Source organism: Schistocerca americana, chromosome 1 (assembly GCF_021461395.2).
Source record: "Schistocerca americana isolate TAMUIC-IGC-003095 chromosome 1, iqSchAmer2.1, whole genome shotgun sequence".
NCBI classification, from domain to species: Eukaryota; Metazoa; Arthropoda; class Insecta; order Orthoptera; family Acrididae; genus Schistocerca; species Schistocerca americana.
Window position 1 is genome coordinate 309,657,808 of NC_060119.1, and position 288,358 is coordinate 309,946,165.

Genomic DNA, 288,358 nt, shown 5'->3' on the forward strand with positions numbered 1-288,358 from the left:
TATCACTGTCAGATGCACTTACGTGGATGTCTAAATCAGAGTTAGATGCAATTATTGCCATTCACTCTCTCTTCTACTGAATCAGTGGGCTCCTTGGGTTGTTTCACAATTGTAGATGAGACAGACATGTCCGGCTGATCATTGTCTGAGCTGCTTCCACTCGGTTCTTGCACTAATCTGCGATGTCTTTACTCTTATTTAAACATGCCAATTACGACAGATGCGGTACAACACAGGAGACAAGTATTATGCAGCTACTTGTTCCTACTTAACAACTGAGTACCGGGGGCCACCTAAGTGAGACAAAGGCCAACTTCCTTGTTAGACACTAAAAATGAAAGTATATCACACGGTAGTGCATTTGCTGTTAATCTACAGTTGTGGGTCTTTGCTGAATTATTACCATTTTTTAATGGAGCTTCTCTGTCAGTTGCTGTTGCAGTTATAACAGTAACTTCTTCCCTCTGAGTGTCACTTTTCACTGTCTCAACCTTGACTGCTCGATGATGTCTGACTTGCTCCTGCCAGCGTTACTCTTTTACATGCCTTGTGAAGGCCCTTCTCAATGTGTACAGTGCCTTGTCCCTGGTTTCCATCCAGTACCATCTTGTTTTTCACAGCTTTCAGAATACTCCATCTCTTCATGTCCTTGGTTCTTTTCTTTCTGCTACATTGACTTCCTGGTCAAAATGTTCCTAAGATGAGTGTATAAGCTTATAAATATCTAACTCCCATGGCCTTGCAATGTTTACCACAGAACTGCTGCTATTCTCAGTCATAACAATTTCTCTAAATGTTCTGCACGCCTGTGTGTTGCGAGAAGAACACACAGATGTGTTTGCCCTCCCCTGCTGGAGGGGACTGAATATTTTCCCTTGCTTGTATGACTGATAATTAAAATATTCTATGGTCATGGCAGTCGGTCAAAATGTGAGGTATAATATTTACGGAAAGCACAAAGCTGTTATCGCAATCTATTACATCCTCCATCATTACCCAGTGAACATGTTAGACAAAAGCTTCTCTTCAAGTCAATTCGTGTGTACTATTATGGAAAAGTGAACACAAATAGGTAGTATCAAGCATGATTGCTGTTCTAAACACACTAGTTACAAGAGTATCATACACTATGACAAGTACATCATCTTTTTGATGTGTGCAGCCCTTGATCAAGTACACAGCTCATCATAATCACAAAACCATGTCTCACTTACCCAGTACCCTAAATGTATCAATAAATGAAACAAAAACACTCTCAGACTTTCTCTACGTGGCTGCTGCCCACCTTTGCCAGCTCTGGAACCAGCTATCCTGCATTGCACACATAATTTAATAATCTACTGCAGTTAATAAAATGCCAAAGCACTACCCTTTTGTCATTTTTATAGATATCTTCGGGGGGAGGGGGTTAGGCAGTGGTCAGGGGAGAGGAGGAGGGGGAGATAAACAAATTCTGCAATTTCAAGAATAACAATTCTTTATTTTACAAAAAAAGGATGACATCTTATCAAAGATAGCACCATGACATGTGGACACAGGAACGGAGAATAAACTTAAGTTCAAAATCGTAACAAAACACTGCAACAGGTGACAATGAAATACTTCATGGAGTAATATAATCAGTTTTCATTTTAACTTGTCTCAATATTAGAATTCTTTCCCATTTGCTCACTTTTTTCTCTCTTTTTCATATCTCCTTCAGTGTGGCATTTTGAGTGACTGTCTGGTCAAACAAACTACAAGATTTCAAAGACTATAGAAAATGAAGCAATGAAGAAAGGAATAATGGTCAGTTTAATGATACTGTTTGAATTATGTATGAAAATATCTGCCTATAACCTGAGAAGTACTTGACAAGCAACACAGTGCATTAACTTAATTTTAATAGACTAGATTCTTCCATTGCCATATAACATCTTTCTTTTGTCCAAACTATTTCAAACAGTGATGAGACTCAGAACGGAAAAAAATGTGGCATCAACTGCAATCTATGACTACCAATATTCTCAGCTATGTATAGGATTAGAAGGGCTGTCACATATTTCATCACTTGACTGATCACTGTCTATACGGCTAATTCCTTGCTGCAAGGAATGGATGTCCTTTCCCTGGGCATCCCTTTCCCCTATCTTAAGAGGAGAATTTTTATTAGTTAAAATTATTTTTGTGTACTTGACACCTTGATTCTGATTTCCAGTTATATGACTGGTTTTATTTGTTGTCTGAAGTACTCTCTGAGCTTTTGGTACATACCTGCGACTACCCCGACCTCTACCTCTGTTACTCCTAATTATGTAAACATTAGGCATGTTCCCAACGGAACTACATGTTTTAGACTCAAGTGCACCCTCCCTCTCGCTGTCTTCCAATGGGAAAGAAATAGTGTCACCAACAGTAACTTTCTGTTGCAATGATACATCAGAAGTAGTGCAAGAATTCATTGAAACTGCTGCTGTGTCAGCAATGGCTGATTCTGATTTTGGATCCAAAAACAGATTATCTCCATCCTTGGCAAAAATTATAGGTAATTCCAGGATTTTATCAGGTGTCAGAGTATCATCATCATCTCGAGCTTTTGAGGTAACTGTTGGTGGCACTGAAGATTCTTCTCGCTGATGGGTGTTTCTCAATTGCGTAGGTGCCACAGTGTACCCAGGCAACTTTGTTCCAGTGTGGCTTAACTGTTGTTCATTACTCAACTTTAAAGAAGGCACAGATATTTTAGGTACAACAGCATATGATCTTTGTCGGGGCAGCACAGTAAAAGACTGATTACCAGATACAGGAACTAGCACTTGTTGTCCTCCGACTCTTACACCAGTGTTTGCATTGCTTGTGCTAGCTAGCATGACAACATTGCCTGATGATGTTGTGCCTAGTACATTCTTGGCTGTAGTTGATGTTATACCGCTTGCCCCAGAAGTCAGCACAGTCAGTTTTGACAGGTCCACTACACGACCACTGGATGTGCGAACACGTGTTCCACTACCTTGTGCTAGAAAAAGAAAGAAAAGAAAAATATGATTTACACCAGTAAAAATATCTGTGTTACTGGCCTCAATGGCAGTTCTTTACAGAAATACATTTTGGTACAGTTGATACTGAAAGTAGATACGTAAAGTGCATTTGACATTAAGTGTGTAACGTGATAAAAACTATACAATAATTTACCATCTTTCCAATGTGTAAACATTATTAATACAATGTCAATACATAAAAATGTGGAAGTGAAATGCAAAAACATTCCGCTTCTAACCTGCTATTTTAACTTTTCTTTCAAACATTTCCCACAGCGTTGTCAAGTCTTCATGTCATTAATTATTGCTTTAAATAATTAAGACATGAACAAGTGATCATTCTGACTAATCAAAAATATTTACTCCAACTTTGAATTTAGGAAACAAGCAATTAAAATAATCTAATTCCATTCACAGGCCCTGACGACTCTATGGGTACCGACTGACTGTAGTGTCATCCTGTGCCAATGGCGTCACTAGATGCAGCATGGAGGGGTGTGGGATCAGCACACAGTTCTCCCTAGCATTGTCAGTTTTTGTGACCAGGAGTTGCTGCTGCTCGGTCAAGTAGCTCCTCAACTGGCATCATGAGGTCAAGTACTCTCACCAGGGGAAAGCCCCAGCACCACCAGAAGTCAAAACCAGGTCCTCCACATGGAAGTCAGCCACATTGATCTTTCAGTTCTGGAGGCTGACAATCCTACAGTAGCACCTTTATAAATCATTGGACTCTTGTGAAGTTCAAGGTTATGGTTCTAAACACAAAATCACAAAACACCAGAGCTAACATGATGTTAAAGGAAGAATAAAGGTGATGTAATAAACTGAAACATACTTAGGCATGTTTTGGTAGTCATTACTGGTGTATCAAAGCAAGGGGGAAGGCCAGGAGGTGAGTGGGTGTTGGGATGCTGTGAGATTGCAGTTGAAGTGTGTGGCAGTTACAACACCACATGTATAATGTGGAATATTCTGGCTGAATAGAGTGCAAATAAATAACAGAAAATATTCAAATATATGCAAAACATACAATACAGCAAAGACAAGGTTGTCAAGTGTGACCAATTAGTGACTGCAACTGAAAGAAGAAGGTAGAGCCAAGACGTAGTCTGAGAGGGGAGAGGGGGAAGTAAGATAAAATTCTAAAATGAAAGTGAGTGGGGGTGAGAAAAAAAAAAAGTTATGAAAGTGAGGTTGTCTTCACATTTATGAAAGAGTTGGAAAAGGTAAGAAAGAGAAAATGATATAGATTTTAAAGGGGACGAAGGTACAACAAAAAGGTGCAGAAGGGTAGGAAAAATGATAATACAATAAATAAGAAACAGTTGTACCTCAGAAGATAACTGGAAGCAATCAGTTACCTCTAGGGAAAATAATTCTGACCTATAATTACTTTGGGAGAGAAATCAAATTTACTCGAGGCCTGAAATAAATATTAAATTACAGTTGTTTCTGCTAAGAAATAAAAATGGCTATTGGGTACTGTATGGCGACAACAGAAATCTCTTCCCAAACTAGTTGAAAGGAAGAGGCTTTCAAGAGAAAGACAGAAGTATTTTTATGCAACACTCATTTCTGAGCTGACTGATACAAGACAATTTTTACACGTGGCTGTTTACACAGTGATATTGTTTGTAGCAATGTATTGTCACATATTCTGTAACTCTTTCTCATCTTTGACAGTACAATGTAATTGGATAGATAAAAAATCTACTCACCAAGTGGCAGCAGCAGAACACACATGCAAAAAAGGTTTTACTTACCCAAGCTTTCGGAGCCAGTGGCTCCTTCTCCTGGCAGAAGAAATGAGGGGGAAGCAAGAGGGGTGAAGGGAAGAGAATTGGAGAGGTTTAGGAAAAGAGGTAAAGTTTGGAAAAGTCACCCAGTTCTGAACTCTACCCCTTTTCCTAAACCTCTCCAGTTACCTTCTCTTCATCCCTCTTCCTTCCCCTTCGACTGTTCTGCTGGAAGAAGGAGCCACTGGATCCTACAGCTTGCATAAGTAGAACCTTTTTTTATAGATGTGTTCTCCTAATGGCACTTTCTGGTTCAACTTTTTATCTATCCAATTACATTATATTGTCATAAATTATTTTCATTGTCATATTTCTCATCTTTGCCACTGTACTTATGCCTCATCATACATTAATTATATTATTTTTCTTCTATTACCATTTATCTTATTTCTTCTCTCATTCTTTTCATTCTTTGCTATATTGCCTCTACCTCTACATGCATATTTGTTTAAAAACAGGCTCTTCCAGTTGTTCACCTCAACTCAAGCAACATTGGTTGCCAATACACAGACATAAATTGAAAAAATCGAGTTCTTACTATATTTTAAACTAGTGCAACTCTTCTGAGGTGGCTCATATAATACTAGGTCATACAGGAATTAAAAAATAAACTTTCCTCCTCAAGACAGTGTATCTGCTCTACAAATATTTTGAGTTTTCACAACACTGATTTTTAAAAAAAAATTAAAAAAGAAAATAGAAAAGCTGTATATGAATACAGCGTATTGAAGTGGCAATCAACAAATCATAAGATTCAGTCTGTGCTTTCATTTTTAGCCTCTGAATAAGCACACAACTTCCTAATTTTTTCCACAGAATATTTTCTCCATGTCAGCCTCAATAACATTGCTACGCTAAATCTTATTGTGCACTATTTGAATTCTGTCAGACCTCTACAGATAATGCTATAAACAAGTTTTCCAGTTACTTTGTTGCAGGGTATTCAGAGACTAACTATGACAAATAAAACTACTCAAAGTGGCCTTGAACAGAATCAAATTACAGTTCACAACATTTAGACACAAATTTTAGGACAGTATTAGAATCTGGGATATCTATCTCTATATACATATCAGCTACATTATATCTCTATTAAAAAAATTAAATTGGTAAACAAACTGTGTGGCATGTGTGATAAGGGATACATAGTGTGTAATGTACCAATGAATCACATCGCATTTGAAAAAAAGTATGGATGCTCACACACTCTGCAGCCAAGGGGTGAATTATGTATGCATATGCACATGAATGTGTGTGTCAGGTGTGTAAATAACAAGAAGTATACATGTGTGATTAATGTAGTGCAGCTAAACTCTCAAGTCACTGACTATCACCAGGTGATGCTAATAGCTACAGATCTTATTGATCTAATTCTGTAAGATATTTAAGAGCAACCTGACATGTGAAAATATGTAAACTACTCTGTGTGTTAAAGTAATAAATTGGGTAATGTGTTTATATGTTTTACGTATCGTTACTGACATGAAAACATGTGCAGGAACATGTATTGTGAGAGAGAGAGAAAACTTTAGAAACAATTTTGTTTTTATATAATAATAAGGAAATCACTTATTAAACTGGCAGCTCGACAAATATTAAGTAATAAATGAAAAGCACCAGTTTGCTTTTGTTCTACATATTGTAGAAAAAAAGCAAACTGGTGCTTTTCATTTATTATTATAATGTTGTTCTACCAAGAACCGACGGAAGATTCTGTTAATATGAAAATATTAAATACCTTGGAAGGTGTGGTTTTTCAATGGGAAGAGCCTTTCCTAGAGTCCAAGATGTGTTAAAATGTCTAAGGAAGTCAGACAATCTATATAGGTGCAAAGATATGATAATATGTCTTTAAGATGTGAGATGACAGTGAAGACCCAGTTTGGCATTAAAGACTTGACATCTGAGCTATATTAATGTGGTTTGGCTGAAGAATAAGTAGCAAAATGAAAACACTCTGACCACACTTCAAGATTATTATTACAAGTGCTTAGATAAGTAATCATGAAAACTTAATGGAAACAGATGTGAATTTAGTACGTGTGAACCTTCATTGTAAGTCCTAGAAATGCCTCTTGTGCAACAGTGACATAAACTACAAGCTTATTTAATCAGTCATTACAGATCCACTCTCTCAAGAATTTTCTATGAAGAACTACAGTAAATCTTATTTGTGTATAAGGAGTTGAGTTATATTCTTGTCACTAATATAGAACCCTTTTAGTGCATCAAGGGAACTATAACCATGTTGAATCTTTGATGGTGATACAGAAGTAGTTTAGCATAAATTTACAAACCAGTATAGGGAGATGACATAATACAAAAGAAAGGAAGATAAATAATAACTGGAAGAAAAGGTGCTGGAAAGAACAGGTGCTGCTGTTGTTTTTGAAATACAATCTTTCCAACCTCACTGAAATAACAACCAAATGTGTATGAACTTAACTCTCTAAAATGATGCACAAATGTACCATTATCAATTTTTCATGTCTCTCAGTTTACTTTCAACAGAGTGTCTGTCTGTTTGTCAGTTTATTATTCATGATAGATCTGATTTATGCACTAAGTACACTCATTTTACAAACTGCTACACAAGCTGCTGTAATTTACTGATTGTGTCCTGCGGTCAAACATGTGGGCAAGATGAAACAGTGGTATATCATGGAAATAACTGCTTTATGAGCCTTCGTTATCAACAATGAGGTCAACACAACCTCCAATCACTGCTTAAAGCCTTAGACTCTTCACAGAACCTCTTCCCTAAATCCCTTTCCTTTCACCCCTATGATATACTGCACACCCACCTTCTACATGCTCCCCAAAATCCATAAACCCAACAATTCTGGAGGCCCGTTGTGGCTGGTTGATGTGTCCGCAATGAAAAAATTTCGGCCCTCACTGACCAACACCTCCAACCAATTGCCTGTAATATAGCCTCCCATGTCAAAGAAACCAACCACTTCCTTCACCAACTCTCAACCATCCCCACCCCTTTACCTCATGGATCCCTACTTGCAACTGTTGACATCAGATCCCTATACACCAACATCCCTCATGCCCATGGCCTTACTGCTCCTGAACACTACCTTTCTCAATGCGCTTCAGACTCCAAACCTACTACCTCATTTCTCATACACCTTACTAACTTTATCCTAACCCACAACTATTTCTTCTTTGAAGGAAGGTACACAAAAAAATCTGTGACACAGCCACTGGCATCCACATGGCACCCTCCTATGCCAACCTGTTTATGTGCCATCTAGAGGAGACTTTCCTTGCATCTCAATATGGCAAACACCTAGCGTGGACTCAGAGCCAAGACACCTGATCTTGACTCCTGCAAAATATTAATACCTTCTCTCTCATCCAATTCACCTAGTTCTCCTCAACCCAGTGTGCTGACTTCCTAGACTTTGACCTCCTCCTCTTTGATGGCTCCATCGGCACACCTCTATCTACAGTAAACCCACCAAGCACAAACAGTACCTGCATTTCAGAGTGCGTCCTTTGTCACCCAATACTCTCCTGGACTGGAACACCTGAACCACATCCTTTGTCAAGGCATTGATTAACCTATCATCATGCTCTGAAACGAGGGACATCCTGCCCGAGATCCTTCCGCCCCTCCAAAAGTGGTGTTCCATCACCCGTACAACTTCCATAACATCTTAGTCCATCCCTATGGCACTCCCAGTCCCAACCTCTCGCCACAAGGATCATATCACTCTGAAAGACCCATGTGCAAGATCTGCCCAATCCAACTAGCCAGCACTTTCTATTTCAGTCCCGTCGCAGGTTTATCCTATTCCATCAGGGGCCGGGCCACCTGTAAAAGCAGCCATGTCATTTACCAGCTCTGCTACAATTATTGCACAGCTTTTCATGTTGGTATTATTACCAACCAGCCAAACTGTGGCCAAGAGCAAAGTAGACCACCTTGTGGCACAAAATGCAACTGAAAATAACATGCTTGATTTCAGTGGCCGCTTCACTACCTGAACCACCTGGATCCCCTCCCCTCCACCGTCACCAGCTTTTCTGAACTGTGCAGATGGGAATTATCCTTACAACATATTTTATGTTCCCATAATTATCCCAGCTTCAACCTATGGTAACATACTATCCCCATTCCCTTCACTCAACAGTTTCCACCACCTCTACCCTATCACCTGCTCTCCATTATCATCTCCCACCCTCTTTATCTGCCACCCTTTGCCAATGCACCCACCCATCTATCCCTGCTCCTCTCCTTTTCTGCTCAGTTTTCCCTACCTCCCTGTCCCACAATCACCTGACGCTGCACCTGTTGGCATCTGGTCTAGTCCTGCTCATTCCACCAGACAGTGCTCCTCTCTTCCCTCCTTCGTACACCATTATCCCTTCCCCACTCCCTCTAGATTTTTGTATCTATCCCACGTGATAGTTGCATTCTCCCGAGCTGCCAGAGTTGGCAGTCGTGTGCTTGAGATGTGCTTTCTTGTGTGTATGAAAGGAATTTGTTTCTCTTTCTCCAATAAAGGCTGTGTCCGAAAGCTTATGTGTAAGTGTCTTTTAATTGCGGCTGTCAGCAACTTAGTTTGTCATATGTATGGTAAGTTGCAATCTATCTTTTCCTACACTGTTGAAATTCCAACCTGGAGTTTCCATTGTTTGATTTAAATGTTATTATTAAGTTATATGCTTTTACTGATTTTTGTGCTGTGTTTGCACTCAATCAGACTTCTCCTAATAATAGGTGGTGTTGGTTATGTGGCAAGCTAATAAAAATGTTTATTACGTTTAAACCCATTAACCACCAACAGCACTTGCGTTTGAACAGCTGTCACCCTTTCACACAAAAACACTGCTCCCACACAGCGTGCCCACTCGTGGGCAGTGTATCAGCAGTGATGAGAATTTCCTTGCCCAATATGTTGAAGGTTTCTTGAGGGTCTTCATAGACAGGCACTACCTCCACAAACAGATTTGTCATGCCATATCCTCACACCCTTGAGCGTAGTGTGCAGATAGATTTCCCATGCCATATCTTCACATGCCTGTAATCTTCCCACTCTCCAAGAATCATCTACAAAGGAGCATCCTCCTCGTCAACCAATACATCCTGGATGGGAGCAAATGAAGCACATAATCTGCCCGGGCTCAGATTATCTATCACCATGCCTGGACTTCTTACCCAAGTGGTATTCTGTTGACTACCCAACCCACACAACATGCTGGTCCATCCCTATGCCCCTCCCACTACTTCACCACAGGGGTCATATCCCCATGGTGGAAACAGGAGCAAAACCTGCTGATTCACCCACCCAGTACTTCCTAATTCACTCCTGTCACAGGCTCGTCCTATCCCATCACAGGCTCTGTCACCTGTGAAAGCAGCCGTGTCGTATACCAACTCTGCTGCAATTACTGCTTACAATTTTATGTCAGTGTGACAACCAATCAGCTGTCTACCAGAATGAATGGCTACCGCCAAACTGTGGCTAAGAATGAAGTTGACCACCCAGTGGCACAATATGCTTCCATGCCCAACATGGTCAACTTCAAAGGCTGCTTCACAATGTGTGCCATGTTTTTTCCTTACTCCAGCACGAGCTTTCATGAATTATGCAAATGAGAGTTACCCTTTCAACATGGCCTCAGTCTCCACTAACCCCTGTCCCCACACCCTCTACCCAACAGTTTCTCTTCCATCATCCTGTCAGCCTCTCCCAATTCACACCTCCAAATCATCTTCATAGTACACTGTGCCTTACAAACTCAGATATCTGTAAATCACATGCCTAGCCCATGCACCTAGCACCCTCCCCTCCCACATCCCTACCTAGCACACTTGCTGCCCCCTCCAAATTGCTATGTACCCATCCCTAAACCCTCTTCCTGCTTATCTCACCTTTCTTCCACTACCCACTGTCATTGTTCTTGTATATTGGTATTCATGAAATGAACTTCCCCAGTCTTTACCCTTGAAAATAATACCTAAAAATTGTAATTACTTAAATGTTGTTTCAAAATTTTTGGGATAGTTCTAATTATACCAAAAACATTGAGCCTAATGCATTGGTACATGGCTGGGGCCAGTATTACTTCACCACACTCCTAAGTTAAAGATTTAAATAATTTGATTTATTAACAGCCACTAGTATGAACAGCATGATGTCTAGCCTTAACATAACCTCCTAACCATTTATAGAACTGTGCTAATACCCTTGACCCAGACAGTACTCAGAATCTATTCTTAAGTCAACCTATGCTCTCAACAGGCGCTGTTGGTGGTTAGTGGGTTTAATATGGCAGGGCTGAAGCCATTGGAGAGGAGGTCAATGTCCAGGAAGATGGTAGGTTGCATTGAGGAGGGCAGGTGAAGCAGATGGGGGAGAAGTTCTGTCTGGTAGAAAATTTCTATTTGTCACATTCTCCAAACTCTCTTCCAACACTATATGAAATCCAGAATCCAAAACACTGGTATTAACCTTTCTACCTAAAAGCTCAATCCTACAGATGTTCCACTCCTATTCAAAGGCCTCATCTTCATCACTACAACCAGTTTCAACGAGGTTGGACTCATTAAATCCTGAAATCTTTAGGCCATATCCTCAACCACTCAATCATAGTCTGCATAAAGATTTCCCATGCCATATCCTCACATATCCTTTATCTTCGCACTTTCCAAGAATCATCTACAAAGGACTACACTCCTCGTCACCCAATGTACCCTGGACTGGAGCAGCTGAATCACACCATTTGCCAGGACTCAGAATATCTGCCATCATGCCTAGAAATGAGGGACTGGCATTCTGTTCGACTACTAAACCTACACAACATGCTGGTGTTTTGGCATAGAGTCCACATGATGAAGATATCATCAATGCGCCTGATACAGACAAGGGGTTTGGGATTTTATGAGGTCAGGAAGTTTTCCTTTAGATGGTCCATGGAAACAGTTGTATTTGAAGATATATTTGTTAATGAGCAAGGAATGAGGGCACTGTAAAAGAGAGTATCCAATAGTGTTAAGGACATGGATATGAGGGATGTTGGTGTATATGTTAGTGGCATTAACATTGACAACTAGGGATCCAGGTGGTAAAGGGGCAGGGATGACACAGAGTTGGTGAAGGAAGTGAATAATATCTTTGATTTGAGAGGCTTTGCTTTGGGTAATTGGTTGGAGGAGTTGGTCGATAAGGGTGGATATAGTTTCAATGGGACCCAATAAGCAGCTACAATGAGTTGTCCAGGATTGTTGGGTTTGTGGATTTTGGTGGCCTGTAGAATATGGGTGTGTCGGGAATTGTTGGAGGTGAGGAGGGAGATGGACTCAATGGAGAGATTGTTCAGGATTTCAGCAGGGAATGAAGATTATGTTGGACTTCAAAGATGGGAGATACTGTTACTGTGCAATCTCAACTACATACACCACATATCCAAAATCGAAGCCCTTCCAGCCCTCGGACACCACGAACAGCACACCAGACATCATCCCTATAAATTATCCGATGTGGTGACATCCTACTCCCACCTTGATCCTTTAACACCTATCCTGCCTACAGTTAACTCCCTCACCAATACTGCACAGCACCCAGACCCTGCCTGGCAGAAGTTTTCTATTTGTCACATCCTCCAAAACTCTCTCCCAACACTCCATGAAATTCAGAATCCAAAACACTGTTATTAACCTTTCTACCTAAAAGCTCAATTCTGGAGATGTTCCACTCCTATCCAAAGGCCTCATCTTCAGTCCCACATTCAAGTCAACCTAGACAGACTCATCAAATCCTGAAATCTTTAAGCCCAGAGCATAACCTCTCCACTGAGTCCATCTCCCTCCTCACTCAACAATTACCCACACACCCACATTCTACATGCCTCCCAAAATGTACAAACCCAACAATCCTGGAAAACCCATTGCTGCTGGTTACTGTGTTCCCACTGAAAGAATATCCATCCTTATCAACCAACTCTTCAAACCAATTACCCAAAGCCAAGCCTCTCCTCCTCCCGATACCTAGAATGGAAACACTTCTGTGCTACCAATCCTTTCAACCAAAGCCAGCCTAATCCCACCACTGAAGCTGGCCTCTTCCAGTTCATACCACCATCCAAAAGTAACACTCTGCCCCTCCCCTCCTCTCCCACCTAACCACCCCCTACCCACCTTCCTGGAATTCCTGACCTCTAACTTGGCCTCATCAGCCTTCTCCAGGTCCCTGCCAAAGAACAAAAACCTCTTTTCAGAAGAAAGGATAGCCATTCACAACCTCAAAACCAATCCTGACTTAATAATCATCCCTGCAGACAAAGGTCCCACCACCATCACGATGTCACAGTTATTGACAGGCGGCTTCTGCCAACTGATTGTTCCACCTAAATTTCCACCATTAGTGATCCCACCCCAGAAGTCCAACAGTACCTCAAACTACCCGTGAATCCGTAGATCCCTCCCAGAATCTCTCCTCTGAGTTTATCTCCCTCCTACTCCAGTCTCGTCACAAGCTTATCCTATCCCACCAGAGGCAGGGCCACTTGTAAAGGCAGCCATGTCATGTACCAACTCTGCTGCAATTGCTACACAGTTTTTTATGTTTGTGTGGCAGCCAACCAGCTGTCCACCACAATGAATAGTTGCTGTGACAAAGCTGACCACCCATGGCACAAAACGCTGCTGAGCATAACATGTTCGAGTTCAATGGCTGCTTCACAACCCATGCCACCTTGATCCCTCCCTCCAGCACCAGCTTCTCTGAACCATGCAGATGAGAGTTATCCTTTCAATATGTCCTTCCCTCCCATAATCCTCCTGGCCTCAATCACCCCTAACCCACTCACCCCACACCTTCTATCAAATAATTACCCTTTCCTTTGTCCTGTCACCCCTTCTCAATCAACACCTTCATGTTGTCATCACCACCCTTATGCATCACACTCACCAACTTCAGTACCTGTCTATCACATGCCCAGCCAGTGCATCTGCCGACATAACCTTCCCTTCTGCATTCCTATCCAGCACATCTGCTGGGCATTCTGAGCCACTAGGTACCTATCCCCAAACACTCTTCCTGTTTCTCCCTCTACCCACCCCCCACCCCCATCTGAAACAACTGCCACCCCACACTTGTTCACCTGTTGAACTGCTATACAGATGATATGTGTCTAGCTTGCACAGGTGCATATGTGTGTGTGTGTGTGTGTGTGTGTGTGTTTTGGGGGGGGGGGGGGGTAGCTATTCTGTGAGTGGTCTTCGTTATTTGTAAGATATTTACATTTAGTCAGAGCTTTCCGTACTCAGGGAGCATACACGGACAAAGGAAAAAATTCCTGGATTTTTTCCAGATTTCCCATTTAAATACACTTTTTATAGTGTTGCTACAAGAACAACAAAGCTTTCACATATAATATTGGTCTCAAAGATTAATAAGCTGCAAGAGAAGCTAAGCTTTCACATATAATGTTGATCTTCTTTGCATGTGTTACACTTTAAGATACATCACACAAATGTGACAGTCAAATTTTTAATAACAACATAAATGTCTGATCTTCTGATCTCAAAATTCTTCTAACTGGCTCGTCATCAAAGAGTTGATTTTTGAATGGGAGTCAAATGCTCTGTGATATAACAAATTCATCATACATTCTCGCACATAGTTCATCTTGCGTAAAAGGAAATTTACTTTGAAAGTAATGCTTTTCAAACCACCATTCCCAATATTTTCCCGCAACCTGTTACAAACAGGTTTGTTCCACTTGCCAGAGAGAGCCAGATAGGTGTCACTGCGTTTGTGCAGCTAAGATGACGTAGGAAGCCCGTATGTTCGTATGTGTAAAACATTGAAAGATCTTACATTATGTCATAAAAGAAACATGACATCAGAGCATACTCCAAGAGCATCGGAATTCCATGAATCAAACTAAAATGCATGATCTGGCTTAAAGTGCACATTCCTATGTCCAGATCCCCAATGAAGTAGGCTTTTCAGTGTGCTTTTCATGATGTGAACTTCCTTGGAGTACCGGTATTGGTATTATCTCATGTTTGGTTCTGTATTACGGCGTAATGCCATATGTACTAGAAGATGAAAATGTGCACTTGAAATGCTGCAAACAGTTGAAACTAGCCAATAGTGTCAAATTAAACACTTCATTTCAAATAAATTGACTGCCTCAGTGGAAAAGATTAATAAAAGCCAAATTTCTGTAGCAAACCAACATAAAAACCTCATTGTTCTGCAAGGTGATTAATATTAACAATACATTTTAGCCTTCCGTAATTATGTGAATGTATTTTGATTCACTTGATAGCTACCGACCACAAAAATCTGTTCTGTTTTTATTTGACACAAGACCAGTAAACGAAAAGGGTACAGCAAAATTACTAAACGTAAACACAGGTCAGGTGGAGGCTACCCACCTCCCCACTATAACACAGATTGCTTTGTGCATCACCCTCGGATTTACGATATTTCCAACTGGGGCAATACTAGATAGTGCCCCCACACCCTCCCATGAGTGTTTGAGCTAGGACTTTTCAAAAATATGTTCATTTTGTAGTACACACCTTTCTGAAGAGACTGATACATAAAACATATATGTTCGCGGACATGTAAGACTTATTTTTTAGGTGTGCCAAAGTGCAGCACCTTGTGTCCTCACACAGTATTATTCTATTGCATGTCACTGTATTTCATTCTGTGGAATTTAAACATGTATATTTTGTAATGGATGCCATCAAATTATATTCAGGACAGGTTTGACAGCCTACCCCTCTTTAAAAAAAAACTCACAATTAATACTGGATTGGATTATTTGTAAGCAGGAGAACAATAACTCTTCAGAAAATGTGCACTCTTTATTGCCTATTAGCTAATAACTTGCTGTTTTGCGTGACATAAAATTAAATATAGGATACATAAAACCAGTAAAGACAAGAAACACACAAGACAGTATACATTTGTTCAATCCTTAGGTCCTAGCATTTTTTTCTCTCTAATCTTGATATAGCTTTACACGGCATGCTTTCCTTTCTGGGAAAGAATCTATTACTTCATCAAAGTTCGTCAAATGTTTTGCTAGATGAAAAATCCAGTTAAAGAGCTGTTAACAGAAATAGTACTCAAGATTTGTGTGGTTTCTCGATCTGATTATGTCTATTTTGTCACTGTCTCCTACATAAAATGAAATAGGCCTTCCTAATATTGCAGCCATTGTAACACACATCAAAATAACAAGACTTTTTTGGCACAAATGGTCATTTTTATAATACGACAGAATATAATTCACAACGTACCAATATCAAATGCCCCCGCCCCCCTCCCGACCCCTACATCCAGGCCTGGTGCTTGTCACTGTCTCCTACATAAAATGAAATAGGCCTTCCTAATATTGCAGCCATTGTAACACACATCAAAATAACAAGACTTTTTTGGCACAAATGGTCATTTTTATAATACGACAGAATATAATTCACAACGTACCAATATCAAATGCCCCCGCCCCCCTCCCGACCCCTACATCCAGGCCTGGTGCGCATGGGTGAAACTGGCAGCTAGGGTGCGCTAGTTAAATTTTTCCAGGTAACATCTGGCTGTTTGCTGCTGCTTGTACAGCTAACAGTCACACTTCTGTATCCAGAAGCAGGAGAAGGTACTACTCATATGCAACTCAACAGTGCATGCGCAAGAGCCCATTCGCAACTGCTCAAACGAAACTAAGGTAAACAGTTGTGATGTCACACTCATTGGAGGCAACTTGTTACTATAAAGCATTGCATTGTCTTCCTAAAGCTTTGACACATTTTGCTGTTGGCAGACGCTTGTATGAGCACTGTGTTTTGTTGTTGTATATGGCGCATTTCCTTTGCAACTAAAGTTTTATTTTTGTTTTTTCTCTCATTCATGTTTTATTGCTGCATTATTATTCTGCAGTAGCAAGATACACTAATTTCCTTCGTTAGAGGATTGGTTCTTACCAGTCAAAATTACAAAAATTTAACTGAAAGCTAAAACAATGAAAAATTCCCAGAATTCTAAAAAATTCCCAGGTTTTTCCCAGTTTCTTCCCCGATGAAAAAATTCCCAGGTTTATCCCAGATCTCCCCAGTCGTATACATCCTGTCATTGTGTCTAATTCAAAGAAGGTCATACGTATATACAGAATCACTTCAGAATTACACAGTAAAATCTCTTATAATTGCAATTTCACACAAATGGTTAGTATTGTGATTTCATCATTTTCTGCTTAAAATCTTATCAAATGTATTACACCACAAGTCTTCATCTACACTGCACTGTCTGAGAGAGAAAATGGCTAAGAGTAGGAGGGGACAGATTCGCCACTGCTTTTCATATTGTTGGATGAGCTGTAAACAACTGCAGCATTAATGAAACTACGCACTATCATACTGACATACCTGAACACAGCAGGGAAACAATCATGCTCTTGCTGCATAAGAGCGCCATTTAGGGACTCCTGTATGAATTACTATTTCTACTGAGAGGTTGAGAGAAAGAGGAAGGAAAGAAGAGACTAGGGTGTAATGTTCCACCGACATCAAAGTCTTTAAAGATACAGCTCAAGCTCTGACTTTTGCATGGATGGGAAAGGAACTCAGTAGTGCCCTTTCAAAGGAGCCACCCCAGTATTTGCCTTGAGTGGTTTAGGAAAATCAAGAAAAGCTTAAATCTGGATGGCTGGACTGAGGTTTGAACCACTGTCCCTACCGACAGTGAATCCAGTGTGCTAATGATTATGCAACCTCACTTGGTGGGGTCAAGCGATGCAGGAACCATAAGCACAATGGCTGTATGAAAAGGAAAAATGAGAGGGAGGGTCTTTCATATTAGGGGTGAAGCAGTGTAAACGATGTTGAGTCAAGAAAATATTTCAAAATAAAGTTAGCAGATGCACCATTGTGAGCTATGGGTGTACAACGACAATCAGTTAGCAATGAGCATGGAGAAGTTTGCCTGCTAAGGAGACCGAGCTGGGCGAATATGACAGAATTAATTTGTCACACTAAGCTCTCATTGTGGTGGTATACTGTGCTTGTTGTATTGTATTCAAGTCTAGGTGATTTAACAGCCAAACTTTAGCCAATATTCTTTACCATAAACTTCCACAACATAACCTGGCTTGGTTATGACTAAAGTTTGCATAGGTTCAAATGTTTGGGTTAAGTACATAATTTTTAAGTAATTTCACCTGTATTTGCACTCTTTAGAAAAACAGACAAGTTAGCATAAATGCACTAACTTCCACATGCTCATCATTGCTAAATGATTTTACTATTTAGTTATTACAGTACGCTGTATATATAAAAATGAAAGATAATGTCAAGAAAGTGTGCCAGTAAAATTATGGAAGACAGTCTTTTAAAGCATGCATAGGTCCCAAAAAGACAAGCATTTCATTGTAAAGATGTTAGTTATGTTTCTACATGATTGTATCTGATGAAATGACTTCTATAACTGCGTAGTACTGAAATTGAGATGCACAATCTACTTGTGGGGAGAGGGGAATACAAAAGCGAGTTTTTCAATCCCCTCAAAACATTTTCTATCCGTTTAAAATATTTAGCATTTATTCCAACGAATATACAAACATGTTTTCTTCAGTGGATTGACTTTATTTATTTTTATTTTTTTAATGAGAAACAGCAATTGTCTACATTAGATTAATCAGATTTGAGGAAAGATATTTCAGTTACGCAACATGTACAAAATACAACAGTACCTTTAGCTTGTTGTCCAGCAGTGGTTGTAACAAGACTAACTGCAGAAGAGGCCTGCCCCAAAAGCAAGCTAGAGGCAGAAGAGACAACAAGGCGTGCAGCACCACCTTGCAGTAGAGATGACAATGATGTTAGCTGATTGTCAGGTAGAGTTTTTCCAGTTGCTGCTCCCACTGTGCGTGCATGCTTTCCTTGTAGGCTAACACTGGTCTTTCCAGATCCCCTTCCACCTACACGAGTCTCCGCAACTCCTATTCCTCCTGATGACACAACACCTCCTTGAATTGTGAGTGATGTGCCACCAGTACCACGGCCATGTGCCACAGGCTGCCGTTCTGTTTCAGTCAGCTGCTGCGAATCACTGCCAGCCACATGCCCTAGCCTTAGAGGACCTAGTGGTGCCAAACTGCCTAGTGATCCTAAATTCACTGTAATTCCATTTGTCGCACTTCCCTGTGGGAGGAAAACAACATGAAAATAGGTTTCCAAACAATTTTTATGTAGTACATAGTATTAAGTAAACAAAAAACTAAATTCCATGAGGCACAAACATCTCCCATTTGTGCAAGTTATTAATTTATTTGATGCCTGGACAGATATGTCCAATGTTAGATTACAAGTGGTACCAAATGTTTATTTCTGTGGTGTACAAGAGGTAAGACTTTTTGAATTTATAAGAATAAATACAACAGTAATGAAGTAGAGAAGATCAATGTGGGCAGCACACTATCAAACTTCTGGTAAGTACAACAAACAAAACCACCCCACATCAGAAGCAGCAGTTACACTGCAACTGTCTACTAATTGGTGTTACATTTAATTTTCATGTGATGACTAGCTAATTTCAACACTTACCAAACATAAAACAAAGTACACTTGCCTACTAATGAAGTTCACAGCATATGGTGAAAAACTCAATTCAACAGAAAAGAGTTAGTTCTGCAGAGCTGAGTCCACCCTGTCTGACAAGGTGCATCAAATGAAATCCTCTTTCTATATAGTCTCAATTCTACTAGAATACATCCTGATATTAGTGCTGTAAGATTTTTTTATGACTAACTCTTCCTATTTAGAAAAATTTCTTTACAAAAATCTCTTAAATTTTCAAAAATAAATAAAATGTCTTTCTCAAACAATGGAAAATACAGGATGGAATGTAACAACATTACGAGAAGGAAAGTTGTTACCCACCATATAGCGGAGATACTGAGTCACAGATAGGCACAAGAACAAAAAAGTGAGAGAGTCTTTTTGCACTTTGAAGTGCATGGCAGAAGTATGTGTCCTACTGTACCAGTTATTAGGGTCTTTTCCTGTTCTATTAACATGTGGAGTGACAGAAGAACGATTGTTTAAATGCCTCAAAGCGTGCAGTAATTAATTTAATCTTGTCCACATGATCATTATGTGAGTGATACCTAGGGGATTGTAGTAAATCCCTAGAGTCGTCATTTAAAGTCCATTCTTGAAACTTTGTAAGTAGGCTTTCTCACATTAGTTTATGTCTACCTTCAACAGTGCGAACACTGCGAACAGTGAAAGTAAAGAACTGTGAAACTCAACTGTTCAACTGCCGGCTACATCATTTGCAGTAGTCAGTGTTGAACTTCCACCCCCCCCCCCCTTTCCCCCCATTTTTCAGCCAGTGTAACAATGCAGTAGGCCGACACTGAGGACTATCAACAAAGAAATAAAGCAGGTGAATGCCATGAAGGGGGCTAAGTCAACCGCAAATTCAGTATAGTATCTGATACGGATTCTATTGGAGCTTCGTTCTATTTTAACAATTCCAACTGTCTCTCAACACCACTGACACTTATTTCATTCATCTTTGTAGTAGTACGGGGTTTAAATTCGGACAATTCTTCTGCAGTTCACTCTGTAAAGGAATATTTGAAAATGGAGTTACCCATTTCAGCTGTTGCTTTGCTACCCTCAAATTCAGTTCCTGTCTCATTCGCTATTGGCTAAACACTAACGTTTGTACTATTAAAAGCTTTTACATAAGACCAGAATTTCAATGGGTTTTATGAAAGATCCTTTGACAATATCCTGCTACAGTTGTCATTGAAGGCTTTACACACTGCTCTCTTGACAGTGAAATGCTTTGAGCACCTCTCTATCTATAGTCCTATGCTTTGTTTTACACTTATTATGCAGTAGTCTATGCATATCTATCATGCAGTAGTCTCCATACATGTGAGACCAATAAGGTATATTGTGCCTGTATTGGAACGTATACTAGTTTACCTATGTTTTATTTTTTACCTCATTTGCCTCAGTAGTTTATGTTAAAGTATGCCCACAGCAATCAAGCCTGTGAAACTAGCAAGAAAAGATGAAAAACATTAATTTTCTTCAGTTTGTAAACACTCTTATTGGATGTTTCATCAATCTTGTACTGATTGTCTTTTCCTGTCTATGACAGAGAGAGGACATGAATTTCTGTTTAGTTCACTAATAATGTGAAATATATTAACCCTTATGTTATGAAGTCAATGAGTCTTACTAGTTCCTTATTTCACCTGCTCTATCTATCTGCATCATTGTTAAATGTAATACTTCATGCAAGCAAGAAATTTAAGCAGAGCAAGCTGGATGTCATAACATTGTCTTCAAAGAAGAAGAGGAGGAGGTAAATAACTTCAGGCTCAAACAACTATCACCTAATAATACAATATTATACGTTGGAAAATCATAAGCCTGACTGACTGGAGTGTCGTAGCTGCACTAGACTAGCTAAGACACATGCTCCCGAGCAAACTTCCATCATAATTATTATTCTTAACATCATTACTTGATCAGTAGATGCTTTAACTGATATAACACAGCTCCATTCTCATTACTTTCTTCAAGTAAAGTATATCTTCCTGACACTCCTCTGCTTTCATTTTGCCCAACCTGTGCATTAAAGTCTCCCAAAGCTGGCAATAGGTTTTACTTTACTACATGTACTTTCAAAAAAAGAGAGAGAGAGAGCTTGAACCATAGATGGAGTGAAACAGGGTGATGGTCTCTCTGGAGCAGTATTTAACTTAGCACTGCACAGTCTGATACAAAAAACAGACAAGAGAGGGACAATAATCATGAAATCCAGTTAAATCTGTACATATGCAGATGACATTGCAGTTATGGCAAGAAATGTAAACACCCATAATGAAATGTTTGAAATAATGAAAGCAGGAGGAGTACAAATTGGACTTAATTACAAATGAGAAAAGACAAAATACATGGTAATGTCCAATTCTAACAAGGCATGACCTGAAGACCTCTAATAAGTGTTTTAAAGCTTGTAGCTTCTTCCATTACCTATAGCTCTGGCCAGGCATACCAGCAGTGGCTTCAAGTGTGGTGATGCCGCACTTACGCCTAGTCTTGCATAGTGCTCTCTCTCTAACATTTGAAAATGGCAATTCTTAGCATCAGCAGATGCCCAGTTTGAGTGCCAGCTGAGTGTCAGTAACAAGATGGTGTGCTGATTTTGCACAGTTTTCGTTTTTCCCTTCCTTACTGATTAATTAGTTTTGGCAATTTTACTTGAAGTAAAAAACATATTTTATGTTACTTGTGTAATTTATTTACTGAGTGAAAGTATTTGTGTAAGTTGAAAATGGAAGGGCAGGAAGAATGAGAGATTTCCCCTTTGCCATGTGGGTCGGATTAGCAAACAACTCCATTAAGACACACTTTGACAGATTGAAGAATGTGACTGAAAAAGGCAACTGAGTTCCTGCAGCAAAGCAAATCCACAATGTTTATCAATACTTAAAACATCTTGTAGATAATGCTGGTGAAGTGTTGGCATCTACACGCACCCTCTGGAAAGATTAGCATAAGGTATATGTAATCAGCAGCAATGATATCAAAAAATGGTAGTGATGATATCAAGAAATGCAATACCATGTAACAAAAAAACAACCATTGTAAGAAGAAGCCTTGCTGATATACAGGCTATTTGTGCTGGAACTTATGGCATTGGTTTAAGAACCATCTAGTGCGTGTGTTGTGAAGGGAAAATCCTCATGTTCACTTCTCCTAGGAAAAATATAAAGCAACACAGGTCTTTAACCAAATTAAACAACTTTGATAAAGGCACTGTAAGGTGGACAGTCTAAGAATTTTACGTCAATGGTGAATACCCAACATCAGAAAAATCAAGAAAAAAGGTAACGGGAAGCTACTAGAGGTGCATATTAAGCAATATAGGATTTAAATGCAAGCTTCAGAATGATTACACAAGTTTTACTTCAACACAATGACATAGTAGCCTCCAGAATCAAATTTTTGCAGACGATGAACTTGCTGTAGTCTTCAGGTGATATGCAACCTATACTCTATGGGGATAGAACTTCACTCAAAACCATCTGGTAGTATTCAAGCCCAAGTGGAGGCCTTAAGGTAACTGTTGGTAAAGGGGCCAGATTGATCATTGTGCATGTGGGGTCAGCAATGACTGAATTTCTTAAATAAAAATAAAAAAATAAATAAATAAATACATTAGTTTACAAACAAATCAGAAGATTATCATTAAGAATTGGACACAGCTAAGTTAACAACTGGTTTGAGAAGAATGTTTTGAATTTATTGGAGGAAGGTTCGATTATCATCATGGACAATACCAAGTATCTTTCTGTAATCATGAACCGAGCACCGACAATGAAAACACAGAAGGCTGACATAGCATATTGGCTAACTACACAAAACACTGCCTTCTCACCTACAGAAACAAGAGCTGAGATGTTGGATAGGGTTCATTTAAATGAAGAACAATCTATTTACGAGCTACCTGTCATAGCACATGAGAGTGGACACCAAAGTACAATGCTTACCACCTTATCACTGCCAGTTCAAGCTGATTGAGCTCATCTGAGCCCAAGTCAAGAGAAAAGTAGCCATGAAAACTAACTGGTTAAAAATTGCAGATGTTGAGCACTTACTTCACGGGGCCCTGGAAAACATCACAACAGAACAATGACAGAAATGTGTTCGGCACGTTGTCGATGGCAAGGAGGTTTTGATAAAGAAGTCATCTGAGACACTGTAATAGAACCCATAGTCATCAAACGTAATGAGGACTCAACGTGAGCCAACTGAAGACAACTGAGATGGGTCATTTGAAACATTTTACACTTCTCGCCCAATATACTGTGCTATTATAACATCAACATTTCGTACATAACAGTGTAAGAGAATACTGTATTGTAACCAAATCATATTGTCAGTATTTTGAATTCATTCACGTCCAAAACCCATATACACCACACTGGATTCCATAGGGAACTGGTGTGCTCAGCGAGTATATAGGATTTTGAATACAAGGTAGGCACTTAGAGCAATAAGTAACATAGCAATCTGGTTTTATCGCAGATCTAGATTTCAGCTATTTTACAGATAACAGCAGTGCATTTGGAGTATGTCATAATGATCAATTAAGCTTTTCATTAGTGTGCTAATTTTCTTGATATTCTAGTAGATACACTATATGATCAAAAGTATCCGGACACCTGGCTGAAAATGACTCGCCAAGTTCATGGCGCCCTCCATCGGTAATGCTGGAATTCAATATGGTGTTGGCCCACCCTTAGCCTTGATGACAGCTTTCACTTGTGCAGGTGGTGGAAGGTTTCTTGGGGAATGGCAGCCCCATCTTCATGAAGTACTGCACTGAGGAGAGGTATCGATGTTTTTCATTGAGGCCTGACACAAAGTCAGTGTTCCAAAACATTTCAAAGGTGTTCTATAGGATTCAGGTCAGGACTCTGTGCAGGCCAGTCCATTACGGGGATGTTATTGTTGCGTAACCACTCCGCCACATGCCGTGCATTATGAACGTGTACTCGATTGTGTTGAAAAATGCAATCGCCATCTCCGAATTGTTCTTCAACAATGGGAAGCAAGAAGGTGCTTAAAACATCAATGTAGGCCTGTGCTGTGATAGTGACATGCAAAACAACAAGGGGTGCAAGCCCCCTCCACGAAAAACACGACTACACCATAACAGCACCGCCTCCGAATTTTACTGTTGACACTACACACACTGGCAGATGACATTCACCACACCGACACCTGCCATTAGATCGCCACATTGTGTATCGTGATTCGTCACTCCCCACAACATTTTTCCACTGTTCAATTGTCCAATTTACACGCTCCTTGCACCAAGCGAGGTGTCGTTTGGCATTTACCGGCGTGTTGTGTGGCTTGTGAGCAGCCGCTCAAGCATGAAATCCGAGTTTTCTCACCTCCCACCTAACTGTCACAGTACTTGCAGTGAATCTTGATGCAGTTTGGAATTCCTGTGTGATAGTCAGGATAGATGTCTGCCTATTGCATATTACAACGCTCTTCAGCTGTCGGTGGTCTCTGTCAGTCAACAGACGAGGTCAGCCTGTACACGTTTGAGCTGTACGTGTCCCTTCACATCTCCACTTCACTATCACATCGAAAACAGTGGACCTATGGATGTTTAGGAGTGTGGAAATATCATGAATAGATGTAAGACACAAGTAACACCCGTCACCTCACCATGTTCGAAGTCCGCAAGTTCTGAGGAGCACCCAATTCTGCTCTCTCACAATGTCTAATGACTACTGAGGTTGCTGATATGGAGTACCTGGCAGCAGGTGGCAGCACAATGCACCTAATATGAAAAACGTATGTTTTTGGGGGTGGCTGAATACTTTTGATCACATAGTGTATATTTTGATCCCAATATGCATTTTTGTGACCAATTTACACACATTTTCAATTCATATAGACATATAACACCTAATGTTGTATATAATAATTTTTCCCACATCAGATGGCAAATAAGGAATTCAATGACATGGTTTTTAAAAATTTTTCAAATTAAAGCAATGTATAGTTATATTGCTTACATTAAGACATGACTGACACAACCTGAATCAATATTTCACAGCAAAAACACAATTACAACGAGTTATAGAGGTGGACGTGACTATGAAGTGCATGTGACTGACAGTCCGGCAAAAGCGCTCTAATAATCACCCACCAGTACACCTGACTAGAGCTACTGATTTACTCTTAACTAGTGAAAATAATATGAGATTATGTATTAGAGAATGGATATGAGCAGGAAACAGGCCCTGTTCTGCAAACTTACTGGTATTTAAGAATTCCCTATTTTAAAAAAACAACCAAGTTTAGAGTATAGTACTTCCTGGTACAATCAGTTGCTACATATAGGTTATATATCTGGACAATGCCCGAAGCAGATATGAAGAACGTAAGGGCATTCGAAAGAAAAACTCTGTGAAAAATTTGTGGGCCTGTGAGAGAGGCAGATGGCTAGAGAGTAAGCTACAACCATGAAATACAAGAGCTTATAAAAATAAAAAACACTGGTTAGGACATACAGCGAGTCTGACAGGATGCCCAAACAAATTATGAAAGGGTGACTGTATTCCACCAGAAGCAAGGACTGATCCAGAGCTAGATGGCTGGACAATGAGACGGCTGACCTTACCCAGATGGAGATCAGAGGATGGAAGAAAAATGCAAAGAACAGAGTTGTATGAAGGAAGATTGATGATTAGGCCGAGGCCTATCAAGGTCTGTAGTGATGAATGAGAATGAGAAGAAGAAGAAGAAGAAGAAGAAGTTCACCCTGCATGTATTAAAATATTTAAAATACTGAAGAAGTTTTACACATTATATAATTTAATTACTCACCTGCTCAGATCCCACCTTCTGATTTGTCCATTTTGTCTCTTGAGATCCCTGCAACTTCTGTAATCCCATTACCCGTGATTTCTGACGACCTCCTAACAACAACACAAAAATATATATTTACAGCATCAGGTGCAATTAAATTTAAACCAAAGAGATGTGAAATAACTTTTTTTATTATTCATCTGGGAAACATTCAAATTTATTCAGTGTGATGAAAGTATGCTGTCTATAATGAGTGTTTTAAAATTTTTCCCAATTATACTACAGCAATCGCTGCAAAAAGCATGTCTGTTGAATTTGCTGCACTATCAGAATACATACAAATCATTACTAAGAGGGAACATAAAGTCATACCCAACAATTCTGTATGGCATGTTACCATAGGTATGTTTCACTCCACAGCACTGACAGACTGTGTTCTCTTTCCTCAGTGCTGCCACAATGAACATGATGCCAATGCCAAACTGAGATACACTGCTAAAAATGATGCAGCATGGTACTTAGTTAATGATACATTCTTGCCTTTTAGAATATAAATCCAAATAAATCCATCTGCGCTGTGATGTTGATAACAATTTACATGTGAAACTAGTTGTGATGTGCCAATTGGCCAAACAGTGGTGCTGAATGATTCAGGATGTTACAGAGTCAAATACTTACGTCTACATAACAGAATAAGATGTGGCGAGAGTTGTGAACTGTTTAACACACAAAACGGTGATCCACCACTGACATGTACAAATTTGATTCACTAAAACATTCACATCACATGAAAGCGCCCAACATGTTCAGCAACAGCGGAATTATAGCACTGGGCCTCATGCACATTCCCAACGCAGCAATTATCAAACACCACTGCTATACGACACATTCCATACACGTTATTAACAGCACCATACCATGTCATATTTTTACGGGGGAGAGGGGGGGGGGCAACTTATGAACTCCGGCAGCCATTCTGAACAATATTTACCCAGTGTGAGAAGCACAAAAACCCAACATCCAATTGGAAAACTCTTCCTTTTTTCCCTGTGTACTTTCAAAATGTTATTCAATGTATACGAAATTTGTGGTTGATATTAACGATGTCACAGGAAACACTTTTTATATGTTGTCTGCAGCTTAATGGTCAAATGACTACAGCCCAATAAACAAAAATAAAATGTATGGGGTATTCTGTAAGCAAGTACTTAAAACAATTTCAATACTTACGGTGCTGCACACCAATAAGTGGATGAGCAATCCTAGAAAGAAGGATTTTTTTTTCAAAAATTAATTGATTGATTATTAATTACTATTAATACTCAATCAATTAATTTCTGCAAAAATTAATTATTATTAATACTCAATCAATTAATTTATCCTTTTTTCTAAAATTGCTCATCCACTTATCGGTCTGCAGCACTAATGCTTATAGGAGTTGCAAACACCATAGTCCAGAATTTACTTCAAATTTTACTACAATGATAATATCATGTAGTCTGATTCTATTGTAATTACCTCTGCAACATTGAGTTTATAACTAATTACAGCCACACCTTTCTTGCGATACCTTTCTCCACTAGCATATGTAGACTCTCCTTGCACTGGTACCATGCATAAACACCAATGGATTTGCAATGGTGATTGCTAATGCTCCCAAACTAAATAGTGAAAGAAAGGTGTTATTCTAACTAATCACACTGTTCCAATATTTAAATGTCCGCCCCCGGTAGCTGAGTGGTCAGCGTGACAGACTGTCAATCCTAAGGGCCCGGGTTCGATTCCCGGCTGGGTCGGAGATTTTCTCCGCTCAGGGACTGGGTGTTGTGTCGTCCCAATCATCATCATTTCATCCCCATTGACGCGCAGGTGGCCGAAGTGGCGTCAAATCGAATGACCTGCACCAGGCGAACGGTCTACCCGACGGGAGGCCCTAGCCACACGGCATTTCAATATTTAAATGTGCAGCACTCATAACACTTGTGGTACTGACATTGTGATACATCAATGACCACACTAATCACACAAAAGATGATATTAAAAAAGGGGGAGAAAAAGGGTTCTTGCCAGTGACTACAGGAATGAATATCTATCTTCAACAGACATTAATGACTGCAGGAATAAAAGTACAATGCTTTACTACTTCCCATTTTTCACTTGATCACTGATGTAAATGTAGATATATATTCAAATTAATGATATGAATATAATAGAGGGAAACATTCCACGTGGGAAAAATATATCTAAAAACAAAGATGATGTGACTTACCAAACGAAAGCGCTGGCAGGTTGATAGACACACAAACATACACACAAAATTCAAGCTTTCGCAACCAATGTTTGCTTCATCAGGAAAGAGGGAAGGAGAGGGAAAGACGAAAGGATGTGGGTTTTAAGGGAGAGGGTAAGGAGTCATTCCAATCCCGGGAGCGGAAAGACTTACCTTAGGGGGAAAAAAGGACAGGTATACACTCGCACACACACACACATATCCATCCGCACATACACAGACATGGATGGATATGTGTGTGTGTGCGAGTGTATACCTGTCCTTTTTTCCCCCCTAAGGTAAGTCTTTCCGCTTCCGGGATTGGAATGACTCCTTACCCTCTCCCTTAAAACCCACATCCTTTCGTCTTTCCCTCTCCTTCCCTCTTTCCTGATGAAGCAACCGTTGGTTGCGAAAGCTTGAATTTTGTGTGTATGTTTGTGTGTCTATCGACCTGCCAGCACTTTCATTTGGTAAGTCACATCATCTTTGTTTTTAGATATATATTCATTATCTTTTGATTCACTTTTCTAATTTCTACTTTATTTAAAGGATACACAAAGGTTTTGTTACTTAAAAGTAAGTACCCAAATCTAGTTGTTACATAAGGAATTAAAAAACAAGCACCACAATAAGCAATTCTTAACTAACCTCTCACACTGCCTGTATTGCTCACAGAGACATATGTAGGCAGTGTTGAAAGTGATGACTTAGGTGGTGATTCTAGCCCAGGTGCAGGCTGATTGGGGGTGCTGGTTGCTGCATGTTGTGAGATATCTGAAAAACAAAGGACATATCTAGAAGATAAACACAATATACTACCCAAACAGATGCTAACTGTAAAGTAAAACCAATATGTTTCTCACCTGCACTTCAACACCACATGTTAAAAAGGTCCTGTAAGCCTGAAAGTGCAGGAATTTTCAAAGTACCCTTTTCCCAGTTTAAAAAACATCCATGTTCCTTTGTGGTGGATACTAATAATTACTTCAAAGTGGTTGAAAGGCCAAATCAAAAGGAGTTGTGTCAGTTGGAACAGGTGGTGGGAGGAAAGAGGCATGGAGTGGGAGGGAGGGTAGGTGAAGGGCAGCTGATGGCTGGGAGGGAGATGCAGCAGGTGCACTGGATAGGAATGGAACACGGTCACTGGTACCAGTAACCCTGAGATTGTGCAACACATAATGATGATAGCTTGGAGGAGTGGATTGGGAGGGGGAGAAAAAACAGAGGAGAGAGAGGAGGGAGAGAGTGTGGGGATTAGGGCAGAAACACTGTATGAATGAAGTTAGGATCCTAGGCAGAGGACTAATGGGGTTTGAGGCCAGAAGGATTACAGGAATGAAGGATGTGTAGTAAGGATAACTCTCGTCAATGTAGTTCCGAAAAGAAGGTGCTGGGGGCATGGATCCAGATGGCAAGTGTTGTGAAAAAGCTATTCAAATTGAGCAAGTTGTGCTCAGCAGTGTGCTCTGTCCCTGGGCACTCAACTCTGCTCTTGGGCAGTTTGGTGTTGGTCATTCATTCAAGCAGACAATTGGATGGTAGTCATGCCCACATAATATACTGTGCAGAAACTGTTGGTATATGACATAGCTCCTTTCACAGATGGCCCTTAATCTGCCGCGAGACAATAAGCCTATGGCAGGAGTTGATGAGGATGTGCTGAGTGAGTGAAGTGAACAGGTGCTACACCTCAGGCAGAGGGGTGGGAGTCAGAGTGGCATCTGGATATTGTGTCAGTTGGGTGGGCAACAAAATACATCTTTACGAGGGGTGGAAAGGACTGTAGGTAGAATGTCCCCAATTTCTGAGCACGATGACACATGACTGACATCATGGCGAGGGTATGGTTCAGTTGCTCCGATCTGGGATGTTACATGATCCCTATACGCTAACTTCCCCCATGCCCCAGGTCTCATTGCTATTGAACTCTAGCTCTCCCATGTCATCCCAATTCCAAGTCCCCTACCTAATTCCTTATACATGTACCTAATAACATTTTCACATATAGCTACTTCTTGTTTGAGGTAAAGATACGTACTCAAATCCACAATATGACCATTGGCACACAATTGACACCTCTTGTACCAGTCTCTCTGTGAATTGCAGAAAGGAAATTTTACTGAACTCGAAAATGCCAAATCTGTTGTCTGGTTCAGGTTGTTGTTGTTGTTGTTGTTGTTGTGGTCTTCTGTCCTGAGACTGGTTTGATGCAGCTCTCCATGCTACTCTATCCTGTGCAAGCTTCTTCATCTCCCAGTACCTACTGCAGCCTACATCCTTCTGAATCTGCTTAATGTATTCATCTCTTGGTCTCCCTCTACGATTTTTACCCTCCACGCTGCCCTACTGTACTAAACTGGTGATCCCTTGATGCCTCAGAACATGTCCTACCAACCGATCCCTTCTTCTAGTCAAGTTGTGCCACAAACTCCTCTTCTCCCCAATTCTATTCAATACCTCCTCATTAGTTATGTGATCTACCCATCTAATCTTCAGCATTCTTCTGTAGCACCACATTTCGAAAGCTTCTATTCTCTTCTTGTCTAAACTATTTATCGTCCATGTTTCACTTCCATACATGGCTACACTTCATACAAATACTTTCAGAAACGACTTCCTGACACTTAAATCTATACTCGATGTTAACAAATTTCTCTTCTTCAGAAACGCTTTCTTTGTCATTGGCAGTCTACATTTTATATCCTCCCTACTTCGACCATCATCAGTTATTTTTCTCCCCAAATAGCAAAACTCCTTTACTAATTTAAGTGTCTCATTTCCTAATCTAATTCTCTCTGCATCACCTGAGTTAACTCAACTACATTCCATTATCCTCATTTTGCATTTGTTAATGTTCATCTTATACCCTCCTTTCAAGACACTGTCCATTCTGTTCAACTGCTATTCCAAGTCCTTTGCTGTCTCTGACAGAATTACAATGTCATCGGCAAACCTTAAAGTTTTTATTTTTTCTCCATGGATTTTAATATCTACTCCGAATTTTTCCTTTGTTTCCTTCACTGCTTGCTCAATATACAGATTGAATAACATCAGGGAGAGGCTACACCCCTGTCTCACTCCCTTCCCAACCACTGCTTCCCTTTCATGTCCCTCGACTCTTATAACTGCCATCTGGTTTCTGTACAAATTGTAAATAGCCTTTCGCTCAACCTACACAATATCTTGGTCTGTCTCTATGCTGCTCCCACTGCCAACCTTTTACCACATGGGTCATATCACAGTAGAAGACTCAGGTGCAAGACTTGCCAATTCACCCTCACATGCCAGCTCCACTGCAATTTCTACACAGTATTTTATAGGTATTACCACCAACAGACTATCCACTTGAATGAACTAACACTGCCAAACTGGTCAAGAGCAGAGTTGACTCCTCAGTGGTGGAACACATTGCTGAGTACAGGATGCTCAGTTTCAGTGGCTGCCTGTATCCTTCCCAGGAGTACCATCTTTTCTAAGTACAAAGATTGGAGTCATTCCTGCAGTACACCCTTTATTCCATTATCCTGGCCTCAATCTCCATTATCTTCCTGCAGCCACACCCTCCTTCATAACATTCCTCTTTCCTGTCTATTATAATTATTCGGGTTGTTATGCCGTGGTCGGTTGATGAATTCTGTGTCGATTCCCAACGTTTCGTCTCCGACTGCGGGAGACAGTAGCGAGCCAGTGGGTGTGTTGGACCTACCATTGAGCTACGGACCCCCTTGAAGATGTCTCCCGCAGTCGGAGACGAAATGTTGGGAATCAACACAGAATTCATCAACCGATCACAGCATAACAGCCCGGATAATTATAATGGACATGATATTTCCGGCCGTGAAAGTCTACATTTTAGTATTTCTCTTTCCTGACCCCCCCCCCCCCCCCCCCGATACACACCCCTACGCACTAACTTTACGGTTCCAGTACCCCTGCTTCGCTTTCCTATAACACGTACCTGCTGCCTCTCCCTCCCACATTACTACTATCTCACACACCCACTGCCACCCTCTGAGCCATCCTTCTCCAACCCTTCCACTTGCTCCCTGCCTCTTTTCTTTTGTCTTCCACACCACCCAACACAACTGCACTAGCTCAAAATTGAATTTGTCCAAAATTTCTACTGTTCGATGAGTTGGTACCTTCACTTCTAAATTATTTATATTCTACCAGAACTCTCTTTAACAGCCGTTATGTATCATATGACACAGATGTGCTAGAAAACAGCTGCCACACAATCATGCCATCTTAGCAATTGACATCCACACATTCTGAAATCGCACCAGCATTCATATGAAGATGACTTAGATCAGTGAGAAGAGTTTTATGAATGGATAAAAACAGTACACAGAAATAAGGATAGATCATAATAAAATGAATATAATACACAGGAACAGTTTAAAGAGAAGCAAATAAATAAAAAATGCATTCTTACGACAAAATTGGAAACTTTCTTCCAAAATTCTAGCTTCAGTCAGATTTTACATGCAAAATCTACATTCTTGTGTTTTTATACACACCACTTCTTCATTTTAAACTTGTGCGAATCAATTCAAAGTTTATAAGAAGGTACACAAATACATGTAATTAATGGTCATCCTGTTGTTTTGTGAAAGTTTTATCCATTACCCTGATACAGTGGTCTTAAGTTGTACATACAATCTGGTTTTATGCAATTCACACATGCTGAGACAGTTTAAAATGATACAGATGATGGTAAAAAATATATTCTTGTGGAAATAATAGGAAATATTTGGAAAAATCTTTCACCACTTGAGTTTTATGTGCGAAAAATCACACATTCACACCTGATACTGTGTTTCATAGAAATTCGTTGCATTTTGAGCATTCCATTTGGATATAATTGAAAAACTAATTATTACAGTTGATTATTATTTTGTTGTTTATAAATTAAGGATTTCATTCACCAGGGCTTAAAACTATTGAAAACTCTTTGGACGTGTTAAACAACAAATGTACCAAACCAGAATTATCCCCAGCCCTGTACAAAATGATATACTGTTTGATCAAGGATTTAAAGCGTTACCAATAACCACGTGGAAAATTAAACTAACATGAAAACTGCCATAAAAGTAACTGTCAGAAAAAAGGTCGCCTTCTTTTAACCGCTAAAAATGCTTTCCTTCGCTTTCTTCAAAAACTACTACACTATCTTGGATAAAGTTTATTTTTGGACAAAATAAGCTTAAGTTCATCAATTTTCATAAAGAATTGAAAATTTGATAGAATTTTGTCATGCACACACTGTTTAACAATTGTTCTGTTTATTTCAGCCAATCATATTCTTGCTCAATTAGGGCTGTATGTTGCAACATTTCATGCCAAAATTATTCAAGCTGAGTTTTTCTAGCAGTGGTTTCACAATTTTCAGTTTTTTTACTTTGAATAAACAATGAAAAGAATTTTAAGTTAAGTGACAATAACAAAGTGTACACTTTTCAATAGTTTATTAATTGTTGTGTGAATCACTGAGCTTGCAATATAATAAGCTTTTAAGTAGGTTTAACTATGTAATATGGTCGTACTGTAAGTCTGTCAATGTAACAAGGTGGCGCAGTTGTTAGCATGCTGGACTCACATTCGGGAAGAGGACAGTTCAAACCCGCATCTGGCCGTCCTGATTTAGGTTTCTGTGATTTTCCTAAATCACTTCAAGTAAATGCTGGAATGCTTCCTTCAAAAGGATACGACCGCCTTCCTTCCCCATTCTTCACTAATCCGATGCAACCAATGACCTCACTATTTAAAACCCTCCCCCAAATCAACCCAACAATTTACATACCGGGTGATCAAAAAGTCAGTATAAATCTGAAAACTGAATAAATAACGGAATAATGTAGATAGAGAGGTACAAATTGACACACATACTTGGAATGACATGGGGTTTTATTAGAACCAAAAAAATACAAACGTTCAAAAAATGTCCGACAGATGGCGCTTCATCTGATCAGAATAGTAATAATTAGCATAACAAAGTAAGACAAAGCAAAGATGATGTTCTTTACAGAAAATGCTCAATATGTCCACCATCATTCCTCAACAATAGCTGTAGTCGAGGAATAATGTTGTGAACAGCACTGTAAAGCATGTCCGGAGTTATGGTGAGGCATTGGTGTCGGATGTTGTCATTCAGCATGCCTAGAGATGTCGGTCAATCATGATACACTTGCGACTTCAGGTAACCCCAAAGCCAGTAATTGCACGGACTGAGGGTCTGGGGACCTGGGAGGCCAAGCATGACGAAAGTGGCAGCTGAGCACACAATCATCACCAAACGACGCGTACAAGAGGTCTTTCACGCGTCTAGCAATGTGTGTCAATTTTTACCTCTCTGTCTACATTATTCAGTGGTTTATTAAGTTATCAAATTTATACTGACTTTTTGATCACCCGGTACATTATTATCAAAAATTTCACACAGTATTTAATATTTCATTTGATACTGTATTTATCTTTGCTGTTATTTTGTGCACTGTATTAAGTAATTATGGTACTTTTCATACATTTGCTTATAAAGTCTCATATGTACATGAATAAAATGTGAGTAGGTAATAAACAAAAAAAAAATGAAGAAAGGCAACAAAAATTAAAAATATTTTACAAAATTAATAAATACAACAAAAAATTAAACAATACAACTCCCATGGGTATGTGACCTTGACGATGTGATGAGACTTGCTTGCTCTGAGGACACAGTAGGCTATAGAGGACAAGTTCAGCTGTACCAGGCAAGCAAGTAACCATAGATGAACCACATTAATGATGCCCAACTTAAGCAACATTATTTTGAAAGACAATATAAAATCTACATCAGATCAGTTGGCACTCGAGTTGACAAAAATCTATGTCTGTTGTCAAACTTTGGTGGTCTAGCATCAAAATTATGGTAGAGTAAAAGTTAGGAAACAGAATGAAAACTGCTCCTATCATAACATAAAAAAGGCGAACATGTCCTGGGCAGACTTAGCGATGCAAAGGAATCACGATAGTTTTTTGACTTATCTGGAAGCTTCAAAAGCATTTAAATCGAAACATCTTGACATATTTGCACCTTTTTATGAGTTAACCTACTTCCCCAGCACAATGAGCTCTCTCAGTTGCAAGATGTTGAGACACCTGCATCTTGCAATTTATAGGCTAAAGATGCTGATACCATGCCCAAAACCCAGAAGATTTGCCAGCCATCATAAACAATGTATAATATTATATGGCTGAAGAGGATACGTGTACCAGCTGAAAAAGTTTTTCGGGTGAAATAAAATTTCTTGGCATGGGTTTGTTCCTGGGGGGGAACAATACAGGGTGATTCAAAAAGAATACCAAAACTTTAAAAATGTGTATTTAATGAAAGAAACATAATATAACCTTCTGTTATACATCATTACAAAGAGTATTTAAAAATGTTTTTCACTCAAAAACAAGTTCAGAGATGTTCAATATGGCCCCCTCCAGACACTCGAGCAATATCAACCCGATACTCCAACTCGTTCCACACTCTCTGTAGCATATCAGGCGTAACAGTTTGGATAGCTGCTGTTATTTCTCGTTTCAAATCATCAATGGTGGCTGGGGGAGGTGGCCGAAACACCATATCCTTAACATACCCCCATAAGAAAAAATTGCAGGGGGTAAAATCAGGGCTTCTTGGAGGCCAGTGATGAAGTGCTCTGTCACGGGCTGCCTGGCGGCCGATCCATCGCCTCGGGTAGTTGACGTTCAGGTAGTTACGGACAGATAAGTGCCAATGTGGTGGCGCTCCATCCTGCTGAAATATGAATTGTTGTGCTTCTTGTTCGAGCTGAGGGAACAGCCAATTCTCTAACATCTCCAAATACTGTAGTCCAGTTACAGTACCACCTTCGAAGAAAAAGGGACCAAAAACTTTATTGGCTGAAATGGCACAGAAAACGTTCACCTTAGGCGAGTCACGTTCATACTGAGTTGTTTCCCGTGGATTCTCAGTGCCCCATATACAGACATTGTGACGGTTGACTTTCCCGTTAGTGTGGAAAGTTGCTTCATCACTAAACACAATCTTTGAAACGAAAGATTCATCTGTTTCCATTTGAGCAAGGATAAAATCACAGAAATCGATTCTTTTAATCTTATCAGCTGCAGACAGTGCTTGAACCAATTTCAGACGATAAGGTTTCATAACTAACCTTTTTCGTAGGACTCTCCGTACAGTTGATTGTGGAATTTGCAGCTCTCTGCTAGCTCTGCGAGTCGATTTTCCTGGGCTGCGAACAAATGCTTGCTGGATGCGTGCTACATTTTCATCACTCGTTCTCGGCCGTCCAGAACTTTTCCCTTTGCACAAACACCCATTCTCTGTAAACTGTTTATACCAACGTTTAATACACCACCTATCAGGAGGTTTAACACCATACTTCGTTCGAAATGCACGCTGAACAACTGTCGTCAATTCACTTCTGCCGTACTCAATAACACAAAAAGCTTTCTGTTGAGCGGTCGCCATCTTAGCATCAACTGACGCTGACGCCTAGTCAACAGCGCCTCAAGCGAACAAATGTACAACTAAATGAAACTTTATAGCTCCCTTAATTCGCCGGCGGATAGTGCTTAGCTCTGCCTTTTGTCGTTGCAGAGTTTTAAATTCCTAAAGTTGTGGTATTCTTTTTGAATCACCCTGTATTACTTTTTTTTTCTGGGTGGGGGGGTTGATTATTTTCCCTGAAGGAACCATTTCTCCCCCAAAACCACACTCCCATTACATGTATGGTGAGAGGTGTAAGAATCAACAGACACAAACTTATGCACTTCTATTGAATGGTATGCATCTACAATAGGAAGTATCCGAGAGAAGGGGTGCATCTATAAAACGACATATCCCAGAGTGGAAATGTATGTATCCTTAACTTTAATTACATGTTGTGTCGTCTTGCACGACATGACATATGCCATATTGGATGACATTACGGCATGTGTCATGTTGTACACAAGACATCACATAATATGCTACTTGACACAATGCATTATATAATATGATGGGGTACTAATGCTAACAATTAATGAAAGTGTGAATAAGTCAAGATGTTTTGATTTAAATGTCTTTGAAGCTGCCATATAAGTCAAAAAGCTAGTTCCCTTCTTTCACATTGTTAACTCCGCTATGATAGGAGCATTTTTCCTTCCAGAATGCTTATGAATAAAGTTTTAAAATACAATTACAACATTAATGTAAAAAACTAAAGGTCTTACCAGAACGGGGACGCTTGACTGATGAAGAAGTCATCTCAGTGAACGGTAGTTTCCGTTTTCCTTCTAGCTTATTAGTTACACTATTTTCTGTAACACTACTTGCTGCTGTTACTGTATGATTGGTAATTGGTCTTAACTGTGGCCTTGGTGTTATTAACAAAGTTCCTAGAAATTCAGCTACTTCATCCTGTGAAAAAGAATTGGAATGCAACACCTTGAGAAAATTTTTAAATAATGCTATAATTCATACGTAAACACACAACATTAATCACTCCTCCAAACGATAATTGCTGCTCATTATTTGTCGACAACTAACAATGTGATAATTATTTTGATGGTTGTGCAGTTGGTGACTATGTGCCCTTATACTCCTGACATCACTTGCTAAGATCTGGGGGATCAACATTTAAAACAGACAATAACATCTGCTATTTCAGGAAGGGATAAAAATAATGCAATAACGAGTCCACAAGCTTTATCTACTCCTCTGAGTACAATACTTTTCTATGCGAAATTGCAGAACAATAATGGTTGTGTATGCAAAGCTTGGGTGAAGTTAACAATTTGAATAAAGTAACAATCATTCCTCTGACAATTAAATATTGCAATTAAACACTCAAAATACATATGGAATGTGTAGGAAGTGCACATATTCAGGAGTACAAATGGTATGGATGCCAATGTACGACCACAGGAAGTGTAATATATGAGGCATGTCTGTAAAATAAGGTCTCCATTTTCATTTTTCTTTGCAAATAGAAAAAACATTTACTGGCAATGAATATTGCATTGAAAGTCTGGCTTTCGGATATTTTCCAATGTTATCACCTTTGTGATCAACGTACATCTGCATGCATTGTGGCATTTTTTGTACACCCTTGTGATTGGAATCTCCCACTAGATTGCACAGGTAGCGCACAACCTCATTTTTCAACTTGTCGTCAGTCTGGAAATGCATTTCATTCAGGTGTGACTTCGACTCAAGAAACGTGAAATCACTAGGTGCCAAGTCTGTACTGTAGGGAGGATGGGTGCGGATGTCCCTTCTGAACTGGACTGGAGATAGGCTGTTTCATGGGTAGTATGGAGGTGTGTTATCATGATGAAAACATCAGCATTCCCCTCCTTCAATTTTGAATGGTACGATGCAATCATTTTAAAGTGTCACAGTGGTGAGCAGTGTTTATTATTGTGCTGGTAGGCATAAACTCTTACAGCAATACACCTTTTCTGTCCCAGAGCACACTGGACATCACTTAGCTGACAGAGAATGTTGGTTTGAATTTTTACAGTCTCACTGAACTTCAATGCTGCCACTGACAAGACTTTTCCTTAGTTTCAAGTCTCGTATAGCATACCCAGGATTCATCGTCAGTGACAACTGAACCCAAAAACTGCTTGCCCTGTTCTGCATAGTGCTCCAGGACTCTGTGAGCTGCTTCAACATGCTCCTGTTTACAGTCTTCAGTGAGCATTTTGGGGACCTACCTCGCACAAACCTTGCAATAATGCAAATGTCTGGTCAAAATCTTTCCAACTGAACTCTTACTGACTTCAGGAATCTGTTCACACAGCTCATCAACTGTGACACACCAATCTTCAATCATTTATTTCTCCACTTTTGCAATTGTTTCGGCCAAAACTGAAGGCCAACCAGAATGCTCTTTGACCCACTTTCATACATTTTTGACATCCATAGCTGTGGCCCATAGACTTCCCATGACTGACCATGAATGTCAATGGGGGTAGTACCCTTGGCACTCAAAAATGGATTACTATACACAACTCACATCTGACAAGAGAAGTGAGGGGGAGTCAAGACTGAGTGTCATATTGCGCTTGGGTTGGTGGTGATCTGAAGGACAAGAGCCAAGCTACATGCCAGTGTTGCCAGATCTCGCATAAAAGTGTTCCTCACAGCTCTAGCGTCTTTGAGACCTTATTTTATAAACACACCTCTTATCATGGGGTACATTGACACACATGAAGTCTCTTTCTGCAGCATTACCTGTATGGTCACAAGAAGAATCCCTTTTATACAGTAAATTTGTGCTTTGCTGATATCAAACAAAGCTTGCTGTGTTACTGAAAGATAAACTGGTGTTAGTTACATCATATCTATCACAAGTAGTAGATTAATAGTTCACCAAGCATAAAAAACTGATTCATTAGTTTCCACATATGACAATGTAAATCATTCATATAATCAATTGATGAAATAATGCACAAGTGACTAAAAGTTAAAATATTGAGGAAAATTCCCCCCCCCCCCACCCATTTCCGTTGCATGAATGTACAATCTTTCCTGCAGGGGTACCGGTATTGGCTCACACGTCCATTCTCAATCAACACACCTTGTTATTAACTGTAACTAGTCATACAATATGGTGACAAAAGGTACAAACAGCTTCTGTACAGAAAGTCAAACTTTGAACAACAAGTACTCTCATTGATAAGTCAACCTATGTGTCTACTGTTTTACCAGAACAGTTTGGTTGTCATTCTAGTGTCACATTAGACACGTGGGCTAGCTTACAAGTGAAAGAACTTGTCACCTACAATTAGACTTTCTGTACAGAAGCTATTCGTGCCTTTTGGCACTATTATGCATGACTAGTTACAGTTAATAACTGGTTTGTGGTTCGAGAATGGGCATGTCAGTCCAAAACTGGTAACCACTGCAGCAAAGATTGTATATTCATGCAACTGAGATGGACAAAATAATTTTAAAAAATTATCGGATTTCCTCAATACTATAATGACTGCAGGCCTACCGTCCCAAGGCAGCACGCCTCAAATCAACAAGGAAAATTATAGTTAAAATATGTGACGAGTACAGATAAAAAGTCATATTCTTAGATTTATTAAAAATATATAAAACACCACTCACGAATTAGGCCTTAGGTCTGTTTCGACTGGCCTACCACTGCCTACAAGATAAGGAAATGATCTATGATTGTGGGACATACATTCTCCATATTGTCAATCCCTTCGGATGTTATTGTCAGTAAATGAATTCTGATGCAACTTCAACATGTGCAAACAAAACAACTGGCAAGATGCTGCTCAATAATGAAACCTCACTGTTCTTGGCCGAGTCACATGTTCATCCAGTGTAGTGCCACTAACAGGGTAAGAGTACAATTTGTGACAAGGTGTGAAGGAACACTGCATTAACTGCCTGGGAATGGTGCATGTGGCATGTTAACATTTGAGTTAAGACAACAAGCATGTGAAATTATTGCGTAACTTGTCAGTGCAGCAGTAATCCGTGATGCAGGCAATGCAATGCCTTCATCATCGAGGTTTCAATGGTGTTGCAGTACACAGCCAGGAGTGATGCACTGACAAAAATGCAATGCAACTTGTTATAAATAACCAATGATTCTTTAGCAAAGTTATTCAAAGTCCAGCAGTACCACCCGGTCACAGTGGCTATGCCAGATGAGGAGACAACATGGAGTTGTCAGCCGCAGCCATAGGTTCGAGTTGCCACCTGGGTACCTGCTTCTTGCACCAAGTCCTCCAACCAGATTTGCTGCCACAGTGCAGTGGGCCACCTGATCCAGTCCAGCAGCCACCAGACTCATGATGGAAGGCAACAGGTAGTGCCTTGGGCTCAGCAGCCACCTTCTGACAACAAGGTTGGTGAACCTCTTGCTGCTCACCTTGGCTGCTTGCATGTGGTCATTACCGAATCCCAGCAACCGCCATTGATGTCAGTGCTGTAGCCCACGCAAGACAGCCACGGGCCTGGCACCAGGTGCAGATGTCAGCAAAGCAAGGCACCGGCATTTGTTGAGCAGCCATCTGGGTGGACTCTAGCTGCAGGCTGACCGTCTACTGGCCCACCAAACCACAAAGTAAATGTGACAATTGACGATAAAGTGTTAATTTCAACAGCTGCTCCTTTCTGGGCCTCTCACTCAGCCTCACCCCACAGCCACTCAGCCTCCTGACTATGTAACTGCCCAGGTTGGCTAGACCAGCACAGAACTGTGCAATACTACAGACATCCTGTAACCTGGACTCATTGCACTGGGATCTCCGTTTGTTGTCAGTAATACCAGTGCTGCTATCCTGTAGTGTTTGCACAATCCAAAGCCACTCCCATTTACAGACACATTAATTTTCACCTGTGTAACTTTACAAGCTCCATTCAAGTTATAACTTCTCTGACTGCAAATAGATAGAAACAGCTGGTACGTTTTGAAATACACGCATGCTCACTGTGAGTGAAAGAGAGAGATGGCAGCACTGTATCGCACACAAAACCTAGAGGCAGTGATGAGAGTGAGGACTGTTTTTGCCTTAAAAATGCAGTGTTTTTCATTATTCTAAAAATGACCCCAAAAAATTTTGGTCATACGTAAAATCTATGAATGCTACAAGTAATTCAATACCTTCTCTTGCTGACAGTACGGGTAATGAAACTGATGACGATAAACAGAAGGCCGAAATTCTTAACCTAGCTTTCAAAAACTCGTTTACGATAGAGGACATTCCCCCTTTCAATTATCGAACAAATGAAAGGATGGCTGACATAGTGTTTAGTGTATTTGGGATTGTAAAACAGTTAAGATCCTTAGACGCCAGAAAGGCATCTGGCCAAGGATGTAGAGCGTATGTTATTACCACCAACTTTCAAATTGCATAATGATCATCATTCAAAGATATGGGAAATAAGAGCTCGTACTGAGGCATTCAGACAGTCGTTTTTCCCTCGCGTGATCCGCGAGTGGAACAGAGGGGGGGAAATATGACTTTGGCATGAATTAACTTTGGCGTGAATTGTGCCCTCCGCCACATACTGCTTGGTGGCTAGCAGAGTATATATGTAGATGTAGATTACAAAAACTGTGTGTAATCATTTGTTTTCCCAATTTCACCAAATGAAGTTCATCACCAGTTCAGTGACACATGTGGTGATGGTATCATGGATGTGTCTGATGATGTTTGTGAGTGTGACAGTTTAAAGAAGATAGAATGTCATGCAACAACACGAGCTGGTATAACAACATGATTAAGCAAGAGGAGAAAGTTGATTTGAAGGATCGCAAAAGTAGTATGGAACACATTGCCTACAAGTAAACACTTCAATGGGATCTGTGCACAGAATCGTGCATGAAGACATGAAAATACATAAAATGTCTTCCAGGTGGGTTCACAAATGCTGACAGACAACCGCAAGACTGTGCACGTTGCACACAACCAGGCAATGACGACACAAGATGATAAAATGGGACTTTCTTTTCACTGACTGTGACAATGGATGAGACATGAATGCCATTTTTCAATCTTGAAATCAAGAGCCAGTCAGCTCAGTGGAAGCACACACATCCACCAACACGAAAAAAATTCGGGTACGTTTCAGTGTTGATAAAATTATGGTGGGTGTGGTCTGGAAAAGCGGTGGTGTATTCCTTACTCACTGCATACCAAAGGGCACTATGGTTAAATGTGCATGCTACCAAGATCTTTTGAATAACAAGCTCCTTCCAGCATTACTTGAAAAACAATCGCAAAAGGCTACATGTGTGTTCTTCCGTCAAGACAATGTACCATTGCATAGGATGAATGTGACACTTCAGTTTCTTTGTGATAACAACTTTAAAGTGATTTTTTATGCTTCCTACGTGCCTGGCTTGGTTCCTAGTGACTTTCAGTTGTTTCCAATGATGAAAGAAACTCTCCTTGGCCACTCAGACACTAGTTGCATCACTATTGCATCAGCAATTTTCCAGACATCAAATCAAACTCCTAAAGAAGCATTCACAGCAGCCATGGAATAATTGTGTCAAAGTTGTGAAAAATGTGTATGGCTGCAGAGAGATTATGTTGAGAACTGATGCAAGTTTCACAGTTTTTGTGTGATTAGATTGTGAGATAAACAGAAAATAGAAGCTTTCAAAATGTTCTGCTACAGAACAATGCTGCAGATGAGATGGGTTGATCACATAACTAATTAGGTAACTAGGACACATAACTAATTAGGAGATACTGAAAAGAATTTGGGGAGACAAGAAATTTGTGGCACAACTTGACCAAAAGGAGAGCTCAGGTGGTAGACATATTCTAAGACATCAAGGGATCGCAAATTTAGTACTGGAGGGAAGTTTGGGTGGTAAAAACCGTAGAGTTACACGAAGAGTAAGCAGATTCAGAAAGATATAGGTTGCATTAGTAATCTGTAGATGTAGAGGCCTGCACAAAATAGAGTAGCATGGAGAGCTACATCAAACCAGTCTTCGGACCAAAGACAACAACAAGTGATTGTGAGAAAAGAAACCAATGTCATAACTTGAATGCTCAAAGTGTGAGAGCACTGTAGAAAGTTCATTCAAAATGTACAGTAGACACACCTCACAACTGATAGTAAATTAATTCACATTCCGTACCGTGCAGTGGTTCCTAAGCTAGAAGTGAACATCTGGTACCAATGAAATGACAACAGTACCTTAAGAAAGGAATATTCCTCAATACTCACTGACCCCCGTAAAGCAACAGTACATGTTTTTCAGTAGTAATTTACACCTCATAAAAAAGGCAAGCCTCATTCTCAGACCAGGGAAAGAAAGATATGTTCAGCAGCAGATATCAGAAATAATGTGCAAGCTTCATGTCATGTCGTGTGTGTGTGTGTGTGTGTGTGTGTGTGTGTGTGTGTGTGTGTGTGTGTAAGAGAGAGAGAGAGGTGGGGAGATGGCGTGGAGGGGAGTGGGGGGGTGGGGGGGTGGGGGGGGGGGGGTAGGTGGGGGGAAGTGCAGAAACAAATATGTTCTCTCTCTCTCTCTCTCTCTCTCTCTCTCTCTCTCTCTCTCTCAAATGTTAAGATAAATTTTGTCTATGCCATCTCCAAAATTTTACAGGCATTTTAAGGAGCTCGGTTTTGTGAATATAAAAATGCCAAACAAGACAAGTGGTCCCTTTTTATACGAGAGTCATAAATGCCTACAGACGTGGCAGCAACAAAAATCTATACCTACAGTACATGTAAACTCTATTGTTGCTGCCAGAAACAAAGAACATGAAGTAGCAATGGGTACACATGACTGGCTATATGTCCCTAAGAATAGTAATGCTAACATAGTACCTCCCAAAACTAAATATATCCACTTTGAGCTCATCTGTCGCTGAAAAGATAATGTACATTGCAAAATGGATGTTGATGGACATGAATTTGCACACCACATCTTTCCAAAAGAAAATGGATCCACTCAGTTTCCTGGCGCAGTAATTCCAGAACAAAGGGCAAAAATGCTGTTTGTGTACAATTGTGATCCCTTTCAGGCCAAAATATTTTAGAACTAGAAAATCAGATTCTCTGACCACTATAAAATACAGGATCTCAGTAATGTACTTTTGGGGGGTTTAGTGAACTCAAAATTTTAGGTTGTTTTGGGCCCCCTAATGGGTTCAAAATCAAAGTTTGGTCTGAAATATGCCACAACATGTAATAAAAATATCAATTTTTGGGAAAAAAAGAAAAACTGTGTAGTGTCTGCTAATTTTTCTTAATCTGGAGCCAATTTATTTGATTTTAAATGTTTGTACACTGTTGTTGTTGTGGTCTTCAGTCCTGAGACTGGTTTGATGCAGCTCTCCATGCTACTCTATCCTGTGCAAGCTTCTTCATCTCCCAGTACCTACTGCAGACTACATCCTTCTGAATCTGCTTAGTGTATTCATCTCTTGGTCTCCCTCTACGATTTTTACCCTCCACGCTGCCCTACTGTACTAAATTGGTGAGCCCTTGATCCCTCAGAATATGTCCTACCAACCGATCCCTTCTTCTGGTCAAGATGTGCCACAAACTCCTCTTCTCCCCAAATCTATTCAATACCTCCTCATTAGTTATGTGATCTACCCATCTAATATTCAGCATTCTTCTGTAGTACCACATTTCGAAAGCTTCTATTCTCTTCTTGTCCAAACTATTTATCGTCCATGTTTCACTTCCATACATGGCTACACTCCATACAAATACTTTCAGAAATGACTTCCAGACACTTAAATCTATACCCAACTTAATTCGACTACATTCCATTATCCTTGTTTTGCTTTTGTTGATGTTCATCTTATACCCTCCTTTCAAGACACTGTCCATTCCATTCAACTGCTCTTCCAAGTCCTTTGCTGTCTCTGACAGAATTACAAAAAAATGGCTCTGAGCACTATGGGACTCAACTGCTGTGGTTATAAGTCCCCTAGAACTTAGAACTACTTAAACCTAACTAACCTAAGGACAGCACACAACACCCAGCCATCACGAGGCAGAGAAAATCCCTGACCCCGCCGGGAATCGAACCCGGGCGTGGGAAGCGAGAACGCTACCGCACGACCACGAGATGCGGGCAACAGAATTACAATGTCATCGGCGAACCTCAAAGTTTTTATTTCTTCTCCATGGATTTTAATACCTACTCTGAACTTTTCTTTCGTTTCCTTTACTGCTTTCTCAATATACAGATTGAATAGCATCAAGGAGAGGCTACAACCCTGTCTCACTCCCTTCCCAACCACTGCTTCCCTTTCATGCCCCTCAACTCTTATAACTGCCACCTGGTTTCTGTACAAATTGTAAATAGCCTTTCGCTCCCTCTATTTTACCCCTGCCACCTTCACCTTCAGAATTTGAAAGAGAGTATTCCAGTCAACATTGTCAAAAGCTTTCTCTAAGTCTACAAATGCTAGAAACGTAGGTTTGCCTTTCCTTAATCTTTCTTCTAAGATAAGTCGTAGGGTCAGTATTGCCTCACGTGTTCCAACATTTCTACAGAATCCAAACTGATCTTCCCCGAGGTCCGTTTCTACCAGTTTTTCCATTTGTCTGTAAAGAATTCGTGTTAGTATTTTGCAGCTGTGACTTATTAAACTGATAGTTCGGTAATTTTTGCATCTGTCTACACCTGCTTTCTTTGGGATTGGAATTATTATATTCTTCTTGAAGTCTGAGGGTATTTCGCCTGATCTTGCTCACCAGATGGTAGAGTTTTGTCAGGCCTGGCTCTCCCTAGGCTGTCAGTAGTTCTAATGGAATGTTGTCTACTCCCGGGGCCTTGTTTCGACTTGGGTCTTTCAGTGCTCTGTCAAACTCTTCACGCAGTATCATATCTCCCATTTCATCTTCATCTACATCCTCTTCCACTTCCATAATCTTGTCCTCAAGAACATCGCTCCTGTATAGACCCTCTATATACTCCTTCCACCTTTCTGCTTTCCCTTCTTTGCTTAGAAATGGGTTTCCATCTGAGTTCTTGATATTCATGCAAGGGGTTCTCTTTTCTCCAAAGGTCTCTTTAATTTTCCTGTAGGCAGTATCTATCTTACCCCTCATGAGATAAGCCTCTACATCCTTACATTTGTCCTCTAGCCATCCGTGCTTAGCCATTTTGCACTTCTTGTCAACCTCATTTCTGAGACGTTTGTATTCCTTTTTGCCTGCTTTACTTACTGAATTTAATTAATGAAAGGAGAAAATACAAAAATGCAGTATCTCTTCTGTTACCCCAGGATTTCTACTAGCCCTCGTCTTTTTACCTAATTGATCCTCTGCTGCCTTCACTATTTCATTCCTCAAAGCTATCCATTCTCCTTCTCCTGTATTTCTTTCCTCCATTCCTGTCAACTGTTCCGTTATGCTCTCCCTGCAACTCTGTACAACCTCTGGTTCTTTCAGTTTATCCAGGTCCCATCTCCTTAAATTCCCACCTTTTTGCAGTTTCTTCGGTTTTAATTTACAGTTCATAACCAATAGATTGTGTCAGAGTCCACATCTGCCCCTGGAAATGTCTTACAATTTAAAATCTGGTTCCTAAATCTCTGTCTTACCATTATATAATCTATCTGAAACCTTCTTGTATCTCCAGGGTTCTTCCATGTATACAACCTTCTTTCATGATTCTTGAACCAAGTGTTAGCTATGATTAAGTTATGCTATGTGAAAAATTCTACCAGGCGACTTCCTCTTGCATTTCTTAGCGCCAATCGATATTCACCTACTATGTTTCCTTCTCTTCCTTTCCCTACTGTCGAATTCCAGTCACCCATGACTATTAAATTTTCGTCTCCCTTCACTACCTGAATAATTTCTTTTATCTCATCATACATTTCATCAATTTCTTCAGCATCTGCAGAGCTAGTTGGCATATAAACTTGTACTACTGTAGTAGGTGTGGGCTTCGTGTCTATCTTGGCCACAATAATGTGTTCACTATGGTGTTTGTAGTAGCTTACCCGGACTCCTATTTTTTTATTCATTATTAGACCTTCTCCTGCATTACCCCTATTTGATTTTGTATTTATAACCCTGTATTCACCTGACCAAAAGTCTTGTTCCTCCTGTCACCAAACCTCACTAATTCCCACTATATCTAACTTTAATCTATCCATTTCACTTTTTAAATTTTCTAACCTACCTGCCCGATTAAGGGATCTGACATTCCACTCTCCGATCCGTAGAACACCAGTTTTCTTACTCCTGATAACGACGTCCTCTTGAGTAGTCCCAGATCGCAGATCCTAATGGGGGACTATTTTACCTCCGGAATATTTTGCCCAAGAGGACGCCATCATCATTTAATCATACAGTAAAGCTGCATGCCCTCGGGAAAAATTACTGATGTAGTTTCCCCTTGCTTTCAGCCGATCGCAGTACCAGCACAGCAAGGCCGTTTTGGTTAGTGTTACAAGGCCAGGTCAGTCAATCATCCAGACTGTTGCCCCTCTTCAGGAACCACACATTTGTCTGGCCTCTCAACAGATACTCCTCCGTTGCGGTTACACCTACAGTACGGCTATCTGTATTGTTGAGGCACGCAATCCTCCCCACCAACGGCAAGGTCCATGGTTCATGGGGGAGGGGGGGGCAGGGGGGGAGGATGTTTACACTATGATGTGCTATATACCAAAAGGCGTTAGCCACTTAATGTGTAATGTTAACTTAAAGAAAAAGGACTTTTTCAGGGTAATATAAACACACACAATTTGTTTCTTAAATATGTGAAATCAAACAATGGCAACAAAGTGAAACTTTAACACACATTATCTCAAAACACTGTTGCTTGTTGGTGGAGTACAACAGTACCTCCATTATGACAGCTGCCACCCATTCCACATCAAACGGTCCCTTCCCTACAGCCTAGGTCTTCGTGGCAAACAAATCTGCTCCAGTCCGGAATCCCTGAACCATTACACCAACAACCTGAAAACAGCTTTTGCATCCCACAACTACCCTCCTGACCTGGTACAGAAGCAAATTACCAGAGCCACTTCCTCATCTCCTCAAACCCAGAACCTCCCACAGAAGAACCCCAAAAGTGCCCCACTTGTGACAGGATACTTTCCGGGACCGGATCAGACTCTGAATGTGGCTCTCCAGCACAGATACGGCTTCCTCAAATCCTGCCCTGAAATGAGATCCATCCTTCATGAAATACTCCCCACTCCACCAAGAGTGTCTTTCCGCCATCCACCTAACTTCGTAACCTCTTGGTTCATCCCTATGAAATCCCCAAACCACCTTCCCTACCCTCTGGCTCCTACCTTTGTAACCGCCCCCGGTGTAAAACCTGTCCCATGCACCCTCCCACCACCACCTACTCCAGTCCTGTAACCCGGAAGGTGTACACGATCAAAGGCAGAGCCACGTGTGAAAGCACCCACGTGATTTACCAACTGACCTGCCTACACTGTGAAGCTTTCTATGTGGGAATGACCAGCAACAAACTGTCCATTCGCAGGAATGGACACAGGCAGACAGTGTTTGTTGGTAATGAGGATCACCCTGTGGCTAAACATGCCTTGATGCACAGCCAGCACATCTTGGCACAGTGTTACACCGTCCGGGTTATCTGGATACTTCCCACTAACACCAACCTGTCAGAACTCCGGAGATGGGAACTTGCCCTTCAGTATATCCTCTCTTCTCGTTACCCACCAGGCCTCAGTCTCCGCTAATCTCAAGTTGCCGCCACTCATACCTCACCTGTCATTCAACAACATCTTTGCCTCTGTACTTCCGCCTCAACTGACATCTCTGCCCAAACTCTTTGCCTTTACAAATGTCTGCTTGTGTCTGTGTGTGTGTGTGTGTGTGTGTGTGTGTGTGTGTGTGTGTGTGTGTGTGTGCGCGCGCGCGCGCGAGTGTATACCGGTCCTTTTTTCTTCCTAAGGTAAGTATTTCCGCTCCTGGGATCGGAATGACTCCTTACCCTCTCCCTTAAAACCCACATCCTTTTGTCTTTCCCTCTCCTTCCCTCTTTCCTGATGAAGCAACCGTGGGTTGCGAAAGCTTGAATTTTGTGTGTACGTTTGTGTTTGTTTGTGTATCTATCAACATGCTAGCGCTTTTGTTTGGTAAGTTACATCATCTTTGTATATGTGCACAATAATCTGGGGCCATGCCTATTGGGGATGGTTGAATGGTCTGTTTAAGATACACGCCACGTAATGCAACATAGTAGTACTCAGCTGAGTGGCACAGCATTTTACAACTAATAAATGCATATGTTTGTTTATTAGCTAAAACCCAAACGATAGAATAATGCGGACACTTTTAATGTGGCAAATTTGGTGGCGGAAGTTTTGAACTATGGTCACATCGAGTACCAGTAGAGTTCGGGCTTGAGCTGTGTATTCTATAACAATGAATACAATCAGTTTTTGACAAATAATTTAATTGGATTGATAAATAAATAGTCTACTGATCAAGCAGTGGCAGAACCTCACAGGAGGTTATAATTAGGCAAGCTTCTCAGACAGAAGGGTTGAAGGGGAAGGAAGAGGGGTAAAGGAAAAGAACTGGAGAACTCTAGGAATTGGGGAAGATTTCGGAAAAGTCAGCCAAACTGCAGCTCCGGGGAGGAAAGATCTTTCCTTCTCATCCCATGTAATGTCTTGCCTGAACCGTGGTACTGGCTTACTTTCCCGAAATCTACCCGTTTTCTTAGATCTCTTCAGTTCTTTTCCTTCACCCTTCTTCCTTCCCCTTTGACCCTTCTGCCTGAAGAAGAAACCACTGGCTCAGAAAGCTTGCCTAATTATAACCTCATTTTACATGTGTGTTCTGTTGCCGCGTGTTGAGTTGATTTTTCAGTTAACAATACTCTGTTACCCTCAACAAGCAATTGCACAGAAAGCGTCCCTGAATTTTCTGTGTTGTGCATTGCTTGTTGCTTTCTTTTCTCATTTCGAAGTAAGTGAAGCAAAGAATCCTGGTCCATCACAATTTTTGATTACCACCCTTACAACACCAGAAGAGATTGGCGATGTCTGTAACAATGTATCAGTTGCTTCAGGCCGGTGCCCTGCTAAAGGAATGTGGGACTTGTTTCCCTGGAACACTCCTCTCTAATCTGGCGGCCAAAATTCTGGGTTGTTTACACTCACAGGCATCTGCCACTATAGCCTATAGTGCCAGCACTCTGTGCTATAATGACTGGAAAACACAATCTGTGGCTTTCTTCAAGTGTGCTGAAATCCTTCCCCTAAAGTAAAAATGTAGTTACCATATATTTGGTTCTACTTCCACTCTAAATAACTTATCAGCTCAAATCTTCAGTGTTGTCAAGCATGTGTTGCACAGATATGAATGTCCACAAAAGGTTGAAATTAATAATCTGCAGATTTTGTAATTATCTAACTGAGCAAAGAAGACAAGTAATATCCAGAAACACCTTCATTCGGCGACACATTCAGTTCACTGACAAGGAAAATGCTGCTGCTTTTCTACATAACAATCATTCTTGAAAGCATAAGTACTGCCAAATGGAGAAAAAAGCCATTTCAGAACAAAAGCAAGCACAAAAATTTACCAATCAGCACTTTTTTTAACAATCAGTTTGAAAAAAAAAAAAAAACCTCAAATTTTGCCAAAAATAGATGCTACATTTTCCGGTCCCTTCTTTTAAGACTTAAAAATTTGTAACAAAATAAAAAATCTTTCCGAGTGTAGGGTTTAGTGTGTCATGCTTTCTGAGGACCAGGAAACTTTCCTTCTTTTTACCTGAAAGATAAATAAGTAGGTAAGGCAGGTCCAATGAACACTGTGTCTTTTAAGAACCATTGCATCAGTTTCAAATGCAGAGGGTGAAATGAGCATATTTAACAGTCTGGCTGATTGATTATTGTTATGGAAGATCTGAACAAGAGGGCAAACAGGTAAATTTATAAAACTGCAAGAGTGAGTATATCTCTAATTTTAAGGTTCTGATTCATGAAGCTGTCACCGATTCAATGATTTCAAACCTGCTATAGCAGATGGGTCTCTGGAATTTTGATACAGGGTAAGAAAATGCACAGGCTTTTCCAAAAGTAACCAAATACATGATAAATATATATTTATATAAATATTAATAAATATTTAATATTAATAAATATTTAATATTTAATAATTAATTTAATATTAATAAATATTTAATAAATATTTATATAAATATAAATATATATTTTTCCCACGTGGGATGTTTCCCTCTATTATATTCAAATACATGACAATGTTTACAGCACAGATAGATCATTCTGCTTCATATCAATGTTTGTTCTTATAATGTGGCACAAAATCAGTAACTGCATTAATTTAACATTACTTTTCTAATTACTCAAATATTTTTAGTAACAACCAACCATTATGCAATAGTCCACCATTGTCTGTGTTACACCTGCTCTAAATTTGGTTAACTTTGACATCCTGAGCTGGTCATCAGCAGCTCCAACCACCACCAATCCTGTTTCCACTCTCATTTTCTCTCTTATTTCTTCTATGTCTTCACATCTGAAACAAAGCATATATCAAACAAAGCCATACAACTCATACATGTCAAGTAGATTAATACAAGCACTGAGCCTTCTCCAATGGCCATTTGAAGCCGCAAACCAACTGAGTAATCTTAAAGAGATTTTAGTATCTTTAGTTTTTAACTTGCATTGAGTGGAAAATGATGTGAACTGTGTATTTCTTGGTCAACCTTCAGTTGAAAACAAAAGCATAATGTCTTAATTATAAATTCCAAACGTTTGGGGAAAAACTGTGATTTATCTTTGTACTTTAATTTCCAGCCCCATTCCCCTAATTACATTTATGACTTAGTGCTCCATTACTGGTTGCAATAGAAAAGTTATTTATTCTAGTATTTATACCACATTTGCTTTCAGAGTAGTAATAATTTAACAAATTTTCTGTTTATAAGATACAGTGCAATTCAGCCTGAGGATGGTTTTATAATGAAACATAATGTGTTAAATGTTCTTTGCACATTGTCATTAAAGCACCTACACTGACAGCAAAACCATTATCAGGTCAGTTGTTTGTGTGTGTGTGTGTGGGGGGGGGGGGGGGGGGGGCAGGGACAAGGGGAGGAGAAAGGATTAGTGATGTAGTCCAAGCTAAGATTGGGGAAGGATAGGGGTGGAAATTAGCTATGCCTTTTCAAAGGAACTGACCCTCCATTTGCCTTAAGCAATTCTGAGGATCACAAACAACATAAATTTGAATGGCTGTGTGGTGTTACTTTGCTCAACAGTAGGGGGTGAGGAGGAGAGAACAACTACTATATGATGCTGCTGCATGGTCAAAGGCAAAATAAACATAACTGATCATCACTAGGTAGTGCACAATACACAAAATGTCAAGGATCTGTGGGTCGATTGAAAACACAAATTGTCTTGCATCAAGGTAGAACCACAGCTTCTCCATTACATTTTGCAGACACGGCCCAAACAGGAGAAGATTAAAAGGGTATAATAACTGAAGCTTAAGAGTACTTTTGCAAAAGAAACAAAGACAATACTAACTTATTTGTGACACATCCTTGTTGCTATTCAGTTTTTCGGACATTTTTATGTCAATGTAGATAAAATGTGGGTCAGTTTCTTTTCTAGTGTCATACAAACTACAAGCACTGATATAATACAAAGAGCTAAGATTACATGTGAGGTGCATACACAACTCAAAAATGTTAACATTCTGCTTTTAGTCATTAACAGCTGGTACGAAGCGGCAGGTGTTGATGATATACCTTCTGAACTAATGAAGAAATCAGGAGACAAAATGAAAGCTACATTACTGCAACTCATACAGAAAATATACAAAACAGGTGAAGTTCCTGAAGATTATCAGAAATGCATCATATTCCCCATACCTAAGAAAGCATCTACTATGGACTGTGAAAACCATCGAACACTCAGTCTTCTTTCACACGCATCAAAAATTCTAATAAGAATAATTTTGAAAAGAGTTGAAAACCAATTGAATAGCACTCTAAGTGAAGACCAATTCGGTTTTAGAAGCGGTGTAGGGACGAGGGAAGCAATCTTATCTTTAAGACTAATAATTGAGAAACAAATTTCCAAAAACAAACAAGTATTTATAGCCTTCGTAGACCTCGAAAAGGCATTTGACAATGTTGTATGGCCAGAAATGTTTAGAATTCTGAAGAAGGCTGGTCTGAAATATAATGATAGAAGGATAATCTTTAAAATATACCAAAATGAAACAGCCTTAGTTAAGAAGGAAAACAAAGAAGAAACAGCAAGAATAAGGAAAGGAGTGAGACAGGGATGCCCACTATCTCCAGTAATTTTCAACGCATATATCCAAGAAGCAATAGACAAAATAAGAGAGAATATTGAAGTAGGAATAAAACTTAACGGAATGAAAATAGATATGTTGCGATATGCAGATGATATCGCCATAATTACAGAAAGGAAAGAAGATTTAGAAGCCGCACTCAATGAAATGGAAAACACCTTAAAAGAACAGTATGGAATGAAAATAAATAAGAAAAAGACTAAAGTGATGGTGAGTGGCGCCCTGAACTACAATGAACCCATACGAATAACAATAAAGGGAGAGAAACTAGGGCAGGTTACAGAATTTAACTACTTAGGTAGCAAAATAACAGCAGATGGAAGGAGCAAAAGTGACATTAAAAACAGAATACAACTTGCCAAAATAGCATTCAATGGGAAAAGAAACTTACTGACGAGTAGAAATGTTAGTTTAGACGTAAGAAAGAGAGTCATGAAAACCTATGTGTGGAGTACAGCCCTTTACGGATGTGAAACTTGGACTAGTGGAAAAGAAGAAAAGAGAAGATTAGAGGCATTCGAAATGTGGTGCTACCGGAGAATGGAAAAAATCAGCTGGCGAGACAAGGCTACAAACGAAGATGTCCTCAGAAGAGTGAAAGAAAACAGATCTCTTTGGCGAAATATACAGAAAAGAAGAATAACCTTCATAGGTCACATTTTACGGCATAACAATTTCATTAAGAGAATATTAGAAGGAATCATTGAAGGAAGAACTCGCCGAGGACGACCTAGATTAAGCTACATTCAACAAGTAATAAATGACATCGGGTGCCAGACCTATGCAGATATGAAGAAGAAAGTTGACAAAAGAACGGAATGGCGTGCTGCTGCCAACCAACCTGTGGGTTGATAACCGAAGAAGAAGAAGACGATGTATAGACTTGAAATGCCAGAAGTGAACATGGATGGAGGATTTAATGACTGAAAATTTTGGGAATGGAAACAGTAGCCAGGCACCAGTGCTTGAAAATCATGCTAATGACAATACTAATGTCTACACAGTGTTCGTCCCAATTCTATTGATTTTATAATAAGGCATTTTAGATAGCATTTTTACCTTTCAAAATACTAATTCCTGTCAATATTTGAGACTAATGAGGATAACCTGCTTAACTAACAGTGAATTAGCAATTTTTGGATTATGGCTGATGTTGAAATAAGTAAAACAAAACAGAAAGGAGAGAATACATCTGTCAGATTGAAACATTATTGTTATTTGATGTGTGACAAGGAAATTAAAGGTAAGCCAAACTCATGATAAATAGTGGAGAGGAGAGAGAGAGAGAGAGAGAGAGAGAGAGAGAGAGAGAGAGAGAGAGAGAGAGAGAGAGACTACCTAACTGAGACAGGAGATGTATCTATAATCTGTTTCTCTGTACCCACAACGTGACAATCAGGATAATTGACATCTACACATTAATATTATCCAGTAATAGCCAAATAAACAGCATTAAACAAGCAATAAAACACCAACAATCAAACTGTAATAAAAATATAATAGGAAAATGCTAAAAGATTAACTTGCATGTGGTGCTGACGGATTCATTAAAGTACATTGTCACCATGACGCATGCCCAACTGAAAATTCATGGAGGTGAAATCCAAACAGGTGCACAGATAACTTGAGGGATAGTTTAGCCTATAAATTATCCAGACTGATCAATCCAATATTGACGGAAAACGGTACCTTCGGAGATAACTATTTAGTTTGTAGCAGTATGGTTGTAATTATTCCAATTAAGGAGTCATCCCTAACTGGCAAATCACAGTTCATATTCCTAAGTATCAAGAATCTATACAAGAATCTACACAAAAAAGTGCCAGTGGATGAAGTACTTCCAACTAACATCCTCAAACATAAACCACTATCAATAAGTGAAACCATGGAATTTATCAAGCTGCTGGAAATAATTTTAAAATATAACTAATTCTCATTTAACAATAAATTTGATGCATGAGAAAATGTTTTGGGATAAAGTATTTCTGGTATTAATGAAGACATATTTATAAAATCACCTTGGAGAGAAAATTCTACAGAGGGCCAACATTCAATAAACACGATTTTCCATTACAGGTGTTACATCGGCAACACCGCAATCACTATAGCCCAATAAATATACTTGATAGTTGACACTTCACGCATTGTAGCTGGTCTCCTACAATGAGAGCACTCACCGTCACAACCAAAGCGTTCGCTGTTTCCCAACTGCCACAAAACACACACACACACACACACACACACACACACACACACACACACACACACACTTGTTTTGTATGTAGCACTAACCAATCACTACTGGATCTTTCTGCACAAGATGCAACTCAGGATCAAATATACAGTAATTATACATACAGAGAGCAGCTTATATTAAATAAGCTCCACAGAATATCGTCACAGAAGAAGCTGAGTAGCTCCGTGGTGTAGTGGTTATGATACTAACCTATTGCATGCAGGTTCAAAACTCACCTGGACTGTACAATTAAATTTCTATATTTGGTTCGAGTACATTCTAGAAGTATCCAAAAATGTCAAGGATCATTGTACTGGAATGTTCTGTAGCTACGTATGTACTGTATGTGTTCTGGCTGGAGGCAGTTCGCTCCGCACTCTTCTATGTGCAAGTGCTGAATAAACCTTCGTTACGTGAAGTCAGTGTTCGTCATTCATCTAATTACACCTTCTTCTATGTAACATTCTTCTGGTGGAGACACTGGGTACTGGAACTTGTGATAGTGTACATTATCGACGACACAGTGGCTCCTATCATGCCATGACAGAGCCGCCGTTTACGTGGTGAGAAACCAGAGTTCAAGACATATTCAACAGATTGCAACCTATTAGAGACAGAAGAAGTAGTGGACATTACAATGACAGCAACTGTGTGTCATCACATGAGACATCCTTCTGGGTTCTCTGGTGATGATGGCCAAGATCCAAACAAGCGGCTGAAGGTATATGATCGTATAGCCAAATTTAACAAATGGGATGACACCGTGTGTTTGGCTAACATATTTTTCTACTTGGAGGGTACTGCCAAGCATTGGTATGAGAACAACGAGGAGAAGTTCACAAACTGGGAAGTATTCCAGGTGGAACTGCGCAAGCATTTCGGCAACACACAATGACAGAAGTGCAAGACAGAAGATAAATTAAAGTGCAGGGCACAGCGCCCAGGAGAAACTACAGCATCCTATATTAAGAAGTCTTGGAGCTATGTAAAAAAGTGAAACCTAAAATGAAGGATGAAGATAAGGTTGCACATCTCATGAAGGGTGTTGCTGAGGACATGTATCAAGTACTACTCCTGAAGGAGGTTTCAACAGCAGACAACTTCATAAAATGGTGCCAGTATATTGAGACAATGCATCAAACAAGAATTACATGCAAGAAGTTTGAACGGCTTCAAAATCTCATATCGATGTCTGTGATGGATGAAGGAACTGATTTCACAAGTGTTCATCAGATAGTGAGAGAGGAAGTTCAGAAGGCACTTGGGTTGCACGGCAAGCAAAAAACCGAGACATTTCAAGAGGTCATATGGGAGGAAGTGGAACAGACATTGAACCCAATCTCTCATCCTTCATTTCCTTTTAAAACGGTGAAAAAGTCGAAACTCAGGCGAAGTCACATTCCTACAATGCCGCATGAAGAATATGTTTGGGCACCAAGGAAGACTGACATCTGGGGGACGCAGGATAACCAACCAGTATGTTCCCACTGCAGACAACCGGGATATGTGGTGCGCTATTGTTGAGAAAGGTGGCGGATATTTGATGACACCCGCGCCAGAAGACAGCAGAGCGATCTTAGCTGATGCCAACTCCGGGACGGCAAAGATGAACAAAAAGATGTGGGTGCAGGACGACGTAGGTCACCATCGCCACTAGCTAGCCACTGGAGAGGATGTTCCCCAACATGCCAATCAAGGTCTCCATCGCCATTTAGAAGCTTCATCCGATCACCTAGCGGCTGCAACCTGGAAAACTACAGGATGTGACCTTCCTTGGAGGGGAGGCTGCCAAAGAGAAAAATCCTCCGCCTTCTATCACTACAAAAGGTAGGAAACTATGTCGATATCCTCATGGATGGTCGACCAGCCCAAGCTCTCATGGACTCTGGAGCATCATATTCAGTCATTTCAGAGAAGTACCATTGCCAGTTGCAGAAAACCATATTCACCGACAAAGAAACATCTCTGCTGAACTAATGGGAAATATGTAAAACCTACAGGAAGATGTACCATTCGTGTGGATGTAAGTGGCCATACACAGCCCTTAGAATTCATAGTCTTACAACAGTGTAGTCATGACATAATTCTCAGATGGGACTTTTTGAAAGCTTCTCAGGCAATTATAGATTGTGGTTGCTCGAAGATCAAGCTAGACGAGATGAGATACTGTGGATGGGAAGACGCACATCCGAATGTGTGGAGACTGTGTGCTGGATGAAGTGGTCATTCCTGCAGTCAGCGCTAGAAAGGTAACTGTCACGTGTCACGCCATGCGTCAACCCATGGATCTTGAAGTGGAATGTAAGAGAAGCATACCACTGAGGAATAACTTGGTCATCCCATGCCAAGTCTGTGGGTGAAATTAGCACCACCACTATGAGACAAAATCATCTAGCTCAACTATCACCAGATCTCACTAAGGAACAACAGAAGAAGCTACTTGCCATTCTTCAAGAGTTCTCTGAATGCTTCAATCCACAGGTGAAGAGCAAATTAGACAAATCAATGGTGAAGCACCAGATTAGCACTGGAGACCATCAACCAATAAGCCGGAGAACATACCACGTGTCAGCAATGGAACATCGAATAATTCACAACGAGGTATAGAAAATGATGAAGACTGTAATCATTCAGCCTTTGCAGAGCCCATGGTTATCGCCAGTGGTCATCATCAGGAAGGAGGATGGCAGTTGGCACTTTTGTGTTGATTACAGGAAGCTTAATAAGGTAACTAAAAAGGACGTTTACCCTCTTCTACGAATTGATGATACTATGGATTGTCTGAAAGGTGCTAAGTTTTTCTCAACCATGGACATGTACTCGGGATACTGGCAAATCGAAGTAGATGAAGCTGATCGTGAGAAAACTGCATTCATCACCCCTGAGGGCCTGTATGAGTTTAAGGTAATTCTGTTTGGTTTGTGTAATGCACCAGCAACTTTTGAACGTGGATAATCTTCTAAGGCACCTGAAGTGGACGATGTGTCTTTGTTATTTAGATAACATTATAGTGTTCCAGAGACATTTGATGAACATATAAAAAGACTAAGAGCTGCTCTTAAGTATTTCCAACAAGGCGGACTGAAATTTAATCCAAGAAAGTGTCTTTTTGAAGCAAAAGAAGTCCAAAATACTTGGAAACCTTGTGTCAAATGAAGTTGTGCGGCCAGACCTAGAAAAGGTGAGATCTATAATGGAATTTCCTATTCCTAAAAGTATTAGAGACGTGAGAAGCTTCCTCGGATTACGTTCTTATTACCGTTGTTTTATAAAAGACTTTTGTGTCAAAGCCAGGCCACTCCAAGAGTTGTTAAAAGCTGATGCTAAATTTATCTGGGGTGGTGTTAAATAAGATTCTTTCGATGTGCTGCAAAAAGCTCTGACGACTGACCCTGTACTTGGTCTGTATGAAGGAAATCGGTCATGCCCTTTCAAAGGAACCATCCAGCCATTTACCTGGAGCGATTTAGGGAAATCACGGAAAACCCAAATCAGGATGGCCGGACGCGGGATTGAACTGTCATCCTCCTGAATGCGAGTCCAGTGTGCTAACCACTGCGCCACCTCACTCGGTTTGCAAGAGAAACTTTGATCTGTTTGAAAAGAGGTGGCTATCAGTGATTTCTAAACATACCTGCGCTTACATGTTCTACAGAAATTCCAGGACACACCTAAAGCCGGACATCTAGGATTTATTAAGATATACGATAGAATCCACACAAGAACTACAGAACTACACACAGATGCCAGCGGGTACGGGATCGGTGCTGTTCTGGGGCAAGTTTTGGATGGAAAAGAGAAGGTTATAGCCTATGCTTCTAGGACACTTACAAAAGCCAAGAGAAACTACTCAATTATAGAAAGAGAATGTCTTGCTGTGATCTGGGCCATATGCATATTTTGACAGTATCTCTATGGAAGGCCATTCACAGTTGTTACAGACCATCATTCAGTTTGTTGGTTGACAGGTCTTAAGGATCCAACAGAACGACTCGCCAGGTGGGCACTACGTCTTCAAGAGTATGACATTACCATAGTGTACAAAAGTGGAAGAAAACACCAAGATGCCGACTGTCTCTCAAGAAACCCTGTGCAAGAGCATCAAGACTTTGATGAAGATGCTACTGCTGACTGTCTTGCTGCACTCCAGGATCTCTCTGCTGAGCAAAGGAAGGACACCAAGATATCTCAAATTATGCTTGCCTTAAATCGGTCAGAGGATGTGAAAAGACAATTTAAGGTAGTTAATGGATTACTTTGCAAGAGATTGGATTGGATTGTTTGTGGGGAAGAGACCAAACAGTGAGCTCATCAGTCTCATCGGATTAGGGAAGGAAGTGGAAGGAAATCGGCCATGCCCTTTCAAAGGAACCATCCCAGCATTTGCCTGGAGTGATTTAGGGAAATCACAGAAAACCCAAATCAGGATGGCCGGAGACGGGATTGAACCGTCGTCCTTGCAAATGTGAGTCCAGTGTGCTAACCACTGCGCCACCTTGGTCGGTTTGCAAGAGAAACTTTGATCTGTTTGGAAAGAGGTGGCTATCAGTGATTCCTAAACATACCCGCGCTTAGATGTTCTACAGATATTCCAGGACACACCTGAGGCCGGACATCTAGGATTTATTAAGACATATGATAGAACCCACAAGAGATTTTTCTGTCCAGGTTTATTTAGGAGTGCCCTTCACTTTGTGTCGCACTGTTGAGAGTGCCAGAGAAGAAAGGCAGTTCCTCAGAAACCACCTGGCCAACTCGTACCAATCCCACCAGCCAAAATGCCTTTCCAGCATGTTGGGATTGACCTCCTTGGACGATTTCCAATGTCTACTAGTGGCAATAGATGGATTATTGTTTGCACTGATTATCTGATACGCTATGCCATTACAAAAGCCTTGAAAACAGTCAACGCATCCGAGGTAGGCAAATTCATTGTGGAAGACATTGTATTAAAACATGGTGCCCCCAAGGTCATTAGTTACAGATCGAGGGAAAGTTTTTTCAATCGAACCTTATGACAGAGATAAACCGTTGGTGCAACATTACTCATCACATGACGACTGCCTACCATCCACAAACTAACGGGCTTACTGAACACCTTAAAAGACCTTGGCCGACATGCTATCAATGTTCATCAATGTTGAGCAGAGCAACTGGGATGAGGTGCTACCTTTCACAATGTTTGCCTACAAAACTGCCAAACAAGACACCACAGATTTACACCATTTTTCCTGGTGCATGGGCATGAGGCGACTACGATGATGGACACTGTGTTTCCATTACATCCTGATGACATGGACGATGACTATATCGGCCAGGTGTTAACCAGAGCTTAGGAAGCTTGGCAGTTAGCTCTACTCCGCGCACTGCAGGTTCAAGAAAACAATAGCCGAAGGTATAGCACGAGCCACCGTCCTGTTGTCTACCAGCCTGGTGACCTCGTCTGGATTTTCACTCCTGTTCAGACGGTTGATCTCTCTGAGAAGCTCCTCAGGCGCTACTTTGGAACTTATAAGGTTGTAAGACAGTTGTCTGATGTTACGAAGTTGAAGATTTCGACCCCGACACAAGACGACGAAAGATCAGAGATACGGTCCACGTCCTTTGACAAAACTTGTTATCTCCTGCAATTTGATAATTGCGTACTTAAAATAAGCTGTCAACAGACTATCTCCTACTTTCATCATATCTTGCGGCAGCCGCTTCAAACATTCCTCCGTGTTACACATTAATGGTATTTGTGAAGTGACCTGTTGTTTTTGTAGGCTCTGAGCACTATGGGACTTAACTTCTGAGGTCATCAGTCTCCTAGAACTTAGAACTACTTAAACCTAACTAACCTAAGGACATCACGCACATCCATGTCCAAGGCAGGATTCGAACCTGCGACAGTTGCGGTCGCGCAGTTCCAGACTGTAGCACCTAGAACCGCTCGGCCACTCTGGCCGGCTGTTGTTTTTGTCACAACTGCTTTGTCCCAGGCAATTACATTGTATCAGTACCACAACTCATACAGGTTACGACATTCAGTGATCCTACAACTGATGTAGCCAGGCATATCATGCAGTTTGTACGTACTATTTGAGAGGAAGTCTTCGGAGTAAGGGAAGAACACAATGTATTATAGTACTTTTCTTGCAAGAGGTTTTCTAAATGACTCGATTTACTGTTTTATCTATTTTTCATTATTTGTTTCAATAATGCTGTTCCTGATTTTTTATAAACTGTCTGTAAGCCCAGCACTCCCTGCTATAAATCTCTCAAGCTGTCTCCCCCCCCCCAATCTCTCAAGCTGCCCCCCCCCTCCCCTCTCCCTCCCTCCCCACAGGTTGGGAGCCCCTCACTGGCCTAACCTAAGAAAACCATGTACAATCCACAAGTATACTGCTACCCAAGCAGCTGCTTCCTATGTGTAAGCTACCCCATAGCTTGCAGATCCAGAAATCTACAGATAAGACAGTTTCATTTTAAATCAGAACTGACTCTAATAAGGAATCATTCACAAGAACTAACATGGCATATGTAATGTCAAGAAGTGTGCTTTTTAAAGTGTGTAGGTGTGGAGGGCAGGTGGGGGGAGGGGGGAGGGGGTGTAGGGTGCAGAGTATTGTTTAACAGAAGTAAAATAAAAAAGGAAATACACAAACACAAAGAAAACAGACAAAGAGAAGCTTAATAAGATGTAGGTGGCAGTTTTATCATTACTCACCGTGATGTAGCAGCATTCTCTCCTATAACAAAGAAAACTGGACATCGAATATCTAAGAGAGTGTCATTTGCCTCACCACGTTTTCCTTCAACAGTATGCACTGAGAAACCCATACATACAACAGCCTGAACCTGCTCCAACAGTGCCACCTATGGAACAAAAGTAGCTTTTTTTTAAAAAAAGGAAAAGAAACATAATATTATTGGAATACATATATCAAAAGTACATTTTTATGAAATAATATATATTGCAACAGCATTTATTTTATAAAAATCTTACAATACAGTCACAGCCCTCAAACAACATCCATATAACATGGTTAAATTTTAAAATACATTTATTATGCAATGAACTGAAACAGTACTTACAATTAAAACTACAGCAGCAAAATTGGAAATCCTTCATTGGATCAATCTACAATTGTACACATACATGTGGCTGATTTTATAACCCCCTACTGATATTTCAATGCATCACATCTGCAAAAAGCTAGAAAGATCACAGTGTGATGTTTCTGTAAACTCATCAATAGCAATTACAACTTAGCAATTACAACTCCTTCAAAATAGCGGTACTCAACTAAAACTCAACATCTGCCCTTCCCTAAAAGTTGAAATTCAAACACACAGAATTACAGACATGATCAAAGCCAAGGTTTTGTGCACTAATTAGACAAAATATGCGAGAATGGAAAAACGAACAGCAGTGAAGAATTTTGTTATAGTTTTTTTTCTGACAGCTTGTAAACAATCTCTCTGTCATTGAAATACGAGGATGCCGTCTTTGATAAATCTACCACAGGTAGTCAGCTTTAACAAATTCACAAGCAACAATGATCATTCCTATTATGGAACATCATAAATTATTAGGAAGTGTGAAAGGGTGTGCAGAGCTGGAAATGATATGACATGAAAGGAGTATGAGGTCATGGAGTAAACAGCTAGAGGTTTGACAACTATCTTAACATTCTGTACCTAGCAAGCAATACTCTAGACTGTACAGGATTGACTGAATAGCATTTTACGTCAACTGTTTTGGATGTACTGAGATCAGTCATATTTGCAGTACATCTGCTGATAGTGAGGGTAGCAAGAGCTTGTATTGGCAGATCAAAGACTGACTTCAGTCTAAATATATTTCCTTTTCTATTACAGATGCTGTGAAAAGTTAAACTAACTGCAATTTATTTTACTCCTACTGAGGTATACCAATGAATATTGCAGACAGATCAAAACATTTACCAAAACTAGTCAGTGAAGTGCTTTTGAAACACAAAAAAGTGTGATAACTGCAACGGGTTATTTTCAAAATATAAAATATACAAGCCTTATCCACAAAGATTCTGAGAATCACAAATTAGATTTTTTTATCCATATGCTGTGAAAGTGCTGTTGAAGGTTTGGAGCTATTTGTGACATGTTCAAACAAATTTCAGGCTTGCAGCCGGTCGCCGTTCAATACCTCGCACAATATTTTAACTGGGCATCTGCCAGTCATCTTCAGGTGAACTGTCGCAGATTGGTGAAAACGTCTGCCATTCCTCAATATATAGCGAGCTGTAACTATTCTGTGCAGGTGTTGAAAACTTGATAGATGGACCACACTGCCCGCTGGGAGCACCCTTCCTGGTGGAATAGCGGAACTCAGTCGCCCTCTGTGTTGCTGTTTGACGCGGCCATCGGCGCACTCTGTCGTCTTTGATTTGAGCAAATCGTGGAGATGATGGGATTCCGTGCACTGTACAGCTGGTAGCTGCTGTCATGGTTCAACAGATTTTCCGCTAGGCGTATTTCTACGAATTCTTTAATAATGGAGTCTCAGAAAAATGTTGCTGTGGACAAAATCATTGTTTTCTCATACTTCATTGAATGTCCAGTGGAAATACAATGTTCAGCAATAGCGGACTTGCTTGACTGCAAAAGGCGGGTGTAACACTGATGTTCAGTGCAGCGTTCTTTCACGGTGCGTGTGGTTTGACCTATATAAGACATGCCACATTGGCATAGTATCTTGTAAATTCCAGCCTTTCGTAGTAACAGATTGTCCTTTACTGATCCCACAAGGTCCGCAATCTTCAATGGTGGGTGGAAAACCACTTTTAGCTAAAATTTTTGTAGGATTCTTGCTATTTTTAATAAAGTGTTGGCAACGAAAGGAAGAAAAGCTAAAGATTGTTCCAGCATGTTCTCCTCTTTATCCACTTCCTGCTTCTTAGTTTTAACTGTTAGTGCCCTGTTAATCTGCCAGGTAGAATACCCATTTTCGCTGAATACTGTCTTTAGATGGGTGAGTTCTTGAGGTAAGCTATCTAGATCTGAGACAGTATGAGCTCTATGAACAAGTGTTTTAAGCACACTCATGGTTTGCGACAGGTGATGGCAACTCGATGGTTGCACATACAAATCAGTATGAGTGGGCTTCCGATACACTGAATGCCCTAGAGAACCATCACTCTTCCTTCGAACCAGGACATCCAAGAAAGGCAAACAACAATCTTTCTCTATTTCCATGGTGAACCGGATGTTGTTATGAATGGAGTTGAGGTGCTGTAGGAACACCATTAATTTGTCTTCTCCATGAGGCCACACTATGAAGGTATCATCCACATACCTCCAAAAAACTGTTGGTTTCAGGACAGCTGATTCAAGCGCTCTCTCCTCAAAACCCTTCACAAAAAGGTTGGCCACCAAGGGAGACAGGCGGCTACCCATGATGACAATGTCAGTCTGTTCAAAATATTCTTGATTAAACATAAAATAAGTTGAGGAAAGAGCATGCCTAAACAAAGCAGTGAAATCAACAGGAAACATGTTACCAATCAGTGTCAAAGAATCAGCAAGAGGAACTTATGTAAAAAGTGAGACCACATCAAAACTTACCAGAAAGTCTACACTGCTAAGATGAAGAGCCCCCCAGTCTATTGGTAAAATCAGCTGAGTTTCGTATGTGACTTGCCCATGAAAGGTCTCAGCAAGGAAGTGAGATGTTTTGCTAAATCATATGTAGGAGCTCCAATGTTGCTCACTATTGGATGCAGAGGAAGATCCTCTTTATGAACCTTTGGAAGGCCGTACAGTCTTGGAGGTACACAACCATGTGGTCTTAACCTCTTGATGGTCTATTGCGGTAAGGAGGAGGAATTTAACAGTGCTGAAGTTTTTCGTTGCACACGTCCTGTAGGATCGTAATCAATCCTCCTATAGGTAGAGTCACTTAGCAGACCATACATCTTAATTTTATACACACCACGAGGTAAGAAAACAGCTGGATTACCTTTGTCAGCTTTCAATACCACTACGTCAGGGTCCTCTCTCAGATTTCGTAATGCAGCCCTTTCTACAGGGGTTAAGTTACTGCGTTGAGTAGGAGCCTTCAACAGAGCACGGCAAGTTTCCCTTCTTATTTCTTCTGCAGCATCCAAAGGAGGATGTCATACAGCTTCTTCAACACCACTCAAAAAACTTATTATTGTAGGTGTAGGTGCAAAATTGAGTCCCTTGCTCTATACAGACAGCGTAGCGTCGTCCAAATTTTTCTCCATGAGATTGGCAATGGAACGTCGTACAATTATCCCTTCTGGCAATGGCTTCTGTGGCAACAGGCGATCAAATTTTGATATCTGTCGACAATTAGCATCCTTGTGGATCCACTCGAACTTGGCCGAAGTCACTCCATCAACCCAGTCCCATGACAAAGGAGAAAGATACCTTTCAACCTTTAGATGTAACTGGTAAAATTCAGCTGAAATAGCATTTAACCTTCGTCTTGTACAGCAAATCCTCTCTTTGACAATAGCATGACTAGCTTTCTAAGTAAGCTATTGCTCAAAATTGTATTTCCACTGCACATTCAATGGAGTATGAGAAAAAAATGATTTTTGTCCACAGCAACATCTTTCTGGAACTCCATTATTAAACAATTCGTAGAAATACGCCTGGCAGAAAATCTGTTGAACCATGACAGCAGCTACCAGCTGTACAGTGCATGGAATCCCATCATCTCCACGATTTGCTCAAATCGAAGACGACAGAGTGCGCCGATGGCCGCGGCAAACAGCAACACAGAGGGCGACTGAGTTCCGCTATTCCACCAGGAAGGGCGCTCCCAGCGGGCAGTGTGGTCCATCTATCAAGTTTTCAACACCTGCGCAGAATAGTTACAGCGTGCTATATATTGCAAAACGGCAGACCTTTTCGCCAGTCTGCAACGGCTCACCTGAAGATGACTGGCAGGTGCCCAGTTGAAATATCGTGCAAGGTATTGAATGATGACCGGCTGCAAGCCCAAAATTTGTTTGAACAGGCCACAAATGATGTTGCAAGACTGCAAAACAAATAAACTTACTTAAAGAACACCCATTAGAAATAACAGACAGTATGTGAGTCAGCACTGACGATATGTCTTGGAGAGAAACACAGTTATAAAGAGGAACAAGTACCTTGTACACTATACCTAGTTTTGTATCTTTCAAGGTTCTGTTAATGCAGATTCAATTTTTTTGAGAGATTACAAAGACGGTATCGGGTGTCCTCATGGAGCATCTGTCAGTGAGCCAATGGCATTCTCTACTACAGAAACAATTTGCCCTACTTGGGTACCCTTGCAAGGTTCTACTTGGGTATAGCCTGGTGAGGCTGTACATTGATCAAGGTTCTTGCAGAAAGAAACTTGAGAACATTTTATATCGAAATTTTTGGTTGAAGCACCAAATCACTGCATGTAGTGATGTTCACATAATGAACTGTACTGAATCAAATACAGTGCGTATCTGCAGCACCATGTTCCGGGCAATGACCACGGCAGTCAATGACCCCTGCCGACACAATACTCTCAAGCTGCATGCCATTCCTACAATGTGATCTACTTTCACAAGGAAATGATCAAAACCTCAGACACTGACCATCCTTTGAGAAGCTTCTGAATGACAGAAGAATTTGGCAGTGCCACATCTTCCACACAATCAGCTATCTGACAGCAACATTTATACCTCCTGTGACCAGCCAGTCATCACCAGACAGCTGGGCCAAGTCATGAAGTCCAGCCTGTGTCGGATGCTGCCATAACGACAATGACGTATCCACGATGCAGCTGCCAGCACTGTCACTGAGCCTCAAACCCTCTAGAGCTGCCTGACCATCCAGGCTCTTGCCGGCCCTGTGGTCTGCTGCCACCAATGGTCTACTTGCTGGAATTCAGCTGCCTTCCCATGTTTTCAGGTTTTAACTAAGGCCTTGCATCCCTGCACAACATAGGTCTTACACAGCCAGCCGGAGCTGTCCATCCTCTGTTGCTGAGTTTGGGATAGTGGGTTGCCCTGCCATACACTTGGCCACCTTCATCAGGATACAGTAGAAGCAGTGGCCAGATTATGTGGAATGTCCACAGGGCCCAAAGCAGCGTCAGGAGGCACTTGGCATGCACTACTCCTGACAAGGATGGCACTATAGAGACAAGTGCACTGGGAGATGCTGTGGATGCATGTTTGTCGCGCTCATCGAGGCCCCAGAGCTCAACACCCATGGCCAGAAAACACTGAATTATTGTAAATAATTAAAAAGAAAAGGTTGTTTGTATCCATAGGCTGCCTTCTTCTGCTGCACCCACATTCATCTCTTGTGAAGAATATCTCGCCCACTTCAAGCCATTCCGACACCCCATAACTTTTGGTGCCAGAAATGACGTGAATGGAAAAGAAAATTGATTCATGAAAAGAACTACCATAATAGGAGAAGGCAGCAGGAAGAGATGAATGAAGACTGAGTGCTAAATACTCATCATGGATGACACTAACATCTTTAGGTGGCAGCTTGGACTGTTCTTTAAAACCACTTGTGGGTTTCTCTGATCTTTGGGTTTGATCTTTCCCCAATTTTACGTTCATGTCGGGACAAGATACAGCTGTAGTATGTGGTGAGGGATGAACAGTTAACACCACTACTATGCACCAAGTTGTATGCTGCAGTGTGTTCGGTATGATACCTAAAAGGGCATTGTACCAGCCAATTTCGGTAATTTTTAGGATGGGATACAATAGCCATAAGATTAAAAAAATTCAGGAATTTTACAGAATAGAGTGAATGTTTAGGAATAATTACTAGCTATGTGAGTACCATATACCTCAGCGATGAAGGATAGAAATCACATAGGATTTAAGGTCATAGCTACTGAGATTAACACAGGAACACAAGGAAATGTAATTTGAGGATAACATGACCCTCAGGGAAATAGTTAACTGGTACTATTCAGTTTGATAAGACAAGTTCAAACCATGGTACAGGGCCAAAGAATTAGAACAAGAACAAGAAGTAGCAATTGTATTGATTTGTTAGGTCACACTGTCTTCAATATAATTTGACATTGCCTGAAAACAGCAAAGCAGTAAGATACTGCAGGATGTGAGGTGAGACACTGGCCACGGCACCATCAACTGAACCGCTTCATGTCCCTCGAGATGCAATGCTGATGAAAGCTGTAAATCCACCAACAATAGCTGGCCAAGTGAAGGACGGGACATAGCAGGAAAGAGTATCAGATGTTAGGAACATATATGCAAGTACAGAGATTAAAGAGATTTGAATACAGCACAGTTGGAGCTGGTATAGTGCCTGTGGACTGGGAAAAATTAAGTAGAACTATGTGATTACTGGACAGCACAGGCACAGCTGGTGCAGCACCCATAACTGGGTCGTGGTATCAGAGGGCTCTTTAAGCTCTTGTAGTTTGAAGCTACACTGCACAAATTTCTTGGAGCAAGACAAATTAATAAAGAGTAATAAGAGTAGTAGGTCATGGAAGTTATGATAAGATTCTACTATCATCCTGTCTTGAGAGCACAACTAAAGTAAGGCTACCATGGATTTCTTTCTGCTGTGAATAAATTTTTCCTAACTCCTAAGAGATATAAAATACAGAGAACACTACACAAACTGCAGAGCTCATGAAGACCAACATCACAAATCAACATGACAGCATACATGCAATTCATTTCATGTAGGTGAGAATGTTCACCATAGCTTACTGAAGAGCCTAGCCCAAAATAGTTGTATTGTACTGGATAGTCATTAGAGACAGTTAGTAAACTATTGAAATGAACTTGCAGAAGATATTATGGGAAAGAGTAGATATATGTAAATAAGACCGTAGTATTAAGAAGCCACTCTGATAGTAATGCCCTCTTACAGCCAAAAGCTGATCACCTACAAAGAATTGACTGACGCAGAATAGTGCAAATCACAACATACACACAAAATTCAAGCGTTCGCAACCAACGGTTGCTTCATCAGGAAAGAGGGAAGGAGAGGGAAAGACGAAAGGATGTGGGTTTTAAGGGAGAGGGTAAGGAGTCATTCCAATCTTGGGAGCGGAAAGACTTACCTTAGGGGGGAAAAAGGACAGGTATACACTCGCGCACACACACACATATCCATCCGCACATACACAGACACAAGCAGACATTTGTAAAGGCAAAGAGTTTGGGCAGAGATGTCAGTCGAGGCGGAAGTACAGAGGCAAAGATGTTGTTGAATGACAGGTGAGGTATGAGCGACGGCAACTTGAAATTAGCGGAGACTGAGGCCTGGTGGGTAACGAGAAGAGAGGATATACTGAAGGGCAAGTTCCCATCTCCGGAGTTCTGACAGGTTGGTGTTACTGGGAAGTATCCAGATAACCCGGACGGTGTAACACTGTGCCAAGATGTGCTGGCCGTGCACCAAGGCATGTTTAGCCACAGGGTGATCCTCATTACCAACAAACACTGTCTGCCTGTGTCCATTCATGTGAATGGACAGTTTGTTGCTGGTCATTCCCACATAGAAAGCTTCACAGTGTAGGCAGATCAGTTGGTAAATCACGTGGGTACTCTCACACATGGCTCTGCCTTTGATCGCCTACTCCTTCCGGGTTACAGGACTGGAGTAGGTGGTGGTGGGAGGGTGCATGGGACAGGTTTTACACCGGGGGCGGTTACAAGGGTAGGAGCCAAAGGGGTGACCGAGATGTGTAACCCCAATGGCACCACATACCATCACGCCGGGTGATACGCCAGTATGGCGATGACCAATATACGCTTCCAATGTGCGTTCACCGCGATGTCGCCAAACACGGATGCGACTATCATGATGCTGTAAACAGAACCTGGATTCATCCGAAAAAATGATGTTTTACCATTCGTGCACCCAAGTTCATCGTTGAGGGCACCATCGCAGGTGCTCCTGTCTGTGATGCAGTGTCAAGGGTAACTGCAGCCATGGTCTCTGAGCTGATAGTCTATGCTGGTGCAAACGTCATCAAACTGTTCATGCAGATGGTTGTTGTCTTGCAAACGTCCCCATCTGGTGACTCAGGGATCGAGGCGTGGCTGCACGATCCGTTACAGCCGTGCAGGTAGGATGCGTGTCATCTCGATTACTAGTGATATGAGGCTATTGGGATCCAGCATGGCATTTCGCATTACCCTCCTGAACCCACCGATTCCTTATTCTGCTAACAGTCATTGGATCTCGACCAACGCGAGCAGCAATGTCACGATAAGATAAACTGCAATCGCAATAGGCTACCATTCGACCTTTATCAAAGTCGAAAATGTGATGGTACGCATTTATCCTCCTTACACAAGGCATCACAACAACGTTTCACCAGGCAATGCCGGTCAACTGCTGTTTGTGTATGAGAAATCGGTTGGAAACTTTCCTCATGTCAGCACGTTGTAGGTGTTGCCACCAGCGCCAATCTTGTGTGAATGCTCTGTAAAGCTAATCATTTGCGTATCACAGCATCTTCTTCCTGTCGGTTAAATTTCGCGTCTGTAGCATGTCATCTTCATGGTGTAGCAATTTTAATGGCCAGTAGTGTATGTGACATGAATTTCAACTTCATACAACTACCCATTCCTGAGAAAAAGGTGTCTCAACAGACAGGTGAAAATGCGGAGAATCAGAAAAGACATGACTTCCTCTTTCTTGGCTCTACAGTTCATGATGAGCCATGACTTCTTCTACAATTTCCTTCCATTTCTCTCAGTCCTTTGCCAATACTCTCCAGTTTCTTTAGCCCATCATCCTAAGATCTTTGATTACTCCATCTTTCCATGTGGCTCTTGGTCGACCACGTCCTCTCTGCCCTCCTGGTTTTCCTTGTAATATTCTTTTTGGTACTTCTGTATCATTCATGCGAGCCACATGTCCCGCCCACCTCAGTCTGGATGATTTCACTATCCTTTTGATGGGTTGGTCTTTGTATATGATAAACAACTCATGGTTGTATCTCCTCCTCCATCTTCCTCTTTCACAGATTGGGCCAATAATTCGTTTAAGTACCTTTCTTTCAAATGCATCCAGTGTTTCAATATCTTTAGTTGTTAATGTCCAGGCTTCAGAGGCATATGCAAGCACTGGTCGTATAAGTGATTTATACATAGTTAATTTCGTGGTATGAGGATAGAAGTCTTGTTACGGCAAAATAGGCTCTGTTGGCTAGTATTAATCTCTGTTTAATTTCATAGGAGGTATCATTTAGATGTGTAACTGTCAAGCACAGGTAATTGAAATGTTCAACTCTCTCAAATGTATAATTGCCCTTTGTTATTGCATTTGGCATATTTTCTCTATGTGCTTTTCCAGCTGCCATATATTTTGTTTTTTGTTCATTAATAATTAACCCCATGTTCCTACTGGCCTGTTCAAGAGCTGTAAACGTCTCTTCCATTGCTTTTTGGGCTCTTGCTATTACATCTATGTCATCTGTAATGATTTATAGAAGATCGTTCCCCTATTCAGAAGGTTTGCGTTTCTCATCACCTTCTCCAGGGCGGCATTAAAGAGAGGGCATGCCAATGCATCCCCTTGTTGCACTCCACTTTTAATACTCAATGTATTGGACATCATTCCTCCTATTCTTACACTACCTTATGTTTCGCTCATTGTCATTCTCACCAGCCTTACCAACTTTCTAGAGATTCTCAGTTCATCTAGAGCTTGATATAACTGCTCTCTATTTATGCTATCGTAAGCTGCTTTGAAATCTATAAAGAAGTGATGTGTGCCAACTCCGTATCCATTTGTTTCTTCCAGGATTTGTCTTGAGGTGAATATTTGATCTATAGTTGACTTCCCAGGAAGGAATCCGCATTGGTACGGCCCCGTCTCCCTTCGTATGATCGGGAGTATTCTGTCGAATAGTATATTAAAGAGTATTTTATACCCCAAATTAAGTTGTGTGATCCCTCTGTAACTACCACACTCCATCTTATCTCCTTTCTTATATACGGGACATATGATACCGTTTTCCATTGTTGGGGCATTTTCTCCTCTTCCCATATTCTAGTGACCATTTTCAGAAGGCTTTGTTCTAGCTCTCTGCCACCTTGTTTAAACAGTTCTGCTGGAATACCATCTGTCCCTGCCGCCTTGTCGTTTTTCAATTTCTACATGGCAGTTTTCACTTCTTCTATATTTGGTGCGGTAGTGTTGTTGTCTGGGTCCTCTTTCCCATTCGTGTCTTTTGGGTTCTCTGGTATAGTTATTCTAGGATTGAGGAGACTATCAAAATACCTGCACCATCTTTCGTATATTCCCTTCCCTTCACTTATTATATTCCCTGTCTCATCTTTTATTAAGCTTTTTTGCTACCAAAAGGCTTCCGTGCCGCATTCACCTCTCTATAGAATTTTCTTATTTCATTTTTGCTTCTCATGAGCTCCATTTCTTCGACACTTGCTTTCATCCATTCTCTCCTTTTTTTCTTTGGTGAGTCCTCTTTTCAATCCTCCATTTTTCTTTGTATTCTTCTACTATCCTCCTCATATAGTATGATCGCAGTGTCCTTCTATATGCTTTGTTCTTTTCTTCATTTACTATTTTGCATTCAGTATCAAACCATGATGGTCTTACTTGTCTTGTCCCAATTCCAACTATCTCTCTTGCCGATGTCTCCGCCGCCGTTTTTATCGCTTCCCACTGATCTTAAATGTTGTTATATTCTCCAGCATTTCCCAGAACCCGAGTTATCTTCTCCTGATACTGTTCTCTAACTTCCACTGATTCTATAAAGTTGTTATATTATATTTCTGTGCCCTGGGTCAGTCTCCTTCCTCTGCGTTAAGATATCCTTGCCCTCACCCGTGCCCATACCAGAAAATGATCTGTATCTACGTTTGGGCCTCTGAGAGTCCTCACGTCCAATAGGTCTGATTTGTGTCTCAGATCTATCAACACACGGTCAATCTGGTTTACTGTGTTTCCATCTGGCGAGTTCCATGTTCCCTTACGTATTTCGTTATGTGGGAACAGTGTTGATCCTATTACCATATTTCTAAATGCTGCGAACAGTATAAGCCTTGTTCCGTTCTCATTACTTGTTGCGTGTTTGCTGTGGGGGCCAATTATTGGTCTATAAATCTGTTCTTTCCTCACCTGAGCATTTAGGTCTCCGGCTATTATTTTAATATCATGCCCTGGGTACTCATTGTATACTCTTTCCAAAAATTCATACAATACTTCTTTCTCTTCTTCTTCGGATTCTTCTGTTGGTGCATGGGCATTAATTATGGAGTAGTTAAAGAATTTCTCCTTTATTTTGATGTTGATAATCTTGGATTAATGGGTGTAAACCCTGTTACCAAATGCTTTAATTGATGGTGTTCAACAAGTCCTGTCCCCAGCTGGTGATTTCTTTCACTGCAGCTATAGAATATATTCGCCTCTTTCTTTTCTAAAACTCCACTCCCTGTCCATCTAATTTCTTATATTGCTATTATACTTTGCTTCAGATTCATTATTTGATCCAGCATTACTTTCAGTGCTCCTGGTCGATATAGGGATCTCACATTCCAAGTACCAATATACAGATCTGATCTATGCCTTATATTTCTCTTCTTCCTAATATTCCCTCCATCATTTGCTTGTATTCCATCCTCTTTGTCCCTTTCCATGCCAGGTCTATCTTCCTTCATCCATCCGACTTTGCTTTGTAGAAGTTTTGCAACAGTTGTTTTTTTACAGAGTGGGCTGTCAACCCTGCGTCCAACACCTACCAGGGAACGGGTGATTTTTAATCACGGTTTTCTTCCCTTAACCTTTGGAGACCCAACTCCCAACTGCAAGGCAGCAGTTATTGTTTGGCTAGTTTTGGTCCACCCTGACTTTATCAAAGTCGGAAACGTGATGGTAAACATTTCTCCTCCTTACACGAGGCATCACAACATCGTTTCACCAAGCAATGCCAGTCAGCTGCTGTTTGTGTATGAGAAATCGGTTGGAAACTTTCCTCATGTCAGCACATTGTAGGTGTCGCCACCAGCACCAACCTTGTGTGAATGCTCTGAAAAGCTAATCATTTGCATATCACAGCATCTTCTTCCTGTCGGTTAAATTCCGCATCTGTAGCACGTCATCTTTTAATGGCCAGTAGTGTATGTGGCATGAATTTCAACTTCATACAACTACCCATTCCTGAGAAAAAGGTGTCTCAGGAGACAGGTGAAAATGCAGAGAATCAGAAAAGACATGACAATAACATTTTTTGTGTGAGATATAGTTAAAAACTTACAATTTTCAAATTCTTTACTTTGGTTGTACTATGAAACATTCCATTTTGCTAAATTTTATAATTCTAGGCGAACGGGAAGCACCCTAGGTTTTGATGAATGAATTTGTGAGTCTCAAAATATGTGACCACAATGGTTGCAGCCTTGGTTGCACTGACTTGGAGGCTTTGACTTGGAGGCTTACATTTATTACACCGCCAAGAGTACATAACTTAGTCTGTGACATAAATTTCAATTTGATATGTCTAGCTGTTCCTGAGAAAAAAGACAGACAGACAGGTGGACTACAAAGTGATCCTATAAGAGGCGTTCAAAAAGAAACAAGATGGAGGCATAATCACAGAAACCAATACCTGTGTGTTAAAGTAACCAATACCTGTATGTTAAAGTATTGACCCTGGCTGCTGAGACACTGTGGCACAAGTCAGTGAATGGCTGTCTCATAAAATTCTCAGGGCTGCGATGTTAACCAGTTCCACACCTGCAGCTGGACATTGTCGTCCGAGGTGAAATGTTTTCCCCTCAGAGTCTTTTTAAGGGGACCAAAAATGTCAAAATCACAGGGAGAGAGGTTCAGACTGTATAGAGAGTGGCTGAGAACCACCCACTTGAATTTCTGCAGGAGTGCCATGACTGTGTTGGCCACATGAAGCTTTGCATTGTTGTGGAGCATAATGACCCCATGGGTGAGACTGCCTGGTTGTTTTGATTTGATCACTTGGCGAAGGGGGGTCAAGGTTTGCGAGTAACACTGGGCATTCACTGTTGTCCAGTGCTGCAGGATGTGAATCAGAAGGGGGCCATCTTGGTCAGCACAGGAAAACAATTCACCTCGGACGACGATGTCCAGCTGTACGTGCAGAACTGGTTAACATCGCAGCTCCAGGAATTTTATGAGACAGCCATCCACCACCTTGTGTCACAGTGGGACAAGTGTCTCAACAGCCAGGGTCAATATTTCTAATATACAAGTACTAGTTTCTGTAATTATGCCTCCGGCTTGTTTCTTTTTGAATGCCCCTTATATAAGGGTTTTCTTTTAACCAATTGATGTATAGAACCCTAAAAACTACCAGGGGATCCACAACTGGTGCACACACTGGTGACTGACTCTGAATGTAAATTATAGCATATAAAAAGGGGAAGAGATTCATTGCTCCTTGATTATACTAGTTACAATAAATAACTGAAAACAGTAACTGGAATGAGTAACCATCCACAGCAACCTAAAGTGGAAAATAACACAAAAATAGTTGTAGGAAAAGCAGATGCCAGACTGAGATTCATGAGGAGAATCTTAGGAAAAAGTAATTCATTCATGAAAGTAAGACAAAACCACTTGTCTGATGGATTCTTAAAGAGTTTTTCACATCTGCAATCCAGGATTAATGTGAGAGAGAGTGAAGATGCAATGAAGAATGGCACTTTTGTCACTAGATCATTTAGCAGCTTTTGCCACTGGATTGTTTAGTATGTGTCGAAGTATTATGATGATGCTCAACGAACTCCAGTGGCAGACAATACAAGACAGATGCTCTGTGCCACAGTGAAGCTAACTTTTGAAATACTGAGAACATACATTCCTAGAAGAGTCGGGCAACATATTAGTTTCTCCCGCATGTTCCACAAAATGACCGTGACAAGAAAATCAGAGAAGTTAGAGCTTATTTGGAGGCTCAACAACAGTCACTCTTCACACACATTACTTGTAAATGGAATGGAAATGGAGGAAATTGCAACAGTACCATGACAGCCTTCCACCATTCATCATGAAGTAGCTTGTGTATAGATGCAGGTGTAAATGCAGATGTGTTGTACTTGATGATGAGATAGTAATAATTAGACTGAAAGCTTATCACACTTACTCAGATGTTTCTAAAACCTTATACTGTTGGTATAACACAGCAATATCTAAAACCTTTGTACCAACTAAGCTTCACTCTGCAAATTCTACTCAGATGTTAAGTGCTGCACATCAATATGCCAAGTTTGGTGAAATATTTTTTCCTGGCAACACTACTTGATATGAGAAAGATTTAAAAAGGAAGAACCTCATTACTGCGGACAGCTTTTACAGCTAATATACGTTTCAGGAGCACTTTGTGGCACCTATAAATCATGAAAAAACCTATGGATGAATCAATATAATGGAAATAATTTATCTGCACACACTGCATGTTAATGATGAAGATCTCACCTTCTGTTTACTGAGTGAGGTGGCACATTAATTAAGAAACTGGACTTGTGATTGGAAGGCAATATTTTAAATCCCTATCTGGCAACTAGATTTAGGTTTTCTGTTATTTTCTTAAGTCTTTTGGGAAAAATAATGAGATGGTTCCTTTGAAAATGACAAAGTCGATTTCCTTTAACAATCTGAGCTTGTGCTCTGCATGCCTTCTATTTATTTCTGAATGAGAGGATAGAAAGCTTACCTGACATGCAATTGCAGCTCCAGCATTCCAACCAACAAGGATGACAGGTTTTCCAGGATATTCAGCTCGCACTTGTGCTGTCTTCATGCGAGCTGCACAGAGCATTTGGTCTAAACACGTTGAGAGACTTGCTTTCGCTGTTTCATTGCCTGCAGAAAGAAACGAACACTCAAAGAAAAGAATTTAATTTTTATGTACTTTACTCTGTCAAGTATCTTCATACAAACAATAAGTTACATCAACAAAATTACCTACTCACAACATATATTCTCAGAATAAGTGACATTAAGCATCATTAATAACATTGTACTTCAATTAATTGAATTTAGTACCTGAGCATCAAGTTACATATTTAATGATGTTAATTACAAGAACCAAGCACATAAATGACTGGTGCAAAACAAACAACAGTAAATAAATAAAAATAAACTGACAATGAAGACATTATAGTTTCAAAATTTGATCAGAGAGACAAAAACAGGCAAGGAAATCTGATATGTCCTTTAAAAGTGAAATATCTTGGCATTCGGGTTAGGGAGTATCAGGAAACCTTATAAAACCCAAATCTGGGTGGCCTGACAGAGATTACATCTGTCTCAGAAATTTACATATTCCACAAGCCATCATACACTGCATGGTAAATGGAGCAAGGGAAAAATGACTATCTGTATGTCTCTGTACGAACCTTAATGTCTTGCCTTATGGGTCCTTACACAAAATGTAGTGGCAGTAGAATTGTTATACAGCCAACTGCAAACATCTGTTATCTAAATTTCATGAAAAGGATGTTGTCTTCCCTCCAGGGACTCCCATCTGAGTTCAGAAAGCACCTCCCATAATACTCGCATGTTCATCACACCTACCAGTAAAATATCTAACATCACATCTATGACTGCTTTATTGATTTCCTTTAATCTGACTGGTGCAAATCTCAAACATTTGAGCAGAACACAAGAATGGGTCACTCTAGTGTTCTATGTCTCCTTTACAGATGAGCTACATTGCTCTAAAAGTCTCCCAATAAACCAAAAATCTGCCTCCCCTACTACCAATTCTAAGTGCTCGTTGCATTTCATACTGATCTGCAATGTTACCCATTGATGATTGATTCACTGTGTCAAACAGCACACCACTAATGCTGTATTGAAACATTACTGGATTGATTTTCCTATTCATTGAATTAACTTACATTTTTGTACATTTAAAGTGAACTGCCATCCTCATACTACACAGGTATTCTACTAAAATCATTCTGTATCCTCCAACAGTCACTCAATAAGGACACTTTCCCATACATTACAGCTTCATCAGCAAACATTCACTGATTGGTGCTCACCCTATCAGTCAATTCCTCAATGTATATAGAGAACAAAATTGGTCGCATCACACTTCCCTGAGGCACTTTTGATGATACCTTTGTCTCTGATAAACATTTGCTCTCGGGACAGTGTATTGGGTTGTATTACCTGAGAGATCTTCAACCACTTCACACATATGGAAACTTATTCCATATGTGCAGACCTGCGTTAGCAGTCTGCTGTGGAGCACTGTGTGAAACACTTTCTGGAAAGCTAGGAATATGGAATGTACATTTGCCCCTCATCCACAGTTCAGAGGATATCACATGAGAAGAGGGCAAGCCGAGTTTCACACCAGCACTACTTTCTAAATTAGTGCTGATTTGTGGATTGAAAATTTTCTGTCTCAAGGAAATTTATTATATTCAAACTTATAATATACTCAAGAATTCTGCAGCAAACCAATATTAAGGATATTGGTCTGCAATTTTATGAATCCATCCTTTTACCATTCTCATACATCAGAGTCACTTGCACTTTTTTGCAGTCACTTAGGACTTTGTGCTGGATGAGAGATTCATGATAAATGTAAGCTAGGTAAGGGGCCAATGCTGTAGAGTACTCTCCATGAAACCAAATTAGGATTCTGTCCAGCCTGGGAGCCTATTTGTTTTCAGTTCTTTCAGTTGCTTCTCTACGTCAGGGATGCCTATTGCTACGATCTCTACACAGGAGACTGTGCAATGTTCAGACAGCAGCGTCTCTGTACAATCCCCCAGTGTGAACTATTTCCTAAATGCAAAATGCCAGCCCTCCCAAAAGTGAGTCCACTGCCTTTAACCATTGGACCAGCTATCTCATTCGCAAACTTCATGGTAAATCTACCACATACCACTAGAAAAGCGATGAACAATGAGAATAATACAACTTTTAAATACAAGTTCTTGTGATTGCTGTAAGACCCAAAAAACAAATTTTAAACTTTTTTAAGGAAAAAAAAAACAAGAATCAAAACTAGTCATCTTAATACTGTTATTACAATATTTAGCAAAGTCATAAGAAATAAACTCTATATAATCTCTCATGAAAATTTTTTTGGGGGACCAGGCAGGATAGGCAGGAAGGACATATTCACCACAGATGATGTTTTCATTTTGAAGTAGGTAACTGAGAAAATGAGCTAAATTTAATTTATAAACACAATTCATTGACTGACCACAAAATAAAAGCTTTTGAGACAATTGAGAAAAATTTGTTCTGGAGAGTAATAACAAAAAGAAGAATCTGCAAGCATCTGATCCAAGTTGTCAAGCAAGAGAATAAAAAATTATTCAAATTAATGGAGACATAGGACAAGAGGAGTCTCTCTCTCTCTCTCTCTCTCTCTCTCTCTCTCTCTCTCTCTCTCTCACACCAAACGCGGAACTGTTCGTGAAGAGAATAGTACAATCAAAGCACAAGAAAAGTTTAACAGATTGCAGATTGTTTAACTAAATAATGAGTTACAACAATAATGGAAATTTCTAGACGAGACAATACATAAAATAAGGGAAAGACAACCACATGCGCACACGCACTCACACCAACGTACCCTCCCACAGCCAAGACGAGACTGTCAAGTCTCGCTGTACCTGCAGGAGCGTACCTTGCAGTATATGTGTCATCGTGTGTGTACTTGTATTTGGAAATGAGCAAGACCTCGAAAGATACAGTAAACACTGTTTCCTCTGTTACTTGCTCCTATGATCCACACATCAGGCGGCCACAAATGAGTGGTTGCCTTCTCTATTTTAAATAATGTGTTATTTGCTAATGGCCAAATAATCCCACAAGAATCAGAAAAAACCTATAACGAGAATATAAGATGCATCGGTTTTAGGGTGAACATCTAAGTAGAAAAATTCAAAGTGAATGAAGGTCAAAAATAGTTGCAGATAATAAGCCATATGAAGAAATTTCAAACAGCAAAAGGTGAAGTCTAGCCTGTCCTCTAAATATTAATACAAATTGCTAAGATATAAGGAGCAAGAAAAAATATTAAATAGCAAAATTAAATAATTTATGAGTAAAGAAAACTGCTCAAGGAATGTCATAAATGCTGAGTCGTCATTAGCGGCACACACATAGAAGAAAGAAAACTTGCTAGCTTCTAGAATAAATTCTTTGTCGAGTTAGAGTACAAATACACACCCACAAAACACACATTGGTGTGTGTGTGGGGGGGGGGGGGGGGGGGGGGAGGGGGGGGTGTGCACAGTGGTGCACGTTGCATTGCATGCGTGTGCTCTTGTTGCTCAACAAAGGATTTATTCTGAAAGCTGACAAGTTTTCTTTCTATGTATGAGTACGTCTGTCAATGGCTCAATAGTTCTGCTATTTGTGGATTAATCTCCTATATTCCTAAGTTACTCACATTCTGCTACAAATTCCACTACTGTATAAATAGCAAAATTATAGTGAGAGGTCAGGGATTACAATTGGCCAAATGATTTGGGTGTCTGTGGAAACGAAAGCTAGAAGTAATAGATCACACTACTAGATGCGAAACATTTTCCCAAAAAGAATCAAAACAGCCTTTGCTGTAGTGTGCAGCCTGAAAAAGGCAAAAAGGTTTTCTAAGACAGATGGTTGGGCCAGAGGAGATTCAACTGATTCAAGTGAAATTCTTTGATACAAGAAACAAAAAAATCACTTACACTGCACTTAGTATCTGCACAGGTGTGACAACGACACTTCACTATCTGGTCAGCGCGATACTTCAGGGGCCGAAGGTGGCTTGAGAATAGCTGAGAAACAGAATCCTGTGAGATGGAAATGAATTTGCTATGTAAACTGACCTAGGGGAAGCAGGGAGTCTGAAACCATAAGCACAGGAAGAACTCGGCACGTAGCTAGTTGTGTGGCTAATGTCTAACCACCTAGCACAACACATGGCATGATACACTAGCTGAGGTCCACATTGGTCTAACTCAGAGTAAGCACTGGCCCACCCAGCCTATTGCTGCATGCACGTAAACACCTCAACAGCAGGTCCGCTTATACCAAATGTCGTGTGTGCCCTCCACGGAAGGTTTCTGCACTATCTAGCTATGCTACCCATGCCAGCTTCTCTGCCTCCATCATTATGTCCGCTCGTGGAGATACTAAATCCCTCCTCCGTGAAATGGCCACATAGGGCTGAAAGTGACCAGGCTTGGGCTGTGAAATTCAGCACAGAACTAGAGAGGTATCTGGAGAACATTACAGCAGAGGCAACACTAATGGCTCTGCTGGAATGGTGGATGGGCACAGATGCTGCAGCAGTAGGTGGTTGACTAGCCGCAGTGGAGGCAACACCACCTCCATTGGAAATGGAGGAAGGTGGAAGGGGGGGGGGGGGGGGGGAGGCTGGGGGATTGAAGCAGCGACCGGAGGAGGAGGAGGAGAACGGTGGATTAAAATTATGGGCTCCACATCGGTAGGCACAGGTGCAGGCTTCACACAGGCTGTTGCTGTATGTGACCAGAGGGCAGCAGAATGCAGGGAGGGGGCGGCAAAAGGAAAGTAAGCAGCTACAAGTGGCAGCACTCAGTCTGAACAATGCCATGACCCAATCTGCTGCTTGGCAGACCAGCAAACCACAGCAGTGATGTTCCAAAGGGTGTGAGCATAGCTGATTTACATGGCAAGTCAGTTGACCCCTTTGACATCCACCACAAACGACTGTTGACCTTTGTGGCCCACCACGACACCCAGCAACCACCACTGCTGCCAGCCAAAGGACAGAGCCAAAATGGCAGGCACTGGGGGAGGGGGGGGGGGGGAATGGCAGTCCACAGTGGTCCTTGGTCTGCGGCTCCGGGTGCAGTAAATTCAGGATAGCCCGCAGCTGGTACCCCTGCAAACATTTTGCCAGACTGCACCCTCTGATGGGTGTCATGGCATCGCCCAGTACCTACCCAGAAAACTTGACAAAGCATTGTCACAGGAAGTGGCAGACATGGACGTCTCCATTTGGAGCTAAAATTTATGCATGAAGCGTTCCTCCTCCAGGCTAGAAGCCAAGTGGAACATAACAGTACTTAAGATGCTGGAAGCCACGACAAATCAAAAGTCCTCAAACTCCTGTGGCACACAATGGTGACTGCTGTCAGATACCAGGGTCCTGGGGGATCACTCAAAGGAAACAATTACTGACAATGCATGAACTAAGGCAGTCAACAACATGGAGGACAGCTTGGCTACGTACAGGAAATTGGACAATACATCATCTACCAACAACCACTTGCTGTCTAAAAGGGCCAGTGAAATAGACGTAACCCCTGCCCCAAGGGTGCTCAAAGACCAGCAAAGGTGAGAACTATGGCAGCAGTGCATCCTGGTTCTGAGCACAAGCCACACAAGAATACACCAGATGTTTGATGTCACGGTCAATCACTAGCCAGCAGATGTGATGCTACACCAATGCCTTCATATGAGTCATACACAAGTGGGATACACACAGCAACTTGAGTCAGCAAGGATGCAATGCCAGGGGAAAAACTGCCTAGCAACATCGCTCCTCCATGGAAAGCATGAGCACCCCAGGACAACATTGAGCCAATCACATTGTAGGAAAAAATGTATGCCATGTACCAGAAGAGATGTGCTCCAGTCAACCCCCCTGAACTGCTGAAATGATGTTCTGAAAAAGCGAGTCAGTGGCCGTGGTGGTCTTGACTTTGCATGCTGTCAATGGAAAGATCGATGAGGTTTGCTGCACAGCATCATCCACCACGAACACAAGAGTCTACTGCTGACTGAACTCTGGGTCAGGCCCCTCTAGTTTCCATGACAGCATATCAGAATTGCTATGCTGGGCACTAGAGTGGTAATAAATGTCAATGGCTTATAAATAGTGACGAGGAGGAACTTCACCCCCAAAAATAATAGTGAGTGCCTCCTTTTCCACTTGTGAATAATTACGCTGTACAGCAGAAAATGTCTTTGTGTGTAAGTCATGAGCTGTTCAGTGCCATCCAGGTTCTAACGGGACAGGATGGCACCAGTGGCATACTGAGATGTGTCACAGGCCAGGGTTAAAGGTTTACTCAGTGTAAAGGAGACCAGATAGGAAGCAGAACACAAACAAAGTTTGGAGAGACTGAAAAGCCCTTGATAATCTGCAGACCACACAAACTTAATCCCCTCTTAAACCAACCTGGGGAATGAACTGAGCATAAAATGAAGTACTAATGAAAAAAAGACTGGAGCTCCTTCATATTCTTGGTTGGTAGTTGCCTTGATGTGATCGTTTGTGAGTACAAGACCATCTTTACAAAGCACTTGACTCAAAAAATGCACTCCTCCAGCTTGCAGTGGAGGCCATTCTCCAGGAGTTATTGGTAAACCAGATGAAGGTTTCACAAATGCTCCTCCCAAGTAGGACCCATGACCCAGACGTCATCAAGAGGGTGGCTACTCAAATATGGGGGTGGGGAAAAAAAAGATGGAGGAGGAAAAAATTTTGGGGGAGAGGGACAGAAGGGCACAGCATACCACAATAATGACTTTCCCTGCCTCTCAGTTGAGCTGTATACCAGCCATAAGCAATAATTTAACCACAGCCACAAGCAATAATTTAATCAAAGTTTTTAAACATCAATAATTTGTATGAAATAATACTCATGTAACTAACACACTTTGAGATATTACTTTAAAAATAAAAATATAAAATTAAAAAATGCAGAATTTCCTGATTTTACGAAATTCCTGATATTCTATGTGATTTCCCTAATTTTCCCAGTTAAAACATAATTCCCTACGAATTCCAAGTTTTCCAGAAGGATTGCCACCCTGATCAAGGTAACTGACGCAACAGGGAATGTCTTGAGTCAACTGCTCCAAATACTGCTGGGTAAATTTCCAGTGCAGATGAGATTCCAAAACACAAGTGATTAAATGATTAAACTGTTAAGACCTAAAGGGGGTTTTGAGGATCAGGAAAGTTCAAGAAACAACTTCCAAGCAACTGCAGGTAACCATCGCGCAAGTTGTTGCAGGAAAGATACTGGAACACCGGCAACTTTGCCAACAATTCTGCCCACTGTGGAATGGGATATGAATCTGCAACACATTGCTTGTTAACCACCTGTTTAAAAACACTGCAAAGGCATACAACACTGTGGGGCTCCTGAATGACCACCAAAGGGGTGGCCCACTGACTCAACGAAACAGGAGAAACAATGACCCAATCCTGGTGATGCTGTAACTCAGTCTTTACATTGTTGTACATGGTGAAGGGGATGGCGATGGAACGACAAAATTTGGGTACTGCTAACACCTTAAGAGACATATGTGCCTCGAAATTTTCTGCTTGGGCCAAGGTATTCTCAAACAACAGGCTGTAGGAACACAGAAAGGGATCCAAAGCATGAAAAGGAACAGACAGACACTAAATGCACTTTATCAACAATCTGGAAGTCAAAAACAGAAAACACCTCAGGCCCAAAGGTATTAATTGACCACTAACAAGGTAAGTTGCTGTTCCACACTTTTATAATGCGCAGAGATGGTCAATTGCCATTACAAAGAGAGGCATGGTTTACTATAACAATTCAGCAGAGCGGCCGTTGCAACTCTGGGCACTCCAAGAACCCGTACATTCATAAATTAATGAGGCTGATCATCACCCCCTTGTCTAACTGAAATTTGACTGGCCACACATCTACTACTGAAGTCAGCAATATATGCTGGGATGACACATACAGGGCATCGGAGACAGCCCCAGAGTCCAGTGGAAACACAAGGGTGTCTCATGATTGACTCATGCCCTGTCGACTGTCACGAACAGTTTCCGAGTGACCTATCCATTGGCATATGCCAGACATGACCTCCAAGTCTGGGCAGTCATGGTGAACATGCAACAAATAACAATTGGGGACCAGACTACTGGCTTGCCTAATGAGCAGAGGGAGAAAGATGCTAAGAAGCCAAAAAATGCTGGGAATTAGGACACTGAAAGTGGCATGAACACACCGAGCTCAGCACGAGTGAGGATGGGCCAGGTCACAGTGCCACTGCACCGGTATTGTCAATGGCAGCAACACATGGTGACTCAGCAGGAGGAAAACTTGTGTCGTGTATGCTGTGGGGCACCACGGGCTGTTTACCAAGCACACTCAATTGAGCCACCTACCAATCGTCAGGAAGGATGTTCCTTGCCACTGCCGTAAGCTCATACAGTTCCGCAATTTGAGCAACGCCATCTAAAGAAGGATCAGACAAAGTCAACAACCTAGCCTGAACTTCACGCTCAGGAGCTAACCTGACAATCACATCATGAATTAACAAGCCTGCATATGAGGCAGCTCATCTGGGACACTCAAAATTACACTTGTGTGTGACGTGCTGCAAACTGACGATCCAGGCCATATACAACTGCCCAGGCCACTTGTGTTGCTGGTTAATATGCAACCACACTGCCACCGTGTGGGTTTTATGTCCAAAATACCATGCACACAACCAACAAATCTCATCAAAGGGAAGCTTCTCAGGGCAGTGGAGAGCTTCAAATTTTGGACAACTTCATACAAACTTGTGCTGCTGGACAGAAACAAGAGAACCTTATTGACTGGAATGACAATATGCCTTACCTACCAGTGCAGCAAGAATTGCCACAGGTAATTCACCTTCCTCTTTGCTGAACGACTGAAGCCCACAAATGGTGTTGGGAGGGGGGCAGAAAACAGAACAGTGGGCACCTGCCCTCCCCTCCCCCTCCCCCAGTGAGGCAAGGGCGTGAAGAAAGTCGATATTCTGGGTTATCCAGCATCTGCGTATGCTGCTGCAGGAGCTGTTGCAGCTCCTCCTGTAGGTGCGACCATTTCTGCCAGCATTCCTGAAATGCCAGGGCCATGGTGGCTGAAGCGAACACAAGGATAAGGGGAAAATCAATGTGCAAGTTGATCTATGGGCAGCAAGGGTCTGAACCCACTTAGAGACTAGCACAGGAAGAACTCCATTTGCAGCTGTAATTGACAGCTAATGGCTAAGTACTCTGCACAATACATGACATAATACACTAGATGACGTCCACATTGGTCAAACTCCGAGCAAGCACTGGCCCACACCACCTACTGCCACCTGCAGGTAAATGTGTGTGGATACCTAAGGGACCAACTGCTGAGGTCATCGGTCCCTAGACTTACACACTACTTAAACTAACTTATGCTAGGAACAACACACACACACATGCCCAAGGGAGGACTGAAACCTCCAGCAGGAAGGGCTGTGCAATGCGTGACACGGCGCCTCAATCCGCGCAGCCACTCCGCGTGGCGCCACCCGCAGGTAAACAACTCTGCCCACACCACATATTATATGCACCCTCTATGGCAGGTTTCTGCACTGTCCCACTGTGCTACCAATGCCAGCTCATCTGCCTCTATTGTGACATGCACTGATAGGGTTACTAAGTACAGGTGGAGGCTTTAGGACAGGAAGTGTGTGACAGGTATAATAAACATAATAATTAGCTAAACTGGTTAGGACAACTCCAAAAAGCACTAACCTGCCTTGAGAACAACAGTAACAACTGTTCCCAGTGCCGAAAGGTATGATTCCCATTGTCTCATTCTAGGGCTGTGGGAACCACCAAGAACAGGATGTGATGGCACTACCAGCATTATAGGATTGCCAGGCAGCCTCCTCTACAAAACATACACAAGTATAACTATCAAACCATATGTAAATATTATTACAATGAAATATAAGAAAGGAAGTAAATTATATCCACAAGAACCACTGAAATTCAAGAAGTATTTGGCATTATTGCCATCTATCTATATTTTCATTCTGTTCATTAGTTGCTTATAGGAAATATGTATATCTCAATTTATGTCTCCACTTTTCTAATATTGTAAAATGTACTGTAACTCTCATAAATAATGGAAAGGCAGTGTGTTCTCAGACATTTGGGAGACATATTTTTAAAATATTTTCTGTTTGAAAAAAGTCATTGTTCTAGTACACTGGCAGGATCTACACAGATTGAATCATAGAAATCCACTACTGATAGTCAGAAGTTGATCATGCACTACTACCCGGTAAGAATGGCTGCAGAAGGATTTAAATTCTTCTTACAAACATTCAAAGAAATAGAATTTAGTTCACTGCATGTTTCTTAATTGATGGTTCTTGGCAATGGCTACAAACTGTCTGTACAATTTCAGTGGAGTCTTAAATACAAAAACAGCAGCACCTTGTGGTTATCAGCAGTTTCCTATAATGTCATTATTAATGTTGCCTACAATTTTGTTTTTGTATTTACCACAAGAAGAAAATAAAGTCATGAGTTTCTCATTATAGGGAGATCTTCTCTTACTTAGGTAAGCCATGTGTCCAGCTGAAATATCATGGAATGTATTGAACAACGACTGGCTGAAAGCTCAAAGTTTGTTCGAACATTCAATTCACTGAGAAGATTGTAAAATTCACATATTAAAATGCTGTGAGAAGGAAAGTTGCAACTCACCATATAGCGGACATGCTGAGTCACAGATAGGCACAACAGAAAGACTCTCACAATTAAAGCTTTCAGCCTTAAACGCCTTCATCAACAATAGACACACATACTCTGTCTATTGTTGACAAAAATCTTAATGGCCGAAAGCTTTAGTTGTGAGAGTCTTTTTGTTGTGCCTATCTGCGACTCAGCATCTCCGCTATGTGGTGAGTAGCAACTTTCCATCTCATAATATCATTACATTCCATCCTGGATTTTCCACTGTTTGATATATTAAAATGCATTATCAGCACCTCAAAATCGTACATAAGAGAGTAATTTCATTCAGTTACGTTTCATGTATTTCTATTTCCAATGGAAAAAAATGTTTACAAGAGCAATCATGAATTACTGATTTTGGTGAGCCTAAGCAAAACTGTGTAATTTTTTTAACAAAGATAAAAATATTAAGTGAATGCTGTAGAAATAACTCTTTGGATGTAATTAAAATGTGTGTGTATTAAATATTTGCTCACAATGATAATTTCAACTACATAACATTCACATGCCTCCTAAACTCCATCTGAACAGGCCTTGCAAGACCTCACAGTACTGACTGACCCCCATGCCATCATCAGCCTATAGGTGTCAGTGGATACGGAGGGAAATGTGGACAGCACACTGTTCTCCCAGTCGTTGTCAGTTTTCGTGACTGGAGCTGCTGCTTCTCAGTCAAGCAGCTCCTCAATTTGCCTTATGAGGGCTTAGTGCACCTTGATTGCCAACAGTGCTTGGCAGACTGGATGGTCACCCACCCAGGTGCTAGCCAAGCCTGACAGCACTTACCTTCGGTGATCTGATGGGAACTGGTGTTACCTCTGCAGCAAGGCCCTTGGCACATTCACATGCCTTGAGTAAGAAATTAATACTGAATTTTATGTCATAAGAGAAAAGGGGCATTCAAAAAGAAATGAGCCGGAGGCATAATTACAGAAACCAGTACCTGTATGTTAGAAGTATTGACACTGGCTGTTGAGATACTTGTCCCACTGCGACACAAGACAGTGAATGGCTAGCTATCTCATAAAATTCACGGGGATTCAATGTTAACCAGTTCCGCACGTACAGCTGGATGTCGTTGCCTGAGGTGAAGATTATACTGACGTTCTTCTTTGACCCAGATAGCCCCCTTCTGATTCACTTCCTGCAGCATGGGACAACAATGAATCCCAGCATTACTCGCAAACCTTGACCACCCTTTGCCAAGCGATCAAATCAAAATGACCAGGCAATCTCACCCATGAGGTCAATCTGCTCCATGACAATGCAAAACCTCATATGGCCAATACAGTTGTGGCATTCCTGCAGAAATTCAAATGGGACGTTCTCGGCCACCCTTCATACAGTCCGGACCTCTCTCGCTCTAATTACACCATTTTTCATCCCCTTAAAAAGGCTCTGAGGGGCAAACGATTCACCTCGGATGATGACGTCCAGCTGTACGTGCGGAACTGGTTAACATCGCAGCTGTAGGAATTTTATGAGACAGCCATTCACTGCCTTGTGGCACAGTGGGACAAGTGTCTCAATAGCCAGGGTCAATATTTCTAACACGCAGGTACTGGTTTCTGTAATTATGCCTCCACCTCGTTTCTTTTTGAACGCCCCTTGTAACAACAGCAAATTAGTTATTACCAGCTGGTTAGCATCATGACACCATTTTGTCCATTGTAATGTGTAGTTCTTACCCACAACGCCTTCATAAAATTCCTACTGTATGTACAGGAGGTACCCCTACTCAAGATAATGAACATAATTTAGGAATAAAAGAAACCACTCTCTGAAGAGCAGAAACATTAGCAGGACACACATGAGCGGATTTTAGCAATGGCCATGGACAGCTTTGGTGGTTTCTTGAAGACCTGCAGTCTCTTCCTGCATGTTACCGGAGGCACAACCTTTAGACTGTTATCCACTGTTCTGGTAACTGCCAATCCAGCCTCTCAGAAGGCACACTCACAACTGGTTTTCTGCAACGGACCTTTTTCAACCAAGTCCATGAATTTTCGACAAGCTGGTTTGCTCTCATTGGCAACTCTTCAACCTCTCTCACACTATTTTAAAGAAACCATTTGGTAAATAAGTGGTTTTTGTGTCAATTATAACTTTATATATCAGTTTCATGATGAAGTGCCTATCACTTTACTAATAATCATAGTTATTGGGATATTTTGCATGTAAGTATCGCACTGGCTGAAATTCAAAAATTTTGCAATGAAAAACAGGGGTCACTGTGGATTTGCATTTGGTGCATATTACACCAAATACTGCTGTGTACGAAATTTAGCTAACATACTGAATTTTCTTTAGACCTGGGAAGTGGTCTCCATCTATAACCAATCTCGAGAAAGTTCATGTTATGTAGCCGCACTCATTCTTGATGATATCACCCCGCATATCTCACAAGCAGTTTGTGATATTGAAATGAGATTTTGGCAAATGATAGCACGCAAAGAGGAGAGTTGTCTTACAACACATTCTCCACTCCTGAAATTATACTGGCCACTGCTTAAGGTAACCTACTCTCTAACACCCTCCACCCAACAGTTTCTGTCCCCTGTGTCCTATACCCTCTTCCCATTTTACATCCCCTCTCTTTCATCATGTGCTGCTCTCTGTCTATCCACTCACTAGCTTTCTCCCTTCCTCTGTTCTTTCCTTTTCCAATCTCTCAATCCCCCTCGGCCCAGACTTGCCGAGCTGCCAGAGTTGGCAATCATGGGTGTGTGTTTCTCTTTTTGTGATGAAGGCTGTGGCTGGAAGGTTACTGTAAGCTTGCATGCATGTCTTACTTGTAGCAGGCATGCCAGTCCAAAGGAACTTTCCATTGTAATCAGAATAACACAGACACTGCAATATCATATATACCTGCCGATATCGGGCAAGCGACTTTCAAGTATAACGTCTCACCTGTATGGGATTATACATAATGGATGTATGAGCATAGGTCGTAGATGCAGGGTTGACGACATATGGAAGTTTGGGTCTGGCCATGAGTTGTCCACTGATAGCCAAACTGTAAAGCAACCACTCATGAAAGCAGGAAATCCGGTTTTGAGTCCCGGTCTGGCACAAATTTTCATTGTCGTCATTTCATTCTACAGCTGATGGTTGTCCCTATTTGCAATCACGAATTCATGCATGCATGTCCAAAGGAACGTCGCATCGTAATCAGAATAACAGAGGCACTGCAATATCGTGTTGCGTACTGTGACTTAACTATGCCTGTCTGCAACTTCACATTGTCATCTTTGTGGTAAAAATGTCATCTTTGTGGTAAGTAGCAATCCATCATTTCCTACATTGTTGTCCATCTGCTATCATTTTTACCATATACATGATTACCCAAATCAATTAGAAAGTTAGTATCTCTTAAAAAACTGTGCTACAAGATAGTGTTGCAACTGTTGCTATTTGTAATGTACAAAAATGTCACAGCAGAATTAGCCGACTGAATGGCTGGATATACCGTATTTACTCGAATCTAAGCCGCACTTTTTTTTCGGTTTTTGTAATCCAAAAAACCGCCTGCGGCTTAGAATCGAGTGCAAAGTAAGCGGAAGTTCTGAAAAATGTTTGTAGGTGCCACCACAAATAACTTCTGTTGTCGAATATATGTAGCACTACACAGGCATGCTTTGCAGGCACGAAGATAAATACTGGCGCCAAAACCCCTGCGTCAGTAGGCCTAAATAAATTAAAAGAAAAGGTAGAAGAATGTAAACATTATGCCATGTATTCTTTCGTGTTTGCTGCTATCTCATTTAAATCCTGTCTGCCTAATAAACTACGAAACTAGAATGAGACAACAGCAAACGCGAAAGAATATACATATGTCATATTTATATTCATATTATTCTTATGCTGAATAGTGATACAGTCAGAAATGATGCACGGCAACTGACTCTAAATCGAAGATGACTCTAATTTCTGTGCAGAATGTAATGTACTAAGACGCGTCTGCAAAGATTTTCAAACGGAGAAAATTTTTCGCTAAACTCTCGTTCAGAACATCTTTTATCATACGCAGTCTATTATTTGGTTCTTGTTGATCATTATGAAAGGAAGCAGCAGTGTAAGTAACAACAAATAACAGTCCGTTGCCATTGTTTCGCTAATGAGACAATTCCTCTCTTTTTTTTTTATTGTAAGCGGCGGTAGCGTGCCAAAAGCAAGCCATGCCGCGAGCGGCGACAGGTCGTAAACACTCATGATCAGAATGTGACAAACAATTCATGACACAGTACAATAATGCATTTTCAGCTTAGAGTGACATAAACACCTATAACAAAGAGAACGGCACATATCAGATCAAAGCAAAATAAGCAATTATTTCAAACCAGACAAAGCACGTCAAAAAGGAAGGGTAACCGTATAAATACGGACAGAGCGCCTGACACATAGCAATGGCTACTTGGTAAAGCTTAACTGTTAAGCTTACAACTTGAACCATACTACTGTAGCTGTATCATCATCCATTTGACCTAAATTGTGTCTCACGTTACAACAGACCAAATTTGTTTCGATTTGGAGGTGCGGTCTAAAACTTTTCTCTCCCCTTGAATTTTGAGTCTCAAATTTCAGGTGTGGCTTAGATTCGGTAATTTTTTTTTTCCATGATTTTGAGTCTGATTTTTCAGGTGCGGCTTAGATTCGAGTAGATACGGTATTTCTTTGCACTCTGTTGAAAGTGGCTAATCAAGGTTTCTTGCTTTGCCAATTTGTATTTTGTGTCCACGACGTTCTGGAAGGCATACATACTCCTTCCATCCTCTGGCCAATTGTTACTAAACTACAGTAATCTGCACCTTATTTACATTCTTTTCTCTTGTTCAGTACCTCTTTCTATCATTGAGTATTGTCGTATAAATTGCCATAGCCTGGTACTCTATGAGCTCCCATCTAATATAAGACAAGAAATTGGAAATTCATACCAATAAACAAGAAAATCAGTGCCTCATAAACTACACCATCTATAAATTATCTGATTACCAAGATTCATGGTTGAAAATTCATGTCAGCTACATGGAAAGAATCAGTGTTCATTGTAAAGTGGCATGATAAGTAGTTGTCTACTGTAAACATGTTTCTGTTGTTACACACAAAGGTAATTATTTTCTTTGAAAAATCAAATGTAATCAAGTAATAATTAAGACAAGAATAGAAGATAAACAACAATAATGAGAATCCAAGATAGAACAATGCATATAATAAGGGAAAGGAAAGCACACACCTATGGCAGATCAATGCTTGAAGCACATACCGGTAAATACGTGACAGAAAACACTATTCACATTAGTTTTCAAGCACTAGCTCTTTTTCTAGCAAAAGTACACACATACAGCTACACAGACACCCAAACGTACACTCCAGGGCCAAGGCAAGACTGCTAGTGTTCAAAAGCTTGTGAGAACACTGTTTTCTGTAATGTTTCATGCTTCAATCCACTATAGGTGAGTGGTTGCCTTTCCCTTATTTTATGACAATAAACAATGGTTCTTCACTGTAACTGAGGGATCGGCACCTATTTTCAAATGAATGGCTTTCCTTTTAATTTATTAGTTTATATTTCGTTAGTGTAAGGACAAACAGTATTCAACAGTGCAGACACAGTTTATTATTAACACAGTACACAGATTCAGTTTCCATGATTTGCTTGTCCCACAACTCTATCTTGATGGAATCTATGAAACATGATGAATGAATGAAAATAATAAAAAAAAGCTTTCAAGGACTGATGGAATCGTTTGCAGAAATATGAAGGATGAGAAGTGCTGTGACATTCAGGTAATTTGCTGAATTTCAACACTTAGAATTACTGCACAATGGTGTAAACACCTGTACAAAAGTAGCAGCTTACAAGTGTGCTGTCTATGAAATTAATTGGTTTTGCTTGTACTCACACCATAGTGGCGAGCCAAACTTATTTTCTTTGAAATGTTGGCAGCTGTACCTGGAAATATTTGATGTACAATTGTAGCGGGCAGAGCACATAACCAAAATTCATGAAGTCTGTCAGGCCAAAAGTGCTCATTAAGATGCAGATATTAATATATTCCATAAAGACTCCTGCAAACGACCTATGTTTTAGCAAGATGAAAAGGAGTATCACAGATTCCTCTGAAGTTAGTTTGAAACATAGCAAAATGGAATATCCCCATCTGCTATAATTCTACTCCTTGGATAACTAATTCCTTTTCCTCTTTTCGAGTGTAATGCTGCAACTACAGCTCACTTTCTTAAAATACCAAAATTGTTATGTAGGTGACATTTTGTTGAAATTTATTATCTACAAGATTATTTGGGCTCCGCTAATTCCATCCCATGGTATAATGAGTTCATCATGAAACATTATGTTTTAAGAGTTACCTGTAATTTATGATGTTCAGAAACCATGTGCTCGTGATAATGTCATCACATTTATTTCCAATTTCTAACAGGACATAGATCATTTGAAAGCCCAGATTTCACTCTTTCCAGTAAACATATTACCTTTTCAGAAAAGTCCTTAACAAAAAAGTTGTTTGTATTTAAAGTTTCCCACATCCAGAAAATACTTTTGTTATTTTGACCTTTGAGCATATTTAATTCCAAGAAATGGTGTCATGATTATGTTGCCCTAATTTTTCTGACCATTTAGTTGTCTGGATAATTTTAAGAAATGAAGCAAACTAGGAAAATTGTAAACCTGTGAAATTTACATGAAGCTTGGTAAATTCCTGCTGAAGTATACATGGTGTAAACAAAATAGTTCATGTAACTTCCTTAATTTTACATTATATAATATACATTTAAATTAAATTACTGCTTGGTTCACTAGAATACAATTAGAACTAAATTTGGTCTTTATATTGTTGTAGATTAACATGTATTTACTTCCTGCACCAACACCCATATGCTCTTCTATATATAGAACCAGAAGACAATATTTTAATCATCTATTAATTATTATGATAACATCTCTATACAAAAGTCAGCTTCTAACAGTTAACATGTGAACATTTCTGTGCAAGATTTCTTGCCTAGCTACATTTATGTGAACAACAATGTGCAAATGTGGACATCTTATGATCCTTACAAGTCAAAACGTACATTTAAACAATGGAAACTCCAGGCTGGAATATCAACAATATAAAGAGAAGGATAGAGTGCTACTCACCATACAGATGACATGATGAGTTGCATGCAGGCATAATGAAAAGGCTTTGTTAATACTCCTGAAGATGCATACACATATAAACTGTGTCACTCAGTCTGAAATGGACATTGATGTTGCTAGCATTGACATGTCATCTATTTGGGACTCACTCTGAGACTTATAGTTTTCTTTACAGTGTGCTTGGTGAATGTCTATTGTTTGTAGACACATTAGTGCCAAAATTCAGCATATGTAAATGTATACTATAGAGGTTGCTACTGTTTTAAAGTCTAATAACTGCGGTTTGTGTAAACTATAAACAAAGTTTCTGTAAAAAGCTGATCATTGTGATGTGTTCCAGAAGTAACAAACATCAAATATGTTAAGTTGAACTCAATGGTGTTACGAATCCAACATATTCCAGGGAGTGATATATTTATATTTCAGTGCTACCAAGAAACTGTAGTGATTGTCACCAACCAGGTTAGTAAATTTACATGTTGCTCATTTACCAACAATACAAAAATATTCAGGAAAAAGAAATACTGAAAGTTCTTAGATGTTTTTCTATTCTTTAGCAAAATGTACACACAATGATGATTTGCAAAAATTTTCACTTATCACTTGCTTCTCTTCAGTCTTTCTCTCTGCTCTCACTTAACAAATGTACTGAATCCCTTAATTTAGACACATCAGCTTCCAAGTCTATGCCTTAAGCATACACAGGGTGTTACAAAAAGGTACGGCCAAACTTTCAGGAAACATTCCTCACACACAAACAAAGAAAAGATGTTATGTGGACACGTGTCTGCAAACGCTTAATTTCCATGTTAGAGCTCATTTTAGTTTCGTCCACCTACGCTCAATGGAGCACTTTATCACGATTTCATACGGGATACTCTACCTGTGTTGCTAGAACATGTGCTTTTACAAGTACAACACAACATCTGGTTCATGCACGCTGGAGCTCCTGCACATTTCAGTCGAATTGTTTGTACGCTTCTCAACAACAGATTCGGTGACCGATGGATTGGTAGAGGCGGACCAATTCCATGGCCTCCACGCTCTCCTGACCTCAACCCTCTTGACTTTCATTTATGGGGGCATTTGAAAGCTCTTGTCTACGCAACCCCGGTACCAAATGTAGAGACTCTTCGTGCTCGTACTGTGGACGGCTGTGATACAATACGCCATTCTTCAGGGCTGCATCAGCGCATTAGGGATTCCATGCGACGAAGGGTGGATGCATGTATCCTCGCTAACGGAGGACATTTTGAACATTTCCTGTAACAAAGTGTTTGAAGTCACGCTGGTACGTTCTGTTGCTGTGTGTTTCCATTCCATGATTAATGTGATTTGAAGAGAAGTAATAAAATGAGCTCTAGCATGGAAAGTAAGCGTTTCTGGACACATGTCCACATAACATATTTTCTTTCTTTGTGTGTGAGGAATGTTTCCTGAAAGTTTGGCCGTACCTTTTTGTAACACCCTGTATAGTGAGATGGCTGTAAAGTGACTTTTTCTTCCAAGTATTTAAAATTATTATACCAAGTGCCTGTAAACTCTGTCACATTACACTCACTGATATTAATTATGTATGGACATAATGTAAAGTGATACTGGGATGTATTCTAGTCACAGGCATCATACTGCTTCCCAGAAAAATAAACTGAGATCTCTTCATTGTGAGCACAACACAACAAGTGGCTCCACTTGTTGTAAATGGCTATCAAATTAGTCCATAGCTATGTCTAGAAGCCATTGCATGATTTCCACTTTAACTGCTTTGCATATCACTTTCTGACTACCCCATTTTATCATAAAATTAACCTACCTGCACTAATTTCCAAAGCTGTAAATGAGAAACTGATACCCCTTAATGAGACTGGTTTACAATGTGACTGCATGGGCCAAGCATTTAATACCATTTTCTCCTTGAGATCAGACAGAATCACCTTAAAAAATTCTAAAAATTGGTACCTGTCATTTGATGAGTTTATTTTATCTGCGTGGGAGCACTGCAAGAATGCCTCTGTCATATGCCATAAAGTGAATTGCAGAGCATGATAACAAATACATACTTCCAAGACATATTACAATAATGTGTAGAGAGGAAATAACAACAGGATAAAGAAATGCAGTTCCATGGTAACTTCAGTTTTGTCTTTCAGTGGTCTGCACAATGCAGAGTTACTAAGATAACAAATAGTGTCTATGATCAGTACATAAAAATAAATGTTTAAAGATATGAGTATGTCACATTAATCAAATTGAGTGTTTATATTGTCACTACCATTTACAGATTAATCCTACAAAATGTTTTTCGATGCTCTCATAGAGGGGACTAGTCAATTTTCTCCACGCTTAATTTTTTTTTAAATTTTTTCAGCAGTCTTCTGACTCGTTTGATGCAGATGCTACAAATTCCTCTCCTATGCCAACCTCTTCATCTCAGAGTAGCACTTACATTAAATGTCCTCAATTATTTGTTACATACATTAAAATCTCTGTCTTCTGCTACAGTTGTTCCTTTCTACAGTTCTCTCTAGTGCCATGTGAGTTATTTTGATGTCTTAATAATTGTTCTATCACCCTGTCCCTTTTTCTTGTCAAGCTTTTCCACATGTTACTTTTGAATACATTGTGGGAGTGAACAGTGATCAATGTGTCACAAATATTTACTATCAAAAATAGTCTTGATCACAATTTATTTATTATGGTGACTGGTTTCGACCACTGCTGTGGTCGTCTTCAGACCAATGAGTAAGAACCTCCTTCTGAAGATGACCACAGTAGTGGTCGAAACCAGTCGCCGTAATAAATAAATTGTGATCAAGACTGTTTTTGATAGTAAATATTTTCCACATGTTTCTCTTCTTGTCAATTTTGCAAAGAACCACCTCATTACTTATCAGTCACCTACTTTTCATTATACTTCTTTCCAATTTCCCCACAGCCCTTGATTCATTTCCATGCATTCAAAGAAATTTCTTCTCCAAATTAAGGCTGATGTCTGATACTAACAGTTTTTTTTGGCCAGGAATGATCTCTTTGCCTGTGTTAATATGCTTTTTACATCCTCCTAGCTTTGTCCATCATTCATTATTTTACTCCAAGGTAGCAGAATATCTTCACTTTGTCTACTTCATGGTCCCCATTTTGATGGGAAGCTTATGTATAATCTCATTTCTACTGCTTCTTACTATTTTCTCTTTTTTTCCGTTTACTCTCAATCTATTGTGTGTAATTATTAGACGGTTCATTCCATTCAACAGGTCTTGCAATTGTTCCTGAATTGCGCTGAGGACAGCAATGTCATCAACCAATTTATCATTGATTAAATTTCACCCTAAATTTTAATAATGTTCCTGAACCTTTCTTTTATTACTGTCACTGATACTTCAATGTATAGATTGAATAGTAGGGCAGTAGACTAACTACATCCCTGTCTTACACCCTTTCCAACCCAAGTACTTCGTGTTCCAAGTCTTATATTCTTATTTTCCTCTCTTGGTGCTTGTACATATTAATTATACATTGCTGGAAGCTGTGGTGCAGGCCATGTGGTGTAGTGGTTAGTACTGCTGGGTGACGTGCTGTGGGTCACTAGTTCAAACCCAAACATCAGCAATTATTTGTTATTTAGCATTTATCATTTTGGAAAACTTTTGAAATATTTTACATTTGTAATGTTTGTACATTCTGGAATATTCAGTATTTGTATAAATACTAGCACTGTGGAATATTCAGTGTTTATATAAATAGCTGCACACTTTGTCCAGGAGACCAGTTCTGCTCTGGTTGGAAATTGGTTTTCGTAATAAACACACTTTCAATGCTAAGTGTTGTATTCATTGACGATCCTGCTTTTGAATTTGGGCTTGACTATGATTACAATGTGACAATATTATCCACATTTCCCTATAGCCTACAGCTGCTTTCCTGAGACTTTTGACACCTTTTCTAGGTTGACAAATTTGATGAATGTGTTTTGATTTTTTTAAAGTCTTGCTTTCATTATTAAGTACAACCTCAGAATTGTCTCTCTGGTGGCTTTACTTTTCTTAAAGCCTTACTGATTGTCACCTAAATCCTTAATTTTCTTTTCCATTCTTCCACATGTAATTCTCGTAAGCAACTTCAATGCATACACAAGTATAATAGTACAGAAACTGACGAATGTTAGTACAACTGACTCACTCCTATGCAGATTAGATATGAAATACAAGTCACTTGGGAATTAAATAAACAGGAAGTGAAGGGAAAACTAAAGCAAAATAGCTGCATGAACAATGTGAAGAAATTGAAAAACAAATGACTGACAGAAGGACTGACTCAGCTTACAGGAAGGCCCAAATAGCCTTTGGTGAAATTAAAAGCAAAGTTGGTAACATTAACAGTGCAACGGGAATTCCACAGTTAAATGCAGGGGAGAGAGCATTTAGATGGAAAGAGTACACTGAAAGCCTCTATGAAGTGCAAGGCTGATAATGTGATAAAAGAAGAAACAGTACTTGATATAGAACAGATAGGAGATCCAGTATTAGGATCAGAGTTTAAAAGTGGATTGGAAGACTTAAGATCGAATAAGACAGAAGGGATGGATAAAATTCCATCAGAATTTCTAAAATCAATGGAGGAATTGGCAACAAAATGACTATTCACACTGATGCGTAGAATGTATGAGACTGGCGATATACCATCAGGCTTTCAATAAACATCATCCACAAAATTCCAACAATTGCATGAGCCAACAAGTGTGAGAATTAGCACACAATCAGAATAACAGCTCATGCATCTATGTTGGTAACAAGAATAATATAGAAAAGAATGAAAAAGAGAATTGAGGATGTGTTAGATGATGATCAGTGTGGCTTTAGGAAAGGTAAATGCACCAGAGAGGCAGTTCTGATGCTGCAGTTGATAATGGAAGCAAGACTAGGAAAAGTCAAGACATGTTCCCAGGATTTTGTCAACCTGGTAAAACAATCAAAAATGCAAAAGTGCGAAAGATGTTCAAAATTCTAAGATAAGTAGAGGTAAGCTATAGGGAGAGACGGGTAATATACAATATGTACAAGAGCCAAGAGGGAGCAATAAAAGTGGAATATCAAGAACAAAGTGCTCAGATTAAAAAAGAAAATCTATACACTGAAGAAGCAATGACAGTAATAAAAGAAAGGTTCAAGTGTGTAATTCAAATTAAATGTGAAAGGATATCAATAAGATTGATGACATTGCTACTCTCTGTGGTAGTGAGGAAGAATTACAGATCTGCTGAATGGAATGAACAGTGTAATGTGTACAGGATATGGACTGAGAGTAAATCAAAGAAAGACAAAAGTACGAGAAGTAGCAGAAATGAGAACAGCGAGAAACCTAACATGAAACTTAGTTATCAAAAAGTAGATGAAGTTAACGAATTCTGCTACCTAGGTAGCAAAATAACCCATGATAAACGAAGCAAGGACGACTTGAAAACCAGTCTAGCACTGGTAAAAAGGTAATTCCTGCCCAAGAGAAGTCTACTAATATCAAACAAAGACCTTAATTTAAGGAAGAAATTTCTGAGAATTTATGTTTGGAGCAGAGCATTGTATGATAGTGAAACATGAACTGTGATAAAACCAGAATAGAAGAAAATAGAAATATTTGAGAAGCAGTCCTGTAGAAGAATGTCGATAATTAGGTGGACTGATATAGTAAGGAACGAGGAGGTTCTGCACAGAATCAGAGAGGAAAGGAAAATATGGAAAACACTTACAAGAAGAAGGGATATTATGATTGGGCATCTGTTAAGACATCATGGAATAATTTCTATGGTACTAGAGGGAGCTGTAGAGGGTAAAAACTGTAGAGGAAGACAGAGATTGGAATATATGCAGCAAAGACAAAGAAAAACCAGAAGAACACATTGGCAATGAGTCAAATTACATCCAAATTGTTTCTATTATACTACGGCTGGTCCCAGAAGGTGACTTATTGACAGAGCCTCTCCAAATCTTTCTTGCCTTTGAGTTGCTACCAGAGCCTCACAACTTGCTTCTTGAAGACCTCATTTGCTTCAAGTCATAATTTAAAAAACTGTGGCAAAGCTTCCGACACAAAACTGAACTATAGTAGAACATAGTTCTCACTTCTGTATGTGCATTTTTCGAAATCCGTCAAACAGTGTTGCATGGTTTTACCAACAGTGGACTGAGGAGGGAGGCATGCTACAGCAGTCCATGCAGCTGTGCAAAGCCACTGTGGCAGAGTGGTGTAGTGGTTAGCTCATCTGCCTAGTGAGCAGGAGAATTAGGTTTGAATCCCAGCCTTGGTAAAAATTTTCCTTCATCACTTCAGTCTGCATATATACATCATTATGTTTGATACTTAAAAAGATATCTGGAACCATATGGTTTCATTTGTAAATTTAGTTTATGTCTTTTCCCATAATCAGATCTGGTCCCCATATTTGTTTCAATTCGATAAATTTGTCTGAGGAGCAACCCAACAATTCCCATAAACAGAAAAAAACTGGTTGTCTAGGCCACCAAAGCGATTTTCAGAGATAATGAAACACGTATACTAAATGAGTCATGAAGCGACATCTTGTATTGTAATGAAGAGTGCTCATGAGCTTTATAGGAGATTAGCCACAACTCTTCTGCCTAATTTGTGTTCAGCCCCGTGTGTGTGTTCATCACATTCGTAAAGAATAATGTATTTCACATCATAGTTTCATCAATACAATTTGTAGCTATTATGTTCACTGAGTTACACTATATCCACTAGAATTTGTTTCTTACTGTGTACTACGATTTCTATTTTTGCACCACAGTCAGTGTATCAAAAGAAAGATGTTCAACCCAATTGCCCATGAAATGTTACAGTTCACATCACATTGCTACTTTATTAAAAGATTTCCAGATGACAGTCGTCTTGAGAAAACTTGAGATAAAAATTGGAAGGACAAGATTATGGTGAATACTTTCTCACACTAGTTATTATGCCAATCAATTAAAACCACAAATTCAAATGTTAAGATTTAGGTCAATTTATACTTACAGGTTTGTTCTCATTTATACATTCAAAAACAGGATCCCAAGGGTGCTTCATGACTATATTAACTGCATCTGAAACTCCAGAACGTGACGTTCCTCCAATAAGTCCCTCAGTCAGAGTTGGTACCTTTGCTTTGAGGGCCTGCGAACAATAAATATCTGGCATTAACTTCACAAATAATAAAAGAAGGCATCCTGTGCATATGAGAGAGAGAGAAGGGGGGAGGAGATGGAGGGAGGGGGGAGGAGACAGAGAGAGGGGAGGGAGGAGACGGAGGGAGGGAGGCGGGGAAGACAAAGAGAGAGATGTCTACAGCTCTTTGTGGCCCGACCAACATTACAAAAGTTACAAAAGGAGAAACAGATCTGCACTCCTAGCTTACTACCAACAGTAAAGTAATACTGCGAAGAGTTTTGAAAAGTCTTCAGTTATTTTCTTAGATCTTCTGCTTAAGACACCAATGAAAATTGAGTGATACTTAAGACATTTCTCTTAACATGCAAGAGAAAGTTACAGAACTTTGCACCATTATAGCAGGCAATAGCACTATAGTGCTTCATTTCTTCTCAATCTGTGCACAGAATTTTTGCTGTAAATTTGTTTTATCAATACCCATGAGAAATATCAACTTCTTTTACATACCTTTATTCTACAAGAGATTAATCACACCATTAGACAAGTGCAATAACAACAGTTGCAGAAGGAGAAGAAGAAGAAGAAGAAGAAGAAGAAATAATAATATTAATGTTATTGTATAAGATGTCAATTTAAAATTACTTGTAATGAGTAAGAAACAAAAAGGTGGTGGCCATGGGCTCTAGTTAGAAATCATCCTGGGATATACCTGGAATTAATGGGGAAAATCATGATAAATCAGAATGATTTAAGGCTGACTGTACAACTGCCACTGACTACAGATCAATTTTAACCTTAGTTCAGAAGCTGAATTCAGTTCAGGAATTCATTCTGTTGTATAATACTACACTTGGCTCAATTAGACATGGTTCAATGTTGATATAAAATAGCATGAAACACGATTGGCAACATTGTGAAAATCAGTTTTCGACACAAGTTTTGTGTCTCGACCATATACATTAATTGTAAACAGTAGATACACAGTATTTATTATTGTTGGTGGCATGTTGTAAAGATGGAGGAAAATAAGAAGAAGAAGAAGATGCACTCTTCAAACTTCTTCACAGGCAAAAATTACTTAATGATTTATTGCTGAAAATCAAATTGGGTTACCATAAAGACACAATAGAAGGCAAAAAGAAAGATGAAATTACAACAGCCAAAAACGAAAACATGTGGAAAGTAGTTGCTGCTAACTTTAATTCATAAAACATAGGAACAAATTGTGACTGGTAAAGTTTGAAAATGTGCTAGGACATTATAAACAAAAAGGCCAAGAAAGGATTCACAGATAGCAAGGAACAATTTTATGGTGCACTTTACAATTATTATATTTCAGCTTTATTTAATTTCATGTGCCATTTAAACTCAGGCTGCCGCTCGTGGTTGCGCGGTAGTGTTCTAGCTTCCAGAGCAAGGGGTCCCGGGTTCGATTCCCGGCGGGGTCAGGGATTTTCACCTGCCCCGAGATGACTGGGTGTTGTTGTGTCATCATCATCATCGTCATTCATCCACATTACAGTCAGAGGAAGGCAACGGCAAACCACTTCCATTAGGACCTTGCCTCGTATGGTGGTGCGGGTCTCCCACATCGTTTCCCTATGCTCTATCAAGAAGCATGGGACTTCATTTCCAGTTTCCATTTAAACTCAAGTAAAAACAGTACAAAAACTTTTTAAAGTTGATATGCACAGAACTGGTGACAGCAATTTCATCAGGCCTACTTTTAACGGAAAAGTGGACAGAAGCTAACCAAAGCTGAAGCCACAATTTATTCCTAAGCCAGGCCCTATAGTGACAAAGCGAATCTTCATTCTGCAGTTAAATGTGATGGTTTCTATACATTTTAACATGCACAAATTATTTTTTGAGACAAATTTGCTGCATACAAAGTAGTTATTATTTATGTACTTGTTCATATTTTGTTGTAAGACAGATTTAAATAACACAAAAGGCTGTAGTTCATTTTCAACATCAGTAAATGAGGAAATTACTTTAACTTTAAAGGAAAATGTTTTTATCCTTGTTGACGACAGTGAAAATGAGATAAAATACCAAATATTTACACTGAGCTGGTAAGAATGATAGTGCGAGTTAAGTGTAACAGCAATAGACAATGTGTTTTGAATAAAAAAATAACCTCCAAATACAAGCAGATGTGGAAGAAGCAGTCCAGGATTCTGTTAGAGAACCTACAGTATCTTACTTGGGTCCCACAGTGGGGGTGTGAGTCCTCAATATGAAATACTGATTTTTTTTACAAAAATAAAATAAAATAAATAAATAAATTAGAGTATGTTCAGTAAGAACATAAAATAAAAGCACAGCGCATACTTGTGGAACAAGAAAAAGAATGGTACCACTGAAAAAAGATAGATGAATTAAAGAACTAAATCTAATAGATATGGAAAAGAAAAAGATGAATCAGGTTTCCAAATTGGCATTTGGTAAATTTATTCAAATTTTAAAACTGCTTTTGTCAAAATAGATAAATGCTACGCTCATTGCATTTTGACTCCTATTAGTTTGATTTTCTATTTGTACCAAAATTTCTTCGTAGGCTCCTCTTCTAACATAGTGTCATGTGTTTAAGGCTCCTCATCAAATGCACCAATATCTCACTTGTGCAAGACAAATGCTGTAATGATAATAACTGCTGTGTGATTTAGTTTTATTATGAGTGCTAAACTTAAACAGCTTGGCATTTTGCACAGTAATAAACAATGCCAAAGGTGAAAGCACTGGCAAGTGAAAAAGATTCTACAAACTGGCTGGGTTTTGAACCTGAGATCCTCAAGACACTTCACATTTTTGAGTTAATAACAACTTCATTATTATTTACTTCTTTCCAACTTGAAAACTGACAACTCCACTTGAATTTGAATTGATCCACACATTTTCACCAGTCAAAACATGATCCTAGTTCATAGTGATATAATCTAACAAGGGGATAGTGCCTACTCATCATTATCAGTTTTGTTCAAATTTATGATATACAGGGCGAGTCAAAAGTCCTTGGAAACCTTCGTAAATTGGAAGATTAAAGGGAAAATTGAAATGTGATAATGGGAATATACGTTTGACTTGGGGGCCGCAACTTTTGGAGTGAATGTCATCCATGGTCGCCATCTTGAAATCTGCTATTTTGGATTCAAGTCATTTTTTTTTAATGGAAAAGGGGGTGTACGACACAGCAAATAACACTTGCTTGAGCTCTGGAATTGAGTGGTGTAATTTGTTTTTGTCTATCTTGTACAATTTAGAAGTTATTAATGTTCAAAGTTACCTTGGTACCGACTCATGTCTCTCTTTGTTCCAGGTGATCTAAAATGGGTCTGACGTGTGAACAGAAGATCGAAATCATCCTTATATCAGGGGAAAGCAGCTACTGAACAATAGCAGCTGACTACAACAGACAGCACCCAGACAGAAAACTGGTATCGCACAGCACGTTGGCTCAAATGATCACCAAATTCCGAGAGACGAGCTCTGTTCACGATAGGACATGTAGTGGGCGATCAAGGACTGCCACCAATGAGGAAACTGCAACTGCGGTTGTTGCGTTGTTTGTGAAAAGTCCTAAACGAAGTACCTGTCGTGTGGCCCTAGAATGTGGAATAAGCCAAACCTCGGTTGTCTGGATATTGCACACCAATAAGTGGCATCCTTACAAGCTGTAGATGCAACATCGACTTGATGAGGATGACCCTGATCGCCGGTTGGAGTTCTGCCTGTGGGCTACTGAAAAACACAAACTGGATCCTTCATTTGCCAGGGGCATATTGTTCAGCAACGAGGCGTATTTCACTTTGAACAGGGAGGTTAATCGAGATAATTGTCAACACTGGAGTAACGCAAATCCGAACTGGGTTGCCCCAATTCGAGAACATAGTCCAGCGAAGGTGATGGTGTGGTGTGGCATATGGGACATCCGCATCATTGGGCCATTTTTCATTTACAACACCTTGACTGCACCACAGTATCTGACGTTGCTGCAGGACCTTGTGTTCCCTTCCACACTGAATGTTGACGGCATTTTCCATCTTATTTTCAGTACGATGGAGCCCCTCCACACTATGGCATTGGTGTCTGTGAATGGTTGGAGGAACAACTGCCGGGGAAGTGGGTTGGTCGCCGTGGTCCCGTGGAGTGGCCGCCCAGATCCCCTGACTCAACGGCCCTTGATTTTTATCTGTGGGGACATCTTAAGCAGATAGTGTATGCTGAGAGCATCCGTGATTTGAGACACCTAGAGGAACGCATACAACATGCCTATGACCAAATTGCAGGAGACACTTTTCTCCGTGTGCAATCAGAGTGGTTGCGGCGACTTCAGTTGTGCATTGCATGGGATGGACAACACACAGAACATGTGTTGTAGCAGTTGGTATGAAGGTAATTTCCCAACTTTGAACATTAATAACCTCTAAACTGTACAAGATAGACAAAAACAAATTACACCACTCAATTCCAGAGCTCAAGCGAGTGTTATTTGATGTGTCATACACTCCCCTTCCCATTTAAAAAAAAACTTGAATCAAAAAGGTGGATTTTAATATGGCGGCCATGAATGACATTCACTCCAAAAGTTGCGGCCCCACAACAAACAAACCTATGCTCCGATCACCACATTTCAATTTTCCCTTTAATCTTCCAACTTAAGAGTTTAGAAAAAAAATAGTGTTCTTTTGGCACAGGTTGGGCAAGGCGTGAGCTATTCATGTTAATCTACTCTGCAGGCACTGGTTGGCACAGCAGAAAGAGTACAGAATGGTAATCCTAGCGGCATAGGATCAAGTTCCAATGTGGAAACCTTTTGAATTTTCAATTTTTTTTATGTGACTGACACTGCAAATAAACCAAAATAATGCTTGATGTTTTGTACTTATTAATATTTTCATAAAAGGCATGAAAAGGAAAACTTGAGATCACAAATAAATTTCTGAGAAAGGATTGTAATTACTGTGTCCATGAGGATTCTGCAAATTACTTTTTGAGAAGGAACTGTAATCAAAGCATAAAGAACTTCAAATGCCTACAAGATAATACCAGTTCTTTTGGACCAAGGACTGAAAAAATGGTACATGAGAACACAGCAGAATATAGGAATGTTGCCATTATTTCATCAAAATCTGGAAATTTATAACAGCCTTCTTCTGTTGATTGACTTTTGGGGAGAGGCAAATAACTTACTATTAAACATGAAAATTTCTCAAGATGATGCAGGTTTGCTACCACACAGTATTAAAGTGATTTCCTCAAATGCACACCGCTGGTGCAACCCTCCGATAGCTATTTTTATCATGAGGAATGAATCTGACCAAAAAGTTTCAATACTTCTCTTATCTCATTGAGACTAAGAAAGAAATCACATCTTAGGTGACTGCACCAAAATAAACTCCACTGTACATCACCAAAATATCCTTGCCAATGTCTGGCAAAATGGTAAACCAAGTTTGTTCTTCTATAGGAACTTTAAAACAACCATGTAATTGTAGAAATGCAACATTTATAATGCATGCAAGATGGTGAGAAAATTACTGCTTCCCCTGTTTTTTATGACAAATATCACACCAGCATGTGCAAATAAGTATCTAATTTTATGTACAAATCCTTTTTTAACATGTTACAATGTCTTCCTGTAAATTTATTTGCAATCCCAAATTTTCCTTTGCCTTTCCTGTTCATGCCTTACATGAAAATATTAATACAACATACTGAGCATTGTTTTAAAAATGGAGAAGAAAAAGAAAAAAAGGGAAGAAGAAGAAATAAAAAAAAGAAAGGAGCTCAACCCCATGACCATCAGATTACCGTTCTGTACTGTTTTGCTGTCACTATGTGAACATACACTGCTCATGCCTCGCCTGACCCGTGCCAAAAGAACGCTATTTTTTCTGATTGCATGGATTTCTGGAGCTCCCACTCCAGTCATTTTCATTTTTGGCCAATGTGGACGAAATCGGTGATGACGAACAAGTGCCCACAGCTCCCTTGTGAGATTAACGTTCACACAATACAGATTTCAGAGTTCAGTTTGATCCAACTTCATTTTCTGTACTAATCTAATATGTGCTTTACACAGTCTGCCCTAAATCAGATAACAATCATGAGTCTCCACTACAGTAAAAATAATTCCTAATTTTCCTTCATTGTAGTAAGATAAAACACCAAAAATCAAAATTAACTGGATTTTAAATATTTCTGTAGAGTGCACAAGTTTTCTGAGAGTGAAGCATTTAGTTTGAGCAAGAAAGACACTTCTGCCATTGACCAACTTTGAATTTTCCACAGGCCTTTTGAAAATATATGTATACTTTTCCAATAACGGACAAAGACCATTCCCTTCAAATAGGTTGTTTCTCTTTCTTGTGACCAAGGAAAGGAAGCAACAGTGCCTTTAAATAAACACATGTTTGCAAAAACATATTCCATGTAGGAGCATCCATGCTTCAATGTCAGGACAAAATTCCTCAGTTTTTTAAGGGAGACGTACATGAGGTTATGGGCTACCTGGAATGCTTCACAGAACAAAACTGTGCAAAATAAACCAGCCTAAGTGTAAAGTCAGCTATCTTATGATTCTGCAGGTCATGAAATGTGCCTTCTATGAAGGCTTCTCTTCTATCATCAAACCAAAAAATATAATGCCTCCCTTTAAGGGGAGGTTTACTATCTTTTGGTTCGAAAAATTGATTTTTTTAAAAACTGCATTTTTGGATCCATAAAAGTGTTTAGAATCCACCCCCAAAACGGTTTTTCCGAATACGAAACGGCAATATTTGTTATTCGCGATTGAACAAAAAAATGCACCTGCCTGAAATCAGCCTTTTTCATGCACTAGTTTTTTTCTTTCGGAGGACGAGTTATCGTACCGATGCTGAGAAGGGAACACACAAAATTCAAATGATAGTTTGAACGTGTTTGTTTGGGAGTGAGCCCGCAAGCATTTGCATTCTGGTGCGAAGACTGTGGAGATTGTGACTTTCCTGGCAGTGAGCAGCTTCAACAAAGGGTATTCAGCAATTATGAAGACCGTGACAATGATGTACATCACCCTGGGACTCTATTCAATGCAGTTCGCCAAGCATTCGGACGACCACCAGATACAAGCATCCGAAAACTGCTTGTCACTGGCCACACGAGCAGCTCTGGAGCAGTGCAGGGTAGCCCAGATCGAGCAGAACACCCTCTATGAGGAAGAGGAAGGACTCGTTTGTGGACCTGAAATAGCAGATTTAATGTATGTTGCATAATATCGCATTTATATGTAGTCAAAACTTGAAACGTGTTTTTCTCGAAAAGCTTTTTTTTTGTCACGTGTTGTAGTAACTTCAATTCTACTGAACTGATTGGCATGATTCTTTGTTTCCGATGAGGCTAACTAAATTGTCTAGGAGTTATACCACTTTTATTCCGACCCATCAACTATATATGTTTTTACTTGGCCAACAAAGTCGAAAAATCGATGAAAAAAATTACCCTATTTTTTTTCAAATGGCGACCATTTTGTTTCCTATGGGCCAAATAACTTAAGCGAGGTACAACTACTAAAGATCTCATATACTTCGCTAACGTCAACTCAATTTTGATGTCAGACGAGCCAGCTGACCTGTGACATACCGCGTGTAGAGGTTCACATCGAAATTTTGTTTCGTTCAGACGACACTTCCACCTTTCCTCTTCAACATTTCCGGTCGATAAAAATTCCGGTTTGTAGAGAAAGTATCAATAAACATTTTGAACAAATTTGACATTGATATCTATAACACATCCTGAGAAAAAATTCTCAAAGAACATGCTTTTTTCGGGCCAAAGATAGTAAACCTCTCCTTAACTTACCATGCCATATATTGGAGGGAATAGAATGGTCCCTGTAGTAAAATTATATATGAGAAACTGGATCTATTTTGTTAATACAACTGAGAGTCAGCCTATGTGAAGTGAACTAGCAGCTGATTCCCTCAAATTTATTATCTGCTTTATCATTCAGTTTATGGCCCCAATTCCTAGTAATATGTAAACTTTTTTATCATGGCAGTTTTAGGTGGTTTTGGGGGGGGGGGGGATGTTTTGATCTGGAGCTGCTTAAGATACTAGTAGATGTCGGACCTGAACTACAGAATTTTATGACACTATCAAACTCAGCAAACAATTATTTTGCACTCATTAGCAAATGCTTTTTGTACTCCATTTTATAACACACTACCAAGGTGGAGAAGTGCCCCTTGGTGGTTTCAGAGGAAAATAATGAGCACCCAAAAAGAACTGAGTGAATAATGGTAAACTGTACACAAATCAAAAAGGACAAACTGAGTACCAAGAATCGTCAACAGTGTACGAACAAAACCTGAATAGCAAACCAAGAGAAATAACAAAAATACTGGATGCGAATAGTACGGTCGGGAACCAAATACATCAATACAACTGCTCAAGGAACAGGAGCACACTTCCCTAGTTGCCGAAACTGCCAGAAGGACTCACCAATGGACACGGTGTCCAAGCCACCAACAGTGTGGCCATGAAATCATACACCTCTGGATGGCCAACATGGGTATATGCACCTCAATATTGATATCTGAATCCGGCAATGCTACTGAGTCTACATTACTATGTGCTGTGTATTGCTCATTACTTTCTTTTCTATTTTGAAGTGAGTGGAGAGACTAACCTTGGTCCTTGGCAGAGGTTGAGAAAAACCGGTGACTATCGAGAGGATATGGACTACTCATAGTTTCTACAATGGTTTAAAAATTTGTTGCTCCAGTTTAGTGTTCAGACAGGGTTTGTGATGGACAATGCACCATACCATATCCTGATTTCAGAAAAAACTCCAACCATTAGTGACTGTAAAGAAACTATGGTGCAGTCGTTGCAGGCGAGAGACATTGCTGCAGACATCAGCACGACAAAGCTGTTGTTATACTCGGTCATAAAACGAAATAAGCCTGTGACACCTGAATATGTGTAGATGAAATTGCAAGCAAACAGGGTCACTTGGTAATGAGGCTATTGCATTATCATTGCCATTTTAATCAAACTGAACTGGTTTGGAGTGAATCAGGCATACATTGGAAGTAACAACAAGACTTTTGCTATAACAAGTGGAAATACTGCTACGTGAAGGTCTTGCCACTGTAGATGCTACCTCTCGGAGGAAGAAAGTAGACCATGTAACTAAACTCATAAGAGAAGCACAGACTACAGATTGGATTATAAATGAAAACTAACAATTAATGATTTCTCTTAATGATGATGATGATGATGATGATGATGATGTGATGAAGATGGTGAAGACAATGGTTTTCGTGCAGATTCCAATGATAGTGAAGGAGAACTGGATGGAACTGTGCCACTGACATAATAAATTAGTGAATGTAAATGTATTCAGAATTAATTCTTTCCCTCTTCAATTGAGTAGGCTATGCATGTTTTGCTTTATTTCTTTCTATGAGAGTGGATAGCGTGTTCTTTGGTATGCTTAGGTTTACATTATTACACGGCATTTTACATGCAACTATTACAGTAACAATTTGGAATTACCATTAACTTCGAGTGTTTTTATTTCCCGGTTTCATATACTATCAAATACTTAGTCTCCATCGTTGTTCTCTTCGTTGTTATAAAAATGTACTTTGTTGTACTTACGTATATACATTGATTGTAGCTTACATTTACAAAACGTACTTTGCGGCTGTGGGTGTGTGCGGTGGCATCTATTGCAACCTCGCCAACTACACGCGACTGTCAAGTGACATGTTTCACCGGCCCCTGTATAGGCAGGAATAGAAAAGGTGGATCAGGCGATCAAACTGCAAAGCTCCTTTGTTGCATGAGTCAGTTGGTGGCAAGCAGGCAAAGAGTGTGCATCTTGTGAACTGAAGGAGATGAGAAGAACTCCAAAATTATATAATACAGCCTCGGTTGCTCAAGTAAGACAGCTTATTATTCACAGAATACTTTGGTTAGCTCTTTACTATGAAAATCCAATACCAAGAAGAGAATTTTCAGAACGTGTTGCACTGGAAGAGCCATGGATATTTTTGTCACCTTTTTTGATTAGCACAGGATATTGACGCTGCCACCACATTCACTGAAAATATCAGTTGAGTGCTGTATCACTGCATGGACCACTTATGTGGTTTCGTTTACAATAATGATTTTCTGTCTTGTAAACTTTGTGTTGAGCCACCATATTTTATCCTTAGTCATTTACCTAGACAGGGTCCTATCACAAGTGCTGAATAGCCTGTTTTACTGAACTGAAAAGCAATTATTTTCCTCAACAAATTACTTAGTGAGCGTAAGTTTTGAAATACGCCAAGTAGTTTTCCAAAATGGACAATGAAGTATTCAGTTCAAAGGTTCTTTTTCTTGAAATAATAGTGCTTACAGTTTCATGTGTTGTGTAGTTAACAGTGTTTCCCATGTTGTGTTATGACTCAAGTGTTCAACCACGTTCTAAATCCACCAATAAATTATTTTCTGAGTCCCTATGCAAATTGTTGAGCCAAATTTAGATGTCATGTTACAATAACAGCAAACAAAAATAAGCAACTGGCTGTAATTATTCAAACTATACTAGATTCAGGTGTCACATATTCCATCTGAGCTAAATAATACAAGGTAAGGAATATTCCTTGAGAATACAGATAATAATCAGTACAAAAGATGCAATTACTTCATAAGTATTTCAATAGTAGTAATTTCCAATAATTAAACTAACAAAAGAACCTGTTTCCATATCAGTAGTGCTCCACCATTAGCAATCATTTACCTATAATTTGATTCCTATTTTAAAGTACAGACAGTAAGTGTTACTGAGAGCCAGTTGTTGCCTACATACATTAATACTCCTCCTGTGTAGTTCAAGTCAATTCACTGGTGCACTACTTGCTAAACTGTGCCACTCACTTTTATCATATCAGCAAAACAGAAGCTTAGTATCAAGTAAAGCTAACCCACATTGTTAACTTTCTTTATGAACCATCATAGTACAGGGTACAACTTTGCCTAATTAGGCTGGCAAACATCCCTTTTCACATAATTACAGTTTACTAAGTTACTAATAGAACCTTGGTTCAATTCCCATTTGCCTTGCTACTGATTTTTTTCAAAAGAAACTTTAAGGAAAACAAAATTAGTCCGATACCTTTCCACTGCACACAGTCACAGTCACAAGAATCCTTTCACAGGAATGGCATTAACGACACAGTATTAACATAATAGCGGCCAATAGTGCTAAACACTCCTCTCCCCTAAGGAAGTTTAAGTTCTCGTTTGTTTACAGTCCAGCCGACTGTCAAGATGCAGTGTTTGCAACCTAATTACACTTGTACGGTCATCAAATACAACACACCTGGAGCTACCAGGTGCAGCCTCCGATAAGAGATTCAAGTACAACCACTGTATCATTATTCTGTTTTCTTCCCAATAACTTGCAAGCTGGCAACCGATGTGTTCCCTCCACAATAACTACAAGACCCATGTAACTCACCCACCTTAAATTTTTAATACAAAACTATGCTCTTTGCATATGGTTTTGCAGAATCATTCAGAATATTTCTATTTATCTTCACACCGGAGTAACCAAGTGGGACAAGTGATGATTAAATGTCACATTTCATGCAAATAGCAAATTTTGTAGCAGATGAAAATAATTCAGTTAGCTTCAGTTACTGTGAGCAAGCAACAACGCGCCCTGCGTGATGAAATGAAGGAACAGCCGGGTCGGGCCAGTTCATAGTGGCCCCCACGGGCGGCCCAAGAGAAAGCCAGTGGACATTCCACCCTCAGCAGACGGCAGGCTTTGTACAGGATGGGGGGTGGGGTGGTGCCCTAATCCTGCACTATAAAACTGGAAGCTGCAATTTCTCCACTATGTGGAAAGCTGCCCAGACTGTTTTTTGCGGCCAAGGTACCGTATTAACACAAAAGATAGGTCTGGCACTGCTACGGCTGTTGTTGGTGAGGTGCGCTCCTTATAAGCCCCTCACACCGCTGCTCTTGGCGTGGGATTCTACAGAAACATCTCATTGGTTCCATTAGCAATGCAGAAGCCTCGGGAACATTTCAACTTAAAATGCCTCCTAAAAGCCAGCTATTAGCTGAAATTGTGTGATGTGGGGTGATGATTTCTGCGCACGCAATATTTGAAGGGAAGAGGATTGGCAGAAATTTTGTTGCAAGATGATGATTGGGCAGCCACTAGTGCAGAGTAGGAGAAACTGATGCTACCCTATATCTGACAAACGAGGATTCACTTTCTGACTGCTTTAGTGAGCAGTTGTAGTACTCTGCATTATCCGCTACGGAATATGGAGATAGAAGTTTTACCTAGGAATACATTTTTTAACACAATTGCACATCATCGCAGTTACAGTTCCGTCGGTCATCTACGTAGCAACCCATTAAGCAATGCAGGCATTAGACACCAACACCGGGTATTAGCTGCAGTTATCACAGGTAAATATATCAGCCTTGCTCCATCTTGCTAGAGTGGTAGAAGTCGCAACATTTGATTACCAGTTCACACCATTCGTGATCGCCACTTCACTCATTCCCACCCCACCCCACCCCACCCCCACCCCCACCACCACCCCGCCCCCCCAATAGACTTGTGATATGATAAACACAGAATTTTGTGAAGTCCACTTGGCAGGGAGGATGCCAGCTGTCATGCAAGTTATTTCAAAGTTTACTGTGTAGATTTTAACTGTTCTCTTCTTACCACTTTTGGAAAACTTTTAATAACAATCTAATAAATTGGTCTCTGCTGAACTGAATAAATTCAATAATTATTCTGGTCCATACAGCAGTTATCTGTTCAGAATATCCGTTCCTTGGCTCATACCAATCATTAATTTTGGAGGGTTATAAAAAAAAAGTAAAGATTTACATAATCTTATATGAGGAAACTGGTCACACAAGTTAGTTGCATAGGAGAGTGAAGACAGCAATGTCAGATAGTGCATTGTGCAATTAAATATGCTCCTCTCTTGGGCTAATTCTTTGAATTTTGAGCCTAAATTGTAATCATTTGCATAGTAAATTTTAACTTTCTTTTGATGACTCAGTGGCCAGTTCCCACACTAACTGACATTTTCTCCCTCTACACATATTAACCTATGGCATTAGCTTTCCTTTTGGTACAATAAGAAGTTAGTAAGATAAAATGCAGTGTTTACAAGACAAGAAACAAAAAATTTTAAATCAGGAGCTGTGTAACAAAATTAATGAATGAACTGTAAAGCTGCCACACAGGCAACATGCACATTCATTTCTTTCAATTTATTTTTTATTTCCTCTTAAGACCTCAAAAGTATTCTATAGGTTTGAAAAACTGGGACATTGGTATTAAGATCATTATAATTGTCTGAATTAATCATATTAAGCAATTAGTATGCTTAACAGCGCAGAAATCAGCTGTTGAAGTCTTGGCCAGAGCTGAAGTTGAACATTTTCTTGTATGTTTTGATAGGGTGCATGCTTTCACTATCTTATTTACAAATATACATATAAATTTGTATGAACAATGCCATCATATGATTAGCACCTGCTCAACTTGACAAACCGCTCAAATCTCAGCTCTGGCCATTACATGTGCTGTCAACTGCAGTTATTAACACTGCACATAAGCAAATCTGAAAATTTCAAGTATTACCTGCAATGCATCTAAGTAAGCCGCTAGGTATGCATTGCTAAGTGTGTCTACAAGTGTTGTGTGAAGCCACTGCACAAGACGCATTTCCCAGTTTACACTGGCCAGCAACTGTCGCAGTCGTCGAGCTGTTGTGTCTGCAACTATACGCCGCTTTGCAGCTTCTGACGGTGATCCCTCACACAGAAGCCGTGACAGCCGATCTTGATTTAGAGCACGAACAGCCTTGCTGAACAATCGTATCTGCTGTGCTGTCCAATTACTTCTGCAAATATAAACAAATAATGTAACTCTTCAGGCTTTCCCGGCGATCTAATGACATCTTGGGTTGTCGGGTGCTCTGCCGGATATCAGTGTCGTACTTGCATGATATTTCGGTCACGTAGCTCGAGACCTTCATCAGGTGTGACCTGAGACTGCTCCTCGAGTGGACCTGGTCCAGTATTTATGCCTATGGCCTTCCCCCTCCACCAACGGCTGCAGGCGCTTCCTCTGTGGTCCGCGCCCATTCCCTGCGACCTGCTGGAGCGTTGCTGCTCCGTTTTCCGTCCGCTGCGGTTCTAGGTGTTCCCTCTGCGGTCCGCGCCCACCAAACCCGCTCCTGGGCGTTTCATCTACGGTCTGGGGTACCAGGCGTTCCCCCTGCGGTCCGCGCCCGCTCTCCACGACCTGTTGGAGCGTTGCCGCTCCGTTTTTCGTCCGCTGCAGCTCTGGATGTTCCCTCTGCGGTCCGCGCCCACCAGTCCCAGTTCTGGGTGTTCCATCTTCGGTCTGGTGCTCCTGGCAGTCCGTCAGGGGCTCGTTTACCATCTCCATGTCTCTGGTTCTTCTGTTTGTGTAAACGAGCCCCTGACGGACTGCCAGGAGCACCAGACCGAAGATGGAACACCCAGAACTGGGACTGGTGGGCGCGGACCGCAGAGGGAAAATCCAGAGCCGCAGCGGACGAAAAACGGAGCGGCAACGCTCCAACAGGTCGTGGAGAGCGGGCGCGGACCGCAGGGGGAACGCCTGGTACCCCAGACCGTAGATGAAACGCCCAGGAGCGGGTTTGGTGGGCGCGGACCGCAGAGGGAACACCTAGAACCGCAGCGGACGGAAAACGGAGCAGCAACGCTCTAGCAGGTCGCAGGGAATGGGCGCGGACCACAGAGGAAGCGCCTGCAGCCGTTGGTGGAGGGGGAAGGCCATAGGCATAAATACTGGACCAGGTCCACTCGAGGAGCAGTCTCAGGTCGCACCTGATGAAGGTCTCGAGCTACGTGACCGAAATATCGTGCAAGTACGACGCTGATATCCGGCAGAACACCCGACAACTCAAGATGTCATAAACAAATAATACTTACAGAAACTTCTTTTTGCAGGCATTTAGAATACTGCAATGTAATAGAAAAGCATGAAACATAATAATTAGAAAACATTAATGTTGCTTATTATTTATTTCACCAACAGACAATGTTTCCTACACACTATTGTTTTCTCATCCAATTACTGTGTAGGCTTGTATTGTATTGTATTGTATTGTATGTTAACCGGGGACCTAGAAACGATGGAGAGGCTCTGTCCCCGCCGCAGCCGCAGTGGTCCACAACCCCACAACAACTACCGCAGTCCACTTCACCCCTCCGCCTCCCCACACCAAACCCAGGGTTATTGTGTGGTCTGGCCCCTGGTGGACCCCCCACAGAACGTCTCACACCAGACGAGTGTAACCCCTATGTTTTCGTGGTAGAGTAATGGTGGCATACGCATATGTGGAGAACTTGTTTGCGCAGCAATCGCCGACATAGTGTAACTGAGGCGGAATAAGGTGAACCAGCCCGCATTCACCGAGGCAGATGGAAAACCGCCTAAAAACCATCCACACACTGCCCGGTTCACCGCACCTTGACACAAATCCGCCGGGCGGATTCGTGCCGGGGACCAGGCGTTCCTTCCCGCCCGGAAAGCCGTGTGTTACACCGCATGGCCAACCGGGCAAGCTCTGTGTAGGCTTACTTCCATCTCCTTGCCATCCTCAAAGTAAGTGCTTCCCCATTTCCAGTTCTTTTTTTTTAGGAGTGGCTTACTTGCTGGCCAAAATAGGTATACATTAGAATTGGAGTGGAAATGACACAAACCGATACAGCCTGCCAATCACTAGTGGATATAATCTCCAACATCCATATTTGGAGTATAGAGAATAGATTCATCCATCAGATTCAATGTTAAACTCAGTAGCATTAGGACAGAAAAGTAAGTTATCATCTTTTATCTCTCTCTTTCCTTCATTTCATACATCCATCCAATTCGATGCATTGGTGGGGTTATTTTCAGTTATCAGTTTTTCACATTATATATGAAATACAAAAATAAGACTTGGAGAAATGCAAAAGACATTTAGTATTGGTGCAGTGACTAAAATATAGCAATAAATGTATTTTTAGAGAACAGTTGTAAGGAATGAGTATGACAACCTGCTTCTGATGGTAAACTTTGATTCCTAGCAACAAATGAGGTGGGGGATTATGTCAAGGGCATACACAACACTTGAGAATGTTGAAGGAAATGCACCAGTAAGTATGGGCTGTGGTGCAAAAGAATTAGGCAAATGACCACCTACTGTGGTTTAATAATAATGATAGGAAGTTATAGTAAAGTTGCAAGTGCACGAGTAGAGAATTGTTTGTAAGAGATAATAAAGAGGGAATGGCCAGTAGTGTAAAAGAGAATTGTAAGATACTTGCAGAAAACTTTCGCGACTGGCTGAATTGCGAACCACCTGAAGACTAGCTGGAATTGGAATCATACACAGAGGGGGGATGAAGAGTCACAACTCCAACCAGAATTAATGCTGCACAAGCCATAAGCTAATTAAAGAATAATAAGGTAACTGAAGAATATAGGATAGTAGACAAGTTGATGAAACAGGGAGACTGAAAGGCAGTCTATACATGATCAATGTTATCTGCCAGATTTGGTGGATGTAGAAGCTACCAGAAGAACGAAAGAATGCTATCATAGTGCCAATACATAAGAAGGGAGACAAGATGAATGCAAACAACTGAAGACAAACATCGCTGCTACATGTTGGCTATAAGATGCTGCCGAAATTACACCTGAAGAGAGAGAATAACAGACTGTAAGTACAACTGGAGACTCTCAAAATAGGATTTAGGAAGGGGAGAGGATTCAATTGATAGAACATAGGGTCTTACAGAACAAGAAAGATAGCAGTAACTTTAGTAGATTCCACAAAGGCCTATGACTTCATCGAAAGGCACCCTCTTGGAAGGATTGTGAAGAACAGGGGACTAAACAGCACTACTAAAGAACCAATAAAGGAAATTCTGATAAACACAAAGACAAGAGTAAGATTCAGAGGAACACTATCGGAAGATTTTTAGATCAATACCTGTGTCAGATAGGGAGACGGATTGTCACAAATTTTATTCGACATAGTGGTGTACAAAGTGATCAGACAGTGGAGAGCAATAAATGAGAAAATGGGAACATAAGGACTGATAGGGAAAGGGGGGGGGGGGGAGGCAGAAGGATAATAGGGTCCAAGCAGACTGCAAAGACTCTGTGAAAAATAAAGTGATTAGGAGACAGAAGAAGAAGAAGTAGAAGAAGAAGACATGGTGGAACTGATGATCAGCTATGAGACACAAACACTGATTACCACTGAGGATTGGAAAACACCAGAATACATCATACAAAATGTGGATACATTTAAATATCTGGGGCATATATGGGGGACATTTCAAAAGTCCTGGACACTGCATATCCACTACTGCTAAGGTGTGTGATCAAGTTGAAACTCAAGTTAGCTGTGAGCAAGACTTCAGGCTTTAAGGTTGTATATTTGTTTGCTGGCTCACGTGGCTGTGTCATGAGTAATTCAGTTTCAAAATATAAGCTGAAACTGAGTCAGGTCAGATTACACGTAGTGACCAGCATTTCTACATCAAAATTGAATCCCTATGTGGAAAGAAGTCAATGGAAATTTACAATGCTTTTAGAGAGATGTGAGTGAATAGGGTAGTGGATCACAGTCCAGTATCACGGTGGTCTCCTCGTTTCTGTGAAGGTCAAATAAGCACTGAGGACAACCCAAGATGTGTACGCTCATCAACTGTTATTATTAATGACACAGAGAAGATCGAAAAAAAAAAAAATTAAAAAAGTGAGGAAACTGTACATGAAATGGGAATGTTTGTCATTTCAGTTTAAAGAATCATAATTGAAAAGTTAAAGATTACAAAATTTGCTTCCAGATGGGTTCTGCATTATATGTGTGAAGAGCAGAAAGCAGCTCACAAAAGAGTCACAGAACTGCTTCAATGTTATCAAACAGAAGAACAGTTTCTGAAAAGGATTGTTGCACTTGATGAAACTGGGCTATAAGATTTTCAGCCAGAACTGAAGTCTCTGTTGTTACAATGGAAAAGTTCCAATTCTTGACACCGAGTCAGAGCTACAAACAGAGGACGTTTGTAACAGGTGTGTACCACAACTTGTTTCTGTAAAACATTTTGCACCTGAAAATTCATCAAAGAAGGCCTGACATGCTTGCACATGGTGTCCTCATTTTGCACAGTAATGCAATACCACATATTGCCCAACCATTGAGAGAGATGATCAAAAACTCTGGATTGGAAATACTTCCCCACCAACCATAAGGTCCTAATATGAGCCCACAAGACTGAGTTATTTCCCCAACTGAAGGAACAACTCCATGGAAAATGTTTTGATACAACTGATAAAGCTTCCAGTGAGGTGACACGAGTAATCCGACAGCTCAACACTGAAGGTGTCCTATCTGGGATACAGACATTGTGAAGACATTGCAAAGTTGTCATAAGCAAGAATGGAGATTGTATTAAAGACCTGAAATTTCATAAAATAAATTATTTTCTCCATTTCTGCCTTTAGTGTGCAGAACTTTTGAAATGACCTCCTATAACAAGAAGAAACAGGGTCAATGGCAGAAAAACACACAGGGTAAAAGACAAGGAATGCTTTCTTTGCGAACAGCGATATAAGCAAAATAATGTAGCTACAGAGACAAAATCCAGATACAAAAAGGCAATGTTGAGGAATGCAGTACTATACATGGCTGAGACAAGAACACTGGGAAAATATGGTACAACACAACTAGAAAAAGAAGAGAAAAAAATATTGGGGAAAATAGTGGGTCCTAAAAGAGGTGGTGAGAGATGGATGCAAAAACTTAGGGAAGAACTGTACCACAGCATGAGGACTATTATCAGGAGAAATCAAACTATGAAGGTCTCAGTTTGTAGGACATGTGAGCAGGGTGAATACGGATACAATGACGAAAAGAGTAGAGGAAACAATGAGGAGGACAAGAGGAAAGGCAGGAACAAAGTGTGTTGTTGAAAGCAGGAAGGGTTAGTCTGAACTGGTGATTGAAGTGGAAGGCAAAAAAAAATAATTGGAGAAGCAACAGCACACCAGCCAATATGCCAAAAAGCAAAACAGCAATGACAGAGAAGAATACAGGAAAAGGATAGAGCAAGTCATCAGTGGAGCAGACAAGAGGATACTGATGATCTTGGGAAAAGTGCAAGAGAACAGAAGAGGGTTGTTTGGGATTAAGGGATTAAACTGTGAGGTGATCAGTTCCTCAGTCAAGAGTGAGAGCATCTGGATGGGCTCAGATACTGGAAGTATGTAGGAGTGGTAAAATTGAAGGATTAAAGGTAGTAGTGACGTCACAGCTATGAAATGATTTATGGGGAAATAAAACATATGTACAAGGTGCTACAAAAATTAGCTGAGGATTTCACTGTACTGGTCAAACTACCTGGAATACAAAATTCTGCCACTAGATGTCTCGATGTACAGGTCTTAGCTGCTGCAGCACAAAGTTGTATCATCTTAGGCACACACAGTGAGAGTTTTGGTGATGCATGTCATGACATGTTTCAGCACTTCTGTGACTGTTAAACGGACAACACTAAGGAACAAAGGATTTGCACCAAATTCTGTTTCAAGTTCAGGAAAACTCCAGCTCAAACCCACCACATGCTGACAGAGGCATTTGGTGAGATTGCAGTGAGATAAGCAAGAACATCTGAGTGGTTCAAACACTTCGAGGAAGGCCGAAGAGACTGTGGAAGATGACAAAAATTCTGGTTGACTGGCAACATGAACCACAGTGAAAATGATCCTGAAACTGCATGACGTGATTCATGGAGACCAAAGATTGACAATTCTAACTGACTTGTGCTGTCATACAGCATACATCAACAAATTCTAGCCAATGAACTGAACATGAGATGAACAGCAGCAAAGTTTGTCCCTCGCCTTCTCGGCATTGATCAACAAAATCTCAGGATTCAGGTGTGCACTGAGTTGCAACAAAGAGTTCAAGTGTGTCCAAAATTCTTATCCAGAGTCATAAAAGGTGATGAATCTTGGCTCTATGGTTATGAACCTCAAACAAAGCACCAATCATCACAATGGAAAACGCCAACTTCTCCAAGGTTGAGGAAAGCTCAAAACGTTCACAGCAGCTTGAAGTTAATGCAGTAATTTTTTTCGACATTTGGGGAATAGAGCATAAGGAGTTTGTTCCACCTAGTCAGGCTGTCAACAGGCAGTTTGAGGTGATTAAGGGAAAACGTTCAGCACAAAAGGACAGAGTTGTGGAAAAAGAAAAACTGGTTGACGCACCATGACAATGAACCAGCGCACACTTCTTCACTTGTGAAGGGATTCCTGGCCAAAAACAACATTGCAGTGGTTGCCAATCTCCCTACTCACCAGACCTAGCCCCATGCGATTTCTACCTGTTCCTGAAGATGAAAATCACACTGAAAGGATGAGATTTTGACTCCAATGAATACATCCAAGTGGAATCACAATGAGTCCTTTCACCCTGCAGACTTCCAGGAGTGTTTCCAAAAATTGGAACAACACTAGGATTATTGTATATTTGCCAGAGGTTACTACTTTGAAGGTAACAGAAGACATTGGGACATACGTATAGTTTTCTGATTTTTAAAATGAAATTCTTGGATATTTTGAGTAGCATCTCATAGATTAGGTTGGTATATAAGACAGAGCAGACGAGACATTTCCCAAGGCTCATCTGTGGCAAGAGAAAGCCCTCCTGCATCTAGTCATAATCAATATGATTAAGGGCAAAGACAGTTACAGAGTTAACAATGCCTCTCAGTCAAGAGATTCAGAACAGTAAAAGAAAGAAAAACTAAAATAAATATGAAATACTAACCTTGAAGACTGGTCTTTTTTAAGCCTGTGTTACCCTTTAAGTTGTATCAAACACAAATGTGCCAGTACAATTTTAAATGATGGCATAAATGGCTGGTCTTCTGGGCCTGAAATTTTTCTAAGCGGTTGGTCCTCAAATTGTTAAGTTTTGAAAGAGTCAAATTCTCCCTGATTTGAGAAACTCATCACACATTCTCAAGCATAACGTAATTTGCCTTGCATAAAAGGAAATTTGTTATGAAAGTAGCACTTCTGAAACCACCATTCAAAATATTTTCGTGGGACCTGTTACAAATGAAAACAGCTGTAACATCATGCTCATCAAAAGCAGTTTGTTGTTATAAAGAATTACTTAAATCTTCATCCTAAAGCATTTGACACATTTTGTTATCGGCAGACGCTTGTATGTGCACTGTGTTTTGTTGGTGTAAATACTGCACTTTCTTTGAAACTTAAGTTTTATTTTGGGTGTTATTCTCACATTATGTTTTATTGCTGCAGTATTATTCTGCATTAGCAGACTGAAGTCAAATTTTCTGTTTGAGTATCTGTTCTTACCAGCCAAAATTACAAAAATTAAATTGAAAACTAAACTAATGAAAAATTCGCATAATCCTAAAAAATTCCTATTTGTTTTCCAGATGAAAAAAATCCCCAGTTTTTCCCAGTTGTCCCAGGGTGTATGCACCTTGTAAATGCAAGTAAAACAGAGTAAGAGAGGGATGACAGAGGCAGCTGCCAGAGGAGCAAGAGTTGGGAGGTCCCCCACAGCCAGCATGTGGCAGGAGACACTGTAATCTCAACATTCCCACCCCAAAGGGAGTTTAAAATGTTATACCTGAAAATAAAAACAACTTTAAAGTAGAAAAAAGAAGCAGTACAACCACTCGTGAAACTGAGAAGACCATGCTTAACTTGGAGAGCGAGGAGGAGGGGACATTCTGGCATGGTACGATCTCTATCTGTAAGGCTCTGCAACCACAATGCTCATTATATAAAGTAAAATTACGAGTTAGCCTGGTATGTTGAATGCGGAGAGAACTAGGACAATGGATTTCTTCCAGGAAGAATGGAGGATGCAGCAGCATGCTGCAGTAATCTCCTTAATAATGCAGAGTTTATTAGAGGGGGCAGTAGCCAACCAGAAGTTGTCCATCCCCATGTGAGGAGAGGTGTTACTTGCACCCGCACATCTGCACATGGGATCATCAAAGTGAATGTTAGGTGACTTAACTGCTTCTCTTGCCAAATTGTCAGTCATTTCATTCCCTGGGTTACCCATATGACTTGGGACCTAGACAAAGACAACTCAGCTGGCAACATGACTAAGGTTAGAGAGAAAGTCATGAATAGCAGATTTCATAAGGTGAGTAACATTGATAAATGCCCTACAGACTGCTCATTAAGTCACTGCAAATTAAAACACTCAAGGGAGATCTATACGATAAAACACACAGCTCTGTTAATGGCAATTAGTTCCACTTGACTAGTGGAAGATGTAAATGCATATTCCATCTTACCCATGGTTTTAGACCCAATAGTGTAAATCACAGCAGCATCCTGATACTCCTGACGAACCAAGACAAAAAGGTGCCAAAAAGTCATGGATGTCACTAAAACTTTGGAACCTTGAAATATATCAAACCTAGTTCATGGTCTGGGTAGTAACAGGAGAGGTGACACAAGTCCTGGTAGAGAGCCTCAAGATGCATTCCAACTGGGAATACCACAACCGGGTAGGTGTCATGGGGTCGAAGCCACTGGTACGCAAATACAATGTGATAAATTGGGTTATTAGGAAACTGTCAGAGGGTAATGATAAATGAGCAAGAGTTGGCACCACTGGAACCAAAGGGGGAAGATTCCAGCTTCAGCGAAGACACTGTCTTAGGTCTAGTCCGAAAGGCAGTCAGTCTCATTCCACGATGACAGGCTGGATCCAACAATTTCAAAGCTGAAGATGACACTGAGCCACAAGTCTGGCAACCATAGTCCAACTGCGACAAAGGCAGGTCACAGTAAATATGGAGGAGAGTAGTGCAACCTACAGCCAAAGTGTTGTTGGCAAGGAAGCAGTGTGTTAAGCTTCCACATACAATTAAGTCTGTAGCTGATGAACATGGGGCAGCCAAGTTAAGAGTTCTGGGTCAGGGTGGAACACAACACACTGACGGAAATGCATTACTCCATTTTCGCAGGAGAGAACTGAAAACCATGGGAAAGGGTCCAAGCAGAGGTCCTTTGGAAAACATTCTGATGCTGGTTTTCAGCCAAGACAACAAAATGGGTGCTATACCAAAAGCAAAAGTCATTCGAATAAAACGCGGGGGTGACCAGTGGCCTAATGGAGATACCCAGTCAATTGATGGAAGATGATAAATACTGTAAAACTCAGCAAGGACCCCAGTTGTATGCTGTTTTCTTGGATCCATGGGGAGCTGAGTGATGTACCAGCTCTAACCCAAAACAACTGGCGGGTAATAAGTGATGAATAAAAATTGGTAGTGAGCCTCAACTACCCCAATCATGAAGAGTAAGTAAAATGTGATGGCACCAAGTGGTATATGCTGCATTTAGGTCAAAGAAGACTACAATGAGATGTTGGTGTTTAGAAAACATCTGCCAGTCTGCCTTTCTCAACCTGACCACATGGTCAGCTGTGGATTAGCCCTCCCAGAAATCACACTGATAGGGAGATGAAAGGCCCCCAAGATTCAAGAACGGCATAACTGGTGGACAACCACCCTTTCAAGCAGTTTCCAAAGAACATTGGTGAGGCTAATTGGACACTAGCTGTCAACGGATGATGGGTTTTTGCCTGGCTTAAGGACTGGTATGACAATACTATATCGCCATTGCAAAGGAAAGACGCCTACGAGCCAAATACAATTGACCCTCTGAGCAGATGAAGCTTTGGATAACATTCAGAGGTTGAATCATCTGATTATGCATCAAATCAGAGCCTGGGGCCGTAACATGTGACAAGGAAAGAGCCTGAAGCAGTTCCCAGTCCGTGAACAGTTCATTATATAATTTGGCATGGCAGGGAATGATAGATATGGAAATGTCTTCAACTTTCTGCATACGCATTCAAATGGAAGTTGGGTAAGATTATGACATGGATGTTGTCACAAACTGGCCTGAAAGGTGTACAGCAAGGAACAATGCATTAATACAAAGATGTCACCGTGTGGGAAGTGACCCAGAACAGTAGTTGATCTTTGGCAGCCCAGAAGAAAACATCAAACCAGAAGACTATGGAGCTTAGCCAACACCTAGGATGATGAGGCATATTGTCCCAGGAAGGAGATGTAGCAGTCTTAGCACTCCCCATTACTGTGTCTTATTAAATGGCAAGCTTTAGCATGAACTAACTTTTAAGGGATGTTGCTTGAAATGTTGCAGGGTTATTCAGCAATACTGAACATCTGTTGCTTTGTCGTTGGTCCACCATGGCAGCGGTCCACCATGGCAGCGGATGGCAGTAGAGGGATTTGTAGAAAGGGGAACAACAGTTCCAGTAGTGCATTCGATTGTGTCAAAAATATGTACACATGTCCCACAACCTACTCAATGTAATCTGACAGAGATGACGGCAAAGATGAGAGTAAAGGCAAACAACTGTCAGTCAGATCTTTGAGGTGCCCAATGTGGTAACTGACAAAGAAATGGCAGGATTACCAGAAAGCGATCAAAAAAGGTGTCATGAGCAGCTCTAAAATGGATAGGAATAGCATCATTGGGGAGACACTGATCAAGATCAGAACAAACTGGTCAATCAGAATGTCCCTATCAGATTAGGTGGTACTTTACTTTCTGACATGGGGTGGTGCACATTGATATACACAAGCAGGACAAAGAAAGGGACAGGGAGTAGTGAGGTTAAGGTGGTCAACCTAAGGTAAGCGGCCTGCCTGGAGGTAAATAAACACTATACAATGGTGATCACCAGTTTCATTTGCACTTGCACTGTTATTCCTCCAACGGAGGGGATTCCACTCACTGACGACATCTGTGGGCACCAACACACAGATTCCTCCAGGTGCCCTTTCAGGGCCAGTATAGTTCCTGCAGAATGCGTGGTCATCTCAAATTGTTGGGGTATGGTCACCAGTAAAGCGTGTTTCTTGAAAAGCAACTGAGATCGCAGAATAGAGGAAAGTAGCTGTTGCATTTCTGGCAAGTGACTGTAATATCCATTACAATTCCTTTGGATCATCACATTGAGGGTGTTATAGTTAGGGATGGAGGGGCCAGGAAAACAGGTCACGTCCCAGGACCACGTCTGTCACTGTTGGGGGTGGAACAACATCAATGACAACTGGTTCAAAACCCGACGGCATGCAGGAATCTGATATCTTCAGAATCATCAGAGGAGCCTTCTCCTGCGATTACTCCTTCTACTTCTGTTTTACAATTTTTGGCTGTTGGGGTTCTTGTGAGGGCCTACCTATTGTGGGTGTAGGAATGGAAGAAGAACAGGCAGTCTGTGCTGCCTACAGCTACTGGCTAGTGTTGCGCCTCTGATCTGTGGATTTCCAGGGAGACGGGGCCCAAGAGGGAGCCCTATCACGGGCAGACAACAGAGTAGGAACCTGCTTTCTGGCTAGGTATGGAGAGTGGTTACCGAAAATGGTGATTCAGGACTCATAAGAGGGGATGGCAGTGGTACATTAAAAAAAAAAAAAAAAGCTGAGGTACGTGGAGTGATAGCTGCAACTTTTACATAATTTGTCATCATATTGATTGTATGCATGAATTCATATTTTTTTCCTAGCAAGAGTATATTACAGGCAGTCAAGTGATGTTTCGTACAATTCACATACAAAGGCAGTTGTTCGCAAGTATGACCTTCGCGAAATGATCTTTCATTTTGGGTCTGCTGGGCAATGGGACGAAATGCAACCAAAGTAATAAACATTGGAAATATCTCATGGACAATAGGACTTAAGATTTCCAGTTGCATCTACACGTTTTTTTTGGGAGGTCATTTCCTTCATTAGCTAAGATGAGGGTGCTTGTATCTATTCGGTTATCTTTCACAGCTTTTTACACTTCACCTTCTAGATTATTGTAATCATCCTAAAAATGTGAGTCAAACTTCAAGCGGGGGGGGGGGGGGGGGGGGGGGGATTTGTACACCACATTCCAATATCGAAACAAAGTTGGTTCATTCTAACATGAGATACAAATTAGATACAACAGATGAAGCTACAGTTACAATAGTTGGGTTAGAGTCGTAAGCTTAGCAGTCAAGCTTGGGTAAGGTTATTTTATAGATAAATTTACTCTTTCAAACATTGAAAATCACATAACTTGCCTGCACAGAATTTGTAGTTGTAGAAGATTTAAAAATCAATACCACAAGTTAGTTGTAATGTTTCATTCCTGATGTATCACTATTCAGCACAAGAATAAAATGAATCTAAACATTACATTATATGTTCATTCTTCAGTGTTTGCCATTGTCTCACTTGAGTTTGTTAGGCTTACAGGATTTAAATGAGGTAACAGCTAACACAGAAGAATGTATGGTGTAATGTTTATATTCTTATGGTGAAGAGTGTATGTGATTCATGATTCATAGGAACCATCTCTTGCCACGGGTAGGAAAATATCCAAAATGCAGCTTTGGCCACACTGATGTGCACAAAGGCTTGCAAATTGGCTTTTCAATAGTAGACTTCAAATGTATAACTAGCAACACTTGCAAAATAAGAATGAAAGTAACTTAGAAATTAAAGGCAGAAATGTAAAACAAAGTTTTATTACATTTATAACATAAATTTTATGAAAGGTTTAAAATATCAGCTGAATAATTCTGAATGACTATCACTCAATTCCTTGTAGTTCACTTATTCATACAGAGAATCATCCTCTGTATTATCTAGCACATTTGATATTGGGCCTTTTTTTTAATGTCTGTTGCAGTCTGATTTGGAACACACTTCCATGCATCATCAATCCACTGGCACACTTGCAACAAACCTGCATGTATAAATTGTCCTGTTGGTGTCATTTGTCTGTCATTTTTCCAAAACCAGCCAGTGTACATGTGTTTAAGCTTATCTTTAAATGGTTTATTCACACAGGCATCAAGTAATTGCAGAAATGACACCATTCCACCTAGAATTACTGCCAAGTCTGTTTTGCTTTCTAATAATTTTTGTTCTACTGCAGGTGTTGTATGGCCTGCATGCGCATCTAACACCAGCAGACTGTATAAACCAAGCAACGCGACAGGGCAATGATTCAACATAAGCCTAATCCATTCCACCACCATATCCTCCAAAAACCACTCACTTTTATTTACTCACACAATTATAGTTTTTGGAAACTCTTCCAATTTCAGTAAATTCTTTCACTTGAAAACTATGAATAGGAGTAATTTATGTTTATCTGCTATGCAGGCAAGCATGACGAACATCTGCTGTCTTTCACTTCATGACACAAGAATACTTATATCTTTCTTTCCTCTGGCATCAAGCTTATAATTCTACAGCAAGTCAAAATGTATGGGAGTTTGGTCAGCATTCCCCATCTGGCCAAGAAGGTAATAGTTTTCAGTCCATCACCTAGTTATGAAGCACCTTTTATTTGTAATTTTATGGCAATCTTCGGCACAACTTAAGTTCATCTCTAAAGTGAAAAACCCCAGCACTTCATAAAGAGACCAATTCAGTTGCAGGTAGCCTTGAAATTTTCAATTTTTTGCACTGCAGCAATTTAAAAATTCAGCGTTCACAGGCATGCATTTCTGATGCTGTTCCTTAACAAACTCATTTAAAATTACCGCATTTACTCGAATCCAAGCCACACTTTTTTTTTCGGAAAAACTGCCTGTGGCTTAGAATTGAGTGCAAAGTAAGCGGAAATTCTGAAAAATATTGGTAGGTACCGCCACAACTAACTTCTGCATCGAATATATGTAGCGCTACACAGGCACGCTTTGCAGGCACAAATCTCTGCGTCAGTAAATAAATTTTTAAAAAAATTTTAAAAAATTTAAAAAAAGATGGAAGACGAGCTTTTTTCTCCGCCCTGAGTTTCAACCGCTGCATTTTCATACATTATCCAACGAAATAAATACAAATTCCATATTGTTCATCTTCGAATGTAGCAGCATTTCAATGTACTACGAAAATCCGACTGGCAAGACTGTTTGGGATGTTTGTCAATATGGCCAACTCTACATTCTGAATATTTTCCTACCTGTGAGAAGTGATGGTTGCTAATAGGAACTTCCATGAATTGTGAATCACATGCAGTATTCTCTTCACCGTAAGAATAATACGAATATAAACATTTTGCCACGCATTCTTTCGTGTTTGCTGCTATCTCATTTAAATCCTGTATGCCTAATAAACTACGAAACTAGAGTGACACAACAGCAAACGCGAAAGAATATACATATCATGTCATGAAACTCATATTATTCTTATGCCTAACAGTGATACAGTCAGAAATGAAGCACGGCAATTGACTAGATTTTCAATCTAAGATGACTCTAATTTCTGTGCAGAATGTAATGTACTAAAGAGGCGTCTACAAAAGATTTTCAAACGGAGAAAAATTTTCGCTAAACTCTCGTTCAGAACATCATCTATCATACGCAGTCTATTTTTTTTTTTTTTTTTTTTTTTTTTTTTTTTTTTTTTTTTTATTGTAAGCGGCGGGTAGCGTGTGCAAAAGCAAGCAGGCCGTAAACACTCATTATCAGAATGCGACAAACAATGCATGACACAGTACAGTAATGCATTTTCAGCTTAAAGTGACGTAAACACCATCAGATCAAAGAAAAATAAGCAATCAATTAAACCAGACGAAGCACATGAAAAAGGAAGGGTACCCGTATAAATACCGACGGAGCGCCTGACGCAAAGCAATGGCTACCTGGTAAAGCTTAACTGCTAAACTTACGACTCGAACCAAACTACTATAGCTGTATCGTCATTCATTCGACCTAAATTGTGTCTCATATTACAATGGACCAACTTTGTTTCGATTTGGAGGTGCGGCCTAAAACTTTTCTCTCCACTTCAATTTCGAGTCTCAAATTTCAGATGCAGCTTAGATTCGGGAAAACTTTTTTTCCTTGATTTTGAGTCTCATTTTTCAGGTGCGACTTAGATTCGAGTGCGGCTTAGATTCGAGTAAATACGGTACTGCAAGACCATTACATTGCCCACATTTTGGTCCACTAAAGGTTTTCCTGCTAACGGAACATTAAAAAAAATTGTCTCTTTGCAGTCACCATGTCTGACGTTGCTCCCATCAATTGTATGATTAGAGCATTTTTGCACAAAAAGAAATAACACCCTTCTTGAATTTGGCACTACAATAAAAGCACTTCACTATGGTTCACTAACCGAAGAACTTCACAAAATTCTATGAAACAATACACAAAATCAGAATGAGGCACAGCTTGTCAACTCATGCAACAATCCTAAAGCCTTGTGCATTGTTGGTACTTGTGTAAAGAAGAATACTTGAAAGGCAACTATATTTGAAGATGAGCAATACTGAATTTCTATTTCCTTCATTGGATAATGTATTAAAATTCAATGATCGACCCTGAAAAAAAAAAAAAAAAAAAAAAAAAAAAAAAAAAAAAAAAAAAAAAAAAAAAGGTAGACTCATCTTCTAATCTTTTTTAATGCATTAGTTTGGAGGGTTGTTTGGGGGAGAGAGAACAGACAGTGAGGTCATCGGTCTCATCGGATTAGGGAAGGATGGGGAAGGAATGCGGCCATGCCCTTTCAAAGGAACCATCTCGGCATTTGCCTGGAGCGATTTAGGGAAATCACTTAAAACCTAAATCAGGATGGCCGGACCCAGGATTGAACCGTCATCCTCCAGAACGCGAGTCCAGTGCCTAACCACTGCACCACCTCGCTCAGTGAATGCAGAAGTTTTGGAGCCAGTATTTAGTCTTGTACCTGCAAAGCATGCCTGTGTAGCACTGCTTGTATTCAACAGCAAAAGTTAAGTTTTGGCGGCTCCTAGTGCCATTTTTAAGAACTTCCATTTGCTTTGCACTTGATTATAAGTGGCAGACACTTTTCAAATCCTGAAAACAGGAAAAGAAATTGTGGCTTAGACTTGAGTATATATGGTAGCTCATAGCCCCTCACCTATCTAGAGTGTGATGTCTCAGTGAAAGGTAACTCCTTGTACCATATTCAAAGTTTTATGTGGAGTAATAGTCAATGTTATGACACCCAGCCTTTTAGAAGTCTTAAATCTACGAGATAGTGCAGCAGAGGAGGTTTTAATCAAAAGTAACTCATTTTGCAGAGTGCACTTCTCCAAATTTGTCTTCCTTTGTTTTGTGAAAAATACAGTTTTCATCGCTGTAAAAGTATCTCATTCTGTTATAGCATGCAGCAGGTATTGAATAAATTATTTCATTCCCAATCTGCTGGTTGGTCACTTTTCCCCTGCAAAATGTTTCATTATTTGTGGAAATGGGCGCGAGTTCTTAAATTTTCACCAAATATCTCTCGAATTACCATTCTAATAAACTATGTTGTTGTTCTGATGGATGACTACTTCTCTGCTGTAATGATATCCACAGTGAAAATTGTGAGGTGCTTACTTAAATCTTTGACTTTCTACTAAATTAATACAAAGTACTTCTCTTTAGAATGACAACTCAGCTTCATCAATTGCTCCCCTGATGAAATATCAATTGTCATGGTACTCTTTACCACATGGCACATGGTGGACGTCTATCATTATTTGTTGGTACTATAGACATTATGCAGCATATGTTATAGCACACCATAATAGGGAAAGCATAGAATCTTAACTGATCCCACTGAATTATCAATACTTGTCTGTTGAGACAGCTGGATCAGTATGACCATTATTCTGATTTAGTCTAAAACATTTCATGTGTGAAATATCTGCCCTGATGCCATCTACTCCTATTAATGGCTCTTCACACTGTTGACACCAACTGCAGCAAAGGGCATCTGGCACGACGGCAACTGGCATGACGGAAACTGCTGGGAGCCCTGTTGCCCCAAGAGGACAAGCATACACTCCTTTGCAGAAGTGTGAACCCTGTGTTGTAAGGAGCCTGTACCAAAATGCTAAGTAACGACTCCATCATTTTAAGATTGGCTGCCGCGTTAAGTTTTTAAACACATATATCAAAGGATATGTAGCAGGCACTGTTTAAGGCATTCTTTCCTAGTTGGCCCACACCACAAACAAATTGAACGTAGAAGTTAACTAGAGTGAGGACCAAAAGTTACTTCTGCCACAAAGTAATGTAAAATAAAACAATATGCATTTAGATGAAAGACAGCACTACTTAGAGAAATAGCCGCATCAACAAGCCTGCCCCGTGAGAAAGAAAGTAAGAATAGTTAGAGATGGGAGATTGCAGCACAAGAAATGAAGTAAGTGCTGCAATAGCTTAGGGCCCTGTACTCACCATGCACATACTCAATGAGTTGTAAGCTGCCTGAACGGGAGAACAGAAGAGAAAGGATGAAGAGGTTCTGCGAGTAGAAGTAGTAGTAGAAGAAGAAGAAGAAGAAGAAGAAGAAATTGCAGTTCAATCTACACATGGCCATAACAGAAGAGGACGATGAAGAAATTGCAGTGTTTCACTAGGCATCGTCTTATTGCATGGAATAAGAAAGTAATATTTTACATGACAAACTTTGAATAACAGCTCAGCAATTTTTCCATTTGTGTGGGGCTTTCACAACAGTAGCGTTGAACCAAAAGTAAATGCACTTGCTCAGGAGTGGAAATGCTACAGGACTTGGGTAGACATCTGACAGTTTCTGCACTGAGTACAGAAAGAACTGGTCCTTATAATAACAATATAACAGTGATCTCTGGAGAAAGTGAATTTTGTATATCATTGGAAAAACTCAATGGTTGGTCTAATTTTTAAGATAAGTCTGAGGACTAATGCTCGTAACTACAATCCTGTATCATTAACACCAATTTGCTGTGCAGTTTTGGAACTTACACAACTTTCCTTAAATAACTTTAAAAAAAAAATAAGAGTGTGTGTTCTGCAACATTAATTGTGAAGAACCAAGATCAAGAAGGCTGAAGAAATATCACAGCTGACAGTCATTATCGTGCCGATCACAGAATGATGTCTCGTGCAAAAGTTGGTACCTCAAGATGACACCCCCAGTTTGTTTTTCTATGCCAAATGAGCAATGCAATTAATGTTAAAGACAAAATGGAAATATTAAAAAATCAATTTGAATGTGAAAATTCAAAAACTTTTAATTTGTATCTTTGCATTTATCAACTTTGGGAAAAAAGATTGGAATCTTTGCTCCTGATTCTAAAATAAACAATAAAATTTTTAGAAAGGCCAAACATACAATCGGAATCATGACTACAAAAACTGTTTCAAAGTTAAATTAACTTGTTTATGAAATTAATTTCAGTATGGTATTTAAAAAATGTTTTTTGAAAAATTTACTTTTCTGCGTTTACGAGTTTTGGAAAAATGCTTCTCAACAGTACTCTGATCTGAAACCATCAATCCACAATGGAGGACTAAATGTTATAATCATCAGCAACATGTCAAAAAATGTCATCTGTGTGGACACTACTTGCTTTGTGTGTGTGTGTGTGTGTGTGTGTGTGTGTGCGTGTGTGTGTGTGCACGCGTGCGCGCTCTTCAACTAGACTTGCTACAATATACCACAGTCCTATGAAAGGACTCCTATTTACAGCGCTGAAAAAAAACATTATGACAGTAGGCATTCCGATTAGCATAATTACTACAATACTAAAACTGGAGAAATTATGACTTATACAGAGACATAATTGCATTTTCCCGGGTATGGACAGAATAGTTTCACTAATTCCCAAGTAAGTGTTTAATTTCCACTTTTACTCAATAAATCTTTGGAGTAATATTAAGTAATAATAATAACAACTATGTGTGGCTCAATGGTTGAGGGCAAGTTTTTCCACTGGGCAAGTCTTTCAATTGGACGCCACTGCTGTCACTTGCTTGTTCCTAAGGAAACCCAGTTACTCAACTGGGTAAAGGAGCCCCATAGTTTAACAGGAAATCCAAACTACATGTCATTTCTGGCAGCTCTTCACATCATTCAGCAGTGAAGGCTACATTAATCCTTTGATTGTTACAGATATGCTCACAGCAGTCCATGGTGGGCACAGCTTTGTCATCACCTCGTACTGCAACTTGCGCTGAAAGACTGCATTCCAGCCACTACCTGTGTAGTGGTTTTGCTGCGTGGTCCAGCTCACCTGTGCTGAATATTCCTGGAGAACTGGGCATGACAATTTTGTCTGCTGCTCTGAGTTTCAGCACCCACGATACAAAATAAATACATTTACTCTAACAACTTAAGTTTTACACTTAAAACTCCTGTAGAAACAAACTTCTGAATACAGAAATACAGGAAGGATAATAGAAGCCTGAGACAAAAATAATACATCACTTTGGATTCACCTCAGTAACTTAGAATTCTTCCATAGTCTCCTGTCTACATATATTCATAAAACAGTTCAAGATATTTAATCAAGGCTTTTTGCACGATACCATGCAAAGAAGTGCTTATATTGACACTTGAAACTTTTTTACCTCTCAAGATAAGGAAGTAACTTTTTTTTTTTTTTTTGACGGAACAATGCACTTTTCTTAACAGTCGAAAAATAATAAAGCGGCATTGCATACATTAATATTTACAGTACTTTATGTCAGTTACTAAGCTTAAAAAAAACCTATTTGTTGTTATGTCACAAGATGCAATCACTAAGTAACTATCTGTTCTAATTATTTCAATTTCTATCAAGACCTTTCATTTACTTCCAACCTTTAGAATGCATTATAGCTACATGTAATGACACCAGCTAGTCTCTTCAGCAACACTATTGCATTGGTCTTTATGTGGGGGCATCAAATACTCTACTTCAGTTTCTTTTATTATGTGATGCCAAATCTTCATGATTTCTTCCTCTGGAGAACCATAATTGTGTGGACTTTCTCAGTCAAGAGCTAAGAAGCAAATGCACACAGGCTGAACAGCGGAAAGCTGCTGAATGCTGAGAGCAGAAATATGGCTACCTGCTCACTCTACCTGGTTGATTAAATGACCTGAGCATTATAGCATCTGGAGCACACAGACAGTGCTCTAGACACCCGAGCAACAGTGTGTCTTAACATGTCAGAAGCATAAAGGCATCGGCACAGGGGAGCTTGTATACAGATCTAGAGCACCTGATAGAAGCAGCGAAGGCTTGTGTAAATACGCACAGAGTGCCTGGGGACAGCAGCAGTGGCATGTATTAATATGTTCAGAGCAAGCAAATGTTACAGACAGACTGAAAATTTCAGTGGCTCAATTGGGATTTGATCCTCCCACCTTTAGGTTTCCACACATGCACTCTGCCGCTAGACACCCTGGCCTGACTGCATGAAGTGATTCCTACACACAAGCCTCCCCTCCCCTCCCCCCCACTCACTCACACTCACACTCACACTCACACACACACACACACACACACACACAGAGACACACACACGATCACAGTCTCTGGCCTTCAAGGCCATACTGTGAGCAACTGCGCATGATGGGAGAAGCAATCAGTGTGATGGAGTAAGTAGGAGACTGGGATGGGGAGGGGAAGGGACAGCAAAATAGTTGTGAGGGTAGTAAAAGTGCTGCTTGTGGCAGCGTACAGGGATGAGGTGGAGAGAGAGTAAGGCAGCTAGGTACAGAGGACTGCGGAGGCATTGGTGAAATAGGGGGCTGTTTAGTGCTTGGGAACAGTGAAGGGGGTTGATGGATGTAGGACAATGACTATGGAAGGTTGAGAACAGAAGGGTTACAGGACCATAGGATATACTGCAGGGGCAGTTCCCATTGGCGCAGTTCAAAAAAAGCTAGTGTTTCTAGGAAGGATCCAGATGGCACAGGCTGTGAAGCAGTCATTAAAATGAAGAATGCTGTGTTGGACAGCATGCTCAGCAAATGATTGGTCCAGCAGTTTCTTGGCCAAAGTATGTTGGTGGCTATTCATATGAACCATCAGCTTGTTGGCTGTACTGTCCACATATAAAGCAGCATAGTGATTACAACTTAGTTTATAGATCAAGACTGGTTTCACAGGTAGCCCTGACTCTGTTAGGAGAGGTGATGCTTGTGACCAGACTGGAGTAGGTGGTGGTGGTGGGATAGGTCTGCTACAGGCATATGAGTCATGAGGCAGGGGGTTGGGAGCAAGGGTTGTGTTGGGATGGATGAGGACACTGTATAGGTTTGGTGGGCAGTCGAATACCACTGTGGGTTGGGTGGGAAGGACAGCGAGTAGTACAGTCCTCATTTCAGATCATGACATGACATAGCCAAATCGTGGCCAGAGAATGTGATTCAGCTGCTCCAGTCGTGGGTGGTACTGAGTCACAAAGGGAATGCTGCTCCTCAGTGGCTGTACGGTGGGACATTGGGCTGGTGGGGCATGACTGGAGAGACATCTGTTTTTGTACAGGGTTGGGAAGGTAATTACAGTATGTGAAGGCCTCAGTGAAACCCTTGGTGTATTTTGGGAGGGATTACTCTTCATTATATATGTGAAGGAAACATGTGACTAGGCTGTATGGAATGCACTTCCTGGTATGGAATGGGTGGCAGCTGTCTATGTGGTGGTGTTGCTGGTAGGTGGTTGGTTTGATGCAGACAGAGGTACTGATGTAGCAGTCTTTGAGGTGGAGGTGAACATTGAGGAACGTGGCTTGTTGGGGTGAAGAGGACCAGGTGAAGTGAATAGGGGAGAAGCTGTTGAGGTTCTGGAGGAATGTGGTTAGGGTGTCCTCATCCACAATCCAGATTACAAAAATGTCATTAATGAATTTGAACCAGGTGAGGGGTTTGGGATTCTGGTTAGACAAAATTCCTGGATATGGCCCATGAATAGGATGGCATTGTAGGGTGCCATGTGGGTGCCCATTGCATAACCCAGGATCTGTTTGTAGGTGAAGCCTTCACAGGAAAAGTAATTGTAGATGAGGATGTAGTTGGTCATGGTGACTAGGAAGGAAGTTGTAGGTTTGCAATCTGTTGGGCACTGTGAAAGGTAGTGCCAAAGAGTGGCAATGCCATGGACATTAGGGATGTTAGGGTAAAGCGAGGTGTCATCAAAAGAGATGAGCAGGCACCAAGTGGAAAGGAACAAGAACTGTGGAGGGTCGGTGGAGGAAATGGTTGGGTCTTTTAATAGGTGAGTACATTTTGGGAAATAGGCTGAAGGTATTGGTCTATGTGAGCAGAGATTCTCTCAGTGGAGACACAGTAGCTGACCACAATGGGGAGCCCTGGGTGGTTGAGTTCATGGACTTTACGAAGCACTTAGAGCTTAGGGGTGTGCGGAGTGGTAGGGTGAGGAGAGAGATGGACTTTGGGGAGAGATTCTGGGATGGGCCTAGATAATCCTTGCAGTTCAGAACAACAGTGGTGGAGCCTTTCTCAGCAGGTAGGGTTATAAAGTCGGGATCAGTTTTTAGGTGGTGGATTGCACTTCTTTCTATGGATGCAAGATTAGCTTGCATGCTGAGAGATTTGAGCAATGATGGTGAGGCAAGGTTCGAAGTTAAGAAATTCTGGAAAGTGGACCACAGTTGGATGTAGGGATGAACTGAGTCAGACAGGGTTCAGCATTTGTCTTTGGTAGAGAGTGATGGTAGGGTTGGTGGCGAAAAAGTGTCTCCACAATAGGGACCATCATTATTCCACCCTGGCTTTTCCGTTGTTTGGTATCTTATCCACATTCACGGTGATTCTTATAAAGAAGTCACATAGGAAGTTTATGGCACAGTATTTTAAAAGTATTGAAGCAGTTAAAATGTTATATCTCATAAATATACTCACTTGTCAATTTTATCCTCCCAGTCATCACCTTTATCTTCACGTCTAATAGATTTAACAAATGCTTCACATTCTCTCATTAGACGGGATGTAATTTCTTTGTTGTAAGGAGGAGTAAGAGTAGTTGGTTCTTCTTCAATGTCAATACCAGCTTTTGATTTCCAGCTGCAAATAAGTAGACACTGAATCTTAAACCAGGCAACATAAAAACAAAAAGAGAAATCTGATGTTTTTTAAGAAAGAAGAAACAAAGTAATACAAAATGTACTGGTACTCACAAATTCTCAGTTGGTGAAAAATTAAACATAAATAATTTTTTGGTAGGTTTTAGGTACGTGTTTTCTGGAGACCAGTCTCCTGGTTTTGAATATGCGTGGTCCAACATCACCATGTTGATTTCTCTTCCCTGTGAACACAATAAATGACTGGCTTGAAAAGTAAGTAATAATTATGCAACTAATTTTAATAATGGGTAATATTGTTTCATTTACTATGAACAGTAGTGAGTGAACACATTTTCAACCATGCAGCCTATTGGATGGAACAACTTCATATTACACAAGAAACAGCCAAGAACAATTAGTAGCATTTCTCATATGCTACAACAAAGGCTCGAAGAACACACAAAACATGGTAAGTTGTGACGTGCATGGACACATGTATCTCCCGCAATATCCTAAGCTTCCCCTTATTATGATACACAATGTAAGCAGATCTTACTGTTTCTGGATCATATCCTAATATCATATACAAATAATTCATTGAAATATCAGTATGGATTTAGGCATAATCACTTCTGTGAAATACATCAAATTTTTTAAGTAATATCAGGAGAACAAAGTATACATACCATAAAAGCTAATGGCAGCTGTAACTTGCATTAATGAAGCTCTGCAAGCTGTTTGTAACAAAATAGGACTTTAATAAAACCCAATTAAATAGCAAGCAATCACCATGCCACCTCATATCTTTTAGATAAGTGTCACTTCATTTATTAGGAAAAAAAAAAAAAAATATTTTTTTCGAAGACTTCAAAGCGAAAACCACTCAGGGGCTAGCTACGCCTATATCCGAGTATTGTGAAATCCTACAACAATTTATGAAATTTATTGGCAATTGTGGAATCTTTCCAACGTTAGCTGTGTTAGGTATGTAGGTATTACCCATTTTACCTATTGGTCACACACAAAAAATTGTGCCAGATGGAGTTTCCTGCTTGACATGAATGGTCATCTTAACCACTTCATCTATTTGAGCATACTTACAGACCAACCCAAACTTCTACATGTCATAATTTCTATGCCCCCTCACCTAGCAACTATACTTCAGTTTCCGCCACAGGATTTCAAGGAGACAAACATATTCAACCTTAGTATTGCAATCACCATTTTACCCTTCAAGGCTTGTAATAATTATCTTTAACAATGTCTGAAGAAATAAGACACTGGTGACTATATTCCAGCAGTACTAAATTTATGAAATTTATTTGCAATTGAGAAATCTTTTTGACTTTAGCTGCATGAGGTACAAAGGTATTACATATTAGTGACCCATGAAAATTTGTGCCAGAACAGGACTCGAACCTGGATGACCCACTTATTGTGAGAGGTTGCCTTAACCACTTTGGCTATCTGAGCAGGTTTCCAGGACCACAAGATTCTGAGACTTTTCACAAATGATGCTACTGCCAAGAGAAAACTTTGCTGCTGTCAACACAAAACATTAGTTACCAAGGAACTGTAAGGATGTATGGCACAGGTCTTGCATCTAGGTCTACATGAGCCCTGAGCTAAAGGGTTGGGAGCTGGGGTGGAGTACGGACGAACAACGATATTCTGCAGGTTCGGTGGGTGGTGGAATACCAATGTGACGGGGGGGGGGGGGGGGGGGTAGTAAATAGGACATTCGCTACATACCGGAAAAATTCATATTTTGTGATAAATGTGAAATAGGTACGAATTCTGCCTCAAAATGCAAAAACATAAAAATTACTTAATAGATGCTGTTTCACAGAGAATTGTATCCAGATGAGCTATTTATCAGAAACAGTTTGAAATAGATTTATTTTCTGAATACAATATCAAAAATATAAGCAGCTATTGGGATTGTACATCATCTTGCGAAGCCCATTTGGAAAGATAATGTGCGCAAGAACCTGCTTGCAAAATACAGTGTATAAACGCAACGCTGTATCAATACACTCAATGATCTGGTGCCATGCCAATATGCATCGTTGAATGGTCAGTTTAAGTTATACATCGCATAATGCAACATAGTACTCAGCCTTGGGACCTAACATTTTATAAGAAGGAAACACGTATGATCGTTTGTTAGTTAGAACTCAAAAGATAGTATAATGTGGACAGTTTCAATATCACACACAAATCAGATGGCGGATGTTTTGAACTGTAATTGCATCGAATACCGCTAAAGGTCGGGCCTGAACTACGTCGTTAACAATAATCCGCTAACTTCAACACGTAATTGCCCAGTAGCCATCCCCAAATGCTTTGTGTTGTGAATTGCTTGTTGTTTTCTTTCCTTCTTTTGAAATAAGTGAAGTGACTAATCCTGGTCCATCACAGATTTCAATTACAACCTTTACAGCACCAGAAGAGATCGGTGATCCCTGTGACAATGTGTCAGTTCTGCTGTAGGCTGCTGCCCAGAGAAATGGAGGCCCACAGCTCCTTTCTCTGTGGCAGTCACAATTCTAGTCTGTTTACGCTCATAGCCTATAGCGCCAGCTCTCTGAGCTCAGCGACTGGAACACAAAATCTGTCACATTTTTCAACTGTGCAGAAATTCTTCCCCTAATGTTAAAATCAAGTTGCCGTACATTCAGTTCTACTTCTACGCTAAGTGCCTTGTCAGTTCTATCTGTAGCATTGTCAACTAAGGGTCATAGGGCTATTAATGCCCAAGAAAGGTTGAAGCTATTAGTCTGCATATTTTTTAATCTTCAAATTGGGTGGGAAAAGCAAATAATGTCCAGAAACACCTTCTATGGAGATGCATTCACTTAACTGGCGAGAAAATGCTGCTGCTTTTCAACAGAGCAATCATTTTTGAAAGCATAAATGCAGCCAAATGAAGAAACGGAAGGCCATTACATAAAGAAAATGTGTTGCAGCTTTTGCAAAAGCAAACATTCCAGTAAAAAAGTTCCCAATCAGCACTTTTTTTAACAGTCAAAGAACTAATAATTTGCTTGTCTTCACTCATATAGTGTGTCACGCTCTTAAATTTGTGTGTCTAATCATTTACAGGCAAAGAAAATTGATGTGAATTTCGACAAAAATAGATGTGAATTTTGCCAAAATTAGATACTACATTTTCCAGTCCATAGATGTTCCTTATTTCAGGGCATGATGAAAGATAGTCAAAACCCCGGTGGAGAAAGTGATTCAGTTGCTCCAATCCTGGTTGGTACTGAATGCTTCTATGTGGCCGAACAGTGGGAATTTGGGAGGTGGTGGCTGACTGGAGAGGCAAGGCATGGGAGATCTGTTTTTCTTCAAGGCTGGGAGGGTAATTTTGGTCTGTGAAGGCCTCAGTGAGACCCTTGATGATTGCTTGTCACTGCAGATGTGATGGCTGTGGGTGGCTATGCTATATGAAAGGGATTTCTTGGTATGGAATGGGTGGCAGCTGTCAAGGTAAAGGTATTGCTGGTGGCTGGTAGGTTTGATATGGATGGAGATACTGATGTAGCCATCTTTGAGGTGGAGGTTAACATTGAGGAAGGTGGCTTGTTGGGTTAAGGAGGACCAGATGAAGTGACTGGCAGAGATGATGATGAAGCTCTGGAGGAATGTGGGTAGGGTATCCTTACCCTAGAGTCAGATCAGGAAGATGTCATCAATGAATCTGATCCAGGTGAGAGGTTTGGGATTCTGGGTGGTTAGAAAGGATTCCTCTAGATGGCCCATGAATCGATTGGCTTGGGATAGTGCCACATGGGTGTCCATTGCTGGACTACGGATTTGTTTGTAGGCGATGCCTTTAAGTGAAGTTGGTCGTGGTGATCAGAAAGAAGGTTGTAGGTTTGGAATATGTTGGCTGTTGGGAAAGATAGCATTCAATAGCAGCAAGGCCATGGGCGTTAGGGCTGTTAGTCTAGGGGGAGGTGGTATCAATAGTGACGAGTAGGGCACCATGTGGTAAAGTAACGGGAATGCGGAGCCTCCTCCTAGTCACCACTGCCCAGATTGGTTCTCCCATCATGCATAGTTGCTTGCAGTCTGGGCTTGGTGGCCAGAGATGGTGGTCATGTGTGTGAGTTGTATTTGCATGGATGTTTACGTGGTCTACTTTAGAAGCTTACTTTTTAGCAGTCTTTGTTGTGCCTGTCTGTGAGTCAACATTTCCACTATGTAGTGAGTAGCGACCTATCCTTTTCATAATATCATCAAAGTTCAACATTTTGTATTCATGTACTGATTTGTAGCAATGAATAATGAACATTTGATTACGCATACGTACATTGCTGGACTGTATGATTATACTTATGTCTAAGGCTATGGTTTGAAAATGAGTGTGATGATCTGACACTAATCACTGCAAAGAAATTACTATTATCACAACTGTGACAGATATTGGATGAAAATAAAAATATTTAATACTCAAGTTGCTGGTCCTACCCTCCATCAGTATGGTGGAACCTCATAAAAATAAGTAAACTAATTTTTATCCAATATGTGTATTGGGATCCTTGTATGACTTGTCCTAAATATAGGAGCATGTGGTGTGACCTCTCTAAACACAGTACATTTCATGTGAATGTAATCAATAAATATTATGCTTATGGTCATCCTCAGAAATTTATAGAATTTTATAGACGACACAAAGAACTTATTACATCCCACAGAACTCATTTCCAGATGTGCATAATTCTGAAATGGATTAAAACTCTGTATTCCAGACTCCAAGGGAGGGGGAGGACAGTAAATGCCCCTTTGCAAACACCAAAGACTGTGCTTGAAGCATAATGAAAGAAATTATATCCCCCACCACCCCAGACTAAAGTGGTTCAGAATAAGGAGAAACTTTTAATTACAAAAAATATTTCCATTACATACTGAGGCTCGTACAGTACACTTGTATGCAATATCAGTGCTCTAGTGCTTGAAGAGACGAATTCATGAAAGTTTATGAAAACTTTTATGAAGACAGCACACAGGTCAAAATCTCATACTGGAAAGTCACATTAATTTCTCCCCATCTCATAATCTCTCCCTCTCTCCTCTCATACATAGAAGGTTGAGTCCAACCATGAATTAATTCACTACATGGAAATACAGAATAAGTTAACTGATGTCTTACATTTATGTTATTTTATCATTTTAAACAATGTTGGCGTATCACATAGTTTTCTCTTGTTCTTAGCAGCTTTTGAAGGAATTCTGACGGCAGTTTGTGAAGAAATCTGTACACTATACCAATGTATCCTTTTATTAATAGTTTGATGTAGTAGTCACCTCTTCCTTAAACAAATGATTCGATCAAACACTTTACATACCATTAACTGCAGCTGGTTTGCAGAGACAAGTACTTGGCATCTAAGATTGCATCTTGCCGGCCGAAGTGGCCGTGCGGTTAAAGGCGCTGCAGTCTGGAACCGCAAGACCGCTACGGTCGCAGGTTCGAATCCTGCCTCGGGCATGGATGTTTGTGATGTCCTTAGGTTAGTTAGGTTTAACTAGTTCTAAGTTCTAGGGGACTAATGACCTCAGCAGTTGAGTCCCATAGTGCTCAGAGCCATTTGAACCATTTGATTGCATCTTCTCGTTCCACACATTGAGCTACTGTCTATCACTGCTTAGTGACTACATGCTTAGAAAAGAGATTCGTGGTGGACTCTTGAAGAAGGTGTGACTTATTTATTAGCTTACCCTGTGTTTGTATCATTTTAATGACTTCATATTCCCTTGCTCTTGGCAAAACAGAACCTATTTACTCTAATTATCCATTTACAAGGATGTGTCATGAATGCCCCAAATAATTTTATCTGCTGGATTTATTAACCATATTTCTTGGTAACTGCATCCATGAGCATGGTTACTAATGCATTCTGGAGGTAGCTGGTATGAATCCTGGTCGTAAAAGAAATTTGGAATATGGGTATAGTATCAGGTAGGCAAGAGGAAAAGATATTGTGGCATACAGTTCCTGACGCACTGAATACCTATGTCTTGGATTAAATATCAAACCTCGAATAATTTGCTCATGCAGTGCGGATTGTGACACTATTCATAATACATCCGAAAGAAACAATATGGCTGCCCCTTGGGTACTACTTTTAAAGAATTTGTATATTTACTTTTCATTCCCATAACTATGTTTAACATATGATGATGTATTATATTTGTGGTATTTTTGACAAATTCCACATAATGGTAACATATCAGAGACATGATCCATAGACAATGCAAGTAAAAACAATATAACCATACCATTCTAGCACTTAAGACAATGGGTAATTTAACTAACATGACAAATGCCTCCGAAAGAAACAATGTTTTTTTAATGGGTATTAGTCATCTTAGAAGTGTTTCTCATGAAATAAAAAAGTTAACAAGTTAAGTGCACCATGTTACGTCAAACTATATGCTAGCACTGACCACGTACTATCAACAGTAACCGAAGAAAGACTACATTGTTATCTGTGGGTGGTTCAAATGATGTTGCATACAATGGAGGTTCGCATGCTGCTAATGTCTTAAGAACAGCTCTACATCATCTGAAGCATTTTAATGTAATTGTACTTGAAATTCCACACAGGTGCGAATTAATACAATCCCAGTATGTAAATAAAGCAGTAGCAGCTACAACTCCACATTACGCAGAAAACTGGAACAGCTTTGTGATATTCACAGGATCAAAGTACACAAATTTGGCAGAGAACTCTACACAATGCATGGCCTTTGCCTCACCTGGTGTGGAAAAAATTATCTAGCAACTATAATTTGTGACATCTTTGCAAATGCAAGGAACAACATGAACTCAGGACAATTAGATTTGAACAAAGAGTCCACTAACCACAACACACAAAAACTGAAAACTGTAAGAATTGGCACAGACAGACTACATTAGACAACTGGCTGGTGAAAAAAAGAAGACGACACTGCTTCTTCCCAATCTTCCAGTGTGCAGAAACAGACCAACTTGGTGAAACGAGTAGTGAGAAATACCTTTCCCAGACCTTCAAAATATTTTTTTTTTTTTGAGAGAAAGAGAGAGAGAGAGAGAGAGAGAGAGAGAGAGAGAGAGAGAGAAAGCTGTGCAGCTGCTTCTGCAAAACAAAAACTGGCAATTTATCACCAAAACATTTGAGGCCTCTGCGAAAGATCAATGAACTAACAATCGATGATCGTGAGCCACGAAGTACAGATCATTGCCCTGTTACATGCTTTAGTCAGCACCATATTAATTCTAGTATACAAACACTTGAGCTAAATAATTATTACTTGGCAACATCAGTCTATACAAAATATAAAGAAAGAGGTGATATTGCCATCTATGTCAAAAACAATGCCACATGTAGAGCAACTGATATGCAGAATTCTTGTTTAGAACATTTGGAAGTGTGTGCCAAAGAATTGTCTTCAAATAATTCTCATGGATCAGCAGTAACAGTATATACAGCACCTCCAGGGAACTTTAGTCACTTTTTGAAGCAGTTAGATTCTCTCACACATTAAAACACAGAAAAGATGTGATGAGTGCTTGGGGACTTCAATGAAAACTTACTAATGAATTCAGTGATAGATCAAACGTAGAAAACTTGATGTCTACATATAATCTTGAATCTGTACTTAGTTTCCCTACTAGAATAACTTCATGCGCAAGCACACTAACTGGTGATATATTTATACACCAGACCAAAACAAATTACACAACTTCCAGGCAAGTCAGGAATGGCCTCTCTGGGGCGCAATGGATACAGACTGCAAGTACGTGTGTGAATGAAAGTGGCCCCCACTGGAAAACAGCTATAACAATTAATGATGAAACTATCCAAACTTTTAAATCTCATCTCCAAGACATGGACTCAAGATCTGTGCATAATTTAGATAATACCAATTCCAAGTACAGTCTTTTCAGTAATGAAGTGGCACTGATATTTGAAGTTACCTTGTCAAAAAATATATATAAGATCCAAACCAAAAAGCCCTAAATAACCGCTGGTATTAAGAGTTCGTGCAAAAGGAAACAACAGCTGTACATTGTATCACAAATTCAGACAACCACAACCAGTTAAACCACTATAAAAATATTGTAAAATACTAAATAAAGTTATTCAGAACGCAAAAAGTTTGTATCTGTACTCTAAAATTTAAAAAAATCCAGAAACAAAATCAAAACTGTATGGGAAGTGAAAATGAGTGAGACTGGTGCAAATTGCCCCCGTAAGACCCAAACATTGTTCTCAAGAATGAAGGTAGAATAGTACAAAATCTAGAGAATGTGGAAAAAATTTTTAATTAGCAGTTTTTAAGCGTTGTTGAGGGAACAGGACTCAATGGCCCCTTACAAAAGACCATAAAAATACTGAAAGATCGTATCCCAATTCTTTAGAGCAGATAGGTACAGCCCTTATAACAGTATAGAAAGTAAGAAAAACCATAATTTCTTTAAGAAATAAAAATTCAGCTGGTGTCGACAATATATCCAGCAAATTGCTAAAAGCTTGCTGCATCAGTTCAGTGAACTGTCTCTCTTTTGACTGCATTTTCTTAAGACCTCAAAAAATTAATACCTCTGTCTTTAAACAAAGCAAGCAACTTTTAAAAGTTTTCAGATGACACAAGTATTGTGACAAATAGTAAAACATCCATGAATCTAGAGTTAAATCTCAACCAATTACATGCAAATGTTCTGATCTAGTTCACAGTTCAGTTCAGTTTATATTCTCAATGCCTCTCTCAGGCAAGGTGTCTTCCCTGACAGGATGAAGTATGCTATTGCAAAGCTTCTCCACAAAAAAGGCTATGTCACAGATGTTACAAACTATTGTCCTGTCTCTCTTTTGACTGCATTTTCTTAAGACCTCAAAAAATTAATACAACCAGGATAGTCAATCACCTAAAAAGCTTTGCAAAAACCAGTTTGGATTCAGAGACGGTATCTCTGCAACTGAAGCTATATTTTCATTTACAAATAATGTTTTTGAGTAACTTGACAAGAAGACGTTGCCTGCTGGCATATTTTGTGATCTGTCTAAGGCCATCAACTGTGTCAGTCATAAAATATTTATAGAGAAAGCATGCCACTACGGAATTCGAGGACAAATGGGCAGCTGGCCCAAGTTGTATCTACAAGGTAGGCAACAGAAAACAATGTTAGATGGCAACAACACATAGGCAGGAGGGATAGAGTCTGAGTGGGGAACAGTACATTATGGAGATCCACAAGGTTCTATCCTTGGACCCTTGCCATTTCTCACACATAGGGTTGTATCAACAACCTACCTCTGTCTTTAAACAAAGCAAGCAACTTTTAAAAGTTTTCAGATGACACAAGTATTGTGACAAATAGTAAAACATCCATGAATCTAGAGTTAAATCTCAACCAATTACATGCAAATGTTCTGATCTAGTTCACAGTAAATAGTCTATCAATAAACCTCAACAAAATCAGTTACAATCTTTTCCATTCTGATCACAAAAGTCCACAGGAGATAAACATTGTGCATGAGAGCTATCAGATACATAGTGTACATTGTTCGAAATTCCTAGGCTTCCATGTAGATAATAGGCTTAACTGGAGACACTATATCCACCAAACCATGGAAAGGCTGAGCTCAGCAACATCTGCCACCTGGATAATCGCCAAAAATCAGAAACATCAATGTCTCCAAATCTGCCTACTTTGGCTGCTTCCATTCACTTATATTATGTGGAATTTTTCTGGGCCCATTCACCACTGTCGAAAAAAGTCCTTGCAAGCCAAAAAATGTTGTGTCTATGTCATAATCTTTTTAACCAAATAGGTATACTAACTACTACCTGAAAATATCTCTTTTGAATCATGCCAATCATGCTTCACAATCCATCTCAATATGAAAAACAAATGAGTCATCATCATCATCACCATAACACAAGGAGGAAATGGAAGATACAATGTGACATAAAAAATTTCTCTGATGCAAAGAGATGTAAAATATACAAGCACAAAAATCTTCAACGCACTTCCAAGTTACATTAAGTGCCTGCAAGATAATAATATACTATTTAAAAGTAAGCTAAAGGAGTTATTGCTCGAAAGAAGTTGATATTCTCTAGATGAATTCTTTGGCAGAAATAGATAAGATTATTTCCAGAGTGGCTACTCAAACTTGGAAAATAATTCCAGGAGAATCCCAGGTGTGAGGAGGAAGATGGTGTCAAAAAGCTCCTGATAAATAAATGGTGAGCGAGGGGGAGGGCATATCACAATAATGACTTTCATTCCTTGCAGCTGTGCTATGTATTAACCATAAGCAACAGTTTAATACCTGTTTTTACACATCAATAATTTATATGGAATAATATTCATGTAATTAACACAGTCTGAAATATTAAGTAATTTGAAAATTGTGATTTATAAAACTTGATAAAATTTAATTTCAATATCAGTTTAAAAATGCAGAATTCCCTGAGATTTATGAAATTCCTGAAATTCCATGAGATTTCCATGAGATTTCCCTGATTTTTCAGGTTAAATGTAATTCTCTAAGAATTCCAGGTTTTCCGTATGAATCACTCCCTTTGTTTCCCATGTATATCTGTGCATTTCTGTTTTAATGTAACTTGCTGCTTTATTTACATTAATTTGTGTTTTGTAAGTCAACAACATGGTCTTTTTTTACACTATCAGTAACTGTTTAGCTAATATATTATTACTTACTGATTTGTATCCCTAATCATTGTTTGTAGCCCTTAATGTTACAGGCATAATAATGACTGAAATGTTTTGACTCATTCCACACAAAAATGGATCTATGGAATAAGTATTGCAATAAACAAACATAAAATGCACAAGCACTCATAACACTAATACACATACCACAGATACACCCTTGACATTATGTTGAGAAGAGATAATTATAATCCACTATTCCTGCATGTACCACGAAAAATACATGTTTTGGCATGAATTAATGAGACAGTATGTGAAGGTAATATAAGCAAATAAACTAATACTAAATATAATGGTAAACAGACAATTGCTATTCTGTATCATAGTTAACTCATTCGGCACTACAAAAAATGGCTCTGAGCACTATGGGACTTAACATCTGTGGTCATCAGTCCCCTAGAACTTAGAACTACTTAAACTTAAGTAACCTAAGGACATCACACACATCCATGCCCGAGGCAGGATTCGAACCTGCGACTGTAGCGGTCACGCGGTTCCAGACTGAAGCGCCAAGAACCGCACGGCCACACCGGCTGGCATTCGGCACTACAACTACTGTATCAAGAACACATATGCAAAGGAACAATGAAAAGTGCTTTACTATCTGCAGCACACAGCTCTGACAAGTAGTAAAACACAAAAGAATACTTTACAAATATTATCTGGTGTTAAACATTTCTTTGACTTTGTGATGATCTTACATCGATGAAGCAGATGGCAACTTGTTGCACTTCTAATAACTTTAAATCTGGATCATGTAACAAAAAATCATCTATAACAGCAACTAATATTTTGTATTTCAGTCAGCCCATTTCAATTCGACAAATTTTGGTTAATTTCTGAACCTAAATATCCCAGATTTCTATGACTTTTTAAAAATAATTTACAATACCAATGAAGTTAACAACACCGAAAATTCTAATAACTTTTAATCGCATCAGTTTTTACAACGTGTTTAAAGGAATTTGTGGGTGGTTCGAGAAGTTTAAGAGAAGAACTGGCATCCACAGCATTGTGAGACATAGCGAAGCACCCAGCAGAGAACTTCATCGGCAACTTCAAGATGCAGAGAGATTCTGAGGGTTATCTGCCGTAACAGGTTTTTAACTGTGATGAGACAGGTCTACTCTGGAAAAAGATGCGGAAGCGGTGCCTTTATAACAGTAGAGAAAATGCACTGCCCGGTCACAAGCTAATGATAGACCTTCTCACACTGCTGTTCTGTGCCAATGCGAGTGGTGATATGAAAATTAAAACACTGCTTGTTTACCAATCAGAAACGCCATGAGCCTTTAAGAAGTGTAATGTCCAGAAGAGCAAATTAAATGTGATGTGGAGGTCCAACAACAATGCTTGGGTGACTAACTAAAAAGCTCCTCCTGAACAGGCCACGAAGGCCCAATGGTACCGACTGGCCGCCTTTTTATCCTCAGCCCATAGGTGTCACTGGATGCGAATATGGAGGGACATGTGGTCAGCACACCAGACTCCCGGCCTTATGTCGGTTTCTGAGACCAGAGCCGTTACTTCTCAATCGAGGAGCTCCTCAGTTTGCCTCACAAGGTCTGAGTGCACCCTGCTTGCCAACAGCGCTTGTCAGTCCAGACAGTCACCCATCAAAGTGCTAGCCCAGCTCAACAGCACTTAACTTCGGTGATCTGACGCGAAGCGTTGTTACCACTGCGGCAAGGCTGTTGGCAAAGCTTGGGTGACACGTGGTCTTTTTTGTGACTGGATCAGTGAAGTGTTTGGTCCTTTTGGGAAGAAATATTTGCCTAAAGATGAATCTGCCACTCCATGTGTTGCTTTTTATGGAAAATACTCTTGCCCATTCTTCAGGCTAACAAGACCATATTCTTCAAGACCCAATTTCTGCCTCCCAACACAACTCCATTACTCCAGCCTATGGACCAGCAGATTATTTCTAATTTTAAGCAGCTCTACACTAAGACATTCTTCGAGTATTGCTTTGAGTTGGCTGAAACTACCAATTTCACTCTCAAAGAGTTTTGTAAATATCACTTCAACATTGTTGCCTGCATCAAGGTGATCGAAAAGGCCTGGGAAGGGGTTACCAAGAGAACTCTCACTTCTGCTTGGAAGAAGTTTTGGCCAGAGTGCGTTGTTGAATCTGACTCTCAGACATTTGAGTCAGTACCTGTGGATCCTATAGTCAACGAGACTGTGTCTTTGGCCAAGAGCATGGGACTAGAAGTGGATAACAATGATATTGATGAGCCTGTGGAAGATTACAGCCAAGAAATGACCACTGAAGAGCTTATGGAGTTGCATTGTGTTTCACAGCAGTAAGTTGTGGAGAGTTCTTCAGAGGAGGAGGGCAAGGAGGAGGAGGCGGTAACAGTAAAGCAGCAATCTTCTGGCACAATATGAGAAATGCTCAAAGCATGGGAATTGGTTGCATTGTACATAAATAAGCAGCAGCAACACACGGTACAAATTTATTTGATGATAAAGCTATGTAGCATTTTCACCAAATGTTGAAGTGTCAGCAGAAACAAATGACTATAGATACCTTCCTAGTAACAAACAATTAGTTATGTATAATGCATAACAAAGTACATAATACTGTGCATAAAATTTTCTTTGAATAAATGGCATGTATAAGGTAAAACATTTAGTACTTTTTTCTGCATGGAATGCATCATCATATTTTACATTAATTTATAAGGGATAAAGATTCTGGAACAAATTATGCTCACTATGCCAAGTTCCACCGTATTGCAAAAATCCAAAAATTTTAGTTTTTCACAATCTTAGAAACATCCCTTCTATTTTATTATCAGAAAAACATATGTTTATTACAAATTTATGATTTCATAGTTTGTTACTAAAATTTAAAGTTGTAGAAAGTATTATTTGAAAGACAGTAATGTTCCAGACTGACTTTTCTTAGCAGTTGATATTGCAAGGAATGATCAATAATTGGCAAGCACTGATTTTTTGTTGTAGCTTACATTCTACTGCTACATAATAGTTCTTCATTGTAGTGTTTACATGCAGGGTGTTCAAAAAAAAGTGTAGACTACTTTGAGAGGTGGTACTAATACTCGAAACAAGCAAAACATGTCCACTAAACATGGGTCCGAAAATGCATACTTCCTGCGATAAACAGTTGTTTACATGAGATGTGCAATGTGGCTTCCATTCATGACAATGCCAATGCACCCCCCCCCCCCCCCCCCCCCGCTGTCCTTTGGCGTAAGGAATGATGCACCCTTCGAAGTATGCCCTGTTGTTGTTGTTGTTGTTGTTGTTGTATCTGCTGGCACCCACTGAAGATGTGAACCTGTAGTGTCCACACCACACATCATGGATTGGTGTGAGGTACAATTCTCTGAAGTGTCACCCTAAATGAAAGTTAGGGGATTGAGGTCAGGGGAATGTGCAGGCCAATGTGTGAGCCTACAGACCAATCCAGTGATCCTAAAATGTCTACCTCAGATGTTCACACACATTGTGATAAAAGTGTGCTGCATGATGCATGAATAAATCACATTTGTGTTCACTGCAGCAATGGCACAGCCTCTCGGTTGGTTGGATGGGACCCAACAGCAAGGTCATTAGTCCCACTGGATTAGGAAAGAATGGGGAAGGAAGTCAGCCATGTCCTTTCAAAGGAACCATTCTGACATTTGCCTGGAGCAATTTAGGGAAACCATTGAAAATCTAAATCAGGATGGCCCGACGTGGGCTTGAAATGTTGTCCTCCCAAATGCGAGTCCAGTGTGCTAACCATTGCACCACCTCACTCGGTCACAGCATCCAGTAAGGCAGGCAATACATTAATGAGAAAGTCCACAGCAGAATATAATATCAATCATTTCACCTGTCAAGTAGTAGGCTTCAATTGCTAACAAGTGGTGCAAGAGAGAAAATGTAAATGTATTACACCACTTGTATGGACACACACGCAATAACAGTAAATGCGTAAGTGAATCTCCACTTGGAAGAAGGTAAAACACCATGACATATATCCAAGGTCAACAGTACTGTACAATAAGGCACACAAAACAATGAAAACTAACATAGCCTACAACACGACTCAAACCACATAACTGACTGCAGACTGTAGAGTACTCTGAACAAGACATCATAATACCCTGCCGACACATTTGACAGGGCACCCGTGCAACAACTGTGCTAGTATCCACAACCAGGTGTCATGCAGCCCTTCCTATAAACACATGTTTATCTTGGAAAGTATGCATTTCCAGACCCACGTTTACTGGACTTATTTTTCTTGTTTCAATGAGTACTACCACTTCTCACAGTATTCAACACTTTTTTTGAACACGCTGCATATTATTGCATGTACCACATAAGGAAGTGGGAAAGGGATAGGGGAAGGGGGGACAGGACGGGAGAAAAGGGAAGGGAGAGGAAGGGGCAGGGGGCATGGAGAGAGGGAGAGGGAGGGGGAGAGGAAGAGGGGAGGGAGGAAGAGAGAGAGGGGGAGGGGGTCAGAATCTTAACACTTCAAGTGTGCATCAATTTGATTAGGTATTTACTGGTGACATTAATCATTAAATTAGCTATCTTGAAAGGTACTTTCTGTTCTTGTTTGGCGAACGAACTGAGGTAAACAAGTTATGGTTGTATAAAATAACTTACAAGAGGCAGGAAATCTCACCACCGATTATTTTACTGAGAATTACTGATTTGCGCCCAAAGGTGAAATCCAGTCCTACCAGTGGACCACTAGTCAAGTCAAACTGCATCCTTCTGTATCACTACAGTCAGGATGACACTGAACTCAAACATATGAATTAGGTCTTCATTTCTGACTGCTTGGAACATGAAACAGCAGCCTTTAATATTTCTCAAAATCGAAGGACAGACATTATTTTAATGTTATGCCTTACTGATGGTAGTACTATAGAACATATACAGGAAAAAACACAAAACATGTCTTCACAACAATGCTTATAAATTTATACAAAATTATACTATTCACTACAGTGTAAGGCGAAAGTGCCTGTGATGGACATGATGGCACTGTCAAAAGACTTGTAGCTGAAGCAAGCTTAAAAAGGCCACTTGGTAATCAACCAGCTGCATGATTTTGCTCATAAACCATTCCTGGCATCCATTCTGATTATCTAAAAAGGAGAAATACTATAAAAATGAGATAAGTTGATTGATCCAATTCAGTAATTGCAAAAGCATCCAACGGATTGATCAACTACACTCTCTCAGTCCAGTTTCTGAATTTTAGGGTGCAATTAAGTCATACTCTTTTACTAGTAAGTCAAGTATGCAAACTCTTTCTAAACAGCAAATTTCCTCAGAAAATCTGAGAATCCCCCGAAGCTGTAGTGTTTACCATTGCTATAACCAACAGTGCCAACTAGTGGCAAGTGTATGCGTCTTTCAAAAGGACCATACATCTAACAAATTTATTGTTCTTCATCCAAATGGACTTGCTACTTCAGTTTCTAAAAATCATGCACAGGATGCCTACTGCAAGGATCTGTATACTGACAATGGATTTTAATTACAAATTAAAGGCATCATGCATGCAGGTTTTCAAGAAATATTGTTCACGTAATTTTTTTCCTCCAGATATTTTATTTCATTTATTTTTACCATTGTGTCATAAAAACACCGCACATGCAAGCTTAATATCTAATCTTTGGTTTTGAAGTAAAGTACTAATTTCAAGGTCTGTGGCTAAAAATCTCTTCGTATTTGTAAACACATCAATGAAAACCAAACTTTTATGAAAAAAAACAAACAAACAAAAAAGAGGTGTTTTTAACATTATACAGTGTTATTGTGGTGTACATCAGTACATCAAATCAAAGCTTAAATCAAGAACTTTTCAATGACACCAGTTTCAGCTTCCTAGCATGAACAGCTTTCAAGTTACAAACATTTTGGTAACTTTAATTTCTTGAAATTTGAAAAACGAATTCTATATGTAGAAAAATGTTGAGGCTTCCGGGCCCACTTGTTGACGTAGGCTTTCATCTCAGGATCTTCAATTTAATAACTGTTCTGAAATTTCACCAGTGAAGCAGCTGGCACTGCCAAATTTTCAGTCATAATTGCTAGTGAGTAACTGCAAGTGCCACCATCCGTGGTGGTGAAACGAGACAAAAGTTATTAAAACAATGTCAGCCAAAGAGGCTGAGACAAAAGCCAAAACATCAAATCATCTATGCACAGGAAGAGCAATAAAATCTGTATTTTTCATTTACTCTATGAGTACAGGCAATAAACAAAAATAAATATATTGCTGACATTATGAGGTCCAACTTTTGGTTGATTTGATATAGACCAACCCATTCAGGTGAACCAATACCTGTTTCAATATAAATTAAAAAGGTACTATATATACAAATTAGCAAAAATGTCAATATGAAGAAAATACAGAAAGTGAAACAAACCACTATCCAGAAAGTGGGAGTGCTTAGTGTTTTCTGGTATACAGCTATCATCTTCTTAAGAACTTGTCAAAGTGAATGATGAACTGTTCACATAATGCAAACAATTTATATCATCTGGTACACAAGTGTCATTCAGCCTTGAGTTTGTCATGTGTAGCTCCTCCTACAGTTCTCCCATTGGTTACTTCCAACCTTAAATGGTCAGAACCAGGTGTCGGCCTTGACTTGTGACATCATTATGTACTGGCAAGTAACATCACATTTAGGAAAAGTATTTAAAATGTAGTGTGAAAGAATAGAGCATTTTGTAGCAGATATGTTGCTTGGGCTGATGGTGTCTAGTGATGGATTTTGATGCCAGGAGAGCTGTTGGTTGCATAATTTGTTAATAGGCTGTTCTGTGGGGTAAGATGACATGGATCAGGCTTCAAAATATAATAAATGCATGTTGAACAAGGTGATGGCTGATATGCCAAGTACATAGGGTTTTCTAATAAATATGGTGTTTGGAAGATTATGTTGTCACTGTCATGGGAAGGGAATGAACATCATGATGGTTGCTCTGTCATTCACTAGTGATGCTTTCAACCGGCGATGTCATGAGGACAGCAAGCAGTGGTCTACAAGGTGTGAAATGTGGTTTGACAGTTCTAGATTGGCTAATTTATTCAACTTACTATTTCTGCCAACATTCATCCATGTGTTTTTCTGTCCATGGGATAAGTATTAACAAATTTTCTGATATATTCTCAGTTCAAATATAGTAAACTTGCTTGAGACAGGAGCTTACGTCCATGAATCACCATGGTTTTAGAAGCACTGCTTGTATGAAACTCAGCTTGCCCTTTTCTAACATGAGATACTGCGAACTAAGGATATGGGGCAACAGGCAGAGGCCATATTTCCAGATTTCTGGAAGACGTTTGACATGGTGCCCCATTACACGCTGTTAATGAAGGTATATGCATATGGAATAAGTTCACAGCTATGTGAGTGCCCCGAAGAATTCTTAAGTAATAGAACCCACTATGTTGCCCTCGATGGTGAGTGTTCATCAAAGACAAGGATATTGTCAGGAGTGTCCCAGGGAAGCGTGATAGAACTGCTGTTGTTCTCTATAGACATAAATGATTTGGCTGACAGGGTGGGCAGCTATTTGCAGTTGTTTGCTGATGATGTGTGGTGTATGGTGTAATCTACCCCCTCCTTCCTACTCCCGTCTATTGTACACATTAAGCAAAGTCTCTTGTGTAGGGGTCTGATTCTTGAAGATTTAAATCTCAAATTCTGGTTCTCATGGTTTGTTTGAACTAAATAAATCTGAAGATTGTTGGTGCATCAGTTTTTTCTTAATAAATATATTTTCTCACATTTTACAATATCGTACAGTATTTTTGATTTTTCACATTAACAAAGCCAAAATTACACTGTTTGCACAAAAATACGTCTGATCTCACCAGAGGCATGCTTACGATTCCCCCACATTGTGCTGAAGTAACCATATTCCGAACGGTTTACAATTTTCTTAACACACGAATTCCTACTAGATTTAGTTACATTATTAATTTCAATTATTATTTCATAATTGAATCCAAAAATAAAGATAGTAAACAGTAGGGAATTGTGTAATTAATAACAGAAATTTTAAACATACCAATAATTTATAATTTAATATGTTTCTTAAAAAAAAAATTTTTAACTGTACACTCAGAACTAGCACTTATTGATTAAAACATTGAAATTAAAATATTTTATAAAGTAATTCCTTTTCATAAATTTTAGCTTGAAATATAGCATACTGTGTACAAAATTATATGAAAGATTTCAAAAAAGCAACAGATAATACTGACCTGTCCAACAATACTCGTATCGACAACTACTGTTGGGGAAAAGTAATGCTAAGAGGGAGATGTCCCGTTACAACAGTAAGGTGTCAAAGATGAGTGACTGCACCGAGACATAAGACAATTTAGACAAAATTTCTAGTTGGTGTGATGAATTGTAGCTAGCTATGAATGTGGGAAATGTAAGTTAATGCAGATGAGTAGGAAGAACAAACCTGTAATGTTTGGATACAGTCAAGCTTGACACAGTCAAGTTGTTTAAATATTTGGACATAAAATTACAAAGCATTATGAAACAGAATGGGCATGTGAGAACTGTGGATGAGAAGGCAAATGGTCAACTTTGGTTTATTGGGAGAAATGTAGGAAAGAATGGTTCACCTATAAAGGAGACCGCACACAGGATGCTGGTGCAACCTATCCTTGAGTACTGCTCAAGTGTTTGGGATCCATAATAGGTTGGACTGAAGGAAGATACTGAAGCAGTTCAGATGTGGGCTGCTAGGTTTGTTACCAGTAGGTTCGAGCAACGCATAAGTCTTATGGAGACACTTAGAGGAATCGCTGGAAGGAAAGCAATGTTCTTTTCGAGAAACACTATTGAGAAAATTAAGAGAACCAACATTTGAAACTGAGTGCCGAACAATTCTACTGCCGCTAACTTACACTGCTTGTAAAGACCATGAAAATAAGATATGAGAAATTAGGGGTGATAAGAAGGCATATAGACAGTCATTTTTCCCTCATTGTATTTGCACGTGGATCAGGAAAGGAAATGACTAGTAGTGGTACAGGGTACCCTGTGCCCTGCACTGTACAGTGGCTTGCAAAGTATCTATGCAACTGTATAGGCAAATTCAGAAGATGTTACTGAATAAATCTTAAATAATTAAGTACACAGAGTTTATTAGCTTTTGAGAGCTTCCCATGAAAGAAGCTGTGTAGCTAATTTCAAGTCACAGATTACATAAAGAGTTGCAATGTGTAAACTGGGCTGTAAAATAATAATAATCACAAAGTGATATATTCTCTACAGAGGAATTCCAACACAGATCCATTACACACTATTGTGCAATATTAACTGTTCTCTGTACAAATTAAGAATAAGTTGGTATTTATTATCGTACAGGTCAACCTACTGTCTGCAAAACATGATCTACACCAACAAACAACACTTGTAAAACAGATATGGCTAAGAGACAGGTAAATGTGTCCTGATGTTCACATAAATCTTAGAAACTACTTTGTAATATAAGATTTATCCAGGAATGCATATTAAAACAACTGTGCATACAATAATGTGTTCCTGTGGTCACTAAAGAAGGTAGCACCCATAAATTTGACAGAAATTCGGGACCTCTTAAGTCCCAACTTCAATGACGATTGCGTATATGAATTTTTATACTGAAGTTGTCATTCTTTTTTTGTAGTACAATTGTGTAGTACTAGGCTAACTGAGAACTAGCAGGAAAGTTACTCACACATTCTTTCGCAAGCTGCGATAAAAATCTGCTTAATTTGGTACAATTTTCTTCAGCAGCATCAACTGCTGGGCTCTGTGCGTTGTATAAACCTTCCACAAATGCAGCTGTGGAGCCCGAGCTCTGCAAAATATCCAGCAACCAACTTGAGCTTTAATAAGTTGCATGAAAGAAATTATAGGTCAGCAAACAATGATGTTTCTGTTTACTAGTACATTCAATAACTATTGTGCATATTTCTCCAGTACTGTATGGTTTCAACACTAGTAACAAAGCTGCGTGTAAATACGAATTATCATAAATTCTGATTACTTGCTATTTAACTTGTAGAAGGTACTTACAGACACTGCCCCATGAATATTTGGTGCCGACAACAGCTTCTTCATTAGACTGTCTCTTCCCTTCATTATGCCGCCGACTATAGGACATCTACTAACACATCATCCTGAAGTGTCACCCTTTCTCACGACTTATCTTTTTATTTTATTTCAACTGACAATGCTTTTACTAACAGCTCTATCCAAATATTTTTTGTAAGAATACTGGAAAAGTGGAGGCTAAAACATATGATCTGAAACACAATTACATCGTCGTACACATCGCCGCACTCCGCAACACAGCAACCAAAACACAATACAATATCCTTTGACTTTGACGCTACATACTAACTAAGATAATAAGATTACTAACATTGAACATTCAAAGTTCATAATCATCACACAAATCACATTTTTCTTTGCAGTCTGTAGCTTCGAAATTCTTTGGTAGCTACCATAGTGTATACATACAATCTAGCGCACATCATACGCGACTTAAGCTCTGCGCATGCGCGTATGCTCGCAGGTAACTGTGCTGAAGGCTTGTTTTCGCTGGGACAACAACTTGCAACATTGTGGCATGCTACGGAAATGTGTACGCCACAAAAGGCAACATCTTGCGGCCCATGTTGCATGCAGCAGGTTAATTTATATCGAAGCAACAGAATTTGTGGCACACTGAGTCGGTCTTGCAGGAGAATGGCTGATAAAGTGATTGCGGCGGCTGCTTACTTTGTCATCGCACATGCCACTAACAATGGAAATGAAAATAAACGGAAAAGAAAACGATGGTGGAAGAGAAGAATACTTACAGAAGGCCTACGAACGGGCATACTAGGAGATCTAGCAGCAGATGATTGTGCATTATTTAGTAGGTTTACGACAATGTCCAGTGAAGACTTCAATTATGTTCTACAATTAACTACACCTCTTACTCTAAAGAAAGATACCTACTGGCAAGGCAGTATTTCACCAAGAAATCGAATGGCCATTGCATTACGATTATTAGCCACTGGGGATTCGTACAAGTCGCTAATGTAGTTATTCAGAATATCACATTCTGCCATTTCCCTCTTACTGCTAGAAGTATGTTAAACTATTTCATCAGTTTTGAAGAATTACATAAAGATAAGTATACAACATTCAATACTCACTTTTTAAATAAGTTTTTATTTTCGTTTTGAAGCAAGTTACAATAAAAATTAAAATTGGTACAAAGTATTTCACTTATTTTTTAAACTGCAAAAATTGATGGAGCTCTTCTAATGTACCTAGTACTTCAATGAATTCTTCACTTTCACTAATATCATTGTCAACGTATATAATTTCGCAGTTAGCTTCTGGACAGCTTATTTCTGCACTGTTTTCCAGTACGACAACCGGTAATGATGTGATGTTGTTACTTTGCTTCTCATACTTCCCCAACGCTGCTTTGGATGGCACATGATGTGCTTCGCAAACGTATGTGTTGTCGGGGGAAATTTTCTTATCTCATTGGTGATGAACTCCCCATACACACTCCATTCATCTGTTGTTACCAGCCGGCCGGTGTGGCCGTGCGGTTCTAGGCGCTTCAGTCTGGAACCGCAGGTTCGAATCCTGCCTCGGGCATGGATGTGTGGGATGTCCTTAGGTTAGTTAGGTTTAAGTAGTTCTAAGTTCTAGGGGACTGATGACCATAGATGTTAAGTCCCATAGTGCTCAGAGCCATTTGAACCCCTTTTTTTTTTTTTTTTTTTTTGTTGTTACCAGTTTTTAAAAGCTGGTAAGCTTCCTTAACTCAAGCATCTCTCTCCATTTCCTGACCTGTTCTTTTTATGGGTTTAGTAATTCTCTTTCTCTCTGTTTCCTCATGAGACGTAGTTGGTGTTTGGGGCACACATTTTCTTCAGAAAGCTGACCTGAATCTTCATCTTTTGTTTGTGTCGTCATTCTGAAAAATATGTTAAATAATGATAATGTTTTACTTTTCAGATTCTAAAGGATATTGAACGTTGCCAGAAATTTCGAAGTGTGTAGGAGCCATAGATGGCAAAAGTGCAAATTATATGTCATGCCAATACTGGAAGTGAATATATTAACTAAAAAAACATTTACCATCGTCCTTATGGCGATTGCAGACGCAGATTATTGGTTACAATATATACATGTTGGTTGTCAGGGCCGCATATCAGTTGGAGTTTTTAAGAATACTTCATTTCATAAAGCGTTAACGGAAAATAAATTAAAACGTTCCTCCCCCAGAATCTCTTCCAGGAGGAGAAAATTTGACTCCGCTCCACGAACTAAACTCCGCGCCGTCGCACACGACAGCAGCCTTAAGTCACGGGTCAAAGCCGACGGGTGGAATCGGACGCTTCGTCGGGGAAGATAAGTGTTTGCCATTGTTTTCGTCGATATTGTAGATCGTGCACTGAACTGTAGAAGTAACTCAGCCATAGGCTTTGGGCTATTCTGATGTCAAAGAGACGAATATCGGAACGCAAAATTGTTGGAGAGAGAATAGGGAATGTAAGAAACGTAAACATTCTGAGAGGCAAGTAAGTTGGTCGGTTAAAATGATTGCAGTTAGAATGCCCAATTTTTTCGTAGAATATAAATGTATATAATTAATTTAATACTGTGACATATGTATTAAAGCCGCAAATCCAGTGTAGTACTGATGAACGTCACAAACTGCACATTTGGCTTCATAGCTGTGTGCATACGAAAGGTGTTCTTGAACTTTATTTTTAGTCACTAAAGTATTAAACGATGAAACTTGCTGAAAGCAGGAGGAGACATGTAACAAAACTGGAGATAATATGGGAAATTTGCATTTGGAAGAAAAAAATAAATAAATAAAAAATATGCTGAAGCAGCAGGTAAAGATCTATTATAAAATCAGTGTGTACTAATTTCACTCATTATTAATAAGTACCATTGGGGAGTAAATGCTTCAGGATGTAAATAGAATAATTTGAGTTAGACTGGACAATTTTAGATCTTAGCTGCATTGTTTAAAAAGAAAATGCTTTTGGACAGGTTGAATAAAAGTATGCTCTCAGTCCTGTTTGTGGGCCAGTACAGTAAGAAAGATGCCTAAGTGCAAAGCAGGCAATACCGACCTTTTTGGATTGTACCAAGAAGACAAATGTTCCAACAGAAATTAAGCATCATTCTAGATAATTTAGTCCTGATTTCTTGCCATTTGGCAATCATTGTGTCGTCACTATTTACTACTTGAGGCTAATGTAAGGCTATTTGCACAGAATCAGGTGCTGATGCAACATCAGTCTGCTTTCACCTGTGATGTCATGGTGAGGTTTCATGTTTTTTAGTCTGATTGTGTTTGTAGATGGTGTGTTGTAGTATGTGGTGGTGCTCTCTTGAGCTGGATGTTTGTTGGTGTAATGAGTGACATTCTGGTCACCATATTGAATGTGCTTGAAATAGAAGTGTACACCACATTGATGACATTACTGGTGAAAACAGGTAGGTGGAGTCATGACTTTCAGCTATACCAGTCTACATTTTGTAATAGTTAGAGCAGTAGATTGCTTTATGCAGAATGATTCTGTTCTGCTGGTGTAGCATGTGTGTGTGATTTGATTTGTTAAAAATAATGCTGTGTTCCAAGGATCATTGGTCTATTTCTATCAGAATGGCATAGATTACATTGGTTTTACACTCTTGAGTCTTCTTTGTGTTTATGGCTACGTACTAGCCATTTACAGATTACCAGCTAGCTCGCTGGTTGAAAAGTAATAATAATGAACATATTGATCTGTCACTGCTCATGTTACTGTTAAGGAATGTTTACATCTACTTCTTAGTTGCACAAGGAATCATTTTAGTCTTTTATGCTATAAGATTTTTGTTAAATATTTACCTTCAGAGTAGGAGTTGCCAGCAGAAGCAATTTTAGCTCAGATTTAAAAAGTGTAAAGGTTTCCAACAGCCAGTCGCCTTAGGTTTTATTCCTCGGTTTTTATTTACCATGACTGGTTTTGAATTGACAAGCGATTTATCATCAGATGGTACATATTTATTGCATATTTGCAGCATTGTGGCGGTCATACAGCAATGACAAGATGTGAGAACGAAACACGTGCACTGTATGTTCGAGTCTCAGTCCAGCATACAGTTTTAATCTTCCAGGAAGTTTCATATCAGTGCACGCTCTGCTTCAGAGTGAAAATCTCATTCTGGAAACATCCCCCAGGCTGTGGTTAAGCCATGTCTCTGCAATATCCTTTCTTTCAGGAGTGCTAGTTCTGCAAGGTTCGCAGGAGAGCTTCTGTAAAGTTTGGAAGGTAGGAGACGAGGTAGTGGCGGAAGTAAAGCTGTGAGGACGGGGTGTGAGGTCGTGCTTGGGTAGCTCAGTTGGTAGAGCACTTGCCTACGAGAGGCAAAGGTCCAGAGTTCGAGTCTCGGCCCAGCACACAGTTCTAATCTGCCAAGAAGTTTCATATCAGTGCACACTCCGCTGCAGAGCGAAAATCTCATACTGGAAAAAGGTGGCTGATTACAGTAATTTATGGAAAACTTTATTCATCACAGTCACAGTGTCCCATATCTATAAGGGATAGACCTCAAAGTTTTAATCATGTGTATATGCCTGTCAGATAATATTAATGGGAAAATAATAGAAAACTCTTATGGCTGTTCTTGAATGCTTTCGTGATCCTCTGCCAGATTTTGTGATAAACAATTATTATGTTTTCTGCTAAATTTTGATTAGAATAATTTAGTTGCTGACAGACAGCTAGGGTGGTGCAGGGTTCTTGGTTGTATACAACTATTAGAGCATTCCATGTGCTTAGAATAAACAATCAGCTGCACATGCAATGCAAATGGAGCAAAACGTACATCAGGTTATTTTTATAGTTGTCGTTGTCAGCAGCAGTGGAAAGTACATAAGTGGGGGGGTGGTGGTTAGAGCAACAGTTGGCTCTCCCCTTCCCATGCATCCCTACAGCACCTGAGAAAGTTGTGTGGTGACTAAAAATAATCATTCATTATAGCAGGCACATAGGTGTTGTGAAAGAACTGCAGTTGGCTAACTCCTAGCCACTGGCACAACCACAGAGTTATTTTAGTCAAGGTGTAGTTTGGTTGTGAAAAATCAATTCAAGCTGAACTGTGATCTGCACTATCGATACAAGACAGAAATATAACTTTTGTGTAAACTCTGCATCCTTACCTGGGATTTATCAAAGTTAAGTACTATGGTGTGAAGGTATTTGAGAAGCTCCCACCTAACATACAGCAAGTAATTGGTTATCTCAGCCAATTAAAAAGAACCTTTAAACATACCTCATTAGTGACTCCCACTGATTATCTTAGTGTAAGGATTTGAAGCCTCCTTTAACTAGATGGCAAGTGGTGTGTTGTGAACTGTTCTGTATAATTACATATTTAAGTTACTGTTTTCTTTGAAAAATACTTGATTAATGAAGTACATATTAAGTTTTCTATAAGACAGCCTGCAGCTACCTAATACAACTGAAGTAGCAGCAGTATTCTTTTTAATTCACTATAGCACATTTAACTGGCATAAACAGAACTCGTATTAAGCAGTATTGTGATACTTTACTGTTAATATAGTGTACATCTTGTTTGGTTGTCTTATGTTGATGTGTATGTTTATTTGTTCACCTTATTGGTGTGATGTTCAGTATATAATAACTGAGTGGAAGAAATCACTGTACTTTCGAAACTGTGATGGTTTAATTATGTCAAGGCCCACTTGTAAATATATATTGTGTGAAGGTGCTGTTAGAATACTTAATGCCTTGAAGATGTATCTACAAAACGACTGTCTGTAAACACTAACATCACTGTCTCCAGCTGCCCACTTACAATGTGAATGCAAGACCTGATCAGATCAGTTGATTATATGCTTCACCATTTGGCAACGTAATATGTGCTCAAATGCAGGAGTTTGTACTGTTAGGCACTTCATTTGAGAGTTATATGCACCACATTGGTGACAGAGTGCGATGTGCTACATACAAAATTCATGTTACTAATTAGTACATGCTTAATTCTTTTCTAAATTGACATGTAGTGACATTATTCTACTTATGTTTGCTCTTTCCGTTATTGTCAGGTTCAATCAATAAATATTGAATAATGCATTAAATGTACCTGTGACTTATTTCCAGAAACATATCACAAATCCGGTACCGCACCAGAATGGCTACAGGATTGCAATACCAAGTATTCTATACCACCACCCTATATTTTATGGGATGGTTACGAATGAGATGCCATGGCCAACACCCAAGATCATTATTTGATATTTTACCATCTGTGCCAAATTAATGTGTCTGGTAAGATATTAATGTTATGACACTATCAATAGTAGTATCAAAGATACACTTTCAAAAACTGAAATGGTTCACATTGCACTGTGAGAACCTGCTGTTATAAAATGTTTATTGAAGTGGATGACACTTGTCTCTTGTGTGTTGGTGCTACTGTTGTAACGAATGTGTTCAAAACAGCTGCAGTAAAATAAATTTGTTTATTGCAAAAGGCATCATGTCTCTTACATGTGTTATATTGTCCTGTTTTATAAATGCGTGTTTTTCACAATCCCTACTCCCATCTCCACCCCAGAGAAAGTAATTACAGAACCATTGCATAATGTGTGTGTGTGTGTGTGTGTGTGTGTGTGTGTGTGTGTGTGTGTGTGTGTGTGTTTTTTTTGGAAAATGGAGGGGGGGGCAGATGCATGTTTGAGAAGAGAGTTTATTGGCCCATCTTGCGCTAATGATTATAAGTCCAAGGATAATATTTTTTGACTGAGTCGCTTAAATTTCTTCAAAAGTAAAGCTGTGAAAAGCACGAAATTAAAATATTTTGTGATTAACTATGCATGGAATGTTGAATGTTTTGTTATAATATATTCAATTATTCAAAATTTCTTCACTCGCTGTGAACTGTTAAACATCAGCAGTATTAGGTATAGATGTAATACCTATTAATGAGAAATGTAAATTTCTGCTGGGCTGTGACTTGAACACACATTTCTATTATTGTAAGGAAATATTCAGTGAATTTCTGGGTTTGCAGTCAGATACTGCTGAACCAGTCTTTTGACTGCATAACTTCCAACAATACCAAACATGAATGGGACGAAGAAATACAGAATATTCATCTGTCCTAAAACCTCATCAATGATTTAATGTGTATATGTTTAGAATAGGGTATAATGAGCCAATTGTAACACATTCAGCCAATGATACACAGCTTCTTATTTTTCATGTGCTCAGTAGTTTTTCCTTGGTTCTCTCCATATGTCACCTCTCCTCTGCTTGTAACTTCAGATTGATCAATCTATGAGAATATACAGGGTGGTCCATTGATCGTGACTGGTCCAAATATCTCACGAAAAAAATGTCAAATGAAAAAACTACAAAGAACGAAACTTGTCTTGCTTGAAGGGGGAAACCAGATGGCGCTATAGTTGGCCCACTAGATGGTGCTGTCATAGGTCAAACGGATCTCAACTGCTATTTTTTTAAAAATAGGAACCCCCATTTTTTATTACATGTTTGTGTAGTACGTAAAAAAATATAAATGTTTTAGTTGGACCACTTTTTTCGCTTTGTGATAGATGGCACTGTAATAGTCACAAACATATGGCTGACAATTTTAGATGAACAGTTGATAACACGTAGGTTTTTTAAATTAAAATACACAACGTACGTGTGTTTGAACATTTTATTTTGGTTGTTCCAATGTGATACATGTACCTTTGTAAACTTATCATTTCTGAGAATGCACGCTGTTACTGCATGATTACCTGTAAATACCACATTAATGCAATAAATTCTCAAAATGATGTCCGTCAACCTTGATGCATTTGGCAATACGTGTAACGACATTCCTCTCAACAGCGAGTAGTTCGCCTTCTGTAATGTTAACACAGGCATTGACAATGCGCTGACGCATGTTGTCAGGCATTGTCAGCAGATCACGATAGCAAATATCCTTCAACTTTCGCCACAGAAAGAAATCTGGGGATGTCAGATCCAGTGAACGTGCAGGCCATGGTATGGTGCTTCGACAAGCAATCCACTTCTCATGAAATATGCTATTCAATACCGCTTAAACTGCACGCGAGCTATGTGCCGGACATCCATCATGTTGGAAGGACATCACCATTCTGTCATGCAGTGAAACATCTTGCAGTAACATCGGTAGCATATTACATAGGAAATCAGCATAAATTGCACCATTTAGATTGCCATCGATAAAATGGGGGCCCATTATCCTTCCTCCCATAATGCTGCACCATACATTAACCCGCCAAGGTCGCTGATGTTCCACTTGTTGCAGCCATCGTGGATTTTCCGTTGCCCAATATTCATATTATGCCAGTTTACATTACCACTGTTGGTAAAAGACGCTTCATTGCTAAATAGAAAACGTGCAAAAAATCTGTCACCATCCCGTAATTTCTCTTGTGCCCAGTGGCAGAACTGTGCACAATGTTCAAAGTCATCGGCATGCAATTCCTGGTGCATAGAAAAATGGTACGGGTGCAATTGATGTTGATGTAGCATTCTCAACACCAACGTTTTTGAGATTCCCGATTCTCACGCAATTTCTCTGCTACTGATGTGCAGATTAGCCATGACAGCAGCTAGAACACCTACTTGGGCATCATCATTTGTTGCAGGTCGTGGTTGACATTTCACATGTGGCTGAACACTTCCTGTTTCCTTAAATAACGTAACTATCTGGCGAACGGTCCAGACACTTGGATGATGTCATGCAGGATACCGAGCAGCATACATAGCACACGCCCATAGGGCATTTTGATCACAATAGCCATATATCAACACAATATCGACCTTTTCGGCAGTTGGTAAATGGTCCATTTTACCACGGGTAGTGTATCACGAAGCAAATACCGTTCGCACTGGTGGGATGTTACGTGATACCACGTACTTATATGTTTGTGACTTTTACAGCACCGTCTATCACAAAGCAAAAAATGTGGTCCAACTAAAACATTCATATTTCTTTACATAATACATGAATATGTAAAAAAAAAGGAGGTTCCTATTTTAAAAAATGCAGTTGATATCCGTTTGACCTATGGCAGCGCCATCTAGCAGGCCAACCATAGTGCGATCTGGTTTCCCCCTTCAAGCTAGATGAGTTTCGTTCTTTGTAGTTTTTTCTTTTCATGCTTATTTCGTGAGATATTTGGCCTGGTCACTATCAGTAGACCACCCTGTATAATGGGCTATGAAAATTAACATTTATTTACAACAGTTTCTTGTGAATGTGTTCAGTTTGGTTTGACCTTTTGGATGCAATTTGACATTGAGAAAATAAGAGCAACAGTTATAACCAGTGTTTGATTTATAAAAAAAAGGGGGGGGGGGACCAGTGCTGTGACCTACCAGGTAGAGGGTTTTTTTTTTTTTTTTTTTTTTTTTTTTTTTTTTTTTTTTTTTTTTTTTTTTAATTTAATGTCTTAAAACATTACTCTAATGCTTTTTTTATCAGATGAGTAGCAGCCAACTGAATAAACCCTCAAACCAAATGAGTGATTAGAAAAGAAAATGAACAGAGAGGAAATTTGTTCAGGACATAAACTTGAAACTGATATTAAATTGACAGGTTCTTTGACCAAACGTTGACTTACACAACATAAAGTGTTCTCACAGCACAAGTTTCCTTCTCAATTGAAACTTTTGACAGTTTCTGTTCATCAGTGTGTTTTAGAATTATTCCCAAACTAAAAATTCATATACAAAGAATAATGATTTTAGTGGTAATTGAAATATAGTAAGTTTGATTTTATGGCTATTATTTATTTCCATTTATCTGCTTTCATTTCCTGATTTTTCTTCAGCTGGCATACATGACACAGCTTTTTCTCCTGGAATGGTAGATTTTCAATTCCTTAGTATGCAAATGAAGGTGGAGAAAATACTGTATTAGTCAAACAAGGCAAAAAAATATGGAAATTTGATGTAACTGCAAAAGAATGAAATAATGCATAACTGGAGCTTCGGTAACTGTGTGAGGCTGTTGTCTGTTTGGAGTCTGAGAAGCTTTAAGACTGCAGCGGAGTGCAAGAAGGCTTGCAGAGGATCAACAATTGGTGCTGTGGCTGGCACTGTGAATCACAGTCGAGATATATCTCCATGTTGATGCACCACTTTCAAATGAGTGACAGTTTTTCAGTGAAGAGATCATCTCAGGAGCACTTCCAACTTCTATCATGTGAAGTCTTGGTACAAGGACTACTCTCCACACAACAATGACCTGTGCTTGTGCGCATTTTTGCAGTTACACAGAAGCAGAGTCAGTTGTGTTGTATTTGTTTCTTCAGTGACATTATGTCTATAGGTAGTAAGTTTCCAGTAACGTTACCATGAGAGATATACAGAAGATGAAATGGATTGTGGCCAAGACGTTGAATTCGTTTATCAGGTGCTTAATACGATGATGTAAATTTATTTATCATAGGTCATCAAATGATTTGGACATATACCTACAAGAATGAAGTAATTGTTTTGGCTTGGATGAATACAGTTCAAAATAATATAACAAACCATACAGCTGTGTTACATGGTTTCTGCTTCAGGAGTAAAGGTTGTAAGAATAACAGGTCTTCTGATGTAATAAATCCATCATTTTAGGATGATCTGGGCAATAATTAACTTATTTTCGCAAAAATGTCTGGGAAAAATAATGTTGTAATGGAGACCATGTTTTTGTGTATTTAAGAAGCTAATATTAATAGCAAAATTTCTGTGATTGTAACAGAAATGTCTAGTTGGGACACTGACTTTGATTCTGTAACTTAAACGATAGCTATTGTAAAAGTAGATGATTTGGTTGAGAGAAGGTTATGGGCAGTTTACTTCATAGTGTATGGCTGGTGAGTGCCATGTCTAAACTTTTTTTTTTTTTTTGAGGGGGGGGGGGGGTGGGATTAAAAGTTTACAGTGTCATCTCATGTCTATAACTGAGTAGGCTGATGACCAAACAAAAAGATAGCACCACTGTAGTTTATTTGTTGCAGTAACCATGATGCTGTCACCGGATTTCAATGTCTGTCTGATGTCTCCTGCAATTCAGTGCTGTGATGGGAAACCTCAGCAACAGCTTAACAGCTTTTGACACACATCTGGCTGGTGTTAGGCACTTTTCCTGGTCACTGAACCCTACCCACAAGTGTTTCACTTAGATAGCGCTGGTAACGATACAATTAACTCTGAAACACACACTGCCTGAGAAAGCAGAACAATGTGATAATGATTTTTGTAGAAAAGTTGCTGAACACATCACCAATGTGTTGTGTTTAGCAGTTGCAGAAGACTATTATCATCCAGATTGTTATGCTAAATTAGTGTCAAACCCATCCCCTTTTTGAAAAGGGTGCCACCCTCTTGGTACCAACTTTGATGCTGCTTTGCAAGAAGTATGCAATTTTCTAGATTCTTCAGAGAAATGCCAATTTTCATGGCATGATTAATTGCAGAAAATCAATGACTGACCACCAGACAGTGAACAATGAGCATAAAATCTGTTAGAATACAAATTGACTGAACACTACACTGATGGAGTCATTCCATACATGTTCAGTGATCCAACTCCCAACCCTAGTCTGGTTAAGGTTCATTAATGATATATCCTCACAATCTAGACTCAGAGCCAAGGCATCTTATCCACATTACTTCAGAAACTCAACACCCTTTCTCCTATCTGCTTCATCTGGTCCTCCTCTACACAGTGTGCCACCTAACTGGACATTAACCTCCACCTCTCTGACAGCCTCATCCACACCTCTGTCTATGTCAAACTGCATTTCAGCAGCTGCCTTCCCTTCCATACAAAAAATCCCCCCATGTACAGCCTAGCCACATGTGAATGGCTTATTTGCACTGAGGAGAACTCCCTTGCTCAGTATGCTGAAGAAGTCACAAAGGCCTTCACAGACAGCAACATCCCCCAAATCTAGCCCACAAATTTCCAATGCCATAGCCTCACACACCCCCAACCCTCCCACCACCACCAAGAATCAGCTAAAAGGAGTACCACGTCTTCACCCAGTATCACTCCAGACTGGAACAAGTGAACCACATCATTCATCAGGGCTTTATCTCCCTTCCTAACATTAAAGAGGGACGTCCCACACAAAATCCTTCACACCCCTCCTAAAGTGGTATTATTGCCCACCTAACCCACACATCATCCTAGCCACTCCCAACAGCTTTCCACAGGGGTCATAGCCATGTGGCAGACCAAGGTACAAGACCTGCCCAATCCACCCACCCAGCACCTACTACTCTAGTTCTGTCACTGGCTTATCCTACCCCATCAGTAGCCGGGCCGCCTGTGAAAGCAGCCGTCATATACCAGCTCTGGTGCAAAAACTGCACAGCTTTCTGAATTGTATGATTATCAACTAGCTGTACACGAGGATGAACGGCCATCCCGAAACTGTGGCCAAAAGCAAAGTTGACCACCCTTGTGGCACAACAGGCAGTTGAACGTAAAATGCTGGATTTCAATGGCTGCTTCACAACCCAGGTCATATGGATCCTCCCCTCCACCACCATCGTTTTCTGAACCACACAGATGGGAGCTATCCTTACAAAATATTCTCTGGTTTTGAAATTATCCCGGCTTCAACCTACAGTAACTTATTGTCCCCACATACTCCACTGAACAATTTCTGTTCTCTCCATCCTGCCACCCTCCCAAGTTAAGTTGCCTTCAGCAATTACCCCTTCCCACTGGCTGCTACAATCATGCCAGTCCATATATGTGCCACCCCTCCCTCCCACATTCCTAGCCGCAAACTGGCCATCTCCATCCAAACTGCTAACTACCCATTCCACCTCCCTGCCTCCCACCTCCCTCCCCCTCCACCGCAAAATCAAAATAGCACTGACACTGTCAGTCAAACTGGCACCATGTAGCTTATAAGTTATTTCCCCCATTTTTTAAAAAATTTGCCTACGGTCCAACAAAGGCAGCAAGCTACAGGTTGTCAATCGAAACTGATATTCTTAACTGTTTTAAAAAACGATGTTATCTCAGAGAAATAACACAGATAGCTAACTATCAAGTACAGTCCCTGCTTAACAAATATTTAGAACCATGGATATGCATGTCATTAATAACGTGGCTTAACACTGTATCCTTCTTCTTCTTCTTCTTTTTTTTTTTTTTTTTGTACTACTATTAGCACACACAAATAATTCTATTGCTGTTCAAGCTCCCCAAAAATTCAAGGTAAGGACATTATCATACTTTTTTTTCCACCAGCCTCCTTCTTGAGGAGGAGGATCAAACTGTTTGAGAGCATGCTAACTACCCTTTCGAGCCACAGGTTTTAACAAATTTTATTTTTATTGCATTTATTTCCATTTTCTTGCAGAAAGTGTGTAATTTGTGTAGTTCAATCTTACGATTTTACTGTAAGTTACTTCTTTAGATTGTAGTTACAAATTTTACACATCATAATACATATAGCTAAGGAAAAGACAAGAAAATGGAATTTATACATGGCACATGTAGAGCTAAAAAAATGATAAGTAAATGGCAAGTACATAATGTTATGCCTTGGGGTATTTTCTCAAGTTCCAGCCTTAGCTAGGACTAATTGTTTCCTTTCCAGTATGGTAGCCAAAATTGTCTGCTATGATGTCTCAGAGATCACTCATTTGTTCCTGCTGTGTCAGTCACCCTTTGTTATCACTATTTGGCCAAACTTCACTGTTCGAGTTAATCTGACTCTGTCCTCTCAGATAGCCTCTGTCATTTGTGTTGTGCAGTTGGCCGACATCACCTTTTGGCTTTTGATCTCAGGACGAACTTTGTGGTCGTTCACCTGGGGTGCCTGTGTCTCTTGTGCTGTTGAGAGTGATCTTTAATTTTGGAGGCTATTGTTTGCTGACCTGAATCAATGGTGACTCTGCTTGTGGTCACTGGTGGTAAGCTGCTCAGTAGGTAGTTGGCCTCCTGCAGTAGGGACAGGCTGCTTACAACTCAGTAGATCGTACGCTTCTCGCAATCTTACCCTTATCCTATTACATATTGTTAACAAACGTTAACTGAAATACTAGGTTGATTATTTCGATGTTAATTGGCCTCTGGTGATTTTGTCAATTTCGATGGTTTTGCTACTTTCCATGAGTAAGGTATCCGTATCCACTGAAGTCCTGCATAAAAGTGCATTTTTAAACACTGTAGTACAATATTGACAGTACATCTACACACTGTACTGTGATTTTTACAGTTGCATTTTTACAGATTTATTACTCGGTTGTGGGAAAGGAAATGCACCAAGAGTAAAGAAGAGCAAAATGTGGAATTGCAATTGCATTAAACATAACAGTATTGATTGAGATTTTATTACACTGGGATTCATTGTCTAATATTCCAGGTTCAACTTGGTTTGCAGGGACCAAGGTCATAAGGTATATTGCATTAGTAACACCATTGACAAAGTACTGCCAAAGGGTGTGAATTTTGCCCTGAGGGATTATTCTATACAGCGTGCATCCTGTGTTGAAGTATGTATCTAATATCTTTATTCGTGGGAAAGCAATTTCTAAATAACCAATTTTTTAATCAGTGATTTTGTAGCACTAAAATAAAAAATATCGCAAACATACAAATCCGCTAGGAGTGATAATATTACATAGAAAACATAAATATTAGGAGCCCATATTGATTAAAAATTATTTTGTATTTAATGATTTTTATGTAAACATGCTGAATTCTGTGAGCTATGTAATACACTGAGGAACATGTACAAGACAGTTGCATCCTAGTTTCCTTTGGTCAGAACACAATTAAAATGAAACCAATGTTTTCTTAGCCAACAGCTTTGCCTCATGGTAACACCAGTTCCCGTCAGATCACTAAAGTTAAGAGCTGCTGGGCTTGGCTAGTACTTGGATGGGTCACTGTCCGGGTCTGCACAGTGCTGTTGGTGAATGGGGTGCACTCAACCCTTGTGAGACCAACTGAGGAGCTGCTTGACTGAGAAGTAGGTGGTCACGAAAGCTGACAATGGCTGGAAGAGTAGTTTGCTGATCACATGTCCCTCCAGATCTGCACCCAGTGACACCTAAGGGCTGACGATGACAGGATGACATGGCAGCTGGTCATTAATGTTGGGCCTTCAAGGTCTGTTCGGATGGTGCTGGCCTTTTTTTTTTTTTTTTTACACACATGGGTAGAGGCATGTTGTAAGTGGTTCTACATCCACTGACTATTATATCAAATGTTTATTGATAGTAAATTTTGGAACTGAGAATAGATAATTGAAAATAATAAAGATACAGACTATATTTGATACCCTTTAGAAGCAACCCTGACAATTTATAGTGATGCATAAATCCACCACATTATTACAAGCATTGGCTGTAACTGTAATTAATTTACTTAGGAAACTCGGATACATTTCATTATAAGGCACAGCTTCCATTATATTTCGTCATAAGGCACAACTTCCATCCATTTGAACCTACTTACAGTAGTCAAACATTGGTGCAGCTCTGTAATCCCCCCCCACACTTCCCTCCCATACCAAATTGACTTGATGATTCCTTGGTGCCTCGAGATGTGTCCTATCAGTTAGTCTCATCTCTTAGTCAAGTTGTGCCATTAATTTCTCTTCTTACCAGCTTGATTCAGTACCACCTCTTTAGTTATCCATTATACCCATATAAGCTTCAGCATTCTTCTGTAACACTACATTTCAGAAGCTATTTTCTTACACAAAAGAATTTTCAGGTTGTGTAGACACCTACTTTATCTCCCTAAATTAACACTGACATAACAAGATTGAATAGGCATTTTGTTGGGATGACTGATCTGTAGTGTAGCCTGAGATCTAGGTTAGGATGAAAGGTGACAGTTCGATTGCATGTTGCCAAGCTGAATGTGGAAGCAGAGTGTTAAGAGTAAAATAAATTTTCCCATACCTGTGCAGATAGTATTGTATGGGTGGGTACAGTGGAAGTGGTGGAGGTTTCATTGGGTGTGAGCACTACTTGGTAGGGAGGATCCAGTTCAATAGATGAAGCCTACTCAAAAGCAGAACTTCTAAGCTACCATAAGTGAGTCTTCAAAAGATCGTACGGGAAGTTCATCCCAGTGCAACTAATAATATAATTGACTGGAGTGCCTAATAAGAAAATCACCGCATGAGCAACTAACACAACTGCAAATAGTGGATGAAGCAGATGACTGCAGACTAAGGTGAAGAAAGAAACAGTGATTTTTTATGGTTGGTTCTGAGTAAAGCACCTTGCTGGAAGCATTTGGATCTAATGCAATCGAACCACTAGCTACTACTGTATACACACAATCTCCTTATAACAGAAGACTATACACAGTGAGGACAGTGATGTGTTGCTGCCTAAGAATCCACCATTAACCCTTTGTGGTGATGACTCATGATTATTCTTATATATAAATGTCAGGTCATTAAAAAATAAAATTGGTAAGCTTAGTACTCTGTTAGGTGTAAACAAGAAGACTATATTATACATTAATAAACACTAGCTCAGTGAAGACAAGCTACAACTGTATGTATCACCTGGATTTCAGCTACAATATTTGGCAAACATTCCAAAATTGGGGGATGGAGTCTCTGATATACATCAGACCTGGCATACTGTGACAAATCTAACTGGCATCCTCCATCTGCTCTAGTCACACTCCAACTACTACCAATATTTTTTTTTTATTTTAATTTTTTTTATTTTATTTATTTATTTATTTATTTATTTTCCTCTGTTCTGTCTCTGGAGGTCTTTTGGTTCTGATTTTCAGTAATATTCATATGTGCTGCAGGTATAAATCTGTCCATTTGTTATTCAGGTCAGATTCCGTTGCTACACTTCTAGTATCAGTACCTGACAGCAAAAACACAGTTTTGTTTAAAACCTTGTTAATTAGAAGTTGTGTCTGATTAAAAATTTTACTGTAGTAAATAGCAGTGAAAATATTTTGAGCTAATAGACAGATTTTATAAGGATGATACCACTCACTGTAAAGACTAGTATTCCAAGTTTTCATTAACATGGTTAAAATTTTGTGAAAATAATTAACTTACAAGATAATTATCATTAAAGTTCAGAAGTAGCCACATTTTACATTGCAGATTTTGACTCTGTGCTTATTAGATTTAATATTTGACTGCTACACTTCTGTTACTCTAATTTTTATGACAAAGTGACTTATTTCATTAACTGATTGAGCCATTAGTTATGAATTTTGCACAATCTAAGATGATTTTCAAAATTGCACTTGTATCCATAAATGGGTTAGTGCCAATGCAGATGCATAAGATGATTTCATATACTTTTCCAAAGTCCTACATCACTAAACTGTTTACAAACCAAATTATTATTAATAATTATAGTCTCTCATGAGTAGCAAACTTTTTTTTTCCTATGAACTTAAGAAATTGCTGATCATTCAACAATAGGACCTTGGAGACAATATGCGAAAAAGTGAAACCAAAATTGTGGTGATGTGTACATTTTTGAGCAAATGCCATCCTGTATGCATTAAGAGTTTCAGCTTTATGACTTCAGACTGACGTGCTACCGAAGAGGCATCATAGAAGAGACTACATGAATCAGGTTGGCAGGTTTACAGTACTAGTGTAATACAATGTCCTTAGTGTGGATGATAAAAGCATAGAAAATGCACTGCAAAGAGCTGCACTGTTACAGCCCACATGAAAAATCATAATTATATTTTTTTTACTGTATGCCAGACACTAATACTGAAGCATTTGTACAGTCCTTGGAGAAATTCGACTTATTTTTGCAAAATGGGCTAAGGACATGATATATATTCTTGGAGACATAAATACTAAGGCAACCACACAACTTAGTTTTCTTAAAATGCTAAAATCGGATGACTTGTATTGCATTAATGATAGTTCATAACAATTTTCTTGTCATCATCAGTGTTCATTAATGATACTTCAGAGAACAGCAGAGTTTCTACTACCTCTCATCGTGTCATGAAATGAAGATATTCCCCATCCCCCTCCCTCAGAGGTATTCTGCTGCCTATCCATCTTACATAATATCCTTGTCTGCCCCTTTTCCACCCTGCTCGGAACCAGTTGCCCCATGGGGCTTATCCTGCAATAGATGCAAAACCTGACCTATACAACAACATGCCCCAGTCCTGCCCCAGGCATCTTCCATCCCGTTAAAGGCAGTGACAAACGTGAAAGCAGTTATGTGATCTACAAAGTTGTCTGCAACCACTTTGTGGCACTCTACGTGGCCATGAACACTAATAAGTTGTGTGTCTGCATGAATGGCCACCACCAAACTGGCCAAGAGACAGCTGGATCACTCAGTTGTGGAATGTTAGTTTTCATAGCCCATTATATACTCTCAGAGATTGATCAGTCTGAAGTTACAAGCAGAGGAGGAGAGGTGACATATGGAAAGAACGAAGGAAAAAGTACTGAGCACATGACAAATAAGAAGCTGTGTATCATTGGCTGAGTGTGTTACAATTGGCTCATTATACCATATTCTAAACATATACACATTAAATTGTTGATGAGGTTTCTAGGACAGATGAGTATTCTGTATTTCTTCACCCAATTCATGTTTGGTACTGCCTTCACTATTTCATCTCTCAAAGCTACCCATTCTTCTTATACTGCATTTCTTTCCCTCGTTCTTGTCTATCATTTCCTAATGCTCTCTCTGAAACTCTCTACAACCTCTGGTTCTTTCAATTTATCTAGTTCCCAGCTCCTTAAATTTCTACCTTTTTGCAGCTTCTTCAGTTTTAATCTACAGTTCATAACCAATAAATTGTGGTCAGAGTCTATTTTGTGTTGGCAGAATAGCCAACACCGTGTTACGAAATGTGCGCGTTTTAGCTCACGCAGGCTGGCGTGAGGAGGTAAGAACTATACTGACGTGAGGTCTGGAACATGACAAGGAATGAGAATTCAGAAAGCGGACATAATTAGTTTGATACTTAACTGTAATCCATTAATGATGAACATCGCTCTTGACGGTACATGAGTCACAATATTATCTGTTCAGAATACATTCTTGAAGTAATTTTAGTAACTGAATATGGCACACCTTTCTAGGTTGTAGCAAATGACGTAGCTGAAGGCTATGCTAAACTGTCATCTCTGCAAATGAGGGCATATGTAGACAGTGAACCATCGCTAGCAAAGTCAGCTGTACAACTGGGGCGAGTGCTAGGGAGTCTCTCGAGACTAGACCTGCCGTGTGGCGACTCTCGGTCTGCAATCACTGATAGTGGCGACACGCGGGTCCGACGTATACTAACGGACCGCGGGAAATTTAAAGACTACCACCTAGCAAGTGTAGTGTCTGACGGTGACACCGCTGTCTACATCTGCCCCTGTAAATGTCTTACAATTTAAGATTGGTTCCTAAATCTCTGTCTTAGCATAATATAATCTATCTAAAACCCTCCGGTATCTCCACGTTTCTTCCATGTATACAACCTTGCATGATTCTTAAACCAAGTGTTAGCTATGATTAAGTTATGCTCTGTGCAAAATTCTGCCAGGCAGCTTCCCCTTTCAATCCTTATCGCCAGTCCAACTTCACCTACTACTTTTCCTTCTCTTCCTTTTCCTACAGTCAAATTTCAGTCCCCCATGACTACTAAATTTTCGTCTTCCTTAACTATCTGAATAATTTCTTTTATTGCATCATACATTTCTTCAATCTCTTAGTCATCTGTGTAGCTAGTTGACATATAAACTTGTACTATTGTGGTAGGCATGGTTTTCGTGTCTATTTGGCTACAGTAATGCCTTCACTATGCTGTTCGTAGTAGCTTATCCAAGTTCCTATTCTTTTATTCATTTTAAACCTACTCCTGCATTAGCATTATTCGATTCTGTATTTATAACCCTGTATTCACCTGACCAGAAGTCTTGTTCCTTCTGCCACTGAACTTCATTAATTCCCACTATATCTAACTTTAACCTATCCATTTCCCTTTTTAAATTTTCTAACCTATCTGCCCGATTAAGGGATCTGACATTCCATGCTCCAATCCATAAAATGCCAGTTTTCGTTCTCTTGATAACGTCCTCCTGAGTAGTCCCCACCCAGAGATCTGAATGGGGGACTATTTTACCTCTTCAATATTTTACCCAATAGGATGCCATCATCATTTTTACCATACAGTAAAGTTGCTTGCCCTCAGGAAATTTACAGCTGTAGTTTCCCCTTGCTTTTAGCCATTCAGCAATTTCAGTTCAGATTTAAAATTGTGTAAAGTTTTCCAGCAGCCAGTCACCTTCGGTTTTATTCCTCAGTTTTTATTTACCATGACTGGTTTTGAATGGACAAGCAATTTGTCATCAGATGGTTCATACTTATTCATATTTGTAGCATTGTGGCAGTCATGTAGCAATGACAAGATGTGAGAATGAAACATACATACACTGAATGTGGTGAGAAGTATGTACAGTTCAAGTTTGCCACAGCTGCACAACTCTAACAATGCTGCAAACATGCATTAAATATGTACCCTCTGATAATAGTGATTCAAAACTATGGTAACTACTAATCGAAAAATAATATAAAAGGTGGCTGATTACAGTAATTTATGGAAACTTTTTTTCATCACAGTCACAGTGCCCCACATCTATAATGGATAGACCTTAAAGTTTTAAAATTGTGTTTGTACCTGTCAGATTATATTAATGGGAAAATAATAGAAAACTCTTATGGCAATTCTTGAATGCTTTTGTGACCCTCTGCCAGATTTTGTGATAAATGAATATTATGTTTTTTTCTAAATTTTGACCGAGCGAGGTGGCGCAGTGGTTAGCGCACTGGACTTGCATTCAGGACGACGACGGTTCAATCCCACGTCCAGCCATCCTGATTTAGATTTTCTGTGATTTCTCTAAATCACTCAATGCAAATGCCAGGATGGTTCCTTTGAAAGGTCACGGCCGACTTCCTTCCCCGTCCTTCCCTAATCCAATGAGACTGATGACCTCACTGTTTGGTCTCTTCCCCCAAACAATCCAACCCTCTAAATTTAGATTAAAATGACTTAGTTGCTGACAGACAACTGTGGTGGTGCAGGGTTGTTGGTTGTATACAGCTATACAGCATTCCATGTGCTTAGAATGAACAGCAGCTGCACATGCAATGCAAATGGAGCAAAATGTACATCAGAGTATTTTTATTGTTGTCGTTGTCAGCAGCAGTGGGAAGTACATAAGTGGGGGGTGGTGGTTAGGGCAACAGTTGGCTCTCCCCTTCCCGTGCATCCTACAGCACCTGAGGAAGTTGTGTGGTGCCTAAAAAAATGAGTCATTATAGCGGGCACATAGGTGTGAAGAAAGAACTACTGTTCGCTGACTCCTAGCCACTGGCACAATCACAGAGTTATTTTAGTCCAGGTGTAGTATGGTTGTGAAAAATCAATTCAAGTTGAACTGTGCGTGACCTGCACTGTCGATACAAGACAGAAATATAACTTTTGTGTAAACTCTGCATCCTTACCTGGGATTTAACAAAGTTAAGTACTGTGGTGTGAAGGTATTTGAGAAGCTCCCACCTAACATACAAGAAGTAATTGGGTATCTCAGCCAATTTAAAAGAACTTTTAAATATACCTTATTAGTGACTCCCACTGATTATCTTAGTGTAAGAATTTGAATCCTCCTTTAATTGGATAGTAGGTAGTGTGTTGTAAACTGTCCTGTGTAATTGCATCTTTAGGTATTCTTCCAATACAACCTGAAGCATTCAATTCATGTCAAACAGCTCCCCAATAAACATCCAGCTCAAGCGAGCACCATCAAATACTACAACACACCATCTTTAAACACAATCAGACTCAAAAACATCAAGCCTCACTGTAACATCACACACCGCATCAGTGTTACATCACATGTCAAAGCAGATTGTTGTTGCAGCAGCACCTGATTCTATGCAAATAACCTTATATTAGCCTCACGTAGTAAATAGTGATGAGCCAATGATTGCCAATTCGCAAGAAAACAGAATATAATTATCTAGAATGATGCTTAATTACTGTTGTAACATTTGTGTCTTTTTTGTATGACCCAAAAAGGTCAGTATTGCCTGCTTTGCATTTAGACATCTTTCTGACTGTACTGGCCCACAAACAGGACTGATAGCATACTTTTTAATCAGCACAGCTAAGATCTAAAGTTGTCCATTCTAACAATGAAATTATGGGTCAATGGAAGCATCTGATTCCATCTTCTTTGACCTATGGTGTAAGGATGTTGTGGCATCTGAGTTCATTACGGCGTGGAGTTTATGAGTTGGTTGTGTTTGTAGATGTCATCTTGTTATGTGTGATGGTGCCCTCTGGTGTTGTGTGTGTATGTGCTGAGTGTAATGTGTTGTATTGGGTTCATTTGAGCTTTAGTGTTGGATGTGTGAATTCGTTGGCAGTGTTTACATTTCAGGACATAAGTTTTTAAGTTTACGCTTTTGTTAGGTATTATTGTTTTGCTGTTTGGTGTAATAACACATTTATTGTGTGGCTTCTGTTGTTAGGTATGGATATGATGATGAAACATAACAGTGCTATGTAACAGTCAGAGATGGAGGAGGACATGTTGTCCATTATTAAATACCTCCAGTTATTTGGACTAATCGCTGAGATTGGGAAGAGTAATATTTGTCCCCAGATCATGAGGCGACCAGAGTTTCTGTGTCTTGGACGAGGGACCGGTACGTGTGTGTGTGTGTGTGTGTGTGTGTGTGTGTGTGTGTGTGTGTGTTTGCAGCACCAGAATTTGTTGGTGGTAAGTAATCGTTTTTTTGGGTCTGTTCTCCAATTGTGATGTTTTGTGTATTTACAGTGTATTGATTGTGTTTTAATTCATGTAAGGATGTTTGATTCTTGGGTTTTTGAGATGTTGCGGTTTTGATTTTATTTTTCGTAGTTGTAGGTGTCCATCTTGGATATCCATAATTTCGCCACTCAAAGGTATGATATACACAGAGCTCAGTTGTTTACCCTCCTGCCAACAGCTGTACACATGTACAATCATTATCATGAACTGTTAATGCAATTTACAGCATTGAAATAACATAGAACTATACGCCACGTGTATAATTACTCATTTCTCTTAACCATAAGTATGTTTTCTGCAGCCCTAAAATAAATATAAACTTTTAGTTCTTCCCACTTCACACCAAGACCCACAGTCGCTTCCCTTCTGTACCTGGTGTCCAGCAGTAGCATGCGGCTGTGGTTCCCAACACTCCTGCTGCCATCTGTATAGTCCATTCAAAAGACATTCCTTTTTGCCTGAATTATAACTTAAAGTGAGTGTAAACTTATGAATTTTGCTGAGAATCAGGAAGAATTAGCAGCACTAATGCAAAAATATTGCACAATGTTGCACTTCTCAAGTCATGTAAAGAATGTTTCCATTAATTTTGCCTTTGCTTCCAGTTTATCCCTTTTATGGTTGAAACTAAAATTGTACAAATTTATGAAATGTTAGGATGCTAATGGTTTCTTTTCAGTACCATTTTTGTATTTTAAATATGAAAATATTTTTTAAGTTTTCCATTTTTGTACAATATGAAGTGGGATGCACTGGTCCACAAACCACTATGGAATGCCATTTTCTGCTAGCTGAGAGATTTGCTAAATTTCTTTTTTAGACATAGGCAGGCTTTGGTAGGAAATAACATAACTCACAAATCATGTCTGCATATAATACTTTATCTGATTACTGTCAGTGTATAAAAATATTCATTACATTTCAATTTTCATGAAATATTGTAAGTTAAAAACTTCCAGAACCTTAAATGCCATGAAACTTAGAAAAGCATGCTGTGGCACAAAGTGGTGCATCACAAGCAGAGGAAACAGCTTTGTTCTATTCTCTTTAGATTTTGTAGTGCAGTATCTGTGCCACTTCCTAGTGTCACTGTCTTTCAGGGAATATTTGCCTACATCCATTATTTGCACATGATCTAGCACACTAGAAACTTTCCTTTGTTGAAAAGAAAGTGGGGGTTGAAACACACTTTTTCTGGTTGAATGGATTAGTCAGGTGTCTTACCTATCTGAGATGCATTGTCAACCAATCTGTTTTTGCCATTCTGTCTGATGAAATACATATGTGTTGATAATATCCATATCGACAAAACAATACAGTAATCGATGGTGCCATCTAACAAATTGTATGCCTAACATGCATCTTCCTTACAGCTGATTGAACCCATTTAATCTGCCCATTGGGTTTTTGTAATGCCATACTGTGTCTGGACAGGACACAGTTATCTTAGAACCACCTTCCATTTTTCTTCCAATAAATTTGACATCTTATGAGTTGATGTAAGTAGAAAGCAGACAAACTGATTTGCTGTCCTGCCATTTCACAGCAGCTACACCACAGATTATTACAAATTGAAACTCTTCACATCTGAGATCAATTTTTGTTTGCTAATATTTCTGGCAATGGTCTCCTGGTTCCTCTTACAGTTCCACAACTGTAAAGGTCACAGTTTCTCAGTCCTTCCATCAACTTGTAAGTTGTAAAAAAATTATTAAAAAAAAAGATTTTGCCTGGGTAAAAAGAAGTGGCTGACACAGCTGGAGCTCTACTCGCTCATACATCTGGTAATTCTTGAAGTCATATATTAGGGTGCTGGATTTATTGCTGGCACAAACTTTAAATTCTGAAATAAAAACACTTTTAGAATCTGTAAAACGTTAGATTTTGTAGCCACTTTTGGACTTCATGGGTGTATACTGTTTGAGAGATTTGCGTCCCTTGAGTACCACTATCAATTCGTCAGTTGCTAGTGTAGATGATGACTGACTGCCGAATGCTTTTTGTTCAGTGCTACAGTAAGGGGTCAAATTTTATAATGTTTGTCATAACTGGGATTAGTTTTTGGAGGAAGTAAAACACTATTATTGTTGCAGTGTAGGATTTGTACGATTTTCTTGTCTCTGGACAGTGCTATGATGGCTGAAACTGAACTCACTTCCAGCATTGGCTCTGAAATCCAGTAATTATCAGCTGGCAGTATTTGATGGATACTGTTTGTTATGATCATGCCTATGTATGCCTTCAGTTACTTTTTTTTTCAGTTTGATGCAGTTCTTTCAAGCAGTACATAAATTTGTTTGAAAACATATGCTCCATAATGGTTTTGCAAAAACATTTATCCAAATAAACACACTCATCATCCAATGAAGAGAAATCTGCTTCAGAATTTGGCTCCTTATACAGAATCACAGTGTTTTGAAATCATGTTGTGTCATCACCCCAACCACTATCAGGATCACTTACATCTTGACCTCCTGCCTCTTCAGTGTTTGTAATTGATGAACTATCTTCAATCTTTTCATCAGAGTTCGCATCGATGAAAGTTTGAAGAAATATACTTGCAAGCGTACTGCCAACGTAATTTGTTATAAAATGTCTGAACCGTTACATGCTGTTGTGTTTTCTGACCAGACATAAGGCATGCAACTTTCAGATGACTCTGAAGCAAAAGTAATGTCCTCTTCTATATTTTCAGTAGAACTTTTGAGTATGTAGGATAATCTGGTAATGAGAAAAGATAATCCAGGACCTTATTGTCTTGTTGTATCTGAAAAATGATAATGACAGTCCATTACTAGCAAGCTATAATTGTATTATTTTCAGTCCAAGTTAATGAAAATCAATGAAACAAAATCCCACTACACTTCAAATAATTTTACAAATAAAGTGACCTGGGTCACAAATTTCCCCCTAATATCATTTCATATACAAAGTAATATAGTCACTGAGAAGTACATTTGAAAGCATACTTGCACTATAAATGATTATTAAGTTAATAATAAGAAAAATTATGTGCCTCAGACATCTTTCAAAAGCACAAAATGGTGAAAATCAGTGTAAAATACAAAACAGTGAGATTATGGTGGCCATGTGTGTGCACCGGACAACATCAGTAGTCTCAGTTTTCTCTTCTGCCTGTACAGTCACCACAATAGATGGCAGCACTATCCACAGGTGGGTAACATATGCCCTGACATTCAAATCAGTGCTCAGACCATGAAAGGGTTATGTTGGTAAGCAACACTTACCATATATCCATTGAATGTGCACCACTGGTGTACAATATAAAGAAGTCTGAGACATGTGTACACACAACAGCCTGTCAGAGTATATTAAATATATTATAAGGTGGTGGAATTTAAAACTGAATTAAAAAGATTTTTAGCTGCACAACTACTTCTGTTCCAATAAAGAATATTTTCCCAAAACCTTTCAAAGTAAATCATGTACCTGATTTTAGAAGTAGCACTATCATAGTCTAACACAACAGTCAGGACACACTGTCTGTATTTTTGTATCCACTGTGTTATCAGTGTGCCAAGCAGCCAGCAAGTCACACTTCTGAGAACAATATCAGGTGAGTGAGAATACTATCGTTTGTACTGATTAGTTTTTATAATAGGTTGCATATTTAGTGCCAAAAAATTGACAATAACTAAAAAATGACTCCCTGTTTGTCATTCTTTAGTTTCCTAAGATCCCTGGGAGGTATGAAATGGTAGATTATGGAACACTTTATTTACGATTTTGTTGTAACATATGGATGCTTATTTAAGAATGACATTTTCCTTCATTAACAAAATGCCAGAATGTCTACTGTCTGCAGAAGGACATCATATATATACCCAACAGCATGAAAATTTGTTCACTACACTTCCAGCAAAATCTGTGTATGTGGAACATACTGTAAGAAACCTGTATGGAATGTAATATCTACATTATTTATTGTATGAAATAAACAACCGCAACTGTAACTGATGGGAAAGCCACACGGACATCATAATAAAATCTCAAAAAGCAGTAAAACAGTTTCACAACAGGGAAGAAACCAATTTCACAACTATTGCTACATCTGTGCCATAAACACTAAGAATCTGCAACATATGCCCTTTTGAAGTAGAAGTAATTACACTTACAAAAATATTTGTGTATCAGAATGACAAGTGAAGTGTAAGAATGGGTGAATCATTAGACTCCATAGACGTTTTTTGGGTGTCAATGAAAGTGCCTGTTATAATAATTATGGACAAAAACAGAAATATATGTTTCTCATGCATGAAATATGTACCTACATTATTTTGTTGTCAAGTAAGTTGCAGTTCTGTGCATATTCAAAATAATTTCTTCATAAATAAATTGTAGTGTATGTAACTGAATCAGTTAAATTCATCAGTTTTTACATTTATTTCATGATAATTCATGTTCATTAGTAATTTAGTAATGCATGGAATGCAAAACCATAACAGTTATTTCATTAGTTATGGAAATAAATAAATAAAACATGCATTATGGACAGTCTTAAGTTAGTAATAATATCCCTTTACAGGTCACCTAAGGGTATCATCAATGTATTTCTAGAAAAATTGGACATGCTGTTAGATGTACTAAGAGGGACCAGATGGTTGCATTATGACATAGTAATTGGTGGAGATCTGAATGCAGATTTTGATATAACAACACATAAACGTACTGTGACTGAGTTGAAAACCTTTTAAGACAGTGCAATTTGCACTCAATCAATAACAGGCCCACAAGAGATAAAGCATGTCTTGACAATATTTTTGTCAACTTTAAAACTACAGAAGAATCATGTGCTGTTACAGCGTTTCCATTTTCAGATCATGACTCTGTATCTTTAAACTATACAAGTAGGTTCTGTATTGATAATAGTAATATTCCTAAGCCTGTCCCAAAAGTTATAATCACCAGGCCTGTCACAGATGACAAAATTGTTCAGCTCTGTAAGTCCCTTGCTGAGAGAGACTGGTTCAACCAATGTCATGGTGACACAAGTTATAGTCTTAGTGCTGATTTGTCAGGGAAACTACTATTTGAGAGATTTTTTAAAACATTTCTGACACAATTTAATGACAATATCCCCATAAAGAAATGCAAATTAACTGACAAAGGCTTTACAAACAGGGCTACAAACAGACAAAATTCATGGTTCACTAAACAATTATCAAGTATGAAAAACCAAGTTATGGTGTTGCACAATATATGTAGCAATCAGAAAACAGAACATGCCAGATTAGCCTATATAAAATGCAGGAATGAGTATAAAAAAGCCATCGTGGAAGCCAAAAAAGCACATAATTTCAATACCATTGATAATTCTACAAATAAGTGCAAAGCTGCATGGAAATTAATAAATGGTGTTGCTAAAGATGTAAGAAGCAAAAAAATTAATATAAGTCCCCCAAAAATTCAATGATTTCTTTATTAAATCTGTTGAAAATGTAGGAAATACTATAATCAAACCTGATATCAATTCATCAGAGTTACTTTCTAAAAATGTTTGCAGAACACCAACAGACACAGGTACGTTTATGTTCTCCGAGGTCTCACCTAGTCGTGTCCTAAGCATTGTAAAACGGATGAAATCTTCAGACAGTGTAGATATATACGACATATCCTGTAATTTACTAAAGAAAGTAATAGACTATATTGTGTACCCCTTAACATTCTGTATAAATAAATGCATATCTGAAGGATATTTTCCCGAAGAACTCAAAGTGGCTAGGGTAATTCCAATATATAAAAAGGGAGATATGGACTCACCTTGCAGTTACAGACCAATCTCCATAGTCCCAGCTTTTTCTAAAATACTGGAATGTGTAATTTACCAACAGCTATCTGTCTATTTTGAAAAATTAGGAATAATTAGTGAATCTCAGTATGGTTTTAGGAAAAAGTTGTCTACTGTGGATGCTATAGACTTTGTAGTCAAATACTTACATCAAGTGTTTGAGGATAAGGGCTATGCTCAACTCACATTTTGTGATCTAAGCAAAGCTTTTGACTGTGTAAAGCATAAGCCACTCCTAGAAAAACTGGAATTCTATGGCATTAGACATAACAGCCTTAAATTAATAAAATCATATCTTCAGAATCGTAAGCAAGTCGTTTGTGTAGGGAGAGAAATGTCGAGTATAGAGCAAGTCAAGGTAGGTGTTCCGCAGGGATCTGTGCTGGGCCCCTTTTTGTTCCTGATAATGATAAATGATCTGCCGTCATTTATCAAGTCCACCACTGTGTTGTATGCAGATGATACAACAGTTCTTCATGCTAGTGAGGATTTCAATAGCCTTAAAACTTGTGCAGCAAAGACAATTGACCAAGCATCCTATTGGTTCAAGGCAAATGGATTCCTGCTGAATGAAAACAAAACACAGCAGATCGTCTGTAGTCTTAGAGACAAGCTTCTATCAGACGATCCAAGTTATGTCAAATTTTTGGGGGTATACTTTGATGATAAATTATCTTGGGGTCAACATGTACAATATATTAGTGGTAAATTGTCTAGAGTTATTTACCTGTTAAGGCGACTTATGGATTGTGTTCCTGAAAAATATGTTAGAACATCCTATTTTTCATTCTTTCAGAGTATAATAACATATGGAATTATTTTGTGGGGGAACTCTAGCTGTGTACATGACATATTAATACTGCAAAAAAAAGCTATTAGGATAATTACTGGTTCTGCATATAAGGCACACTGTAAACCATTGTTCTGTGAACAGAAAATCATGACTGTTATAAACTTGTACATATACTATGTTCTAATTTATACGAAGAAGAAATTACCAGAAACAAAAACCAGAGAAAATGTACACAGCCACAATACAAGAAGGAATGGGTGCCTCTATATTCCTTACCACAGGTTGTCAAAGTCACTCAACAGCTACGAAATCATGGGGTACAAACTATTTAATAAACTTCCTCAATCTGTTCAAGAATTACCTGAACAATTATTCAAACAAACAATTCATGACTGGCTAGTCCTCCACCCATTCTATGACATAAGAGAATTTATCAACTGTAATATAATACTATAATGTTAACAAGAAACCTGTTGTTTCTTTCAAACTATTAATTGTATTTTAGTATGTATATGACGTTGTCTATTGCTGTAATGGCCGAATGACAATAAAATTATTATTATTATTATTATTATTATTATTGTCACATGCCACTGTCTGTTTTCTCACTGCTTGAAGCACTAGTGTTGCTGCACCTGTTAAACAGTAACAACTTCCACACCAGGGAGTGTCATAATTGTACATACTAGACCATGATAGTTCTAATACAAAGTCATTTCATTATATTGCTCCACATCTTTGATTTCCCTTCACATCATGAAGACCCTTGTCTCTGGGAACTATAGAATATGACTAACGTAATGTGACTAGTTGCATTCATTACCAAAAATGGTACAATTATCAGAAACTGCTGAGACAGATGGATGGATGGACGGATGGATAGATAGATAGATAGATTGCTTTTTATTTATTTTTATTGCAAGCAGCATAAAATATCATCTGCAGTCAGATAGATATATTTTTCTTTCCATACATGCAAACTGAGGGCATCCTCAATGATGAGGAACATAAAATAAAACAAAATTACACAACATATATTTACAAAAAAAAAAGAGTTGTGCTAAAGTACCTTCTACATATTCTGAATGAAATGTTTCTTGAGGATGCAAAATGAATAAAAATTCCGAAACAATTTTCATTGAAAAGTTAATGCCAAACACATACATATGCTAAAAGTACAGCACAATAGTTTCTCATTACTCCACATTACCAGTTTTCTCCCCTTTTTGAGTCACTGATGTGTTAAAAGAGAGCAAATGATCTTTTTTTATTATTTAATAAATAGTACTTCTTTTCTTAGAATGTAACTGATATTCACATATGGAATATATCTTTTACACAGATCAGATGATACTAATGTTACATGCTTCCAGCATATGAATTTGTCATTATTTGCTCAAGAGAGGAAAGAGGAAGACTCTTAACTGTCAGTATGGTTTTAAATAAGGTATAATTAGAGAATATTATGTCCATATTAATGTTTATTATATCATTTTGTTACTCTGATTATTGAGATTCTTTTGTATGATATAAAATGCTAACAGCTTTAAGTGCTGAAGTACTGTATATACAAGGTGATTCTTTGTCCATCTTCCATAAGTTACTTCACATGTTTTTCAACTATTTATACAAATGCACAGAAAAGAAAGAGAAATACACAAGCTTCTCTGAAAGTGTAATGTATTCTGTGAATGACTGTATATAATAGGTGGCTTCATATTTATTTTTATGACATTCTTGTTAATTCATTTTATAAAGATGTTTATCATGTTGAAAGAACTTGGTATCCATCAAGTGAAATAAATAACAATATGTAAAGGTATATTTATAAATGCATTTTTTGTTTCCACCTAGTGGATGTTTATGCAGAAGACACGATTCTTCAGAAATATAATATTTGCTGAAGATATGAAGTGCACTTATAATAAAAAATATTGTTTTGTTTGCTTTAAAGGTTCTGAATTGATTTCTCAATAATAGCCAGATATCATCAAAAGTACTCCTATCACTGTATATCTTGATACTTAAGTATAAGTTTCTGTAGTTAAAATTTGTACAACTCATATTAGCAACACTTTATGTTCCATGTCTTATTGATATGTATATTATTTTCAATACCTATTGAGGTAGGCAATCTCTAACATATGTCTCAAAACTGGTATTAAAAGTCTCAGTATTTTCATGAACATTATGATGTTATGTTAAATATTAACAAAGTTGAGCATCTGTGTAGAATTCTTTAGAACAATTGAGCAATTTGCACAAAAATCTACATCTGAATGCTCGTTTATGCTAGTTACCAGATGATATTCAACCCATTTGGCATGCTATTTTTCATACCGTGAATGTGCATGCAGCACACTTTGTACACATGTACAGGATGGCTGTCTTTATTTTCCCAAGGTAAATATGTATGAACAAAATCTCAGTTAATCTGGGTTTAATTAGATAATGATAAAATAAACTTACATAATACAATCTAAGGCTCTGTTTAATTAAACAATAGTGAAATTACCATATTACCTTGTTGCCATCCACAAATGGGGTCGACCAAAGCATCTGATCCCGCCCGTCGGCTTTGACCCGTGATGTAAGGCTGTTGTGGTGTGTGACGTCACGACGGTGCGGAATTTAGTTTGTGAGAGTGTCGTGTTTGTAGGTGTCGTTTTGATGCGATCGGTGGTGCTCTCTGCTGGTGTGTTAGGTGATGTTTTTGGTTTAGTTTGCGAGTGTGGCGCCGTGTGTGAATTTTGGTAAATTGCTTTTTTTATGTCTTTGGTAGGAATGGATATGACTGACAGGGTCAACAGTTTTCGGTGTTGGCTATGGTGGGGGACAGTGCGTTGTCTCTAATAAAATTTCTTCAACTCTTCGGATTTTTGGATGAAGTTGTGAAGTGTTCAGTATGTCATGAAGAAATGAGGCTTACTTAAAGTTACGGCATCTCGGACCATGGACGGCTGTATGTAGAGATGTCGTAAGGATAACAGGTCAAGGCAAGTGTTTGATCCCAATGTGTGGCTGCGAATGTTGGTATTGGTATCGGGAGATGTTTTTGAGCCATATAGGTCAAGGGAAGTGTTAGGTCCTAATTTATGGTATCGTGAGCTGCTGTTGAGCTATATAGGTCAAGGGAAGTGTCCGATTCCAGATGATATTGTGTTTAGTGATATTTGGGGAGTTTTGTGATGTCGGTTTTTGTCGTCGTTTTGCGTGGTTTTGTTTGGGGATGGGTATCTAAATTTGTTTATATTTATATAATAGAAGGAAACATTCCACGTGGGAAAAATTATATATAAAAACAAAGATGACGTGACTTACCGAACGAAAGCGCTGGCAGGTCGATAGACACACAAACAAACACAAACATACACACAAAATTCAAGCTTTCGCAACAAACTGTTGCCTCATCAGGAAAGAGGGAAGGAGAGGGGAAGACGAAAGGAAGTGGGTTTTAAGGGAGAGGGTAAGGAGTCATTCCAATCCCGGGAGCGGAAAGACTTACCTTAGGGGGAAAAAGGACAGTTATACACTCGCACACACGCACATATCCATCCACACATACAGACACAAGCAGACATATTTAAAGATTTAAATATGTCTGCTTGTGTCTGTATGTGTGGATGGATATGTGCGTGTGTGCGAGTGTATACCTGTCCTTTTTTCCCCCTAAGGTAAGTCTTTCCGCTCCCGGGATTGGGATGACTCCTTACCCTCTCCCTTAAAACCCACTTCCTTTCGTCTTCCCCTCTCCTTCCCTCTTTCCTGATGAGGCAACAGTTTGTTGCGAAAGCTTGAATTTTGTGTGTATGTTTGTGTTTGTTTGTGTGTCTATCGACCTGCCAGCACTTTCGTTCGGTAAGTCACCTCATCTTTGTTTATATTTAGTTTGTCCCCACCCAAAAACCCCCTATTTCCCGTGCTTGTGCCGTTATTGTCATTAGGCTTTTTGTGGAATGTGTGTGTGTTTGTTTTTCGATGTATTTTTGTCCTCATAATGTGTACGTAACGACTTTATATGTGCCATATTGGAATCGTGGTTTATGGTCATTTCCGCCATATTTGTGACATCATGGGTCAAAGCAGACGGGCGGGATCGGACGCTTCCGTATTTCCGACAAATGTTATCACACAGTAATGAACCACTGGAAGCATTAAACAATGCAGTTGCATTAGATCCTAGCCAAGGGCATATTCAGTTGCTAATTATCTCATAGACAACTACCTCACTGTTGGACCATGTTGCTAGCTCGGAATCTGGGTCATTTTCTTCCACAAACTGTAAATTTTTTCTCATCTTGCTCACTGTTTATTTTATATTACTGCTGTTCACTTCAACATATGTCAATGCAATTTATCCCTTCAATAGCTAAATCAAAGCATGGAGGAATAGATATGGGCTTTCAGTTGTGAAACAACAATGAAATGTTGAAAAACAATTTTATTTGTGGTTGACACACTGCATACATAGGTATGTCTGCTAGATGGTTAAGCACTATACTGTCAACTTTTTAGAGTTTCCTCTTTTAACGAACAGTTTTACAAAATTTTGAGAAATGATAGTGAGTGCTGAGAATAGGTGTGATAGGCAGTATGGAGATGAAGGCTGCATCTCCATTGGTGCCCATGTTCACCAAACTAGTTTTGTGCACAGGCAAGTGTGCACATGGGAACCTTCTCTGTGCCACAGTTTATATCTGGTCAGTAAGCAGTCACTAAGCTAAAGTTTCCTTCCACACCATAATCCAATCTACTTGATGAAGCAACTGGAGAACCAATGGTCACAGAGCTCCAGAATTATCAAACTGCTGCAGCAGGATGCCATGTAGGGCATTGTGGAACATGTAAAACAATGTTGGGATGTGTCCAGGAATCCAATCTGACCCCACCTGTCGTACATGGATGAGGACCTGACTAAGTACAGGGACTGCGGTGATCATGAATGGAAATCAGTCCAAAGTATGTTATGATCTTTGGTCTAACTAAAAATACAATATTTCTCATCGATCAGAATCATTGTATGAGTCAATTAGAAACCAAACAGGTGATAATGAAGACAATACTGAGGTAGAACACTTATCTTAAGCAACATATTTCTCTTTTATCAAATGAACATGCTAACAAAACATAAAGAGAGATTGCACTTTATCTCTGTAACAACACAAAACTTTTTTATCCTATAAATGAGTTCCAATGCTTCTGTTCAAAACAGTGAGTAATTGATTTTAGTAGTCAATAAAGATATTGAAGCTTATGCAACTGGTAGCTTTGAACTGTGTATGAGTAGAAGTTTTAAGATCTAAACCATAGAACTAAATTGAAAGATTTATTCATCATCAGTGTAAATAAATCTGTTGGATTTGTTTGCCACCAATGTTATCATACCTCAAAGTGTGAGAATACGCCAACATATTTTTTGAGCAAATCTAAAGAGTATTCAAATCATTTAAACTCATACTTGTCATGTTTGTAAGTGTAAAGTTATTGTGTATTTATATTTAGACATATGGCAAGAAATGTATGTTCATATACACTTGTGTGCAGACAATAAGGAAAAAGTAGAGCAAAAGGTTAGTATATACATCATATAAAAAAATTGCAGAAAGGTGTTCATTACATTTAAATAAAACAGAGGATTAGGTAGCGAATCAGCAAGCACAAAAAATAACTGGGGCACCAACCTGCACAGATGGTGCAGTAAGAGAAGGGAAAATAGTAGTTGTGGGTGTTCACTTGTGAACGATGACCACATGGTGGGAGATGCAGTTTGTCATCTGAAGCTAAACACAAACTTTTATCTGAAAGAACTTATAAGCAACAGCTCATGAGTCTGCAAACAACTGTTTTGATAAGATGCATCAGTATGACCAGTTATTCAACAAATACAGAAAATCAAAATCATACTGTCAAACACAATATTAGAGTTACTCGATAATTTGGGTATTAATTTCTATTCCAGATACCTAACACAAAAAAGGCAATACTTCTTTATCCAGGCATTATATGTGAATAGTAATGGTTTAAAAATACACAGCATTCATATCTTCTCGGTAATCTCTTGTTTTATTCCCTAACCTGAATATTAGAAGCGAATCTGGATCAAAAGCAGATTCTCGTCCTGTAGGGGGTGCCATTTACTTCTTCTAAAGAGATGAAAAAGTTTCTTGCGTACTGTACAACTGTACATTCCCATGATATATGATTTTTATCTGCATGTACTACCATGAAACATCGACTTTTTGAAAGAGGCACTTTTATTTCGTCCCTTGATCCCTCTGATCACTCATTGAGTCTGCTGTGAGAATTAATAATATGTGTTTCATCAACATATATGATGGACTTGCCTGCCTTGTGGTAATTTTTCAGGTTATTCAAAAAGTCAGTATGTTTACTTTGTAATTTTAAAAATTCAGCTAACACTTTCCATCATCTGATGACCTTCCCCACCTAGCAAATGTTACAAAATATAAATAAGATAGAACAAAAATGTAATAAACTGGTGCATCTAAAACCTAACCTGTGTGGTAAGGAGAGTAATGATGAAATGCCTCCTTTAAATGACATATTTTCTCTGATTAACATAACTATGCCTGTAATGGCAGTTCTGTTTGTGTTACCTGGAAAATACTTATTAGTCTCCTGATAACTGTTCATCAAAATTATCTAAATGTAACATTTTGTTCTCCCTCTTCTGAATGTTTCATGGAATAAGGCAGCCTTGGGAAGTACCTATAGCTGGATATTCCCCCTCTTTCCTTATTCTCTTTATTGGGCCATGGATATGCCAGTGGGTGCTGCCACCCCTCTAGCACACTTTTACTGGGTTTTTACTCTCTGATCCACTGCTTTTGATATAAATTTTACGGAAATGCACTTATGGTGTGTGGCGACTATGATGCCAGCTGTATAGAAGAATAGAAGAGAGCAAGCAGTGAGAATGGTGGGCACACAGCTGACAACTGAGGAAGGCACCCAGCAGAAGAAGCACACAGCTCAGCAGGCAACTTTTAACTGTGGTGGCTCCCCATTCAGAACAAAGGAATAAACTCCAGGACAAAAATGCGTCGTTTCTGGACTGGGACCATATCATTTTGCATGAGCTCTACATATAAATTCTCTTATCACTGCAATGAATTATATATGTTCATCAATACAACAATTAATGTCATTCGATGAGCTATTTATAGAAAAAAATGTTTCCTCATGTTTATTCCGTATGAGGTCTGATTATTAGAAAGAACGTTTCTTATGATAATGTCCTTTGCGAACCCCTTCCCTGCTCCACAGTCTGCTAGTTGCTGAAAAACCACCCTCCGAAAACCAGTGAAGAGGGTGACATCAGTCACGTGGAACGAGAAAATCAGCTTACAGTCAAGCACAACATTTCGGCAGGAGTGTGGAGGAGTCTCAGCTAGGGCTGTTGATATTTTTAAAAGTATTGTGAAGCCGATATATCGATACTTAAAAAAGGTATCCTTATCTGCCCTCGATATTTCAAAGAAATGTCGACCTATCGACCCATAAAAATATCGGCTGCACACAGTAAATAAATTTTAGAGCTGCCTATTTAAGTATTGATTTATTATCAGATATTACGTATATGAACAAGTTACCAGCATTCTTATCCTCCTTAGAGCAAGAACTGAAATGAAAACGATGCATGTTCACGGTTGGCGGTAGCCACATTGCTAACAAAATAACTGCATGCAAGTGGCACAATAAAAGGCGTCCGCTGGGGCCGGCGTTCCATTGCACCACATATCGGATTTGGCTGGAACACTTTACGTTGACATCCTTTTTTTTCCAGCGACCTAGCAGATATAGTGTCAAAATTGCATGGTGAAGTTAAACGTTGCAGTTTCTGTTGGTAGCGCCAAGTGCCGATTACGTTAGCATTTCCTCTCACACGTCTCCGCCCACCGCCAAGACCAATCTTGCCACTTAAATTTTTGTTCATAATTTTCAGCTACTATTTTTGAAAAACGCTGATGTGAAAGAATGCAACTGGTGTGTTATTTCTTCAAATCGAAAATCTTGTTATTCCATTGAAACTGCCAGCCTCCCCCCCCCCCCCCCCCCCCCACCACGCCAATGCAGTTAGAATACTTCTTGTGCTACCTACACTTGCTTCACACAGTGAAAGAGGAAGGCTGGACGCGATGAAAGTCAAAAATTAGTAAGAGCCCTTCAAAAGTAAAAGTAAAATTATGTCCTACTACAATTTCAAATATTTACCGAAAATTGCAAAAAAATATGTTGTAAAATAAAAATATCGGCACTCGATATTGCCACTTCGTTATCCATATATCGGTGAAAAGAATATCGCCGATATATATCGATATTTATAGGCAAAACAATTTATAGGCAAACAATTTTATAGGAAAAAATATTTTATCAACTGTCCTAGTGTCAACCATGAGTTCAATCTCAAAGTCTGCAACAGCGGTGTTTAAAACAATAGTGGTGCGGACAAGGGCAATGCCACTGTTGTTTTAAACTAACGGGGTTATGTACAAAAGATGCAACATTTATTATCTGACTCAGCGTATCGCAGAAACGAGGCTAACCCCACAAAAAGTAACATGTTGTTTTGTAGGTCAGGCAACCACAGCCAAACCTCGACATTTTTTCAAAGAAAATTCAGCACTGGCTATGTGAATGATTTTTGTTACATCTGCGACCGGTTTTGCACCACTTATTGGTGGATCCTCAGGCAATATATGTACACTATTTAGAACATAGTAGCGTTGAACATTGCCCTGTAGCCACTCTCCACCATTCACGTCCAATATACCGTCATCTAGTGAAAGCAGTAGTTAAAATTTAAAATTCTTTTTTAAATGATGGGTGTGGCAATGACCGTGCAAGTTGAGAGGAGCCACGCGGCACCGGATACGGCCTGACTGACTGGCCAAAACCCCACATTACTATGTTATAAACAGCGTATATTGCCTGAGGATGCACCGATAAGTGGTGCGAAACAGTTTGCAGGTTTAATAAAAATCATTCAGACACCCACAAAAAGTGTTGAGAGAAAGATGAAAAGCCTCCTGAAGAAAAGTGGTTTGTAGCAGTATACTATCAAGAGTCTTAACACATATAGTGCTGTTCCCCCTAGGTTAGCCTATATGGCCTCCCGAAGGTACACAAGGTGTTCCTTTCCATCCTATAGTGAGTAATATCGACACTCTGACATATCGTGTAGCCAGGCATCTTGCTTCTCTGTTGAGTCCACAAGTTGGTTGGTCTGAACATCCTGTCAAGAACTCAGCTGATTTCTTACGTCGTTTGGAGGGACTCTGATATTTTAGTAAGTTTTGATGTGGTCTCTCTCTTCACTTGTGATCCTCTGTCTGATTCGTTGCGGTTGATTGAGGTTAGATTTGGTGCTAAATAACTAATCGCTTTTGGCATGTGTGGACATTCACTTACTTTTTATTCAATGACCAGTATCACGAGCAGACAGAGGGAGTTGCGATGGGTAGTCCGTTGTCTCCTCTGATTACAAATTTGTTTATGGAAGACTTCGAAGAACATGGATTGGAGTTGATGCCATTGAAAGCCGTCTGTTTCTTCAGATATGTTGATGATAGTTTTGTTGTTTGGCATCATGGTAGGGAGAGTTTGAATGCCGTTTTAGAACATCTGAACTCGGTCCCCCCAAACATTCATTTTACGATGGAGGTTGAAGAGGATGGTTGACTTCTCTTTCATGGCATTTTGAATAGGAGGAATGTTGATGGATCATTTGGACATGCAGTTTACAGGAAACGTAATCACACTAACTTGTATTTACAGGCTAATAGTTGTCATCATCCGGCACAGAGTGAAGGGGTGCTTCGTACCTTGGTACACAGGGCACGTCATTTGCGATACTGAGACTTTGCCAGCTGAGCTGTCCCATGTTGAAGCTACATTTCGTCAAAATGGTTATAGTGAAAGACAGATTGAATGTGCACTACACTATCGATCAATTGTACATCGGGTTACTGATGATAACACTGAGTTGACACTTAAGTCTACTGCCTTTTTGCCTTACATAGGAAGCACTTCCAACAAGATCGGTCGTATTTTACGGAAATACAATGTGAAATGTGTTTTCCGACCTCTATCTAAAATTAGAGTGCTTTTGGGTTCTGTTAAGGATGATCTTGGTTTGTATAAGGCGAGTGTATATCAAATTTCTTGTAGCTATGGCATGACATATATTGGTCAGACTATCATGACCGTGGAGGACCAATGTACTGAGCATAAATGGCACACACTATTACAGCAGCTAAGTAGATCTGCTGTTGTCGAACATTGCTTGGATGCTGGGCACTCTATATTATATAACAATACCGACATATTGGCATGCACGTCCAGCTATTGGGACAATGTTATTAAGGAGGCAGTTGAGATTAAATTAGCGAGCAACCTTGTAAACAGGGATGGAGGTTTTTGTTTAAACTCTTCTTGGAATCTGCTCTCTCCCTTGTCAAAAGTAAGAGGGACAGAGTCAAAGTTACCTCAGCTGCTAGCTCGTAGTCTTTCACTATCAATATCTCTGACTTTGATCATCTTTGGTGGCACTAGTGTTCAGTGTGTGTACGTTATCTTTCCTGAATTACTCCAAGAACCGAGGTTTTAAATTTACCTGTACACTGCCTGTCTGTTGCAATCTGTGCCTTGAAAATGGCGAGGTGTACTCCCGCTGAAATATCGGCGGTCGCTGTAAATATTACCTGGCTGAATTCCCGTAAGTTGTTTGAACACCATCTTTAAGTTTCTCTATCTTTTATTAACTCAGTCTCGAAACTTTTTGGATTGATGGGGTAAATAATCACTCTTATCATGACATTACGTAGGAATTTAGGACAGAGGTAAGGCAAAATAAATAGTAAAATAAAATACAGGGTGATTATAATTAAAGTTGAACTTTCAAAACACTGTAGAAATAACACCACTGGTCAGAGTTACGTAAAATTGCAACAGAATATTGTCGGGGAAAGGGGAAAACGTATGGCAGAAGAAGAAAAATGGTGTGAAAGTTGATCAATAGATGGCGCTGTATGTGTCAGAATATGTAAATGAAAACACCCGTCATGCGCACGACCCATGGAAGATGGTATAAACAGCTAGGTACAAGGCTTTTCCTCGTTTCGCGTCTGTGATGTTCTCCATGACTGTCTCAATGAAGGATTGCTCTCTGCTTGTAAAGCTGTAGTGCGAGAATGATGACTGTGCACATATCAGTCTGCAGAAGTTCCAGACACTGGAGGGTTTGATAAAAGGCGTTGGTCCGATGACTGCCATTTGTCAGGAGAAAATGATTCGAAAATTCCGAAAGACAGGTTCTTTTGATGTGCAACCTGATAGAAGAAGAAAACGAATTGATTCGATGTCAGTGGAAGCAGTGGCCACAGCAATGCAGGAGGAGATGAGTGGCGGTGTGCACATGTGTAGTGCATAGAGAATTGCCTAAACATTGGACACACCCATGAGCACGGTGTGTAAACTCCTACAAAAAAAACTTTTTGCTATCCATTCAAAATTACCCACATGCATGAGTTGCTTCCTGTTGACCTGCCAGAAAGAGAGACCTTTGGTTTAGAATTTCTTGCTCGCATGGAACTGGACAATGATTGGCTGTGGAATATTTTGTGGACAGATGAAGCCGACTTCCATCTTACAGGATATGTCAATACACAGAATTGTAGAATATTGGCAATGGAAGATCCACACACAAATCAACCAGTACCACTTCATCATGGAAAGATCAATGTGTGGTGCGGGTTTACAGCATCGTTTATCATAGGACCATATTTTTAGACAGGAGTTTCCGGTCCTGTTACCTGTACAGTCGCTGGTAAGCGCTAAGAGTGTCTTTTGCGCAACCACGTCATTCCAGCTCTCAAACAGCGTGGATGTGTGGATGGGATAATTTTTATGCAAGATGGCGCACCTCTGCAAATTGCAAATCCAGTTAAGCAGCTACTGAAGCGCCACTTCGGAAACGCTAGAATTATCAGCCGCTATTTCTCTACAGCCTGGCCGTCCCGATCACCTGATCTTAATCTGTGTGACTTCTGGCTGTTGGGCTACCTGAAAGATGTTGGGTTCAATGTTCTGACTGCAAACGTAGAGCTGCACTGAAGTCATGTATTGCACAGCACCTTCTGAACGTGATCCCGGAAACACTTCCATCAGTTGTGGAACATGCTATTTCTCGATTTAAACTTGTCGCAGAAAACGGTGGACAGCTTATTGAACATGTTTTGCGCCAGTCACACATAAATTAATAATCCGATTTGCTTTTGATTCATGCTTTTTATGCGGTTTTTGGCCTCAGGACAATTAAAAGCAGATTTTTCCCATCTGATGCGATATGACCTTGCCATGGTGGATGGGCTTACGTAACTAACAGTATCACACCTGTACACCCGTGCACACTGAGTAGTACAGTTTGTTTAACGTCAAACGTACACCATAGGCATTGTTGTATGATTCATTTGTCATTTGTAGTCGACCACTATTAAATTATGATGCTTACAGCGCCATCTATTGCTACGTTTTATAACTATTTATATTTCTTCTGCGATACGTTTTCCCCCTTCTCCGATAACATTCCATTGCCATTTGACGTCATTCTGACCAGTGGTGTTATTTCTATAGCGGTTTGAAAGTTTAACTTTAATTATAATCACCCTGTATAATCATGTCCAGACCGTATAGCTTTCTCAGAGCTGATAGCAGGTCACTTAACCGATACCCACCGTTTTCATGCTCCCTATAAACATGAAACTTCGCACCAGAAATATCACAGCGTGAAACGCAACTCTGATATGCTATCTTTCAAAAACCTCTTGGACAATTCTCCTGAGTAATTCATCTGTTTAACAAGGGTCCATAATCTATTCACTTCTTTTGTACTGTCTTTTAACGTAGTTGATTGTAACAGTTCAGCTCAATAAACCTGTCGCCAGAGGCCACTGCTCACATAATCTTCTGCGTCTACAATCGCTGTTTGCAGGGCGTCGTCATTGTTACTGATTAAAATTCACCCGTGTATGTACTACACTGTACTGCATGCATCGTGAGTGTTGCGCACCATATGACGCTGTTTGCGTTTGGATACCACTGTAGTGCTCTGTTCACCACATCATTCAAGACAGGTCCATTACATGTAAGTGCCGTACATAAGTGCATAGAAAAATACAGACATCAAAAAAGTTTTGCATCATCCCGGTTCCCAGAACTCCTGAAGATTGACGTTCACTGTGGATATTGTATCACATTCACAGTCCCTTTAACTGCTCAGAGAAGTCACTAAACCCACCCAAAGATGTAAACAACCATGCATGAGCAGCACCTAATAGATGGAGGGGAGGTACAAGGCTCATGTTGTCTGTAGTTCAACCATGCCTAGACGGTCAATACCGCGGTTTGATCGCGTCCACAGTGTTACTTTGTGCCAGGATGCGCTCTCAACAAGGGAAGTGTCCAGGTGTCTCGAAGTGAACCAAAGCTACATTGTTCGGACTTGGAGGAGATGCATAGAGACAGGAACTGTCAATGACACGCCTCTCTCAGGCTGCCCAAGGGCTACTGCTGCAGTGGATGACCGCTACCTACGGATTATGGCTCGGAGAAACCCTGACTGCAACACCACCATGTTGAATAATGCTTTAGTGCAGCCACAGGATGTCGTGTTACGACTCAAACTGTGGCAATAGATTGCACAACTTCACTCCCGAAGTTCCTGACAAGGTCCATCTTTGCAGCCACGACACCATGCAGCGTGGTAGAGATGGGCCCAACAACATGCCAAATGGACCGCTCAGGATTGGTATCACGTTCTCTTCGCCGATGAGTGTCGCATATGCCTTTGGAAACAACCTGGTCAGGCTGAAGGCCATAGACACACTGTCCAGCGAGTGCAGCAAGATGGAGGTTCCCTGCTGCTTTAGGGTGGCATTATGTGGTGCCGATGTAAGCCGCTGGTGGTCATAAAGGTGCCGTCACAGCTGTATGATATGTGAATGTCATCCTCCAACCGATAGTGCAACCATATCGGTAGCATATTGGCGAGGCATTCGTCTTCATGGACGACAGTTCCCGTCCCCATCGTGCACATCTTGTGAATGACTTCCTTCAGGATAACGACATCACTCGACTATAGTGGCCAGCATGTTCTCCAGTTACATGAACCCTATCGAACATGCCGGGGATATATTGAAAAGGGCTGCTTAAGGACGACATGACCCGCCAACCACTCTGAGGCATCTACGTCGAATCACCGTTGAGGAGTGGGACAATCTGGACCAACACTGCCTTGATGAACTTGTGGATAGTATGTCACGACGAATACAGGCATGCATCAATGTAAGAGGACGTGCTATTGGATATTAGAGGAACCGGTGTGTACAGCAATCTCTACCACCACCTCTGAAGGTCACACTGTGTGGTGGTATAACATGCAATATGTAGTTTTCATGAGCAATAAAAAAGGCAGAAATGATGTTTGTGTTGATCTGCATTTCAATTTTCTGTACAGGTTTCGGAACTCTCGGAACCGAGGTGATGCAAAACTTTTTTTGATGTATGTATGATTGGGTTTCCTTACTGTCGAGTAACAGATATATGTCATTGGACGCTATCATTGACTCATCAACGTTTTCGTAGGCTGATCGCCTATCATCCCATTCATGAAAAAGACTACACACACACACACACACACACACACACACACTTAATTTAAAACTAAAACCATAATTCTCTAAGAATTACATTATTCTGAATCAATCTAGACATATTTCCGTCTGCTCACCTCTATACATACAAAAGGAGACCCACAACACACCTAACCAACGTGTTCTTGCATGTCAAGAAAACCATGAAAAATGGTTTATTGCTGCATGCCCAGCTCGTCTTAGTGAGTATAAAACCTGATCTACGATTCTACCAAGCGAAATAGGTACACACTGGAACAGAAAAGAAAGCAGATCATTCATGACGAAAGTATGCGCAATTCACAGAAATTTAGAAATCGCTACATTAACCAAAACTAAACATGCCTTCGTCCCCATGAAAACTCCAGATGAAACAAACCGCAAATCCAACCAATAAATCAGTCATGAAATGCCCCGGCCTAACATGTAAAATATGACTAAGCAAATTATTATGACACCCATATACTCTTATGCATATGCACCAAAATACCAACTAGTAGCTAGCCGCTGTTACTACTGCAAACATGTAGTAACTTTTTGCTATCGTTGGGATCATCAAGGAAATCATTTTAAGTCTTGGAAGGCGTATAAGCATTTAATTCGACTCCATTGTGCATAATGTGGCACATAGAGATCAGGATGTGCTACTCTAACAATCACATGAGGTCTAGTTTATCATTTTCTCGTCCTCTAAGCTGATACTCGGATTGGTAGATGATGGGAACGACCGTAAAGGAGTCTGCCATTTAACACTTAGCTAGTAACATGGTTTAGCAGGGCGTTCTGGAGAACATCTGCCCGACAGGGTGATCAGTAGTTGGAACATCCACCTGTGAGGCATAGATCAATATTTCATGGATTTTATTCTACTTTACCTTTTTGTTTTGTTTTCCTTGATCTGATGGTTCACAGTGAATAAAGCGTAGAAATTCAGACATTTAAGGACATTTTGGACACTTAAAGGAGAAAATACATTAATATAAGACATACTTTTATCAGTCCTATACACTTTTGAGGTTTACAATGTTGTTTAGGAACTTTGTTGACTGAAAATCACGTGGATCAGTACTATAAAGAATAAAATATTGTGAAATAACTTTATTGCAACCTGAAAATCTTAAGAAATTACAATAAATGAAAACAGATCTATCTGTACAACCATATTACAAATGTATTGTTGGTAAGGAAACAAGGTATCAAAACTTGGTATCACAAATATAGTTGTTCAGTCACATTCTCAAGAACGAAAAATAAGAAATCTACTTCATTGTATTGTTGAGCACAGTTTCATAAATCAAACATAACACAATTTCTTGGAACACTGCAAGGGGTGATGCAGTTGATGCACTTGTAAGTTGTCATCCTGTTTTTGTGGTAAGGACAATAATTGAAACTTTTTCGTCCTTGAAACTTACCACTTTTCATTGTTGTTGCAGTTAGTGACAGGTTGTACTTGCATCAGTAGAGCACTCTGATTTCAAAGAACTTTTTTCTGTGACTACTGTACTGATCAGATTTTGCAGTTCATTGGTAATGTTGGTAGTTTTCAGACATTCTTGAAGGTGAGTCTTTATAAGAGATAGTCCAAGCTGATGCAAAAAATCAAACCTTGATGTGTACTCTTGTTTGAACTATGAATAAAGTATGTGTCCATTGGACCCACGTATGGTAAAAAATAGCCAATGGCCAGTGATGAGTTCTTAAATTGGCACAGTAATTGCTGCATTTCATATGTAATACATCAACACGACACTTTGTGGCATTGTATGTTGAGATGATTTCTGGCTTTTCACTCACTGAATCAGTGTATTCTTTGTGGTGCATGGACGACAAGAGAATAACAGCCTTCAGTTTCTTGGGGACATATGACAGAAGCGTGAGCTCCTTCATAAACCCATATAGTGTAGAACTGATTTCTCTAGTTGTCCTTGGGAGAAATTCCGGAGGAATCTCAGCTTTATTCTTTTTCAACATTCCAAAGATTGTCGTGCCATTGTTCCATAGCCATTTTGCAGCTTCTACAGAAGTGAACCAATTATCACAGGTTATGTTCCTGTGACTATCTTTCAGACTTTGGGTAAGTGTGATGAGGGCCTGAGTGGGTAAATTCATCAGTGCCCTGTCCAGTGTAAATTTAGGAATCAGCCAGGTGGCTATTTCTAGCATCAGTAAGGGCAACAATTTTAATGCGCCATACCTAGCAGGTTTTAGAGGTATGTACATTCTGAGATGTACTCTGCCTCTAAATGGTAAAACGTTTCATCAACGTATGCAAATGTCCCAATAGCATAATTATTTTGAAAGTTCTTCATCAGTGTTTGATAAATGTCACTTATTGCAGCTGTTGAGTCAGTTTCTTGACGAGCTGAACGTGCAGAGCTCTCATAAAACCTCAGCCCTCTAAGTTCAAAATGGTTCAAATGGCTCTGAGCACTATGGGACTCAACTGCTGAGGTCATTAGTCCCCTAGAACTTAGAACTAGTTAAACCTAACTAACCTAAGGACATCATAAACATCCATGCCCGAGGCAGGATTCGAACCTGCGACCGTAGCGGTCTTGCGGTTCCAGACTGCAGCGCCTTTAACCGCACGGCCACTTCGGCCGGCAGCCCTCTAAGTAAAATGTGACAACGCTTCTTGGACATTATGCGTATAAATATGGGTCGTCCAGTGGATACTGTAGAAAAGAGTGATCTGAGTGATTCTCAAGATGATTTGAAAATGCAGCAAAACATCAGAACTTCCAGGAGCGCGTTCATCTCTGTAAAGTTTGTATTTTTATATGAAACATCCTCTGGATCTTTCAGATGCAATGGTATTAATTTCAGTTTCTCATTAGTTCTGAGAACAATTTCTCATATGATGTCATCGGTGAAAAACCATTACCATATTTAATTGGGGGTTGGGTTTTCCCCTAAAGTGTGAGCTGGACCAGTGGGTTTTGACAGTCGAATTTTTATTATGTTGTGGGCTGATCTAGGGTTAGAAGCAGACTGAGGTATAGAGCTCCAAGTAAAACGGTTTCTTTTGCCTTGGAAATAACGAACAGAGTCACTTTGGTTGTCCTGATGTGAACCAGTAGACGAGTTGTGAGCCAAAGGTGAATCTGGAGGGCCATGTTCTTTGCATTTTGTAGATGGCACATTATCGTGAGAACTGAGATTGCTCACAGTCACTGTCGAACGCTGCTGATCAACTTCACTTGGATTGTACACATTCTCTTCTTGAAAAATATCCATTTCGTTTCCAGATATTTATGAGGCAGTATCATGTTCTGATGACGATCGATCGCTTTTATCAGGGTCATAGCAGTCTCCGGAGTCAACTTCAGAATCACAGTCTTCAGAAAACATCGCCTTCGTCATCTCCATAATCCTTCTGCTTCTGTTTGACAATATTAGTTGGTATTCTTCCAGCCATTGCAGTCTCTAAAGCAAACAGTTGGAGTAAGAAAAAATTCATGCTGTAGCTTTCTTACTGAATGTAATGACAGGGAAAGGTGTAAACATATAGGTCTACCTGTCTTCATAAAATAAAATAACAATTGAGAATAAACACTAAACCGAATAATATCATGATAAACTGGCTGAAAAGTGGCTAAATAGTGCAGAAAATATTTTGAAAGGTAACAATTAGTAACAATTATGATTCTACATAAAGAAAAGCAACACAATGGAGTAATTTAAAACTGCATTTGAAACTGATTAATTTGGCAATAGTGTTTAACCCCATATAGTCGACAAACCTCCCTTAAACATTTAGTGTACTCCAAGGACGGAAAATGAAACATCTAAGAACCTAAATAATAACACTGAATATCTGCCAGTGAGACATAATGGACAAAATAGTGCGGCGGGCAAATATTTGCTCTTACCTGGAACATCCACCTGTAAGGCGGCGTTGGTTTGGAATGGACGCAAGGTACACTGGGTAATATGGCTTGATGAGGCCCGTGACCGCTGCACAACAACTAAATATCCACTGAGATTCTCGTAGCCGGTACTTCACTACGGTGATTATCAGCGCCTCTAGCGGAACAAACGTAAATCAATTCCGTCTCTCAGGCGGCTGTTCCGTTCTAAGTTATAAGATCGGAGTGAACGAATGATAGTGACTTCCACTTCTAGAAATTCTTTTTCAGCAACGATGACTCAGGTCGACTGCATATTAATACAAGTGCATTAATACCAAACCGTCGTCTCTGTGTGCTGCCTTCTCCGGTTGGGTAACTATGGAATTTAGCAGTTTCTGCTTTTGAGACATGCCATGCCTCTCTCGTTTACAAATCGGCTTGCGCAATCTCTCCTATCCTCTCCAAACAGTAATTCGTGCGACGTGTAATCAGTAGACGAATACGACTTTTCATTTTCCATTTGGTTGTTACAGATACAGCCACTTGCTTTGTCTTTTCGAACAGTATAGGCGCATGCATCCGTTTAATGCAATAATCACACGTTCCTTCGGATTAGCTTCTGGGTGATAGGTACTAAAATTTGTTTGTCCCAATTTTCGACCAGAAACTCTGTTTCTTATCTAGAAACTAAGAACCATTATCATTGAGTATTGGTTGTGGCCTACGCACGTCACCTTTGTAATCTTCGTGAATGTGTTTGATTATTGATGTGTTTACAGCGTTTTTCAGTTCTTAGAATTTCAATGGAATGACGAAGCGGTCACCGCCACACAGAGCACTGCAGACAGTGCAGTTTTGCCAAGTGGTTTCTTAGGAATGATGAGGTGTAGAACACCCTTCCTGCGTTGATTTACTATCTTCGTTTTGTGGCATCAGAAATCAGTCGTCATCTATCTGTCTTGGTGATCATGAATTTCCCTTAGTCGGCCATATCCTCTCCTGCGATGTATGAATATTTACCGTGTCTGCGTACTTACTACATTTACGAACGACAGAACTATCAGAACACAAAAATCCAGTTCTGGAAATCTATTTTCACCATTATGTTTAAATGTTGGGCCCCAATCGATCTTGTTAGTTCGATCAAATGTTGGTTGTCCGAAAATCAGTTGTTTTCCACTAATGCTGTCTGTAAAGCAACTGTTCCGCTTTCGTCAGGGTGATGAAGTGAAGTTATTAATCATTGTCGTCGTCGTTGTTGTCGTATCCAGTCCAAAGACTGGTTGATCCAGCTCTCCGCGTTAGGCTATCCTGCTCAGGTATTTTCATCTCTGCTTAATTACTACAGCCTACAATGACTTGAACCCGCTTACTGTCTTCGTGCCTGAATCTCCCTCTACAATTTTACCCTCACTTCCTGTTGCGTCGTCCTAACAAGACACAGCCAGGGCAAAAGTACCACAGGCGCAAAGATGCGAGCTGGTGCCAGCCCCGTGGAGACTCGCCACTTGTGCAAGTTCCACCAGCGCCACTGGCGGCGCTGAGGATGAAGTTGCTGATGATGTTTGGTTTGTGGGGTGCTCAAATGCGCGGTCATCAGCGCCCGTACCAAGTCACAATTTTTACACAGTCCAATTTTTTTACACGGTCCAATCTAGCCACTGTCACGAATGATGATGATGATGATGATGACAACACAAACACCCAGCACTCGGGAAGAGAAAATCCCCAACCCGGCCAGGAATCGAACCCGGGATCCCGTGATCCAGAGGCAGCAACGCTAGCTGTGGATGAAGATATTGACTTCGCCTCGGACAGTTGCCGGCCGAATGCAGTCTGCCAATGACCGTACGACAACGGACGGAAGCCTACTCGGAAGATAGAAGAGCAGCTCTCACCCACTTGGTTAGAAATCATCGCCCAGGGCTGACTTAGACAAGGAACATCGTTTAGTGAACTCTTAGAAGTGAACAGGCAGTTGTTAGTAATTGTATTTGTTATGTACCGTGAAGTTTACCTACTATTATTTGCGCTTAGCAATTGAGGGCCTTTTTTGCGTTATATTACATGCAGTGGTCAACCTTCTTAACTCATTTGTGTGACTTTGTTACTAATTTGTTGGAGTGTTGTAGAACCTTCGTTCTCCTACCCTGTTACCTGACCCTGGGGCTGGTTGTGTAATAGTCGCCGGGGGAAATTGTCTTAGCGGTGTACTGCACCAGAAGCCGTTTCACGAACTCACAAACTCGCCCCTCCGTAACAACAATGGCAACTCGGCTTCCACAGTAGTGGCGACGAGGCCTTTAGAAAACTGGCGATGAGGGTTTACAAAACTTCCCTCCGTCACTAAACTGACTATTTCTTAACGCCTCATGATGTGTCCTATCAACTTCTCATTTCTTTTAGTGAAGAGTTGTCACAAAATTTTCTTTTTTCCTCCGTTCGATTCAGTGCCTCGTTATTCAACCTACCCATCTAATGTTCAGCATTCCTCTGCAGCACCACTTTTGAAAAGCTTCTGTTCACTTCCTGTCTGAACTGTTTATCGTCCGGGTTTCGCTTCCATAGAAGGCTACGCTCCAAACAAATGACTTCAGAAAGGAATTTCTAACAGAAATTTATATTAGATGTTAACAAATTCCTCTTTTTCAAAAATGCTTGTCTTGTCATGCGTGTCTGAATTTCATATTTTTTCTACTACAGACAGGAAAACTCATCTACAACTTTTAATGTATCATTTCCTATTCTAATTGCTTCAGCACTGTCTGATCTAATCCAATTACATTCCATTACCATTGTTTTACTTTTGTTAATGTTTACCCTATACTCCCATTTTGAGACAGTATCCATTCCAAAACTCACATTTATACAGTCGGGTGATGTGTTCGACAGTTGCACAACCTACCATTTTCGAGGCACAGTGCGACGAGAAAACGCTGTGCACGTAAATTTAAAACCTCGGTATGCAGTGCTTATGTTGAAAGACTACACACACACACACACACGCACACACACACACACACACACATTGAAGTCATTGACAGTGAATATTAATTAACAAGTACCATTAACTCTGTCCTTTTGTATGATCGAGGAAAAAGCAAGATTCAAAGCAGAATTCAGACATAAAGCTCCATCTTTATTTGTGTTGTCGCTCCTGCTGCTACTGCTGAGTAAGTGTGTGGTACCACTACTATTTTATGGGCAAACATGTGACAATATGTGGTGAAGTATCGCAGCAGCCACTGGAAGCTGTCGAGTGTGAAATGAGATGTTAACATATTGATTAGAGTAAAAGAGATGTTCAGTTATTGCGAGACGCAGTATTGCTTGGCTCGTATGCTACAACATCTGTAGTTCCAACCCTTTCTTAATTGAAATTAGCGTTGAGGTGGTTAGCCCACAACAGATAAAAGTTAACGCTCCTCTTTGCATTTGTTACAACCTGATGTGTAATGGCTTGTACATGCTTTTAATTATTTTGATAGGGTCTTTGTTTGCTTGAGATTCACTTTTAGTGAATATTCATAGGTTGGCTCATCATCTGTTTGGTATCGATTCGTTTTGCAACTGTGTACACACGCGATTACAAAATGATAATGTGTGGAAATAAATGTAATCTGAAAGGCAATCGGACTTCTTTTACACAACATAGCAAGTTCTACATTGGAAATACTGAAAATGGAGCAAAATGGCCCTCAACAAGGACTTCACTAAAAGTACGAATCCATACCGTTTATGTACGGCGGCCACATTAACATTTGTTGACAAAATCGTTATACTGACGGGGAGGGTAACTTTAAATCAATAACACGACACATATTTAAACAAACTCGATTATTATTTCAATAATATTAATCACTTATACAAAGGATGACACCCAAGACAGTACAAGAGTCTAATTAGCTTCACAGTCAGAGTCAGAGAGAGATCAACACTGATAATGTTATCGATTTTATAAGAGGATTGACTAAAAAGTAATGCCTCCACCTTCGTAACTTTTCAACAGTTGGCAGCATTGGTATGCGGCAGGCACTGGCTTATTCCGTAGCCTCTTCTCTACAGCTCCAGTTGGCTGGAAGCCTTAGCATTGAACGGTTGTGTTGTTACAGTGTAAAGTATGGAACCCTGCGCAGACGGTCGGTCAATGCGATTTAAGCAACGTGCCGTCATTGAATTCTTGACAGCAGAAGGTGTCACGCCAAAGGAGATTCATCAGAGAATGAAAGCAGTAGATGGTGATTGTGTTGATGTGAGTACTGTGCGTCGTTCGGCGAGTAAGTTCAAAGATGTTGAGGTGGGAAAATCTGACCTTCGTGACAAACAGAGAGTTGGACGGCCTGTGGCGGCAACCACCGAGGTCCGCTAGCAAAATGTTGAAAGATTGATTCAGGACGATCGTCCTATCACTCAGAGAGAAATTGCAAGCACAATTGGCATTTCACAAGAACGTGTGGGTCACATTATTGATTTGCTTTGCTATCAGAAGATCCGTGTGCGATGGGTAGTCCAGATGCTGACTCCTGAAATGAAAGTGCACAGACTTGAAATTTGCCAGGAACTCCTCTTGCATTACGAGAATGAAGGTAACAGTTTTCTCCATTCAATTGTAACAGGAGGCAAAACGTGGGTACACCATTACGATCCGGAGACGAAACGTCAGTCTATGGAATATCGACACAAAGACACCCCAGAAAAAGCAATTCAAGACGCAGCCCTCAGCTGAAAAAAATCATGGCCACAGTGTTCTTAATTGAAATTAGCGTTGAGGTGGTTAGCCCACAACTGATAAATAATAATGTTCCTCTTTGCATTTGTTACAACCTGATGTGTAATAGCTTGTACATGCTTTTCCTTGATTGTGGAACAACAATAAATCCAGAGCATTACATCACAACGCTGCGAACTCTGAAACGACGGCAAATAAGGGTCCGAAAGGAAAGGGAAAAATGTTTCCCTGCAGCATGACAATGCCAAACCACACACTTCACGTGCCACCACAGCAGAACTTCAGAGACTGAATCTCACCACTGTATGGCATCCTCTATACAGTCCAGATTTAGCACCGTCTACCTCCCATCTGTTCCTGATAATGAAACACGATCTGCAGGGACATCATTATGCTTCTGATGAAGATGTTGAGAGAACCGTGAAACTGTGGTTGTGGAAACAGAGTGTCGACTTCTTCTATGATGGCATTAGGAAACTTGTTCATTGTTGGCAGAAATGTGTCCGACTGGCTGGTGGCTATGTGGGAAAGTTTGTATTGGTAATTAAAGATCACATTTAAGGATTATTTCTGCATTTTATTCATTAAAATATTCCCATCCAAACTCAATTATCAGAGGTGGAGGCATTACTTTTCATTCAATCCTCGTAGATCGAGAACAAAGATCATTTGTCATGGTTTAGTTAGATGTACTTTGCTGCTCTACTATCTCTTTGGGCATATTGATTACTGTCGTACCAAATTTTATATATATGAGAAAAGGGACGCCAGAACGAGGCCAGCTCAGTTCAGATAAGCTTACCAGCACAGTGGTAAGGCATGGTTCTTGGAGTACAGACAAGACGAGTTCTCCATTGACGAGTTTCGGTAGTGTTGTGGATTTACAAATAGAGGCAGCACATTAGCATAACATGTGTGCTTTTATCCTGTATAAATTATTTGCAGACCAGCAGTTCTACCAGGGCGTGGGCACGTTACACGAAAAGACCACAAGCAGCAGACCACAGCAGTCAAGCGGTCAGGTCTCTGTTGTGGTACCTACTTCTGCTCTAGGTCCACCCCCAGACTCAGTGTAACGGAACAGCGGACTATTGCAGGCCATTCAATCAACAAGGGGCAGTGGGTTGTGTCCCGTGCACTAAGCCGTCTTCCACCATCGTGATGTGGGCACTGCTGCACCAACCAGCAATGGCCGCTGGGACACAGTCTTTCATTGCAGAGCAAGACTCCCTGCCATCCTCAAGTACCACGACATACCTTGCTTGTGGCACGGTTGATGCAGCGGGGTTGCATGCTGCACACTGAGTACTGGCACCAGCAAAGGTGGGAGCGTGTCTTCCAGCCAGATAGCTGAGCACTGTCAGCCACCTCGTGGCTCATAAGGCGTTTCCCACGTGCCGTATGGTGTGGGGAGCCGTGGTCACGTCCCAGCGATGACAAATTACAGATGTATGAGTGAAATACAGTGTTGATTTTGACAGCCGAATCTCTCTGGGCCATCAGCGTCCTGCAGTCCCACATCAACCTTCGCCATCTGTCATCATAGACTGCATCTACCCCGTCACGTCTGGGGTCAGCTCCAGAAGAGACTAAACATCTAAGGTTACCAGTCTCTTATCTCCCCCCCCCCCCCCTCCAGAACGAAATTTGTGAAACCTATCTTTCCGCGTCTAAAGTTAATCCTACGTGCAAGTGTGAGGACGTTTCTCTAAATGTTTGTGTATCATGTATCTGAAGCCGGACATGGCTACCAGCTGGGTATTTACCTAGTGGTATGTGGTAAACCACCTAAAAACCACATACAGGCTGGCGAGTGTCTCTGTGTCTTAATCTCAACTGATTCCTTTATAGAACTATCGCAATATATGGAATTGCACGACAGAATCTATGACTTATTTCCATAGGATGACCGGTGCGAAAGCAGTATACTGCAATAATAGATTTGCTCGGCTGGTGTAAGTGTGTGTGATGCTTATCGTACGTGCGTCCTCCAAGATCCTGATGGCTTGACCAATGTATACGATATTGCAGTACCTGTGTTGGTAAGACATGCATGCATGTCCGAAGGAACATCGCAGCGTTCTTCTTAACAACACAGGCACTGCAATATCCTATTTATCCACCAATACCAGGCAGCGAATTTCAGTCAAAATATCCTCCCTTGTACAGTAGTTACATAATGTGTGTACAAGTTGTGACGCAAGTTGAGGACGACATATGGACGTTTGGGCCGTGAATCGTACACGGATAGCCAAAGCAATTTAGGCAACCGCTCATGTAAAGCGGGAAATCCGGGTACGAGTCCTAGACCGACACATATTTGCATTGTCATCATTCCCTTATACAGCTGATGGCTGTTTGTATTCGTAACGGCGAATACATTTCATGACCAATGTAAATTGCAAGGGATGCGATGGACCATTAGAACCGAGAAGAACCAGCTTAGCTACTGAGCATGTGTCACACACGCTTACAACAGCCAAGCTAATCGTCTATTGTAGAACACTGCCTTCACACTGTTCATCCTGTGGGACATAACAACACGGAGATTCTGCCATGCACATCCAGCTACTGGGATAGTATTATTATGGAAGTAGTTGAAATTAAATCAGCAAATGACCTTATAAACAGAGATGAAAGTTTTTGCTTAAATTCTGCTTCGAATACTGCTCTCACCCTGATCAGAGGGACATGAGTTAATGCTGCCTCACCCTTTGGTAATTAATATTCGCCATCGATAACTACTGACGTTGGTCACCTTTGGTTGTGCTGCGACGTTAGCGTTATAATGTGTGCATGTTGCCTTACGACATATGCTCTGCACATCGAAGTTTTAAATTTACTTGCACAGAGTTTTCTTGCTGCAGTTTTACCCTGAAAATGACAGAGGGTGCACCTGTCGAAATATCGGCCGTTGTCGAAGACGTCACCCCACTGCACTCCCAGAAGTTGGTTGAACGTTTTGGGCACATGGCCACTGTTTGAAGGGAATCGGGAATAGGTTATTACAAAATCTTCGTTTTGGGAGATTTTCTTTTCTCTGGCCAAGACTTGTTGTTTGCTGGGAGTCTGCTACTACGGTTTGTTGCTCGCTACGTGCTCATGTTGCTGGGATAGCTTAAGGATTGCTGACAAATGGACGCCTAAACGAATGTCGCCTGCAGCCCTCGACCTACGGAAGCGTGGGAGGATGAACGTGTGAAACCACTATAAGCGAGATCCGAGTGCTGGTTCTATAACACACATACTCTCTCTCTCTCTCTCTCTGCAAGTGGCTCTCGTCCTAGCTTACGCATCCTCCTGCATCTCCTTGATCCTCTACATATTTTAGCCTTTATAGCTTTATTCGAACAATTGGCGTCTTCCAAGGGTGTACCATATATATTCTTAATCATTGAATAAAAACATATTACTCGTCCAACATTTCTCGCCTTCTCACTTAAAAATTCACTCCCACTGGTTGTCTGCCCTCCAGCCTGCCCCCTCCCATCCCGAGCGAGTTTGTTCAAGTTTCACAATCCTTTCCGTTCAAATGCTCTTCCACGTCCATTGGCGTCTCTGACAGAACTACAATGTCATCGGCTGATTTCCTTTTCAAATTTCTCCTTGGTCTCCCTTTCTGCTTGCTCAGTGTACAGTCTGAATAACTTTGGGTATAGGCTACAACCATGTCTCCCTCTCTTCTCAACCACTACTTCTCTTTCGTGATCTCTGACCCTTATAACTACAGTCTGGTTTCTGTACAAGTTGTAAATAACATTTCGTTCCCTGTATTTAATCCCTGCTTCCTTCAAACTTACAAAGTGTGTAATCCAGTGAACACTGTGAACAACTTTTTCCAAATCTGCAAACGCTATAAACGTAGGTTTGCATTTCTCCAGTCTGTCTTCTAGGAGAAGCCGTAGGATCAGTATTGCCTCATGTCTTGCACGTTTCTCCAGAACCAAAACCGATTTTCCACGATGTCGGATTTCACCATGTTTTTCATTCGTCTGTAGATAATTCACGACAGTGTTTTTAGCCATTACTTGTTAAACTGATGGTTTGGTAAATTCTCAATTTTTCTAATAAGGCGAGAATTCCCTATGGATGCTGCTGAACTCGTTAAGGGTTTTTAAAAATCTTACTCACATCAGTTAATTTTATTACACTCAACTGCACCTCCCGCACTGTGAAGAAAGTTACGTGGAGATGGCTCTTTAGACATTAGTGCAGTCCAGCGTTTTGGAGACTTCCAAAATTTTGGTTTACAAAATTTCGGTATAAGTAATGACACAGTTCTACTCCCGTGCACAGAATTAGCGGATGTTTTATCACAATACACCAATTGTAGACGAGAGCCTTCGTCATTAAATGGGAATGGATTTAGCAGTTTATACACTACTGGCAATTAAAATTGCCACACCAAGAAGAAATGCACATGATAAACGGGTATTCATTGGACAAATATATTATACTAGAACTGACATGTGATTACATTTTCACGCAATTTGGGTGCATAGATCCTGAGAAATCAGTACCCAGAACAACCACCTCTGGCCGTAATAACGGCCTTGATACGCCTGGGCATTGAGCCAAACAGAGCTTGGATGGTGTGTACAGGTACAGCTGCCCATGCAGCTCCAACACGATACCACAGTTAATCAAGAGTAGTGACTGGCGTATTGTGACGAGCCAGTTGCTCGGTCACCATTGACCAGACGTTTTCAGTTGGTGAGAAATCTGGAGAATGTGCTGGCCAGGGCAGCAGTCGAACATTTTCTGTATCCAGAAAGTCCCGTACAGGACCTGCAACATGCGGTCGTGCATTATCCTGCTGAAATGTAGGGTTTCGCAGGGATCGAATGAAGTGTAGAGCCACGGGTCGTAACACATCTGAAATGTAACGTCCACTGTTCAAAGTGCCGTCAATGCGAACAAGAGGTGACCGAGACGTGTAACCAGTGGCACCCAATACCATCACGCCGGGTGATATGCCAGTATGGCGATGACGAATACACACTTCCAATGCGCGTTCACCGCGATGTCGCCAAACACGGATGTCACCATCATGATGCTGTAAACAGAACCTGGATTCATCCGAAAAAATGACGTTTTGCCATTCGTGCACCTAGGTTCGTCGTTGAGTACACCATCGTAGGCGCTCCTGTCTGTGATGCAGCGTCAAGGGTAACCCCAGCCATGGTCTCCGAGCTGATAGTCCATGCTGCTGCAAACGTCGTCGAACTGTTCGTGCAGATGGTTGTTGTCTTGTAAACTTCCCCATCTGTTGACTCAGGGATCGAGACGTGGCTGCACGATCCGTTGCAGCCATGCGGATAAGATGCCTCTCATCTCGACTGCTAGTGATACGAGGTCGTTGGGATCGAGCACGGCGTTCCGTATTTCCCTCCTGAACCCACCGATTCCATATTGTGCTAACAGTCATTGGATCTCGACCAACGCGAACAGCAATGTCGCGATACGATAAACTGCAATCGCGATAGGCTACAATCCGACCTTTATCAAAGTCGGCAACTTGATGGTACGCATTTTTTCTCCTTACACGAGGCATCACAACAATGTTTCACCAGGCAACGCCGGTATGAGAAATCGGTTGGAAACTTTCCTCATGTCAGCACGTTGTAGGTGTCGCCACCGGCGTCAACCTTGTGTGAATGCTCTGAAAAGCTAATCATTTGCGTATCACAGCATCATCTTCCTGTCGGTTAAATTTCGCGTCTGTAGCACGTCATCTTCGTGGTGTAGCAATTTTAATGGCCAGTTGTGTAAATTAGCCAGCTGCGCTCAATGTAGGTTTTTCTGCTGCTTCAGAAAATAAGTCAGCACATATGCATCTCTTTCTATCTAATAATCACAAAATGTGCTTTTCTTCAGTTAAGTAAAGGGAATGAATTACTTACAGGTCAGTCCAATACTCCTTTTCCATCAATACACATAAAATAACTTCATTCACGTTAAGCAACATTGAAAAAGCAAGCAGCAGCCTAACAAACCAATCACCACTCACATGCGTATAGCGTTTCAAGGAAGCGGGTGTTTGTGACCAACTAGAAGCGGTGCTGAGAAATCGATTAACGGTAAATCGAATAAGGAGCAAATATACATAGTACCTGTTGCTTAAACATTGCTCTGGCAGTTTGTGGCATTTGACATACTGCTGAGACAGCAGATTGTACCTAGCGTGATTGAAGGCGCCCGAGAATTTTACTTTGCAAATCAGATCACAAATAGATTCTTTGCAACATTGCATTTTAAACGTCACCTAGAAACTATTTTCCATTCACTGCGAAAGTTCAAACACTCAAGTGCAGCACCGACAGAATAAATTGCTATTTTCCAACTTTGAATCAAGTGCCTGTTATAGTTAGAGCGTACTCCTAGCCAAGACGGATATCATAATTCAGATTTTTGAGGAAATCTTGGTGGTGATTTATACTGAACTGCTCACCATCTTTCTTTCGATTTCCCACTTTCACCGAATATGTTTAATTTTTGCACGCTGCTGTATTTATCACATGTAATTCTCTGGATATATGTGTGTGAGGCAACTAAGGTTCAGTGCTCATTTTCCCCTTCAAAACTCGATCAAGCTCTATTTCATACATATCGATGACTTGTAAAAGTAACTCTGATTTTTCTTCGTAATCTTAATGCTGTAAATCGATGATTTTAAATAAATTACTGAGTGTATTTCTACCTGCCATTATATGCTCCTTTTACCATAAAATTTCTGATCGGTCTTAATTTCCAAAGTAACATATAAAGATATACCAAAAATAAATCAAGATTTCTTGCTGTTATATTGATCCCGAAACAAAAGCATCCCCAGAAAAAAGTGACCATCTAAAGCAGAGTATATAACATCGTAGACTCTCGATACTGGTTTTATCTTTGGCTGATGGCAGCGCGCTTTTGTGGTGCGAGCAGCTACGTTGTCAAAAATGGCTCGACCAAGTGGGAAACAGAAGACCAAGGAACCTGCCCTTGAAATATTTGATGTAAGAGAAGTTGAAATCGATGATGAAAGTTGGGAGTGTTTAATATGCTTTTTGATGGAGGTAGATATGGACTCGGTGCCGTACGCTAAATCTATAATCAATGTTGTTCAAAACGGAATGCGGTGGGTAGTAAAGTGCATATCGTATACGGATATTTTGAAAACTGTGGAGCAAAGTCCATTTAAACAGGGAAACTATTCCGGAAGGACGTCGATCTATGAAGCTACTCACGACAAACTGTGTGCAGAAGCTTTGGAGTTTTTGGAGAGTGACGAAGAGAAGAAAATTCCGACCAGTCTGATAGCTCAGTTGATAAAATGCGAAATACTAAAAATGAAAGAAGAAGATCTGAGACGAAGAGAAATGAGACAGACAATAGCCGAAGAAAAGAAAGATGAGGTGAAAAGAAGATTTGACCCTGAATATGGGCAGTCAGCAGTCAAGAAAGATACGAAAAATCCCGGAAAGCCTGAGAAGTCTCCAAAGGCAGACAAAAATGCTGGTCGTCCGGCAATAACAGTGAAAAGAGATACCAAGTTGAGAAGAAGAGGTGAAGAGTGGATGGACATTGAATATATTGATGACGCACCTGATGACGGGCCTGATGCGTACATAATGTTGATGGAATTTCTGGACGCTGATCTTCCGTTAGTGCTACTTCAAACAGGAATAAATCTGAGGTACGTGATACGCATTAACGCAAACCCTCCTGTGATTGATACCAGCATCCTAAAACATAGACGAAGTGGAAATGAAATGAAAAAGATGATCAAGAGGAATATTGCTGAACTGAGACGTACTGAAACGAAAAATTTTGCAACCAGGGCCGAAGATCCGGACTTATACGAGGTCAAGAAAAAGCTTATAAACAGGACGAAGAAGGTCCTGAAATTCTGGGAATATTTAAATGACGATTTATCAGATCTACCTACAATGTTGCATTACAAGGATATCGGATTTGTTGATTTCGTGATTTCGGAGAAGCCACAATCTTTAAACGCTGCTGGAGATTATTTGTCCGCAGAAATTGTTCTGTACGATGAAATATCTTATTTCCTGTACAGTTTACAAAAGACGATAGAGAATTATATAATGTACTTGAAAGACATGCAGGTCTGCGATTTAAAATACAAACCAGACGATTCTTTGCAGGAAATGCTAGTATACGAACGCCTAGCTCAGTCTATCCCCCAAGAGTGTACCGATGCGGCTACTGTTCTGCACTGTATGCTCGAGGAGATACAATATTCTGAGGAAGCTGACTACGTCACCGTTCACGATTTCGTGACGCTTGTTGGTGCAAGCCTGACAGCCAAGTACGAAGGAATACCCGACCCCGTCAAGGAATTTCTTGAAGATGTTTTACAGTCTCTTGATGATTCAGGTTCCCTTGCCGACACAGTGTCGCTTGCCGAATTCCCCGAACCGTTGATTGTTATTCACAGAGATGAAATATTACGCAAAAATTACCACTACAAGTTCGAATTCGTCGACATCGAGAATGTTCACTTAGACTTCATGAGGCTTTTGCCGCCAATAACGCTGTGGGACTGTTACATAACGAGTAACAACGAAGATAAACTCAATACCCGATGCCACACAAATGTTTTAATGTCGTGCATGCAAGATATATCATCGTATACAGTAATGTTTGACAACCTATATATCTACTTGTTCCACAGGCTATGTTGTCCCCGTAAACGAGTTAGCATTGAGTCTTCGTCAAAATTAACAACGGGTGTCCCTCTGAGAAGCAAAGAATCGCCTCAATCACACTATCGTTGTATGTGCAGGGAATACCCTTTTGCACATCCAGACGTTCTCGATCTATGGGATCACAACGATGGACACGACGAAGAAGCAGAAAACCAAACAGGTATTTCGTTTTTCAATAAATATCGATTCGTGGAGCAAATGGGCGCCAATATTTTGCTACAAGCCTTACAAACCGCTTTCTATCAGTTCGGTAGACCAGCTCACTTTTACTGTGGGTTATCTGACGCTATTGTTTTGGCATTTTCGTGTCTGCGCGATGAAAATGGAATTAAGGAAACCCGATTCGTCAGTCCTTTGGCGACACCGGTGGGGTTCAGAGATTTTTGCGCGTTCGTTATGAACGGAGAATGGGAACCACCGCTGGCTGGGGAGCACCCGTCATACACAAGCAGCTCTTGGATACAGAAAAGCAAGATCTCTTCGCTCCCTGGTACGCCAATTCTCTTCCCAGACACAGTGTTCCTTAAGCAGGGCTCTATCAAATGGCAACTGTGGCAGCAAGAGCTTGCAGCCGCAGCTGAAGCAGAGGCCCTGCTGAACGCAAAGAGTTTGCAGACATCCTCCCGTTCCGAAATGGTGCGAGCGCGATCGTCGGTGAGCAGGCAGCGAGAGATCGAAACTGGCGCGCAGGAGGACAGTTCTGATGTCCTATCCCCGTCGCAGCTAAATGGGGAAGGCAGCGGCGCAGGAATGCCGGGCTACCCGCTGGGACCGCATAGAGTCCAGTTTTCGTCTGTCGCCAAGGAATGCCGTCTCATGGTAAGCCAGTCACAGGCTTCGATCCAGGGTTCAGTTCTGGTGTGTGTGTGTGTGTGGGGGGGGGGGGGGCGGTGAATCAAGTTTGTTTTTGTCACTATCTCTGTGTCCCTACCCCCAAATATAGCTTGCACTTTCATCCTCCATATTTAACGTGCCACAGATGGGTACGATTTCAGTGCTAACAATAAAACATAGTGATCTTTTACAATAACAATAATAATTTTTTAAAAATTGCGTTTTGAGAATGAAAACATGCTTCAAGTTGGCTGTAATCTGTTCATTATCTGTGCAATTAGCCAGTTTCTGCTGTGGGTCATTTTCCAGCACCTGTAATACATTCATGCCAACGACCTTGCTGCAGTGGTAACACCGGTTCCTGTCAGATCACCGAAGTTAAGCGCTGTCGGGCTGGGCTGGCACTTGGATGGGTGACCATCCGGTATGGCGAGCGCTGTTGCCAAGCGGGGTGCACTCAGCCCTTGTAGGCAAATGAGGAGCAAATTGACTGAGATGTAGCGGCTCCGGTCACGAAATCACAACGGCAGGGAGAGCGGTGTGCTGACCACATGCCCCTCCGTATCCGCATCCAGTGATGCCCCTGGGCTGAGAGGATGACACGGCTGCCAGTCGGTACGGTTAGGCCTTCCAAGGCCTGTTCGGACGGAGTTTAGTGTAGTGTAATTCATTCATATAATGTTGACATTGGTTTACACATTGATTGTCCGTACATTCTTGCATATACATATACTTCATAACCGAGGTTACTTACATATTTTAGGCTTCATGCTATATTGCACGTTTTATTATATCGCTGGTACATCCTTTTTCTGTGTGCATGTTTTTGTACAACATCACTGGTACATGTAGACAGCACTTTTTTGCCGCATACGCAGAGAAATACAAAGTATACCTGTCCACGTTTACCAGTAGTAAAATGTGAAATGAAGCGAGAAGCTTAAAAAGCTTAATATATGTAAGTAACTATGGCTACGTAGTTTATGTGTAGGCGACAGCTTGTACACGATCAATGTATAAGCCAATATCACCATTTTATGAATGCATTAGAAGTGCTTGAAAATGATACACAGTTGAACTTGACTAACTGCACATATAATAAAAAGATTACAGCCTACTTGGACCATGTTTTCATTCTCAAAACAGATTGTTTCATTGCCATAAGTAGGTAAAATATTCTAATGTAATAATAATAGTTAGGCTACATCAGTAAATAATTACATTGCGATTTTAAAACTGCCATTTTTGACACGACTGATACGGTGACTTGAGGAACTGTATTTGCAGGAAGCGCACAAAACTTATTTTATGTGAAACGAGTGTATCCACACTACGTTTTAAGGTGGATTAATTTGAATCCAAATGGTCAACGTATTTCAATAGTAATGTAAAGGACACATTTTTATATTATTAATAAAATATAAATGCTACGTATTTGATTCGTCGATTTGAAATTACATCCTTCTTCTGCAAGACGGTATCCAACGAGTCATGCTAAAAATAAATAAATAAATAAAAAATTCATAGTGGTATAACACAAATGTTTGGTTGACATGGAAAATTAAAAGTTGTCGTGTCAGTACTCCAAGTGGAGAAAAAGGAAATAAACTTGTGGGTTCAAATGGTTCAATTGGCTTTGAGCACTATGGGACTCAACTGCTGTGGTCATCAGTCCCCTAGAACTTAGAACTACTTAAACCTAACTAACCTAAGGACATCACACACACCCATGCCCGAGGCAGGATGCGAACCTGCGACCGTAGCAGCAGCGCGGCTCCGGACTGGAGCGCCTAGAACCGCACGGCCACCGCGGCCGGCAAACTTGTGGGGGAAAACTCTTATTCAGCTTTGATGCCATCTGCAACATTTAGTTCAGTTACCATGTTAATGGATTTATTGCATTACTTTCACACTTTATTTTATTTAATAGCCTGTCATTGCTGCCACAGTGACCACCATAAACATACTCGTAACGCCCACCACCAGGGTCACGTGATCGATTTAGGTTCGCACGTTCGATATTAGATATGCATCGTTTGGACCCCGCGACTTCGATAGGCAATCATTCTTGGAAATTATCCTGTCGACTGGCATAATTAAAATAGAGCAAAATGTATTTTGAAAGGTACATTGTGTTACGTTTTTGTGTTAAAGTGTAACCCGAGATGAGCATTCCACAACATCAATGGGGGAAAACTTCTTGAAACCATCCTCAAATTGACCAGTAGAATCGACTTTTAACAAACAGCCAATAATCGTTCCCTGACAGCTGGGCGCGGCAGCTTCGCGCGGGCTTCTCAGCCAACAACGCAACGCAAAGTTTGTAAACGTCTCCACGGCAACGACTCGGAGTTGCCACGATGGAGGTAGGAAAGGAAAGGGAGCTGGCACTACCATGGAGGTGAAAAGAGAAGGGAGGTGTCAATGCAGACTTACACTGTACGTTGTTTTGAAGCCAGAGTGGGCGGGGCCTGCCGCCATTTTAAGTAGCCCAAAACATTAGCAGACTACTGTTTACGATTGCTTCTTGTTCATTATTTCTGTCGTGTACGCGCAATAACTTTTTTAAATATTAAAAAATTATAAAGCTTACGTGAATAACATAGCGTCAGGAATGCAATTTCGAACGTTTTTCTGTTTCTGAATGCATATTTGCTTTAGTAATACATTTGACCTCGTTAACGAAACTTTATTTTTGCTGCTATATTTCGGATAACCGGAAACAGAAGGAAGTGATGTGAAAAACATGCTTTCGCAATCCATGTAATTTTACTTTTACTGTATTTGTATCAATAGCAAATAAAACTGCAATCAGAAACCAATGATTGTTTGCTATCAATAGTGATTCTTGCTCGTTACATTTTCAGCTTTCAACTCGTACGCACAACATGTTTTGTGTTCACGTTTGCAAGAAACTTCTCTACGTGTTCTTTGCTTGCCCATAAATGTGTGCAATTAGCAAAGGAGCAAGGCATGCTATATATCGTACGTATCTTGTGCATGTCAACTAAGTTAATGATTATCGAAACGTCAGAGAGACAGAACTGCATAGAGGTGTACCTCCATGCAGAATAGAGTTTTTGTTTTATTAGACTGTCAATGCCTTAGTCTCACTGTAGTTTACACATCTTACTTTGAAATATTATTTACGATGCGTCATTCAGTTTGTGGCCAATAATAGCAACTTACAGGTAAGAAAACGAATAATTTTTTATACATCTCCAGGATTGTGGAATGCTTTAAAAGTGATTAAGGGAATGGTCTCAAACATTTAAGACTTCTTAAAGTGGGTGTTTACTTTAACATGCATGTGAGTAACTTTTGAGTAAAGATAAATCTAACCTGTGTAAGATGTGGGCCTACCTTTCCAACAGTAGCCTATTTGCTTCTTTTCCCGGAATATCTCACTAGTTTCAGGAATAACTAAACGTAGTACAATTTGAATGTGCTTTTACTTTGATCATCCGCTTGTTTTTACGTTTGATTTTCATTTTGAGGTTTTCAAAGTATAGAAGTCTAATCATGATTTGTGACATACCAATAGTTAGTTACTTAGTTTCATGTTCCTTGTATCATTTGCACGATGAATCGTAATGATATAGAACGAATCAATATGTATTGACATCATTTCTTTGTAAATATTCCTCCATGCTGATCATTTATTAGCTTTTATGTTTTTAAATTAAAGACAGATGTTAGTAATTCCTACTCATCACCATTTACACATTACAGTAATAGATAATCTTCAGCGGAATAGGAGGAGTTATCAAAGAGAAACGGTTTCGATTTAGTTTCAAATTTTGCTTTGCTGTGTGTCACGGATTAAGTGATCAAAACTTTTGGTTGCAGCATCATGAACCCTTGTTTGTACTACAGACAACGTTAATGTGGCCTAATGAATGTCATTTTTTCCTTCTGGTATTGTAATTATGAATATCATTTTACTGTTGAAGTGCAGTTGGTTAGTTACAACAAATTTCATGAGATAATAACTGTACTGTGAAATGGATAGTTTGCTACTCACACGACGAGCACAAGGCAGGCACGAAGAAAAATGCGTTCACATAAATTTTCAGCCAAAGTCTTCTTCAGAAAGGAAGCACAGCACACATACACATTCATGCAATCATACACACAAAACACACATACACATGACTACTGTCTCCGTGTGTTATACCAGAATCTTTTTTAAAGGAGGAGGAAATGTGAACAATGAACATTAATTATCAGCGAGAGGAATTTAGGGCATCAGATGCTGCGCCAACAATCAGTGCGCTTACGTAGCCGTGTGTTGTTCACTGATGAAGCCGTTGATGCAATATGGCTCGGATGTCGGAGCGTTTGCGACTTGGGAGACAATGAAAAATACTGGAAAGAAGAGAAGGAACGGACACCGAGTAATGTAAGACAAATATAATGTCAAATGACCAAATGACAAAACTAAAACCATTTCAGTAAAAGTAAACAGTGCAACAATAATTCATGTGTACAAAATAAAACATTGCTTTAATTTCTCGACTTATATATGAAATGTGGTTCCTTTAAACTTTAGATTACGATCGGATCGATTAATACACCGGCAAAAACCACAAGCTGGCATTTTTGATGAAACAACTAGTACCCACTCAATCAAAGCACCCAGCAGTGTGGAAACTGGGCACGGGTACGTCAGAGTGACGTCACGGAGAAGTATCACCGCGGTCAACCATGGAGGATGAATGCGGTGAACCTAATGTTTTGCGCTAGTTAAGATGGCAGACATCGGCTTCAAGTTTGTGACGTCATTACACCTCCCTTTTTTTTTACCACCCTGGTTGTCACAGCTCTGTAGACGGCCACTGTTTTCACTTGCAGCCCTTTTTAGCGCTTCGCAGTTGAAAGCTGACAACAGTGCTGCGAATTACCGGGGCTCCTCTTTCTCGTCTCGATTATAGGACTGTACCAAGGCAGTTCTCGTCTCCCCAGTTTGACATACTATTTATGAAGCGATGCCGGTATCTCCTGTCGTGTTCGGTGACGTAAAAATGTGGTTTAACAGAATCACTGGCATTGTTGCGAGAAATGCGTGAGAATTGTGAAACTAATAAAAAGTTTACAGGAGGGGGAAAATCAACACCACCTAAAGATAAGCCAAACAATCGTACTGTGGCGTCATCCCCAAGTTGCGATAGTAATAAAGTACAGTGTAAAGCAGCCAAACCACAAGAATTGCGTGGCTCGTTATATTAGTGACTTTTGAGTTGTTACTTGAATGAGGTTAGTTAACAGAGGTAACACATGTAGTTAAAGTGTAAATGAGAGAAAAACAGTTAACAACACATAATTGCGATTAATTTGGTGCATAGCATGTACTACACGACTAGCACATTTGTAAAGACAGTTGCTCACGTGTTTGAAAAAAAAAAATGTGTCATATACAGTGTGTAAACTTTTAGATGGCAGACCTCTCCCTAGTCCTGAATCGGTAGAAGTCGGTAAACGTCGGGAGGCTTAGGTAGGCACGCAGTTTCGACTGCTGCCAACATTACGTAGCTGACTGTGTTGTACAAGGTAGCCATTGTCGTCTGCTTCGTTATTGTTTTGCGCTGTACTGTTCTGCGTGTTTTTATTGTGCAGTTGTGCTAAACATTATCAAAATGAGTGAAGAGGCAGTTGCTGGCCCATCTCGGGAGTCGCCAACAACCCCTACCGGTAGGCCTACGGTTAGAAGGAAACCAGTATTACGTAGCGATACTCGCAAAATTATATTGCGTGTGACTGAATGCTGCGAAAGGGAAAGGGAGCAGAAAAAATTGCCTCACCCCATTTACCAACCATCAGTGAGAGCTGCTACATACAAAGGACAAAGCATGCGTAGCATTGGAAGATTCAAATAGTTTTCCACATACGCCTGGCAAGAAAAGGTGAGTTTCCATTTCAGATAGTTTGTTCGCGATCACTTTGAAGGAGCCCCCTATTTCGTCTGAATTACCTTATATTTCATGTACATGACGATTTCAGTTTCGTTTACGATCAACATTTAAAGCGAGTTTTACTTCCAAGCCTTTCGTCTGCTTTCGTGTAAGCATGACGCGCAATTTGTAGTGCCAGCACTGCAACTGGTAGGCGTGCCTTGGCTCCCCGCCCCCCCCCCCCCCCCCCCCCCAACGGCTCCACGCCCCTCACCACCCAATGCTTGCTTCCTCCTATCCCCGCACTCCCCTCACAACTGTGTCGTCTTACAGTTAACACACTGTACGTGGGTATGAACTGGGAGGAACATCTGAAGCACTTTTAAATGTACGGTACTTGTTTAGTAAAACACATTTCCCAATAAAATTTTCACACAAAACAGCGAGGCACACACGATACTGTCGGTTTGATTAACACAATTTTCTGCTACCGGTATAACTTCAAGAAAAAATTCAGTGATCAGAGTTTTGGTGAACGAAGCTCCTTTTGAACAGACCTCCGCTTTTAAATGATTATCAGTCACACTAAACACTAAATAATGGGACTACACAAATAAATCTCTACATATAAAAATAATACACTCTTATTTCACTGTTTTTAGACCGATCTTCTGTAAATGTATTACATCGACTTTATCTTTCAGTTTTTGAACATTTTTATGTGAAATTCTTTTCAAATACTCATTACGGTGTGGTAGACCAATCTTGACGCTTTCCCGCAATACAGCTTCCTCCGGCGTGCTCCTTTTCTTCATCTGTTCCCTCTCTGGACGGTCCTACAGCTGAAGATATGTAGGCTAAATATATTGAAAAAGGGTATGGCAATGCATTTGAATCGACCCGTGGCCTTGAAAGTGGAGCAGTAATGGTTTTTCCGTCTCCGACAGATTTGGATTGGTGCATAAGTTCGTAGCGTTTTTCCGTAAGTTTTTTAAGAATAATATATACATATAACAGAGGCTTTAGTCATCAATAATTCTCCTTCGCTATTTTACAACAGTCTGCCAACGCTGGGGTAACTTTTGTATTGCGAAGCTGTAGAAATCACCTCGTTTTGAGGCGAAGAACCATGTTCGGAGCGCATTTCCATCCCGAAAAGAAGTTCGTGGAAGGTTGTTCGACAGAGAGCGGAAAAGATGAAAATCTGATGGTGCAAGATTAGGTGAATAAGGTGGGTGCGGAATGACTTCACAACCCAATTCCTAGCAGAATTCGGGCGGTCGTTATCATGGAGAAGCATAGGTCTCGAGGAATGTTCGATGCTAGCCGTTAGCTTTGACTTGTAACGTAATGACTGCTGTGACATCTCGTTTCGGTGCCTGTTTTGGATTGAATTTCTGTGTAGTCTTATGTCGTCAGCTCACGGTACGAGGCAGCTAACGTTGACGTGGTGCTCAACGTCTTTTGTGACGTCATTTCCTGCTATTTCTCGTTGAGAAGCCATTTCGTCACGTGAAACACAAAATAAGTTTTTCGATATATCGGCAACGTGCCACGTAAAGTAGAAACAATAGAGCGCAAGAAAGCTCCCTACAATCAGAAAACAAGACGCTGTACTGTACTCGTCGTATTCAGCAGAAGCCCACATTCGATGGGCTTCATGTTACACGCTACAGCCTACGAACACATGCTGTTTTTAAGCACCAGCAGGTTGGATGTCTCGAGATGGATCGTTATTGGTACGAGATGTAACAAAATGACTGGAAAAGTCATTTCTTGTAGTGTCTAGGAATGCTGCATACTAGGATTGCTAGACAAACAATCAAAGAAGTCGTATTAATAAGTTTTATTACAATTAATCAAATCCAATATGTAACTTTGGCAATTACACAGCTGTGTCGCAAGCAAAGGGCGACATACGAAATAAACAGCTTTTACTTACGAAATAAACAGCTTTGCAGTGACTGCTGATCTCAAACTGACAAAGTCTTTCCTGAACTACTATCTTGAAGCTACTATTGCACTGGGCCATCAGTCGGCCGCGGCGCTTATGGTCTCTTCACATAGGGACGGCTGCTTTCGCGTTGTCGTCCTGGGGGAGGCCCGGTCAGCGTGCGACTGGCTGACTCCTCACAGCCTTCTTTTCCCTGTCGTTCCCTGGCGTGCCGGCGCTTGAAGTTACGGCGTAACAATGTTGGTGGTTAAATAATTTTTGTTTTTAGTTATTTTCGCGTTATAGCTCGTGTGTAGTGAGAGGAAGCCTTTTAAAGCAACGACCTATGTAAGATTCATGAAAATATGTCGTTCATAATTTGATTTGTTACATAACTAAGAAGAAATGCAGATGATAAACGGGTATTCATTGGACAAATATATTATACTAGAACTAACACGTGATTATATTTTCACGCAGTTTGGGTGCATAGATCCTGAGAAATCAGTACCCAGAACAACCAACTCTGGCCGTAATAACGGCCTTGACACGCCTGGGCATTGAGTCAAACAGAGCTTGAATGGCGTGTACAGGTACAGCTGCCCATGCATCTTCAACACGATAGCACAGTTTATCAAAAGTAGTGACTGACGTATTGTGGCGAGCCAGTTGCTCGGCCACCATTGACCAGACGTTTCCAATTGGTGAGAGATCTGGAGAATGTGCTGGCCAGGGCAGCAGTCGAACATTTTCTGTATCCAGAAAGGCCCGTACAGGACTTGCAACGTGCGGTCGTACATTATCACGATGCAATGTAGGGTTTCGCAGGGATTGAATGAAGGGTAGAGCCATGGGTCGTAACACATCTGAAATGTAACGTCCACTGTTCAAAGAGCCGTCAGTGCGAGCAAGAGGTGACCGAGACATGTAACCAATGGCACCCCATACCACCACGCCGGGTGATACGCCAGTATGGTGATGACGAATACACGCTTCCAATGTGCGTTCACCTCGATGTCGCCAAATACGGATGCGACCATCATTATGCTGTAAACAGAACCTGAATTCATCCGAAAAAATGACGTTTTGCCATTGGTGCACCCAGGTTCGTCGTTGAGTACACCATCGCAGGCGCTCCTGTCTGTGATGCAGCGTCAAGGGTAATCGCAGCCATGGTCTCCGAGCTGATAGTCCATGCTGCTGCATACGACGTCGAACTGTTCGTGCAGATGGTTGTATCTTGCAAACGTCCCCATCTGTTGACTCAGGGATCGAGACGTGGCTGCACGATCCGTTACAGCCAAGGGGATAAGATGCCTGTCATCTCGACTGCTAGTGATACGAGGCCGTTGGGATCCAGCACGGCGTTCCGTATTACCCTCCTGAACCCACCGATTCTATATTGTGCTAACAGTCATTGGATCTCGACCAACGCGAGCAGCAATGTCGCGATACTATAAACCGCAATCGCGATAGGCTACAAGCCGCCCTTTAACAAAGTCGGAATCGTGATGGTACGCATTTCTCCTTCTTACACGAGGCATCACAACAACGTTTCACCAGGCAACGCCGGTCAACTGCTGTTGTGTGTATGAGAAATAGGTTGAAAACTTTCCTCATGTCAGCACGTTGTAGGTGTCGCCACCGGCGCCAACCTTGTGTGAATGCTCTGAAAACCTAATCATTTGCGTATCACAGCATCTTCTTCCTGTCGGTTAAATTTCGCGTCTGTAGCACGTCATCTTCGTGGTGTAGCAGTTTTAATGGCCAGTAGTGTAAAAATAATTTCTGTGATATTTGATGCTATGTAAATATGAGTACGCTCTCTGTCTGAAGAGCGTGTGTCTGTGTGATTTAGTGCTGTCTTTTCTGAGTGGACATGTGCCTTCAATTTTTATCTTATTACACGATCACGGATATTAGAATTTTTATTTGTGTGTACCACAGAGAGCAACATGACTAGCGTACGGCCAGGAAACGAAATCTTCGTGTTGATAGAGCCAAAGTAGGAATTTTACGCGCATTCATTTTTGTGAACGAACTGTATGGTTTGCGAGCCGAATAAATCTGACAACCGCCGATGGAGAATGCTGAGAGCGCAAAATCATAACAACCAGCTCGTGTCGTGTGCCGACGGCGCTGCGTCTCGTGACGTGGGATATCTGCTGCGTGCACTTGAACGTTAGCTGCCTCGTCCCGTGTGCCGACGGCTTTACATTTTATCGATCGTAATCTCGTTGGTTTAGACAGAAGGTAATTTGTTAATTTTGGAGCGGAATTTGAAATTGCTTTTAAAGTATTCGTAGCATCGCGAAATTTGAGTCAAGTGCGGGGCCAAGTTCTGCTCCTGATTTTGAAGATGTGGAAAGTAGTGGGAATGGGGGATAACATATTCCTCACGTTTAGTTCAGTATTGTGAAATAGGCTGATGAATTGATGGAACCAATGAGTGTCATCGGTTTTGCCAGACAGTACAATTTAATAGCTTCATATTATAAGTGTAGTTTGTGCGGCAGCGACATAAGATTTTCCAAGGTTTCGAAGAAACGCACAAGCGATTTGTTAATGTGGCACTGATCGTGTATGGCGGTCTTTTCGTTAAAGGGACAAGGTTTTAGAAATTAAGGCTTCCTATGAAAAGTATTTTGTTACTTACTTACATTTTTTGTTTAAGATCTCCTATTTGGGTTGCTGCTCATGAGACAGAAACGGACCGCAAATCTGTTATAGGCTGGTATTCGTTTTGCAGGGAAGTTTGATCGGATTTTATTATGGAAACGGGCGAAATTCGTGGGCCGGGGGTTATTATAGAAAGTGACGAATAACAATTTGAAAAAAAAGAGGGTGAGAGAGGGCATGATGTTGTTGGACTATGGGTGTAGGGGGCAGTTATGTCAGAGAATCACTCATTGATTCTTGTTGAAATAAAGAGTCAAGGGTAGCTTCACTGTGTGACGTAAAAGACTGTCAGTAGACCGGCAGCGCTGTAAAGCGAGTAGTTGAAGAACTACAGCCGTTGGCCATCTCCACTGAATGGTTGTCTATGCTATACTACCCTATAATAGAAAACGGGAAAATCAATCAGTGCTATTTCAATAACACAGCAGCAGCTAGGAACAAGCAACAAACACATTACAAGGAATCGGTACAGCATTGGTGAAACAATAACGTAGCTCATGGCCTGTGGTGTGGCCTATCTGACGGTACTCACTACGTGCAGTGCGCAAGACTTGCCCCAGCTGGTGTATACAGTTGTTGCTCGCTGTCGTCCTCGGACATTGGTTGGTTCAAATGGCTCTGACCACTATGGGACTCAACTGCTGAGGTCATTAGTCCCCTAGAACTTAGAACTAGTTAAACCTAACTAACCTAAGGACATCACAAACATCCATGCCCGAGGCAGGATTCGAACCTGCGACCGTAGCGGTCTTGCGGTTTCAGACTGCAGCGCCTTTAACCGCACGGCCACTTCGGCCGGCGGACATTGGTTGTCTTAGAGAATGGCACCCACCCTAGTTTGGAAGTCTTTTACGAAGCACAGTAGCAATGAAGTACAATGCTCCACTTGGTTTAAAAGATTAAAAACTGGAGGAGACACAACAAACTTGCGAGATCATACAAGGAGAAAACATTCACAACGTCCCTTGGACCATAAGGTAAATTTGATTGACGTATCTATAATTTTATTGATGTTCTATAAACCTGGGACAATAACTGAATCCTTAATTTTGTTTTGAGAATGAAAACATGGTCCAGGTAGGTTGTTCTTTTTCTTATTTGTGCAATTGGCCAGTTTCAATCTTTGGTGATTTTCATGCACGTATGTTAAGCCTCCAGCTTCCCTTTACATTATAATATATTACAGGCACACGTGGGCAGGAATACATCTTACTTCTGTCGGTATGTGACACAAAAACAATACATTACTGTACATGTACAACCATATACAATAGCGTATTGGTTTTATGCCACGTACACGCACAGAAATTACATGTATTCCTGTCCAAATGTGCCAGCGACATGTTATAATGTGAAATGAAGCTGGAAGTTTAAGATAGGCGCTTGAGAAGGACCAAAGGTTGAAACTGGCCAGTCGCATAAGTAATAAAAAGAATACAGCCTACATGGATCATGTTTCCAACCTCAAAACACGTTGAAGCTGTGGACCCCCACAAAAATAAAACTTTAATTTTGATTTTCACTCTGTAGCGGAGTGAGCGCTGATATGAAACTTTTTGGCAGATTAAAACTGTGTGCCGGACCGAGACTCGACTTCGGAACCTTTGCCTTTCGCGACCAAGTGGTCTACCATCTTTTTTTTTTTTTCGATATAGTTCGTTGCGTTTGGTCTGGGCGGACGTCACAAGACAGCTACCGTGCCGGCCCCATCTGAGCTACCCAACCACGACTCACGACCCGTCCTCACAGCTTCAATTCTGCCAGTACCTCGTCTCCTACCTTCCAAACTTCCCGGAAGCTCTTCTGCGAACCTCGCAGAACTAGCACTCCTGGAAGAAAGGATAGTACGGAGACATGGCTTAGCCACAGCCTGGGGGATGTTTCCAGAATGAGATTTTCACTTTGTAGCGGAGTGTGCGCTAATATACAATATATTATATAGCTCTGCGAGGCTCGCAGAAGAGCTTCTGTGAAATTTGGAAGGTAGGAGGCGAGGTACTGGCAGAAATGAAGCTGTGAGGATGGCTGGTGAGTCGTGCTTGGTAGCTCAGATGGTAGAGCCCTTGCCTGCGAAAGGCAAAGGTCCCGAATTCGAGTCTCGGTCCAGCACAGTTTTAATTTTGTTGTTGCTTCAGGGAGAAAAACAGATTCCATCCAAAAGTGATGGTCTTGGAAAGTCATCAACTTGTTAACTATCTCTCTCGCCCTCGCCACGCCCGTCTCCTTCATGCTCGCCATCTTTACTGCAGTCACTAAGACCAGTTTCTACCACAGCTTCATATCGATCGAAGTCTCGTACTCCTTTCCTTTCGTTAGTATTTTTCAATATTTATTCAAGGCCTATGTTTATTGCTAGTAATAACAGCAATAAAGAAACCTAACATCTTTTCTTTCAGAAACCTGTTATTCTGAGCGCTTTTAACAGTCGGGATAAACTCTAGTCAGTTGGCAGTTGATGGTTGGAGTGCTTACACATTATCTGCGTATCCAGTAATGCTGGCAACTGATATGATAAATACAGGGTGGTCCATAGATCGTGACCGGACCAAATATCTCACGAAATAAGCGTCAAACAAAAAACTTACAAAGAACGAAACTTGTCTAGCTTGAAGGGGGAAACCAGATGGTGCTATGGTTGGCCCGCTAGATGGCGCTGCCATAGGTCAAACGGATATTAACTGCGTTTTTTTAGAATAGGAACCCCCATTTTTATTATATATTCGTGTAGTACTTAAGAAATATGAATGTTTTAGTTGGACCACTTTTTTCGCTTTGTGATAGATGGGCTGTAATAGTCACAAACATATGGCTCACAATTTTGGACGAACAGTTGGTAACAGGTAGGTTTTTTAAATTGAAATACAGAGCGTAGGTGCGTTTGAACATTTTATTTCGGCTGTTCCAATGTGATACATGTACCTTTGTGAACTTATCGTTTCTGAGAACGCATGCTGTTACAGCGTGATTACCTGTAAATACCACACTAATGCAATAAATGCTCAAAATGATGTCTGTCAACCTCAATGCATTTGGTAATACGTGTAACGACATTCCTGTCAATAGCGAGTAGTTCGCCTTCCGTAATGTTGGCACATGCATTGACAACGCGCTGACGGATGTTGTGAGGCGTCGTCGGTGGATCACGATAGCAAATATCTTTCAACTTTCCCCACGGAAAGAAATCCCGGGACGTCAGATCCGGTGAATGCGCGGGCCATGGTATGGTGCTTCGACGACCAATCCACCTGTCATGGAATATGCTATTCAATACCGCTTCAACCGCGCGCGAGCTATGTGCCGGACATCCATCATGTTGGAAGTAAATCGCCATTCTGTCATGCAGTGAAATATCTTGTAGTAACATCGGTATAACATTACGTTGGAAATCAGCATACATTGCACCATTTAGATTGTCATAGATAAAATGGGGGCCAATTATCCTTCCTCCCATAACGCAGCACCATACATTAACCCTCCCAGGTCGCTGACGTTCCACTCGTCGCAGCCATCGTGGATTTTCCGTTGCCCAACAGTGCATACTATGCCGGTTTACGTTACCGCTGTTGGTGAATGACGCTTCGTCGCTAAATAGAATGCGTGCAAAAAATCTGTCATCGTCCCGTAATTTCTCTTGTGCCCAGTGGCAGAACTGTACACGACGTTCAAATTCATCGCCATGCAATTGCTGGTGCATAGAAATATGCTACGGGTGCAATCGATGTTGATGTAGCATTCTCAACACCGACGTTTTTGAGATTCCCGATTCTCGCACAATTTGTCTGTTACTGATGTGCGAATTAGCCGCGACAGCAGCTAAAACACCTACTTGGGCATCATCATTTGTTGCAGGTCGTGGTCGACGTTTCACATGTGGCTGAACACTTCCTGTTTCCTTAAATAACGTGACTATCCTGCGAACGGTCCGGACACTTGGATGATGTCGTCCGGGATACCGAGCAGCATACATAGCATACGTCCATTGGGGATTTTGAGCACAGTAGCCATACATCAACACGATATGAACCTTTTCCGCAATTGGTAAACGATCTATTTTAACACGGGTAATGTATCACGAAGCAAATACCGTCCGCACTGACGGAATGTTACGTGATACCTCGTTTGTGACTATTACAGCGCCATCTATCACAAAGCGAAAAAAGTGGTCCAACCAAAACATTCATATTTCTTTACATACTACACGAATATGTAATAAAAAATGGGGGTTCCTATTGAAAAAAACGCAGTTGATATCCGTTTGACCTATGGCAGTGCCATCTAGCGGCCCAACCATAGCGCCTTCTGGTTTCCCCCTTCAAGCTAGACGAGTTTCGTTCTTTGTAGTTTTTTCGTTTGATTCTTATTTCGTGAGATATTTGGCCCGGTCACGATCAATGGACCACTCTGCATATAGGGATCATATCAGCCCGTACCGCATCAACAGCCTGAAGGCGACGCATTTAAGCGTTGAAACTGGTTGCAACAAAATCAAATAAAATCATAAGGACGGCTGTAGGTGTTTTATTTACTCGCAATAGTAAATGGCCTTCGTCCCAGAGACCTCCTGCCAAAAGGTTGGACATACAGGGGGGAAAAAAAAGTTATAATCGGAATCCGGTTGTTTCGGCTATAACTGCCATCGCTACGGCGTTGCGCAGGACTGCTGCGAGGTGGAGGTTCGCCTGCTGGAGCGGCTGTACAGTCAGCAGTGGCTGAGCCTGCGGCTGCGCAAGGCGGGCCACGAGCTGTGGCTGCACGCGCCCACCTGGCCGCCGGTGGCCGGCGAGCAGGCCGAGCGCGACCGCCCGCTCGGCTTCTTCCTGCGCCTGCGCTCCGGCATCATCTTCTCCTTCAGGTAACTGCTGGCGGTTCACATCGGTGCATACGAAAACACACATACAGGGTGGTTGAGATGCCCCTTCCGCTGTCGTTTTATGCAACCCACAAAGTTACAGCTGGCCTTCGTAAACAAAATGGGCGATTTTCGTTTTCTTTCGCTCGTTATCCGCCAACTATTAGTCCTACAGAAAAAATGAACAGGACATTTTTGCAGGAAATGCAATGTAGTTAGATTTTGTCGCGGCATACGTTTCTCGCTGGAAGCAACGCTTTTCGCGCTATTCAAGAAAAAGTATGCAAATTGCCTTCAAGCCTTCAAACGCATCCTCACCCCACACTCTTCCCTCACGAAGCAGGATTTCTAGTTTGTTGTTCGTGGCGCTCCCTCTTACCACTTGTACTAGGTGAACTATTCCCCATATTCGACCTTTTTTGGTATCTACACTACGAATTGCTACACCACGAAGATGTGCTACAGACGCGAAATTTAACAGACAGGAAGAAGATGCTGTGATGCAAACGATTAGGTTTTCAGAGCATTCACACAAGGTTGGCGCCGGTGGCGACACCTACAACGTGCTGACATGAGGAAAGTTTTCAACCGATTTCTCATACACACACCAGCAGTTGACCGGCGTTGCCTGGTGAAACGTTGTTGTGATGCCTCGTGCAAGAAGGAGAAATGCGTACCATCACGATTCCGACTTTGATAAAGGGCGGATTGTAGCCTATCGCGATTGCGGTTTATCGTATCGCGACATTGCTGCTCGCGTTGGTCGAGATCCAATGACTGTTAGCACAATATGGAATCGGTGGGCTCAGGAGGGTAATACGAAACGCCGTGCTGGATCCCAACGGCCTCGTATCACTAGCAGTCGAGATGACAGGCATCTTAACCGCATGGCTGTAACGGATCGTGCAGCCACGTCTCGATCCCCGAGTCGACAGACGGGGACGTTGCCAAGACAACTGCCATCTGCGCGAACAGTTGGACGACGTTTCCATCAGCATGGACTATCAGCTCGGACACCATGGCTGCGGTTACCCTTGACGCTGCATCACAGACAGGAGCGCCTGCGATGGTGTACTCAACGACGAACCTGGGTGCACGAATGGAAAAATATCATTTTTTCGGATGAATCTAGGTTCTGTTTACAGCATCATGATGGTCGCATCCGTATTTGGCGACATCTCGGTGAACGCACATTGGAAGCGTGTATTCGTCATCGACATACTGGCGTATCACCTGGCGTGATGGTATGGGGTGTCATTGGTTACACGTCTCGGTCGCCTCTTGTTCGCATTGACGGCACTTTGAACAGTGGACGTTACATTTCAGATGTGTTATGACCCATGGCTCTACCCTTCATTCGATCCCTGCGAAACCCTACATTTCATCAGGATAATGCGCGACCGCATGTTGCAGGACCTGTACGGGCCTTTCTGGATACAGAAAATGTGCGACTGCTGCCCTGGCCAGCACATTCTCCAGATCTCTCACCAATTGAAAACGTCTGGTCAATGGTGGCCGAGCAACTGGCTCGTCACAATACGCCAGTCACTACTCTTGATGAAATGTGGTATCGTTTTGAAGCTGCATGGGCATCTGTACCTGTACATACCATCCAAGCTCTGTTTGACTCAATGCGCAGGCGTATCAAGGCCATTATTACGGCCAGAGGTGGTTGTTTTGGGTACTGATTTCTCAGGATCTATGCACCCAAATTGCGTGAAAATGTAATCACATGTTAGTTCTAGTCTAATATATTTGTCCAATGAATGCCTGTTTATCATCTGCATTTCTTCTTGGTATAGCAATTTTAATGGCCAGTAGTGTATTTACTGGGCTATTACGCCACTAGCATAATCGATTACTTCGTTAACATTATTAAACCAAACGTGCCCGTGAGGGTAATGAATGAAAAACGACTTTTGTAAACGTGATCCTAAAACTAATTAAGTTGACGATTCCACCCGAACTTAACCCTTAGAAGCATAGTAGTTTCGTAATAACAAGGCCTGACGAATACAACAATGTAATTATTTTACATTGTTAAAATTCACAAAACTATTTGCTACAATTTACGCAAACATCAGTTTCACAATTTATAAATGCTCGACTAAGCTGGTGACACAATAAGGCCAGTCATTGAAGAACATAAAACGTCGACGCGCGCGCGTTTGTGTGTGTGTGCGTGTGTAAGTGTATGTTTGTGGATTCCTAACGGACCAAACTGCTGAGGTCATCGGTCCCTAGAATTGCACACTACTTAAACTAACTTGTGCTAAGTGCATCACACACACCCGTGCCCGAGGGAGGACTCGAACCTCCGGCTGGCGGAGACCCGTAATCCGTGCATGGCGCCTCAAACCGCGCGGCCACTCCGCGAGGCAAAACGTCGAAGGTGGGAAATAATTCGTGCAGTCGCAAATATTTGTACAGCGGTGGGGCTGGAGGCTGGCAGTAACTTTTGTACGTTTTCCTTGAATAGCACTGAAACCATGGTCTCTATCGAAAAGATATCTCAATACAAAATTTAAATACATTAAATTTCCTACAAAAAGGTCCTACTAATTTTTTCTGTAGGAGTAACAGTTTGCGTGTAAAGAGCGACAGAAGATGAAAATCTCATGCGTGATTTATGAAGGCCAGCTACAACATTGCGGGTTGCGTAAAACGACTGCGGCAGGGACACCTAAGTCGTCCTGTATACGGGGTGTTTCAGCAGGAATAGTAAATATTTTAGGGGTTCTACACAAACTAATTGCAATAAAACTTTACATATAACATGAATACAATTTTTATTGATTACAGACATAAATTTTGATTTGACGTGTTGGTACTCCATTTCCTATGGACTGCCATCTTTGGTTTTAAACTGAAGTTGGAAAATTATGCTTGAGTCTACAAAATTCAGTTTCTAGATAGTGATTGAGATTTGTTTTCCATTTCCATTGTACCGATTAACTGACTGCACACTCAATGCCTGACAAAAAATATGAAGTCCTCAAAAAGGGAAGAAGGAAACGAAATGTAACTTCATGGCTCGAAAGGGATGTTATTTTGATTGCAATATCGAGTCAAGAACTTGCCGATATGAGCCTGCTTATCAGTAACAGGCTGGGCTCCCTTTGGCCTGGATATATGCACTACTTCAGTTGAGAAGGGTGTCGTAAAGCCGTTGAATCCTCTCTTGAGCAAGCAGGACCACAATTGCTGTAGCTGGTCCTTGATACCCTTCTACTGGCACTGGGACTGAGTTGGCGTCCGAGCTGATGCCGCACACGATCTATCGGGGACAAATGCGGCGATCTTCCTAGCTAGGGGAGTACCTCAGCATCACACAGACACGTGCAATGCATGGTCGAACATTATCCTGTCGAAAAATGGCGCTGCGATACTGTCACACGAGAGCTCACACGTGAGTACGCAGCATGTCCGTGATGTACCTTTGTGGCGCCAGAGTTCCCTAGTCATACCCCACGGCTCCCCATACCAGGACCCCAGGAGACATACGGCTGTGCCACTCCTAAACGTTGGTACAATGGGGCCTCTTGCCAGGTCACCGCCGTACTCGCTGGGGTGGTCAACCAGGGTAATCCAGAACCGTGATTCATCCCTGAATATAATACGATGCCATTCATTAGCAGTCCATCCTTCCCTGTCATGGCAATACTCCATACACAGCCGTTTGTGTTGTGGTGTTAATGGCAGCCTCGCGTGGGACTGTAATTATCTAGTATGGCCGCCGCTAGTCTCCGATCGATAATACTGGATGACACAGAATGTTCCAGGGAGTCCATTACTAGCTCTTGGATGACAGACACAGATGTGAAGGGCTATGATGCGCTAGGTGCAATGTACGGCGACCTTGCCTCGTGGTGATCACATGTGGTCGGTGGGAACCTTGATGACGAGTGTGCCAGCTCTCACTTTCTCATGCAGTCATACATTGAGCCTCCGTCACATCAGAATGCTCTTCAAATCTGAATATGCGAGATTCGACCAACCGGTCAAATGGAGACCAACAATGCTGCTCCTTCCAAACGCTGTCAGATGCTGATGGGACTGCCAGACAAGAGTACTCGGCACCTCCATGTCCAAAGTGATTACTCCACATATGACGCTGTTGACACCTCGTATCAGTCCTACCAGGTCTCGTAATAACACTATACATGAACAACGCAATTACTCTCTGGTAGCCATACTACCTGTCACAGAGAATTGCATCTCTAATCATCGTCTGGGTGCTTCACTTTTTTATCGGGCAGTAAGCATATAATTACAAAACAATAATAATAATAATAATAGTAATTGTAATAATAATAATGGCAACGGCATTTCCGCATGGTAACTCCGGCTCCCGCCAGATCACCGAAGTTAAGCGCTGTCGGGCTGACCTAGCACATGGATGGGTGACCATCCGGTCTGCTGAGCGCTGTTGGCAAGCGGAGTGCGCTCAGCCCTTGTGAGGCAAACTGAGGAGCTACTTGATTGAGAGGTAGCGGCTCCGGCCTCGTAAACTGACATACGGCCGGGAGAGCGGTATGCTGACCGCATGCCCCTTCATATCCGCATCCAGTGATGCCTGTGGGCTGAGGATAATAAGGCGGCCGGTCGGCACCGTTGGGCCTTCCAAGGCCTCTTCGGACGGAGTTTAGTTTTTAATAACAATAATAATATAGTTGATGTTAGCAGTAGGTTTAGTCATCATGTGAATGGGTGTCTTTTCCTGGCTTGAATGTTATTATTGTTATTACTATTTTACCTCAGTATTTAGTAGAAAGCTTTAGGATAACGACCAGTAAATTACAATTCAGAGGAATAGATGGTTCTAGAAGTACATGTGACAGGCAATTTATTTAAGAAGCATAATAGTAACAAGCTCTCACACCTTTGAAAAACTGGTAATTTACACGATCTAAAATCTGTACTCTCCATGATTTCCTTTAACACTACGATTGTGTGTACAGGTCTATATGGCAATGGGGCAGTGTTGTTTCTTTCCGTCTTTATTTGGCAAAACCAGTTGTTCTGTTATTTGTTTTTTTCCTTTGTGGGAGATATGCCTGTTGCTGTCTGCTTTATTTCCTGTGGTTCAATGGTTCTACCTATGATTCTCGACTGATGTCGTATTTGATGTTGGCAGTAGGTCTGATGATCCTGTGAATGGGTAGCTTTTCCTGGCTGGAACATTCTCCGCAGGCAGTTAGCTGGAAGCCCATAGATGTGGCCAAATCCTCACACAAGCAGCTGAAATGAATCCTCTGTTAAACTTAGCTTGTAGTTTCTACAATTACTTGTCATGTTCGCGATGTTAATTACGCACTTTGGTCACCAAAAACTAGGTGATATTTTACACTGTTTCTGTAGTGTTTCTAGAGGAGGCCGAAATGCACGCGTTTAATTACACGCTGACTGGCGTGAGGTCTGGAACAGGACAATATCTTGAGAATTGCAAATAAAGTACGTAGATGATGTAATACTTAACTTTAATCCACAATTGTAGAACATCTCTCTTGACGGTACATGTTATAACCACAATATATATAGCAAAGGATTATGGCGCCTTGCTAGGTCGTAGCAATTGACGTAGCTGAAGGCTATGCTAACTATCGTCTCGGCAAATGAGAGCGTATTTCTCAGTGTAGCATCGCTAGCAAAGTCGGCTGTACAACTGGGGCGAGTGCTATGACGTCTCTCTAGACCTGCCGTGTGGTGGCGCTCGGTCTGCAATCACTTACAGTGGCGACACGCGGGTCCGACGTATACTAACGGACCGCGGCCGATTTAAAGGCTACCACCTAGCAAGTGTGGTGTCTGGCGGTGACACCACAGTTTCCTAGGAGGAATAATCGATATTCAGGGATATGACAGGAATGATCTTCGAAGAAAAAAGTCTGGTAAACATGCGATCTAAAATGCGTGTCTTAAGGGCTGTGAGAACTTCGCCGTCGTTACTGTGAGATAAATCTCTTCTACTGCAAGCTCTTTGATTTCCATATTTTGAAAGGTCGTAAAATGGACCAAAACAAGAAAAAATATCCAGTAAACATGGGCTCTAAAGTGAATACCTTAAGAGCTGTGAACACTTTTTCATCTTCCCTACTGTGAAACACATCTTTTCTACTGAAAAAAATACTCCTAGCTCTTAATGTGTGCATTTTAGAGCCAATGTTTACAACGCTTTTTTTTATTTTTGTCCGTACTACTTCCTCCCAAAATCTGGAAAGCAAAGAGATAGTAGAAGAGATTTGTTTCACAGCATCGAGGATGAAGAAATGCTCAATATCTCTTAAGGTATGCATTTCAGAGCATATGTTTACTAGACTCTTTTGTCTCGAATGATCGTTCCTGTCACACCCCAGAAAATTGACCATCCCTCCTAGCAAATTCTCTACAAAATTTTAATTTTTTTTGGGGGGGGGGGGGCGTTATGACCCGTGACAATCTCCTTCCACCTTTAATCTTTGCCTGAGCACGGAAGTGCCCATGTAATTAGGCCCCAATTTGAACCATGTCCAACTTTAACAAAAAATGCAATACTTGTGCACTATGTTAATTGTTGCAATTGACTGTAAAGTAGTGCCTATTAAAGGATGTGTCCCACATGTCCTCGCATTTGGACGCAATATTGCACTCGTTTCTGTAGTAGGTTACGAATTCTTTCAACAACCCTCTGGTGACCTTGTGAATCTTGATAAGACTGCACAATTCGCTGCTCCAGTTCTTCAACCGTGTTAGTGGGAGTGCTCTACATTTCACATTTATGACGTCAGACATAAAAATCGAGAGGACTGATGTCAGATGATCTTGAAGGCCTAGGTGCGGGAAGTTCTCGACCTGTCCCATCTTCGGTTATACGTCATCTTACATGCACAGCAAAATGTGCTGGTGCTCCATCACGCATGTATCATGTTCCCCAACTATGGAACATGAGTATAATTTCGACCTAGTTAGATGGGGAGTTAAAGGAAAAGTTTACATTTCAAACAAATTGGTATTAGCTAGGAAACTATTTCATACTGGTGTCAGTGTTGGCTCATAACCACACATTAGAAAATATCTCCCAAATAGCTCGTTCACGGGCCATGTTAACGAGAACGTTTTTGCATCTCTTATCTTATACATACATGTCAGTTCTCACTGCATTAGTTCAAATGAAATAAGAAGCGTAAAACAGTTACGTAACTGAAGAATAAGAAAATTGAATGGAAGACTCAGTTACAGCAGAGATGTTGAAAAGTGGGTGTGAAATCTCAAGGACTGGTTTAAAGCAAGAAAATAAATGGGAACATGAAGTAAAGAATCACGAATGGGAAACTGCTCTCATTAACCCTTTAGATATAAAAAGGTGGCAGAAAGGGTCCCAATAACTACTGCTATCTCTGTAGTATACAATGTACTGTCCACAGAACAGCAGACGAGGCAATAGGACCAAAATATATATATTTTTCTTTTAGACAGTAGAGTGTACAGCTGTGAGAAAGAATTGTTTGTGTATCATCCCCCAAGAGATGATTGTCCTAGAATTTTAACGCATCTTTATCATCCATTTCTTAAACAATGTTCTGAAGGTATAATTTTCTCATTTAGCTCCACCCTTGATGTCACGTTTACATGTAAAACCTAAGATACACCTGAGCTACCTTTTACACTAAAATTGAACAATAGTGGATTAATCTTGAATGCCACACATTGCGATTTATCATGTGAACTATTTGATATGCCTACTGTGTAGCCAACTACATTTCATGCAACCGGACATTTACCATTAACTAGAATGTTATCTGTTTATTACAATGATTCATACATATTAACATATGGAAAGCATTCCTTATCGAGTTTTTCTGAAGACAATAATTTCATTAAGGACATCCATGAACATGTAGTATCTTCAAATAATGAGTTAAATTTCATTGAAGCAGCAAATAGAATTAAGTCCATCGATTCCTCCAGTAATGTTAATGCTTACTTGATTGTCAGTATTGTGTTTTTATTGCTTTTATTATTTTGTCTTTTGTATTTTGTCAGCAATTTGTCTTTTGTCAACATACATTTGTCATGTATGAAATTTCATCTTGATGGCACGCTTCTCTGTTCTGAACGTTACTGTGTCTGCAAATGAAATACATGGTGCGATGCCTTCTGATGCCACAAATGGCAAAATAGATTCGTAACGCCTAGGAGGTCGTTTTGAGCCACCTATGGTTGTTCTTTTGGGGAGGGTGATGTAAGGGTCTACGGATTGCGCGCAGCCGTACTGTGCGCTCACCAGCCGACCTGTCTGGAATGCTGACAATTTGCTTGGTCGGTAGACGCGCGCCCGGCCGCACAGCAAAGGAAAGTACGCGACTGGCCGCCGTCCGCAGTGGGCAGTATTAACTAGCGCGGCCTCGGGCGCGAATATGTCTCTTTTCTTAGCTCACCATGGAGCGTTTCGATACGACCGTAATTATCCGGTGTTAGGATGTCAGACACAGTGATGATGGGTGCGCGTAGCGTAAGTGTTTTATAATCCGCCTTTTTTAATAAAACTGTTTAAACTTACTTCTCGTGTTCGCGTATTGCCGTACCTCAAGAACCCACCACTTACAAATCCTGACAAAATATTCGTGTAATCATCATCCGGGGCAACAACACAGACTAATATATACACTCATGCTCATAAAGTAAGGCTAATTGCAGAATGTGGTGCCACACAACGTGGCACTACACAAAACTGGCGCTAATAGCATAGACACATAGGGAACACATACGACACAGATTTGTTAAGTCCACGGTATTGGTGATAAGTTGAGAAAACAACCCCGAAACACATGTGCTACACAACGCCACTGTTTCCTGCGCATGTACCCCGACATCAATGTGGGATATGATCACCATGCACACGTACACAGGCCACACAACGAGTTGGCATTCTCTGGATCAGGTGGTCGAGCAGCTGCTGGGGTATAGCCTCCCATTCTTGCATCAGTGCCTGTCGGAGGTCCTGAAGTGTCGTAGGGGTTTGAAGACGTGCAGCGATATGTCGACCGAGAACATCCCAGACGTGCTCGATGGGGTTTAGGTCTGGAGAACAGGCAGGCCACTCCATTCGCCTAATATCTTCTGTTGCAAGGCACTCCTCCACGATGGCAGCTCGGTGGGGCCGTGCGTTATCATCCGTCAGGAGGAAGGTGGGACCCACTGAAAAGGCAGACATACTGGTGCAAAATGACGTGCCGATACAACTGACCTGTTACAGTTCCTCTGTCAAAGACATGCAGGGGTGTACGTGCACCAATTATAATCCCACCCCGCACGATTAAACCACGACCTCCACACAGGCCCCATTCAAGGACATTAAGGGGTTGGTATCTGGTACCTGGTCCACGTCAGATGAAAACCCGGCGAGAATCACTCTTCAGACTACACCTGGATTCGTCCGTGAACGTAACCTGGGACCACTGTTCCAATTACCATGTACTGTGTTCTTGACACCAGGCTTTACAGGCTCTCCTCTGACCAGGGGTCAGTGGAATGCACTTTGCAGGTCTCCAGGCGAATAAACCATGCCTGTTCAGTTGTCTGTAGACTGTGTGTCGGGAGAAAACTGTTCCAGAGGCTGCGGTAAGGTCCCGAGCAAGGCTACCTGCAGTACTCCGTGGCCGTCTGTGGGCACTGATGGTGAGATATCGGTCTTCTTGTGGTGTTGTTCACTGTGGACGTCCCGTACTGTAGCGCATGGACACGTTTCCTGTCTGCTCGAATCGTTGTCATAATCTTGAGATCACACTTTGTAGCACATGGAGGGCCCGTGCTACGACCTGCTGTGTTTGACCTGCCTCCGGTCGCCCTAGTATTCTACCCCTCATAACGTCATAAATATGTGTTCTTTGAGCCATTTTCAACACACAGCCACCATTAGCACGTCTGAAAACGTCTGCACACTTAGTCGCTGAACCGTACTCTGACATGCACCAACACACCTCTGCGAATGTGGACTACTGCCAGCGCCACCGTGCGACGACCGCAGGTCAAATGCACCGCATGGTCATACCCCGATTTAAAGATCGCACTTGGACTAAACTACGTGGCCAATTCCTTTTCCTGCCTTCCTTGCTGCCCAAACTTCCCTCATTCGCTCGCTGTGTTTCTGTCCATGCTTCTTGTCGGCTTCATGTCTTCTGCTTCATCTTGATTGCCTTTGTGGTTGCCCATATTTCTTTCATCTTCGGGCTGTGATCTTGCTTGCGTTCTTCGGTCCATTTTACGCCTGTTCGTTTGTCACAGTGTATCTCATGTGGTTTACTTTTCTTAATGATGTTTCTGAATTTTAGTCTGTCGTTTATTGTGTGTGCTGTTATATTGAGTTAGTTCAGGTCGTTTTTTACCTCTGCCACCCATTTGTTGTTTCTAGTGGTTACCTAGTCAAAGATCTGTTTGGTCGGTCTGTGTGATAGCATTCTGTATAGGTGTCCATAGAATTGTAGTCTGCGTTTTCTAATCTTTTCTGTGATTGTCTCCATATTTTTGTATAGTTCCTCTGTAGGTTTCTTGATCTATATTCCATTGTTAGTTGCGCCATATATTTTCCTAGGTATTTTCCGTTCTACTTTTTCTAGTTGTCTGATACGTGTATGCCCTAGGATTACTGTGGTCTCTGCTGCATTTAGTGCCTCGGGGAGCACCACCGTGTCGTAGTGACGTAATTTGGCTTTTTGTGAGATAGACTTCTTGTTGTAATGATTCCACACTACTTTGTATGCCTTGTCCAGTTTAGTTTTTCTTTCTTCATTTGAGTCTCTGTTATGTCCACTCATTTGTAGTGTTTCACCGAGCTATTTGAAGTTTGCCGTTTTGTAAATCGTGCCGTACTTTGTGTTCAGAGATGAGAGTTTCTTTGTGCTCATAAACTGTGTCTTTTCGTAAGAGATCAGTAGTTCAGTTTTGGAAACGATTTCGTGTAGTTTTTCAATAGCGTCTTTTGTTTCGTTTATACCTTTCGTGACAATCGCCAAATCGTCTGCAAAAGCCAAGGTTATCCCGTATTGTGATGTTTCCCATTCTTTTATTACCTTATCTAACACTAGATTGAAAAGGAGAGGTGAGAGGCCATCGCTTTGACGGACACCTGTGCGAATTTCAAAGGGCTCTGATAGTTCCACACAGAACTTTACTTTGGAGGTCGCGGTGGTCAAGGTTTGCTCTATGATAGTCCGTGTTTTGTTGTCTACTTTGTATTCTGCTAGAATTTTGAGGAGAGTTTTCCGGCCGATAGAGTCGTACGCCCTTTTGAAGTCGACAAAGGTATTGATCAGGTTCTGTTTGTGTTGTAAAATCATTTTCAGGTTCCAAATTTGTTCCGCACAAGACCGCCCTTTATGGAAGCCTGCTTTGTATTCCCCAATCAAGTAGTCGGTCTGGCATTCTAGTCTTTAGTAAAGCTTTAGAGAGGATCTTGTATGTGACCGGTAGTAGGGGTATTCCTCTGTAGTTTTTCGGGTCAGTCTTGTCACCTTTTTTGTGTAGTGGGTGTATCAGGGCAGTTTTCCAGTCGTCAGGAATTTTCATGGCCTTCCAGATATCTTCCAAGATCCTGTGGATGTGTTTCGTGAGTTTCGGGTCTTGTAACTTCCAGATTTCCGCGATGATGCCGTCTTCTCCTCGTGATCTACGATTCTTGAGTGACTTAATTATTTCTTTAACTTCCTCTAGAGTTGGAGGTTCACTATCTGGATTGTACGTGCTCGTTTCTGTCATCATTTATTTCCATAGGGGGGGAGGGGGTCCGTGTTGAGGAGTTTTCAAAGTACTGTTCCAGAATGTCACAGTTGTTTTTGGTACTGGTTTCCAGGGTTCCATCCGGTCTTCTGAAGCACAAGTTGGGTGGTTGATATCCAGTCCTATTTTCTCTGAACTTTCTGTAGAAGTTTTGTATTGTTTTTCGTGAAGTCCGATTCGATCTCCGTCAGTCGCCGTTTATCATACTGTCGTTTTTCACTGCGAATGGTTTTGCTTGATTGTTTCTGTGTTTGCAGGAAGTTCATCCAATTCTCTTGGGATTTATGGTTTTTTTTCATGCACTGATTCGTTGGTCAATAGCTTGGTCACGTGTGTGGTTCCACCAACGGTGTTTCCTTGTGCGTGCTGCTTGTTCTAGTTTCATGGCCTCTCGGATTCTTCCTGAAAGTTGTATCCAGTCTGTCGTTTTCTCCATTCTAATTTTGTTTAATATTTGTGTCTGGTTTAAAGTAAGGTATTCTGGATCTGGTCTAACAATTTTGTTCTTCTGGAGCTTTTTCTTGGGCAGAAGACGAATCCTGATCTGTAGTAGGTGGTGGTCTGAGTCGAAGTAGCCTTTACGTGTGTCTATGTTCAAAGTTTCTTTTTGTGAGTCTTTCTGGACTATTACGTGGTCGATTTGTGGTTTTTACTTTCCGCTGGGTAATTTCCATGTGGTAAGTTTCCGTGTTGGTTTCTTGGATGTTGTTGACATAATGGCGAGGTCGTGGCTTTTACAAAAGTCTATCAGGTGTTTTCCATTTTTGTGTGTGTTCTTGTGTGGAGTATGTTTTCCTGTGGTATGTCTGTATATCTTTTCTTTTTCCTTGTTTAGCGTTGAAGTCTCCCAGTATTATTTTGACTCTATGTGCAGGAATGTTCCTTATAGTTTCTTCCATTGTCGTGCAGAAGTCATCAATTTCGTCCGGGTTTTTCCTGTTGTAGTCATTAGTCGGTGCATGTGCGTTGATTATTGTGTAGGATTTGTTGGCTGATTTCACCGTGATGGTGCTGATTCTTTCGTTTGGTGACGAAAAGTCGATTATGCTGTCCGTGATGGACCTGTGTACTGCAAACCCTGTGCCAAAAATCTGTAGGTTTTTCAGTTGTCTCGATGGTTTTCCTTTGAATATGCTAAAGTTCTCCGTGTTGAAATGGTCTTCGTCTGTGAATCGTGTTTCTTGCAGTGCACATATTTTGATTTGAAATTTTTCCAGAGTGCCTGTGAGTTGCTTCATCTTTCCTGTCTTATTCAGTGTGTTCACGTTGAGTGTGCTGATATAGTGTTTGCGTTTGGACTTGAGGGAGTTTGAGAAGCTCCGATTCTTCTCATGATGTCCACGAGCCCCCGGAATCCGATGCTCACGACGATCACAGTCTATTGACTGGGGCCCGGTATACTGAGATTTTTCTCGTTGTACCATGATGATGTTTAGTAGTTGATGTACAAGTTCTGCATCACTCCGGTTCCCAGAACTCCTGAAGACAGACGTTGACTGTGGATATTGTACCACAGACACAGTCCCTTTGACTGTTCAGAGATGTCACTAAACCCACCCAAAGCTGTAAACAACCATGCATGAGCAGCGCTTCTTAGACGGAGGGGGTCCGACAGCCGATCAGTTCCAGTCATCCCACAAGGAAGGAGGTACACGGCTCGTGTTGTCTGTAGTTCAACCATGCCTAGACGGTCGATATCACGGTTCGATTGCGTCCGCATTGATACTCTGTACCAGAAAGGGCTACTACTGCAGTGGAGTGCGCTACCTACGGATTATGGCTCGGAGGAACCCTGACAGCAACGCCACCAGGTTGAATAATGCTTTTAGTACAGCCACAGGACATCGTGTTACGACTCAAACTGTGCGCAGTAGATTGCATGATGCGCAACTTCACTCCTGACGTCCATGGCGAGGTCCATCTTTGTGACCACGACACCGTGCAGTGCGGTACAGACGGGCCCAACAACATGCCGAATAGACCACTCAGGACTGGCATCACGTTCTCTTTACCGATGAGTGTCGCATATGCCTTCAGCGAGACAATCGTCGGAGGCGTGTTTGGAGGCAACCCGGTCAGGCTGAACGCCTTAGACACACTGTCCAGCGACTGCAGCAAGGTGGAGGTTCCCTGCTTTTTGGGGTGGCATAATGTGGGGCCTACGTATGCCGCTGGTGGTCATGATAGGCGCCGTAACGGCTGTACGATACGTGAATGCCATCCTCCGATCGATAGTGCAACTATATCGGGAGCATATTGGCGAGGCAATCGTCTTCATGGACGACACTTCGCGCCTCCATCATGCACATCTTGTGAATGACTTCTTTCAGGATAACGACATCGCTCGACAAGAGGGGCCAGCATGTTCTCCAGACATGAACCCTATCGAACATGCCTGGGATAGGTTGAAAAGGGCTCTTTATGGACGACGTGACCCACCAAACACTCTGAGGGATGTACGTAGAATCACCGTTGAGGAGTGGGACGATGTGGACCAACAGTGCCTTGATGAACTTGTGGATAGTATGCCACGACGAATACAGGCATGCATCAAGAGGACGTGCTACTGGGTACTAGAGGTATCGGTGTGAACAGTAATCTGGACCACCACCTCGAAGGTCTCGCTGTGTGGTGGTACAACATGCAATGTGTGGTTTTCTTGAGCAATAAAAAGGGCGGAAATGATGTTTATGTTGACCTGTAGTCCAGTTTTGTGTTCAGGTCCCGGAACTATCGGAACCGAGGTCATGCAAAACTTATTTTGATATATATATATAGTGTTGATTAACTCCATTGAAATAATATGCTGAATGGAAGTATTCTTTATAAGTTGTTACAGAATGTTGATCTTTTTTCACAAATCCCTTCAGCTCCTGCAAAAAAAAAAAAAAAAAAAAAAAAAAAGAGAAGGAAATAAAGAGGTTGAAAAAGGTGGTTAGGGCAGACAGTCTAGATACGAGGTGTACCTGGTTTCGATTCCTGGTTTGGCACAAATTTTCAGATGTCGCCGTTGCATCTAACGCAATGTCCATATGCAGCTGGGTTTGGAAAATTTCTCTTTCGCGAAAATTTTGTATTTACTTAATACGGATGGAAGAGCTGTCAGGAGACTGATACAATTTCCATGTGACACATGTTCTTTGGTATACACTGGAAGTGTCAGAGTAACTGACTTTACCCCTGTGCTACATATTTTCCCCGTATTGTTTCACGACTTTTCCTTGTGGCAACATGTTGGCAAACCCTATATTTACGTGTATACTTATTTTTCAGTACTCTAATAAGAAAGTAGCCAACGGCCTTGGCGCAGTGGTAACACCGGTTCCCGTCATATCAGCGAAGTTAAGCTCTGAGAGGCTGGGCTAGCACTTGGATGGGTGACCATCCGGTTTGCCGAGCGCTGCTGGCAAGCGGGTTGCACTCAACCCTCGTGAGGCAAATTGAGGCGCTACCTGATTGACAAGTAGCGGCTCCGGCCTCGTAAACTGACATACAGCCGGGAGAGCGGTGTGCTGACCACATGCCCCTCCATATCCGCATCCAGTGACGCCTGTGGGCTGAGGATGACACGGTGGCCGGTCGGTAGAGGAAAGGTGCCTATTGTGCGATAGTTCCCTAAAATATGAGACACCCCAACTGTGCTCATGTTAGGGGTTGCGCTCTGGTGGAGAGTTTCTTAAACACGTCTATTGTGTGCCAGACGACGACACAGCGAGTAGGAAGCCATAGTTGATCCGGACACAGTACGTAGAGGTTGATACAAAATTTCTTGTGTTTGGAGTTTTTGCGACATCGGTGTTGAGACAATATTTCAGCTTAGAGGTGAGTGGATATTACTGCACTCTTTTATTGCTGTTATTTGTAACGGTATTACCTTTAATTATTGAGAATTAGGTTCATTTTACAACGAACGTTGTTAGCAAGTACGTGATTCTTTGTGTAAGATGGCGAAATTCCTAATATGCGATAGTACGGGGATCCAAATACGCGACAGTGTCGCATATTACGATACCTATCGCATGTTGGGGGAACTCGTTCTCTCACGATTTTTTATATGTAATTTACGCAATACTATCATGAGATAACAATATTTCATCATTTATTGTAGTAAAATTTTGGCAACTGCGTTTATTTTAATTCGATTGAATTATGATAAACAGGGATTACTTTGACTAGTCTTATGATCAGAAATTGGAATGTTTTCTAGAACTTGGTGGATGGTGCACCTGCAGTATCAATATCAGCTTGTCATCCAAGTGGCTGGATACAAACTCACGTTTTTATTCAGTGGTTTGATCATTTTGTGAGTCATGTAAAGCCATCTTCAAATGACCCTGTCATTTTGATTCTTGATGGGCATTATTTCCACACAAAGAATCTCGATGTGTTAGATAAAGCACGTGATAACAATGTTCATGTTGTATGTTTTCCACCTCACTCAACGCATAAAATGCTGCCACTTGACGTCGGATTTATGGGGCCTTTGAAAACTTACTATGCCCAAGAGATAGAAACGTCGTTGGCAAGTAACCCAGGTCGTGTTATCACCCCATTATTAATAGCCAAGTTATTTGGGCCAGCTTACAACCGAGCAGCAACAATGGAAGCATCTGTGAGTGCCTTCAGAAAAACAGGTCTCATCCCATGCAACAGAAACATCTTTGGGGAACATGAATTTTTAATTCATCGCCATGCTAACGCTCTTCAAGAAAGAGATGCCAAAAACAAAAATGAAACTACTGATGGTGATGGTGAAGCTGTCAGCCCGGCAGACATCAGACCTCTCCCACACATCGCAAAACCACCTGGAGTTAGTCAAATAGATCAAACATCGCGTTCGTGCTCTGCTGCTTTACTAACTTCAACTCCTTATGTGAAGCAATTGCAAGAATCTATACAGAAGAAATCAGAGGCTGAAGCTAAGAAAACAGCGAGAAAGTTATTTGGGGAGAAGAGTGGAAAATCTTCCAATCGTAGACCTAAAGCAGAAGAATCGACTAGTGACTCGACATCCGATGTCCATCTTGATGACAGTGGGGATTCAGACAGCAGTGATGACGATGATGCAGAGTGTCTGTTCTGTACTGGGCACTTTTCTGAAGGCAAACACTGGGAGAAATGGGCACAGTACACGAAATGTTATCGCTGGGCTCACGAAGATTGCGGTGTCACAGAAGACAATTTTGTTTGCCCTGGATGCCATAAATATAAACCTAAGTAGTGTGAAATGAGTGAAGGATAACAGAAATGAATGAACATGTAAAAATTTTATTTTCATATGTCATTATTATGTAATAAAATAATTACAGCAAAATATTATTACTGTCTCTTATTAGGAAACCTTGATCTCATTTCTACGAAATGCCTTGTTTGTGAAGATTTAATAACTACTCTGAAAGATTGTTTATTATTGCAAATACGATAATTGTATGATAAAATTAAATAATGCAAGATCTCATTACCATCATAAAAATACAATTGCATTTACTTTTAGGTCTTTCAAATGGGTTTACAAAAGTGTGTCTCATATTAGGCATCTTTCCTCTACCGGTGCGCCTTCCGAGGCCTGTTCGGACGGAATAAGAAAGTACTGACTTTGAATACGTAGAACTGTCGGTTTATTGGTCGTACTGGCAGAATCTGGTAATACACTGGCTGGAGAATCCATAGCTATAGCTTGCAAGCTATGCGAGACACTTGTTCGCGCGTAGGCTTCGGCTGTCGAACCTCATCTCACCTTGCACATTGTTACCATTCATAACGGAGCCCCGAGCACTCCCGTTGTCTCCTCCCCTTCCGCGCCGTCTGGACAACTAGGGGCCGAGTTACTTTGTGCGCACTATCGTGTGCTCAAGAAGAGAGAGAGAGAGAGAGAAGCATTAGCAACCACAAGATACGCGCTCCGTGTCGCAGGAAGGTGGTGTCGCCGGCGCCGTTCGCGTGCCGCTGCGCAGAGGTGCCCTTCACGATGGAGGTCTCGTGGCCGTGCGGTCTCCACCTGCAGCTGGTCCCGGCCGCAGGCGACGCTCCATTCTACGTCCGGCAGAGGTACCTGGTGCACCACAACGACGTGCGGCCCTCCATCGCCAGCGAGAAGAAACGCTGCTTCCTCGCCAACGGCCACGTGCTGAAGTTCACAGACGACGACAAGGTGCACGTACTATGCCCCAACAGCTCCATCTTCAAGTGTCAGGTAGAGCTGGATGTCAACCAGAGTCCCAGCCCGGATAGCTCCGACACCAAGGTCTCTGACGCCAGGACGTCTGCCCGAAAGGGCCGCAACAACTCTAAGTTCAAGAAAAGGACGAGCTCCAGGATGTCGCGCATTATGAAGTCGGAAAACGAGTTGCCGATAGAGAGCCCAGTGGAACAAGTGGACGTGACAGGTCTGTAACTCTAATGTTCTTACTCCTGATTTCTACAAGGACAGCAGGTTTGACGAAGACAAGGTGGAATTTTCTCCCTTTACACAGAGTTGGAGCTCCTGTAACACTGCAAAGACGAAAAAAACAATGCACCACGAAGGAATTATCCGAATATGGCGGAAATGTGTAGATGTGATGTACAGGGTGTTAAAAAAGTCAGTATAAATTTGAAAACTTAATAAACCACGGAATAATGTAGATAGAGAGGTAAAAATTGACACACATGCTTGGAATGACATGGGGTTTTATTAGAACAAAAAAAAACAAAGTTCACAAAATGTCCGACAGATGGCGCTGGACAGCAAAACGACAGTGACTGCGCATGACAATCGTGTATAAAAGGAGCTGTAATGAGAGAGAGAATCAGATGCGCCAGCAGTCGCAGCATGTTTACGTTACCTGAAAAGGCGCTTTTAGTGAAGCTGTATTATCAGAATGGGGTATGTGCTAGTTCAGCGTTACGATCCTATCGCCATAGGAAGGGGGATTCGAACGGGTGAAGGTCCGTTGACAAATGCAGCTGTGGCGAGAATGATTTCGAAGTTCGAAGTCATGGGTTGTTTAGACGATAGACCCCGTAGTGGCCGACCGAGCACAAGGCGTAATGCTGCTGGGACAGTTCAGGTAGAAATGGAGGCTGTAGCGGGGCCGTCTATGCACGGGGAAGTCAGCGCTCGTGCAGTCGCACGTCGCACCGGCATTCCATACACTACTGTTTGGTTGGCACTTAGGCGTACCCTCCGATGCTATCCGTACAAAATCCATCGGCATCATGAACTTTTACCTGGCGATTTAGTGAAAACGCACTAAGGGACTTAACTGCTGTGGTCATCAGTCCCCTAGAACTTAGAACTACTTAAACCTAACTAACCTAAGGACATCACACACATCCATGCCCGAGGCAGGATTCGAACGTGCGACCGTAGCGGTCACACGGTTCCAGACTATAGCGCCTAGAACCGCAGGGCCACTCCGGCCAGCCGATTTAGTGAAACGGAGGGCATTTGTGGTGTGGGCGTTTCAAAAGATGGCGGAAGATGACGATTGGTTGAGTAACGTGTTGTGGACCGACGAAGCTCATTTCACGTTCCAAGGGTCTGTCAACGCCCACAACTGCAGAATTTGGGCTACCGAAAATCCTAGAACTGTCGTGGAAACTCCATTGCACGACGAGAAAGTCACGGTATGGGTTGGATTTACCACATCTACCGTTATCGGGCCTTTTTTCTTCGAGGAAATGCGTGATTCTGGTTTTGTAGCTACTACCGTGACGGGTGAGAGGTACGCCGATATGTTACAGAATAGCATCATCCCCAGCCTGGCTGATAAACACCTGCTGGAACGTACGATGTTTATGCAGGATGGCGCTCCACCCCATATTGCTAGACGCGTGAAAGATCTCTTGCGCGCGTCGTTTGGTGATAATCGTGTGCTCAACCACCACTTTCGTCATGCTTGGCCTCCCATGTTCCCAGACCTCAGTCCGTGCGATTATTGGCTTTGGGGTTACCTGAAGTCGCAAGTGTATCGTGATCGACCGACATCTCTAGGGATGCTGAAAGACAACATCCGACGCCAATGCCTCACCATAGCTCCAGACATGCTTTATAGTGCTGTTCACAACATTATTCCTCGACTACAGCTATTGTTGAGGAATGATGGTGGACTATGGAGTATTTCCTGTAAAGAACATCATCTTTGCTTTGTCTTACTTTGTTATGCTCATTATTGCTATTCTGATCAGATGAAACGCCATCTGTCGGACATTTTTTGAACTTTGGTATTTTTTTGGTCATTCCAAGCATGTGTGTCAATTTGTACCTCTTTATTTACATTATTCCGTGATTTATTAAGTTTTCAAATTTATACTGACTTTTTGATCACCCTGTACACGTACAGACAGGAAAATAATTACAATTTCAGAAAAATGGACGATTTATTCAAGAGAAAGAGCTTCACAGACTGAGCAAGTCAATGAAGCATCGGTCCACCTCTGTCTCTTATGCAAGCAGTTACTCGGCTTGCCATTGATTGACAGAGTTGTTGGATGTGCCTCTCAGAGACATCGTGACAATTTCTCTCCAATTGGCGCGTTTTATTGTCAAAATACCTAACCGGTTGTAGAGCCATACCCAGAATGGAGCAAACTTTCTCAGTTACGGAGAGACCTTGCTGGCCAAGGAGGGTTTGGCAAGCACGAAGACAAGCAGTAGAAACTCTCACCATGTGGAGAAGGACGTTATGTTGCTGAAATGTAATCCCACTATGGCTTGCCATGAAGGGCAACAAAACGGGGCTTAGAATATACTCGACATACCACTGTGCTATAAGGATGCCGTGGATGACAACCAAAGGGGTCCTGCTGTGTCACCTCAGACGATCACTCCTGGTTGTCCGGCCGTATGGCGGGTGACAATCATTATGGTGTCTCACCGCTGCCTTGAGACACGTCTTCGCTGCTCACCGGGGCTCAGCTCGTAGCGGGACGTATCACTGAAGACAATTCTACTCTAGTAAATGAGATTCCAGATCAAGGTGACCAGCAAAGAGATGTCTGGAGACGCTCTGGACATTGATCGGACACCAACCGGATTGTCACCCGCCATACAGCCCTACAACTAGGTCTGGAGTGTCATTTCGTTTCACAGCGGGACTCCCCTAATTGTCATCCGCGGCCCTCTTACAGTACAGCGGTACGTCGGCGATACTCTATGCTCCATTTTGTTGCCCTTCGTGACAAGCCATCCTGGGCATACATTTCTATAAGATAATGACCGCTCGCACATGGCAAGAGTTTCTACTGCTTTTCTTCATGCTTGCAGAACACTGTCTTGGCCAGAAAGGTTACCGGATCTCATCACAATTAAGGACGTTTGGAAATTTTTGGGCGGGACATTCCGACCAGCTCGGTATTTTGACAGTTAACGGGCCAGTTGGAGGAATCTGGCATGCTATCCGTTACGAGGATATTCAACAACTCTATCAATCAATGCTAATCCAAATAACTGCTTGAATAAGGGCCAGGGGTGGACCGACGGATTATTGACTTACTCAGTTTGTGAAGCTCGTCCACGTGGATAACTCTTCCTGTTTTTCTGACACATTAATCATTTATTCTCTGTACATGTACATCACACATAAAGATTTCTGTTTCCTTCCTTAGTTGTGCGTCGCATTTATCTTGGAGTGTGTATGTATCAGGGTATTTTACACATTGCATAATAAAGTAAGTATCGTGTCAACTAGAACTGGCGAATATTTTTATATTCAGAGGTCTTTAAAGTAGTGATATATTTTCGTTCAAATGGGTATACTTGAACATTGTGCGGCCAAAAAGCCCTGTATTTTCGTCAGTTATCACCATCGAAATTCGTTCAACCAGGGCGTACAGCATTCAGGAGGACGACGGTTCAACCCCGCGTCCGGCCATCCTGATTTAGGTTTTCCGTGATTTCCCTAAATCGCTCCAGGCAAATGCCGGGATGGTTCCTTTGAAAGGGCACGGCCGATTTCCTTCCCCGTCCTTCCCCAAGCCGATGAGACCGATGACCTCGCTGCTTGGTCTCTTCCCCCAAACAACACCACACCAGGGCGTATAGGGAGTATATTACTTAACTTTTAAAACTTTGAAATAGGTACCTGAATTCAAACATGATTTAGTTCCCTTGAAAATCATCCACATCAAGCCCGTCCCAGAACTAGAAGCTGGAATCATGTAAAACATCGACGAAGTCCACAAGGTGGCCTGGACGACCGGCGGTTAAGAGTGCACGAAGTAGCTGACTCTGCACGCATGTCAGTAGGTGTAGTAAGGCATATTTTGCACGAAAAATTAGCGATGAGAAAGGTTTGTGTAATATGAGGGCTCCATGTGTTGAATTCTGACGAAAAACAAATGTTGTTATTATTGTTTCTTTTGAGATCTTCATTGCGAACACTGGCTTGGTGCAGCTCTCCACTGTATCTTGCACAGGGCTCTTCATCTTTCCGTACCTATTCTGTCTATATAGACCTCAACGCGTTTACTGTTGTCAAGACTCTGTTTCGCGTTTATACAGTCTCCACTCCTCCTCCCCATCCCGCTCCGCCTCCAACAAACGACACTTCCATCCACTGCCAAATTACCGAATTGATGTTTCAGGATGTGTCCTACCAACTGTTTTTTTTTTTTTTTTTTTTTTTTTCAGTGAAATTGTGCCACGAAAATTCTTTTCGCTACAATAAGATTCACTATCTGTTTATTCGTTCAGCGACGTTCGTAAGTTTATCTTTTTCAGAAACACTTTTCTTTGTTACCAGTTTGCATTTTATGTCCTTTCTACTTCCGTTGTCTTGAACTATTCTGCTGCCAAAATAGCAACTCTCGGTTACTTATTTAGTGTCTCTTTTCCTAATCTGATTCCCTCTGCAACCCGTGACGTCCTTGTTCCGACTATCTGTTCTTTAACTTTTGTTGATGTTCATCTTATAATCGCTTTTCAAGAAACTATTCATTCCATTCAATTGCTCTTCTACATACTTTGTCGTTTCTGGCAGAATTGCAGTATCAGTGGCAAATCGTAAAATTTAAATTTCTTCTCCCTGAACTGTAATTCAGTTTCAGACTATCCCCTTGATTTTCTTTCCTGCTTTCTCAGTGTACAGACTGGATAACCTGAGGGACAGGCTACAACCCTGTCACACCCCCTTCTCAACTACTGCCTCCCTTTCGAGTACTCCCACTCTTGTAACTCTAGTATGGGGTCTGTTCAAGTTATAGACAACCATTCGCTTCCTATATTTTGACCCTACTACCTGCAGAACTTCAAACGGTATACTGTAGTTAGTACTATCAGAGGCTTTCTCTGAATCTATTATAAATGCTATAAAATAATGTAGGTTTGTATTTCTTCAGTTTGTCTTCTAAGACACACCGAAGAATCATTGTCGCCTCGCATGTTAATATAGTACTCCAGAACCCAAACTGATCTTCCCTAAAGTTGACTTGTATCAGTTTTTCCATTATTCTACAAATAATCCGTGTCGGTTTTTGCAATCATTTATTTTCGTATTTATTCATGTATTTAATTCACCTGACAAGATTAGACCCATTCTTACATCTAGCGAGACACCTTTGGAAAGATATGATCAGAATCTGTAAAATGTATGTCAGTGTTTGGTAAAAATAATAAGAAGAAGAACATGGAGAAGAAGAAGAAACATGTAAAATAAGTTAGAAAATCAAAATAACCTTTGAAAATTCTCAGCATATGTAAAAAAGAAAATTTTACCAGAAATAATAACATAAATTTGTACTAAATTTTAAAACTTGTACTTCAAGGGTATCAAGCACCAAGTACTTGTTTCAAAGATGACAGTGACATAATGCTATTAAATAACAAAGAAAATTGTGAAATACTAGCAAAATTTTTGACATGGTCTTGCACTATTCAGTTCCTACAGTTAAATTGGAATTTCCAGCAATACTACAAAATCTGGAGGAAGATTTCCCACTAAAAGAGCAAGAAATTCATGAAGCCAGCATATCACTCAAAAACAACAAAGCAAGTGGTGAAAAAGAGTATAAATGATCAACAATTGCTTTTTCACAATATTTGGAAAACTGGAAAGATTCAAGAATAGTGGAAAATTGCATTACTCCACTCTCTACATAAAAATGAAAACCAACTAAATGTCAAGAATTACAGAGGAGTGTCACTTCTGCCAGTGGGGTACAAAATATTACCAAAAATTCTCCTGGACCAGGCTGTAAAAATTGCAGAGAAACAACTGGGAGGATATCAGGGTGGTCCTCGAAAGGGAAACCCTGCACAGAACAGATTTTTAGCTTAAATCAATAATTCGTCACAGAATGTCAGCCAGCAAACCTGCAATAGTATCATTTATTGGTTTCAACAAAGCATTTGATTCGATAGACTCGCAAACAATAGGTCAAATGATTAGAGGATTTGGTGTTAAAGTGAAATTAGCAAATATAATTCGTGAAACAAATACGGTATATACAGTTAAGTTTATGGGAAAAGTATCTCTGCCATTCGAAAAAAATTTTGATGTTGGACAAGGAAATGGTTTATCACTTTTACTGATCGATTGTTCTAAAAATTTGAAAGGCTCTGGAATTTGGAGCTAAAAATCATGAAACTGAACCAATGAATCTGGGAAGGAAAACAAATGGAAATAAAATAAACTACTTGGGTTTTGCAGAAATTTAGCAATATTTTCAGAAAATCTGTCAGAAGTAGTTATACAAATAAATCTTATACAAGAAACAGAAAATATAACAGAAAAAAATTCAGGCCATATATGAAACTGCATCAAAATTCATAGAAACACAAATACATAAAACAGTGTGACTAAGTAAGTTTAAATATCTTGGAAAAACTATGTAACAAAATACACTGCAAAAATTTGTAGTGGATGTAAGAATTAACAAAATGGAAAGAGTATATGGTTTGACAAAGAATGTCATAACAAGAAATACTTATCTCGAAAAACAAATCTAGAACACTACACGACACTGGTACGATCATAATGCTCATATGGATCGAATACTTAACGATGAACAATAAGCTAGACAGAATAGAGTTACTTGAAAGTTGGATTATTAGAAAAGTAATGGATGCAATACAAACTACAGATGGTTAAAAATGAGAATTAGGCCTAATGTGTACATCTGCAAAAATATAGAGAAAATATTGGAAGGAACGGCTAAGCGAAGATGCATATTTGTTGGACGCCTCTACCTAATGAACGAGAACAGACCAAAGAAACAAATATGCTTATATTGCTGGAAGTAGAGATCGACAGTGGCATGGATTGCAGGCACAAGGAAAAAACTACAAAGAATCAACATCAAATAATCGAACAGGACAGACAGAAACGTTTTTGGGAATAGAATACTAAATTTAGAACGACTTAAATGCAGCAGAAATAAGAAATCGGGAATAGTGTGGCAAAAGAGTGGAGAGGAAATCATGGAGTACTGGAAAAAAGGAAAAAACAAAGAAAGAAGAGGAACACTGGTCGTGAGGAGAGGTACTGAGAACAGGAGTGACTAAGAAACCTATGACCCTAGTTGGTCAACACAAAAACAAAAATGATATGTATAGTAATGAGTATATGAATTCAAGAAATCTCAGTCTAATTATCACTGTGTTAAGCAATTTTCTCATTACTTTCTTGTCAAATGTAAATAATGAGATTTAACAGAAATGTGTGGGCACGTTACTCAAGCAATCAATGTGAAGTTGACTGACTAGACTAAGAATGAGAAATAGTACGATAAGCTTAGCATGTGAGACGGAAGGAAGAAAACAGTAACAGAATGGATTGGAAATAAGGGTTTGGCGTCATTGGCCGGGAGGCCCCTTACAGGGCAGGTCCGGCCGCCTTGGTGCAGGTATTATTACATTCGATGCCACATTGGGTGACCTGCGCGCCGGATGGGGATGAAATGATGATGAAGACAACACAACACCCAGTCCCTGAGCGGAGAAAATCCCCGACCCAGCGTGGGAGCTAACCCGGGCCCCTTAGGACGGCAGTCCGTCACACTGACCATTAAGCTATCAGCGCGGACAATAGAAATGGTTGAGAAAAGCATAGGTAATTCACATTGTGACAGAGATACTGGTTCCCTTTTGGACAGAAAGAGAACTTCTGGGATATGCCGAAAAGGAAGTTATGCCCATGGTAACAGAGAAAGCCTTAAACTACTCTTGAATGCAGAGAGTTTTTGCATAAGAAGCACGTTACAGAGTAGTTTGTTCCACATTCGTGTGAGGAAATAGACGAGGCGGAGAAAGTGCAGCCAAGACGCTGGTCGTGAGGAGAAGTACTGAGAACGGGAGTGACTAAGAAACTTATGAACTAAAGAGAGCTTTTGAAAATCAAGTCACTTGGCTGTCGCATCCAACATAACTGAGCGTAGGAAGGACTGATGTGATCAAACAACCACATGTTCTACAAGTATCTTCTGCAAGCATTCATAGCTATCTCGAGTCGTCATGACTTTTAACTGTTTGTGTCACATAGAAGTACGCCACAGTATTAAAGGTTTGGCAGGACTACAGGCGGACCTGATTTTTAATTTAAGGTGGAAATGTTTTTCAAAATTTTTGGATTGTATGTAGGCAGCATAGAGCTTTTCTATGTGCTGCAAGCGCTTGTTCCTCCGAGTTTAGATGTTCATCTAAGATTATGTCAAGGTCATCAACTGTGTAAACTTCCTGGCAGATTAAAACTGTGTGCCGGACCGAGACTCGAACTCGAGAGCTTTGCCTTTCGCGGGCAAGTGCTCTACCAACTGAGCTACCCAAGCACGACTTACACCCCGTCCTCACAGCTTTAATTCTGCCAGTATCTCGTCTCCTGCCTTCCAAACTGTACAGAAGCTCTCCTGCGAAACTTGCAGAACTAGCACTCCTGAAAGAAAGGATATTGCGGCGACGTGACTTAGCCACAGACTTGGGGATGTTTCCAGAATGAGAGTTTCACTCTGCAGCGGAGTGTATGCTGATGTGAAACTTCCTGGCAGATTAAAACTGTGTGCCGGACCGAGACTCGAACTCGGGACCTTTGCCTTTCGTGGGCAAGTTCTCTTCCAGCTGAGCTACCCAAGCACAAATTACGCTCCGTCCAACTAAAAACAGTGGTCCAACTAAAACATTCATATTTCTTTACGTACTACACGAATATGTAATAAAAATGGGGGTTCCTATTTAAAAAAAACGCAGTTGATATCCGTTTGACCTATGGCAGCGCCATCTAGCGGGCCAACCATAGTGCCATCTGGTTTCCCCCTTCAAGCTAAACGAGTTTCGTTCTTTGTAGTTTTTTCTTTTGACGCTTATTTCGTGAGATATTTGGGCCGGTCACTATCAATGGACCACCCTGTATACATACATACATTTTTATAATATGAATGGATTTTGAAACCAAGACTATTTTCTTTTGAGATAGTGATCTGAAGCCATTTGCAGGTCGCATCGCCTCTTACACGGCTGTGACCGCCGACGGCCGGCAGTGGCGCATGGAGGACGGAGAGGAGACGGAGGTTCCGCCCCGGCATCTGCTGCGCACCTACACGGATTGGGAGATCCACGAGACATTCCAGAGGCGCGGGGACGACACCAACATCCTCACCAAGGCCGACGGCACCCGCGTCGTCAGCTTCCCGGGAGGCACTCTCATCACTACTTCCATCCGGGAGAACGAAACCGAGGTCTTCTGCGAATGGTCGTCAGAGGAGCTCGACCAGTATTACCAGTGGTACGCTCTCCGAAAGGACACCCGTTTCCTTAGAAGGAAACTGTTACCTACGGGCGCCATCGCGTTGCTCGAAGAGGGCTACGTGTACGTGAGACTCAGATTCTGCATGGAGCATCCGAACTACGCCACAGTGGTGGCCAGCGGGCGAGATCTACCGCTGAAGTTGGTCATGCCGCAGCAGACTAGCGTCCTGGTGTACCCGGACGGAAGATTCCACGTGGAGGCACCCGACGGGGTTACGCTGGATGTCAGATGCAGCTCTGCAGTCTTCGCGCACTCTGACAGGTGCGAGTCCGAGCTGGACTTTGACGGGTACAACTTCACCGACGATACCAGGAACTGGTCGAAAACGCTGTGTCGGACCGTCGACTACACCGGGAAGAGGTTCGACGTGAACTACGCGGGAGAAACGGCGTGCGAGGCCGATCCGAACCTGGAGGTGCCGCAGCTTTACAAAGACTACCGCTGTCTGATCGTGAACCGCAACCTCTCCGGCCGGGAGCTGATCCACGAGGAGGAAGCGGCCGAGTGGCTGACCGGCGCGCTGAGCAGACCCGAGGAGGCCGTCGTGAAGCACCGGCTGGCGTTCGCGCCGCACCTCAGCTACCACCTGACGATGGGCCCTCTCGGCGAGAACGAGTCGCAGCGCTGGCTCGTGCAGCCGCAGCAGGCGGCCATCTCGCAGGAAGAGAGACGCGGCGTCAACAGGATACCCTCCACGTACGGCTCCCCGCCATCTTGGTTCCACCCGTTTCCCAAGCGACAAGTAAGCAACACCAGAATTCCGTCAAGCATGTATAAATAAAGTACCTTAGCGTCCACTGCTTCGCTCTCGTGCACTGTACGGTCTGCACAACCTTTTTTTTTTTTATTTAACTGAATTTGTATGTTGTTCACAGATTGCAACACCTTCTAAATTTTTCACACTAAATAAGATCACAGAAGCACGGTCTTTGCGGGGTGTGCTTCTGATCTAAAAGCGATCCTGGCAGCTGGAGTCCAAGGTTTTTGTTAATCACGCCTTTCCGTTCTTGTGGTGGTTCAAAATGGTTCAAATGGCTCTGAGCACTATGGGATTTAACTTCTGAGGTCATCAGTCCCCTAGAACTTAGAACTACTTAAACCTAACTAACCTAAGGACATCACGCACATCCATGCCCGAGGCAGGGTTCGAACCTGCGACCGTAGCGCTCGCGCGGTTCCAAACTGTAGCGCCTAGAACCGCTTGGCCACTCCGGCCGGACTTGTGGTGGCAATTCCATAGAAACGACATCTTCTAACACATATTTCTTTACGTCTAACCGAGAAGCGAAGTACCAGGTTTCATCGATGTATCCATAAAAGTTTTTAATATAACGGAATATTTTTTCATTTCTAACTGAGAAGCCAAGCCGGCCGGGGTGGCCGCGCGGTTCTAGGCGCTACAGTCTGGAACCGCGCGACCGCTACAGTCGCAGGTTCGAATCCTGCCTCGGCCATGGATGTGTGTGATGTCCTTAGGTTAGTTAGGTTTAAGTAGTTCTAAGTTCTAGGGGACTGATGACCTCAAGAAGTTAAGTCCCGTAGTGCTCAGAGCCATTTGAACCATTTTTGAGAAGCCAAATACCAATTCTCATAGATATAACTTTAAAAATGCTTTCACAGTGAAATATTCTGACTAGCCGAGCGCTCTAGGGCGCTGCAGTCGTGGGGCTGTGCGGCTGGTCCCGGCGGAGGTTCGAGTCCTCCCTCGGGCATGGGTGTGTGTGTTTCTCCTTAGGATAATTTTGGTTAAGTAGTGTGTAAGCTTAGGGACTGATGACCTTAGCAGTTAAGTCCCATAAGATTTCACATACATTTTTTTGAAATATTCTCATAAAACATTTCACCGACCTATTACACTCCCTTAGGCGTCGAGTATCCAAAAACAGTGAAATGCGTATTTTTTATTTCTAACAGAGAAGACAAATATAAATTTTTATACATTTATCTAAAAAACGCTTGCATAATGAAATCTTCTTCTTTTCCTTCAGCGTTCGTCCCGCGTGCCAGCGGGGTCCGCTACGTGGGTTCGTTGTCTCCATTTCGCTCTATCACGGGCTGCACCTGGGTGGAGGTTCACGCATTTAAGGTCTTTATGAATCGTATCAGCCCAACGTTGCTCAGGTCGTCCTTTGGGTCTTTTGCCGACAACTTCAAGTCTATAACCCGTAAAACAAGCCCACACCTTCGAAGACGACTCTCACGCATCTTGTCTTGGATCGGTGTAGCACCAGACTGTTTCCTAATGCTGTCACTGGAAATGTGATCTGACTTAGTGAGGCCCGCCGTACACCTTAGCAGATTCGTTTCGCCGGCCGGAGTGGCCGAGCGGTTCTAGGCGCTACAGTCTGGAACCGCGCGACCGCTACGGTCGCAGGTTCGAATCCTGCCTCGGGCATGGTTGTGTGTGATGTCTTTAGGTTAGTTAGGTTTAAGTAGTTCTAAGTTCTAGGGACTGATGACCAAAGAAGTGAAGTCCCATAGTGTTCAGAGCCATTTGAGACATCTTCGTTTCCATTATACTTAGGCAGCTTTCTGTCTCAACTGTAATCGGCCAGCACTCAAAACCATGCAAGGCGACTTGTCGGTTGACAGTGCGATAGATTTTTGATTTTAAATTATCGTTCATGCTGCGGTCGCAAGTGACTCCGGTTGTTGTTCGCCACTTCCTCCAGGCTGCCTGAGTTCTGGTGTTGACCTCTTCGGTGAGTCGGCCGTCAACAGTGATCCTGGAACCAGGGTACTTAAACTTACACGAGTCAGATCTTCACCATTAATCGTGATGGTTCCCATTTCATGTCTGTCTGATGCCATGTACTCGGTTTTCTTCAAATTAAGGCGCAAATAGTGTTGCGTCAACCGGTCACTCCATTTTTAAGTTTGGCTCTGCAGATCTTGAAGTACTTGCTTGCATAATGAAATATGCCCATAAAAACTTTGATCTCCTATTTCATTCCAAATTTCCAAAAACAGTGAAACACGTGTTTTTTATTTCTAACCAAGAAGCCAAATTCTAATTTTCATAGATCTAGTTTTAAAAATGCTTTCATAATGAAATATTTCATAAAAAAACCCTTAGGGGCTGAATTTCCAAAAACACTGAGACATATTTTTTTTTATTTCTAACCGAATAGTCAAATGCCAATTTTCGTAGGTCTAGCTTTAAAAATACTTTAGTAGTTCTTAAATAATCATTTATGTTCAAAAATTTCCAGCCATTATTCTGGTCCCCTTAGGGCTAAATTAAAAAAAATACTGGACAACGTATTTCTTTATTTGTGCCTGAGAAACCAAATGCTGATCAAGAGGTTAAAAAATCAGCTAACGAGTTGCAAAACAAATGTTTATTAGGCTTTGTCCTAGGTTACGATATTTCTAAAAAAAATATCTTCTTCAGAAGGAGCGGGCTATATATATATATTTGGGGTCCACTCTTTCTCAAGAAAATATTCTTAGAAATATCGAAACCTAGGACAGGGGCTAATAAACCTTTGTTTTGCAGCTGGTTGGCTGTTTTTTTTCAACCTCTTCAGATTTATACAGTTGCTAATCCTCAGCCATGTTTAAGATTTTCAAACACCGATTTTCGCTGGTCTAGCTTCAAAATTTTCTTAATAGTCACATGTTTTCAAAAACTCTTTCTTATCCTATTTCACTACCTTAGGGGTGGAATTTCGAAAAATTCCGTCTTAAACGACGCCTACTGTATAAGATCAACACCTTCTGCGAATTTCAAGTTTTTATCCCTAGTTACTGGGACGATGACGAATCAGTGTCTGAGGACACGTTGCAGCGAGATCAGAACTATGTTCTGTGTAGTTGAGAGTGCATTATGTCGGAGCTAAGTGCACTCGAACGTGGGCAGATGGATTATGATTGTATGGTAGATACTCCCGTAACCAAAGTAGTCATAGTGTTGGGTGTTTCAAGAGGCACCGTATCATAGATTTGTACCGCATACAGGGAAAGCGGAAAAACATAATCTGCTAAGTCACAACGCAGACGAAAGTGTGTGCTGAGTGATCTTGACAGATGGTCGTTGAAGAGGACTGTGATAAAAAGTAAAGGGACGACAGCTGAAAAACTCACACAGAACTGAATTTCGCACCAGCGAACCCTGTCAGCACCAAAACAACACGAAGGGAGGTCCACAAGCAGGGATTTGCAGGGCGATCTGGAACTCCAAAACCACTCATCAGAGATGCAAAACCTCAAACAAGAAACCGCGATGCCGAAATTGTAAAATCTGGACTATGAACGAATGGAAGAAAGTATTTTGTCGGATGAGCCTTGTTTCACAGTTCCCAACTTCTGCCGGAGTTAATGTTCCAAGTGTGAAACACGGCGGGGGTTGGGTAATGATTGTGGCGTCCATGTCGTGGTATTCATTGTGCCACACATTTGCTGTGCAAGTTAGCACTACTGTCAAGAATTATGTGAGCATTTTGACTGATTATCCCATGGCACATTGTTTCTTCCCCAATGGTGATGCTGTGTTCCTCTAGACGGCAGGCTCCTGTTCAGGCACCTCGCATGGTCCAGGACTGACTTCGCGACGACGAGGATGAATTGTCGCAACTCACATGACCACCACAGTCACCAGATCTCAACATTATTGAGCCTCTGTTGTCAACTTTGGAGAGAGGGATTCCGGATCTCTATCGTCTCCATCGCCATTACCTGAACTTACTACTGTTTTCTCAGATACCCTGAGAATCATACAGGACCCGTATTTATACAGCTTGAGGTGATTGGAAGCTGTTTTAAATGCCAAGGGTTTTCGTATACCTTATCAGGCATGGTAATTTTTTGAGTTTTTGGTATTTCCGTATTTTTGTCCAGTCCATAGTAATCGTGCTTTGTCAGAACATGTTTAAGATGAAGGGGGACTTCTAGCGCTCAGTAACTTCTCAGAAATAGACTGTCTGACAATACAGCTAAGTACCAGAAGAGAAGTAGGAAACGAAATTAAACTTGACAGGTTGGGAGGAGTTATGTTATTTCAGTGATTACAAAATGAAGTCAAATGTTAAAGAACTTTGCATTATGAGATCACTTATCAGTACGAGATTTCAGTCGCTTTGGCGTGAGATTAGGTTGAAAACGATGCCATAAAACCGTTGTGTCCTTTTCTAAGGCAAGCTGGTCCACAACTGTTGTCACTGATCCTTGGTATCCCAGATTAGGACATAGGATATAGGAGCATCAGGACGGAATTTCCATCCAAGCTGGTCCCATGTGTGTTCCATTGGAGACGGATCTGGGGATCTTGCTGGCTATGGAAGTACATCAACATCATGCAGACAGTTCATAGAGACGTGTTATGTATGAACGAGGATCGTTCTGTTGAAAAATGGCACGATGATACTATCACGTGGGTGGTAACACATGAAAACACGGGATATCAGTGAAGTACCATTGTGCCATCAGAGACCCCTCAGTTACTACCAGCAGTCGTAGCTGATGGCTCCTCACACACTGACGCCAAGAGCAACACTGCTATGCCTCTCACCAGGTCGCCGCCATACTCAGCGACGTTTGCCATCCAGTGTAGTGCAGCACCACGATTCATCCATGTACAGAACGGGTCGCCAATCATCAGCAGTCCACGGTGCCTGGTCATGGTTCCATTCCAGGCGCAGCCGGTTATGTTGACGTGTTAACGGCGGTCTACGCTTGGGCTGGTAATTTCCTAGTCCGGTTGCTGCGGGATGGTATACAGGGTGAAAAGTATTTAAACCGACAAACTCTGGGAGGTTGTAGGGGACATCAAAACAAATATTTTTCCCTGATGTTATTTTGTCCTATGAGGATTATTTAAACCGGTGGAGGCCGTATTACGCTCTTCAGTTGTTAGAGGCCGTATTACGACCTTCAGTTGTTAGAGGGCGTATTACGCTCTTCAATTGTAGGCAACTGCTGTCCACCAGTAGTAGTGCATTGTCTCTGTTTACTAGTGGAGCGATACACCTGGGGTGACTACACTGATATGGTTGGTGCGTACTACGTAGCGCACCACAACTGACGAGCTGCACAGCGGGTTTCCGTATCCCGCATCATACGACCTTTGCTGCTGTGTACCAACGTCTGCGTGAGACTGGGTCATTTAGCAGATTACCTGGACAGGGACGCCGTCGCACGGTAAGAACGCTGCAACTTGAGGAAGCTGTCTTGCAGCATGTGGAGCGGGATCCTTCAATCAGCACTCGTGCAATTGCACGTAACATGGGGACGAATCAGACGAATGTAAGAACAGTCCTTCGAGAGCAATTGTTACGTCCATTTCACTTACAGCGTGTCGACAACCTGGAACCAATTGATTATCCATCCACAGCACAGTTTTCGCATTGGTACCTGGAACAGTGTGAAATGCATCCTACATTGCCATCCTCTGTGTTGTTTACCGATGAAGCAACGCTCGGGCGTGATGGAGTCTTCAACATGCACAATTCGCATGTTTGTAGTGAGGATAACCCACATGCCACAGTTACTAGCGCTCATCATGTGCGGTTCTTCTTTAATGTGTGGGTCGGTGTTGTTGGGGACTGTTTGATTGGGCCGTATCTGCTACCTAGACCATTAAATGGCAGGCACTATTACAATTTTCTCGCCAGAGCATTGCCAGAATTGCTGGAAGACGTTACGCTCCCTACAAGACAACGCATGTGGTTCCAACATGGGGGCGCCGGCACATTTCAGACGTCGTGGACCGACGGTTCCCAGAAACGTGGATTGGCAGAGATGGTCCTGTACCATGGCTTGCTCGATGCCTAGATATGTCCCCTCTGGACTTTTTTGTGTGGGGAGAGATGCGCAACCTTGTTCACACAACTCCTGTTGCATCAGAAGAGGATCTGGTTGCCCGGATAGTAGCAGCAGCAGCAGGAACAATTCAGGATACTCTTGGGGTTTTTGCCCGTGTCAGACAGAACATGATCCAACGGTGTAACCTTTGTTTACGTGTCAATAGAGGCATTTTTGAAAATGTACTGTAATTGAAATTGGTTTGTGGTAATATGTTGTCTCTTGGCCATAAAAAAATGGAAAAGTGTTTGTTGGTTTAATTAATTTGTCGCCAGAGAAATCTTCCTCTACCGGTTTAGATACTCCTCATTGGAAAAAATGGCATTAGGGAAAATATTTGTTTTGATGTCCCCTACAACCTCCCAGAGTTTGTCGGTTTAAATACTTTTCACCCTGCAGAACATCGGATCCCGCCATTTTTGAGGCCATTACCCATAAGTGCAAGCAAATATTAGCTAGTACCCTCTCCCTGTAACATCGTCCACATCAGCGCCTAGCTACAATTCAGAATGAAAAAGAATTTTCTTGAACTCTTTTGCTTTGATAATAATGAAATATAAATGACATTTAGTGTTTGTAGGTGTTTTATGATACCACGACCTAATAAGCAAATGAAACAATTGGTTCTTATCTGTAAAAAAAAAAAGTAGAAAGTTGAAGCAGTCCTCAGAGCATCGCAAGAGCTTCTCACAAATGCTTCTCAGAAAATAAAGTTAACAATACACAATGAGGGCAGACACTTGCTACTGCGCCACTCCACTCGCTATCTTCACTTGCTTCATCCATACCCTGCACCCCCATTAAAAGTCAACAAAGTTAAAATGTGTGTACTATACTTTGTAAGCCACTGGACCGCTGGACTCCTTACTTCTGAACTGGAGAAAAGTGGGAAGACTTCAGGCTGCCAACGCTTTATGTATGACCACTGTCACTGACAGCAACAATAACAATAATAATAATTATAATAATAATAATTTTCGTGGGCGGTACAGTGATGTAGTAGCCATTACATAGTTACTGTTGTGTTGAGCTGTCAATTACTTCGTTTATCTGTTACGAAGTAAATAATGAAGCTGTTACTTGCCAGTTGTGGTAACTAACTAGAATTCTGGGGAGGTGTTTCCGTGAGATATTTAATATATGATTTACGAGGGCGTGCTGAAAACTAATGCCTCCGAATTTTTTATTTGAAAGCTCTCAGAGTTTTTTAAATTAAGCAAACGTTATTAACATTCTACGTATTATTCATGTCTACATAATTATTTCTCAACATTGTCACCCTAATGGCGGACACATTTCTCCCAATGAGAGACCAATTTGTTGATAGCATCACTGTAGAATGTCTGACATTGCTGACGGAGCAGCGATCTCGCCTCCGGTTGCACCGCTTCGTCACAATCAAAGTGCAGTCTTCGAAGATGTTCTTTACGTTTTGAAAACAGATTGAAATCGGACGGGGAAAGTCGCGACTGTATGGAGGATGATCAATGACAGCGATCCCAAGGCGTCGGATTCTTGCCGACGTCGCAGTGCTAGTGTGTGGTGTAACATTGTCATGCTCAAGGAAAAGAGCTCCTTGTGTGGACGAAATCTTCGAATTCGAGACTCGATTACAGCACGCTGTTCCTGAAGCATTGACATAGTTACATTACACATCGCCACCGCCATGGTACATGCTACAGTTCAGAGCCCTCTAGCGGCAGAGGGCTTCAAATATGTTGACATGAAGAATAAATATGAAGATGTTATCTGTTCTTTCGGACATGTCCGAAAGAACAGATACCATCTTCATATATATATATATATATATATATATATATATATATATATATATATATATATATATATATATATATATATATATAGTTAAGGCTCAACAGTCATTTGACCATCTTCTGTGCGGATGCACACACATTGCCCAAAATCTTACGGGAATCGGTAAAGCCGCGAGTAACGAATGTAATGGGCAGGGGCACTACGAATATAGTGCGGGACAATAAGTTGGGAATGTGGGTCTCACGGGGGGCGTGCCAGAGATAAGTCCCCGCAGTCGCACTCTGGTCTGTGCCCTCGGTGGGGCAGATGGATGGAGCGTCTGCCATGTAAGCAGGAGATCCCAGGTTCGAGTCCTGGTCGAGACACACATTTTCATCTGTCCCCGTTGACGTATATCTACGTCTGTATGCAGCTAAGGGTATTAATTTCATTTCATTGATTTAATTGTAAATGAAGAATAAAGGTGTAGAATGACAACGCTTGTCTTTTTTTAAAAAAATTGAAGAGTTTTCAGGTCTAAAATTTGGAGGCAATACTTTTCAACAAGCCCTCGTATATGTCTCAATTTCCCTGTCATTTATGCATGTTATAAAGGGCAATAAAATGAAAACGAGACGGATGGAAAAAGTAAGTAGATTTTGTAAAATTATTATTTAAAAGGAATCGCCATAACTTACGCCATCGCGGGACGGTAGTGTCATTGCCTTCATGAGAAAATATTTGCGGTTGCCTGTAGACTGAAGCGCCAAAGAAACTGGTATACGCATGCGTATTCAAATACGAAGATATGTACAGAGGCAGAATACGTCGCTACGTTCGGCAACGCCTATGTAAGACAAGTGTCTGGCGGAGTTGTTAGATCGGTTACTACTGCTACAATGACAGATTATCAAGATTTAAGTGAGTTTGAACGTGGTGATATAGTCGGCGCACGAGCGATGGGACACATCCCCGACGCAGCGATGAAGTGGGGATTTTCCCGTACGACCATTCACGAGTGCACCGTCAACATCAGGAATCCGGTAAAATATCAAATCTCTGACGTCGCTGCCCCCGGAAAAATATCCTGTAAGAACGGGACCAACGACGACTGAAGAGAAGCGTTAAACGTGACAGAAGTGCAACCCATCCGCAAATTGCTGCAGATTTCAATGCTGCGCTACCAACAAGTGTCAGCGTGCGAACCATTCAACGAAACATCATCGTTATGAGTTTTCGGATTCGAAAGCCCACAGGAGTACTCTTGATGGCTTCACGACAAAAATCTTGACGCCTCACCTGGGCCTGTCAACGCCGACATTGGACTGTTGACGACTGGAAACATGTTGTCTGGTCGGACGAGTCTCGTTTCAAATTGTATCGAGCGGATGGACGTGTACTGGTATGGAGACAATCCATGGACCCTGCGCGTCAGCAGGGGACTGTTCAAGCTGGTGGAGGCACTGTAATGCTGTGGGGCTTGTGCAGTTGGAGCGATATGGGACTCTTTGACACGTCTAGATATGACTCTGACAGGCGACACGTACGTAAGCATCCTGTCTGATCACCTGCATCCATTCACGTGCATTGTGCATTCCGACGGACTTTGGCAATTCCTGCAGGACAATGCGACACCGATCACGCCCAGAATTGCTACTGAGTGGCTCAAGGAACACTCTTCTGAGTTTAAACACTTCCGATGATCACCATACTCCCCACACATGAACATTTAGTGATCATAACTGGGTACCCTTGCACCGATCTATTCAGAAGAGATCTCCATCCCCTCGTATTCTTACGGATTTATGGACAGCCCTGCAGGATTCATGGTGTCAATTCCCTCCATTACTACTTCAGCATTATCAGAGCCCATGCCACGTCGTGTTGCGGCACTTCTGCTTGCTTGCGGGTCCCCGATACAATATTGGGCAGGTGTACCAGTTTCTGTGGCTCTTCAGTGTATAATCTATCTTCTACAATAGTTCACTGACAGTTATAGTAAAAATTATTAATCTTCCATAATAACGAACTATCGTACTTTTGCAAGAAAAAAGTTTAGTGAGAGACATATAAAAACAACACTCTGTACTTATCTTATTGTTTGATGGCTTCAGGGTCCAGGACCTGCAATTTATCAAAAATTTCAAATTGTTTGTTCCGGGTTGTGATTTTGAAATGACAAACACTAATTTTGTTTTTCTGTTGCTCATTTATTTCGCCATTTTTCTTGAATCAAAACATAATACTTGCCAAAGTTTCCATCACATAGTTCGTCAAATTGGATTCAAATTTTTTAACGCGCGACATTATTTCACAAAACAGAGACGAAGTTCAACTCTGTGTAGCCATAACCATGACTTAACACAGACGACCACCGCAACATGGTAACAACTTAAGATCAAGAACGGTCGTATCTCAGGGACGATTTTCAAAGAAGTTAACATTGATCGATTCTGTGACAATTTTGTATATTTGAAAAACAGAGTTTCATGTATTGTTACAAAATATAATTTGTGTTGACTTTGATAATTATTTCAGTCCGTTTTGTATGAGTTAAATCTAAAAAATATTTGTATGACTGCGTTTTTGTAATGCACGTAATTTTTTATAAAAATCATACCGAATATTTTCATACTTATTTAATAGGATAAAAAATAGAAATATCGAATAAATACAATAAAAAGCAACAGCTTGTCAGTAGCCGAGAATCACGCAAATATCAACAAAAAGTAATTTCGAGCCATTCATTAACAGTGAGACCGGTATATACAGTGTCAGTGAGGGAGAGAGAAGACTGCCCTTTGTTTGTTACACTGCGGAACCACGACTGTTCGTAGGCGTGAAGTCTTCGTCTTCGGAGCAAATCGACGCCAATGAATGCCTTACTTCAGGGCATCAAAATTACGGAAATCGCACGGGGAGAGATCGGTGCTGTGTGGAGGATGTGTGCAGTCTTCCCAGCGAACCTTCTGCAGCTTAGTCTAAACAACCTTGGCCTGTGGGCCCGCTCACATGTTGCTAACGTTGTTTCGAGTACGCTGCAGAAGTTTCACTGGGAAGCTCTTACAATTGCAAACATTTTACCATGAAGGCCCTGGCCGTCTTGCTTCACGATGTGATAAATAGCGTTTACTTTTGAAGTAATAAACAGTTTATTTACTTTTTTACCGTCTGACTCGTTTTAAGTTGACAGCCCCTTATACATAGTACAAGATATATATGTGTAGTGGGTGAACCGTGTGAGGGAGGATATGTTCACACATTAGTTTCACAAGCTGTAATCTCCGCAACAATATGTCACGCATCGGTGCTTGAATTTTTTAAAAAATGTAATTATTTGTCAGTTATATAATCGGTATTACAATCTTACGACATAGTAATAAAAGTAAAAACTTTTAAAAATAATGTAGTTTTGTCACCGAAATACAATCGAAGCCTTTTCTTTTTAATGCTCATAAAATATTAAACTGCCCCTCTGGGAGTAATTACTTCCAGGTTGGGAACCAGTGACATAGAATGTTGCAGGGAGTCCATTATTTATTTGTTCTTGGATGGCAGGCGCAAATATGAAGAAGGGGTTAAGATGTGCTTTCTGCACAATATAGCACTTCTGCGTTGTGGTGATATCAGACATGGTCGATCGGAACCATGACGATGAGTATGCCTGCCCCCACGTTCCCATGCAGCCCAATAACGAGCCTCTGTCACATCCAAATGCCCCACAAATCTGGACACTGCGCGATTCGACCAGACGGACAAATGGTGCTCCAAAATGAGGCCCCTTCCAAACTCTGGCGGGTGCTGATAACGCTGTCTCACATGAGTACGTGGTATGTCCGTCTCCTTCACAGTGATCACTCAACATTTGACGCTCTTCAGCCTCTTATATATCCTACCCGGCCTGGCGATCATCATCATCTTGGACAGTTTCCAGCCTCTGGCCGGGTCTGTATGGAACAGAGGCCTCTCCATCCTCTTGCCACCATCTTTCTGTCTTCACCTTAGTCCAATCTTCTCCTTTCTTCTGGGCGCATTCCTCTTGGTCTCTTTCCTTCCAGTTTCATCTCGTGTATCCTCCTGGGTGTCCTCTTCTCCTCCATTCTCTTAATATGTCCATACCATCTCAGCCTTGATTTCTCTATCTCCTCCTGTAATGGTTCCACCTTCATTAATTCTCTGATCCCCTCATTTCTTAACCTGTCTACTTTGCTTTTCTCTCTTCCTTTCATAAAACCACTAACGCACTCTAGTAGCTGTTCAACCTGTCACAGGAAATAGCAACTCACAACTCATATCATTTGCAGACCTGGGGGTGGTGTGTAAGCGTCTTCTGGGTGCTACTTATTTTGTAATGTATTGTATGTTCTCATATTTTTAAACGTATTATTTTAACTCCATACAATATGTAAAAACGACGCCTAACACAATTTCATTTCACTAATTTAACATTAACAGATGATATACGCTGCATTTGAGCTACTATCCACCGGGGGCCGAACCGTACAATACCTCTGAAAGAGTGGTTCGGTGTGGGGCGTCGGAGGAGTGAAGTGAACTGCGGTAGTCGTCGTGGGGTTGTGGACCACTGCGGCTGCGGCAGGGACGGAGCCTCTCCGTCTTTTCTAGGCCCCGGTTAACATACAATACAATACAAATCGTTTTAAAAAATACTCGCAAAATATTTCACATCTCTCATACACATCGTCGGTATTCTTGGCGGACTCCCTCCTTCAACGCAACCAGGCGCCTCGCAGTTCTGTAGGGTGCGCTTTCGAAATGTGGTACTACAGAAGAATGCTGAAGATTAGATGGATAGATCACATATCTAATGAGGAGGTACTGAATAGAATTGGGGAGCAGATGAATTTATGACACAACTTGACTAGAAGAAGGGATCGGTTGGTAGGACATGTTCTGAGGTATCAAGGGATCACCAATTTAGTATTGGAGTGCAGCGTGGAGGGTAAAAGTCGTAGAGGGAGAGCAAGAGATGAATACACTAAGCAGATTCAGAAGGACATAGGGTGCAGTAGTTACTTGGAGATGAAGAAGCTTGCACAAGATAGAGTAGTATGCACAGCTGCATCAAATCAGTCTCAGGACTGAAGACCACAACAACAACCTATACAAGATGCAGACGGTGCAGCAACTCAACCCTCATGATCCTCAGGAACGGTCTGAATTTGCTCATCGGTTACTGGCAGAGATCGAAGTTAACGATATGTGATCGGGCAATACTCTGTTGAGTTACGAGGTGCATTTTACACTGCAGGATGCAGTGAATTACGGAACTATCGAGTTTCGGGTACTGTTAAACCACGTGTTGTGCACGAAGAGCAATTGCCTTCGCCGCATGTGACTGTGTGGCTTGGATTCAAAACCACCTTTATTCTCGGTCGTTTTTTCTTTGAAGAGTGTACACCCGGAGGGCCTGGCAGACGTCTGCACATTATCGAGGTCTCCGTGTACAGCATTTGATTCGTGGTTTGGAGGAGCGCTACTTTATGGAAATAAATATTTCTCATGTCACCCGCCCAGGAAAAGATTTCCTGAATGCAAACATACACGAATGTGTTATCTCCATGCATGGCCTGCAAGCTCACATGATTTAGATCTATGTGACATTTGACTGTGGGGATATCTAAAAGAACGCGTTTACCACGAACGCCTTCGGCCTCTACTCGACCTGAATGCCAGTGTACAGGAACACATTGCTCAGTTTCCTCCAGAACTGCTGCGAACATTTGTTGATCACGTCGTTTTACAGAGGCAGCATCTCGTTGTCATATTCGCTGCCCATATTGAACAAATTGTGTAAGCGGTGGTTAATAATGAAACCAACATGCTTTTTTTCATTTGTTGAAGCTTTTATGCCCACATCCCTTTCCTAACCCATTACGTATGGAAACAATTCTATCCGTCTTTCTTGCATTCACAATGCCAGATTTGCACCTGGTGGCCAAAGTTGGAACTAATTTTTTTCTAGTATAAATCGATTCTGCATTAACATGTTAGAATGTCTACCAAGTTACGGTGCCATGTACTTGCAGCCCACACTGGACCTCTATGAGTAGCCTGCAACCAGTATTAAGGAAGTCTCAGTTGAGTAGTGGGGAAATGTAGGGGGTACAAATTTTAGAGCGAGTTCAAAGCTCGATTAAGGTTGTTGTTGTTGTTGTGGTGGTGTTCAGTCCTGAGACTGGTTTGATGCAGCTCTCCATGCTACTCTATCGTGTGCAAGCTTCTTCATCTCCCAGTACCTACTGGAACTTACATCCTTCTGAATCTGCTTAGTGTATTCATCTCTTGGTCTCCCTCTACGATTTTTACCCTCCACGCTGCTCTCCAATACTAAATTGGTGATCCCTCGATGTTTCAGAACACGTCCTACCAATCGATCCCTTCTTCTAGTCACGTTGTGCCACAAATTTTTTGTCTCCCCAATTCTATTCAATACCTCCTCATTAGTTATGTGATCTACCCATCTAATCTTCAGCATTCTTCTGTAGCACCACATTTCGAAAGCTTCTATTCTCTTCTTGTCTAAACTATTTATCGTCCACGTTTCACTTCCATACATGGCTAAACTCCACACAAATACTTTCAGAAACGACTTCCTGACACTTAAATATATACTCGATGTTAACAAATTTTTCTTCTTCAGGAACGCTTTCCTTGCCATTGCCAGTCTACATTTTATATCCTCTCTACTTCGACCATCATCAGTTATTTTGCTCCCCAAATAGCAAAACTCATTTAGTACTTTAAGTGTCTCATTTCCTAATCTAATTCCCTGAGCATCACCCGACTTAATTTGACTACATTCCATGATCCTCGTTTTGCTTTTGTTGATGTTCATCTTATATCCCCCTTTCAAGACACTGTCCATTCCGTTCAACTGCTCTTCCAAGTCCTTTGCTGTCTCTGACAGAATTACAATGTCATCGGCGAACCTCAAAGTTTTTATTTCTTCTCCATGGATTTTAATACCTACTCCGAACTTTTCTTTTGTTTCCTTTATTGCTTGCTCAATATACAGATTGAATAACATCGGGGATAGGCTACAACCCTGTCTCACTCCCTTCCCAATCACTGCTTCCCTTTCATACCCCTCGACTCTTAAAACTGCCATCTGGTTTCTGTCGATTAAGGTAAGCGAATGGTTCAAATGGCTCTGAGCACTATGAGACTTAACTGCTGAGGTCATCAGTCGTCAACTAACCTAAGGACAGCACACACATCCATGCCCGAGGCAGGATTCGAACCTGCGACCGTAGCGGTCGCGCGGTTCCAGACTGAAGCGGCTAGAACCGCTCGGCCACTTCGGCCAGCTAAGGTAAGCAGGTAAGCAGGTTAAAATGCAAAAAAATGGCTCTGAGCACTATGGGACTTAACAGCTGTGGTCATCAGTCCCCTAGAACTTAGAACTACTTAAACCCAACTAACCTAAGGACATCACACACATCCATGCCCGAGGCAGGATTTGAACCTGTGACCGAAGCAGTCGCGCGGTTCCGGACCGCGCGCCTAGAACCGAGAGACCACCGCGGCCGGCGTTAAAATGCATGTATGGTGCGGTAGTTGTTCGTGATACAGTAGCGTGGACAGCTGCATCAGAGCAGTCTCTGGACTGAGGACAGCAGTAACAGGACAGGCTTGGGACTGACGCGGCCGCCGCCATTTGCAGGAGCAGAAGGAGGAGGAGCGCGAGCTGGTGTCGAACCCGGACGTGATGCAGGTGCGGCTGCTGAGCGAGGCGGCGCCGGAGGGCGCCTGCGTCGTCTCCGCCGTGGCTGCCGCTCTGCAGCAGTACCTGCAGCGTGGCGCCGATCTCGTCGAAGAATTCTCCTGCGTCTCTGACAACCTCGTAAGTCGCACGCGCTTACTGTGCTTTCGGTACAGCCAACCACAGCAGCTCTCGATAAAATAAAACAGGCTTATCTTTCCAAACACTAAAATGCCACATTTCTTTCTCTACCGCCATCGTACGAGAGGCGTTCAATAAGGAATGCAACACAATTTTTTCCTCGGCCATTTCTGCTTGAAAAAACTCGGAACTTATTGTGCGACACTGTGGAATATTCTCGCCTTAGCTCCTATAGTTTCATGAAATTGTGACTGGTGGCGGCGCTTAACATAGCGGTCAAAATGGCGCCTGTAACGGAGTTGCGTTCGAAGCAGAGACTGTCATTGAGTTCCTTTTGCTAGCATCGCAGATACTAACAGGCCCTTGCAGATGGTGTACGGAGATCTGGTAGTGAATAAAAGCACGGTCAGTAGTTGGACAAGGCGTCTGTCATCATCGCAAAAAGGTGGCGCAAACCTGTCCGATCTCCCGCTTGCCTGTCGGCCGCACACAGCTGTGACTGCTGGAATATTGGAATGTGCGGACATTCTCATTCGATATACTTATATGGATATGGTGTCTGTTCTTTCGGACCAGCAGCCGTCTAGAACGAAATTGGAATTATATTAATACCATCAGCTGCTCACCGGCGTTGATATATATCAACGGGGACAGGTGAGAATGTGTGCCCCTTCCGGGACTCGAACCCGGGATCCCCTGCTTACATGGCAGACGCTCTATCCATCTGAGGCACCGAGGGCACAGAGCATAGCGCCACTGCAGGGATTATCTCGCGCACGCCTCCCGCGAGACCCACATTCTCGCCTTGTATGTCCACACACTACATTCGTAGTGTCCCTACCCAGTACACTCATTACTCGTGGGAGACATTCTTACGAAGAAATTTTCACCTGTCCCCGTTGATACGCATCAAATCCTGTCAGCAGCTGAAGGTCTATCTATCAATCTTTTCTATCGCCTGAGCCTTTTCTTACGCAGGGTCAGCCATCGTTAATCAGATGTGGCATGTTAATGGTTAAGAGGTGACCGGATGCCCTTCCTGCTGCCACCCCATATCCCCCCCCCCCCCCTGGGACGGAATTAGTGTACGCCAACTCTCTGCGTCGAGTGTAATCCATGGAATAGTGCGAATGTGTTCAGATGTCTGCGAGTGGTGTAACTGAGGCGGAACATGGGGTCAGGCCCGGTATTCACCTAGCGGGATGAGGGAAACCGCCTAAAAACGACATCCAGGCTGGCCGGCTGTGGTGTGCGTACTGTAAGACCTTCGGTACACATGCCATCAGATTATTTGACTTGTCACTCTAACGAAGTAGGCGAGTGTCAGCAATATGTCGCGTGGTCTTATCGTGGCGTGTTTATCTTCTGCCATTAGGTCAGACGATAGAAATGCCACTTGCACGCTTAGAGTAGCAGATTGACGGTGACCAACTTTAAACAGAACTTGATTAATTTAAACACGCTTTTATTAAAATGATAACAAGCCTAAAAATTACTTAACTTGGTTCTGGATGCTAATTACAATTGACAATCTGAAGTTCCTTTGGTCTTGGTACGTTAATCTTATTCTCACATATCTCTGATACTTGACAAAATGTCTATACATTTATCTTCATGGCTATGTACAGGAATATGATAATCTACTTAGGTGCAGACTGAAACTTGACTGGAGACTGGTACAGACTAATGCAGCCTGGTACAGACTGGTGCAGACAAATGCAGACTGACTAATCGGAGGGCTGTACACTCGTTGTAATACCTCGAGCATTCAGGTATCACTGCGCGAGTGTGATCCGCGAGGAGAAAAGGTTCTACATTAGCAGCAATCTCATTGGCTGTGTTATATATTAATACGCGAATCGGCGGAAGCAGAATTTGGTCCGTCTCTTAAGACAGCGCCATTTCGTAGTGCAGAGACGGATGAGCGCTGCGCCTGCACTGTTGTGCTTAGTGAGGCGCGCTCTATTGGGAAAGTTGTGTACGCGCTGACTACGCGGAACTGTGTACACAACACCGGCACATCGGCCCTCGTCGTTAATCCACCGGGCGGATTCGATCCGGGGACGGCGCGCCTACCAGAATCCAGGAAGCAGCGCGTTAGCACTCTCGGCTACCCTGGTGGGTCGTCAGCAGCTGAAGGTATTAATGTATAATTCTAAATCCGTTCTAAACGGCTGCAGGTCATCAGTGGTGTCTGTCCTTTCGGACATGTCCGAAAGAACAGATGCTATATCTATATACGTATATAGTTCCGGCTACACCAGCCACGACCTTATTCTTCTCTGCGTATGCACACATATTCCCCAAACTCTTACGGGACTTGAAAAGAATGTCTTCCATGAGCAATGGGTGTGTTGGGGTGGGACACTACGAATGTAGTGTGTGGACATACAAGGTGAGAATGTGGGTCTCGCGGGAGGCGTGCGCGAGATAGTCCCCGCAGTCACGCTGTCCTCTGTGCCCTCGGTGGCTCAGATGGATAGAGCGTCTGCCATGTAAGCAGGAGATCCCTGGTTCGAGTCCCGGTCTGGGCACACATTTTCACCCGTCCCTGTTGATATATATCAACGCCCGTTAGCAGCTACAGGTATTAATATAATTCTAATTTCATTCTCATTCGAGATGATGGACGGATCACGGATCGCAATCAAGCGCCTCACTGCTCAAATGGACATCTCTGGTGGTAGTGCTGGACCACTCGTCCACCACCTGGGGTGCTCGAAGATGTGTGCTCACTGAGCTCCTCTTCACCTAACAGAAGAGCAACGAAGGACCACCTTTACATAATTGCCTGCATGTTACGAGGATGATTGTGACACTTTTTTGTCGAACTTCTTCACGGGCTATGAAACGTGGATCCATTGCTTCGAACCGGAAACAAAACGGCAATCCATGGGTCGGCGCCACACTACCTCTCCTCCGAAGAAAAAGCTCAAAGCCGCACCGTCAGCCGATGAAGTAATGGCGAAGGACTTCTGGGACTTCAAAAATGGTTCAAATGGCTCTGAGCACTATGGGACTTAACTTCTGAGGTCATCAGTCCTCAAGAACTTAGAACTACTTAAACCTAACTAACCTAAGGACATCACACACATCCATGCCCGAGGCAGGATTCGAACCTGCGACCGTAGCGGTCGCGCGGTTCCTGACTGAAGCGCCTAGAACCGCTCGGCCACCCCGGCCGGCCACTTCTGGGACTCTAAGGCGTTATTCTTTTTGATGTCCTCCCTCATGATGCAACAATAAACTCTGAAGCGTACTGTACTACGCTCAGCAAATTCAAGGAACGACTTCAGCGTGTTTGTTGCCACAAAAATGCAAAAGAACTTCTCCTTCTCTAAGGCAATGCAAGGCCTCACCCAAGTCTGTTCGTCCGAGAGGACTTCACAAAACTTCTTTGGACTGTTGCTCCTCATCCACCTTACAACCCGGATCTCGCACCTACCGACTTCTATCTGTTTGGCCCATTGAAGAAGGATGAACTCTGCGCGAAGCGGTACTTGGGTGATGGGGAGGTTATTGATGCAGCAAGATTTTGGCTCCGAATGGACCAGGGCAGTTATGCCATGTGAACATACAGCCCCTGCCAGTAAGGTGGCGAAAGGGCGTCGCATTGAATGAAGATTATGTTGAAAAATAGGGTTTTGTAGCAAAAAGCGTGGGGATTAATATGGTGTATTGGAATCCTGAATAAAACCAACCTGCTTTCAGAAAAAAAAATTGTTGCAATACTTATTGAACGTTCCTCGTAGTATCATGCAGTGCGGTTTGGTGCTCGTTTTCGTTGATGGGGCCCAGATAAAAAGTCAATAAACTTTATAACGGAATGGTTCTGAATTGTTTGTTGTATAATCTTTCTTTATGTCATACTTCTTAAAAAGGCAGAAAAACGGTAAATATCGTAATTACACAGTTATAAATATATGTTTAATCAGTGTAATACTGTAGCTAATAATAAAGGATATAGAGAAGTGAATTCAATAGCTTTTTGTGTTGTATGTGTAATATTGTAATTGGTTGATGTGAGTCTAACTGTTTGTTTTCTAGCTTCTCTTCCATACTTAATAAACTGAAGATCGCTTTAGCAAACATTTCCTTTGTAGCCTTTTTCTTTTATTTCGTAATAATGAGTCATAAACTGTTACTAATTTAATAGGAGCTAATAAAATCTGTTCTTTGCTATAAATCATGATAAAATCAGTGCACAGCAGCTGCCACAAAGAATACGACATAAAATTTGTTTTACTTTTAATTCTTTTAATAAACTTGTACAGTCTGTAATTTAGGTACTACAATGATACATGTAACTTGTTGTGTTTCTCGTCTTTGTAGCTCATTTAAGTAATATTTATCAGTAATGCTTCATTTTCATTAAACCCACCTTCAAAATTCCAGAACTTCGTATATCTATGTACAAAACATTACAGAAAGGTAGTTTTTTGTATGGGAGAGGTTGGGTGGGGGGGATCACAGGTTTCGGAGTTCTGCCAGGGACACAGCTTCACCTCCGTACAGTTCTGGCTACGGGCCGTACCCAACTGGCCTCAAACATAGTGTAGGCTTGCAGACAGGTAGTAAAGGAGGGGGTAGGGGGTAGGGGGGGGAGAGGGACAGCAAGGTTCGCTGGAATCGGGTGAAAGGGATGTTTGCGTGAGCTCATCCGTCCCTCCTCCCCCTCTCCCCCCCTCCCCCCCCCCCCCCCCCCCCCCCAACGGAGATGGAAAAAAGTGAAACAACTTAACTTGTTCACCTCACTGTGACTGCAGTTTGAGGAGCTGGGGGTTTGGAGGGAGTAGAGGTCATCTGAAACTGGCCCTCGGCGTTAAATATGTGTGGAGGGGAAAGGACAATAGTTTGGCACTGTAGAACAGGGATTCATAAACTCTTCCTCTGGCAGAAACCTAAGAATCCTGGTACTTTGATGGAACACCCTGTTTATTTAAAATGTTAATAAAATTAATAAAATTTCAGAAAATGAGAAAAACTTGTTTCATTCACTGATTACTTCAGTTTTAAATCATATCTCATACCATCTAAATCATAATACCTTCTTTTTTTTTAAAAAAGTAAATAGGTCGAAAATAAACGCCATGTTATTAACCGTTTTTCGTGCACCTCTTATTCACTTTTCTCGGAACTCCAATATTCCGCAGAAGACAGTTTGGAAAACTGTAGTACGATACACTGGATGCACTTTGGGGAGGGACGATAGAGAGGTAGCAGCAAGGTCTGGCCCGGCTACAGGCAGTTTAGAGTAACATTGTGTCTCTGCAAAGAAACAGTGGAAACTGGGCCTGATCACCTCTGCTCTCTATCACTCTTACTACACAAAAATCATGTCACTGTCATACAGTCTGATATAATACTGAAGAAGTGGACAGAATACAATTATATCACAAAACTTCTGGCGAGGCAGGGCCCCTCGGGCCCTCAAGAACGACCCTCTAGTACCATGTTCTTTCTCTGTTTTTATTTATAGTTTTCCAGGGCGGAACTGAGAGAGTAGCAATCGCAGTGGGCACTTGGCCCCAAATTTGTGTTTTGCCAACGTTGCAGAAAAAAATCCCCGAATGAGCTGGATCGCCTGTTTGCAGAGGCAGATCTGCAGTGTTGGAATAACATCATCAGTGGCAGAGGGTGTTTCTTACCAATGTTTTGTGGCCACAGCGTGCTCT

At 40.9% G+C, this 288,358-nt stretch overlaps 1 protein-coding gene across 1 annotated transcript; it reads right to left on the reverse strand.

The window, feature by feature from the left end:
* Positions 1-1,484: 1,484 nt before the first annotated feature.
* Positions 1,485-161,472, reverse strand: LOC124596148 (KAT8 regulatory NSL complex subunit 3). The gene is made up of 15 exons (XM_047135171.1): positions 161,143-161,472; positions 160,802-160,924; positions 140,443-140,570; positions 140,168-140,329; positions 117,042-117,303; positions 103,247-103,384; positions 88,066-88,204; positions 78,238-78,386; positions 63,259-63,407; positions 52,351-52,498; positions 37,726-37,912; positions 29,131-29,256; positions 26,229-26,320; positions 18,539-18,989; positions 1,485-2,995 (listed from the first exon to the last, which is right to left on the reverse strand). The coding sequence occupies exons 1-15, from the start codon at positions 161,206-161,208 to the stop codon at positions 2,007-2,009; spliced, it is 3,309 nt and encodes a 1,102-aa protein (XP_046991127.1). The 5' UTR covers positions 161,209-161,472; the 3' UTR covers positions 1,485-2,006.
* Between the last annotated feature and the right edge of the window lie 126,886 nt (positions 161,473-288,358).

Coding starts and splice junctions, on each gene's coding strand:
- LOC124596148 (XM_047135171.1), bottom strand. CDS start 161,208: ATGAAGGGAAGAGACAGTCTAATGAAGAAGCTGTTGTCGGCACCAAAT. Junction 117,304..140,167: donor TGGGAGGATAAAATTGACAA/GTGAGTATATTT, acceptor TTATATTTGCAG/AAGTAATTGGACAGCACAGC. Junction 2,996..18,538: donor TGCTGGACAACAAGCTAAAG/GTACTGTTGTAT, acceptor TTCTTTTTCTAG/CACAAGGTAGTGGAACACGT.